The sequence below is a fragment of the Balaenoptera ricei genome, chromosome 9 (genome assembly GCF_028023285.1).
Source record: "Balaenoptera ricei isolate mBalRic1 chromosome 9, mBalRic1.hap2, whole genome shotgun sequence".
NCBI lineage: Eukaryota > Metazoa > Chordata > Mammalia > Artiodactyla > Balaenopteridae > Balaenoptera > Balaenoptera ricei.
Genome location: NC_082647.1, coordinates 108,083,403 through 108,371,760, shown reverse-complemented (window position 1 = coordinate 108,371,760; position 288,358 = coordinate 108,083,403). Strand labels below are relative to the sequence as shown.

Below are 288,358 nucleotides of genomic sequence, written 5' to 3'. Positions count from 1 at the left end.
AAGTCTTTTCTTATATTCCCTTCTCAAGGGAAGGGAGGAATGACAATTAATTCGAAACCTGCTGCAGTGACCTTCCTGGTCCGGAGCTAACCTTGTCTTCAGAAGGGTTAGATCTCCTCCAGAACCATGGCATGAACTGCATCCTCTATTTCATGATAAGGTTCCTTGGACACAAAATCTATACTCCATCCACTGGGACAGATATGAAACAGGTTGAGAAGATGTGTCCAGGGAAAATATCTCATGGCATCTCAGCAATGCCACTCAGCCACTGACACACATATATACCCTGTCCCTTTGGTAACATCATCACTACCTGAGCAATGTGAGGCAGGTCAGAGGACAGAGCAAAATGTAGATACCACGAGGGAGTAAAGGGTATTTAGTGCTTTGATGCCAGGACATCTGTTTTGACTTTTCAAAGTTTTGTTTGTTTATGTTGGTTGTACACCACACAGTGTGGTGTTTAAGTACCCAAGTGGACCCTGGAATTAAGCTACCTAGGTTCAAATTAGAGCCATGGAATTTAATAAGCCTTAGAAGTTCCTAAGACTTTTACTTACTAAGGCAAATTAACAAGCCTCTAAGTCTCAATTCTCTAAGCTGTATAATGCACAAAGAAATCGTAACTAAGGCTGTCATGAGGATTTAATGAAGCAAACCTTCTAAATTGTTTAGCTCAGTATCTGGCCCATACTTAGAGCGCAATAGTTATAATATTAAAAGTATAAATGAAACAGATCAACAAATAATTTTCAACAAATGAAATATTTAGGTACTGCTTTTGAGATGCAAAAGCATGACAGAAAAGATATGAGGGTTTTAATTAACAAGACTGTTCAAAATGTCAACTTTACAGATTATCAAACTGTTTCTTTAAATAATATTTGGATGTCAAGTTTCTGCATGGAGCAAACTAAACATTCTTTTCATAGTTTTTCCCTTTCAGTTCCAAGATGCCAACTTTCAGACAAGCACCTGAATTCCAAGTAAAAATCTAACATAGCCCCGGTATAAGGTACATTCATGATTACTCATCTGTAACCTGGATTTAGTCCATTTGTTTGTTGTGGGGAGAGGGGTTAGCATTCAGTAGTTATGTGGGGACTCCAGAGAAAACTTCAAGTCTGTGAGAAGTTTGTACTTTGTACTGCTTGAGATTATTCTGATTCCAGCAGAACATCCCATTTCTATGTATTGCAACAGCCAGGGTGATTGCACACCTGAACGTACCCTTGGAATGTGCCGAGCCACAAACAGATGCCAACTATTCCAGCTATGTCTCCGTAGCTCAGCACACGTATCTTTTCACAAACAAGAACCGAAATAGCCCCTGGTCCCATTGCTTGAACGTGTTCGGGAACTTCATGCTCTCAGGTCATCATCTCCCATCTCAGGTCATGCAGTAAACATCCATAAATGAGGGTGACTCAGACTGAAAGCTAAAAAATAAATGAATAAGTTACCCAGGAGAAGTCACAGTATCCAGTGCAGAGTTTTTTAGAGATTGTGGACAGAGCAGTAATTGGGTCTATTCCTAACTAGATCAATGATTTCTAAAAACCTAAATATTGTATATCTAACGGATGTGACAACCTCCAGACCTCTATAGACTGGGCAGTCAAGAAACGTGAGGACACGTGGAAGAGGAGAGCTCAGTAGCAGTTCTTGACGCCTGGGGAGGCAGCCACAGTCCAGAGAAGGGAGGGTCACCTGAACCCTCTGAGGAGTTATACTTCATTCCAGACACAAGAAGAATCTAGCAGAACTTACAGAGCTGAAAAAACAAACAAAAAAACAAAAACATAGTTCACCAACGTGACCTGGAGTGTAAACCAAGACCTAGAACGTGGCAGGTTGGTCATATAACCTGACCACACCTGGTGATGGGGAGAGACAAGGCTGACCTAGTCTCCTACAGGCACTGCCAACCCTATTCCCAAGATTTGGCAGAAAACCATTTGCAGCCTTCATTTTGCACTCAAGGGGCAGCTGCCAGACACCCAGGTGTGTGTATTGTAGGCTCAGAAGTGCTGAAAGCACAGGTGGCAGCTTGGGGTCGGGAGAGACAGGGACTGACAATCACAAAGCCTTTTAATAACATCAGTACCAGTGATAAGGAATTAAAGTATATTTAATATTACATATGCCACATTTAATAGCAGTTCATTTAAAAAATGGATGTTTGCTTCATTGTTAAATTAAGTTGATGCTACTATCCCATTATACCATATTATTTCCATTTTTCTGTTGCAGAAGAAAGTAGAAATGAGTTTATATTTTGCTTTTAGGTCAAGCATCTTCATGTGGCATAAACTCTATAATTATTAAGTTCGTTTTTTTTTTTTTTTTTGATAGGTAAGAAGTGGATTTATTTAGAGAAAAACACATTCCACAGACAGAGTGTGAGCCATCTCAGAAGGTGAGAAAGGCTATTTTAAGTTCTGCATCCTATAATTCACTTCCATTTTAATTTTTTGTGGAATATTAAGGTTGATGCCGATATTTTGTATTGACATCTATTGTGCATACATACTACAATAATCATCTTTTTACTTTTAGATAAAGTCTTTAGTTTAAATTCCCAGAAATAGGATTCTGATCAAAAGGTATTTTTAACTTGTCATTATGTAGGTTCATTTGTTTGTTATGTTTCTCATGATAGATGCTGCTAAATTAATGGCAAGAAGCACTGTGTTAATTTACATCACACATATTATGGGTGAATGTACCACCTTCATCTCTAACACTCCAGCTATTTTACCATCCCACTAAGCTTGAAAGACAACTCCGCAGTCTTTAAAATATAATTTCATTCATAAATAACCATGCTGACCACTGTTTGACATTTGCATATTAAAAATATTTCCTACTAGGTAAATTTTCTGTACTTAAACTCAGAGATTTCATTTGATTCTTACTAGTTTGAATAACATTTTCCCATGGAAACTGAAAACAACATAAATATCTTAGAAGTTCTGGAGGTCAGAAATCCAAAATGGGTCTGTATCTGTTGGCAGGGCTGTGCTCCTTCTGGAGGCTCCATGGGAGAATCCATTTCCTTGTGTTTTCCAGCCTGTAGATGCTGCCTTCATTCCTTGGCTGGTGGCCACCTTCCTCCATCTTCAAAGTCAGCAACAACAGGCCAAGTCCTTCTCAAGCTGCCATCATTCCACCCTTCCGACCCCCTTGTCCACTTTTGAGGATTTTGTGATTACACTGGGCCCATCTGGGAAATTCACAATGATCTCGCCATCTCAGCATCTATAAATTAATCAAATCTGCAAAGTTCCTTTTACCATGTAAGGTTAACACACTCATAGGTTCCAAGGATTAGAATGTGGAAAGTATTTGGGGGGGTCATTATTCTGCCTACCATAGTCCCTAAATCTGAGGTACTCCCCAGGGCCTGACCAAAAAGGATGAACATCCTCTCTAGATGAACACATCCTCAATCTAAGTCCACAGGATTTACACAGAGGAAGACCAATCATTGAGCCCACAGTCAGTGATCAGCAAATACATGAGGAAACAAGTCACCATGAGTGAGAGACAGCAGAAACAACAAATAGAAGACTTAATCCCCAAGGAATTAGCATAAAGAGATTACCAGGAAGCATCATAAATAGTAAGAAGACTCAAAGAAAGGAAAAAACAATTGTTGAAATGAAACACCCTGCACCCCCCCACACACACACACACATATGTCAAACTGGAAGATGGAGTAGAAGACATTACCCAGGATGCAGCACAGAGGGGCAAGGATATGGAAAATATTTTTTTAATTGAAGCTACATAAAGAAAAAATTAGAAGGTCTAAATCCTGTCTAATCAGTCACAGAGAGAAAGAAGATAAAGAGGGAGAGAATAGAGAAAGGACAGTATTTGAAAAGATAATTGTGGTACTCCAAGGACAAAGAACAAGATAAACTTGAAGAGCCAACATTGCTGGGACAGGGAGTTACTGTACTCTTATCACTCTGTCACTAGCAACCATTACATTATCCCTGAGCCCTCCCAGGCAGCATGCCCTGTCCCTTTCCCGTTCCATATAAGGAAAGGTATTCTCCCTGTTCTTCTCTCGCTCAACACACTGGAAGTATGCATACCCTACCCAATCAGCAGATGACTCGTAGGTTCTTTTGTTCCCTGGCTATAAAAACAGACCAGTAACCCAAGCTCGGGGTTGACTCTCCCTGACTACCAGGAAGTCGGCCCACTGTTCTGGCAGTGACACTTCCCTTTAATAAATTCTATCTTCTTTATATTCTGCCTTGTATCTGGAAATTCTTTTCCAATCCGCGTTCGGACCACGACAATAATAGCTGAAAAATTTCCAGAAATTCTGAAAAACAAAATCCATAGATTCAGGATACATAAGATACATAAAACTGAAGAAACAAAAATAAAATGTGTAGGACACTTCTTGTGCCCCATCTCACATTTTCTTGGCCACTTTTTACCCAGTCATTACTGCAGCAGCCATCTTTCTTCAGGCATAAGTGACAGCATCTTGCCTCAGGTACAACTCACAGATTTTGCGTTCTGTTCTGGCACTTCTCTGGTACATGTGGGAACCTGACAGAGACCCACTTGTGCATCAGTCCTGAAATTTCAAGGGAGGGTAACACTTCATGGAATAATCCTTGACCAGTGAGGAACAGGAACTGGTGGATAAATGCTCCCAGGTGCATCTCCACACAGCCACTTCAGAGGCACATTCTAAAAACTACCTCAGAAAGTCCCAGAGGGCTTGACTCCCAATTTTCTATAGCAGCAACCGGATCAATAAGGTGCCCTTGCACTGGCTCTCCCTACACCCTTGTTTCATTTTTTTTCTACTCCCACTTTTCTTTTCCTTCTGACCACCTGAATAAACAACCTACTCAAGTCTATATCACAGGATCTGCTTTCTGGGGGGAGGAAGAGATCAAGGTTCATAGAAAAAGTCATCTCCAGGTATATCAAAGTATAACTGCAAAATATCAAAGATAACAGAAAATCTTAAAATTATCCAGAGAGAAAAGTGAAATAATATAAAAAGAAAAGACAATAAAACTGACATCAGATTTCTCAATGATATAAGCACGAAAAACAGTAGAATAATACTTCAAAAGACTGAAAGAAAGCAACTATTAATTTACTCTGTACCCAGCAAAATCATATTTTAAGAGTCAGGGCAAAATAAAGAAATTTATAGATAAATAGAAACTAGAAATTTTACCATCAATATGTCTACATTAAAGGAACTTTTAAAGAATGTTCCTCAGGAAGTAGAAAAATAAACTCAGAAAAATGTTATGAGATGCAAAAAATGGCAGGGAAAAAATTGGTAAACATGTATAAATCTAAAGAAATATAACTCCATGACATAATAGAAATAATGTCTAATTTGAAGGCTAACAAATAAAAAGAACTTAAATTCTGGGAAACAATAAAATAAGGAAGAAGTATCAATCAAAGCTAGAATGTTCCAAGTTTCCTGTAGCATTTGGTTGGGAAGTTAAGCTATTAACTTTGAACTTAGTTAAATATACATGGTAACATTTTAAAATTTAGCACAAAAATAGAAATAGGATTTTAAACTTCCAACACATCAAGGGATAAATGGAATATAAATCAAGTAAAAAGAAACAGCAAGTGTAATAAACGGAGAGCAAAAACATAAAATGAGAGAGACCAGTAATAAATCTGTGATCATAATAAATACAAATGACCTAAACTCTCCCACTAAAATACAGAGAATTTTTTGACTTCCCTGGTGGCACAGTGGTTAAGAATCTGCCTGCCAATGCAGGGGACAAGGGTTTGATCCCTGGTCTGGGAAAATCCCACATGCCACGGAGCAACTAAGCCTGTGCACCACAACTACTCAGCCTGCGCTCTGGAACCCCCAAGCCACAACTACTGAGCCCGCGTGCTACAACTACACACGCCCACATACCCTAGAGCCCACGCACCACAACTGCTGGGCCCACATGCCACAACAGCTGAAGCCTGCATGCTCTAAGACCCGCATGCTCTAGGGCCCACATGCCGCTACTACTGAGTCCACGAGCTGCAACTACTGAAGCCTGTGCTCCTAGAGCCCGTACTCCGCAACAAGAGAAGCCACCGCAGTGAGAAGCCCACGCACCGCAACGAAGAGTAGCCCCCACTCGCCGCAACTCCCGTGCACAGCAATGAAGACCCAACGTGGTCAAAAAAAAAAAAATACAGAAAATTTCTTAACAAATAAAACCAAAACAAGCCCATCTATGTTGCTTGCAAAAACCTTACCTAAATCATAAGAGCACAGAAAACTTGAAACTAAAAGGATTAAAAATTTTACCAAGCATATACTTTCCAAATGTTTATCTCTAAATGCTTACAATAGAAACGAATAAATCCAGAGAAATTTAAAAGGAAAAGAGATTAAGAATAGGAGAAGAAATCACCTAAATAGAAAACAAATATATAATGGAGAGGATATGCAAAGCCAAAAAAGTAGGATCTTAGAAAAGACTCATAAAAGAGGTAAGATTTTGTTGAAATTGACCAAGAAAAAAGGCTCAAATAGAATATTAGAGCAGAAAAAGTAGGTATAACTTCAGATAGATCAAAGACTAAATTAGTTAAAGTACTAAGAACAACCTTATTCTAATACAACTGAAAAAAAAATTAAATGAACAAAGTTCTACAGAAATATGACTAACCCAAATCAAGATGAAACAGAAAATCTTAATATTACTATAACTGTAAAGAAATTAAATTATTTTAAAATATTCCAACAAATAAAACCACAGGTCCAAAATATCCTACTGATGGGTTCTACAAACTTTCAAGGAGCAGATTATTTCAATCTTATAAAAACTTTTTCCAGGAAATAGAGAAAGAGGAAATACTCATAACACATGCTATGAAGCCAATAAAATTTTATAATAATACCAGATATGAACAGTATAAAAATAAAAAATTCAAAATTAATCTTTCTTTATAAACAGAAAAAATAAATTTTAGCTAAAATTATAAATCTTTATTAAAACCATAAATAAAATATTAGCAACTAAAGCCAAGAATATAGAACAAAGATAATAAATATATCATGCTCGAGTTGAAATAGGCAGGAATGCAAAGTGACTTTAACATTTTTTAAAAACTATAAATATCACTCAGCACATTAAATGCTTAAAGAGTAAAAATTATATAACTACCAACAAATGTAGAGCAAATATTTGACAATTCATCCAACAGGTACATGAAAAGATGCTCAACATCACTAATCGTCAGGGAAATGCAAATCAGAACCGCAATGGAGAGCACCTCACATCTGTCAGAATGGTTATTATCAAAAAGACAAGAAATAACGAGTGTTGATGTGAAGAAAAGGGAACCCTCATACACTGCTGATGAGAATGTTAGTTGGTGCAGCTACTAAGGAAAACAGTATGGACGTTCCTCAGGAAAGTAAAAACGGAACTACCATATGATCCAGGATTTCCACTTCTGGGTATTTATCCAAAGAAAACAAAAACACTAATTTGAAAAGATATCTGCACCTCCATGTTCATTGCAGCGTTATTTACAACAGCCAAGATATGCAAGCTAAGTGCCCACGAATAAATGAATGGTTTAAGAAGATGTGGTATATATATGCGATTGACTACTACTCAGCCATGAAAACAGAAGGAAATCCTGCCATTTGCCACAGCATGGATGGATCTGGAGGGCATTATGCTAAGTGAGATAAGACAGAGAGAGAGAAACACTGTAGGACTTCTTATACGTGGAATCTAAAACAAAAAAAACCAAGGCCATAGGTACGGAGAACAAACTGATGGTTACCAGAGGCAGCGGAGAGGGAGTGAGTAGAATGGGTGAAGGGGTCAAAAGGCATAACAAACTACCAGTTATAAAATAAATAAGTAAGGCAGGGGGACATAATGCACAGCATGGTAAGTAACCACAGTTAATAATACTCGACCGCATATTTGAAAGTTCCTAATAGAGTAGCTCTTAAAAGTTCTCATCACAAGAAAAAAAATTTTGTAACTGTGTAAAGTGACAGATGTTAACCAGACTTATTGTGGTGATCATTTTGCAATGTGTGCAAATATTGAATCATTTACATTGTACATGTGAAACTAATGTAATGTTATATGTCAGTTATACCTCAATCTAAAAATATTTGATAATTCATCACTATTCACAATTTTTAAAAACTCTTGGCAAACTCGAAATAGAAAGGAACTTCCTTAAGCTGAAGTGTTAGTTACAAAAAAATTATACAGAAAACACCAGTCTTTGATGGCAATATGTTTGAAAAACCTTTCTAAAATCAGGAGCAAGATAGAGTATCCATTATCACAATCCCACTCAACACTGCACTGTAGATCTTACCTAGGACAATAATGCAAGATATAGAAATGAAGGCATAAAAGTTGGGAAGAGACGAAGCTGTCATTATTTACAGATGATTTTCTACGTATAAAACCCAAAAGAATATATGGAATATTATAAATAATAAGAGCATTTACTAAGTGGCTGGCCAGTAATTGCATTATGTGTGCCATCAACAAGCAAGTAGTATTGCTTAAAAGATACAATGCTTAAAAGTATGATTTATATACATATACATTTATAGGTATATAAAGTTATAGTAATATATATTATATACATATTAAAAATATTAAAATCCATAAGATACATAGGAAAATACTAATACGTACAAGATGTGCAAAATTTATATTGAAAATTTCTCAACACTTGATTTAAAACATTAAAGAGGACAAGTAATGATCATGTTTGTGGATAGGAAAACTCAGTATGGTAAACATTTCCTTTCTTCCCAAATTGAAATACAGATTCAAAGAAATGCCAATTAAAATCCCATAAGGTTTATTCTGAAACTTGACAAGCTGATTTTAAAATTTACACTGGAAAAAAAAAAAGGCAAAGTAAAATTAGCCAACACTCTCCTGAAGGAGGAGAAGAAGAAAGAAGAAGAGAAGGTGGGGAAGGGGTGAACTGCCTCAGCTGATTTCGGGGTTTTCTGTAAGGGTCTGGCAATTAAGATAGTGTGGTACAGGCAGGAATAGAAACATTTACCAGCAGAAAAGACTAGAGATCCTAGAAGCAGATCCACAAATATACAGGAACATTTTATATGAAAGAGTTTGACCTGCAGACAATTTACAAAGAAGACTGTAGAATTAATAGACCTGGGAAAGTCAGCTATCGATTTGGGGGGAAAAAATCAATGTCATCCCAGATTTACTCAAAAAGTTTTTTAGGGCTTCCCTGGTGGTGCAGTGGTTGAGAATCTGCCTGCCAATGCAGGGGACACGGGTTCGAGCCCTGGTCCGGGAAGATCCCACATGCCGCGGAGCAACTAGGCCCATGAGCCACAATTACTGAGCCTGCGCGTCTGGAGCCTGTGCTCCGCAACAAGAGAGGCCGCGACAGTGAGAGGCCCGCGCACCATGATGAAGAGTGGCCCCCGCTTGCCGCAACTAGAGGAAGCCCTTGCACAGAAACGAAGACCCAACACAACCAAAAATAAAAAATAAATAAATAGATTGTAAGAGTCAATAAAAAAAAAAGTTTTTTAATAAATTAAGGATTAATTCATGAAAGGCAAAATTTAAAAACTTTAGGATATACACATCATAAAAAAATTGAAAAGATAAGTCACAGTCTGAGGGAAGACATTTGTGATATATATTGCACAAAGGATTAACAGATTAAATATATAAAGAACTTTATAAATCAGTAGGAAAAAAACCAAAAAAGAAAAAAAGCAGTAGAAAATGGGCAAGTGACATGAACAGGCATTTCACAATAGATGGACTACTAATGGCAAAGAGAAAAAGAGTGAAAGGGAGGGAGGGAGGGAGGGGGGGGGGAGGAAGGTCAGTTCTCAATGGTAAAAACGTGTCCCTCTCTGGTGGGGAAGGTGGACACAGTGGAGGCTGTGTATGTGTGAGGGCTGAGAGAACATGGGAATCTCTGTACTGTCTGCTGAATATTGCTGTGAACCTAACAGTACTCTAAAAACAAAACTCTACTTTTTAAAAATCACCTTAGCAGTTAACCAAAAAAAGTTAACAGGTAATTCGTGAAGTAACTCCTTAAATAGGTTATGCATAAGGTAAAGACTAATCACCTAACAATTCCATTACAATATGGGCCCTAAATTCCAGACGACATCACCAAACCTGGTAAACAGAGAAATAGGATGAAAAAGCACACTAAATCCTTTCTTATGAAGCTTATTATCCCCTTAAATGCTAACCCTTCACAATCCCTCCACCAAGCACCTCCTCTCCAGACAGGCAGCGAGTCCAATTACTCCCACAAGGACCTACTTCTGCCCTCATTGAGATGCCCTGTCCTGACCTACCAGCCCTCCAGATGTCCCCTTTCTTGACTTTTCTCTTTATTCCATTTGATTCCTTGGGCTATCAAGTCACTAGCATTTTTGTTACTACGTTAAAATGTATTTCCATTATACTCACCTGGAAAAAACAACATAGGCTGAACCTGCTTCATGAGAGCCTTTGCTCAGGGAACAGGGCACAGAAGAGTTCCACAGAGATTCACATTGGTTTGGGTATCAGCTGGGCCCTTGACTGTCACTATAGCTACTAGCATGACACTTTCCACTATTTCAAATCTGTCCCTCTCTTACCAAACTTCTAACTCTGCTCTTATCCCCAAGACTTTCAACAAATTCTTTCACTTTTTACTTTAAAGAAAAAATGGAAGATATCAGATATTACTCCTTTATCATCAAAACCAGAAAGGTATAAAAGTAACCTATAGACTCGTGCATCCTTTTCCTTCCTATTGGAGAAATTGTGTATCCTCTTATCAGTTCACCCAGGCTTTGTAGCTACTCCATCAGAAATGATTAGAAGCCTTTGTTGCTTTTGTATATTAAACATTTTCCTCTCAACTGGGCAGGACCAGCTACATACTTTGCTCATCCCAGTGCAAAATGAAAATATGGGATCCCTGGTTCAAAAGCTATTAAGAGTTTCAAATGGCAACAGCAGATATTATCCAACCAGGTGCAGGTCCCTACAAAACGCAGGACCCTTCTGATTGCATGGGTTTTCCATCCACAAAGTCAGCCTTGCAATCAGATCTTTCTCATCACATCTTATACATGCTCAAATAGGATCCACTTAAAAAACAACACTTTGTTGAGGATTTTATTACCAATGGCATTTTTCACAGAATTAGAACAAAAAATTTTACAATTTGTATGGAAACACAAAAGACCCTGAACAGCCAAAGCAATCTTGAGAAAGAAAAACAGAGCTAGAGGAATCAGGCTCCCTGACTTCAGACTATTCTACAAAGCTACAGTAATCAAGACTGTATGGTGGACTTCCCTGGTGGTGCAGTGGTTAAGAATCCGCCTGCCAATGCAGGGGACACGGGTTTGAGCCCTGGTCTGGGAAGATCCCACATGCCGCGGAGCAACTAAGCCTGTGTGCCGCAACTACTGAGCCCGCACTTTAGAGCCCATGAGTCACAACTACTGAGCCTGTGTGCCAAAACTACTGAAGCCCGCTCGCCTAGAGCCCATGCTCCACAACAAGAGAAGCCACTGTAATGAGAAGCCCGTGCACCGCAGTGAAGAGTAGCCCCCACTCCCTGCAACTAGAGAAAGCTCACGTGCAGCAACAAAGACCCAACACAGCCAAAAATAAATAAATTAAATAAATAAATTAAAAAAAAAAAAAAAGGACTGTATGGTCCTGCCATAAAAACAGAAATATAGATCAAGGGAACAGGATAGAAAGCCCAGAGGTAAACCCACGAACCTATGGTCACCAAATCTTTGACAAAGGAGGCAAGAATATACAATGGAGAAAAGACAGCCTCTTCAATAAGTGGTCTGGGAAAACTGGACAGCTACATGTAAAAGAATGAAATTACAACACTCCCTAACACCATACACAAAAATAAACTCAAAATGGATTAAAGACCTAAATGTAAGACCAGATACTATAAAACTCTTAGAGGAAAACATAGGAAGAACACTCTTTGACAAAAATCGCAGCAAGATCCTTTTGGACCCACCTCCTAGAGAAAAGGAAATAAAAACAAAAACAAATGGGTTCTAGTTAAACTTACAGGCTTATGCACAACACAGGAAACCATAAACAAAACAAAAAGACAACCCTCAGAATATTTGCAAATGAACCAACCAACAAGGGATTAATCTCCAAAATATGCAAACAGCTCATGCAGCTCAATATCAAAAAAACCAACAACCCAATCAAAAAATGGGGAGAAGATCTAAATAGACATTTCTCCAAAGAAGACATACAGATGGCCAAAAAGCACATGAAAAGATGCTCAATATCACTAATTGTTAGAGAAATGCAAATCAAAACTATAATGAGGTATCACCTCCCCGTCAGAATGGCCATCATCAAAAAATTTACAAACAATAAATGCTGGAGAGGGTGTGGAGAAAAGGGAACCCTCTTGCACTGTTGGTGGTAATGTAAATTGATACAACCACTATGGAGAACAGTATGGAGATTCCTTAAAAACTAAAAATAGAGCTACCATATGACCCAGAAATCCCACTCCTAGGCATATATCCAGAGAAAACCATAATTCAAAATGATGCATGCACCTTAATGTTCACTGCAGCACTATTTACAATAACCAGGACATGGAAGCAACTTAAAAGTCCATTGACAGAGGAATGGATAAAGAAGATGTGGTACATACATACAATGGAATATTACTCAGCCATAAAAAGGAACGAAATAGTGCCATTTGCAGAGACATGGATGGACCTAGAGACTGTCATACATAGTGAATTAAGTCAGAAAGAGAAAAACAAATATCATAATAATATCTCTTACATGTGGAATCTAGAAAAATGGTACAGATGAACTTACTGGCAAAGCAGAAACAGAGTCACAGATGTAGAGAACAAACTTACGGTTACCAAGGGGGGGTAGGGGGGGTGAGATGAGCTGGGAGATTGGGATTGACATATATACACTATTGATACTATGAATAAAATAGCTAACTGATGAGAACCTACTGTAGAGCACAGGGAACTCTACTCAGTGCTCTGTGGTGACCTAAATGGGAAGGAAATCTAAAAAAGAGTGGATATATCTATACACATAACTGATTCACTTTGCTGTACAGTGGAAACTAAGACAACATTGTAAAGCAACTATACTCCAATAAAAATTTTAAAATATATGTTACAAACAGAAAAAAAAATGAAGACAGCAACAACAGCAAATCAGCCTCTATCATCCTATTCCTGTCCTGCTATGAAAGACTCTCCCCTCCTCTTGAAAACCTATCTAGTTTGTCTAAATTTGTCATCTCCAGTGTCTCACCTCCCACTTATGCCTCCACCCCTCCCAGCTGGCTTCCCCCATGACATCACAGAAAGGGTCCCAGCTGCTCCCTCCTCCTTCATGCTCTTCCCTTGGCTTCCATGAAGTCACAATTCCTGTTGTTCGGCTGCCCCTTCACCAGCTTCCTTTTCTTCCTTCTTAGCAAAATCCTCCTCCTCTCCTAGCCACTCAACAGTAACACCGTTCCATCGACCTGCCCTCTTCTCTTTTTTTTTTTTAATTTTTATTTATTTATTTATTTATTTATTTATTTATGGCTGTGTTGGGTCTTCGTTTCTGTGCGAGGGCTTTCTCTAGTTGCAGCGAGCGGGGGCCACTCTTCATCGCGGTGCGTGGGCCTCTCACTATCGCGGCCTCTCTTGTTGCGGAGCACAGGCTCCAGACGCGCAGGCTCAGTAGTTGTGGCTCACGGGCCTAGTTGCTCCGCGGCATGTGGGATCTTCCCAGACCAGGGCTCGAACCCGTGTGCCCTGCATTGGCAGGCAGATTCTCAACCACTGCGCCACCAGGGAAACCCCCCTCTTATCTCTTCTGCGTGTGATTTCTTCTGCCATAAGCGCTGAGCCTGCGCCTTCAGTTTTGACTTCCTTATGGTGATCTCACGATGTAGAATTTGTGTATTTTTATATAGCTAAAACTGACTTTTTTCCTTTTTTTCAATAATTCGCTGGCCTATTTAGGAAGCCCTCTACACCCAAAACATAGGAACAGCCTCTTATTTATTTTTTACTACTTTCATGGGTTTTTATCCTTTTTTGTTTTTTTAAAACATTATTTCAACAAAATTTATTTTATATATGATATCTAACATTTTGATAAATTATCTGTGGGTTCCAACATCATCTCCCTAGGAATTTGAAATCTCACTTAATCATCATTGTTTTACAATAAACATATATTTTTATCAGAGAAAGTTACAAATTTTAAATAAGAAAATAATGTATATAATCAAATTGGTTTTTCCTTTATAATTTGTTTTTTTTCACTTAGAGTAAGAAAAGGTAGAAACTGATTAATTCTTAATTATAATTTCTGATAGCTTTTCAATCATTTTATTTTCTATTAAACTTTTAAATAAATTGTAAAGTTTTTACATTTTTTTCCCCACTTCAAAATATAAGCTCTATGAAAGCAGGGGTGTTATATCTTTTCTTCAATGCTGTATCCCTACGCCAGTGCTTGGAACAGAATGGCAGGAAGAGTTTAATATGTATTTGTTGAGTTAATAATTAAATAAGTAATTGAACGAATTAACTATTTGCTAACCAGTTTCTCCAAACCTGTATTTTTTAATCTTTTGAAGTGTTTTAAATGGCCTTCTAGAAATCAATTATTAAATTCTAAAGTCATTGGTCTATAATTACAATTATAATCCCTATTGGTTCCACTAATTTAATTGTCTAGAAACATGCCGTATGCCTGCATCCCAATTACTATGCCCATGTATTATGTTTTTATATGTTTTGGCTAAGATATATTTAAACTAATCTTTCAGGACAGTTTTTGATAGTATCATAATTAGATAAATGTGAGAATCAGTTAGCTGTGCTGGACAAAAAATATTTTAGGAGATCCTTTTCCATTTCCTTGTGTTTTCTGATCAGAAATATTATGTTTAGTGTAGGGAAAATAGAAAACAAAGCAAGAGAAAGAAAATACAATTCACCCATAATGTGACAAAAGAGGAATAATAACTTTCTAATATATTACCTTGTAACCAATAAAGTCGAATATATTTACGTTTATATTTTTATAAGTAGGTTTCTCCCTTCACCAGCCATTTCCTGGACATAATATCTTCATCTCTTTTTTCCACCTTTCTTTATCATATTTTAGATCCTTCTTTCAAACAGAATATAGATGGATTTCATTTTCTTAACGCAATCTGATAGTCTTTTATGATTGTCAAGTTCTTTTACACTTAGTTATGACGTATCTGTTGCTGCTCAACAACTTACCCCAAAATATAGTGGCTTATTATCTCACAGTTTCTCTGGGTCACGAATGTGGGAGTGGCTTATCTGAATGCTTCTGGCTAAGGGTCTTTGACAAGGCTCCAATCAAGATATTGGCCAGGGCTTTCGTCATTGCTATGCTCAACTGGGGAAGACCCACAACTGAGACGCTTCAACCAAGACCCCTGGTTTTTGGCAGGACTTGGGTCTTTTCTGGCCCTCGGTGGTGAGACACTGAATATAGAAACAGTCAGTGCAAGACCGTATGTAAAAATAGAGCTCTGACCCCCCACCTGCTGCAGCCCGCACAGGGAACCAACATCTCATCCACAGTCCTCCACAGGAACCAGCCCAGGAATCAGCCTGCTGTCTCTAGTGACAATGCAGAAAGCCAACCAGTATCCCCTGCAACATTCAGCCCCAAATGCCCAGGACCTGATGAACGACTGACAGCATACTTTTGTCCCTACTTCCAACTTAGGACCAACCAGAGGAAGCCAAATATGTCCCTCTGACAAATCGCATAGGATGTCCCCGTCTAGTAGCCGCCTCCAGCCAGGACACGCCTGAAACCTTCCTTTTTTTTCCACCATAAAGCTTTCCCGCTCCTCTGCTTGCCTTTGAGTCTCTGACCAACCAAGTGATGGTGGTCGCCGCCCTTGCTGCACCTGGCTCTGCATAAATAGCCTTTGCCTGTTCTCACGTGAGTGGTCTTCATTTATTCCCACAGTCAATGGTGGAGGCCCCACCAAAATCCAGTCTGCACTGCGTGTCATCATGGATCCTGGCCCTCAGTCAGGTGTGGTACCCACAGAGGCTTCTCGTGCCCTGCTCCTCATGCACAGGCTGTTCAGTATGAAGACGTGGTAAGTCAGCACTGGGGGAGTCTGCTGTCTTTGTGGTTGAGTTCCTCAACTACATATTCTTAATTTGGTACCTGGATTTTTTTTTTTTTTTTTTTTTGGCCGCCCCACATGGCTTGTGGGATTTTAGTTCCCCAACCAGGGATTGAAACCGAACCCTTGGCAGTGAGAGCACAGAGTCCTAACCACTGGACCACCAGTGAATTCCCGGTACCTGGATTTTGTCATTGGTTCCATTTTGCTTAGCATCCTTGGTGGAATCAAGCCATTCTTCTTTTTTCCATCTGTTGTGTTGTTACTATTTTGTGCTGTGCTGTCTTAAGAAGGAGAACCATAATACAGAACACAGGTAGAGGCCCTATAAGTCTCTTGTTAAGTCAGCCTCACAGCCCAGTGGGTTTTCGGAAACCGGCGTCCACTTAGACAAATGTTGCTGTAGATCAGTAGTAATGCTGGATGACTCCTCCTTCCATCCTAATTGTGTGTTCTGTGAGGTTGGCTTTGATTCAGAGATAGCAGTCTCTCTGGATTTCCACCTGCCAAGGGACACAGATTGTCAGGTCTGGGGTGAGGGTGGCCAGCTGTCAGTCAGGTGCGAGCCCTGAGACACAGGTACGTGGGTTTCCCTTCCTACTGACCCTCGCCAGCGCTCCTGGGCTTGTGTAAATGCAAATCCTCTCCTCTACCAGGAAACACTCCTGCTTCTTATGTTTCTGTCATTACAATCCTAATTCTTGTGCTTATCTTTCCAAATGCATAACTTCACCAAGGATGATGTGACCCTTCATTGGCCACTCTGGGGAACATTTGAAATTGGTCATTTGAGAGGTGCCTTAGAAAAGAAAGGAAATAACATTTTGCAAGTCCAGTAAGCATCATTTTTGATTGGTATGTGAGGACTCCAAATAAAATCCTGAGTCAAAAAGTGCTTTACTAAAAGACCCTTTGGCCAATGTTAGTGAACCCGTTCACAAATTAAACAAGAACAAACTAGACTCATTTCCTTCTTTGTCCTCCAGGTGCTCCTATATCCAGCTGTCCTTCTTCCCCCTTATCCTTCTGATTGCTCTCCTTCTGCACCTCCTCTCATGTCTTCCCCTTGTCCAGACCCCCTACATGTCCCCAACAACTCTCTTGAAATACCAAAATGCCAGTTGCCTCTAAGGACCCACACCGCTCATGAGCCAGGTAGGCAGACAACTATAGAAGTTAAACCTTGGACCCAAACTGAATTAAGATCTATAATTAAAGATTTCCCTAAGCCCAAATAAGACCCACAAACATTCATGGAAGATTTTAGAATCCTTTTGGGTACATATAACCCATAGTTACCTGACATATGTCAACTTGTACACGTGTTGGTCTGAACCTCAGATGCTAAATCTTGGAGAGCAAAAACTGATTGGACTGACCCAGAAAGGGACCCACAGGACCCCTCGTTCCACAATAAAGCTGAGGGTCAAAAAAAGGCTATATAAGTAGGCCAAGGTGTCCTAAAACCATACATGAAAATTTTCCAATAAAAAATAAATTGGATCATCGCTCAATCATGAAAAAAGAAAAACATGAAAAAATAAGAGATTTTCAGGATAGACTAGATAACTTCTGAAGGTAGTTAAGGAAGTTAAGGAAGGCACTGATGTAACAACAGTCCTCTCATCTCCTTTTGTCAAATAAGTTAAACCTGAAAGTGGAGACCTAATTTGAAAACAGAAATTAGAATAAGTAATAGCACGTTTAGCTGAACTACAACATCTGGCAGAACATTTTGAAAGGACTTTAGAACAAAAACAAGACAGGACAGAAAGTAAACTTTGGCCCTGCAGACCAAACATGCTCACTCCCCGACAAAACACCTTCAGTCTGCAAGGACACTTGTAGATATTGTAAACAGAAGGGACACTGGAAAAAATATTGCCCCATCTTAGGAAAGAAAAACAGAGACAAAGATCTATTCAGATCAATAAGGGTGTTCTGAGAAAGGGAAAAGTGCCCAATGTCCCAACATACCCGTAAATACTCAAAGGTGAGTTAACTGTAAATGTAGATGGTCAACTTCATCAATTTTTGGTGGATACAGTGCTTTCTGCATTAAACCTTGCCACCTTTGCTCAGCCTCTTCCTTGGAATAAACATACTGCACAGGTGGAAGTTACTTCAAATAACCCACAGATGTTTCCCTATGTCCCAGCCCTTAACCATAACCCTTGGGCCCTTGACTGTACAGCATTCCTTCCTGCTCTGTGATACCACCCCTATGAACTTAAAATACTTTGCAATGCAGCTGTAATTTTAAATGCACAACAGAAGAACTATTTCTTGAGGTCCCAGAGAACCCCTCCATTCACAATGTAGTTGTGTCTGCCATGGATAAACCTTTACCTCCTCCTTTATATTTAATACATACCCCAAATAAAGATCGTTAAACCGTACCTGACTATGGGCTAAAATTTCTACTGATATAGGCAAAATATTGGGCTGGCCAAAAAGTTTGTTTGGGTTTTTAATGTGATGAAAAACCCGAACGAAATTTTTGGCCAACCCAATAATTGTAGCCAAACCTATAAAAGTTCATCTAGATCCTATCAAACCACTACCTAACCTTCTCCAATATCCCTTGAAGCCACAAGCAAAGGGAGGGATCACACCTATAGTTGAAAGTCTTATATTCAAAGGCTTCCCATGTCCTTCACTAGCCCTTGTAACACTCCTGTCCTGCCAGTAAATGAACCAAATGGATGAGGATATTCACTAGTTTAAGACCTCAGGACTATCAGCAAAACTGCTAACCCTCATACTCGGTGGTACCCAACCCAAATACCATCCTGCCATCAATTCCCTCTGAAGCCGCTTGCTTCACTCTAGAGGATCTTTGCTCTGCCTTTTCTGTGCCTCTAGACCAAGAGAATTAATATCTTTCTGCCTTTACCTGAGGAGAACAATAGTGCACCTGGACAATTATGCCCCAGGATTCACTGAAGACCCTCCTACTTTTCCTAAGTCCTCAATCAAGACTTTAAAGATCTAAATTTCCTTTGTGATTCAGTTCTGACACTGAATGTGGATGATCTCCTACTTTGCTCAGAAAACGAGGAAGCCTATAAAAAAGATTCCATTTACTTTCTCTCAGCCTTAGCAGGAAAAGGACATGCAGTTTTAAAAGATAATTACCATTTTTCCAATATACAGTCCATTATTTAAGGTTGACCCATCTACAGAGGGAAAAACACTCTCTCCGGATAGACTAAAAGCTTTCTAAGCTTATCCTAGACCCATGGCAAGATGACATTTGAGAGGATTTCTAGGCTTATCTGGATATGGCAGACACTGGGGGCCAAACTTTTCTGAGGTTGCAGTGAATTCACTAAGTCCTCAGTCCTAAGAGACCCTCTGCTCTGGGAACCAAACATGAACAGGCCTCTGGAACCTGAAAGAAGCTCTTCAACAGTCTCCTTCCCCAGGCATCCTTGCAAAAAGCCCTTTCATCTATTTCTGCATGAGAGATCAGACAGTTCCTTGGGGTTTGAACTCAGCTTCATGGGAACATCAACAACCCATTGTTTGCCCCTAACCCTTGACCCACTGGCAAAGGCTTATCCTCTCGTCTTAGGGCAAGAGCTGGCCCTTCATAACTCGCTGATGCTTCAGCTGAACTAGGTCTGGGCTCCCCGCTTCACCTCATGGAGCTTCATGCAGCACAGACTTTACTACTGACTGAAACACAGCACTTTTCAGTCAACCATTAACCTCTCACGGATGCTGCCTCTCTCTCCTTCATTACTATCCATCGCTGCGTGAATCTTGCCTCTCTCCCTGCCCCTGACAGAACGAGGGGACCTCATGATTGTCTTACTAGCTCACTCATATAGAGACTCTCCTTTAGAATACAGTCCTCCACCTGAGGTTAAATCAGCCCAGATGGCGGAACTTATTGTGCTTCCTAGAGGATGTCAACCAGCCAAAGACCAGAGAGTAATCATGTATGCAGATGGCAGGTATGTTTTGCAGGAAGTACCCGACTTTGGGATGCTTTGGAAACAAAGATGATTTCTCACCTCTGCTGCAAACCCCATCAAAAATGGACAGCAAGGGACTTCACTGGTGGCGCAGTGGTTAAGAATCCACCTGTCAATGCAGGGGGACACGGGTTTGATCCCTGGACCTGGAAGATCCTACATGCCGTGGAGCAACTAAGCCCGTGCGCCACAACTACTGAGCCTGCACGCCACAACTACTGAAACCTGCACGCCTAGAGCCCGTGCTCCGCAACAAGAGAAGCCACCGCGATGAGAAGCCCGTGCACCACAAAGAAGAGTAGCCCCCGCTCACCACAACTAGAGAAAGCCCGTTCACAGCAATGAAGACCCAATGCAGCCATAAATAAATAAATAAATACTAACCTTAAGTCAACATTGTTGGGCAACCTTTAAAAAGATAGTTGAGGTTAGTTTTCGGGTCATATGTCACCCACCTGTCAACAACATAATCCTGGAAAAACTGTAAAGGTGAGACACAGCCCAAAACCAAAGCCTTGAGGCCTTTTGAACATCTTCAGCTGGATTTTACCCAGCTCCCAGCCTCCGTGGAATCTGAATCTATTTCAGTTATTGTGTGTCTGTTTTCAGGATGGCCTGAAGCATTTAGTTGCCAAAAAGTTTCAGTCCTTACAGTTGCTAAAAGGCGGCTTGATTTTTGTGTTTCTTTTATATCAAGTGATTGAGGCACACATTTTATGGGAACCATATAACAGAATTCTGTAAAACATTATCCCTTACTCAGACACTACGCTGTATTTAAGACATGCAACCTGGAAAAGTTGAAAGGACCAAAGACATCCTTAAGTCAAAATTACCAATAATTTCAGAAAGCTTTGAGTACCCTTGCCCAAAGATATTCCCTCTAGCACTTATGGCCATACAGCCCACACTCTGGGGGACACATTGGTTATCCATCTATGAATTAGTGACTAGAAGGTCCATGAGTCTAGGGATTTCACCTCCCACACCAGACTCTGCTCTGCTGCATGCAGACATGGTAAAATATTGCAAGGGACTCATGTCCTATGTCCAGTTCTCTCATCAACAGTTAAGGCCACCTTTCTATGTCCCTTTATGATCTTCAAAAGGAGATTTGTTATTGCAACAGACATCAGAGAAAAATCGCTCTTGAACCTTGCTGGGAGGGACTCTATCAGGCACTGTTATCAATAAATATCGCATTGAAAGTCTGAGGCAAATGTGAAATGTGAATCTTTGGATTCACATTTCACAACTAAAGAAGAAATTCAGAACCCCACACAACTGGAAAACTATTCCAATAGGGGATTTCAAACTAAGGATTGTCAGAGATCCTTCAAAAGCAGCCAATCTTCAGAAGCAAACAGCTGACCCAAGACCTTCAGAACAAATAGATGACAATGGATAGTGGACAGTTTCTGCCTAAGACCCCATATAATTCCTGTTTTGTTGCTTATCTACTCACTGATAATCATTCTCCTTCTCATTTGCTATAGATTCCTGTCACCATTCACCCATAATGACCTTTTTACTCCTTTCTTCCCTCCTTGTAATAAGTGTTAAGTCAGAACATACTCATTCTGAAGCCATCCTTACATGATCCCAAATAGTAATCACTGCCTTCATTCTTACTGAATGCTGTGTATGTCATCCCTCACCAGTCCTCCATGATCAAAACCTCTGGGCAATTCCACATTTGTGAAATGAGACCATAGGCAATCATAGCTGATGGCATTTCCACTTGCACCTGCATGTACAATTGACGCTACATAAATCAGTCTATTACTTTGCTAGTGACCCTCTCTCCCAGAAGAGGAACCAATTATTCAAATCTATTGATCAGACCTTAGATAATTCTAAATATGAATTCAAAAATCTTTGTAGAACAATGGGCCAAATACTACCTGGCAGAGACTAATAGAGATTCAAATATGTAACCCAGATCACATAAGATCTTGGTTCCAACCTCGTGCTGTGAACAGCTCCTTTTTTCTTGAACGTCCATGTGCCTCAACTGGATACTATTTCCTTTGTGTCCAGGATGCCTGGTCCTGTTTGCCTCAAACGAATACTTCTTTCACTTTGGGAATAATATTCTGAGGCTTGTCTTTATATAGAGACTCTAATTCTGTAACTCAAAAAGCTTGGAAATTCAGATTCAGATGTGAGTTCCAAAATGAGGCTACGGTTGATTATTTCAGGTACACTACTTGGGAAAATTACTGACTCATTATTTATGCAAGCAATTAGAGCAGTGCACCCATCATTGGGATCATACAAATAGAAAAGGCTAGAGGAAACCTACCGCTAAATATAATGGCACTGTCTCTGCTCTAAATGGATCCATCTCAACTCATTGGCACAAGTAGTGATGAACAATTGCATTGCTCTAGATTTCTTGTTCCTTAGTCATTGTAGGTCTGTACCATTGCCAATACTTCTTATTGTTCTTGGGACAATGAAACAAGCAAATCTGAACATTGTTTTAAGGAAAAAGCTATTTGGCTGACTAAGGTTGATCCTTGAGGCCCATGAGATTTGTTCTCCTGGCCTGGGTTGGGCAATTGGAGTTCCTGGTTTCGAAGACTCTCACAAGAACTATTAATCATTCTCGTTTTTGCCACAGCAGTTATGAAAATACTCTGCCTTATTTTCTCTGGAGTCTTAAATGCTTCTAGGTAGCAGCTCTCTCATCAGATGATTGCCATGATGATACAACAAAAGGATCAGGAAGATCTTGCAACACAAGTGATTATGAAGACAACCGGACAATCTCCAAGTGGCGAAGATCTGGATCTCTAGTTCTTCCTGAATTGGTGGTCAACCTCTTGCAAGCAAAAGAACGACCAAAGGGGAACTGAGAAACTGAATATAGAAATGACAATGACCTATATATAAAAATAGAGCTCTGACCCACCTGCTGCAGCCCACACAGGGAGCCAACCTCTCATCTACAGTAACCAGCCCAGGAATCAGCCTGCTGTCTCTAGTGACAATCCAGAAAGACAAACAGTAACCCCTGCAACATTCAGCCCAAAATGCCCAGGACCTGATGAACGAGCGACAGCATACTTTTGTCCCTACTTCCAACTTAGGACCAACCAGAGGAAGCCAAATATGTCCCTCTGACAAATCGCATAGGATGCCCCCATCTAGAAGCCTCCTCCAGCCAGGGCACCTTCTATTTCTGAAACCTTCTATTTCTTCCACTATAGAGCTTTCCCCTTCCTCTGCCTGCCTTTGAGTCTCTGACAAAACCTAAGGGAAGATCATTGACTCTCTTGCTGCAGCCAGCTCTGCATAAATAGCGTTTGCCTGTTCTCACGTGGGTGGTCTTCATATATTTTCACGGTGGGAGACATCAGTTCCTTGACACATGGCCCTCTCCACAGGCAGCTCACAATATGGCAGCTGGCTTTCCTCAGAGCAAGTGACCAGAAGAACAAGAGAGGGCAGGCCAAGACAGAAACCACAGTCTTTTTGTAACCTAATCTCCAAAGTGACATCCAACCACTTCTATTCTTAGAAACAAGTCACTTGGTCCAGCCCACATTAAGAGGAGGAGATTACACAAATATGTGAACACCAAGATGCAAGGGTCACTGGGGTCCATTTAGAGGATGCCCACACCTAGTGCAGTCACTGAAGTACTTAATACCATCCCGTAAATCATTTTATATTATTCTTCTTTTTGTTTTTGTCTTTTTTTATGTTTTTAATACCATATCCACATGATTGTTTTGAATTTTCACAGTACATTTCCATTTCATTAATTGTAGTTTTCCTTTCTATGCTCTCAGAGATACACACGATGCTATTTTTTAAAAACAAGGGACCAGCTATTTCCCTCCATGAAATTCTATTTCATCACTATCTCGTCACAGAAGACTGAGGGTTCCTTTAAAATAGATTCACTTCCTCACCCCTTAAGTCTCATCCTATTGTGACCTTTACAACATGGTGGGGGGGTGGGGATGAAATGGGAGATTGAGGTTGACATATAAACACTATTGATACTATGTATAAAATAGATAACTAATGAGAACCAACTGTACAGCACCGGGAACTCTACTCAGTGCTCTGTGGTGACCTAAATGGGAAGGAAATCCAAAAAAGAGGGGTTAAATGTATACATATGGCTGATTCACTTTGCTGTACAGTGTAAAGTAACACAACATTGTAAAGCAACTATACCCCAATAAAAATTAAAATAATGATAATAAGAATAAAACATGGTCATATGCCCCTCTCTCTGCCCCACCCCCAGGCAACTCTAGTGTGTTGCTAGTATAATTTAGTACTTATTCGGGTTTCCTTCAGGGGTTGTCTCTTTGTTTCAAGAGTTGTCATTTATGCCTCTATTTCCTCTTCCTAAGATGCATAATCTTATCTACTTACACATACACAAATACACACACACACATACACATAATAGCCAGGTTTATTTTCCACTGCTCTTTCCCGTTTTTGCAATCTCCCATCTGAAAGTCTCTGTTCTGATGGTTTGTTTTTATATGTTTTCAACTTTTCATTGAGGTATGTGACACATACAGCAGAGCACACAAATCAAAAGTGAACAATCTGATGACTGATCACAAAGTTTACATACTCACATCACCTTCACCCAGGTCAGGAAATAAGATTTTGCCGGCACTCCAGAAGCTCCACCCAGGCCCCTGCCGGTCACTACCCTCTCCATCCACTCAAAAGGAACCACCATGCTGACATCTAACACCAGAGATTTGTTTTACCTGGTTTTGAATGTATATCAAAGGAACAATGCAATATTTATTCCTCTGAGCCTGGTCTCTTTCACTCAACATTATGTTTGTGAGATTGACCCATGTGTCTCTAGTCCTTCATTCATTTAAATTAATAGATAGCATTTCCTCATATGAATTACCAGAATGTATTTATCCATCCTACTCTTGATGAACAATTTGGTTGTTTCTAATTTGGAGCTATTACAAACAATGCTGCTATACTTTGTGTCTGTCTTCTGGTGCACATGGGCATGAATTTCTGTCAGGGCTATATCTAGAAGTTAAATTTCTGGTTCACAGGGAATGCATTTTTCACCTTTAATAGATAGTTCCCATTTCCAATGGTTGTACCACTTCAGTTCCCACCAACATTGTGCAAAATTTCCTTGGTTAATTTGTTTTGTTTTGTTTTAGTTAACATGTGTTAAGTTTAATAAACACTTATTGAATATTTGCACCTAAGACAAAAGGATTTCAGAACATAATTCTACACTTTGCAATTATTTACCATGATTTTACCAGTATCCTCAAAAAACCAGACCACTGCTATTGTACCTTGTGTGCCCAGCCCTGTGTTAAACACAAAGAATAGGGTCAATCAGAAAACCCAAAGAAACTGATGTTATGGTGGTCGGATTATTTTTGCCACCTGGAAGTTCTTTTATTTCTTCTTCCCCATGAAATTTCAATAGTAATTACAATAGTTTAAATCTGGCAGCCCTAGAAGCTTAATGAAGATAGCTATATTCTTAAAACCAAAATTACTGGACTATAATGATCCATTTATTTCAGCAATTTGCACAGTGAAAAGAGATTATTAGTGGTTCACTTATTTGATTTATATATGAGCAATTCAGGAAATGATGAAAACATCAAATGAATTCTTTAATGCGTCACTCAGCCATGGTTGTCAGAGCCAGTCTTGGTTATTCTTTTAGCTGATTGCAGCCACTATCATTTTCTGAGACTTCTGCTTAGTAAAGAAAATAATTTATTTGTTAATTTACTCATTTGTTCAGTCATTGAGGAAATGCTGTCTGCCCATAAGTGGACCTGAACTTCAAACCCACGTTGTTCAAGGGTCAACTGTATTTGACTATGTAGATTAACCCAAAATAAACACATTCAGGAAAATCCACAGCAAGATACAGCCAGTGAAATGACTGTATCTCAATAATAAAGAATTATGAAAGTATTCAGGTAGGAAAAACAAGTTACATTGGGCGAGTTTCTATAATAACTAGAAATGCCAGAAGACAATGAAGCAATGCCCATCAGAATTGAGGCCAAAAATATTCTCAACCATGTAAGACTATAGGAACTACTACACCAATATGATTTTTCTTAAATAAGATTTTTAAACACAAGGCACAACGGCAAAAGTGCTTAACAAAATCCATCCACCTATCTAAATGCAGCATTCATTGGTGTTGAGTTTTCAATCTATTGAAGAATACAACTATAGGAAGAAATAATTGTGGTGAATAGTGATTATAAGAAAAGATATAAATGTTATTGCCATGGACATCCAAAACTAATATATGATAATAACAAATGCTTGCAAGGATGCAAAGAAACTGAATCACTCACATATTGTGAATGGGAATATAAAATGGTACAGCCACTCTGGAATATGGCAGTTTCTTACAAAACTAAGACATGTTGCTTACCATACAACCAAGAAATTCATTCTCACTTGATTTCCCAGAGAAATGAAAACATGTTCACTGAAAAACCTGTACATGAATGTGCATAGAATTTTAATTTGTGATAGTCTAAAACTGGAAATAACCCAAATATTCTTCAGTGGGTGACTGGTTAAATAAATTGGGGTCCATTCATACTATGGGTAGTAGTGATAAAGAGAATAAACTATGATACACACAAGTTGGAAGGATGTCAAGGGGATTATACTGAGTGAAAATAAAAAGGCAACATCAGAAGTGTACACAATGTATGGGTCCATCTATGTAATATTCTTGAAATGACAAAATTACAGATACGGAGAACAGATTCTTGGTGCAGGGGTTTGAGGGATACTTGTGCTGGAATTATTCTGTGTCTTGACTGTTTTGGTGGTCACACAAATTCACACATGTGATAAAATTACATAAAACTAAACACACACACACAAGGGCATGTAAAGCTGGTGAACTCTGAATAAGATTGATGGATTGAATCAATTTTGATTTCCTGGTTAGGATATTGTATATATGTGAGATGTTATCTTTGAGGGAAACTGGATAAAGGGTAGACAGGATCTCTCTGTATTGTTTCTTACATTTCTTTGTAGATGTGAATCTACTATTATCTCGAAATGAAAGTTTTCAAAATTTAAATAATAAGAAAAATAAGAAAAATTTGGAGTATGGGAGAATAAATAACTAAAACCTAATGTTGAAACATTTATTTAACTCAAATAATCACTTTGGTCTTTTAAGGCTTTTTACAACCTTTTTTTAAATGTAAAGAGATTATTTAGAATTATTAGAAGTTAGACAAAAATAAATTTCGGTTCTTTCAATTTCACTTAGTTTCTTTTAAGTTCAAATAAAATTAAATGTAATGTAATTTATTTTGAAATAGAATAGGTAATTTGATTCTATTTTTCTAAAATTATTTCTGTTCATTTTTTCTATCTTTATATCTGCAACTACACATTGAGATGTTTAGAAAAATGTGCATCTAGTGCCAGAAATAGCTGCTTCTCATTAATGAGATTTGAGGTAAGTTTTTTTTAATTTCTTTTTGTATTTTTGTATGATTTTTAAATTGTGGATATGTGCCATTTTTAATCCTAAACAAATAGCAACCAAAAAAATTTTTTCAAGAACAATAAAAGCGCAGTCCCTGAGCTTGAAGAGGTTATCGTCTTGTAGGATGACAAGCAAGTAAACGAAAGATTTAGAAGGAGGGTCAAAGTTTCCATGAGAGACACCAAAGGACGAAACAAAAGCTGCCTTAGCTCCAGAATGAAAGAAGACTGCCCAGGAGTGATGAAGCATTTTATAATATTGTTTTTTAAAACCTTCATTTCTTGGTAATTTTACAAGTTCCGTCTGGAAAAGGCACACCGTGGTAAAAACTGTTTCAAGTCAGACTTTCCACTGTAAAATCCACTTTGGTGAGTTTTGATAGTTTATTGACATGACTGTGTAAAAGGTGAGAAACTGCAAGTGGAAGAGCATGGACTTGGAGGCCAAGGTGTTGTTTATTTATTTTAATGAAGAATAGTCTAATAATTAGAACCTCACTTGAATTTTTACTCTTTCAAAAATTCATTTTCACCATTTAAACCATCATTGTCTTTTTATCTTTGTAAAAGATGCTATTAAAGCCAAACACTGCAATGTGCTAGTAACCTACTTTTTTCATTTATATATGAAGTGAAAAAGAGCATTCAGATGTTTAATTTTCATAATTAGTTGGGAATTTTCCCAATAATTAAGGAGCTGGTATTAATTTGTCACTTGATTTTAATCTCTGAACATACAACTCGTGTATTTTTACTCTGGCCTTGGTGCCGCACCAAGAACTCTTGTAGTAGCAGGGAGACAGTCTGTCCATCTTTCACTGAATCTATGTCTAATATTTGTACAGTTGACTGTGCATATCACCATCTATTTACATGTCTTAATTGTGTAATAACATAATTGGCCATCATAAAGTCATGGAGTAGGGCACTCGTCAGGCCAATCTTGCCCACAAGCCTAGCTACCCTGACATATGGTCACTCAGCTCCTGCCTAAACACCTCCAGCTTCAGGAAACTCACCATCCACCAGGTGCTCAATTTGCACGGTTGCAAAGTTCTTCACAATCTAAATAAAAGATGTTTGTGGTGTTACTCATTACTCTATAGGCAGACCTTGTATATTTTATACTATTGTATGTACTTTAATCTTGCTAATTCAATTGATTTTCCCTTTTCCACTGTTGCCTAGTGGACTATTGGCCAGACACAACCATTGCTTGTAAGCTGCTCACTGGCAACGCCTGTATTAGACTCACAATTCTCAGTCAACACAGTGCACATGTTGTCACTTCATGCCATTTTGTATAACAATGAAAATGTGGTCTGAATCACTTTCACAAGTTAATAACACACGAGCAACATATAATTGCAAAATTGTCTACATACCACATAAAAGAACTGTCATTGTGAAGACCAGATGTGATGATGTTTGTGGGGTACTTAACTCAGAATACATATCATGCGGCCGAGTAGTGTTTATGAAAGCCTCATGTTGTATTTCCCAATGTGTGTATGTAAACGTGTCTGTGTTTTGGAGCGTACATGTTTTCATTTCTTTTATGGATTTATAAAAAATAAATAGAGTGGGGTAGGGACAGAAACAGGGACCTATTTCACCGTATAGTGACTGGTTGATGAAAACCACATTTTAATACAAATATTATTATAGAAACTTAATGTGTTTGTTCATTAAGGAACAATATTTGAATTTCATCCTCACAAGGGGCATCCAGACGTGCTCAAGAACAAGCACAGGTCACCTCAGTGTCAACTTTTCCATGTCCCTGGCAGCCTCTGCTGTTTTTCCTGGGTACTCACTCACTCACTCCCCCACCTCCCTGGGTCTCACAGCTCCTGCCTCCTAGGTCCCTTCTCCTCTGAAAGAATGTAGCCCTGACCAGGGCATTTCCCCAGGACTTCCAAAGCCACAAACCATTTCAATACACTCAACCATTTTTACTCACTTCATTCATTTCTTTCTGCTTGCCCACGCTCCACACTGCCAGGGAATTATTTTATAGAGTTACCTTTTAGAGTTAGAGTCAATCTCTCTCTTATTTCTTGCAGTGACAGAACTCGTAGAATATATACAAGTTCCTTAGAAAGGATATGCACGCCCATCAGGACACAACCCTTGTCTTCCTCTCTAGCTGTATCTCCTGCAACTTCCCCATCCCTAGAAACTTATGGTCTAACAGTACCGAAAACCTGTCAGGCGCTTCCATCCCTCTTTCCTTTGTGCATGTTACCCTTGCCCTATCTCCAACTCTGTTCCAAAGGAAGGGCTGGACGTTCACCTCCTCTATGAAGACTGAGAGGATCTTGGAGGAAGATTTAATCTTTCCTTCCTCTGGACCCTACGGTTTGTCTATGGTACCTAATCAATTGCATTGTTTATTTTGCTTTGTTTTTAATTTAGATCTTTCATACTAGCCTTCTCTTCATATGCTCAGCCAATTTTAAAATTCCTTTGGAAATCCCTACCACCTAGCAGAGTGTCTGACACATAACTGACATTCCATGAACAATTGTTGAATGAATGAATGAACAAATGACATTCATCAAAAGAGCTTGGTCTGGAGGTGCCCATCACCATGGGGCTCTGTGTGGATCGAGCTGAGGTTGCCCTTTAGACCAGCACTGAGATCTCTGGGCATCATGGATGTAACAAATGACTTAAGAGGTAAGAGTGCCTGGAGAGTCACAAAGAGCAGTGTCATGGGAGCCGGTCATCAGCCTCCGTCCTCTCAGTGCTTACTCATTGCAGGTGCAGCTGCTCACGACCTAGTTTCATTTGTGCTTCCATCCTCAGTGGTCTCATTAGCTCCTGGCAGCGGTCATACCCCAGAGCATCTCTTTCTCCAAATGCTCTAATGAGAAGGCCCAGCAGATCTCATCATTTGGAACTTAACAGAAGCATTGGGCAGAGAGCAAGTGCCCACCCCCTCCCCAAAGACATCACCTCAGCCATCCCTCAGGGAAAAGAGAGAAGGTTTTCAATATACTCCCCATCAGAGAGAGAGAAGAAACATTCTCCCACCAGCAAACCAGGGAGCAAGAAAGTCTCACTGGGGCGTTCAGCGTCAGTTGAAAACTTGAAATGAAATCCAGCCTTCATATTTTGGTGGTGGGCAGTAGCAGGAAAAGGGTTAGAGCTAAAATTAGAATAACAAAAACTAACTTTATTTGAAATATAGAGTGAAAGAAGTATTGAATAAGAACCACTGTAAATAACAAAAAATGAGGAATTTCAAACCAAAATGAGAGTTTAATGACCCTTTTACTGCTAAAAAGAACTGAGTCTTTCTTTCCAATTTCTTATCCTACAAAAGAAACAAGTATGTGGAATATCCAATGCCAAAATTCCAGCAAATCATTTTAACTGCTGAGTTTTCTAAGTGTAGAGGATGTCTTTTCCCAAAGGTTATTTCCTAAATTCTGCTAAATGGAAGAGTTTTCTTATTTTCTCTTCCTGTTACCACTGTGGCCAATGAAATTCAAATAACCCACCTAGATTAAAATATTTCTGAAAAGACTACAAAACTGAATCCTGCCTTTGCCTCAGATTTTTCTGTTAAAAGCAAGTTTTTGCATAGAAATTAAATATCTAATGCAAACTTTTAGGGATAGATGTGAAGCAGTTTTCAAGATTCCTTAATTTGGCCCAGACGCCACAGTAATTTTGCTGCTATTAATGTTGGGCATAAAAGATATTCACCTTGTGCTTCAGTACAATATGTTTCAAAATACTAATCACGGGGATAGCTTCAAGATGGTGGAGGAGTAAGACATGGAGATCACCTTCCTCCCCACAAATACATCAGAAATACATCTACATGTGGAACAACTCCTACAGAACACCTACTGAACGCTGGCAGAAGACCTCAGACTTCCCAAAAAGCAAGAAACTCCCCACGTACTTGGGTAGGGCAAAAGAAAAAGAAATAACAGAGACAAAAGAATAGGGACAGGACCTGCACCTCTGGGAGGGAGCTGTGAAGGAGGAAAGGTGTCCACACACTAGGAGCCCCTTCGAGGGCGGAGACTGCGGGGGGCGGAGGGGGGAGCTTCAGAGCCACGGAGGAGAGCGCAGCCACAGGGGTGCGGAGGGCAAAGCGGAGAGACTCCCGCACGGAGGCTCGGCGCCGAGCAGCACTCACCAGCCCGAGAGGCTTGTCTGCTCCCCCGCCGGGGCGGGTGAATTAGTCCTAGGGTCAACCATTGCCACTGGGCCTCTTGATTGCTCTCTGCCTTGCCCTTCCACAGCACTCACTGCCTGTCAATCATTTGTCACCAAAATTAGTGTCCAGAGGGTGAGGGTCCCTGAAGCTCTCCCAGTCTCCCACACCTCTTTCTCAGTTCTTGGGCTAGGTTGGCTTTTCAGAGAGTTGTAACAGAAAGAGTACATAAATACTACATTTCTGTCTTGAATTCACAGATAGTTTCTGCAGACTTGTCCTGTAACTCTTGAGCCCTCTCTGGGGATGAACTCTTCATTTTCTGAGAGGGAGACATACTCTGTAATTCAACTACAAAATCAAGAAATTCATTCCAATAGTGAGAATAAAATCCCAAAATTGGATCTATCCTTTGTTCTGTCTCTCTCATTGGCCCTGACTTGAAGTTATCTGAAGCAGGGCTGGTATTCTTGGAGTAGAAGAGATTCTAAAAATAATAAAACACTATCCTGCATGGGACATATTGTAACAAAGGGGTAAGAAACACAGTCATTCCCATCTCTCTTTAAGGATAGAAAATCATTTTAGGACTTGCTTCCCTTTTTCTCACCTCCCCATCACCAAGTTCTCCTGTAGGAGGGGAAAGTTAATGCCATTTGAAACTGTACACCCTGGAAGAGAGGGTGCTAAGAAAACACTCCTTCTAAGACTTTTCTCCAAAGAAGACATACAGATGGCCAATAAGCATACAAAAATATGCTCGTCATCGCTAATTATTAGAGAAATGCAAATCAAAACTACAATGAGGTACCACCTTACACTAGTCAGAACGGCCATCATTAAAAAGTCTACAGATAACAAGTGCTGGAGGGGGTGTGGAGAAAAGGAAATTCCTACACTATTGGTGGGAATGTAAATTGGTGCAGCCACCTTGGAAAAAGGTATGGATGTTCCTCAAAAAACAAAAAATAGAGTTGCCATGTGATCCAGAAATCCCACCCCTGAGCATATATGCAGACAAAACTATAATTTGAAAAGATAGATGCACCCCTGTGTTCATAGCAGCACTATTTACAATAGCCAAGACATGGAAGCAACCTAAATGTCCATTGGTGGATAAATAGATAAAGATGTAGTATATATATATATATATATATATATATAATGGAATATTACTCACCCTTAAAAGAAAAATGAAATAATGCCTTTTACAGCAACATGGATGGACCTAGAGATTATCATACTAAACGAAGTAAGTCAGACAGAGAGAGACAAATACCATATGACATGACTTATATGTGGAATGTAAAATACAATACAAATGAACATATCTATGAAACAGAAACAGACATAGAGAACAGACTTGTGGCTGCCAAGGGGGAGGGAGTGGGGGAGGGAAGGATTGGGAGTTTGGGATTAGCAGATGCAAACAATTATATATAGGATGGATAAACAACAAGGTCCTTCTGTACAGCACAGGGAACTATATCCAATATCTTGTGATAAACCACAGTGGAAAAGAATATGAAAAAGAATATATATATATATATATATATATATATATATATATATATATATGTATATATATAACTGAATCACTTTTGCTGTACAGCAGAAATTAATAAATCAACTATATTTCAATAATTTTTTTTAAAAACAGCACTCCTTCTATTCTCTCTTCTATGTGCCTTTTCAGACTCAAGTTCAAATATATAACAGGCAACTCTGAGCTTCTAAAACAACCCCTAGGGTCTTCCCTGGTGGCGCAGTGGTTAAGAATCCACCTGCCAATTCAGGGGACACGGGTTCAAGCCCTGGTCCGGGAAGATCCCACATGCCGTGGAGCAACTAAGCCCATGCACCACAACTACTGAGCCTGTGCGCTAGAGCCCGCAATCCCCAACTACTGAGGCCCACGTGCCTAGAGCCTGTGCTCCGCAACAGAAGAAGCCACCGCAATGAGAAGTCCATGCACCGCAACGAAGAAAGCCCGTGCGCAGCAACAAAGACCCAATGCAGCCAAAAATTAAAATAAATAAATAAATAAGTTTATTAAAATAATAATAATAATAAAAACAAAACAACCCCTAATGATCAGCCTTGACCGTGACTTAGGAGGTGAGGCACTTGGGCATTCCTCTCTCATCCTTTTTCCTCTCACTCCAAACACAGTTCTAAACTAAGCTGTCTGTCCAGAGGAATGCAAAGATAGAGGTCCTAATGAGAGGACACCTTATCATGTGGCGGAAGTGACAGCCATTAATGGAGGGACCGAAAACCACAAAATCAGAAAGGCAACTAGTCATTCTATTTAGCCAGGGCCCTCCCAGGTTTACAGTTAATCCTTTGCACGCTAGGGCTGTATGCAGATTCAACTGGTCCCCTAATTTACAAAGATAACGTGTCATAATTGCTTATGTTTGCACAGCATCACCTTTCTTGCCCAGAAGTCACCTACTCTGAACCCTGCTTGTCAGAACTTAGCCAAGACGCCAGAAGCAAAACTGGCCCCCAAGACACTTGATGAGTTGGTGCAAAGTTAAGGCTCTGAAGTTTAGGTACTTTACTCGTAAGAGAGGACTCATCTAAAGCCAATTTCATTTTCATCTTTGTGTGTCTCTAACCAGCATGATTCTAAAATTTCTCAGCCCACAAATAGATTAGAAACAGCATATATTTAAAAGGTGATTGACTTGATCAACTGACAGATGGTGAAGGAGAAAGAAAAATACTACAAGTTAATAAGGCATAGCCGCTTAGATGTGGATTCCATGTAGAGGTTAACGTACCAACACACTTCATTAGTTCCTCAGGGATCTCTGTGTTATAACCCAGGCTCTCAATGAAGGTCAGAATGACAAATGTCCTTCGTTCCTTCATGTCCTTCAGATGGCAGCTTACACATCAAACGCTAAGAAAAACCTTCTTCCAATGACTCCACTTGAAGCAGCCCTTACCCAACATTCTGTTTCTCAGCGCCTTTTATATTTCCTTCCTAGCACCTATCAAAATTTACAATCATGTTATTTATGACTTTACTTTCTTGTTACATTGTCTACCTGCTGCACTAGATTATGAGTTTCATGTGGCAAAGAGCCATGTCCTTTTTGATCATTATTGACTGCCCAAATCCTGGCTCTGTGCTTGTCACATAAAAGGGTCTTGACAAGTAAATGTTGGGTGAAGAAAGCAATGTCACCAGGGAAGCATCTACATTCCCTGATTACAATATATCACTTTAGAAACATTTCTTTAAATTTAGGAATGCTCCTTAGAAAGATGCTTAAAGAGATGTTATTTCCTGAAAGGACAGAAAAGTTGGGGGAATGTAACTTACCATTTCTTGAGCAACCATCATGTACCAGGAATGCTAATCCTCACAATGACACAGTAGAATAGGTATGATTAGTCCTCACTTCACTGATAAGGAAACTGAAGTTAAGCAACTTTCCAATTCTGTGCAATTAGTGGTAAAACCTGGATTCAAGCCTGAGGTCCACATCTCATTACTTTGATGGGTAAAGCTTCAATTATCTTCACTTAAGGAATCGCTTATGTGTCGTCTGGGATGCTAGCTGGACGAGAACCAAGAATTGGGTTCCAAAGGGACAATTAGGAAAGAAGGAAGGTCTTGTAGATTGGGGCTGAGTCAAGTCTGATAGTCAAGACAGGGAGACCAGGTTCAAAGGGCAGACAAGGAATTATAAAAGGACAGAATCAAAAGTCAGGAGTCCTATGAAAACAGGATCTGAGTCATGCTTCAGCCTACTTAAATCTGGCATCCACCCCCCACCCCCAGACTTTCCCAAAACAGCTCTCACTAATGTTACCAATGACTTTGACATCACCAAATCCAATGGGTAATATTTATTCTTTATCATGCCTGGCTTCTCCGTAGCATTTGGCATTCTGACCATTTCCTCCTCTGTGAATCATTGTTTACCTTTGGCTTCCCCACCACACTCTCTCCTGGTCCTTCTCTTACGTATCTGTCTGCTCCACGTCTGTCTCATTTGCCACTTCACCCTCCTCCACCTTGACAATAAATGTGGGGTTTTTTCAAGATCAAGATGAGACTTCCTTCTCTTTTGTCTCTCGGTCTTTACTGTCTTCTCCCTGGGTAAACTCACGAATTGCCATGGCTTTAAATATTATTGATAGGTTGACAACTCTTCAGGCATTTATTTCCCATTCTACACTACATTTCTGAACTTCAGGCTTGATGTCCAAATTTGCCTACTTGGCATTGCCGTTTGGATATTTTAAAAGTAGCTCAAATGTAATATATTCAAATACAGATTCATCAGCTCAGTCCCGATGATTGAACCCATGCATCCACTCAAGCAATGCAGAAACTTGGTATGATTCTTCTTATCTCCCTCCCCCTCAACCTTCACATATAAACCTACTAGTTATCTTTTTTTTTTTTTCCTGGAACCACAGCTAATTGGTCTCTCCACCTCCACTCTTGTTCTCCTCCAATTCATTCTCTATGTTGCCATCAGAGACATCTTTTTAAAATACAAATCTCACTACATCATACCACTAACCAGGGTAAAACTCCATGCTTATACGGGGTCTGTATATCCTTGAATAATCAGACTTCTGCCCGCCTTTCCTGGCCCACGTGAATCTATACCAATTCTCTATTTCTGGGTTTCAGCCACCAAGGACCTTCTTTCAGTTTGTAGAATCCACGATGCTCCCTTTGGCCTCAGAGCTTTGATGTATTCTTTCCTTCTTTCTGGAACATTCTCAGCCCTGCGATCACCCCACATCTGGTCATCCTAAGGTCACAACTCACATGTGACTTCCTCAGGAATCCCTGTACCTTTTGGATCCCACCCCCCCACACACACACGCCAACACACTGGATCAAGTTCCCCTAATACCTAATATTCTTGTTCATCAGTACCTACACATTGTATAATTTGATTAATGTCTCTCTTTCTCAATGAAATGTAGGTTCTGAGGGGGCAGGGGCTGTGGAGATGGCTCATCACTGAAGGCCAGGGGCCAACACAGTGCTTTGCACAAAGATGATTTACAAGTATTGGTAAAATGCAGGAAGGGAGAAAGCACGGAAGTAGTCCTGAGAGGACCTGGAATATCCATAGCTCACATATATCAGGCAGTCCCTAGGCAGCGTCCAGGTATGTCCGGCTTAAAGTAAAGGTGATTTGATGTTATCAGTGGAGAATTCGTGTAATTTATTTATAAGGCAATAAACATTTTACTTCATCTTTAGATTGTTTTGACTTTACAACGTTGAATTATGGCTAACACATTTTTATTGTTGGGACTGTTGCTGTTTTGCTAAATCATATTTCTCCATTAACTTTTAATTCCGAATTTAAGATATATTTCTATTAGAGCAGTTTGCAATAAATTTTTCATTTTTTAATTTTTTTCAGGATGCATTTTATTTATTTCTTTACTTATTCATTTACTTTTAATTGAAATAAAGTTGCTTTACAATATTATATTAGTTTCAGGGTGTACAATATAGTGATTCAATATCTTTACAGATTATACTCCATTTAAAGTTATTATAAAATATTGGCTACATTCCCTGTGCTGTAGCCTTGTAGCTTATTTATTTTATACATAGTAGTTTGTACCTCTTAATCTCCTACCCCAATCTTGCCCCTCCCCCATTCCCTCTCCCCACTGGTAACCACTAGTTTGTTCTCTCTGTATGTGAGTCTGTTTCTTTTTTGTTATATTTATTCATTTGTTTTATTTTTTTAGATTCCACAGATAAGCGAAAACATACAATATTTGTCTTTCTCTGTCTGATTATCTCACTAAGCATAAAAACCTCCAGGTTCATCCATGTTGTTGCAAATGGCAAAATTTCATTCTTTTTCATGGCTGAGTAAGAGTCCATTGTTTACATCCAGCACATCTTTTTTTTGGCCACACCACACAGCTTGTGGGATCTTAGTTCCCCACTCAGGGATCAAACCCACACCCCCTGCAGTGGAAGTGCAGAGTCTTAACCACTGGACCACCAGGGAAGTCCTATACCACATGTCCTTTATCCATTCATCTATTCATGGACACTTAGGTTGTTTCCATATCTTGGTTATTGTAAATAGAGCTGGTATGAACATTGGGGTGCATGTATCATTTCTAATTAGTGTTTTCATTTTCTTCAGATGTACACCCAGGAGTGGAATTGCTAGATCATATGGTAGTTCTATTTATAGTTTTTTCAGGAACCTCCATACTGTTCTCCACAGTGGCTGCACCAATTTACATGCACATCAACTGTGTGCAAGGGTTCCCTTTTCTCCACATTCTCACCAACATTTGTTATTTGTGGTCTTGCTGATAATAGCCATTCTGAAAGATGTGAGGTGATATCTCACTGTGGTTTTGAAAAACCACAATGATTTCTTTTCTAAAAACCAATTCTTGGTTTCATTGATCTTTTCTATTTTGGGTTTTTGGTGTGGTTTTTTTTTTTTTTTTTTGGTCTCTATTTTATTTATTTCCTCTTTTATCTTTATTGCTTCCTTCCTTCTGTTGACTTTAGGCTTCTTTTTTCTTCTTTTTCTATTTCCATTAGATTGTAAATTAGGTTGCTTATTTGAGATTTTTCTTGTTTCTTGAGGTGGCTTGGATCACTATAAACTTCCTTCCTAGAACTGCTTTTGCTGTGTCCCGTAGATTTTGGAAAGTCGTATTTTAACTTTTATTTATCTCAAGGTATTTTCTCATTTCCTCTTTTCTTTCTTCATTGACCCACTGGGTCTTTTTTAGAAGTATGTTTTTTAGTCTTCACATGTGTTTTTCCCATTTTTCTTCCTGTAATTGATTTCTAGTTTCATACTGTTGTGGTCAGAAAAAATGCTTGATATAAGTTCTATCCTCTTAAATTTGTTGACACTTGTATCATGGTCTAACATGTGATCCATCCTGGATAACCTCCTATGTGCACTTGAAAAGAATGTGTATTTTGCTGGTTTTGGATAGAATGTCCTGTAGATATCTAATAAGCCCAACTGGTCTAATGTGTCATTTAAGACTACCATTTCCTTATTGATTTTCAGTCTGGATGATCTGTCCATTGATATAAATGGATGTTAAAGACCCCTACTATTGTGTTATTGTCAATTTCTCCCTTTATGTCTGGTAATATTTGCTTTATATACTTAGGTGCTCCTGTATTAGGGACATATATGTTAGCAAATGTTATAGCCTCTTCTTTTATTGATCTCTTTATCATTATATGATGTCCTTCTTTGTCTTTTGTTATAGACTTTGTTTTAAAGTCTAATTTGTCTGATGTGAGTATGGCTACTTCAGCTTTCTTGTTGTTTCCATTTGCATGAAATACCTTTTTCCATTCTCTCACTTTCAGTCTGCATGTGTCTTTAGCTCTAAGGTGAGTCTCTTGTAAGAAGCATATAGATGGGTCTTGGTTTTTTTATCCATTCAGCCACCCTATGTGTTTTGTTTGGAGCATTTAGTCCAATGACATTGAAGGTGATTATTGATAGGTATGTACTTATTACCATTTTGTTACTTCTTTTCTGTTTGTTTTTGTAGTTCTTCTCTGTTCTTTTTTTTTCTTATTATTTTAACATCTTTATTGGAGTATAACTGCTTTACAATGGTGTGTTACTTTCTGCTTTATAACAAAGTGAATCAGCTATGTGTACACATATATCCCCATATCTCCTCCCTCTTGCGTCTCCCTCCCACCCTCCCTATCCCGCCCCTGTAGGTGGTCACAGATCACCAAGCTGATCTCCCTGTGCTATGCAGCTGCTTCCCACTAGCTATCTATTTTACATTTGGTAGTGTATATATGTCCATGCCATTCTCTCACTTCATCCCAGCTTACCCTTCCCCCTCCCCATGCCCTCAAGTCCATTCTCTAAGTCTGCGTCTTTATTCCTATCCTGCCCCAGGTTCTTCAGATCAACTTTTTTTCTTTTTTCTTTTTTTTTTAGATTCCATAAATATGTGTTAGCATACAGTACTTGTTTTTCTCTTTCTGACTTGCTTCACTCTGTATGACAGTCTCTAGGTTCATCCACCTCACTACAAATAACTCAGTTTCGTTCCTTTTTATGGTTGAGTAATATTCCATTGTATATATGTGCCACACTTTCTTTATCCATTCATCTGTTGATGGACACTTAGGTTGCTTCCATGTCCTGGCTATTGTAAATAGAACATTTACAATGAACAATGAATATTGTGGTACATGACTCTTTTTGAATTATGGTTTTCTCAGGGTATATGCCCAGTAGTGGGATTGCTGGGTCGTATGGTAGTTCTATTTTTAGTTTTTTAAGGAACCTCCATACTGTTCTCCATAGTGGCTGTATCAATTTACATTCCCACCAACAGTGCAAGAGGGGTCCCTTTTCTCCACACCCTCTCCAGCATTTATTGTTTGTAGATTTTTTGATGATGGCCATTCTACCGGTGTGAGATGATATCTCATTGTACTTTTGATTTGCATTTCTCTAATGATTAATGATGTTGAGCATTCTTTCAAGTGTTTGTTGGCAATCTGTATATCTTCTTTGGAGAAATGTCTATTTACGTCTTCTTCCCATTTTTGGATTGGGTTGTTTGTTTTTTTGTTATTGAGCTGCATGAGTTGCTTGTATGTTTTGGAGATTAATCCTTTGTCAGTTGCTTCATTTGCAAATATTTTCTCCCATTCTGAGGGTTGTCTTTTCACCTTGTTTATGGTTTCCTTTGCTGTGCAAAAGTTTTTAAGTTTCATTAGGTCTCATTTGTTTATTTTTGCTTTTATTTCCATTTCTCTAGGAGGTGGGTCAAGAAGGATCTTGCTGTGATTTATGTCATAGAGTGTTCTGCCTATGTTTTCCTCTAAGAGTTTTACAGTGTCTGGCCTTACATTTAGGTCTTTAATCCATTTTGAGTTTGTTTTTGTGTATGGTGTTAGGGAGTGTTCTAATTTCATTCTTTTACATGTAGCTGTCCAGTTTTCCTAGCACCACTTATTGAAGAGGCTGTCTTTTCTCCACTGTACATTCTTGCCTCCCTTATCAAAGATATGGTGACCATATGTGCGTGGGTTTATCTCTGGGCTTTCTATCCTGTTCCATTGATCTATATTTCTGTTTTTGTGCCAGTACCATACTGTCTTGATTACTGTAGCTTTGTAGTATAGTCTGAAGTCAGGGAGCCTGATTCCTCCAGCTCCATTTTTCTTTCTCAAGATTGCTTTGGCTATTCTGGGTCTTTTGTTTTTCCATACAAATTGTGAATTTTTTGTTCTAGTTCTGTGAAAAATGCCAGTGGTAGTTTGATAGGGATTGCATTGAATCTGCAGATTGCTTTGGGTAGTAGAGTCATTTTCACAATGTTGATCCTACAAGCAACTATATGCCAATAAAATGGACAACCTGGAAGAAATGGACAAATTCTTAGAAAAACACACTATTCCGAGACTGAACCAGGAAGAAATAGAAAATATGAACAGACCAATCACAAACACTGAAATTGAACTGTGATTAAAAATCTTCCAACAAACAAAAGCCCAGGACCAGATGACTTCACAGGCGAATTCTATCAAACATTTAGAGAAGAGCTAACACCTATCCTTCTCAAGTTCTTCCAAAATATAGCAGAGGGAGGAACGCTCCCAAACTCATTCTACGAGGCCACCATCACTCTGATACCAAAACCAGGCAAAGATGTCACAAAGAAAGAAAACTACAGGCCAATATCACTGATGAACATAGATGCAAAAATCCTCAACAAAATACTAGCAAACAGAATCCAACAGCACATTAAAAGGATCAAAAAAATAAATAAATAAATAAAAGGATCATACACCATGATCAAGTGGGGTTTATCCCAGGAATGCAAGGATTCTTCAATAGACGCAAATCAATCAATGTGATACACCATATTAACAAATTGAAGGAGAAAAACCATATGATCGTCTCAATAGATGCAGAGAAAGCTTTCGACAAAATTCAACACCAATTTATGATAAAAATCCTCCAGAAAGTAGGCATAGAGGGAACTTTCCTCAACATAATAAAGGCCATATATGACAAACTCACAGCCAACATCGTCCTCAATGGTGAAAAACTGAAACCATTTCCACTAAGATCAGGAACAAGACAAGGTTGCCCACTCTCACCACTATTATTCAACATAGTTTTGGAAGATTTAGCCACAGCAATCAGAGAAGAAAAAGAAATAAAAGGAATCCAAATTGGAAAGGAAGAAGTAAAGCTGTCACTGTTTGCAGATGACGTGATACTATACATAGAGAATCCTAAAGATGCTACCAGAAAACCACTAGAGCTAATCAATGAATTTGGTAAAGTAGCAGGATACAAAATTAATGCACAGTAATCTCTTGCATTCCTATACACTAAGGATGAAAAATCTGAAAGTGAAATTAAGAAAACACTCCCATTTACCATTGCAACAAAAAGAATAAAATGTCTAGGAATAAACCTACCTAAGGAGACAAAAGACCTGTATGCAGAAAATTATAAGACACTGATGAAAGAAATTAAAGATGATACACATAGATGGAGAGATATACCATGTTCTTGGATTGGAAGAATCAACATTGTGAAAATGACTCTACTACCCAAAGCAATCTACAGATTCAATGCAATCCCTATCAATCTTCTCTGTTCTTTTCTTCTTCTTTTAGTTTCTCCCGTACGGTTTGATGATTTTCTTTAGTGGTATGCTTGTGTTCCTTTCTCTCTTTTTTTTGTTTATCTATTGTAGGATTTTGATTTGTAGTTACCATGGGGCTCATAGGTGTTGAGCTAAAACTATAACTACTTGTTTTAAACTGATAGTCATTTAAGTTCAAACACATTCTAAAATATCTACATTTTTTACTCCCTTCCCCCACATTTTGTGTTTTTATGTCATATTTTATGTTTTTGTGTTTATCCCTTAACTGTTTATTGTAGTTATAGTTGATTTTGCATTTTTCTTTTTTAATCTTTATATGAGCTTATTGAAGTGGTTAATCCACAGCCTTTGTTATATATTTGCCTTTTCTAGTGGGATTTTTCCTTTCCTACAGATTCTTACATCTTGTTGTAGCCTTTTCTTTTCAACTTAGAGAGGACCTTTTAACATTTCTTTTAGGGTTAATTTAGCATTGATGAATTTGGTTTTTACTTGTCTGAGAAGTTCTTTATCCGTCTTTCAATTCTGAGTGATAATCTTGCTGGATAGATTATCCAAGTTTGTAGTTTTTTTCCTTTCACCACTTTAAATATGTCATATTAAATATAGCATGCCACTCGCTTCTGGCCTGCAACGTTTCTGCAGAAAAATCAGCTTATAGTTTTATTGGGGTTCCCTTGTATGTGACTCTTTGTTTTTCTCTTGCTGCCTTTAGAATTCTTTCTTTACCTTTTCCCATTTTATTTATGATATGTCTTGGTGCAGGTCTCTTTGGGTTCATCTTGTTTGGGACTCTCTGTGCTTCCTATACATGGATATCTGTTTCCTTCTTCAGGTTCAGGAGGTTTTCAGCCATAATTTCATCAAGTACGTTTTCACCCTCCTTCTCTTTCTCTTCTCCTGCTGGGACCCCTCTAATCCAAATGTTAGTATGCTTGAAGTTGTCCTAGAGGTTCTTTCAACTGTTCTCATTTTTAAATTTATTTTTCTTTTTTGCTGTTCTGATTGGGTCATTTGCATTATTCTATCTTCCAGATCACTGATGCATTCTTTTGTATCACCTAGTCGGTTCTTAATTCCTTCTAGTGTGTCTTTCATCTCAATTATTGTATTCTTCAGCTCTGACTGGTTCTTTTTTATATTTTCTAGTTCCTTGTTAAAATTCTCACTGTGTTCATCTATTCTTTTCCCAAGTTCAGTTAGCATTCTTATTACTAATGCTTTCAACTCTTTATTTGGTAAATCATTTATCTCTGTTTCATTAGTTATTATTTCAGGGTTTTTTCCTTGCTATTTCATTTGAAAAAAAAATTCCTCCATCATCTCATTTTGTTTACCTTTCTCTGACTCTATGAAACTCGGTGAAACAGTTACCTATCTTGGTCTTGAAAGGGTGTCCTTATGTGGGAGCATCCTTATACAGGCTTCATGTGCCCAGTGGCTTTGGTGGGAAAGCTGGATCTGAAGTGAGCACAGGTCACATTTTTCCCCAGGGTGTCACCATGGTGGGAGGTGGCCCTTGAGATGGAAGGATTGGAGCCCGAGCCAGGAGCTGGGGCTTTTGCTATGCTCAGTGCTGTCACTGCCCTATCAGGAGTGGGGTGAGTCCCTAGGTGCTGGAGCAGAAGCCCTGAGGGTCAAGTCCAAGCTGGTTCTGTTCCTTCTAAGTGTGTGCTCTTCCCCAGCAAATGCACCTTTGCCCCAGTTGAAGCTGTGCTAAAACATGTGGGGCTGGAGAGGGTGCCCAGTGCCGGCTAGGATGTGAGCACTGGGACAGTCCCATAATGCCAGTCAGAGCTCAAGCCAGCTCCCCATCCAGCACCTCTGCAAACGCCAACAAGGTGCTTACAACTGGGTCAACACAACTGTGCTCTCTCCACAGCAACAGCAGTTTCACCCTTGTGGGGAGCTGCGCCGGAGCTGGAGGGGCCAGGGCAGGTGCTCAGCACAGGCAGGGGGCACACTGGGACAGTCGTGGGAAACAGGCCAGAGCCCCAGGCAGTTTCAATCTGCTTCCTCCGCCCTGTTTCAGGAGTGAGCAGGTGTGCACACTCTTCACAAGTGGAGTTTTGGTTTCCTACAGCCTTCCTGTAAGCCCCACTGGTTTTCAAACCAGCTAAGGGGGCTCACCTTCCTGGTGTTGGATGCCAGAGATGGGGTGCCCAATATATGGCTCGAACCCCTTGCCCAGGGAGGATCCCCAAGCCTGTATAATCCCCTCTTCTTCTGTGTCCCCTCCTGGGGTGTGGGTTCCAACCTCATCGCTTCTCTTCCCTTCCTTTCGACTCCATGTGGATCTTTCTTACAGCCTTGGTTGTAGCAGAGACTTCCTGCCGGCCTTCAGGTTGCTTCAGTGAGAACTGTCCCACGTGTAGATGGATTTTGGTGTGTGCACGGGGGGAGGGGAGCTCAGCATCCCCCTACTCCACACTCTTGATCTCCTCCAACTTTTAAATTTTTTTAATTTGGGCAAGAGTGGAGTTAAAACGTCTGACAATTGTGCGCTAGATGTAGGGCTGGAAGCAATTTTGTGTAGATCTAAGATGGATAATTTGATCAGCTCCAGACTGTCTTTCCTATTCTTGCCCCTAACTTTTCCTTCCCCCGTAAGAGAAGTTTCTTCCAGACCTGAAGACCACCTGCAGTGGATTCAGATTGGTCCAGTATCCAATGCTCTTTCTGATAATAGCACCTAAACACACTGTCTCAGCATACCAGCTGTACTTGATCTACGTGCTTGGGGTGGGGCAGATCCACCCCAGCTCCACGGGCGGGCAAGTCACCCAAGTCCGGGCAGTCAGAGCACATCCCCTGGCCAAGATGACTGGCACACAGATGGGCACAGTCAGGCCAGTGCGAGTCAGTCTGGTTCATTGGACTGCATGAGAAAGAGAAACTCTTCTTCCTCTTTCCCTGGCTGAGAGAATAGGAAGTAAGTGTGCTTGGCTTTCTGCCCTTTGTCCTCACAAGATGAAAATGTAGCCACACACAGAATAGAAATAGTGGGAGATAGTGAGTTGATGTCAATAGAATAATTTGAGTGCTGGTGCCATCGTGCTTCCAGGGCAGGGGTGAAAACTTCTGGAAAAGGGCTAACTAGTAAATAAGTTAGGCTTTGTGGGCCTGTGGACTGTACTGTGACTACTCAGCTGCCCTCACAGCACAAAAGCAGCCAAGGACAATATGTAAGCTAATAGGCAGAGCTATGTTTCAAGACACTTTTATTTACAGACACTGAAATGAGAATTTCATATAATTTTTTTTTTTTTTTTGGCTGCATTGGGTCTTCATTGCTGGTACAGGCTTTCTCTAGTTGCAGTGAGCGGGGGCTACTCTTTGCTGCAGTGTGCGGGCTTCTCATTGCGGTGGCTTCTCTTGTTGTGGAGCACAGGCTGCAGGCACGCGGGCTTCAGTAGTTGCAGCACGCAGGCTCAGTAGTTGCAGCACATGGGCCCTAGAGTGCATGGGCTTCAGTAGTTGTGACATGTGGGCTCAGTAGTTGTGGCTCACAGGCTCTGGACACACGGGTTTCAGTAGTTGTGGCACGCGGGCTCAGTAGTTGTGGCTCACAGGCTCTATAGCACACACTCAGTAGTTGTGGCGCACAGGCTTAGTTGCTCCACGGCATGTGGGATCTTCCCGGGCCAGGGATTGAACCCATGTCCCCTGCACTAGGAGGCAGATTCTTAACCACTGCGCCACCAGAGAAGTCCCTCATATAATTTTTATGTGCCCCGAAATATTATTCTCTTTTGATTTTTTCCAACCATTTAAAAAGAACAGAAACTGTTCTTAGCTTGCTGGCTTTACAACAGGCCATCGGCCAGAGTTGGTCTAGACTACATTTGCCAACACGCACTCAGTTTTTCAGTAACCCAGCCTGTAAATTCTCTTTTTTGCCTTAAATCATTCCAGGTTTGAGGGGTTTTTGTTTTTTGGGGGTTTTTTTCCCTGACATTTGCAAGTGAAAGAGTCTTGAACGTCTTATCCCTTGTTTGGTACCTGGGCTTTAGTTTCTCTCCTTCTGAGCCTGAACAACTGAGAGGTCTGAAAAAGCTAATAGAAGTGCTGTCTGAGAAAGTCTTTTCACATTTGCTAAGGCAGAAAAAAATGTTTGATAACATCTTAGCAATAGTAAAGCTGGGACTGAATGCATTGCTTTGACATCAATACAAATAATTCATTAATAAAAATAACCAAACAGTTATAAATTTACTAATTTCAAAGTCTGACATTTAATGAAATTAGTTGAGAATGGCATATTAGTGTTTGACTCTTCCAGATTGATCTCCCATGACTAGAAAATATCATATTAGACTTTAATATTTTTTGTCATTGCCTCAGGTCAAATTTATTACCAACCCAGAATACAGTGTTTTTAGCAATACCTCATGCGTTTATTCCTCATTTAAGTTATCTAAGTCAACCCTCCATTTGTCTCTCTTCCTGCTTGTTACCTCTTTATTCGTCATTAAGTTCATTCTTAGTGTTTTAAAAACTGATCTTTTAATTTAAAGGAAAGTAGCAACAAAGAGAGATGAACAAATAATTCTAATAAACTGATCTCTATGCCACTAATTAACCCAATATTACTCTACAAGCTTGAAATACTTGCTTATAATTACCTTTGAGAAGAGGAGGTTGACTTTGTGGCCACAATGCACACCTTAAAGTTGACACTTTACTCAGACGTGCAAACTAATGATCAAAGGTGATTTGAATCATGCGCTGAAACACTGAGGAAGTCTTAACTTTTTAAAAAACATCTAATAATGATATGGTACTCTCTGTTCCTCTACCCTAACAAAATCACTACTTATATGTTTGCATGTTATCTCCTAAGAAGATAACTTTTACTCTTAACGTTGTTGTAATCATCGCATCCAAATTGCCGTGTATGTTTCTATTTTAACTGGCACTGAAATTTTGCATTGCCTTATGTTTCTACACAGTCTCCATAGTGACCATTTTATTGACATTATATTATAGCACAAAATATTGCAGTTCCTTTATATACCAGGCAGAAAGATTGTATTTCCTCGATGCTATAGAAAGTGCATCACTGAATATTCACATGTGTGTATTTCTTGGGGTGTCTGAATCCATTCAGTCTCTGAAGACCACTCAAGAGTTCCTTTCCCATTTCCTTTCTGGATATTAAACATTTCCTTCTTGATTTAGTAACTGTCTTATTCTCTCCCTTCTAGATCATATAGGTTTGTTCATCCACTTTAGGTGTATACCAAAAACAAAAGTAGTAATTCCATATCCCTTAGCTAAACATAGACTTTGCTTTCAACTGAGTGCATTTGTTACAGCCAGAGTAGCGGGTGCACAGGGAAGACGGCCTCCAGTTTGTGGGAGACTGAGAGCTCTGTGACTTTGCAAGTGCATCCTCTTCTCCCTTTCTCTCCCCTGCCCTGCAGTCCAGGCTGTTTAGACGTCCAGCCGGGAGGCCAGCCACTGAAGCAGCAGCAACCTGGCTGATCTGATGTCTGGAACCAGAGTCCCTGAACCTCATAAATACCACAGTTTCTTTCACTGGGTCACTTGTAAACGTTTCTGTGGAACTGTTCAAGCTCCTCTAGCCTCTAAACAGTCAGAAAGGAGTTGTGAACTAGCTCTAAGCATCAGGGGAATGAGACTGAGGCTTCATCCCACACCAGGAAGGACAATCAAGGCCCTCCCCACATCTCTGCATAAAGGCCAGCTTACTACACTGCAGACTGACGCTTCTCCCTGAGAGGTTAGAAGGCAGAGGGAGGGCGTTGGAGTGTCTATTTGTCCATACCTTGGAGGTAGCATTTGGATGACTGCTACAGAATGAATTCCTTTAAGAGTAAACATGGCAGCCCTACCAAACTACATCAGCTTTATGGTGAACATGACTCAGCAGCAGAAGGGAAATAAAAAGCAGGACAACGTGCATTTGCCCTTCAACTCAGCATTCTCCTCCTGGGTATTCACCCGAGTGAGATAAACACATATGTCCATCCAAGGACTTGTACGTGAATATTCATAGCAATTTTATTGATATTGATAATAGCCCCAAATTGGAAACAATTCAATGTCCAACAACTGGTGAATGGATAAACAAAATGTGGTATGTCCATATAATGGAGCACTAACTACCAACTCAGCAATAAAAGGAGCTACTGATAAAACCAACAGCATGGATGAATCTCAAAATCAATAAGCTGAGTGAAAAAGCCAGACACAGAATACAGTTGACCCTTGAACGTTGAGAATGGACTTGAGGACACAGTGGGGGGAAAGGGAGGCTGGGATGAAGTGAGAGAGTATCATTAACATACATACACTAGCAAATGTAAAATGGGTAGCTAGTGAGAAGCAGCTGCATAGCACAGGGAGATCGGCTTGGTGCTCTGTGACCACCTGGAGGGGCGGGATAGGGAGGGTGGGAGGGAAGCTCAAGAAGGAGGGGATATGGAGATATATGTGTGCATATAGCTGATTCACTTTGTCGTATGGCAGAAACTAACTCAACATTGTGAAGCAATTATACTCCAATAAAGATGTATAAAAAAAAAAAAGAACAACACAGGGGTTGAAAATTCACATATAACTTTTGACCCCCCAGAAATGTAATGACTAATAGACTACGGTTGACCAGAGGCCTTACTGGTTAAATTAAACAGTTAATTAATACATATTATGTATGTTATATGTATTATATACTGTAGTTTTAAAATAAATTAAGCCTCTAGCTTAATATAAAATCTTAAAATAAAATCTTATTAAGAAAAAAAATCTTATTAAGAAAACTATAAGGAAGAGAAAATACATTTACAGCAGTGTACTGCATTTATCGATACCATAAGTTTACATTGCCTGTTTACAAGATGAATCATCTATCTTTCACTACCTACATGATATCGGCTTATGCAATGAAAAACACTGTAGATGTTTTACATATCACTAACACTAGACATCAAAAATTAAAAGATAATGTAGAAAAGAAATTCATATGTATTTACAGGTATAATGATTCATGCATTGATAATGAAACAGCAGCAACATGATTGCTTCATGGTCGCCTAGTGTAATCAATGGCAATTGCTTCATGGTAACCTAGTCTATACACTAATGAATAAGTTGTTACAAAACTTTTATGGCATACAGTAGTACAGTCATATTCATAATGCAATATTGGAAATCATGTTACATTTTTTAAAAAAGACCCTTACCTGTGACGATAGGCTGATACATAGTTTCTCCGATTATAAGAGAGAGAGGCGTGCTGTATGGTAATGTAATTCTTTGAAAGCAATGTTATAAAACTGCAAGAAAACCAACACATCATTAATCTTGTATTCATTATCTCTCACCTTCTGCTTAGGTAAGGATAGCCTATCCACTTCATTACAAGTCTTGCACATGATGTTCTACACGATGAATACTCAGGCGATAATGATGATGATGACACAATAAAAGTCTCATATAGTTCTTGCCGTACAGTTCTTAGATTTTCACACAATGACACTCACACACATACATAGTTAATAAAAAGATAAGTTTATTAACTGTATGATACGATGATGATTTACTATTCATTAAGTGGAAGTGGGTCATCATAAAGGTCTTCATCCTTGCCGTCTTCACATCGAATAGGCTGAGGAGGGGGAGGACGAAGAAGAGGGTTGGTCCTGCTGTCTCTCGGGGGTGGCAGAGGCTGAAAAGGTGGAGGAATTGGAAGGGGAGGCTGAGAGGCAGGTGCGCTCGGTGTAGCTTCATGGAAATTCATCTTAATTTCTGTCTGGCTTTTTTGCTTTTCCACTTCTCAAAACATGTTTCTGTATAATACCAATCCTTCTTTCACCATTTGCTTTAGTTTCGGTGCCCGTATCATAGAGGGTCCAGGCTGTAAAGGTGTTGAAATCAGTCCTGAGTAATCAGAGCCCTTCTGCCAGGTTGTCCAACATCAACTTGTTTCCGGGTGCTGCTTCTTCCACGTCTTCTTCCTCACCGTCTGGCCCAGGTTGGGAAGTGCTCTTCTCCATCTAGTTGTCTTCTGTCAATACCTCTCATGTGGTGTCTATTACCTCTTGAATTTCTCTAGGATCTGTATCTTGAAACCCTCCACCTCCCACCCTTTTTGCCATATCCACAATCTCTTTCATGATTTCCTTGATTGGCTCTGCCGTAAATCCTGTGAAGTCATGCACAACATCTGAATGTGGTTTTCTCCAGCAGGAATTTATTGTTTTAGGCTTGATGGCTTTCATGGCTTTTACTATAACAATGATGGCATCTTCAGTAGTGTAATCCTTCCAGACTCTCATGACGTTCTTTCTGTTGGGTTTCTCTTCCATAGCTTGATGATCCTTTCCATAGAGTACCACGTGTAATAAGCCTTAAGGGTCCTTATGACCTCCTGACCTATAGGCTGAATTAGAGACATTGTGTTTGGGGGCAAGTAGACCACCTTAATGTCTTTGGTGTTGAACTCATGGAGTTCTTGGTTGTCAGGGACATTGTCCTATATCAAAAGAACTTTAAAAAACAGTCCCTTACTGGCAAGGTACTTTGTGACTTCAGGGTCAAAGCATCGATGGAACCAATCCAGAAAAAGTGTTCCCACCACCCAGGCCTTCTTGTTGTACAACCAAAAGCCTGGCAGCTGGTATTTACCTTTTCCTTCAAGGCTCAGGGGTCAGCAGATTTACAGATAAGGGCCGTCCTGATCTTACACCCAACCGCATTTGCACAAAACAGTTGAGTTAACCTATCCCTTCCTGCCTTAAACCCTGGTGCTGGCTTCTCTTCCTTACTAAGAAATGTTCTTTGTGGCATCTTTTTTTTCCAGAATAGGGCACTTTCCTCTGCATTACAAACCTGTTCAGGCAGATATCCTTTCTCCTCAGTGATTTTCTTAAAAGCATCTGGTAACTCATCTGCTGCCTCTTGGTGGCAGATGATAGGCTTTTCCTATTATCTTGACATTTTTAAAGCCAAACTTCTTTCTAAAATTATCAAGCCATCCTTTGCTGACATTAAATTCTCCAGCTTTAGATCCTTCACCCTCCTTTTGCTTTAAGTTTTCATATGACTTCACTTTCTCTAGAACATATTAGAGTCTATAGGTATGCTTTTTTAATAGCAATCCTGCACCCACAGAAAAGCTGCATTTTTCAGTGCAAGATAAAAAGGTATTCCACAAAAAGTGCAAGGTTTTTGAGCCTGCTGGAATAGCAGCAGTGAGAGTTTCACACATTTTTTTTCTCCTTCTTCTTTTTCTTTTTTTTCTCACAATGGTCCTTACACTGGATTCATTTGTCTTGAAATGGTAGCAACTGCAGCTGCAGACATCAACCTACAGTACATATCAAGCAATTCAACTCTTTCTCTATGTCCAGCATCACTAGTGGCACTTCATGGGTCCCCATTGTGTTGTTTAAGGTTTACGGCATTGCACTAAACATGATGAAAAACACAAGAGAACCCTGAGAGATCACTTTTTACTGAGATACCCAGTTTACTGGAGAGACAAACTGCTCAGGGGGAGCTAATGGGCGTCACAGGGAGTTTTAAGCAGATACAACACTTGAGCTCACGTGAAAGCAACAGAAGGCGCTCCAAAGTATTACAGTAGTACAGTGTGTACTACAGTTAATTTTATGCAGCTTTGATTTAATGCTGCATCTTTACATTTGTTTACGTTTCTCTTAACTGCGAATGGCGCCTGTGTGTGCATACATTGTGTTAGATTTTAACAAAATTTTTTATAATAGATTTGCTTATATTTCATGGTAGTAAATGATAAAATAGACTAGCATCTACATATATTTTATGCATTCATGGCATATCTTTTTCTTAATTTCTTTGATTTCTCTAGGCTACTTGGTTTGTCTGCAAGTTTTTACAAATTGTTGCAAATCTCAAAAAAATTTTCTGATGTATGTATTGAAAAAAATCTAAATTTCAAACCAGTGTTGTTCAAGGATCAAGTGTACTTCATACGGTATAATTCCTTTTGAAATTCTAGAAAATGCAAACTAGTCTATAGTGCTGTAGGGGTAGATCAGTAGTTGAGTGGGGCAAGGGGCAGAGAGCTGGGGTTTGCCAAGGAGCATGAGAAACCTTTCGGGGTGATAAAAAAAGTCTGCATCTTGACTGTGGTGGTGATTCACAGGGCTTGTATTGTACACTTTGAACAGATGCAGTTTATTATATGTAAACAATAACGCAATCAAGTTGATAACACTTTTTTCCTTTTTAAAAAATCTTATTGGAGTATAGTTGACTTACAATGTTGTGTTAGTTTCAGGTGTACAGCAAAGTGAATCAGTTATGCATACAGATAATACATTTTTTTTCATTGGCAAGAGACTTAAAACAGATACTTCACAAATGGCCAATAAATACATGAAAAAAAGCTCCATTAGACAATAGAGAAAGGCAAATTTAAACCATATAAAACCATAAAAAATGCATTTCATTTCATGTAAATTATATGTTAATTTTTAAAATGCAGATCTTAAAAAGAGAATAAAAATAAATTTTATTTTTGAATCAGAAACAAAACACTCAGAAATTCCACTTGCAAATGCATAAAACCAGTGCTACAGGTTATTCATTGTTTGGAAATATTCTAAATGTCCTTCAATAGGGAACTAGGTAAATGAATTATAGTACAAACATAAAAGGAAATACTCTACTATGGAAAGAAAGAATGAGATGTTAAATACTGATGTGAAATAGTTCCACAATGTATTATTACATATACTTTTTAAGTGAAGAAAGAACACTGTGTATATTGAGAGTACTGGAAGAACCATTCCTGGAAGGAAAACCACCTGATTGGGAGAACAGGGGTGGGACAGAAGATTTTCACTCTACACATTTTTAATCCTATTTATTTTATTTATTTTTTTTATTTTAGGCTGCGCCAGGTCTTTAGTTGCGGCAGGTGGGATCTTTGTTGCAGCATGTGGGATCTTTCATTGCGGCGCGGGCTTCTCTCTAGTTGTGACGTGTGGGTTTTCTCTCTGTAGTTGCGGTGCACAGGCTCCAGAGAGCATGGGCTCTGTAGTTTGTGGCATGCGGGGCTCTCTAGTTGAGGCACACAGGCTCAGTAGTTGTGGCTCGCGGGCTTAGTAGTTGTGGCTCACGGGCTTAGTAGTTGTGGCTTGCAGGCTTAGTTGCCCCATGGCATGTGGGATCTTAGTTCCCCGACCAGAGATTGAGAACCCGCGTCCCCTGCATTGCAGGATGGATTCTTTACCACTGGACCACCAGGGAAGTCCCTAATCCTATTTAATTTTGAACCATGTGAATTTATTTACTCAAAGTTTAAATTAAGTTCACTTAATAAGTGGACACAAACAGCCCACCAATCTTCATACCTAAGTGTATCAAAAGCCATTGCCTTTTGTCAAGGGTCCTTGGAACTCTCACCTCCTTCCAAGCCAAGCCAGTGAGCAGACCTCACCCGCCCCCCTCCTTTCTCCTTCCCCCTCCCGGCTCCTTCTGATGCTTGGATCTGACACTTGTTCTCTCCCAGACCTTCTGGCTTCCATTCCCTCCGGTAGTTGCCCTGAAGGAGTAGCCCGGGCCCTCCCTCTGCCCTCCTTCCACAGATACCTTTCAGATCCCAGCACAGCAAAATCGTCACTTGATGTCTGCCTATGAAATAAAGGGGGGAAAAAAAGACATACGAGTGGGAAAACATTATTTTTCTGAATGTGAAGGGTTAATATTATCAGCAGGTGGATAAAGTACTTTAAAGAGGTCAGTACTTCTTAAATATTCCTATAAATTTAACAAAATTTCAATCAAAACCCCACTCCAATCAGACTCCCGCCCCACCAGTCTAGTGAAACTTCTTCTTGACAAGGACACCAATGACATTCCGGTGCCAGATTCCACTGAGGGATCTGCAGCTTTTGATGCAGCTGATTAAAGCCTCCTCTTTGAAGCCCCACTTGCCTCCAGGACAGTAGATCAGGCCACTCCTCAGTCTCCTTGACTTCTTCCTCCTTATCTCGTGTGTCTCTTCACAATGGAGGCCCCAGGGCTCAGGACTCTAATCACTTCTCCTTGCCGTTTATATTTTCTTCTAATCCCTTTATGACCTTATTCAATCTCGAGACTTTAAGTAGCATCTGGACATGGATGATCACAATTTTTATCTCTTGCCTGGACCTCTCTCCTGAAGCTCACACTCATAAGTCCAACTACTTCTCCAGTATCTAAAAGTATCTCAGACACAGCAAGTCCCATATCAGACTCTCAGATGTTCCTTTCTAAAACTCTCCTCCCATCTCAGTAAAGACTACCATCAACCCCTTGCTGACCAAGACCTTGCGGTCATCCTTGGCTCTTGCCTTTCTCTCACATCCAGATTCATCATTATTTTGTGCCAGCTCTTACTGCCTGCCTCTCCTCCGTGCACTCAGAGGGTCCCTTTTCAGGGAGCACACCCCACCCTACCCCCACCCCCACCCCGGTCACCACCACCATCTCATTTCAGATCCATTGATCTTCCTGCTCCTTCCTTCCTCCCTTCATTGTTCTGCACAGCACTTATCCTAGAATGCCTATGTTGACTGGCAGCCTTCCACCCACTGCAATATGTGCTGAGCCCGGTCCTAACAATTGGGAGATTGAACAGTAAGCAGTGCCCAGTACACAGCCGTCTCTCCAATGATGCATGCACGCAAGTATGGTGACTGAGGAGTTTACTACACAAACTAGACAACTTCACATTTCATTGGGGCCAGCTGAAGGCCATCTTCCACTCACTTTTCTCCTTAACCCCAAACAAGTTGTGGGAACAAGGGCAAAGGTCAAGTCTTCCTACCTCCATGTCCCACATCTGGTGAGGAAGTGACAAATCAATGGCCTGTCTTGGAAGGTGACCAGAAGCACATTCTGGTTACCGCTGGAGAGAAAGAACTTGGTGATTCTATAAACTGCCTTGGAGAAGGCACAGCTTGCTGGAGCTGGTCCTGGGTTAACCCAACAGTCTCTTTGGTTAGCAGAGGCATAATTCCCTGCCTCAGGGTCAAGTAACACTTCCTAGCTGGAATCCTATGCCCAGGAATGCCTGCAGGGGCCACGAGCAGCTGGAACTTGACACTAAGCAGAGGATCTGCTTTTTCCAGAATATTTTATACTCCTGGAGGCCCCCTTAGGTTCAGGAGAAGGTAATCACTGACCAGATTGGTGCATGAAAGCTGATGCCACAGAATTTATCTTACTCTTTATCTAGAACTTGAGGTCATCAGGTGTCCTAAGGCTAGGTAAAAGTATCCCATCAAGTAAAGACACTGTCAGCTGACCTGTGGGAGGGCTTGCAGTGTGGGAACTGCCCCGATTAGATGACAAGGAGCAGGTGAGAGCTTCTGCTCTCACCAGGTTCACTACAGGGGTGTTTGTTTCCTTCAGAAGACATGGATCTCTTCAAGGTAGCTCCAGCCTTGGTCAAATAGCAGTCGGTTTAGAGGGATTGTGCATGGGGGTGACCAGGATACTAAGACAGGAGGGAAGAAGGCAGGGCACAACCTTTAAAAGAATGACAAAGCCATTAAAGATATGACACAAACTGGTTAGAACCAACTAGGTCCAAGATGCTGGAAGATTCGACTTCCAGTGGACCTTGAGCCTCATTATACACTCATTGTAATACATTAGCATCTAAATGACACACCCACAGGTGCCATGACAGTCCCAGGGAAGACCGTGAAGGGCCAAAAAGTGGGCAAAGGCCCAATTCCTGGATATCCCCACCCTTTCTCCAAGATAGCTGTAATAACCCTCCCTCTTGTTAGCTTATGAATTGCCCAGCCCATAAAAACTAATCACCTCCACACCTCCTGCTTTTCGCCTTTTGAGACAGACCATGTTCTGTCCATGGACCGTGCATCCCCCAGGGCCGCCTCTCGCCTTCTGAGCAGGCCCACACTCTGTGGAGCGAGTATCCCTCTAAATAAATCTGTTTTCACGTTACTATGTCTCCCTTTTGAATTCTTCCCTGCGCAAAGCCGAGGACCCTCACTTGGCGCCCGTCCCAGAGACCTGGTACAGGAACATTCTCTTGAGCCCCATTCTTTCCTGCAACACTACCACGTGGCACTTCCGTTGACAGGACTACGTCCAAAGGACCAGGTCTGTCCCATCACACCTCTAGGAGAAGGAGGTGAATTCGCTCCGCCCGGCGGGGCTGGACGCTCAGCGCCGCGCCTTCCTTCCCAGCTGCCGGCAGAGCGAGTCCAGCCAGCCTCCCCAGACCTCGGCGGGTCCGGGCGGGGGTCGGGGGTCTCTGTGGCAGGCGCCGGGCACAAGACATCGCGGGAGACCTAGCTCACTGTTTGAAAAACAAACTTGAGAAATATCCGCAAATCCCAGAAAAGAAGGGATAAGAAAAGCCGCCAATATTGCCCTCCCTCGTCCTGCTGAAATCATGGAAAACCCCATTCTCCCGCCAGCCCCGCTTCCAAGCCCGCATTTAAAAGTTAAATATTTTTTTTAATAGCACACAAAAGTTAGGATAAGGGTGGGGTGGGGGGGGGGGGAGAGGGCAGAATAGTAAAAACACGCAGTTACAAAGAAATCCTTACGCGCGAAATCACAATAAAGGGTCAGACCATCATCTCTGGTCAAATCAAAGAGCGCCGCACGGGCTGCACATCCCAAAGCCGCCCAGACGCGGGGCCGGGAGAAGCCGGAACAACCAACCCCAAGGGCGGCCCGCCCCGCCGCGCGCTCCCGAGCTCCGCGCGGCCTCCTCTCCCCGAGCCAGGCCGCCGCTGGGAGGCCGCGCGGGGCTGCAGTCGGACGGCCGCGAAGGGGGAAGCGGGGCGCGGGGCACCCGGGAAGGGAGGCGAGGGGAGCCGCTGCGCGGCGCGGGCGCCGGCGCACCTGCAGAGCCGGCCGAGCGCACGGCGGGCGCTAGCTCGGAGGGTCATTGCCCGTTGCCCCTGCACCTGCCGCGACAAACAGCAGTTCTTCTGAAGGCAAGGAGCACCACTGGTCCTCCAAGTTCATAATTAGAAATCTCAGGGGAAAAAAAAAAATCATTGTTGCCAACTTGTGCCATGGGGAGGCTGAAGGGGTCTTTTTTTGTTGTTTTTTTTAACTTTGAATGACGAATTCTATGTTTAGATTGTTTATGTGACCATGAAGACCAGCTGAAGGGTAAATCTAATGCGCTGCGCTCCACCGACTGGGCCCAGAGCTGAGCCAATTAACTGTGTTTGTTTATTGCTCTGTCTGCATATGAGGAAGGCTTAGAAAATCTCCAGGGAAATGGAAGAATGTTATACATACAGCCCATAGCTCCGAAAAACACATGCACACAGTATATTCTTTGTCATTTGCTATCTGCTAGGTGCCTTACCTACATGAATTCAAGTCATAATAATCCTATGTGGCAAGCATTAATGACAATTTACGGAGACAAAAACTAAGGATTTTGGTTGGAAAGACTGAATAAATAAAACATGCTCAAAGTCACATTTAGTTAATGGCAATTTTTAGATCACTGTTCATTTGGTTACTTCACGCCCCCCCCAACCCCGTCCAGTATATATATGTGTGTGTGTGTAAGTGTGTGTATAATATATATTATACAAAACACACATGTATAAGATATATGTATGAATACTTATGTATCAAATGTAAAATAAATAATTTAATATAAATTATTCATAAAATATATCATTTAAATATTTAACTAGGGGTTGAAGCCCTTCTTGTATAAATTAAGTAATGCCAGGGTATAACGGAGTAAGAAACAACCTGAACATCCAGGTAGCCGAACAAAGGTGAGTGTCTCTTCCACTCTTCCTGTCCATCGTGTAGATGTGACCAGCTGAAGGGTCTGCTCCCTGCCGTCGACCTTACTCCAGGCCCAGCCTGAGAAGCAAGCCACTCTCTGGACCATTACCAACCAAGGTAGAGGAAAGTGTGTCACGGGGAAGTGTACCCCGCTTTTGAGAGTCTGCCCAGAAGTGACATGAATCCCTCCATTAACATGTTATACAAGTTGAAGGCTGATTTCCAGGGGACCAGAAAGTACCATCCTCCCAGAGGGGTGAGGGCAGGCAGATCCTGCGGGACACACTACTTTTCTCCACTGGGCTACAGTGAACTGGTCTCAAGTGAGACTACTAAAGAGGAAAGGCAGCAATGCACTTGCCAAATGATCTTAGCATGTGACAAAACTAAATGCCACCATCAGAACAACTCACTAACGTCCAGTGACACAACAGTAACTTCCCTAAATGCAGGCATTGAGAATTCTAGTTATGTCTGACATTTATTTTTATAGTGGAATAGTAAAGCATCCTATTTTTTTGGTGGCATTGAGAAATCAGTGAAATTGGTGAAAAAGAAAGAATAGAAAGGTTCCTATTCTTACACACACACACACACACACACACACACACACACACCCCTAGTTAGTCTAGCTAATCTTTTACAGGCTGACTGTAAGTTCTAGGAGGGCAGGAACTGGTAGCTGACCTCTGTCTCCCAGCCACTTTGTACTCAATAAGTGAGTATTTACTAAATGCCACTTATTCCAACTCTGAATTTTAATAAAATTGCTAACAACCCTGAAAACGTCTATGTGTTTTATTTTATTAACAAAGTATTTTTTATTATTCCTTTCTCTCTCCCTGAAACAATTCTTTCAGACAAGGTGCTTACCTGTCACCTAGAAAATGGCAGGGCCATATCTCCAAGGTCCCTCTCACCTCTAAGTTTCAACCTCAGGCTTTCTTGTGGCTCAGTTCTACAAAATTAACACGTGCAAGAATTTCTGATTTTCAATTGCAGAAATAGAAAAGCAATTTACCTTGGATTTCTCTAGCCCTGGTAATCATTTTTACCCTACAATATTCTCCCCCTTGCAGACCCTCTAGATCTACCACCACCTAAAATGCCACTTTGAATCTAACTTCTGGGGACTTTCTCAAAAGTGATCTGCTCCCTTTCATAGTACTTCTCTTACTTAAAGACAACAACCTAAAGGAAGTAGTTTTCCTGGCCATTTTGAACTCTTTGTACACAGTGTCAATTTGTTTGAAAGTTGGGGGTGGGGGGGAAATCTCAACTAAAACATGAGAGAACACTTTAAGACTTTCAAAAAATTTCTCTGCATCTATATTCTTTATGAAGAAAGATAAACTGATACCATTCTCTCTCTTTAGTCTCTTTAGTTGTTTCCTAAGAAAGCACACATTCTGTCATTTGTTACCGTTTACTATAGACAAACCAGTCAGACAAAACTTGCTGACCTCCGAATCCTCCACGTCCTTCCCTGGGCTTTTCCTCCATCACCAGCTCAGGGTCTGCTTGTGCTCATCACACACGTCCCATCACCGAGAGGTAGAGCCTTCTTTCTCGGCTCTACGACAGGGCTGCATTTCTCCCCAGCAGTTTTTAATTGGGTTCAATTAAATTCTATGCCTCAAGAATGTCAACCATAATAATGATAGGGTATAATCATGAGCTGTGATAAACATCTGTCCTTTTACATTAGTCCATATTTGAAATACACTCATTTAAAGTAAGGTCTATCACGGTATTCAATGCATCATGACCTCTGGACCAAAATCTCTCAACAAATAGATATGCACACACAGGAGATGAGCCAGAATGAGTTGGAGAGAGAAAGGAAGGGAGAGGTGAGAGGAAACCACACCTAAAAAGTGGCAGTAGCACTATTTAACCAGGAAGGCTGAGGCTGCAAACGCTCATGCCTATAGTAGCCACGCAGGCCCCATAAACTGGTGGGTCAGGCTCGGTGGTGTCGGTGTGAGCTGGAGACCCAGTGTCCTTTCCGAAGGGGACCGTTATCACCCCGCCAAATGCCAGCTCGCATGAAAGCACACCCAGTTGGCGAGCACTTTCCATTTTTCAAAAGAAACACAAAATTCACATTTTATATACGAAATCTCCTGATTTTTAAACGCTGCTATTAATTCAATTAGAAGAAATATTAAATAAGCCCCACAAAACCACATCTGTATCCTGAACTTGGTCTGCCGGCCACCAGTTGAAACCTCCAGGCTAGTGTTTCTAGTTATAACTATTCCCTGAGACAAGTGGTGACACCCTGGACAAGATATTTAGTGTCAGTTTGAAACCCTTAACATGGGCAAGGCATTGTACAGAGTCCAGAAACCTCCTACAAGATCCCTGCGCAAAGTAATTAACAAACATCGCAACAACGCCAGAAACTAGCATTCAAAACGCGATCCTGCTTTTTGAGCATTACGTAACCCTCAACCCTAGAGATAAGGAAGAATACTAATAACATATAATACTACTAAGAATACTAATGATAAATGAAGGCCTCAGCACTTTGGTGTCAGCATATGATCCCTGAAAAAGAAGCTGCTTTTTTCTATTCTGCCAGAGATAGGTCTCAACTCAGAGTCAAATGCAAATAACTCGACTCAAAGGGAGAGGAAACCGGAAAGCCTGCCACCAGCACCGCCCAGGAACCTCGGCAGGGTTTCTGAGGCCACTGACTCTAACCTCTCAGAAGCAGGTAATGTCTGCTCACAGTGTAAAATTGTAAGTGTGTAAAAGGACAGACATTTGAAAAACAAGTCTCCCTCTAACTCCTGACCCCCAGCTACCTAGCTCTCCTCCCCAGTGACAATTCTTGTGTCTTCTTAAAATATATCTTTAGAAGAGCTGTTGAGTGCGCGTACATTGAAATGGGAACCTGTTTTAGACATGCACGTTCTTAGAGAACTTTAGGATTGGAAACGATCTGGTTCAGCCCTTAATTCACAGCTTCCCCTCGCGCTCTTTCTGCACACAAACCTCTCTATGGATGGAGAAACACTTTCCACTTGGAGGCAGCTCAACCCACTTTTAGATAACTCCAGTAGTTTACAAAAGATATTTTTTTTAATTCTGAAATCTGCCACTCTGGTGTTTCATCCTCTTCAATTCCTGCTTTGACCTCAAAGGCCAGAGAAAACAGGTGGTCAAATGCCTTTTGCCTAAAATGGAACTTAAAATATTTGAAGCCCTCCCACTGTCACCCTGCCAAATAACCCCGGCTTCTCCTCCCCTTCCACAGGGTGTGTGGTTTCAGGAGATTCACTGCCATGTTCCTTCCAGAAAGGATTAAAGTCTTATTTAAAATACTCAGAAACTTCTTCAAAGAGGAGAACTGCTCATTAGAGGAAGGGAAAAAATTTCTGATCTATCGCTGGCAAAGTCATGAACAGCCTGTGTTATGAAAATGGATGGACCACAGAAGATTTAATGTGGGATGTACTACAGTCTCAGTGCATACTTGGTGAGCACGGATGCTTTATGTAGGAAATTTGGGGCCAAGTAGAAATTTTTGGTTGTACCTTCTCTAAAAAGTTTCCAAGATCTTCTGAAATAGAATTTGGGGGCCTGAAGTCTCCATGTGTCTCAGGTCTGGGAAAGTGGCAGTATGAGAGTGATGAAGGACGTGGCCGGGGTTTGAGTTCAAGGCTGGCCTCATGACTAGCAAGGATGCTTTGGGACTTTGGGCAAGTTATTTACTTAACCTTTCCCAGCCACGGCATCATCTTGCTATAAAAGGCAGACAAAAGCGTAACCTAGCTCATGGGTGGTCAGATAAGCTAATTTCTGAGCAGTACTTAATACAGTAGAGTCAAGGCTGCTCCTGCTATTCCTGTGGTGGTGGTAGGGGCAGCTTTTGCTTGGGATATGGCCCGGGATGTGACGTGGGATCACTTCTTGCAGAGGCTGGGTGCCCGAGCATCCTGTCTACAGGGCCCAGTCTGGGCAAAGCTCCGTTCTCTCAAGAGGATGTCATTTCTGTTAGATCAGCCACACAGTTTTTTTCTTAACAAGTAACACATTCATGAATACACTCCACTCCACATACCTGTCAAAGAGCATAAAATCATCCTGAATGTCACCCCTCACATCACAAGCTCAGAGGAGAAGCTGAACCTTCACATACATGTCCCAGGAGGATGCTGAGCTTTCCCGTTCCTCTCCAGTCACTGGGACCAGCCCCGTATTGGTTCGTGTGCCTGAAGTGTCACCCTGCCTCTTCACGTAATTGTTCTCACAAGGCTCTGCTTCTTGAGATGCCATCAGGTCGTATGGAACGATGCACTATGAAGGTAGTTGCTCTCTCCTTTTGGGAGAGTCATGGGAGAAATCCCTGTGCAGTCTTAAATATTTGATGTAGCTTGAATAGCTTGGTGTTTTAATGGACAGTATATTCGTGCTACCACACAAACGTTTCCTTGACAATGGCTTAGGGCCCAGTCTGTGGCCCTTGTTGAGTAAATGCACAGAATTTCTGTGAGCAGATCTCTGCTACGAGACGCACCCTTTGCTACATTCTGTGCCCCCACTGCTGTGTGCCTTGGTGTCCTTCTCTAGCAGGTTGTCCTTTCCTGAGGTTGTTTCTTTACAAACCACTTTAAGTCCTTGTTTGGAGTGTGTGGAGGGGACCGAAGCCACAGACTGCAGAACGTACACAGCCCCCTTCATCCAGGGGCTGGATGAGTTCAGCAGGCTCAGTGGTCGTCCTGATTCATTAAAACAAAGAAACAAACACAGATGACTCTAAATTTAAAGAAGTCCCAGGTTCCATGGACTTGCTGCCTGGGAAGGAAAGATGTAAAGTTCTGCTCCTCCAACCATAGGAAAGGTCCTGCTTTAACTCCGCTTACTGTAGGTTTGTGATTCCTGCTTAAACAGCAGGGAGACCAGAGCTGAACCGCCTGAATGTCACAGTGGACCTGGTGAGGAGAGGGAATCCGGCTGTAGACAGGCAGAAGACATCTGTCCTGTAGGAGTTGGAGCAGTAGGGTAAGGCGGCCTTTGCTGAAGGAATTTAGCTAAAAAGTTCCTGCAGCCTGAGAAAGGCTAATTTCTTCTAGCCGAGTCCTTAGTGGGTTTCCCTGGCTTTTCTCCTGCTTGAGTTACAGCGTGGTTGTCTCTGGGCAGAGGGGCACCTAGCTAGTGTTTGTACTGAGCCTTTATTCTCAGCGCTTGACTTTTTGAAGTGATTTACTGCATGTATTTGCTTTTCAAGTACTCCTGGCACATGAAATGCTGCGGGCTCCTTCGATGCCCATGCACTCGTTCAATACACATTTTTCCAAGGCTAGTCTCTGTGTCAGGAGTTGGGTGCCCTCATGTCAGACGACTTCGAGGGTGCCTGACGGGATCCGAAGGACCCTCGGACTTGAGAGCGCATCTCAGAGGCCAGGCACCCACCGCATCCACGCGGGCGCGGCTAACTACCTTCTTGGAGGCCAGACCGCCGCTGACCCCCCCACTGGGATCCCGGGGTGCTCAGAGGAGTTGGGGGCCAGAATAAATCGGTGGTTTCCCCCTAAGTACCATCATCCGGCCTTGGCCTAAGGCTCGGCCAGTTTGCCCGGAGCTAGAACAAGTTTGCTCCGCAAGTTGGAGGGAGGAAGAAGGGAAACGGGAACCCTGGCACATAAGTGGCTCGCAGTAGGCTGGATGAACGAGACCGCAGGCAAGTCCGCGAGGACCCGTCCCGAGGGACAGCGCGGGGAACGCCCGGCTCCGCAATGAACTCCCGGCTCCGCACGCCCCCTTCCCGGGCGCCGGGCTCCCGGGGCCGCCGCTGTCCGCCTCCCCCTGTCCTGCCGGCCGACGCTCCTCCCGCCGGTTCCTCCTCCGCGAGGCGCGCCGTCCGCCCCTCCTCCCGGTCCCTCCTCCTTCGGCTCGGCCTCCCAGCGCCCCCGCCCCCGCCCCAGAGAGCTAGACATCCTGGCGGCCGGCGCAGCGCGCAGCCTCCGCCCCGGCTCGGTGCGCACGCCCGCGGCCCCGCGCGAGCCCCGTCCGCCCCCCGCCGCCGAGTCCCGCGCCCCGTGCACGGCCGCCGCTGCGTCCCGACCGAGTGCGGAGCCCGGCGCGATGCGACGCTCCGAGGCGGGCCGCGCCGTGCTCCTGGCGCTGCTGGCCGCGCACTTCCAGGCGAGTCCGGCGCTGTTGGAGAAGAAAGGTAAGGCTGCCCGCGCCGCCGTCCTTCCCGTCCTGGGCGGCCGCGCTTCTGCCGGGCCGCCGAGGAACGCGCGCCTCGGTTCCGGGCGGCGGGGCACCTCGGGCGCGAGGCGCGGCGGGCCGAGGAGCCCGGAGCGCGGCTTTCCCGTCCGCTGTCCTGCCCTCCGCCGGGTGGACGCCCCGGCGAGCTCTTGGTGCGGGGCGGGTGCGTCCCGGCACGTGCGTCAGCAGTCAGCCCGGGCCCGGGGGCCGAGGAGAGGCGCGGGGTCCATCCCGCCCCCTCGGACCTCCGGAACGGGAGCGGCCCTCCGCACCCGCGCCCCGCCCCCGGGCCGGCTCTCCGACCCCGCGAGCCCTCCTCCCGGCGCACCCTTGACCCGGAGGCCCGGGAGCTCGTCCCGGACACCAGCCACCTGTGCTGCGCGGCTGGGAGGGCCGCCCCTCCCTTCGGCACGGCCCGTCCGCGGCCCCCCTGCCGCCGCGAGCTGCCGCCGGCCGTCCGCGCCTTCCCAGACGGTGGGCTCTCGTGAGTGGTGGCTTCCCGGGACTGCCGAGACTCGCCCCCACCTGCAGCCTTTGGGCCGCGTGTCCGGGCTGCGCGGTGGAGTGGACAGAGCGGTGGGACCGGCCCCGGCGCGACAGCCGGGTCCTGGTGCGAACGCCCCAGGGGCGGAACCCATCCTGGCCGGGGCCCCGCGGTTTCAAAACAGGACTCACAGCAAGCTTTCCTCCTTAAAATCCAGAGATTTTTCTCTTTGGGATGTGTCTTCTAGCTTTTTGAAGAATTTGACATTAGGCCAACCAAAATATTAAACTTAACTAAAAAAAAAAAAAAAAAAAAAAAAAAATGGATTGATGTCCATGGTTCACGTGTGCCCTGTCCAGACCTAACATGAGCGAGTCTGGCTTCGTGACTACCGACCATAAACCCACTTGACACGAGAAACATGCCTCAGAAGGTTTAATTGCACAATTTCAAGATCGAGCAGCCCGGGTTCCGAGAGTCAGGTCTGTACTTGCTGTTGATGTCATTGGCACAGGGAGTTGGGTTTGGGGCTGAGCAGCGCCTTTGCTGTGGGAGCGCTAAGGCATAAAGCAGTGGTTCCCAAACTTTGCTGCAAATTAGAATCACTTGGACTTTAAAACAAAACAAAACAAAACAAAAAAATGACGTCTGGCTCCCACCCGCAGACTTTCTCATTTCTCTGGTCTGGGGTGAGATCTGGCATCTGTATTTTAAAAAGCTCTTCCGGTACTTTTGTTGGGCAGCTGGGTTTGGGAATCACTGGCAATAGAGGTAAAATCTCTGGAGAGATTACCTGCCAATTTAAAAAGCTCTTTTGGAACATCTGGAGTTTTAACAATCTTGCAAAAGTACGGGAAAGAGGACGTGGGGGTGATTTCAGTAATAAGGGATTAGTCTTTTCACTGAAAGCTTCTCCTCCTCCTAGTCTGACGGGCTCCCCTACTCCATGCTGTGAACCCAGGAGGCTGTGGTCCTGCTCCTGAATCAGTTGACAGTAGGGTTCTTTTAGGCAGGTGGCAAGGGGACCCCATCCTTACTTTAAATTAAACTCTTGGAGTGTCTCCAAATCATCACTTTTCTCACTGCAGAAATGTTCCCAGCTCCTCGCTGTTAACCCCCTTTGAACACTACTGTTAGTGCTTGGAGATTTGTTTCTAAGAAATATATAACTACCACTGAATTTGCCTGTTAGTCCCGTGTTTGTTTAAAACAGAATCCTCCTGAATAGAATAGTGAGAGTAGGTGAGCAAACGTCATTGGGTTAAAGTAACATAAAAAGACCAAAGTGTAAGGGGCAGATTATTAACAAAAAGTGTGAAAGACCCATATCAATCAAATGTGGTCAGTTTTGTTCTAGAAAATTTACTCATTTTAGAGAGATTTGTTTGGTTCTAAGATACGGTGTCTTTTGTTCTTACTGCACTTGGTCCTGTCAGACACCGTTTTAAGTGTCCTCTTAATCCTTACATCAGCCATACGAGGTGGGTCCTCTCATTATATATGGGGAAACTGAGGTACAGAGAAGTGACTTTCCCACAGCTAGCAAGAGGCAGAACCTGGATTCAAAGTCAGGCCTTCTGGCCCCAGAGCTTCCCCTCGCCCCTGCCTGTGCTGTCTTGTGTGAGTTCTGGTTTTGGGGGAGCCCTGTGGGTGTGTGTGATGTAGGAAGCTGGCAAGGGAGGAGGAGGACCGGGGATGGGGAACCCGCCCGGCCCATGGTCTGGACTCCTGCTCCCGGTACTCAGGGGGCACCTTTTGTGGAGGAGCTCCATCACCAAGTGAGCCGTGACCATGGAGATTGCTGGAGGGATGTTGAGCAAGCCCCTTGCTCTTGCAAAACGGAAAGGTGAAGGAGCTACTCCGGAAATGATCCTGGGTGGTATTCCCAGCCAAGCCAGCCTGCCTGGCCCCTCCTCTGAGGACATCCTTGGTTCAGTAGGTCTGGGCTGTATTGAAGAGGACAAACTCGGGGATTCCAAATTGTATCCAGAGCGAACCCTCCTTCCTCTAAGGAGACCAGAGGACTCCCACTCAGTACTGGCCCGGAGTCCAGGAGCCTGTGTCCTTATTCCCGCTCTGTGTAAAGGTGGACATGTCCCTTGGCAGCTCCAGCTTCTTGAGTCCTCATTTCTCAATTCAACGAATATTTATGGAGTGCACAGAATGTGCCAGACATTATGAATTCAAAGGGGCAGGGGTAATCTTAATGGTTTCTGTTGTTGCTTCCAGAGTGGTTCTTTGGGCCACTAATTAAGTATTAGTAGATTGCTTTTCAGATCTGAAAAGGAAACCAGCGTCTGTGTGTCTGTCATCTGTCCACACCCGGGTAGCTCCGTCTAGCAGTAACAGGCTGATAGCTCCCATCGGCTTTGGACTGCCATTTCAGGCTTCATATGTTTAGTTTTATAGTCCATAGATTTTCAAAAACTTATTCTGAAGTTTGAAGAAGCCGATTGCCAGAATCCATTGTGTTATGTAATTAGACTCGGTCCATGTGATGGCACTAACATGTTTTTAAATGTTTTTAGAGGTAGTGTCAGTAAAGAGGAAGAATTCTGCCCTGTTTAAAAAGAAAAAACTCTTTGTTTTTCCTTTGATCAAAGCTCCAGGACCAGCAGCTAGTGTCTGAAACTTTCTTGACAGGAGTGGCAAGCCAGCTCTAACATTAAATTGATGATCATGGTGTCTAAGAGAAGATAGCCCCATGCTGGTGCCCCAAGCCCTGATACGGGGGCAGAATCAGAGAGTTGCGGACACACGGCTTGTTGAAGGACACCTAAGAAATCGGCTTGCACTCGCCCTGTGGCTTGCTGTGAAAGTTGTGCTTGTGTGTGTGTTTGTGTTTTCATTTGGACTTAGTATAGTAGAAACGGGCTTACGGTTTTACTGATAGAGGTATGTTTTGAGAAAAGGTCCAAGTTCTAGAACATGGCTCACCCATGTGTTGTTTCCTTGTAGACACAATTTAAAAATTATATTATGCCCCTCCGATTTCTACTGAACAAATCCCATTTTCGTTTTCTTCTGTCACTTGTGGACATTCGAAATTATGATAAGAAACATTTTTGGTCTCAGTTAATTATTACTGGTTTCTTTCTGAACCATCAACACCCATGGAACAGAACTTACATCTTAGCTTGTTCTCGTAGGTCATTCCCATTTGCATCGGAGCTTCTGCCCATACCTTCTTTTTCATCTCCCTTCTAAAAGCTTGTCTTTCTTGAGAAAATTCCTACAGTTGTCTCTTTGCACAGCATCTAAGGATAGTCTGCCATCCAGCCCATGGGCGTAAGCAGGTGAGCTTGAATTCGGGCAAGGATCCAGGCTTTGAGACTTAATGCCAAATAACCGGTTTGACTGAAATTTTCACATTTTCAGAGTCATCAGGTCCAGCTTCCTTACAACAGGCTTAGATAGAAACACTCGATTCAGTTGTCTAGAAAGTTCCCTGAGCCAGCTGGTGCAGGAGGGGTAGCTGGGGCCGCCGAGCAGTGGTGGCTTGTTTACTTAGCCTCATTAGGAGCTAAGAACTGGATTTGACGTTTTAATCTCTGAAGACGCTGAAGTATAAGATCAAATGTCTGACCCTGCTGACTGAGCATCTGTGAGTTGCATATGCTTAAAATAAACCTTACTCCTACCAAATTTCAGCAGCCTTGCTTAAGAAAGTCGTCTGTGAAAGCTTGAGTGTGGGGTAGAGTTTCCTTCTTTGCCCCACATTATATCCCATTTTGGTGGTTTCTCATGGAAAAACCCAGAGTCCAAGTATCTCTTCTGGCTATATCTGGAACTTGTCATTATCAAGAGTCTCAAATTGCAATTTAGTGGACTAATGGTTAGGTGAGAATGCCTTGTACATAGTTCTTGTTATAGCCACAATTGCACCTGTTACTAGGGGGCCAGCAAACATGGCCTTGATTTAGTTCATTTAATTTAGTTTATTTAATTATTATTACATAAGTTAACCACCATTGTTCTTCCTTCGAATAAAAGGATGAGTATTACTGTGTATTACAGCCTTGGCTTTTATTTGCATTTTTTTCTTTACGTTCAAGCCATGGTGACAGTGTGTGCTGTTCCATCCACATTTTGAACTCTAGGAATGAATCTGACTTGATACTTGCCCTTAAGTGTCTAGAAGTCCAGTATGGGAAGAGAGATCTATAGATAACAAGTGTGAAAATGTCACAGAAGCGATGATAGAATTCCATGCAGGATAAAGAAGTCTTCTGGTATTTAGTCCTTGCTTTGAATTCTACCTGGAGAGGGGGCCAGGTATAGCCCCAAATGGAAGGGATTACTCATTTGAGCCTGCAGAGAGCTATGGGTATTTCCCCAGAGACTATGACGTATGATGTGAAGGGCATTCCGAGAGAAGTGCCAAGAGTAGCAAAGTCCCGAAGAGCACTGGTTATTCAGTGTGATGGGAGGAGAAGGGAGAGTTGACGAGCCTGCAGTTCATGGGGAGCTGTGTGTGAAGGGAGGGGCACCGTGGAGTTCGAAGCTAGGAACTGGCGTGATGTGTTTGGTGTTTCGGAAAGATGACTCCAGCAGGATTGTGGGGGATGGATTATAGGGGCAACAGTAGCACTAGGGAGATGGGTGACTCCTGCGGGTGAAATGATGTCTCAGGACCAGTGAGGTTGCAGAACAAGAGACTCGGGCAGATCTGGAGGTAGAGCTGATTGATAATTGTGTGTAACGAGTAGAAGAAATGGAGAACCCCAGGATGCCACACAGGAAGCCTGGACAAATATAAATCCATTCACGGAGGCTGCAAACGCTCCAGGAGGGATGGAGTCGATTGGTGGGATTTGCAGCGCTCAGACGGAAAAGTCCAGGAGGCAGTAGAGTGTACAGGTCTGGAGCCCAAGAGAGCAGTGTGGCCTTGAATTGTTGTTCTATTAGACGTTTCAATGGCAGGCGTTGTCTGTGGCTGTAGGACAACTCGCCCCAGCCTGTTTTATGCTCACTACACTGCCGCCATCCATACCGAGCCTGGCCAGGTTGTAGATCACCAGCTGCTTTTCGGACTCGGCTGCTGTGGTAAGCAGCCTGATGAGGTGCAGTTATCGGCAACCGATGAATAATGTACCGTGCATCGAAGCACGCTGGGAACTGTATCGCTGTACTGCTGTGCACGTCCTCAGATGGGAATCCGCCGGGTCTTATTTAGGACAGCATCGGATTACTTGGTTTTGTACATTACTGACTGAACCGAAAAGACCAGGAGGTGACTCCTTTTTTTTTAAAAACAGCAGCCTTTCCACTTTGAACATTCCTTAGAATCACCAAGAAGCTTCTGAAAAACAGGATGCCTTGCTGCACCCTAGGCCAGTCCAGTCCAAATTTCTGGAGGATGGAACACCGGCACATACTTTTGAAAACTCCCTGGGGGGTTGTGATGAGTGGAGTAAGTGGTGTGTATAGCTTGTGGCAGAGAAGAAATGTTGTCTTTGTTCTCTGATTCCCGTGTTTTACTCATTACATGGGCTTCCTCAAGAGTGACGGGCTGGTTTATATTTCATTAATAAATGAGTCTCAGAGTTGCATGTTTTTCATGAACTGATACATGAGAAGTCTACTACAGTGGCTCTCAGAGTATGTCCCAAGACAGCAGTAGTAGCACCCTGAACTTAAGAGAAATGCACATTCCTGACTCCCCAGCCCGGACCTCTGAATAAGGCACTGGGGGTTGGGGCCAGGGTTCGAGAACTGCTAACATGCTGCCCGCAGGCCTCGAGCTGGGTTCTGGGTACACACTAGAGGAACGCGGGAATTGTGCTCGGCCTTACTGGATGCACAGTTTGCAGGGCTGAGCGGGGGGAGGGACACGTGTAGCACAACGTCTCGTGATAGATGTGATGGGGGTTTCAGTGGGAACCCAGAAAAGGGGCTGCGTCTATCTCTGGGACAGCGGCAGTGTCTCAGAAAGAGGACATTTAGCTGGACCTCAGAGAATGAGGTTTTGCCTGGTCTCCATGCGAAGGGAAAAGAGAGAGATGATACTGTGACTGGTAGTCCTGCAGCAGCCCCGCCATGGCTGGCCACTTCGTAAAGGCACAGGTGAAGGCTTTAGCATTTCCTGCTTCCTTTTCTAAGTGAGCATAAGGAAACTTACCATGTCAAAAGTAAAATGCCCGGGAGCTGACACATTTTATATTTAAAAAATAAAATGGTCATTTGGTCATCTTCTTAAAAATTAACCAGATACGAAGGATTGAACTAGCATCTGGATTATAGTTCATAGTTTTAACATTCTCCCCAGTAGCAAGATTTGTCCCTAAAACTTGTTGTGAATAAGAAAAATGACTTCGTCCGATCCTTTATTTAACTCCTACTACAGAAAGCAAGGAGAAAATGGCAACAAAAGTCTGCATGATTCTAGACACAATAAATACATGTTGAATCACATTGAACTCAGAAAATCTCTCAAGTTAATCGAGCCACTATCACTTATGAATTAGAAGACATCTATTTCCTGATTCACTGTTGAAAATTGCACAGGTTTACCTGTTTATTTGCAGAGGTCATTTGGAAACAACCAGGTGGATTTGTAACAGGGGATTAATGACTGCAGATGCTCCCTTGTGCACTCATTCCTGCCTTTAAGTGGAAGGAAATATGGAAGTGGTTCTAGACCACTGTTTACTTAGCAGTTGTTTTAAGAGCATTTATGAAGGATTTTATTTTAATCGCAGAAATGTGATACCTGAAGGTTTTACTACTGTAGACATGCAGGCCTGCACATGGTGTATGATGTCATGATGGCCTTAGCAGTTGTAGGCCTTTGCACATGCTATCATTATGACCACTTGCGGAAGTTCCTTTCTTTTACTCTAAGTTTTGGAGAAAACTGATGCATTGCATATAGTCTCTCCAGTTTGACAAACTGAATGTATGTGACAAACTGCATGTTGTAGTTTCTTTGCCCTCACTCATAAATTCATCTCTACTTTAGTGTCTGGAATAAAAACAAATCATTTATTGAATCTGTGCAAGTCCTTAAGGACAGGCAAGTGTTCCCAGAAATCTCTTAAAATTGTAAATGGGATTTCAGAAAGTTTTGCAAAAAAAATTTTTTATATCACAAACCTGGTTTTACTAATTTACCAGCAAATGTGGAATACCTGAAGTCTGTAGGGAGATTTTATTGCCATACCCTTTCTGCATTTACACAGTATCTCTTAGTTCATTTGTATGCATCATAAGCTAGAGTAGATGGCTAAAATTGTGCTGAACAAGATAAACTATTTTAAGTTTCTTCTAGTACTAACTTGTAAGATCCTTTCTTTTTTTCTTAACTAAAGTATACTTTAACATAATATTAGAAAGTTAAAAAATTATCACCTCTTTCAAAAGAAAAGAAAAAAACACCCCACTACTTTTGATTAAGTCCAGATGAATGACAGAAAAGCAAAAGGTGGTAGTCTAGTCGAAGCATTATTGTATCACCTGTTGGTATTTAAGGTATTGATTTTTAAATACAATGCATTTCAGAACTTTTTGTTGGCTTTGATTTGCTACAGAGTTAATAGAGAATCAGAAACCTTTCCTTATAGTTACTTCCTGATTTCTTTCTCTTGCCATTTCCTGATACTTTAATAGACTTCATGCATGGAACATATTTATGAGTGAGAATAATGTATTACCTTAATCTGTCCTCCCTCCCTTGCCTTCTTTGCGTCCTTCCTTTCCTCCTTCCTTTCTCTCTTTCTTTTTGGAAGCTGTTATGAGTAAGCGTTTGCAGAGAAAGAAAATTTCCACAAAAGATTGCAGTGAAAACCTTTGACGAGTGACTGCAATAATATACTATGTAATTTTTTTAAGTTAGAAAGTATCAAAGACATTCAGTATTTATGATTATTTTTTGTACAAATAAGCATATTCTTGTATCATTCCTTAAAAGTGGTGTTGCTAAAGTTTTCCTTAGTATGTAGCTTAATGTATTTTTCCCCCAGTAATCTGTTGTTAGTTACAATAGGAAGAGAAAACAGATTAGAATCTACCTTCCTAGTTTCAACTTCCGAAAAACAACTAAACCAGATGGTTCTGAGCCTCCTGCCAGCTGGAACTGTCTATGAAATTAAAAGCAAATCTAAATGCATGCAAGGTATATATTTAAACATGTCGATAATAAATGTATTGTCCCTATAATTTAGATGCTAAAACATTGATGTCATAATAATAATAACACCTTGCATTTATACAGCACTTCACAGTTTACAAAATGCCCTAATATCTATCTTTCCCAGGCTCCCAACAACCCAATGGGATGGAGATAATTATCCACATTCGAAGGTGCGGGACCCAGGCTCACAGGGGTTCTGCAGTTTGCCCATGGTTACTGGGCTAGTCAACACTTAGGTGCCGAGAGCTTTTCCTGCTTCACAACACGCGCTGTCTCCTGACACGTGTGACAAATCTGACACGGGTGATGCATCTAACACGGGTCACACATCTGACATGGGTGATGCATCTGACACGGGTGACACATCTGGCACGGGTGACACATGACACGGGTGACTCATCTGACATGGGTGACACATCTGACACGGGTGACACATCTGACACCTGTGACACATGTCACACGGGTGACGCATCTGACACCTGTGATGCATCTGACACTGGTGACACGCTGTCACCCATGTCAGCTGTCCCGCACACTCTCCTTACCCCTCCTCTGAGATGTCCCTGGTTCTTCGCTGTTGATGCTTCCTATCATTTTTAGTCCTGTTTGTGAATCAAAAGACTAACAGAATTCCTCAACATTTCTGTTATACATCTATTACTTGTTTTTAATGCCCCTCAGAATTCCTGCTCTGTATTGTTCCTTTCCCACTTTTCCTCTTGTTACGAAGTATTTTTTGAGAGTTGTGTCTTATATATGTGTTGTAATAGCCTGTTTCATAAGATACAGGCATTGAATTTATGAGCCTTGAAGACATTTACTTTAGAAATTAAAAGTATAACTTTATTTTAAAGAGTCATAAGCTTATGTAAATTTGCCAGACCTGTAAATACTTGAAGAAAAAATGAGGGGAGAAAGCACCTTGGTGTAGCAGTTGGGTCAGTTCACAATGCGTGTGGCAAAGTGTGCTAATTTACTTACACAGTTGTGCAAAGAATCATATTCGGTGATTTAAATGAAGCACATACTTCAGTTCATTAGGGTGTGTAAACAGCTATGATGAAAAGAGACACACTTAACAAACAGTGTGCTTTCCAGGGATGCTCACGTCTACGTCACACCCTTTAGACAAAGCCATTCTGGCAAGTATCATCCTTGGAAGTGTGGACTTTAAGGAGAATTTATTACAAAAGTGAAGCTGTCCCACTTTGAGGAACTTTGTCGGTTAAATGGATGGAACAAGGAACATGACAGTGGGTGGGCCCCTCATTGATGGAGAGACACCTTTCCTCAAAGAATCTCCAGATACACTGTTCATTCTCCTCCATTACAAAGGAAGGAGCTGTTTTCAGTTATTGTTTATTCCTAACATAGTGGAAACTTTTAGTACTCCAGCAGAAATTCCCCAAGAGCATGTTTATATTTCATAATTATCAAGTGAAATAGGGAAAAGTTCTGTATGTAAGCTGAACAATTTTTTTTTACTTTTTAATATTTATTTATTTAGGCTGTGCCGGGTCTTAGTTGCAGCACACGGGATCTTCGTTGCAGCGTGTTTAGTTGCGGCACGCATGCGGGATCTAGTTCCCCTACCAGGGATCGGACCCAGGCCCCCTGCATTGGGAGTGCGGATTCTTACTCACTGGACCACCAGGGAAGTCCCTGTAGGCTGACTAACTGATCTGCAGTTGCAGCCTGTGTACTCAGATGTAGGGGCTGTCACTGAGAATGTGATTTTTTGCAGACTGAGATGGCACAAACCCTTACAGTGAACAGGCAGCTAGTATATTGATCTCAGGGACACTTTAGTAACTGAGCCTCTAAGCCTTGCAGAAGTTACTTGGGCGAAAGCTATGCCATTTCACCTTCAATCAGCAAAGTCTGCCCAGCCAAGGCAGAACAGACAATTAAGCAATTTGGTGAAACGGGACGACGTAAAGAGTCAGTCAGATGAGTTGCTCAGATTTTCACTTCACTTTCGGCCTCCAGAGACTTTCTCTTGTTTAAATGCAAATTTAATGATGTCCCTGGCTGGGGGAGGGCATTAAGTGAGAAAGCCCCAGGTTGATGGAGGACTTGGGTGGGTATCCGAGTCCATGTTCCCTCGTGACATAGGGATTGTCCTTAAAGTCTTGGCTAGAAGAGCTAGGTTTTTAGGTTGTTGAGCAACAGCTACTAAATAGTCATAATGTTGCCCAGTTGCAAAAACAAAACATTCAAACTATAGCCAGGGAAATAAGTAGTCAAAAATTCAAGGTCTGAACCATCCTAGGAGCCAATGAGAATGGGGTGTTTGATGCCACGGTGGGGACAGTTCTCAGGAGTGCATTCTTCTGCTGCAGTTTTTCTTTCTTCCTTGGACTTCATTTTGGGGAGAGGTTGGACTTTATTCCCCGTCTAGGCTTGCATCCTCTCATCTAGGTGACAAGGGAGAGGTAGACCGAGGCGGCAACCGCAGTGCAATGCAACGGTGGTGAGCGCAGGGATGCAGAGTGCGTTTCTTGAAGTTTCACAGGCTGGGTGGCTTCTGGACACTATGTACAAGGTTGCTTTTTAATTAAGAGAGAACCACTGGGTACCACGTAATGTAGTAACAGTATGCAGTCCTGATCTCACGACCGTCACATGTCCTGTTCACGAGGTGTTCCGTCGAGCCAGAAAAGGCCCAGGCTGAGTTTAAAAGGAGCTTTAAAAGTAACAGATGATAATTAATTAACACTCAGTGGTTTTGAAATGAGCCATCAAAATGCCAACTCAGCAGCGTCTCTCAGAGATGGGGAGAGGGTGGGACGATGAAGTCCGTCTCTGTCTGAGGAAATGGCTTCGTGCGGTGAGCTGGAAGCTGAGTGTGGTCTCGGGGGAAGAGCGTGTCTACAGATGAGTTTCCCCAGCGTTTGATCGGTGAAGTTTCGTTCTGCGTAGAGCTCCGCGTGCACACACCTCTGCCTGCTGGTGTGGCTTGGCTGGCCCTGACAGGTGGGAATCGTGTGCATCCTGACACACGCGGCTGGGACGTTTGCAGGTCGGCACGTGTGTGCCACCTCCAGAGACGTGCGACCACTGCCCTCTGGCCGCCTGTGACTGTCCTCGCTCTGTTGTTGGTGTCATTTTGCCGCGGATGCTTCTGGTCACTTATCAGTTTGCTGTGCCCACTAGTTGGTATAGAACTGATTCTCCTGAAGAATCTGTATCCGTTTATATGTTGGGCGCTGTAAAGTGGAATGTGTATGTCATTTATTAAAACGTCATTATTAAATGGGGAAAATGTTCTGGGGTTTCTTGACTCAAACAGGGAAAGAGGACACTTCCTCAGCCAAGAATTGACTACATTTGTGGGGTGAAGAGGGCTCACCAAACCAGAGGTCGAAAAAGCCACACATGCCAATCGTTCAGGGCTCTTGGAGTAACTGCCCCCAAAACAAAGGCTTCCATTAGGTGGATGTTTGTGAATTTCAGTGGTTCTGTGTCCAAAATGATCATGTCTATGAGTAATTTTTCCAATCTAAACGTTACTATAATAAGCTAAAGAATGCATTCGACCAGCGATTCTAGGACTAATCATCACCAACATTTGACGGATGACTTTCATTCTAGAAAAGGCAATAATAATGTTCGTATCGCTATCATCTGATGTTAAATTTTTTGTAAACAGGAAAAATAAAATGTGTACATGGGACTAAAATATAAATATACAAAACAAGGAATATATCAGAAAACCTCTAGATCTGCTGTGTGGTTCTTTTCCTGGACAAAAGTTACTTACGGAGGCTCTACATCCTGCCTGCTCACAGGACGGTGTGGGGTCTGGATCAGTCTCCCCTTGGTTGCTGGGCACGTTGGCCAAGTTGAGTAACCCCGTGAGTCCTGTTTTCCTCATCTGTAGAATGGAGACAGTAATGGTGCTTATCTCCTGGGGCTGCCCAGAGGATGAAAGGAGATGGTTTGTTTAGAGGATGGAGTCCGTTCCGGAAGAGCCCACTGTTATCACTGTGTGAAGTGCTGCTGACTTGCACTCTGACCTCTGACCCTCACCACGACCTTTATGATCCCTGTTGTAGATGGGCAACCTGGGGTGGGGCAATGTCACACCACTCACGGAGCTCATCCGCCCAGGCAGCGTGGCCCTGGCCCCTGCCCGGGAGCTGGTGTCCTCAGCAGTTGCAGGTCTCTGCCCCAGATGCCCACCATGGCTCGGGGTCCTCAGGAGGCCATGGGGTCCAGGCAGGGAAGGCTCATTGCACCCACTCAGGGCCTCAGTTTCCCTCGGAAGAGCATTGTTGCTGTTTTGTTCCTGTACAGCCCTGGGCCGGTTTTCAGAATGCTCCTGATTTCATTGTACAACCTGATGATTTATTCCTGTGCTGTTTCCGCGTTAGCACGTTTATCACCGCCACTGTGAAGGCCCATTTCTCGTCCGTTTTGCCTGCTGACCCTCCTTTCATTACTGCAGCGCCCATGGCACTGATGGCCACACACGTTTCCCCAGCCTTTATGTCTTCATGGTCCCCTGGACAGATGCCCTGCCGGGAGCCCTTGGCCCTTTCAGCCACAGTTCAGTTTCTAAAGAAAGACAAAAATGGGTCTGTGTTCCCCCTTTCAATTATCATTTGCTCTGAAATTAAGCTGTTTCAGGTAGTGCTTAGTGCACGTGTGGTGGGTCCCGAGCTTCTGCAAATGTCCTGCCCAGGGGCCGCTGCCTTCATCTGGGGCACCAGCCTCAGAGCTTCCTTCGCTTTCCGGTTCTTCACCAGGTTTGTACTAAGGCCTGCAGGTGCTCTTGTGGAACCAGGAAAATGTACCAGTTCTCTATCTGTCTATCATTTGATTTATCATTGTTTTTGAATTTGCAAGATAACAGATTGGTCATGAATGAACATGCTAGAGACTTGCTATTTCCTAGCAGCAGCATATAAAAGTTATTTTTAAAGTTGTTTTAAATCTGTGAGTAAAAATAAATTGCTTTTGCTGCAAGAAACACCAAAAATGGAAAAGCTTAACAGTCCAAAGACGATAATTTATCTCATAGGCATTGTTAACAGCGTAGCTGCTTTAAACAGTGAGAAGATTTATGAGACGCTTGATTTACAACTGGGTTGAAGGGCATTCTAACCTTCGTGCCAGGTCTCGCCATCCTTGAGCTTTTTGGAGGCACACGGCACAGTCGTGGAGATGTGGCTTGCCTGTGAGCGGGCCATTTGAAAACAGGCAGGACACACAGGGAAGCAGTGAGCGCTCCTGACACGTAAGCCTTTGGGAAACAAACATTTATTTTCTTAGAAAATTAACTTTATGGTTAGCTCTTTTTTTTTTTTTTTTTAAAGCATGGGAGAAAAGAAAATGTGCAGTTAGGAAGGTTAGGATTAAGGAAGTAAACTGCTGTACCTTCCCTAGATAACGTTTGAGAGAATAAGTTCTTCACTTTCAAAACACACTTTAGGGCTTCCCTGGTGGCGCAGTGGTTAGGAATCCGCCTGCCAATGCAGGGGACACGGGTTCGAGCCCTGGTCCGGGAAGATCCCACATGCCGTGGAGTAACTAAGCCCGTGCGCCACAACTACTGAGCCTGCACTCTAGAGCCGCGAGCCACAACTACTGAGCCCGTGAGCCACAACTACTGAAGCCCATGTGCCACAACTGCTGAAGCCCACGCACCTAGAGCCCAAGCTCTGCAACACGAGAAGCCACCACAATGAGAAGCCTGCACACCACAACAAAGAGTAGCCCCCGCTCTCCGCAGCTAGGGAAAACCCACACACAGCAATGAAGACCCAATGCAGCCAAAAAATAAATAAATTAAATAAAGTTTTTTAAAAAACACACTTTAGAGTAGGTATTTGTCTGAACTTAGTATTTGGATCTTATTTTTTTCTCAATAATTTTTTTTTTTTTTTTTTTTTTTTACTTAATAGAGATGTTCAGAAGACTTTTGAAATTGTTGTAGTCCTTAGGCTAAAAATAAAACACTGACCACCTTATGTAAATATGAATGGTGGTTTGCTGCAACAGCAAAGCTTTTTGTTGTTAACTTTTTATTTTTCAAGAATTACAGATTCACGGGAAGTTGCAAAATAGGCACAGGGAAGTCCTCTGCACCCACCCACCCCCAACTGCCCCCAGTGGAACATCTTAGCAAAGTTTTAAATATTTAGTTTGATGTCTTTATTTAATATAAGCTAGGCTAAAGGCTCACTATTTTAATTAGCTAGTAAGGTGATAATATAGAAATCATAGCCTTCACAGTACTATTTAGAAGTTAATTTATTTATTTATTTATTTATTTATTTATTTTTGGCTGTGTTGGGTCTTTGTTTGTGTGCGAGGGCTTTCTCTAGTTGCGGCAAGTGGGGGCCACTCTTCATCGCGGTGCGCGGGCCTCTTACTATCACGGCCTCTCTTGTTGCGGAGCACAGGCTCCAGACGCACAGGCTCAGCAGTTGTGGTTCACGGGCCCAGTTGCTCCGCGGCATGTGGGATCCTCCCAGACCAGGGCTCGAACCCATGTCCCCTGCATTGGCAGGCAGATTCACAACCACTGCACCACCAGGGAAGCCCGAATTTTTTTTTTTTAAGAAAATTTTTGGTCTTTAAATTTGGAAGCCATGGAGGCATGAGGAAGGAAATGGAATGAGGGATGGAGGGAGAACATAGACAGACAGACAGACAGAGAAACAGAGAGAGAGATAGAGAGATAGATTGCTTTCTTGCTTGATTGATTGGACAAGCCAAACATTCTCTTCTAGCTTTTGGGTTAATTTGCCAAGTTTATATTGTGTTCAGATCATAAGTGGTTGGGTTTTTGTGTGTGTACCGTTAGGTCCATCCCATGTTTATTTTCCTCTGTTTGGTCTATTTTGCCTTCTTTAATTATCGGTGCCCTAGATGAGGGTCTTCTGGATCGCTGGTGATGTCATGTTTCTTGATTCAGATGCTGATTCCACAGATGGAATCACTCAGTGAGGGATTCATGGATCTGCATATTTTTGATTTGTACGCTTTCCTACATGTACGTTATACTGTACTAAGTTTAAAATACTGGCCTCACAGTCACTAGGTAGAGAAGATAAAAAACCTATAGGGAAAGCCAAGATTTTATTAGAAAATTCAGGATCTCAAAGACAGTATTGGACTTCCAAGTCAAGGCATTGCATCTGTTCTTTCTTTTGGTATAAATAGCAAAAAGATCTCTTCAGCTCAAAGTGAGACTGCTCTTCCTGTTACTTCACTTCAAGTTAATTACAAATCATTTTAAATGTAGGGTTGGAAAAGGATAGCATCAGAGTGGCATACTCCTTCTTCTTACATATATATAAAATCCACCCCCAGGAGAAACCCTCTTTTAACAGGTACTCACCAACTGCAGAATCCTCACAGAAAGACAGTGTCATTGGAGGGTAACCACGTCTTCCTTCCTTGTCTGTTACCTCCCAGTGTCAGGGTCTCATGGAGCTATATTTAGACCCGCACAGGGAAAGAGGAGAGAAAACCAATCCCATGGTAAAGACAGCTCCCAGTGTACATAACAAACGCATTCCCATACCGCAGATCCTCTTGTGGGAGTCTCTAGAGATTCCAAGATCTCCAAGCATGCCGAGCCCTGGTTCTTACACCTATTCCATTGCACAGCCGTAAACTGTGCTCGCAGTACAGCAGGGGCGCTTTATCTTAATAGATCGGTATAATTTAGCAGAATCATATTCATGTTTCATTTCCAACTTTTCAGTTCAGTTCAACTCAATAGGCATGCATTAAATGTTTACTGCGTATATTGTATACCAAAAAGCTGCTGGGGCCGGGTTCCATAGTCAGAAAATGTAGTCTCTGCCCAAACGAGCCTGCAGTCCAGAAGCCCATTCCTTCCATCAAGTTTCCGAAAGTGAGAATTTGGTCTCATGTCGTTTGTGAGTTCTTCAAAACTGGAGTGGCAGTCGCAGGAAACCTGAATGGGTTCGCTGGGCTGCTGGTGTGTGGCTGTGAATCAGGACGTAGCTTTCAGAGCCCCTCACAGCTTTCTCAGAGCCTTTGACACACTTTTATCTTGTTTGAATAATCATGCAAGAATAGCCTCATTTCGGGGACTTCCTTGGTGGCGCAGTGGTTAAGAATCCGCCTGCCAATGCAGGAGACACGGGTTCGATCCCTAGTCCGGGAAGATCCCACATGCCGCGGAGCAGCTAAGCCCGTGCACCACAATTACTGAGCCTGCACTCTAGAGCCCGCGAGCCACAACTACTGAGCCCACGTGCCACAACTACTGAAGCCCGAGCACCTAGAGCCCGTGCTCCACAACAAGAGAAGCCACTGCAATGGGAAGCACATGCACCGCAACAAAGAGTAGCCCCTGCTCGCCACAACTAGAGAAAGCCCACGCGCAGCAACAAAGACCCAACACAGCCAAGAATTAATTAATTTAAAAAAAAGTAGCCTCATTTCCCTTTTTGATCTCTTTGTGAGGGTGATCCAGTAGATTACAAGCCCCAGCTTCTGTGTTCACAGAACCGAATTGGTTCAGAAAATCTCTGAGCTCTTTTCACGTTTCTAAGTTGACATCTAAAATTGTTTCCCATAAGCTTAGTAGTTGTAAGAGGTAAAATTTCAATCCTTTGGTGAAGCTGCCAGAAAGATGCTGACTTCTGTTTCCTGGTCAAAACACTTGTTAATACTTTCCTTAAAAGACCTATCTCAGTTCTGAATGCCGATTCTAAGATGGATATTTTGACACTTGATGGGAAGTTGGGGCAAGGAGCCGTCAGGGACCGGCTGCCGCCGGGAGGGAGTCGGCCAGGCTGTCTGCAGCATTTCAGTGCTGGGTCCAGCACCGTGCACGCGGCCGTCCTTTCATGTGGCACCTGTAAGGGATTTTACAAACGGGGCCTGAGATGGTCCAGGAGGGTGGTTGTGAACGGAGAACCTGGGTTCAGGTGGGTTGGCTTTAGGAAAGAGCACGCACAGGCGGGGAGACCCTGGGAAGTCCGGGTACCATGGGGGCCACCGCCCCGGTGTCAGACTAAGGACAGAGCAGGCAGCAGTGTGAAAGGGACAGTCAGGAAACTGGAGGAGACACACGTGCCTGCAGCCTTTTCCTAAACTGTGAACCTTCCTCCAGAAGGAGGGAGGGGGCTGTGAACAGCATGACCGTTCTCAGGAAGACGGCTGAGCAAACCCACCACAGCGCAGGTGCGCTGGTCCCTATGACAACGTTGAGGCCACTGTGCGTCCCCGCCTGGGGCTCCTGGGGAGCAAACCTGCCCTCTGTCTTGAGCTCAGTAAGTAGTGGCGGCAATTATGAAGCTGCTCTAAAGTTGCTTTCTCAAACTTGGGGGCCACAGATGTACCCTTTGGGGGAAGTGCCTGTGGACTTTATGAGATTTTTAAATCTCGTTTATTCATTTTGAGGATAATCTACATTCCTTTGAACTTATGTGCAGACTGAACCATTTTGTAGCAATAAATCACAACCCGATGGTGCGCATGTGTGTAGGTAAACCTCACCCTCCAGTGATATCTTAACGGTCACTTGTATATTAAGGAAATTAAGAGGAGAAAACGAAAGCCATTATTTTATACTGACCCACCCATTTACCATGCGTTTCCCTTCTCTTCTGTCGTTCAGGCTTGCACTGACCAGTGGCTATTGCCTGACAACAGTTGCCTCAACTATTTCACTCAGTTTTCTGGTTGTTTATAGCAGGAGGACAGTCTAGTACCAGTTACCCAGAAGTGGCCAGAAGCAGAGGTGTGTGAATGGAATTTTTATAATTTCAGTGTTTCTCCAATTGGGGTCCAGTGGAAATTGTTTTTCTGTAAAAAAAGGACCATACAGTATTAAATGTGAGAAACCTCACTATAAATGAATGAAGCTCAGAGGAACAAACAAGTAGGTGTCTTGTTCAACGTCCTGTACTAGGGACCTGATCGCCAAACACTCGGCTGATGCTGGGTAGCAGATGTAAACCAAGTATCAGAAGTTCTGTTTGTACACACCACGCTTTAAGGGGAACCTAGAAAACAGGTGTGAGGGGCAGTAGAGACGGCAGAAGAGTGTGGAAGCCTGAAGGACAGTTATAACAACCGAGGATATGTAATGGGAAGGAGAAGAACTTGTAGGGGCCACACCTGCCTCCTCAGGTTGACAGGGAGAAGAGAGAGCACGGATGAGAAGGGACAGCAGAGGCCCACGGAGGCACAAGTCATTTCAGCTCTGTCCAGAGAGGAATGTGCTTGGTTGAGGCAGAGCCCCTCTGTCCCGGGGGTGGTCGGAGACCGAGCAGTCATTTGTGGGGTTAGTACTGAGGTGTTCGTTTATAGAGAGAGTCTAGGAATGCTTGAGTGTGTAGATATTTAAGAAATAAATTCTGCGCATCCCATGTCTTTTCCATACTCTGTCGTGCTGTCACAGTGGTTGCAAAGGAAGCACTGCCTGACATGAGCCCCCCAAGGCCTGGGAGCAAGGAACTGTCCCTAAACTACTGAGAATGAAGGAAAGAGATGGGTCCTCTGTGGGTTTGCTCCCAGCTGATACCTTTCTCTTTCTTAGACCAACTGATTAAGCTCTGACACGTGACTGTCCTCTTAACTAATACACTGAGAGTGAAGCAGAAATTCAGGGCTCCCTGAGGGTCACAGGGAGTTTTTAAACAAGTTTTGTATGGGGTAGGTCCAGCCTTGTGTCCACTGGCTCTTGTTACAACAAAGAAAGCTGCTTATCAAAAAGTTGTGTTGTAAGGATGCCTTTCTGCATCAAGCTTGGAATCTGGCCACGTGGAGGTGGGAGGAATGAGTCCCCTAGGGAAGTATAAAAGACGGATTATGCCTCTGTATCTATATAGCCTGTAAGATTTCTTCTGCACAGAACTACTGTATATGTATATACTGCATTTCTTCAGAGAAATATTAATCCTGAGACCCGCAGTCAAGTAGGATCCAGAGATGCTTAAGAAGACGGTGAGCTCGGAAGATCTGCGTGGTTACATCCTCTGTGTGCTGTGACAATGTGCTCCATCAGGGAAAAGCTTTGGTAAATACAAAATGGGTGAATCAGACCTTTGCGATGCCTTTTACTTACGCATTGCTATTTTTATTTCAAGGCTGGTTTGAACTATTACAAAGTAATGTTTAAAAGTGCTTTCCTCACTCTTCTTTGCTCTGCGTTTCCCCATCAGATCACTACATAACTGGAGAGAGATGTTTCTTTGTTTTTGTTTTTCAGTGTCTACTTATAAAACATGTTTTTTTGAACAACTGTGTTTTAGGGACAGCATGCCTTTTCCCAGAAAATACCACGTTAACATTAAATAGGCACTGGATGTTTATCTGATCTTGTTTATGGGAGCATGAGAAATTCGGTAACCTTTGTATATACTTTACGCTATTAACTAGGTAGGAGGTCATTGGAACGTTTAGAATTCCACGGTAAACTTCTAAAATTATCAGGTGATAATTTTATTTGCATTGCATCTATATCAGAAGATGTTTGTTATTCATCCAGGAATGAAATTAGCTATGTGAGAAAGAATATTTGTGGTTCTGTTTGGAAATCTACATTCAGTGACCAGCAACTGCATGTCCTTCAGGAGTTCACAAGGCCATTCTGCACCGTCCACCATGGTGGACGCCTTAGTAAATTAGCCTGGGCCTCTGTGGTGGGAAGTGTCATAACTACACCCATGGTGTCAGACACTGATGATGGAAGAAGTTACATATAAAACCATAGAGTGAGCCTGAGGTACTCTGCACTTCTTTTATGACATTCTAGATTATTTATGTTCTGGTACAAATTTCTCACTAGATTGTCAGCTCCGTGTAACAAGCGGCTTCTGGTTCATTCAGCCCATAACTCCCAGCACCATGCCAGGTACATAGTGAGCAGTAAATAAATACTGGCTGCAACGCATTGAACATATCTAGGGTACGATTGCATTTCAAGTAAACTTCTGAAATCTGAACACATCTTTTTTCACTAAGAAGCACGAATGTATTTTTTAAAAACGGGGGAGGACTTTTTAAACCAGCAAATGATTAGATTATAGTGATCTCAATTCGTAAAATTTCTCACTGGCCTCCTTTATACTTAATTTGGAGTACATAGAAAAACAAGCATGTCTGAAGGAGAGTGCCAAGTGTTTTCTTATTTTACTTTTCAGAGCATTCATCTCTAAAGTAAAGAACATACATTGGTTTAAAAGTATTTTTAAGGAATTAGTAGTTGGACTAAAATTGAGTTATCAAGGAAAAACATATCTTAACTTCATGCATTCATGATTAGACCTCTTCATATAGAAGGGTCTGAGATTTATCTGCCGTATTCACCATCATCCAAAGAACTCAGGGGCATAGATTTTTTTTTAAATTAAAATTAGTAGAAATTGGCAGGCAGTTTAGAGTAATAGCTGATCTTCAAAGCTCCCTTAGCAATTAAAAGAAAACTAATTATTTTTGCATGGAATACGATAAGGTGACTTTAAGTGCATATTAAAAGGTCATAACCATGACAACTCTTAAATATTACATCCAAGAAAAATAAGTTTGACTTTCATTTATTTTGGAAATAGCTATTAACTGTAACCCAAGAAACATTATGAACAGTGAGTTTGCTTCACGCCAGAGTGTTGTGAAAGTCAAGTGGCTAGTGGTTATTTATTACTGACAAGAAGCAGAAGTCATGTCCTGTCTGTCTGTGTGTCTGGATCTGCCCAGAGTTGGTACACCGATGAGAAGACCACAGGTACTAAATGAGGGGCTTCAATGAAATAAAATTGAATTTCAAGGACAGGGAAAGCAAAGTTCATTGAATTCTGTGACTCATATCCCACGTGTCATATGCTTTCTTACACTCAGTGCAGGATTCCTCTCTTTCATTTTATATTTCCATGTAGCGTGGATGTGGGTGAGAGTCTCCTTTACAAAGGCGGTTCATGTAATTTACTCTATGTAAGTGTATGAGGAGATTATAAAATTTTGAACCATCAACCAGATAAATTTTTGAATCTTCAAACCGGAAGACATAAAATAGAGGGAATCAGAAGAACTATGTAAACAAAATAATGATAGCAGGTCAAACTTTGCTGCCACACATGAGTCTGGGGAGGCGCATTGGTCTTGACTTTGCATGTACACGTTTCACAAATAGTTCTTTCTTCCTTCCCATTTACCTCTGGAAATGGAAATTAGCGTCGTCAGTGACTTTACTGGGAAGTAGAAGCTGTCTGTGAACTTCCTTTTGTTGTTTTTAAAACAGACTATCACATTTAAATGTCAAATATGATAAGCTGGCATCCTTTAGGAGTACCTGTTTCAAATCAAATGGTGTCTATCCTTCAAACTGCCATTTAATGACTGACTGCTATACACAAGGTGTTACCTTCAAACTTGGGACTTAAGCTGCAAATCAAGTTAACAGATTTCAGCAATATGCAGATCCAGACCAGTGGTTCTCTACCGGGAACGGTTTTGCTCCCTGCAACCCTCAGTCCCCTTCAGGGAACATTTGGCAATGTCTGAAGCAGTTGTTGGTTGTCACACTGGGGTGTGTTATAGGCATCTAGTGGGCAGAGGCCAGGGCCAGACCCCACCATAAAGAACAGTCCCCAGCCCAAAACGTTAGTGGTGCCGAGGTGAGGAAACCCTGGGCTAGGCCAAGCCAACCGTATTCAGCTCTTACTCATCCCTCTTTTTCATATCACACCAGCATACACTCACGGGCTTTATTCCTCCTGGCTTTGGAGCTGATTCTGCCTTCGCCTGGGTTTTCTGTGCGCCCGCGGTGCAGCAGCCGGCTTGGAGTCTGGCGTTCCTGACGGTTGCACTTGAGCCAGCATCCCACCTCCACCTGCAAAAGCCTGTCCAACCTGAAAGCCTAGCGAGTGAAAGCAGGAGTCATGTGAAGACGCCTTCATTATACCCACCCATAAACTTGCTTAGAAAGGAATCCGTGAGGTCCTGGAGTCAGAAATTGGCTCTATCCCTGTTGTCGAAACAACAGAAATCGAACAGAAAACACGTGCTTTTTCTTTTCCCTTCTTTTGTCCCCCTCCTGGCAGTGCAAGAGCACCATTAGGTGAAGAAATCTCTCCCCACGCCACTCCCCAGAACCAGAAGAAAACCCAGCTTGTTCTAGCCCAGCTTTGTCATGGAGAGGAGGCAGCTGCTCCATTCTGAAATTGCCTTTCTCTGATAGCAGCCTGCCCGAGGATGAAATGCGTTTAAGAGTTTGAATTACACAACGCGCAGTGAATGCGTGCCTCTTTCTGCTTTATGGTACTTGCAAGTGAGGCTGTGTGCGCTGAGGTTTTAGATCACGACACCTAATGGCCTAGCAGAGGGGGAGGAAACCTTCTGCCAGGCAGGGGTCACTGCGTCAGTATTGGGGTGCTGGCCCACCAGCTGCCTGAGACTCCCGAAAGGGCTAAGTCACCGTGCTCTTGGCCGTGCCTAAAGGGAGTTACTAGAGTCTTGGAACAGGGCCACACGCCTGTGGGCTGTTCCCTGGGCATTTGGGCAGGGCAGGTGACCAAGGGTCCTGTTGGAGTTGGAAGCCAACTTGAAAGCACATCTGGCTGTGAGCTCAAGTTCAGTAACACTCCCCCTCCCCACCCCATAATTCATGTGTGTCGTAAAACACAATAATTTCTTGAACTTTAAAGTCATGCCTGTAATAGTGCCTGTCATACAACAGGGGCTCCATAAGTATCTGTTGAGTGAACGAATGAGTTCAGAACTGACGGGCTCTTGGTCCAGCTCTCACTTCACAGAGAAAGGAACTTGAGGTCCACAGAGATTCTACGATTGCCAAGTGAAAAGGTTGCTTTCACGGGCATGGTTTGCAGGGCCCTGTGGGTTACGTGCTAATACAGACCCCCAGGAAAACACCCACTCAGCAGACAGTGCTGCCTTGGGCACCCTCCCACTCCTGCTCCCAGCTTTCTTAAAAAGAGCCTCCAGGATTGCTTAGGCTTCGAGCTCCCCCAAATCTGCATCACCCTAGTTGAGAAAAATCAAAGAAAAAATAGAATGGGGCTGAAGGCCTCGACATAACTATTCGTTCTAAAACAATGAAATAGATATTTTCAAATGTAAGACTTTTTAAAAATGTTTATTATATATGTTAGTTCTTGCTTTCTCTATATGAATGTAATACAGGTGTCGCTCTCTGAATAAATCAATAAGTTTTAGAGAACCAAACTGATAGTTTTGTATAAATTAGACACATTTAATCAAATTTAGTGTGACTACACCCAGCTACATAACTGATTGAACTTAATTTGAATTTCTGTATTATATGTTTTTTCCCAATAATTGACCCCAGTTTTCCCATCTGTAAAAAGGGGTCAGACCTCACGGTAGCTAAGGTACCTGCCGAGTTTAAGGGAAATGGCCCAAAGGGAGGACTCCGGACCATGTCCACAGAGGGTCCTGTGGCCCCAGAGTCAGCACCATCGCTTAGTGACTGTGTGACCTTGAGAGGCACCTCTTTGTGCCTCAGTTTCCTCACCTGCCAAACACCAACACAATGGCAGCTAGGGCTTAGGGCCATGATGAGAATTCAAGGAAGTGATGCATGAAAAGTGCCTGCCATGTGAAAGTGCCTGCCATGTAGATAGTGCTCAACAAAAATTAACTATTTTATTGCTGCTGCCGCCCCTGTGGTTATTAATGTGGTTTCTAGACCTTTGCCATCCAGTAAGGTAACCATGAGCCCCATTCAGTGGCTTTTGGGTGCTTGAAATGTGGCTTGTCCTAACTAAGATGTGCCATGTGTCTAAAGCACGTACTGGATTTTTCAAAATTTTAAAAATAAGATTTTTCACATACTTTTCCTTGTACTAAGTCAGGACAAGAAAAAGTATGTGAAAAATCTTAACACTTTTTAAAATTAAGTACACATTGAAACAAAAATATTTGGGGTATATTGCATGAAATAAAATACATTATTAAAATGTATTTCAGCTGTTTCTTTTTACTTTTTTATTACTGTGGCTACGAGAAAGTTGTAAGTGACGTATGTGGTTCGAATGACAGTACTGGGCGGTGCCGTGGGTACTGTGGGCGGCCAGGGTCCCAGGACGATGCGGCAGGTTTTGTCACAACTTGACCGTAGCTTCTGGTCTCCTCCACCCGAGCCCTCGCAGTGTGGGCCTGAATCTTTAGATTGGTAGGCTTTATCTCTTGGAAGGGTTGGCCCGAATAGATTGAAAAGAATAAGCATCTAAGCCACTGTGAATTTAATTTGCTCTCTGACTGTTCTGCTCTGGCCAAGGGGAGGCCCTCTTTAAGCGTCAGTCTGCCCCCAGTAAATGAAGGGCGATCTTGTCCCTTGCTCCTGAGAGGGTCCACTGAGAAAGCGTCACTGACCTTGCTTACGGCTCTCCTTTCAAGGGCGGCACGTGGCCTGGTGCTTCTTTAGTCTATGGTTCCCGGCTTTGTTCCTTAGACACATGTTAGTGTTAATAGTTCTTGGAAAAAAGCCTTCAGTGGAAGGCCCTGCATGTACCAGGCCACTTCCTGTGCACATTTTATATTAAGGACTCTGAGTAGTCCTGCAGTACGGAGGCCTGTCTGATGTTGTCATGACCCGTGGTCACTCAAGTTTATTTGACCGCAGAATCCTTTTCAAAGAACACCTGTAAGACGTACCGCACCTGTAAGACACACCCCAGACTGAGACAGTTTCAAAAACACTCTCTTAATGAAAAGGGTTCTTTCACCTGAACAATGTTTTCAGGGAAGGCAGGCTGAAACGGTCCCCCTGGAAATGTGAGACTGCTGCTTACTGATTGCCTTTGGCTGGAAGAAATCGCCGGGAACTGTGCTTCTCTAGAAAGAGTGAAGGGGGAAAAAGTAATTGCTCTTTTACTAGTGTGTCAACCTCTGATTAATACCTTTCTTATTTTTGGTTTCTCAAACAATATTGAAAGAACGCCTTGTTTAGATCAATAAAATAAGGAAAAAGTTACAAAAGGTTTGCCTTAAAGTTATATGTATTTATCATTAGTCTATTTCCTGAAAGTAGCTGAGACACGAGAGTTGCAAAAATAGGGCCATTCCCGCGAAATTGTAAAGCGAAAAGAACGCAGCCGTACAGGCAGGAGGCGACCCGGCCGGAGACTGCAGGCTAGTGGGCGTCATGCAGCCGGGCACGAGCACCAGCTCGGAGCCTCTTGGCTGCAGGGATGGCCTTTGCAGCTCCATGGTCCCAACCCCAGGCCTGGTAGATGGTTGCCTAAGTCATAGCAGCAAGGCCAGCTCTGGTCGGGGGATCTCCAACATCTGGTTACTGCAGATGTCAGTTTAGAGGATTATGCGTTATTGGAGTGTTGGTATACAGAAAAACTTCTTTATAAAAAAGCCTGAAAAGAAAAAACCTAATATAGTCAATCCAAATGTTTTTTAAATGAAAAAAATGTATTTGTGTCCTTGATCTGGCTTGCTGCTTTTGAAAGATTAAAACTGGGGTGAAAGAAGTCTGTGTGCAACCATATGTCTGATAAAGGGTTAATTTCCAAAATATATAAGGAATTCATACAACTAACTCAATAGCAGAAAAAACAAGTAATCCACTTTAAAAATGGACCCAAATAGATATTTTTCCAAAGAAGATATACAAATGGCTGACAGGTACATAGAAATGCAAATTGAGACCACAACGAGTATCACCTCATACCTGTCAGAATGGCTATTATCAAAAAGACAGGAAGTAACAAGTGTTGGCAAGAATGTGGAAAAAAGGGAACCCTCATGCACTGCTGGGGGGAATGTGAATTGGTGCAGCCATTATGGAAAACAGTATGGAGGTTCCTCAAAAAACTAAAAATAGAACTATCACATGATCCAGCAAGTCCACTCCTGGATGTATACCCAAAGAAAACTAAATTAGTATCTCAAAGAGATATCTGCACCCTCGTGTTCATAGCAGCATTATTCACGAGAGCTAGGATGTGGAAACAATCTAAATGTCCATCGATGAATGAATGGATGAAGAAAATGTGATACAGTGGAATATTATTCAGCAATTAAAAAAGAAGGAAAGGCTGCCATTTGCAACAACACGGATGAACTTGGAGGACATTATCCTAAGTGAAATAGGCCAGACCCAGAAAGACAAATGCTGCATGATCTCACTTATGTGTGGGATCAAAAAAAAAAAAAAAAACCAAACACTGAGTTCGTAGGACCAGAGAGGAGAATGGTGGTTGCCAGGAGCTGCGGGGAGGGGAAAGTGGGGAGATGCTGGTGAAAGGGTACAGGCTTTCAGTTATAAGATGAATAAGTTCTGAGGATCTAGTGTACAGCATGGTGACTATAGTTAATAATATTCTATTGTCTACTAGAAATGTACTAAGAGAGTGAATCTTAAACTTTCTCACTACACACACAAAAGGTAACTGTGAGGTGAAAGAAGGGTTAAAAAAAAATCATCTGAATACATATTATGCATATTGTCACAGGGCTAGAAAATAATCAGTCAAATAAAAATTCATTAACATATTCATTAACTAGAAAAATAGTCCAATGAGGAGCAGAAACTTCTATTTAATTTTTATCTCATCATTTTCTGTTTCTTAATACGTAACACGTATTAGTACAACTATCTATCTGCATTGTAATTAAATAATCATTTATTACGGGGATGTTCTCAATGCGTATTTTGCTAATACGCAGGGATCAGGATGCTGATGGATTTGGATGCTGATCCGAACTATTTTAAGCCTTCCTGCTCTAGCCTCGTCCACTGGTTTTCCAGCAGTAATGAGGGGTATTTAAAATAATTTTTTGTAATGACACTTGGCTTCTCTGGGCCAGCGTGTGAGTAGTAGGTGACAGCCGTGTGCCTTGTCAAGCTGTGTAAGCTGGCTCCAGGGCCCTGCGTGGAATTTGAGTTACAAGTGCTGATGAAGTTGGTGAAGTTTAGGTAAACACAGCTGGGACTGCCCGATGGCCTTTGCGTGACCTTGGACATCACTGTAATTTACCTTTGGAGATGTGCACGTGCATCTTCCCTGGCACGATAGGACCTTCCATGATGCTTTTAAAGTGGTTTTGTCTGTGTTTTCTTGGTTACCAGACTTTCATGGAGCCAATAGAAGACAGTGGTTAAAGGCATCTCTTTATAGACAGAGTGGGCTCAAACTGGCCGTGGGACTGTGGGCATGATCCTGCGTCAGAGTCCTCTTTTGGGACTGAGGGTAGAGTCTCCACCTCTGTCAGAGCACCGAATGGGACACTGCATGCCGAGTAGGTAGGCACTCAAAGCAATAACTCGGTGCCATCTGGGGCACAGGTGAAATATGGTAGCAGCTGATCCAGAATTCATACAAGGAGAAAAGTAAACTAAATGACCTGGAACGGATTTTCTTCTTTTGAATGTCTCTATAGCATAAAATGCCGGTGATTCTCAGGAAGGAGCTACATACATCAAATACAAGCTGTCTCTTAGTTAAAGGAAATCCAGACTATTAGCACAAATGGTGTGAACAAGCCATTAATACACAGTAAACCATGGCCCAGCAAGGCTCTCCTTTTTCTGTTAGTATTTCCCAGACTTTCCACTCTGATTTTTGGTGCAGACACCAAGTAACCCTGGTTGTCTGCCCTGCTTTCAGAATACTTTGTAAGGATCCACACCAAGAAGGGAATCATTGGTTTTATGAGCTGGGTGTTTGGATTATACTATAACGTGGAAATAAAATCATCAGACCTTTGTTGCCTGAAGTTGGAGCCACTACAGGTAAATCTTTTCCACGAGTATTTTGCTGACGCTGGTTATAGCCTGGCTGTTGATGCAGTGTCTGTGGAACATACAAAGGGTGACCCTGTATTGAAAATCAACCCCAAACAAGTTTTTGTTATCCTTGTCTTTGGAGGCCCCTTATCCTCTGAATGGTGTCACAGTAGGGGGTGTCGTCTTTTTTTTTTTTTAACATCTTTATTAGAGTATAATTGCTTAACAATGGTGTGTTAGTTTCTGCTTTATAAGAAAGTGAATCAGTTATACATATACATATGTTCCCATATCTCTTCCCTCTTGCATCTCCCTCCCTCCCACCCTCCCTATCCCACCCCTCTAGGTGGTCACAAAGCACCGAGCAGATCTCCCTGTGCTACGCGGCTGCTTCCCACTAGCTATCTGTTTTACGGTTGGTAGTGTGTATATGTCCATGCCACTCTCTCACCCTGTCACATCTCACCCCTCCCCCTCCCCATATCCTCAAGTCCATTCTCTAGTAGGTCTGCATCTTTATTCCTGTCTTGCCCCTAGGTTCTTCTGACCATTTTCTTTTTTTTTTTTTTTAGATTCCATATATATGTGTTAGCATACGGTATTTGTTTTTCTCTTTCTGAGTTACTTCACTCTGTATGACAGACTGTAGGTCTGTCCACCTCACTACAAATAACTCAGTTTCGTTCCTTTTTATGGCTGAGTAGTATTCCATTGTATATATGTGCCACATCTTTTTCCATTCATCTGTTGATGGACACTTAGGTTGCTTCCATGTCTTGGCTATTGTAAATAGAGCTATAATGAACATTTTACATGACTCTTTTTGAATTATGGTTTTCTCAGGGTATATGCCCAGTAGTGGCATTGCTGGGTGGTATGGTAGTTCTATTTTTAGTTTTTTAAGGAACCTCCATACTGTTCTCCATAGTGGCTGTATCAATTTACATTCCCACCAACAGTACAAGAGGGTTCCCTTTTCTCCACACCCTCTCCAGCATTTATTGCTTGTAGGTTTTTTGATGATGGCCATTCTGACCAGTGTGAGATGACTTGTGCTCTAATTGATCCAATGCTTAAAATCGTTCTCTGAGATTAAATTTTACAGGAGTCATATCACACCTTTCCAAATGCTTACTATGTCAGTTTTAAACAGCATACCTTTCCGGAAAATTTAATCTATATTTAATATTTTTTTAAAAGCGAAAGTACTCTGTTACGAGTGTTTGTTATGTCTAAGACTTATTCGCCTCACCCCCCCTCCCCATGGTGTTAAAAGTAAGCAAGCGTGGTTATGCTTGTGATATGAGAGATATTCAACAAGTCCCAACTATTATCCACACACACGCTCGCAATTCACCAAGAACAGTAAGTCTGAGAAGCAGTTTGAAATTCTCGTATTAGAAAAAAAGTGCTGTGTCAATATTTTAATTCCCAGTGAATGATCGGTGGAGGTGTGTAGACAGAACCACTCATGCTTTCAGAGCTTTTATAGAACTGGGTGCTGTCTGAGGCACTGGTGTCCATAGGTAGCATGGTCGGAGGACCATGTGACCAGTTAATGGAGCGTTGGAACCTACCCAGATCTTTCAACCTCAGTTGCTTCTGTAACACCAGAAGGAAGAAAGCCAGGCTAGGAGGTTAACAGGAAACAGAAACCAGCTAGCTTAATTCTCACCAAGAAGATGTTGGAATGGGACAGATGCCTGAAGTGGCTGTGCTTTAATAACTGGGAACACAAGTGTCCTACAGTACAATGAAGATAGAACTCGAAACTCAAAATGCTATTTTAAAATAATATTTTCAACCCTTTAAAATAAGTGGAAGTGTTACTTACTTTTAGTACGTATGCTTTAGCCACATGAAGTATTTTGATGCCGTTGATGCAATACAATATTCCATGACTTTTTCTACCCAAGTTAGCTAAGTATGAATTCCATCCGCATTATCTGAGTAAACTTTAATACGATCTTTACTGATTGTAGCAATACGTGGGGATGATCATTGATACGTGTATAGAAAGTTCCATCCCAGCTTCACAACCCCCTGTGGGAGGCCCGAAGAGAGAATAATTTTAATGTATCTTCTATTAGGGAAAACCTGGACCCACCACTCCCTCCCGGCCCGTGGACCCGTGAGCGCTCAGCCCCTTGTCGCTGTTTCACAAGACACACCACAGGCCACCGCTGCACGGGCAGACCTGTCAGCCCTTAGATGGCTCTGGGGAAGGAAATCTGATACTTGAGCCACAGGTCACGTTTGACAGTTGGGGATTAGCTAGCTGTTCTCCTTGCTTCACTCGTCCTCCTGCAGACCTTCCCCTGGCAGCCTGGCCGCGGGCCCCTGGCCATCCCTCGTGGCCTGTCCCGGGGCCGCAGGTGCAAGGCTCTGCACAGCATGGAACCGACAGGATGGGGTCCGGCAGGGCCATCTCAGGAACAGGCCCGCAGGGAGCCGGGGGCTCTTTCACATATGGAATGATAAACTCAAACAAAATCAGGACTGTGTGTCCACAAGCTCAGAGGAGCGCAAACCCCTTGCTTACGTGCATCGTGGTGGCAGATTCTAAGTCAGCCCGAGTGGGTATCTGCCCGTCTTACCTACAGAATTCCCACACGCCCTCACGTCCACAGACTCCCACGCGGCCTCTGAAAATGCTGCTTGAATCGCCCCTTCACCTGCTCCCACCCCGACCCAGCTGTCACTGCGGGCGAGCGATGGACAACCTCCCCAGTCGTGGGCCACGCCTAGGGGGTCCAGGCGTGATCAGGTCCACCCTGCTTCTTCTCTCTCTCTCCAACTATTTCTAATTGTGACAAAACATACATAACACAACATTTACCAGCACAACCATTTTTAAGTGTGCAGTTCAGTGGCATTAACTACATTCACATTGCTGTGCAATCATCGCCACCATCCATCCCCAGAACTCTTTTCATCTTGCAAAACTGAAACTGTGTCCCCAGTAAACAACTCTTCATTCTTCCCTTTCCCCAGCCCCTGGCAACCACCATTCTGCTTTCTGTGTCTATGAATTTGGCTACCCTAGAAGTCTCATATAAGTGTAGTCATACAATATTTAGCTTTTTGTGACTGGCTTATTTCACTTAGCGTATCTTTAAGGTTCATCCATGTCATAGCATATTGCAGAATTCTCCTTTTTAAGGCTAATAATATTTTATTGTACATATTTACATTTTGTTCATCCATTCATTCATCAGTTGACACTTGGATTGCTTCCACCTTTTGGCTGTTGGGAATAATGCTGCTATGAACATTGGTGTCAACTGTTCTCTTCTAAAGCCCAAATCTGATGAAGTCACTCCCCAGCTTAAAGTATTCCCCAGCTCCCTGTGCCCGTGGGGTAAAGGCCAGGGTCTCCTGTAGTTTTCTCCTGCCAGCCCTGCCCTGGGTTGTCTGGTCCATCACTGTGGCTGGGCCTTGCATCTCTATAGTCCTCTGCCTGTGTCCATACTCTGCCCTCCATCTAGAATGTGGTCTCAACATCTCTACCTGCTGAAATCTTGTTTCCTCTTTCAAAAAAAAATCCAAACCCCAAAATCCAAAGAGCTCAAGTGTCCTGGCCTCTGCCTGGGGTTCGGCACATGCCTGCTCCCCTTCCCTCCTCCTGTGTGTGTCTGTGTGTCTGTGTCACCTGTAGGATCTGAGCCTCTAGAGCGTGGGCACTCCGTCTGCTTCAGTTTGGAAATCCTGGTCTTCCCTAAGTGCCTAACTGGCTGGAAATGTCCCTTGAGCAGTGTGACAGCTCCTGACCCTCAGGAGAGCCCTGCTAAGTCATTCCTTTGCAGATTGCTGCTGCTACCCAGGTCACAGCTCTTTGCGTGAGTGTGTCTGGTCCCCAGAGAGTGACCTGTGGGGCAGGCACAGCCCTAGGAAGCCTTTACACAAAGATGAGGCTCAGCCTTCTTTGGCCCAGTTAGGGTCACGACCCTCTGAAGTCTGCGTGTCCAAGGTTAAAGGGAGCTTTTGGAGAGCTGCGCTCAGGCACGTGTCCCCACCTGTTCCCCAGTGTCATGTTAACCCACTGTCCCCCGGCTCTCTCGGCTCCAGCCTCACTGGCCACTGCTTAGTTTCTCAAACTGAAGCTCTTACTCCCCCGGGGCCTCTGCACAAGCTGTTCCCGCTGCCTGGACAGCTCGTTCCGGATCTTCTATTGTAACCTCCTTCTCACCTTGTGGAGTATTTGTTTGCTCTTTAAATGTCTCTCCAGCTGGACCACGAGGGCAGAGCTCTCACCTGCTTCCTTCACCTGTGTACTCACAGAGCCCAGCACCACTGTACGTTGACTGACACAAAATGCACTGAGAGCGAAAAAAACCTGAATCCCAGCTCCGCAGCGCTTGCTTCAGCTGAGTAGGTTTGCTCAAGTCCCGTGTCCTCCCTGGGCCTTAGTTTTCTCTCCTGTAATACGATGAAGTTTCCCCTTGCTGGCGTGTCTCAGGGGACTACACAGACAGGCACTGAGCCAGCGCCTGCCCACTGACGATGAGAAACAGCTCCGAGCCTTGCAAAAAAGACTTAGACACCGTCCTTCCTCGGGCACGGTTTATTCATTATTCATTCATTGTGTTGAGAAATGGGTTCTGGGGGAGCGATGTGGTGTCCACAGCCCTGATCGTGCACCTTGGTCTCTGATGGCCTGGCCTGGACCCACACATTTAAACCCTTTCTATTCTTCGAAAATTAGACTTCTTTCAATAGTTTCAGTAATCAATCAGTCAGTAGTAGTAGTAATAATAATTAATAACGATAATGAGTAATCCTGCCCCACGCAGGCCGTGCTCCGCTGAAAGCAGGCTAAATGCTGCTCTCCCCAGAAACCTCGGGGGTCTGTCCCGCCCAGGTATGCGGCTCTGTGATGGAACAAGGGACGATGCCACCGTGTGGAGAGGTGCCCCTGGCCGCCCAGGCTGGTCGCGTGGGATGCTGGCCGGGCTCTTGCACACGCGAGGGCTGACGACGTCAGTGGCCACGGTGCAGATGCCGGCAGGCCGTGTGGAAAGGGGCGAGTCCACGGCCCCCGGTGGGGACGCATTGGTGCCATGCGACCGAGGCCGGCGGGGGGCCGTCCTGGAGGAGGGGCCGGCCGGGGCGAGCGTGGGCTCTGACCCCCGGAGCCCGCTGCCCCCAAGCCGCTCGGCTCCCGGCGACCCTGAGGACAGCGCCACGTGGGGACCGGGAGAGGAGCCAACGGAAGAAAACGTGGGTTCCCAGCACCAGGCGAGGCCCTCCGCCAACTGTGCAAACAGTGCCCTGCAGGCGTTTGAGGGATACGGTTTTGAGGAGAAGTATGTTACTTTAGCTTTCTTAGGTCAGGGAGAGAATGCAGCCCGGCGCACATTCCTCAGAGCAGACTATTCTAATTATTACCAGTTTAACACGGGTTCTGCTTATCTAGGGAAAATCCCTGTGGTTCCCTGACATGTTTCACTGTCATAACTAAGTGTTGGAGTAAATAAGACTTCACGGCCCGGCGCCTGGAGGAACTCAGCCCTCGGCGCTGGGGGCTGGGAGACCTCCGACCCCGGCAAGTACGGAGGCGTCCCTAGAAATGAGCCCAGCACCGCGCGGCCCGGCTGCGAGGCGGTGCCTGGTGGGCCGGCGCGTGCGCAGCGTGCCAAGCTGCTCTGCGACCCGGGAGTCCCCGAAACGTCCCGGCCTGCGGTCGCCGGAGCCGCCTCCCGCCTGGCCACGCTTTCTCCTCCCGGGGTTTCCCACGTGATCGCAGAGCGCTGCCTGTTTCATTCAAAGCTCGGCTCGCACTGCTCGCCCTTAGAGAGGGCGCTGCCTTCCCCGGCGGCGGCAGGGCGAGAGCCGAGCTGCAGCCCCTGCGGGGGAGGCCGGCGGAAGCCCTGGGAGAACCATGGGCTATACAGTCGTTTGCTAGCTGCCCCGGGGCCAAAAAGCAAGTTACAATTAAAATGCAAAGGATCTCACACCGGTCAGAATGGCCATCATCAAAAAATCTACAAGCAGTAAATGCTGGAGAGGGTGTGGAGAAAAGGGAACCCTCTTGCACTGTTGGTGGGAATGTAAATTGATACCGTCACTATGGAGAACAGTATGGAGGTTCCTTAAAAAACTAAAAACAGAACTACCATACGACCCAGCAATCCCACTACTGGGCATATACCCTGAGAAAACCATAATTCAAAAAGAGTCATGTACCACAATGTTCACTGCAGCTCTATTTACAGTAGTCAGGACATGGAAGCAACCAAAGTGTCCATCAACAGATGAATGGATAAAGAAGATGTGGCACATATATACAATGGAATATTACTCAGCCATAAAAAGAAACGAAATGGAGTTATTTGTAGTGAGGTGGATGGACCTAGAGTCTGTCATACAGAGTGAAGTAAGTCGGAAAGAGAAAAATACCGTATGCTAACACATATATATGGAATCTAAGAAAAAAAAAATGTCATGAAGAACACAAGGGCAAGACGGGAATAAAGACACAGACCTACTAGAGAATGGACTTGAGGATATGGGGAGGGGGAAGGGTAAGCTGTGACAAAGTGAGAGAGTGGCATGGACATATATACACTACCAAACGTAAAGTAGATAGCTAGTGGGAAGCAGCCGCATAGCACAGGGACATCAGCTCGGTGCTTTGTGTCCACCTAGAGGGGTGGGATAGGGAGGGTGGCAGGGAGACACAAGAGGGAGGAGATATGGGGACATATGTGTATGTACAGCTGATTCACTTTGTTATAAAGCAGAAACTAACACACCATTGTAAAGCAATTATACTCCAATAAAGATGTTAAAAAAAAAAAATGCAAAGGTTGGCAAATCCGAGAGGCTCCTGTCCCAGCCCAGCCACCCCTGTGTCCCAGGCGATCTGGGGTGGGCGGGGACCGCATCTCTGTGGACACCTGATGCCTGGCCGTTCCTTCAGGTGATTCACATGGGCTCGCACTCTTTGGTTTTTTATTGATTGATCGATTGAGCTCTTAACTGATCTGCTTTACAATAAGCTGGTTTTGTTGGAAGCAGACAAACCCAGTTCCTAAGGGACATTGATGATTTCTTCAGTCTCTGAGGAAAAGTTTTCATTTCCCTCAATTTGTGGAAAAGGCAGGTGCCCTCCCTCCCCCTCGGTGGACAATCTCCACACCCGTCAACGGGTGCCGAGTGCCGCGGCATGGGGCCTTGCCCACCCTGGAAGAGGAGAGCCTGCCCACCGGGCTGTCTGTTCCCCGTCTGTTTTCTGCCCGCACTCGCATCCGCCCTTTCTGGAAGGTCTGAAGGCCTGGCGCTCCACGCGTCCCTCCCTCAGACCGCCTGGCCCGGATCGGGCGGCTCCTGGGCTGAGCGCCCAGCCTGGAGCAGGAACCTGGCCATCCAGTTTCCCCCACCTCGACCTTCGCTGACCTTGAGCAAGTTTCTCAGGTTTCACCTTTGCTGAAACTTGAGCAAGTCTCACCCCCAGGTCGTCCTTCCGTTGGTGTGTGCGGGACCAGGTGGCGTTGCGTGGAAGACAGCTGACGACGGGAACCATCTGGCAGGAAGGGTGTTTGCCCGGACGGGAGGGGCGCGGGGCTGGCGGGCCGGGCTGCCTTGACCAGGCCCAGAGCCTCGTGCCTGCCTGTGCCCGGGCCTCCTGCGGGGACCCAGCTCCCCAGCACAACCGCTCTGGACGGGTCAGCGAGGCTGTTTCACACACCGATGTCCTTTGTTCCCCAAATGGGGGCCCTTAGTCTCAATCACAGCTTGACAGCGAGCCGGGATGTGTGACGTCTGCTTGGGAAAGTCTGGAGCACCTGGTGGCCAGAACCCTGGGCGCAGTAGGAAGCCAAGCACCTCTGCTCTCACACCTCTGCCGTGGTGGCAGGTCCTCAGGGCAGCGTTGCCTTTCTTTTCATGCCGTCTCCATCCTTGTCCCTCCCGCCCTCCTTGTCCCCAGTGCTCTTCTCCGTGCTCACCGTTAAAGGCCCCTGCCGACCCCGGATGCAGAGCCTTCACCACGGCCGGGCCTCACGTCTGCGCACGCGTGTATAGAGCCCCTTGGAGGTTGCACTGGCAGCCCCACAACCGCTTCAGCTTCTGTTTACACGTGCACCAGAGTCACACACCAGAGCCGTCCTAGACGTCCCCATTTTCCCCACTGCGTCCATCCTGTCCTTGGTCCCCACGCCGACCTCTTGGGTCGGCCCTCACCATCTCCCGTGAGGACAGTGTCCTTGCTGCCTCCTTGCCTCCCTCCCTCGCTCTTTCTTAGAGCTTCTCGTCACGGCTGCCAGAGCCATCTCTAAAACTGGTTTGAAACCTTGGCTGCCCATTGGAATCGCCTGGGGAGCCTTAAAAAAGCCCGGCACTGGCCCCAGTCCCTGGTATTCTGCTGTAATTGGCCTGGAGTGGACCTCATAGGTGTTTTGTGAAAGTTCTCCATATGGTTTAGCTAGAATTGTTCTGAAATGTGCTAAAATGCTAATCGCATCAGGTCACGAGCTCCCTAACTCTGTTAGGTGATCCTTCTATCTGACGTTCAAAATTGAACAAATCTGGACTCAGTGTACACATTTACACTTGTGCATTAACTCATCCAGCCCAGGGACATTATTTAGGAACTGGTTACTATGGTTGCATATGACACATGACTGTTTTCCTCATAAGCGCATGACCTGCGGGTCTGTCCTTGAAGTAACCACATTTAGCTGTGCAACTTCTTCTCTCCCCTGCTTTTCCTCCTCTTCCCCTAGCAATTCCTCCCTCCCGCTCACAGACACACACACAGACACACACACACACACACACACACCAGGATCAGTGTCATCTATGCTGAACCGCATCGTCTGCATTGTGAACTCTTCTGAGTTTGAGTGACTTACTCTTTTGTTCACTGTTTTCTTGTCAAGTAGACTTCCACCTACTCGAGGTCAGTTCTTGAGCTTTGTGTGTTCACAGGGCTTATTAGCACAGAGCTGAACATGCCTGAATGAACCAGGGTGCTTCTGGGAGCCTCAGTGTAAGAAAACATTGGGTTTCTCCAGCTCTGAGCTTGAGTTTGCTCTTAATAATTGCATGATTCTGTGACAGTTTGTTGGTTAAGAAGGGAATACAAAAGGTGAGTTAGACCCTTGGCTCCTGAAAAATATTCACAAAACATGGAAAACTAGATGGGTGAGGGCAGAGGCAGTAAAGGCATCTTGTAAGCGACATTGGTAGCTTAAGAGTTAAGGAAAACTCATGAGTGTTTCCACTATTTAAGTAAAATAGATGGTCATGCTGTATTTATGTGTAGGGTAATACCTGGAAAACTAAGGAGCTTGTCTGATGTGTCAGAGTCAGTAAAGCAGCTACGAGTGCTGCTTACATAACTTCTAAGAATAACATTTTGAACTAAAAGATGTGCTTTCCACTGATTTTCAAACTGGTGACAGGATCTGACTCTTTCTCAGCAGTATACTCTGTGCCCCTCCAAACACACGCGTCTGAGCATGAGGGTGGGACGTGGTGGGACTTCACCTCATCGTCTGCAGTGCCCCCTCCCACGTGACACTGGGACTCTGCGTGGCTGCTTTGCCTTTAACAACTAACTGATAATAATATAGTTAACTTTTAACATGGAAAAATTTAATTTCGGGTTCACCTGTAGGTCAAAAGTCCATGTGTTTCCTTAGTCTGTTTGTTGCCCAATCATCTTATGGAAAATTGTCCGCTTTTGGACATTTTTTTCTTGAAGGCACTATTTGTTGAATGACTGGCAGAATGACAAAGCACCAGTTATGTAAGTGTGAAGAAGATGGGGTGTTTTCGTTGGCTCAGGTTAAGTGTGAGCCAACAGCAGTGTGGTGTGGATTCAGCAGCATGTTGGTGGAAGCGCAGGGTCCTGACCCCACGAGGTGATGGTCCAGTGCCAGGTGCTGGGCAGGCGTGAGTAGACTCTGCTGGCTGATTCAGGGCACATCTTAAAGGGACCATGGCGAGTGGGAGTTTGTGGAGTGGAGTGTAGCCAAGAGGAGAGTTAGAAACCATGCATGAGCAGTTCAGCTTGATGGAAGGACTCGTGGTGATAACAGCCATCCTCAGGTGTTCGTGGTATCGAAATGTATGGTGTTAGGTAGGGTTCTGATTTCATTCTTTTACATGTAGCTGTCCAGTTTTCCCAGCACCGCTTATTGAAGAGGCTGTCTTTTCTACATTGTGTATTTTTGCCTCCTTTGTTATAGATCAGGTGACCATAGGTGCATGGGTTTATCTCTGGGCTTTCTATCCTGTACCACTGATCTGTATTTCTGGTTTTGTGCCAGTACCATACTATCTCAATTACTGTAGATTTGTAGTATAGTCTGAAGTTGGGGAGCCTGATTCCTCCAGCTCCGGTTTTCTTCTCAAGATTGCTTTGACTATTTGAGGTCTTATGTGTTTCCATACAAATTGTAAGATTTTTTTGTTCTAATTCTGTGAAGAATGCCATTGGTAATTTGATAGGGATTGCACTGAATCTGTAGACCGCTTTGGGTAGTATAGTCATTTTCACAATATTGATTCTTCCAATCCAAGAACATGGTATATTTCTCCATCTGTTTATGTCATCTTTGATTTCTTTCATCAGTGTTTTATAGTTTTCTGAGTACAGGTCTTTTGCCTCCTTAGGCAGGTTTATTCCTAGGTATTTTATTCTTTTTGTTGCAATAGTAAATGGGATTGTTTCCTTAATTTCCCTTTCTGATCTTTTGTTGTTAGTGTATAGGAATGTGAGAGATTTCTGTGCATTAATTTTGCATCCTGCAACTTTACCAAATTCACTGATTAGTTCTAGCAGTTTTCTGGTGGCATCTTTAGGATTGTCTATGTATAGTATCATGTCATCTGCAAACAGCGACAGTTTTACTTCTGCTTTTCCAATTTGGATTCCTTTGTTTCTTTTTCTTCTCTGATTGCTGTGGCTAGGACTTCCAAAACTATGTTGAATAAGAGTGGCCCGAGTGGACATCCTTGTCTTGTTCCTGATCTTAGAAGAAATGCTTTCAGTTTTTCACCATTGAGAATGATGTTTGCTGTGGGTTTGTCATATATGGCCTTTATTATGTTGAGGTAGTTTCCCTCTATGCCCACTTTCTGGAGAGTTTTTATCATAAATGGGTGTTGAGTTTTGTCGAAAGCTTTTTCTGCATCTATTGAGATGATTGTATGGTTTTTATTCTTTAATTTGTTAATATGGTGTATCACATTAATTGATTTGCATATATTAAAGAATCCTTGCATTCCTGGGATAAATTCCACTGGATCATGGTGTAAGATCCTTTTAATGTGTTTTTGGATTCTGTTTGCTAGTATTTTGTTGAAGATTTTTGCGTCTATGTTCATCAGTGATTTTGGTCTGTAATTTTCTTTTTTTGTGATATCTTTGTCTGGTTTTGGTATCAGGGTCATGGTGGTCTCGTAGGACGAGTTTGGGAGTGTTCCTCCCTCTGCTATTTTTTGGAAGACTTTGAGAAGGATGGGTGTTAGCTCTTATCTAAATGCTTGATAGAATTCTCCTGTGAAGCCATCTGGTCTTAGACTTTTGTTTGTTGGAAGATTTTTAATTATAGTTTCAATTTCATTACTTGTGATTGGTCTGTTTATATTTTCTAATTCTTCCTGGTTCAGTCTTGGAAAGTTGTACCTTTCCAAGAATTTGTCCATTTCTTCCAGGTTGTCCATTTTATTGGCATATAGTTGCTTGTAGTAGTCTCTTATGAGAGATTCTCTTAGTCTCTTTGTATTTCTGCAGTGTCAGTTGTAATTTCTCCTTTTTCATTTCTAATTTTATTGATTTGAGTCCTCTTCCTTTTTTTCTTGATAAGTCTGGCTAAAGGTTTGTCAATTTTGTTTATCTTCTCAAAGAACCAACTCTTAGTTTTGTTGATCTTTGCTCTTGTTTTCTTTGTTTCTATTTCATTTCTTTCTGCTTTGATCTTTATGATTTCTTTCCTTCTACTAACTTTGGGTTTTCTTTGTTCTTCTTTCTCTAGTCACTTTAGGTGTAAGGTTAGATTGTTTATTTGAGATTTTTCTTATTTCTTGCGGTGAGATTGAATTGCTGTAAACTTCCCTCTTAGAACTGCTTTTGCTGTGTCCCATAGGTTTTGGATCATCATGTTTTCATTGTCATTTGTTTCTATGTATTTTTTAATTTCCTCTTTCATTTCTTCAGTGATCTCTTGGTTATTTAGCTGTGCACTATTTAGCCTCCATGTGTTTGTGGGGTTTTTTCCTGTAATTGATTTCTAATCCCATAACACTGTGGTCAGAAATGATGCTTGATACGATTTCAGTTTTCCTAAATTTTCCGAGTCTTGATCTGTGACCCGAGATGTGGTCTATCCTGGAGAATGTTCCAGGTGCACTTGCGAAGAAAGTGTATTCTGTCGCTTTCCGGTGGAATGTCCTATAAATATCAATTAAATCTATCTGGCCTATTATGTCATTTAAAGCTTGTGTTTCCTTATTTATTTTCTGTCTGGATGATCTGTCCATTGGTGTAAGTGGGGTGTTAAAGTCCCCCACTATTATTGTGTTACTGTCGATTTCCCCTTTTATGGCTGTTAGCATCTGCCTTATGTATTGAGGTGCTCCTATGTTGGGTGCACAAATATTTAAAATTGTTATATGTTCTTCTTGGATTGATCCCTTGATCATTATGTAGTGTCCTTATCTCTTGTAACAGTCTTTATTCTAAAGTGTATTTTATCTGATATGAGTATTTCTACTCCAGCTTTCTTTTGATTTCCATTTGCATGGAATATCTTTTTTCCATCCCCTTACTTTCAGTCTGCATGTGTCCCGAGGTCTGAGGCGAGTCTTATATATGCAGCATATATATATATGCTGTCTCTTGTAGACAGCATATATATGGGTCTTGTTTTTGTATCCATTCAGCCAGTCTGCGTCTTTTGGTTGGAGCATTTAATCCATTTACATTCAAGGTAATTATCGTTATGGATATTCCTATTACCATTTTGTTAATTGTTTTGGGTTACAAATGAAGGATCAAGGTAAAAACCTACCAGACCAAATAAATGAAGAGGAAATAGACAACTTACCTGAAAAAGAATTTAGAGTAATGATAGTAAAGATGATCCAAAATCTCAGAAATAGAGTGGAGGCACAGATTGAGAAAATACAAGAAATGTTTAACAAAGACCTAGAAGAACTAAAGAACAAACAAACAATGATGAACAACACAGTAACTGAAATGAGAAATACACTAGAAGGAATCAATAGCAGAATAACTGAGGCAGAAGAACGAATAAGTGAGCTGGAAGACAGAATGATGGAAATCACTGCCAAGGAGCAGAATAAAGAGAAAAGAATGAAAAGAATTGAGGACAGTCTCAGAGACCTCTGGGGCAACATTAAACACACCAGCATTCAAATTATAGGGGTCCTAGAAGAAGAGAAAGTGAAAGGGTATGAGAAAATATTTGAAGAGATCATAGTGGAAAACTTCTCTAACATGGGAAAGGAAATAGTCACTCAAGTCCAGGAAGTGCAGAGAGTCCCATACAGGAGAAACCCTGGGAGAAACCCACCAAGACACACATTAATCAAACTAACAAAAATTAAATTCAAAGAAAAATATTAAAAGCAGCAAGGGAAAAGCAACGAATCACATACAAGGGAATCTCCATCATGTTATCAGTAGATTTTTCAGCAGAAACTCTGCAGGCCAGAAAGGAGTAGCAGGATATATTTAAAGTGTTGAAAGGGAAAAACCTACAACCAAGATTATTCTACCCAGCAAGGATCTCATTCAGATTCGACAGAGAAATCCAAAGCTTCACAGACAAGCAAAAGCTAAGAGAATTCAGCACACCAAACCAGCTTTACAACAAATGCTAAAGGAACTTCTCTAGGCAGGAAACACAAGAGACGATATATTATTATTAACTGAAGTTCACAGTTTACTAGCGTTCACTCTTGGTGTTGAGCATTCTATGGGTTTGTACAAATGTATAAGGACATGGCTCAACCGTTACAGTGTCAGACAGAATAGTTCCACTGCCCTAAAAATCCTCTGTGCTCCACCTGTTCACCCTTCCCTTTCGAGAACTTGTGGCAGTCACTTGACCTTTTGCTAAATGTATTTATTCCTATGCTTTGTGTTATTCTATGCTTACCACATTCTGATCATGTGAAATTACATGACCTATAGTAGTGCTCCATAAATATTTGTTGAATAAATATTTGCATGAATAATCAGAGTTTCACAAGATTTCTTATCCATTACATCATCATTATGAGAAAACAGTGTTTTCACAGAGATGCGCTGAGGGGACACCGGGCACGTTCTTGACCCGGAGAACGTCTGGGCAGAAGTTGAGCTGGAAGCACGGAGGTCCGCTCTCTGGTCCAGGTGTTACTGGGCCTCCAGGAGCCTGTGCTGGGTGCCCGCTGGTGGCTCAGGGGTGCAGGCTGAGGTGGGTTCCCCGCCTGCCCCGAGCACACAGGGGGTTCTGAGGGGGACGTGCAGGGCCTGCTTCCACCCCACAGAAGAACAGCCTAATTCTAATTTATTTCTGTCATTCTAAGTTTTCTTACCTTTCCCAGTGAGCAATTTTATTACTCTTAATCACAGAATTGCCATTTAAAGTCATATGATTTTATTTCATTAAATTTATGTATTCTAGTTTGTTCAACCATTCTTTTACTGGGCCACTTCGTGTGGTTTCTTGATATTTCTTTTTTTATTAGTGCCTCAGTAGTTTTACACAAAATTATTTTTCTCTTTTGGATTATTTCCTTTGGGTGTAGTTCAGAAAGTGAAATCACTGCAGTCTCATGGTAAATTTTTGAATTTCACAGTGTGATGCTGATTTTTCAAAGTCCCACAGTCTACAAAAAAATGTAATGAGGCACACCTTTTTAAATTTAATTTAATGTTTTTTATATAGCACATTCTTATTAGTTATCTATTTTATACACATCACTGTATACATGTCAATCCCAATCTCCCAATTCATCCCACCACCACCACCCCTGCTGCTTTCCCCACTTGGTGTCCATACGTTTGTTCTCTACATCTGTGTCTCTATTTCTGCCTTGCAAACTGGTTCATCTGCACCATTTTTCTAGATTCTACATATATGCATTAATACACAATATTTGTTTTTCTCTTTCTGACTTACTTCACTCTGTGTGACAGCCTCTAGGTCAATCCATGTCTCTACAGATGACCAATTTTGTTCCTTTTGATGGCTGAGTAATATTCCATTGTGTATATGTACCACATCTTCTTTATCCATTCGTCTGTTGATGGACACTTAGGTAGCTTCCATGTCCTGGCTATTGTAAACAGTGCTGCAATGAACATTGGGGTTCATGTGTCTTTTTGAATTATGGTTTTCTCTGGGTATATGCCCAGTAGTGGGATTGCTGGGTCGTATGGTAGTTCTGTTTTTAGTTTTTTAAGGAACCACATACTGTTCTCCACAGTGGCTGTATCAATTTGCATTCCCACCAACAGTGCAAGAGGGTTCCCTTTTCTCCACACCCTCTCCAGCATTTGTTGCTTGTAGATTTTCTGATGATGAGGCACACACATTTTTTTAAATAGACCTTTCCTTAGTATCTTTTCTGTCCGTTTTTGTAGGGGAGTGCCAGACTGTTTCAAGAACCCAAGACCTAATACCATCCCCCCATGACCAGGGCCACAGTGAGCTTCTCATTACTTTGGCTCCATTTCAGGAAGACATTGTAGAACTTTTCATCTTGTGTTTTGGGAGCCATAGAAGGTTATGATAGACACCATAGTTTAGAAGGTTATTTGGGCTTGTTCCCAATGTAGCAGTGCAGTTCCCTCTGAATAGTAGATGAGCAGGTTTGAGGACTCAGGATGCTGCGTGGCCTGGAGAAGGAACCTGCCCTTGGAGCTGGAGAGACCTGGTCTCGGTCCAGCTCTGCCTGTTACCAACCACGTGACCATGTGAGCCTTCGGAATGATGAGCATGGAGTGGGAGCCCAGCAAATTACTGTTTTTTTTTGATGATGTTAAGCAGACATGGCCAAATCTACTCTACTCTAACTTCTGCCACATGTCAGTCTTTTAAAGTAACCCTAAAGAAGGTGAACAAAACATTGGGAGACACTCCTTGCTCTTTAAACAAGATGGAAACTACAGCCCAGGAACCCACGCACGCCGCTCCTGACTGTGTTTCCACCAGCAACATTTGGGTCTAAAAACAACACAGCCCACTCTGAATCACTTAACATGAATCCAGTGGATTTCGTTCGTGATATTTAGTAGGCCCCGTGGGACTGGACATGTAGGTCTCTTGTTTGGATGGGATTCTGTCTTCCATGTGTTGCTGTTTAGCTTGAAGGTCCCACCCGTGGGAAGGCTGCAGGGCCTTTACCAACTCGCCCACCCACACTAAGGAGAGCAGCGTCCAAATGTGGAGAGTTTGCTTCCCACTGTTCTCAGCTGCTTCCAATTAGCACCGATATACATAACCCGGGTTGTGTCTTTATCAGTACAATTCTCCCATGTCCGTGCAGATTCTGAACCACAGAGCGGGGGAAACAACCGTGGATGTTTTTTATAACAGAGCTCTCCCCTCCCCTCACTGTGGTACTCACACTGCACGGATTTCTTTGCTCTGATGAGACAACGTTTCACATCCCAGATTTGCTGTGAGAGGCACACTTCTCCCTACGTGGGTCTCAAAGGATGTCATATATAAAAATCCCTGTAAATATACACATCTCTCTGTGTGAAAGGTCATTGCCCATATGTGGATTGTTGGAACGAAGACAAATGAGCTTAGCCAAGAGACTGTAAAAGGTAGACCAACTATGATCTAATCTCCTTGACCTACAAAGCATTTTGTACCTTGATTGACACAGTTTGTGCAGCACCTAAAAAGTGAATCTGTTTAAGCCTCACAGACACCACTGTCTCTATGTGGGTACGACTGCTGGAGATGCGGGGCTTGGACCGACTGGTCCTCACAAGCTCAAGCACGTGGTGCGTACTGTCACTCTGGGCGGACCAGGGGCTGGGGATCTAATTGCTGAGGGTTATGGGACTCTAATCTCAGCTTCAAGGGAATTTAGGGCCCCGGAGGAGGAACTAAAAAAACCCCGTGAACCAGGAGAGGGACTGATGCTGGGGAGATGTGAAAAGTAAGAAATCTAGCCTTTAAGAATGAGCGAGCCCGAGGCTAAAAGCCAGAAGTGGAATAATGGGGGAGCGAAGGACTGTTCTAGAACTAGGTCCCAGCTCTAGCAGCTCCCAAGACATGGTGGAAAAGGAAACTTCATTTTTGAATTAAGATTGATCTTCAAAGAAAGGTGGGGGATTTGTGGTTCACTGTGTGAGAAAGAGGCATGAGTTCTGGCTTCCAAAGCATCTGAATTAAAGTGGGAGTAATAGGTGGCCATGAAAGGGCGGAACAGGAGAGAAAAGGACTCCACACCCCAGGTACCCTTTCTTAACCCTTAAGATCATAGAAATGACCCTAGAAATAAGTTACGATAATTGACTGTTGATCATTTCTACCTGTTGCTTCAACGGTCATATTTTCTCTTTCATCACTGCTTATTTGCATGGAAAAGTGTACATGGGTTTCTGAGTATAATTTTCTGGTGTTCCTCTCCACTGTATTTGTGCCATTTGGATCATATTTGATAGGCAGGCAGGCAAACAGTATTATGTAGTATTCGTCACAGTATTATACAGTATTATTATTATTCAGTATTATTTCCCAGTAGCTTTCTTTCCTTCCCAGTTCTTTGGAAATAATCAGGAACTGACTTGTGGCATCATTGAAGAGCTACTTAATGTAAAGCTGTGCTCTGAACTTGACAAATGTACTTTTAATACCAAGTTAACGGAGCCCGTACTGCTCGTATGAGATGAATCTTACCATGCTGTGGTTGCTTGCCCCATGCTAGGCACCGTGCTTTAAGCCTGTGTGCTTAAACTCAGCCTGCAAGAGAAACATCATGGCTCCTTTTCACCGGTGAGGACCAGAGAGGTGGAGTGACCACTCCAAACCCACAGAGCCAAGCCCGAGCCCTGAGCTGTCTGCTGCCAAGGTCGCTCTGCTTCTCCACACCACACTGCATCTCCATTCTCATCACTCAGGGTCAGATGGAAAGAACAGATGGGGTCAAGTTTCAAACATAAGAGAAATTAGGAAATCTATGCCCGGAAGCCAGAACGACCGGCCTCATCAAACTGGTCCAGTCGCCTCCTCTCATCTCCAAACTTTTCTGCCTTTGGCAGATTTTCTCTCCCCCGCTTTTCCTCCTTGATCTTCCCTGGTGAAGTCATTAAGGTCCAGGCTTTGTTTCACTTTGGTTCATAATTTAGATGGACCCACATGGGCCGATGCAGTTGGAAAGGTGTGGAATTCTCTGGACAGCAGTAGAGTTGTGGACGGATCCAGTGTGTGTTTAAGATGAAAAGACCAGGCGTGGGGGAGGAAATAGAATGAACAAAAAATAGATGTTTTTTCATGAATACTAAACCTACACTTAACGGGAAAAGTTCTCTTCCCATGAGATCCCCCCAAAGTATTTTACCATCAGCGCACACAGAGCTTACTCAGAGATGGGGCCATCTTGGGACCATCTGGGCCGCACGTGGCATCGGCCTGGCCAACAGAGGTGCATCGTGAGCCCGGCAGTGGGTGCTCTTTGAAGGGCTGGGTCTGCGCAGCGAGGGGAGCACGGCAGTGGGTGGGATGGTTCATGAGACACGCTCTCCATGAGGGTGACGTAGAGCAAGCAGAGCGGTGCCCCCAGGACTGGAGGGACTTCTCAGCTTGTCCTGGGATGTAAATCCCAACTGCTCTCTTCTTCAACTGAGAAATAAGGCTGAATCAGCCAGCACAGGAGTTCCTGGGCTTCTTTGCTTGGTGCTGCACGTTTTTCTTGTTTTCCTTGCCTTTCACCTCCACATGCAGCCCTCAGGGAGTGAAAACCTAACATGGAAAATAGAGATTTTAGTACATTTTTGTCATCTGAACACCACTGTCCTTCACTGCTAATGGAAAGGCAGTTCCCATCAACCTTCTTGTTTCAGCAGTGCTTCATGATGTGTGATGCACAAGAAACCAGAAAAATTGTACCAGGTGTTTTGGGTTTATTTGCCTGAACATAATAGGAGATTTTTTTTTTCTTTTAAAAGAATGATCTTCCCTGGACTAAAGGAAAACTGCAAAGCACAAGTAAACATCAGTTTTTAATGTATAACAATATATTTCTTCAAACTACAGCTTTAATACTCAGAGTTTAATTTAAAAATGCATGCAGGCTTAACGTACGAACCTATCGATATAGAATGAATGTTTAATAGTAGGTCGTGTGTATTATTCACAGGCCTGTTTGACTGTCAAGTAGAAGTAATTCCAATTCATAATAATTGTGTCAATTATTCTTCTCCACCAGTAAGCCAATTTAATGGAAAATAATTTAATGTAGTGTCTGTCGGTTGTAATTTCAAAAATCCAGAACAGGGTATTTTTCACAGAGCAGCCTGTATTGCTTTGTTAGGAGAACATATTAGAATCCAGACGTCCAGAAAGGGCCCCTCACGTTCTCAGAGTCCATTTTCCCTTTTTTGAGCAACACGGGGGTTAGGGTCACTGACCCCCGCGCGGTGGAAAATGTGAGTATAACTTTACAGTCGGCCCTCGGTATCCGTGCCTTCAACCAACAGCAGATCGTCTGGTGCTGTAGCATTTACCATTGACAGAAACCTGTGTGTAAGTGGACCTGCACAGTTCAAACCTGGGTTGTTCAAAGGTCCACTTTACAGACAAAAACACATAAATAGATGCAAACCAAACAGAGATCTTAGAGTGATCCCACTGATGTTTATGTACTTTTTTTCCCTCATTCGGTCCTTCAAATTCTCACTCAGTGGCTATTTGCTCTTATTTTAGGGACAATTTAAACCTAATTAGAAACCAGAAGCTCTTACATGTCCACAAGGGATTTAAAAAGTTTGACAGCAGCAAGAAAAAATAGTGTAGCAATTACATAGCAAGGTAAAGGCTGCTAACATCATGAGGATAGAATTTCTCATTGATCTTAGACTTCTGAATTTAGAACTTCTCATAACACCTCTAGAACAAAGAAAAAGTCAAGGAATAAAGGACATGAAAAGGAGACATAAGCCTAGTGGGCAGGTCATCTCTGTGACAGCAAACAGCCCACACAGGCCAGAGGCCAAGGAGGTTGGTGTGTCCCAGCATTGTCTACAGAGGGGGTCACCTAACACGCTGCACCACAAACCAAATATGGTGACATCGGAAGGCTTAGAGCCAATGTTTTACAAATATTTATCCAAAAGCATTGAAATAAGCGTTCTCAAGGCTTACAGAGGTCAACCTGAGTTATCTGGAAGGTGATGACATTTTTTTGGAGATTGCTTGATCCTTAATAAATGGGGGACCAGATGAGGATTTTCCCGTCTACTGTCTCAGAAATGTAATTCTGGAATTCCTTAGCTTCCTGGAGATTCTTGCTGCATTCTGGGCTTTTCCTGTATGAATACTTAGATGTTCTCAGTAACTCCCTAGGGAGGAGAGGGGTGCGTGAGGAGTAACCTTTGCTGATGACTCACATGCCGTGTGGAAATTCCCCGTGCAAGTGAGCTGCCCTGGGCGAGTCTGAAGAGTTAATGCACTTTCAAAAGCCTCTACTTTATTCTCCGGGAGAGTAACTTACTCACCAGACGTATCTAGGTGATACTAACACACTTGTAGCCTTTAAAAGATCAGTTTTATTTTAAGATCAAAAGTACAGAGCAAGGGCTGGAAAGTCATTAAAAACGGACAGCCAGTTTCCCATTTTTGAAAGTATTCATTAAAAGGCTCCTGTTGCAAAAGGAACAAGAAATAGCTTGGGATCGCGGCAGCATGAATCGTGTTGTCAACAGGTTAACTCCGGCTGGAGAGAGGTCTGCAAATCAAGCCAGAGGTTAGACGAAGCGTCACCAGAAGGGTGCTGTGGTGTAGGGCACAGGGACTGTTATTTCCCCGCCTCTCTCCACTAACATGTTCTGATATTCATGGCAGGGGTGAAGGCACTGGGGACACAGAGTAAGTGAACTAATTTTCCTACAGAATGAAGTTGAGTCATATAGCCTCTGTCATTCCAAAACTATTCTCTGCTGCCGCATTCCTCTGTAACTCTGGAGAGGGGTTCCGGAAGTCTGTTCCTATCATGGATTATGAAAAAGACGAACTGTTCCAAAAAGCTGGAGATCGTTTCTAGCCTGTGTTTTCCTAGCGGTGGCTACATGACTGAAGTTCAGTGCAGACGGGACATCTGAATAAGGTGCTGAAATGTCCCCATGAGCGTGTGGAGAACCGCCCTGTGGAGGCTGGCTCCTTTCTTGCTTCTCTTTTTTGCAAGTCAACGCATTCCTTCGATTTGGAGAGACTCCTTTACTTTTCGTTAGGTGGTGTTCTTACCTTCAGAAATATAAAATAAAATTGGCTAATCACCGTAATCTAGTTTGACTTTGGAGAATTACAGTCCAAGTTTTAGAAAATCACAGAATTGATAACTGAAGAATCACAATATTGTAACACTGTGGTTAAAATATTGTGGCATTTGATAGAAAACGAGTTATCGCCATGCCTCCATTATTTTCAGACTTTCGCAGCCCCTTTTCAACACAGAGACTGTTCTGGTGGAGGAGCCTGGGCACGGTGGGTGGGTGGGTGGCTGGTGGCCGAGGCAGGGGGTGCCCGGTGGTGCCCAGACGCGGCGAGCGCTGGGGCGCGTCTGTGGGAAGAGAACCCAGATTCTGCAGGAGATTAGATCAGAACGCACGATAGCGGACTATCTTCACGACCACATGGAGGCATTTCACCGTCAAGTTTGCTTTGCTGAATCACAAAAAAAAAAGGGCAGGTCAAAAAAACTTCGATTTTTTAGATTGATATTAGGAAGGTAAGATAAACTGTGCCTGGCAGGTTGTTCCGGCTGCTCCTGGGGTCGGTGGCACGTTCCTCTTCTCTGAAATGGACCCCAGCAAAGACGAATGATGTGCGCGCCGTTCCTAAGCTTGGGAAATGATACAGCAAGAAAAAATACATGATTTCACGCTCACGCAGAAACTTATTTTTAAGTTTCAGACGTTTCACGCAGAAACTTCTGAAACTTAAAAATAATTAACATGTTCACGTAGAGTTGAAATGACAGAACTCGAGATTGAGTTGGCAGTTCCTGGAGCAACATGGTGAGCGCCACGTGGCCGCAGGGTGACAGCACCTGCTTGGGCTCAGCTCCGCCGCCTGCTGACCACGGGATCTTAGACCGGCTCTGTACCCCTCAGGGTCTCTCTCCTGCAGCCCTGCTGCGGGATGCTGTGAGGTGAGGATACTCGGCACCTACTCAGTGCCTGGCGCAGGGGGCGCATCAGGTAAGTACAGTTCTGTGGCATCAGAGTAGATGAGGAGGGTCCGAATTTAAAAAGCTGGAGCTGGAAAATGCTGTTGTATCCAAAATGCTTTCAAGATTAATTAGGGACACGAATGAGGAGAGAAATGGAACCCACAAGAAAGTTATTTCAAAGTATCACATGTATTAGAGGAAGTCATCTGAATGGAAAATGTACACTAAAGCAAATAAATGCCTTAACAAGCAAGCAAAATAATGATAAGAGTCCCTGAAATGTTAGTTACTGGTCCATGACGTTCAAAACTTAATGTGAGGACCCCTCATTGCTCTATAGTCAAAAGAACAGTCATTGTTTTGCCTTGGCTTTTGTTTTGAAATATCAGAACAATAATAATTTTCCACGGACAAAAATCCTCAATCAGCACCATTGTTCTGTCTCATATATTCTTTTCTTTAAAATTTTATATTGAAGTAAAGTTGATTTACACTATTCTGTTAGTTTCAGATATACAGCACAGTGATTCAGTTACTTTTTTTCAGATTATATTCCATTATAGGTTTTTACAAGATAATGGGTATAACTCCTTGCACTATACAGTGTATCCTTGTTGCTTATCTATTTTATGTATAGAAATTTGTATCGGTTAATACCACACTCCTAATTTGTCCATCCCTCCCTCTCCCCTTTTGTAACCATAAGTTTGTTCTCTATATCTGTTAGTCTGTTTCTGTTTTGTATATACATTCATTTGTATTATTTTTTAGATTCCACATGTAAGTGATATAGTATTTGTCTTTCTCTGTCTGACTGATTTCACTAAGTATAATATTCTCTAGGTCCATCCATGTTGCTGCAAATGGCAGTACTTCATGAATATTTATGGCCAAGTAATATTTCATTGTGTGTGTGTGTATTAAATCAATCATCTGTTGATGGGCACTTGGGTAGTTTCCATGTCTTGGCTATTGTATATAGTGCTTCCATGAACATTGGGGTGCATGTGTCTTTTCAAATTAGAGTTTTTGCCTTTTCTGGATATATGCCCAGGAGTGGGATTGCTAGATCATATGGTAGTTCTAGTTTTAGTTTTTTAAGGAACCTCCATACTGTTCTCTATAGTGGATGTACCAATTTACATTCCCACCAGCAATATAAGAGAGTTCCCTTTTCTCCACATCTCTCCAGCATTTATTATTTGTAGACTTTTTGTTGATAGCCATTCTGACTGGTGTGAGGTGATACCTCATTGTGGTTTTGATTTGCATTTCTCTAATAACTAGCGATGTTGAGCATCTTTTCATGTGCCTGTTGGCCATCGATATGTCTTCTTTCAAAAAATATCTATTCAGGTCTTCTGCCCATTTTTATTAGATTTTTTTTTGATATTGAATTGTATGAGCTGTTTGTACAATTTTGGATACTAGCCCTTTGTCAGTCACATCATGTGCAAATATTTTCTCCCATTCTGTAGGTTGTCTTTTTGTTTTGTTGATGGTTTCCTTTTCTGGCAAAGGTTTTTAAGTTTAATTAGGTCCCATTTGTTTATTTTTGCTTTTAATTTTTTGTGCCTTGGGAGACTGATCTCAGAAAATATTGCTACAGTTTATGTTAAAGAGTGTTTGGCCTGTGTTCTCTTCTAGGAGTATTATGGTGTCACCTCTTACATTTAGGTCCTTAAACTATTTTAAGTTTATTTTTGTATGAAGGAATGTTCTAATTCCACTGTTTTACATGTAGCTGTCTAGTTTTCCAAGCACTACTTGTTGGAGAGACTGTCTTTTCTCCATTGTGTATTCTTGCCTCCTTTGTCATAGATTAATTGACCATAGGTGTGTGGGTTTATTTCTGGGCTGTCTATTCTATTCCATTGATCTATGTGTCTGTTTTTATGCTGCTACCATGCTGCTTCGATTACTGTAGCTTTGTAGTATAGTCTGAGGTCTGGGAGGTTTATACCTCCAGCTTTGTTCTTTTTTCTCAAGATTGCTTTGGCAACTTGGGGCCTTTTATGGTTCTATATAAATTTTATGGTTATTTATTCTATTTCTGTGAAAAAATGTCCTGCATATTTTGATAGGGAGAACATTAAATTGTAGATTGCCTTGGGTAGTATGGCCATTTTAATAATATTGATTCTTTCAATCTAAGAACATGGGATATATTTCTGTTTCTTTGAATCATGTTCAGTTTCCTTCATCAGTGTTTTGTAGTTTTTAGTGTATAGGTTTTTCACCTCCTTGGTTAAGTTTATTCCTAGGTATTTTATTTTTTGATGTTATTTTAAACAGGTTTGTTTTTACACTTTCTCTTTCATTGTTAGTGCATAAAAATGCAGCAGATTTCTGTATATTCACCTTGTATCCTGCGTTCTTGCTGGATTCATCTATTAGTTCTAATAGTTTTGGGTGGAACTGTCTCACATAGTCCTCATAGACTTCAGGCTCGATATTGAAATTTTTTTTCTGAAAATAGAGAAGGATACAAAGACAAGATTCAAAACAATCAATGTCAGGCCCCTTCTCTTTTTTATCTTGTTTCCTGCTCCCTCAGCTTTCCTTGGGGATGGTGTTTCTGGTTATTTCTGGTAGCAGCACATCCAGATTAGACAATGGTTTTCTTCACAGATAGTCTGCAGTGAGACACCGAACGAGGTCAAAGCAATGATTGCCCGGCACAGTGATGGTCAAGTAGCTGGACAGTCCCTGGGGACTTGCCCTGGGTGGTTACCGTCCCCTCCTCCTGCCAGCCCTCACCGAAGCCGTGACCACAGTGCACGGTGAGAGTCAATGTGTCAGTGCCTTCGGCCAGGAGGCAGTATTCTGTCAACATCTAGGAGCAAACTTGGAAGAGCTGAGGGAAGAGAGAAGCTCACCTCCACGCTCGTGTTAGAAATGTATGGAGGTGAGCAGATGAGCAGGGCTGAGGCGGAGCCCCAGGGGAAGAGCGTTAGGACATGTGTTCCGAGAGGAGAGGTCTGGCTTTGTTATGGAACTTCCAGGGCCCTTTGGGAACAGTAGCCGCTTCTTTTTGCTACTGTTTCTTTAGAGAAAGGTCGTGAGACTAAAGTCTCTTATGAAGCAGTTTTGAGACATTCAGTTCCAGACTGATTACAGAGATGAGTATGAAGCTTATTTTTACTGTATTTTTCTAATGGAGTTCTCATTTCAAGAAAGGCAAAGAGACCAGTGAGAGCTCTGCAGTTAATATTTCTTCTAAAATCAGATAATTAAGACACATGACACCCCTGACACTGCTGAGCACGTGAAGAGAAAGATTTACACTGGTGGCCCTTGAGTTCCATGTGTTCAGCTGCAAAAGGAAGTCACTTATTATCACCTATTTTAGCCCTTGTCATGGCTCTGCTCTGCTACACATATATGTCCAATAAGTATTTGTTGAACGAATAATAAACAGCCTCGGAAGAAGAGACAGTGGGTGGTGCCAGGTCTAAAAGAACCCCTCGCTCCGCCCATCCTGACTCCCCCGCGGGGTTCCCACAGGCCTGACTGGGCAGACTCGTCAGACCTAGGTCTTGCTCAGTCCTGGGTGCCACAGAGCCCAACAGGTACTCTACCCACCAAGACCACACTCCCTACTCCCTACTCACTTTGTCCTCCTCTCAAGGATCGGAGACCTTCTAGGTCACAATACTGTGATGAGCACCCACCGGCCTGTGACATTGCCGACTAGAGTTTAAATATTAGACCACCGACAGTGGGGTCGGGTAGATGCACTGAACCCAGGAAGATGCCTGAAAAGACTTGCCTAGTGTTTGAGGAGAAAATCCTTACAGGGCATGTGCCCCAAACTGATCTACCTGCTACCTACAGCAATCACAGGGGTTCGATTACACACACAAATACGCATTCTCTCTCTCTCTCTCTCTCCCCACCAACCACCCCCCAACACACACACGCACACAGAATCTTGTTGCTTAAGTTTCAGATAGTCTACTTTCAGAAGAGTTTCCAGAAATACATCATGTACCAAACGGAGATATTACCTGAGCTTCTTTTTAGTTCTAATAGAGAGCAACGCAGGCTGCATTATTTTTCAAATATCACGCTTGAAAAGCACAGACAGGACACAAATGTATTTAGAAAAATAGATTATTAAAATTATTTTAAAAGGAGAATAACGCTACATGCCTTATCCCACCTTTCTCTGAATGTGACATTTCTCCCCTGTCCCAGGCTGCATCTAAGAAAAATGAAAGGGAATACCCTATGTCTTTTTTTTTTTTTTTTACTATTACTGTAATGTATTTTTATTTTTATTTTTATTTATTTATTTATTTTTGGCTATGCTGGGTCTTCGTTTCTGTGCGAGGGCTTTCTCCAGTTGCGGCAAGCGGGGGCTACTCCGCATCGTGGTGCACGGGCCTCTCACTATCGCGGCCTCTCTTGTTGCGGAGCACAGGCTCCAGACGCGCAGGCTCAGTAGTTGTGGCTCACGGGCCTAGTTGCTCCGCGGCATGTGGGATCTTCCCAGACCAGGGCTCGAACCCGTGTCCCCCTGCATTGGCAGGCAGATTCTCAACCACTGCGCCACCAGGGAAGTCCAATGTCTTCTTTTCTGAGTAATGAAGCCCCAGTTTTCCCCACCTTTTCAGTGCATAGCACCTTCTTTTATTTCTGGTCAGACAGGTGTAGGTTTTGACCCCTGAAGTTGTGCTCTCTGAGTCCCCTGATATCACTGACTGACTTATTCTCATCTAGGTGATCGTAAGAATCACCAACTTTCCTGCCTCAGCAAAACCTCCACTGCTTGAAATATAGCAAGCTTATCCATTTTGGAAAGGACCACCATAACTGGAGTGGGAAAAGAAGCAAAGTGTTGAACTTCTTACCTAATTTCCATTTAGAGTTCTGGGATTTAAATACATACGTGCACACATACCCACATGCAAGAAAGTGGCAAAAGCATTTTATTATTTTTTTAAATTAATTAATTTATTTATCTTGGCCGCATGGGCTCTTTGTTGCGGCACGCAGGCTTCTCTAGTCGTGGTGCGCAGGTTTCTGTAGTTGCGGCACGCGGGGTCTAGAGCACATGGGCTCAGTAGTTGTGGCGCGTGGGCTTAGTAGCGGTATGTGGGATCTTAGTTCCCCGACCAGGGATCTAACCCCAGACCCCCCGCATTGGGAGCATGGCATCTTAACCACTGGACCACCAGGGAAGTCCCGGCAACAGCATTTTAAAAAATGATGAGGTGCTGGAATTAGAACAGGACTTTTCAGTCTCCAGTTCAGTGCTCTGCTTTTACAGATGAGAGAGTTGAGGCCTGTGCAGATGGTCACTGGCAAATGATCCTCCAGTCTTCCAGTTTATGTCGTAATTCACAGCGAGTGCTGATTTTAGAAGCAAATAAACAAACGTGCAGGAAGAAATCACACAGACTGTGGCTTGGGTAACCTCCTATCTTGGTAGGATCGTTGATCAGTGTTGCATTCTTCTCATTCCCCCACGCCAGTCCCGCAGAAGGGCAAGGAAGTGGAGAAGAGAAAAAGGAATGAACAAAGCTGATGGGCTTTCGGCCCAGAAGAATCCTATTTAATCCCAGCTTTATAAAGTTTTGCTTTATTCCATGGCAACGTGGGTGTACACATCCCGCTGGATGTTTCAGTCGCTTGGAGCAGGTGAGGTCTGTGCCGAGTTCAAGAAGGAGGCAAAGTGGAGACGGGCCCCAGAGGTAGATGCCGGGCCTGTCATCCTGTCTGTGCGTCGGCCTTTGCTGTGAGATCCAGAAGGATCCCCTGACGCTGACCATCGAAGCAGAGCCAACGCTGTGTAGGCAGTTTCCCGCGTGGCCAGGAAGGAACCGGGAGTCTTGTGTCCTGTTCACAAGCAGGAGGTGAAGAGGCTGTCCCACCCCACTAGTTGTGTGCTGCAGTGGAGAACTTATACACGATGCACTTTCCAAAATTGACTTTGTATGTTTTGGGGTTAAGGCTTTTGGGGGCAAGAGGAAAGGAACAGTTGTTTTGAATATATACTTCCTTTTGCTTCTGTTACTTAGAATTGTGTTTTGCCTATTTTTAAAAATTCAGACTCTTCAAGAAACAGATGACAAGTTCTCTCAGAATGTTTTGTTTGAAAGGAGAATTGAAACCAGAGAGCCTGAGGGTGTCCGTTAAACCAGGGCCCGATGACTCTCTCCTCACAAGCCGCCCATGTGTGTTGGCAGAGTCCTGGCAACTCTGTGGCTTCTTGGGTCTCTTCGTCTCTTTCAGACTGTGACCCTCCTTCCCTACTAACCACTCTTACCCATGTGCCTGTGTGTGCGTGTCTGTGTGTGCGCACGTGTAGCTCACAAGAACTCTAAAGAGATATATTTCTGCTTAAATACTAGTATGTTTGCAGCCTACATTTCAAATCAGTATAGAATCACAGGATTCTCTCCAAATTGTAGTAGAAAGAGAAAGAAAAAACAAAATTTATCTTACACATATACTCATGGCACATTCAGGTCACACACACAGAGATGTTCCAGAATGTAGCTTATCTCTTGAGAGACAATTGACATGGTTTTCTGGGCAAGGCAAGGCAAAATATTCAGTAACTTAGCAACATAAACAGAATAGAGCCAGTATTGCAGCACACTTTTCTCTTGGACTGGGCCAGAAAGTAGCACAGAGAAAACAGTGTAGAGAAAGCTGAAAGACTCCTGCAGCCGGTGCTGGGATTAGCGCTATCCCCACAGTAAGGATTCCGCCAGGTGTGCACCAGTGCCAGCACCTCCTTGACCATGACATTGAGTGCAGCTCTCCCTTGGTACGTGACCTCCAGGAAAGTGAAATGGGTATGCTTTATAAAGTTCCAGTGCCTACTTAACTTGTTACTTTACAGAACATCAGTCCAGGTGTCATAGCTATTACTAGCAAAGTAATTTGGGAGTGACTTCCTCAGGGAACTTTGTACAGAGTTCAGCACATACAGCCCGGCACGTGGTGTATTGACCACTATCATTAGTGGTGCTGGTTTCCCTTTTTAAGGAAGTGACTTTTCTATGCAAAGGCACCAACTACATAAGGACAGCTTCCTATCAGCACACTTGCCCATTAATTGTTTCCACTAATAGGACCAGGAACGGTTGTTCAGCCTTTTTATGACTCATGGATGCACCGTAGTCAAATTGCTTGGATGTGTTTAGATAAATACTGATAAATGCTTTTAACAATGTGCTGTGTTGTCTCCTTAAAGAGGTCCTTGAAAGATGACAGCACAGGTGAAAAGATGTCAGGAGTCACCTGACATCTCCAAGTGAACCTGTTTTCTTTACTTGTGAATTTGCCAGCTTCTAAAATGTCATATACCTAGGACTTTCATTAATTTTTTTAGGCACGTGGCTACAGTTCAGTTTAATTCACCATCTGGAAAGTTCCCCAACAGTCAGACTAAAATTTCTCATGTTAACGTCTCACTACTTGTACGTAAGCACTCAGGCTTTGCTCTGTATGATCACTCCCTGATCACCTTGTCATCATTTTCCTCCCAACCTGTCAGTCTTTTTTCTGTCATTTAACCACTTAATGATCTATGATTTTTCCAAAAACTGAAGGAATTCCCTCAGTTCGGAGAGTCCAGGATCAGTGAAGGGCTGATTCAGTCCTGGGCAGCCTGAGTGGTGCTGGGTGCCGTCGTCGCCGTCAGCCTCCCGGGTCTCCCACTCAGCTTGCTCCCTCGTCTGTGGAAAGCTGTGCGTGTAGTGCCTTCCTACTAGGATTTTTTGTGAGAATAAAATCAAAGACTCACTGGAAAACTTTAGCACAGTGAGCGGGTGAGGCACGTACCACCGACGGAAGGGGTGTGCAGTGTAGATGCCGCAGCGATGTATACACGTGTATCGCCCCAAACTCCCCACTGCGACTTTTGAGTGCAGCTCACACTTTGTATGTGGCCTGTGGGGACGTGAATGTGTATTATTCCATAATGTTCAAGTGTGAACTCAGTTTTGAATTTACCTAACATTATGGGCTCTTAGCTGCTGTTAAGAGCATTATATCCACTTTGTCCCATTTTTCCCACAAGGAAACCAAGGAGCAGAAATTAGAATACTTTCTAGAATCATCTGAACCACATCCCTGTTAATGAGAGAGACAGGCACACCTACATCAGATTTGGTTTTCCCCACCTCTTAAGATGTTATCAGCTTCATTTAAAAAAAAAACGGGGGGGGGGGGGCGGGGGTGTGGCCCTGGCGGTCCAGTGGTTAGGACTCTGCGATGTCACTGCCGAAGGCCCAGGTTCAGTCCCTGGGGACTGAACTAAAGTCCCACCACCCTGGCGTGGGGTGGCCAGAATGATTTTTAAAAGGCAAATATGTTGTCTACTCTCACTTAGTCAAGCAATTATAACATATTTTTCTTTGAAGACTGTGTAACTTACTGGGATGTGTATCTTCCACAAGGAATAACTTTTAGGCAAATTATGGTTAAAATACTGTTTGCATCTTTTCCCCTTTAGAATGGAAATAATCATGTCTTAGATTGAGTTAAACTAGCTCTTTCTGAGCGAGAGTAAGCCACACCCTTCGCCTGGCCTGGAGAGGCAAGCGGGCGGAGCCACTGGATGTGGGCGGGGCTCCTGCGGCGCTGGGCGTGGCCGGCAGTCCCTGGCGCATGCTCTCTCTGGTTCCCTGCGGGTCCTCCAGGGGCACCGGCTCTGCTCCTCCTGAGGGGCCCTGGCTCAGTCTAAGGTGCTCACTATTAACCCCAAGAGAAAACCAAGAGGCTGGCTAACCGCCCTGCCCACTTGCTCTGAGGCATGCTGAAAATGTTTCAGAATATCTGTTTTGACCATGAGTCGCCATCCAGATCCACAAAAAAACTTCTGTAGGACCACGTGTTCACTGTGAGATCCCATTTTGAGTCTCCTCCTGGCTAACCAATTACTTCATGACTTTAATACCTTGCTGCGTTTACATCCTGGTGGTCTCAGTTAGAGCTGAAAGTTGAGGATGTCATCAAACTAGAGCCCTGGTTTACAGCTGATTCCCCTTGACTGGTTTGTGTTTATAAAATAGAAACAAAGTGTAAGTAGTGACATATTTTTTTTTAACATCTTTATTGGAGTATAATTGCTTTACAATGGCGTGTTAGTTTCTGCTTTATAACAAAGTGAATCAGCTATACATGTACATATATCCCCGTATCTCCTCCCTCTTGCGTCTCCCTCCCACCCTCCCTATCCCACCCCTCTCGGTGGTCACAGAGCACTGAGCTGATCTCCCTGTGCTATGGGGCTGCTTCCCGCTAGCTATTTTACATTTGGTAGTGTATATATGTTCATACCACTCTCTTCACTTCATCCCAGCTTACCCTTCCCTCTCCCCGTGTCCTCAAGTCCATTCTCTACGTCTACATCTTTATTCCTGTCCTGCCCCTAGGTTCTTCAGAACCTTTTTTTTTTTAGATTCCATATATATGTGTCAGCATACAGTATTTGTTTTTCTCTTTCTGACTTATTTCACTCTGTATGACAGTCTCTAGGTCCATCCACCTCACTACAAATAACTCAGTTTCATTTATTTTTATGGCTGAGTAGTATTCCATTGTATATATGTGCCACATCTTCTTTATCCCTTCATCTGTCGATGGACACTTAGGTTGCTTCCATGTCCTGGCTATTGTAAATAGAGCTGCAGTGAACATTGTGGTACATGACTCTTTTTGAATTATGGTTTTCTCAGGATATATGCCCAGTAGTGGGATTGCTGGGTCATATGGTAGTTCTATTTTTAGTTTTTTGAGGAACCTCCATACTGTTCTCCATAGTGGCTGTATCAGTTTACATTCCCACCAACAGTGCAAGAGTGTTCCCTTTTCTCCACACCCTCTCCAGCATTTATTGTTTATAGATTTTTTGATGATGGCCCTTCTGACCGGTATGAGGTGATACCTCATTGTAGTTTTGATTTGCATTTCTCTAATGATTAGTAATGTTGAGCATCGACATATTCTTTCACTCAGTGTGAAAGGCCACTCAAAGTCTTTTCAAAATTATTTTTGAGACACATATGGATTTTTAAAAAATTATCTAATTATTTTAAACATCTTCTTGCCTGTTCCCCAAATACATGATGTTCTTACCTAGGATGTATCAGGGAGGTGATAATTTCTCCCTACCCCTTGAGTTCTTTAGGCTGGTCTAATAATTACATTGACACAAGACAGATTAACAGGAGGAAAAAACCAATTTAATTCATATGCATGAAGGTCTCATAGAAATGGGACCGCCGAAGTGACCAGAGCAGACTGTTTTTATATCATTTTTAGACTAAGAAACACTTGTGAAGATTTAACAAACAAAGGGGCTTGTGCTTGGGGCAGCAGCCTAATGAAGAAGTGGCCAGAGTTTGTTTATACGGCTTTCTTAGCCTTGATTTCCCTAAATCCGGTGCTAAGTATGCCCTCTATCCTCTTGGTACAGGAAGGACACGGTCACATGGGAGATTATTTATTTCCCACTTTCTGGGGGAAAGAGGAGTGTCAGAGTGTGGGGTTTTATACCTTTTATTCCACCAGCTGTTTGTTAAGTAACTTTAATTCAAACTAATCAATATGCCTTTGAGGCATGTTTTGGGGTGGCCTGCCCTGGGGCCCGACAGATGTATAATATTACTAAAGAATATCTAATATTTAGGAATGCATATTTTCATGTTATAAACTACTACAACTACAAATTGACCCATTCATTGAAGTCAAAAGAAATTTGTAATCAATGAGTAAGCTTGCTGGCTGTCAAAATCGAGGTTATATTTTCTTAAGGTAGCTAACCTATCACTCTAATTACCAAATAAAGAGCTCTCTTCCGAAGAGTATTTCAACAACACCTTTCCATCCAGAATTTGAACCATGAGATTGTATTTCAGAAGTCTGTTTTAGACAACTTTGGTGAAGATTCTAAGAGTTATGTTAATACCGATATGAAAACCGTTATGAAAACCGATAGAAGAACAACCTCAAGAAGACATTTCACAATACTAGTGAGGTTCCTTTGTCACCCTCTTAAGACTCTTACAGAACATTTGGAAGTCACTGAGTGGGGATCAGGGGTGCCCAGGTGGCGGCATGGTCAGCCCGCTGCTAGAGCAGGGCCAGGTAGCTCCAGGCTGCGGGCTCGTGCTTGGCACGCTGAAGACAAAGGTCAAAGGAACCCGTGCCAACTTCACCAGCCGGGACACCACCTCTGACGACCTGGCCTTCCTCGCCCGTGCTTCCTCGGCACCTACAGCCACATTCCTTTCGCTCAGCCCTTCTCCTGGAGGTCATTCTATCAGCTGAGTTGTAAGCACCGTGGCAGAAGTTCTCGTCTCAGGGCTTTTGGGATAGAAACAGTTTTCAGACCGTGCTCACGGGGGAGTGGACTTAGCAACGACAATAACACAAGCAAAAAAGAAACCCGTGTATCTTGGAACAACGCATTTGGCAATCTGAATTTTTCCCCAGATTCGGTCACGCTCGCGTCGCAGCTGATACATAGCCGTGACCCTCCCAGATCTTGGGAACACATCTTCTTGAACTTGGTTACAAACGGGCTCCCTGAAACGCGGGCTCCTCTGACAGGGACGCCCCAGGGCAGGGCCAGAGGCAGCGGGGAGGCGAGGCGGGAGCTCTGGCCCATCGCAAGTACGCCGCAGCTGCCTTGGCTGGCAAGCGCCGAGCTACACGATGTACTCCGGGATTGGAACCCTTTTTTTTTTTTTTTTTTTTTTCCGTTGGTTTGTAAATAGATTGCACAAAAATCCATGCAAATCAACTCTCCGGATCAGAGTTTGCTGAGCTAAGAAGACCATTGAATCAGAGGGGCTGCTTTCAGTGGTGCGACTGTGACAGAGTAGCTCTGCAGGGCAGGGCTTTAGAAAGACAGACAAGCTCACCGCACGGTAATTTCCAGTAACCTGGAAATGTCAACACTGTTTAGCTCGATTAATTGTCTTTGTTCACTTGTCCAGCCTAGCAGTTACCCATTACTAACTAGAAATGAATGGCGTGCTTGCTGTTAGAACATCTCATTTAAGTAAGGTACTGCTACTGTTTATCATGACATTCTATTAGCGATGTTTCATCAGCTTGAAAGGTATCACAATCCAAACTCTGTGTGAGCTTTATTAGTTTTTCAGGTGGCATATCTAGCTAAAATTCTAATTGAAATATGATTTTCATCATAGTTGAATAAATAACAGAAATGGTAACACATGTTAAATATCCATAAAACATAAGAAAGACCTGTAAGTTCCTTCAATCTGAGGGGCACTAGAAGACAGTTTTGTTATCAAGACTCAGGGATCCCAGTAAAAGCTGGATGCATCGGTTACAGAGAATCCCAATAACCCCTGTGCTTATTCACTTTGATGATTGAAATTTCCAGTATGTTATGTGGCCTGGACTTCGGAACACAATGTCGAGAGACTAATTCTCCTTTTTATTTCTCTCATCTAGTTCACCTGTTTTCACACACACCAGCCAAGAACAACCAAGCAAACACACACACACACACACACACACACGCACGTTCACCTTTTTCATCTATATCAATTTTTCAGAGCTCATCTCAATAAGACCTGTTTACTACTTGATCCCTGCTTCTTCCAACAGTCTCCCCTGCAAGGAAATAGTTTCTTCTCCTTTGTATTTCACTTGAAGAGGATTCATTCACCCTTGAGGAAGAGTTACTTGGGCATGTATTGTCCCTCCCCTACTAGAACATAACACCCTTGGAGCTCTGGGCACCCCTTCATTTGTTTTGGACCTTTGTAATGCCACCCCATCATTGGCATTGCCATGTAGGATGTCAATAAATATATGATGAATAAAACAGAGAATGAGGGAAATTGACTAGCAACCAAAGTCCTGAACCTTCTCTGCTTTGGTGTTTGAAAACCGAGTTCACTACCATCACAGGACATATAAAGGCAGAATGAAAATTGTGCAAAAATCTGTGTTGGTACCAATGTCTGCACGGTTGTTGAACAAACACCCATGTAGTAATAGAGGAGTGGCTAAGTCATTCAGTGTCTTGGTGAGATCAGTTACAGATTATTATTTAGACTCAAAGATTCCAAAGAAGATATTTGGATCAAATCTTCATTCTTTGTAAAGCTAGGTGGAAGTTGGCAGTTTAATATTCTGTGCTAGATGTGGTATATTTAAAAACGTCATCAGTGTGCCTGGCATAGGACCTTGGCCACATAGAAATTCCTTGATAATCGTTGAGTAAAAGTTCAGTGTAAAAGATCACATTAAGGCTGTGAAATTATTTTCCTGGGTGGTTAAAATAGTAAATAACTAAATATTTTGCACAACATAAGCTGTCTAACAATTTCATTGCTTAATTTTCTAATCTCAGTCTTGGTATTTACTTGGAAAGTAAAACTTTGGCTTCCTTCTCTTTCTGTAACAGTGAAAAAAGCATGTATGTGTCATGTGCCCTACTGCACACTTCCCAGTATAATATCTAGATCGATGATGCGTGATTGTGATGTAATTAAATGACAGAAATGTTGACTCCCGAGTGGAACCAACCCAGGGGAAGCCAGGCTGGGCAGCGTGTAGACTAAAAGATCCAGGTCTGCCAGAGTGCCAGAAACAGGCCAGAGCAGGAACCCACGTCCCTGGGCAGGAGTGGAAACCTCCCGTGAGGCCGCAGGGGCTCTCGGGTGCTAGATTTAGTGAAATGCTCTTGCAAAAGAAGGCTTGGAGAGGTGCTATTCTGGGTGCACCGTCAGCTTTTCTTTTCTTTTCTTTTTTTTTAACCTCTTTATTGAAGTATAATTGCTTTACAATGGTGTGTTTGTTTCTGCTTTATAACAAAGTGAATCAGTTATACATATACATATGTTCCCATATCTCTTCCCTCTTGCATCTCCCTCCCTCCCACCCTCCCTATCCCACCCCTCTAGGTGGTCACAAAGCACCGAGCTGATCTCCCTGTGCTATGCGGCTGCTTCCCACTAGCTATCTATTTTACATTTGGTAGTGTATATATGTCCATGCCACTCTCTCACTTTGTCCCAGCTTACCTTCCCCCTCCCCACAGGCAGTGACAGAGAGCTGGACGTTCTCTCCTGGGCTGGGGGCTGCAGAACCGGCTCTGACGCCCTCGGGCTCTGCTTGGTTTGGCTCACGGAGCTTCACAGGATCGCAGTGTTTCACCAGTTAAAGGCGATGGGTGGTGAGCCAGGATGCTGTGGGTGACGGAGGGAGCGGGGCGGGCACCTTAGCTGCCTCTCTTGGGGTAAAGTACACAGCGGGCCTGCCTTTCCTCCCTGGGCGGGAGAACAGCCTAGAATAGGCTTCATATGTTCCTCCTGGCTTTCTAGAAACTCTGGAGTGTTTACCCTTCCCCCGTGGTATGTTCCAGTCCCGGGGTGTCCCCTCGCCTGTGGGCACGGGGGGAGGGGAAGGGGGGGCAGCTTGACAGCTGTGGGACCAGGGGTGGGAGGGCGGATGAGGGCCTGCCCTCCACGCCGGCGCAGCTCCCTAAAGCCCACAACAGTGCCAGAAAGGTCCCTTCTCACAGCCATACTTTAGGTACCCCGCTTCTCCAGAGGTGCCGCACTTTTAGAGAAATACTTTTCTTTTGCTTTATTTTCCTTAACGCTTAGACTCTGCGCTGATCGTACTAAGTCCAACAATACCTAAGTGTGCAAAGAGTCTGTAAGCTTCCTCCTTCCTTCATCTGGTCCCAACCCCCTGAGGAGAACCGTTCTTACGCGCTGTTACATGTCTTCCCACCTGTAGAAAATGTTTATCTCTACCTGTCAGCTTGGAGACCACACTGATGCTGCAGTTGCTGAACCTGTCGGATTAAGGAACTGCCAAGGTGGCTGACGTGGTGAGAGCCTGGAAGCCGTGATGGGTCCACGGTGCGGGGCTCTGCCCGGAAGGACGGAGGCGTGCGCAGCCGCGGGCGGCACTAGGTCTCTGGGTCCCAGAGTATCCCCTCCATCACCTGGGCGTCCTCCGCAGAGACATGGAGTAAGAAAAAGGTTCAGGAGCTCTGCTGTTTCGTGCAGCCCTACATCCTTGTATGGCCTAGAGCGTGGTAACAAGCACAGGGCACCAGACTCTCCTCCACCTCCAGGTACCAAGTACTTATGTTCAGTTTTGGTTTCAAAAGGGAGAAGAGAAAAAAAGATCGGCGCGTAGGGGTTCTTCACTCTTTCCTGCCCTGAGTGACAGGCTGTTGCCAGAAGTGAACATTTGTAGATTTTGAGAGCTCTTCCTACGTTCTCTTTATGAGTCTTCTGTCAGATATGTGGTTTGCTATGTTTACCCCCAGTCCGTAGCTTGTCTTTTCAACCCCTTAGAAGGGTCTTTGCTGAGCAAACCGTTCTCATTATGAAGTGCAGGTGATGCGTTTCTTTTTATGGATCATGCTTTTGGTGTCATGTCTGAGAATTCCGCACCAAAGTCCAAATCCTGAGGGTTTTCTCTTACGTTATCTTATAAAAGTTTCATAGTTTTGCATTTTAGACTTAAATCTTTGATCCATTTTGAATATAAAATGTGAACTTTAGGTCGCCGTTCATTCTTTTGCCCCTGAAGTCTAGTTGCTCCTGCACCATCTGTAGAAAAGGTGCTACCCTATTTCAAGACATATTACACAGCTGTAATAATCAGGAGTTCTTGTTTCTTTTTGTTTTGATAATAAATGCCGGTCACTGCAACGTGGACATGGTGGGGACAAACAGGGGACGTTCCTCCCTGTGACACTGTGACCTCAGGGTGACCCGGAGGTTGGGGTGCTGGTGATTGATGACAAGACCTCCCCACAACCCAGCCACCAGACACTTAGAAAAATGCCCACAAAAGGTGCGCTGCAAAGCATGAAAGCTCAATCCTGGACTTTAAATGCTTTAAAAAAAGTACATGGTTACCCAAATGTAAAGCTGATAGCTAGTGGGAAGCAGCCGCGTCGCACAGGGAGATCAGCTCGGTGCTTTGTGACCACCTAGAGGGGTGGGATAGGGAGGGTGGGAGGGAGACGCCAGAGGGAGGGGATATGGGGATATATGTATATGTATAGCTGATTCACTTTGTTATACAGCAACAACTAACGCACCATTGTAAAGCAATTATACTCCAATAAAGATGTTAAAAAAAATAAATTTTAAAAAAAACTATATGGTTACCACGTTTATGTCAAACAGTTTTTCAGGTGGAATTTTTCCTAACGTAAAACAAAAGCAATTTGAACAGAAAGCGTTTTGAAACGTGCTTTTGGTGGGGCTCCTTGCAGATAGGGAGTGGAAATGATTAACAGGACGGTTATCAACTGTGGACTTCCGGCAGCAGAGGCAATGTTATTTTTTGACGTAGTGTGAGCCTGAGGCAGGCACATACCCCGGACATTCAATTTTGTGGACAGTCTCTTTCCTCGTCCACGGCAAGGAGCAGGAGGAGAATGCATTGCTGGCAGAGGATGTGCAGGTTTTTCTTGGTCATTCCTGCTGCTGGTAGGGAGCAGACGTATTTAGCCTGGCTCTGCTTTCTTCTTTGCTGTGTGTTGCAGAACCCCAACAGAGGCCAGGTCCCCAGGAAGCTGGGGTGTGGGTGAACTTGAGCTGCAGTGCCAGAGCGCACCTGCCCTTGGCCACGGTGCAGAGCGGGGTGGGGGGGGCAGCCTCTAAATTCCCCGTGGGCAAAGCCTCCCCTTGGCGAGCCAGGCCGTCACCAAGTTACCCACCAACCTAGGGTAACAGTGGCTGTTTCTGCACAACTCCTTGGTGTTGCTGGGAAGAGAATGGGCAAAGAGATCATTCTGGAGTAGTGAATTTTCTTTCTTTTTAACCTTCCAGCTCTTTTCCTCTCTTCAGAACATGCTGTCAGTGTTTTCTTGTTTATTCTATAGGAGATTCTGAAGCCAGTCATAGACTCACAAAAAGTTGGCACAGGAAAGGTGTCAAGATAACATTTGGTTCAATGGCTTTCAAACATTACCAAACTGAGAAATTCATTTTAAAAATTACGACATTTACACATGACTATATGTGAAGTTTCATGAAATAATACCATCTTTATAATATCACTCTGAAACTGTCCATTTTCTTTTCTTTCCATTCTATTTCTTTTTCTTCTCTGTTGTGCTGGTCTTAACCCACTAAGATGATTTCACAACACTGCTGGGTTGAGACCCACAGTTTGAAATAGCATCTAGGGCATGACTCTCATGTACAGAACAGGAAACTGAGGCCATTAGTAGATAAGTGATTAACCCAAAGTTGTTTAAAGCTAGTTACAAAGCGGCAGAATCTGGATTAGAACTGTTTTGGCATCAGGAACTTGGGTCGTTCTTGGTACTTCAATGAGTAGAAAGATAGTCTTTGAACCTCACACATGGATAGAAGATACATTACCTTACATTATTCCCCATTTTCCTTTTCTCCTTTCTGCCACCAGTCATTGGATTAGGACCCACCCCAATCAGATATGACCTGATTTTAACTTGATTACATCTTTAAAGGCCTTATTTCCAAATAAGGTCACATCACAGATACCGGAGGTCAGGACGCAGACACCTCTTATTGAACAGTTCAAATCACAGTACGTAGTCATCTACATATTCCACTTGGAGACTTTGCTCTTAGTGGTCGTAACCACTGCAATGTCAGTGTCGCAGACAGCTTGAAGCATATGATCTCTGAAATGCATTGAAAACATTGTGTTCCCTTCCTTAGTCTGCAGTCAGTCAGCCTTGAACTCCAGTGAAGGGCTTCCTTTGCATTTTCTTCATGACTCCCTCCACTGAGCCCTCCCCATAGTCCAGAAGGACTGTAGCAGATACCTTTGCCAATGGTCTAGAGCCCTCACTGAAAGCTTTCTTTGGTGAATACAATATGAGAATGACACACAGTAGGTCACTCTTGCAGGGGAATGACAACTTACCTGCAGTATAACAAAAAGAGTGATATGGTGAGACACTATATAAATCCCAAGTTTTAAATTACAGCTAGGCTGAGTGGAGATCTCTGGTGGGTCTACAGATGATAACAAAGACTGAGGAAAGGGAATCCTTTTTTGCCCTTCGAAAATTGCAACTCATTAATCAAACTTGTGTTTTAAAAATACGTGAAGAGGAGATCAAGATGGTGGAGTAGAGGGATGTTGAGCTCACCTCCTCCCACAAATACATCAGAAATATATCTACATGTGGAACAGTTCTCACAGAATACCTACTGAAAGCTTGCAGAAGATCTCATACAACCAAAGCTGCAAGAAAGATCCCCATGTAACCAGGTAGGATGAAGGGAAAAAGGAGAAGAGGAGGAATCGGGAGGGGACCTGCACCCCTGGGAGGAAGCCATGAAAGAGGAAAGGTTCTCTCACCCTGGGAACCTCCCTCACCAGCCAGGAGGTCAGCCTGGACAGATGGGGAGCTTCAGAGGCTGGAGAGGAGAGTGTGGGAGCTGGCCTGTGGCCCCACAGGGTAGCGAGAGACCAGGACAGACGGTCCTGGCCACATTGCTGCACTTCCCAGCCCGAGATGGGCACATGCTGGTGCGTGCTGCAACTGGCTTCAGTGGACAGACCCAGGGAGAAGACTTGGTTTGGCCACTCGGAGACAGCCCAAAGGGTCTGGAGTGTGGCCACGGAAGGGAAGAGGTACGATTGTCATTATATGTAGATTTCTATATACTCTATATAGAAAACCACACAGAAACTATTAGAACTGATAAATGGTTTCAGGAAGGTAGCAGAATACAAGATTAATACACATAAATCTATTGCTGTTCTTTACACTGACAATGAAATATCAGAAAGAGAAAGTTAAAAAAAAACAAACCTGTTTAAAATTGTGTCAAAAAAATAAAATACCTAGGAATAAACCAAGGAGGTTTCTGAAAGACTTATACATTGAGAACTATAAAACATTGATAAAGGAAATCAAAGATGATTCAAGGAAATGGAAAAATATCCCATGCTCTTGGATTGAATTAATATTGTTAAAATGGCCATACTACCCAAAGCAATCTACAGATTTAATGTGATCCCCATCAAATTACCCATGAGATTTTTCACAGAACTAGAATTAATAATTCTAAAATGTATATGGAACCACAGAAGACCCAGAATTGCAAAAGCAATCCTGAGGAAAATGAACAAAGCAGGAGGCATAACCCTCCCGGACTTCAGACAATACTACAGAGCTACAGTAATCAGAACGGCATGGTATTGGCACAAAAACAGACATATGGATCAATGGAACAGAATAGAGAGCCCAGAAATAAACCCATACACCTACGGTCAATTAATTTTCGACAAAGGAGGCAAGAATATACAATGGAGAAAAGACAGTCTCTTCAGCAAGTGGTGTTGGGAAAGTTCGACAGCTGCATGTAAATCAATGAAGTTAGAACACACCCTCACACCATACACAAAAATAAATTCAAAATGGCTTAAAGACTTAAATATAAGACATGCCACTGTAAAACTCCTAGAAGAGAACATAGGTAAGACATTCTCTTAAATAAATCTTAACAATGTTTTCTTAAGTCAGTCTCCCAAGGCAATAGAAATAAGAGCAAAAATAAACAAATGGGACCTAATCAGACTTATCAGCTTTTGCACAGCAAAGGAAACCATAAACAAAACGAAAAGACAGCCTTCAGAATGGAGAAAATGTTTGCAAACAATGTGACTGACAGGGGCTTAATTTCCAAAATATACAAACAGCTCATACAACTCAATAACAAAAAAACACACAACCCAATCATAAAATGGGCAAAAGACCTAAATAGACACTTCTCCAAAGAAAATATACCGATAGCCAATAGGCACATAAAAAGATAATCAGCATCACTAATTATTAGAGAAATGCAAATCAAAACTACAATGAGGTATCACCTCATACTGGTCAGAATGGCCGTCATCAAAAAGTCTACAAATAATAAATGCTGGAGAGGGCGTGGAAAGAAGGGAACCCTCCTACGCCGCTGGTGGGAATGTAAATTGGTGCAGCCACTATGGAGAACAGTATGGAGGTTCCTCAAAAAACTAAAAGTAGAGTTACCGAATGATCCAGCAATCCCAGTCCTGAGCATATATCCAGAAAAGACGAAAACTAATTTGAAAAGATACAGGCACCCCAATGTTCATTGCAGCACTATTTACAATAGCCAACACATGGAAGCAATCTAAGTGTCCATCAACAGATGAATGGCTAAAGAAGATGATGTGGTGTATATATATACATATATATATATGTATATATACACACACAATGGAATATTAGCCATAAAAAGAGTGAAATAATGCCCTTTGCAGCAACAAATGAGATTATCATACTAAGTGAAGTAGGTCAGACAGAGAAAGACAAATATCATATGATATCACGTGTATGTGGAATCTTAAAAATAGTACAAATGAACTTATTTACAAAACAGAAACATAGACACAGAAAACAAACATGGTTACCAAAGGGGAAGAGAGGGGAGGGATAAATTGGGAGTATGGGATTAACAGATGCACACTACCATATGTAAAATAGATAAACAACAAGGATTTACTGTATAGCACAGAGAACTGTATTCAGTAACTTGTAATAAACTGTAATGGAAAAGAATAAAAAAACAAATATAGATATATACATATATATGTATTACTGAATCACTTTGCTCTACACCTGAAAGTAACACAATATTGTAAATCAAGTATACTTCAATAAAAAATTTAAAAAATAAATAAATATGAACTATAATGCAGACAGCCGTTAGTTAAGTATACTGAGAAGTCTTTGGTGAAATGAAATCCACTGTCTCTGTATATTACTCACGCGAGTCAGTAGGCGACATGCTGGGAATGATTGTCCAGGTTCAGTAAGTACCCAGGTTTTTCTAATACAAGAAATGAGGAGGGATTCGAATATACAGGTTGGCAAGATCAGGACCCTAAAACACGAACCACAGTGAATGGAACAGCATTACGGAATTCATTAACAGCAAGGTCAAGGCAGGGCCAACTGCAAAGACACAGGATGGAGGAAAGCTGGCTTAACAGATGGATGCACCCATTGAAGGTGAGGCTTAGTTTACCATAAGGAAATAACAGCCCCACCTGGGATGTTGTAACAAATTACTGCAAGTGCTGTGGCGTAAAACAATACACATGCATCGTCGCCCTGTTTAGTGCCTGGGTTCTCAGGGGCTCACAATGCTGTGATCCAGCTGGGTTCTCATCTGGCACTCCCAGCCTTCCTCCATGCTCATCCCGGTTGTTGGCAGAATACACTTCCTGGAGGTTGTAGGACTGAGGCCCTTGGGCCCTAGCAGCTGCCTGCCCATTCACAGCAGGACTGTTTGCTTCTTCATGACCACAGTGTCTCTGCCAGGAGGGACATTTGTTAAGAGCTGTCACCTGATCAAGTCAGGCCCACATAGATTCTCTCCCTTTTGATCTGGGACCTTAATGACATCTGCAAGATCCCTTTGCCTCTGACTTAAAACCTAATCACAGGAGTGATATCCAGCATGCATTTGGATCAAGTTGTATTAAGGAATAAGCAAAGGACATGAAACTGGATAAGCTTATGTTGATTGGAAGTGCTCAGCTCCAGGGCTGCACTTGGGAGGGATGTTTGCAAATTGAAATGGGCCAAAGGGTGGGGAAGGCACTCAGAAAAGTCACAAGGACAGATGAAGATGGCCTGGGCCTGCTTGTTTGGGAGAAAACTAAGGGAGGATATAATAGTTATCTTCAAATATTTGAAGGGCTATTACTGGGAAGAGGAATTTGACATACTGGCTTTTGGCCTTTGGAAAGGCACGATGAGACATCCTGAAACATCTATCCCAGCCCAGCACTCGCCTGCCACATTCCTTCCCGGCTCCCCAGTTCAGTTGCTTGTCTGAATTCCAGAGGAGCACAGCCCTGGCCATAGTCTTCAGCAATCACACACATTGTGGACACTCAGGAAATTGGGAAGTAACCGTGGCAAAGGCCCATTTCCATCGGAATGATCTACTGAAGGGCATGCTCCAGTCCCAGGAGGGTGTGTCCTCCCTATCACTTCTCTAGACCCTCAAAGGGTCAACTAGCACCAGAAAATCAGGACACCAGAAGCCTTGAGAAGTTTCCGGTGCCTAAGTGGACAGCTGCCTAGAATAAAAAACATCCATACAGGTATTCCGTATTTAATCATATAAAGAATACATACCACCTTGAAAAACTGCTGCAGGTATGTCTTACCTGAGGCATCAGAGTTGGCATTCAGTTGCCCCTTTCCGCTGTATTCATGCAAATTCTTTTAATATTGCAAAAACTCAGTGTCATTTCCATCTTCTTTAAGTCTTCTGCGTGTGTCTGCTTTTCCACGGGATGGCGTGGCGGAATGGAAAGCCGGTGGGCCCTGGGGTCAGGTGAGCTCTGGTTTCAGGTCCCAGGTCACCATGTGCTCCTGGACCCGTAGGCATCTGCTCTGTCGCACTGAGCCATTTTCTTTCCTATAAAATGGGGATGATTCTGTCTCTAAAGGAGTCCGTGAAAACCTAATAGAGCAACATAGAAAGAATAAAGTATATAGTTGGTGCTTTATAAATACTGCTACTTTCTGAAAATTACTTCTGAAATAACTAGACAAGAATCCTTGAACATGTAGAATTTTCATTTTAACCATACCATAACGTCAATAGTGTGGTGAAATTCTGCTCAATGTGATCTGCTAAGCATCAGACAGGGAGAAGAATTGACACCCAGGGTCCCTGTGTCTCCTGGCACGGTGCTGGGTTCTTTATCCAGCGTGTCCTTGATTCTCACAGGTGCCCCTGGTGACACGGTGGCAGATGTGATGGCCGAGCTCACGTGTTTTGGGCTCCATGTTTTGTCCACTGAACGTGCTGCCCTGAGTCTGACAACGTGCAGGGCTGCGTAGGGACGTGCCCCCTGCCCCTGGGGAAGGTGACCCTCTTCCCCTGCTAACTCCTTGTGCGTCTCACACATAGTTTAAAACCAGTATTGATAGTATTATGGTAGCTGCTGTTTACCAGGTACCAGGCCCTGTGCTGGGTAGTTATTATGAATTATCTAATGTCTATATTGCCTCACAATTTTCCTGCTTCAGTATCTCCACTTCACAGGTGAGGAAACTGAAGCTCAGAGACTGAATAACTTGCTCTCGTTCACACAGCCGGTCAGTACGGAGCCAGGGCTTCCAACTCAACGTTCTTAATGTCTTCAAACCAGTCATTACAGGTTGTAAGATTTACCAAAAAAAAAATGACGGTCTGTGGTAATCCAAAAAAGTGAGATTATTTGGCCCCCGTGGAGGAAGAAAGAGCGCTGGAAAGACGTATCACCAGAGCATGGGAAAAGTGAAACTACGGCTTCTCTGTGAGCCAGTTTTTCCTGGCAGCGTCTTGGAACAAAACCAACTATAGCAGAATTTTCTGTTTTAATATGAGCTGCAGGGTGACTTTTTTTCTTCATGCTTTCACCTCTCTCCCCGTCTCTGCCTAGTTAATTCCAAGGAGGCCCTGCCTGGCCCACTGGAGAGCCGTGCAGCTCGCAGTCCCCGGGGCCAGCCTCCAAGGCACAGGGGCCACTGGCCTCTGCTCCCGCCAGGAGGCCCGGAGGCCCGCACAGCCCAGGCGGGGAGGTGGCAGCCGCTGGCCGGCCGAGCAGGGGATGAGCTGGGGGGTGGATGGCCCACGAGAGAACTGAAGTCTTTCCTTTCTTTTTGTCTCCCCTTCTAAGCCATGAATCGACCCCAGTCTCCCCCCACTCTGTCCCCTCTGGCCCCTCTCCGTCCGTGCCCCGCTGCAGCCTCGCGTTCTGTGTACACAATGCTGTCCTAATATTTCTCTTTTCTCCGGGCAGGAAATGAGAAACTCATTTTTTAGAGCCATTCAGGAAGTTGTCCAGAGTTATAATGGCCCATTATCTAATGGCCGGAGTTTACTTAGGCTTTCACTACTTGCACTGCCCACTTGAAACAAGGAAAAGTATTTCCCCCGCTGCCGCGAGCGTGCTATTGAGACGGACCACGGGCACCCGGACGCCCTGCTGCCCAGCAGCGCGCTCCAGGCTCACCCTCCTCCGTGCTCCTTGGAAGAAGCTTCTCGGTTATCTCTTCTAGTCTGTGCTCTCAGCGTTGGGCTCACAATCCCCTTACTGAACCCGTCATTCCTTAGAGAGTCGATCAGCCCGAGCCGGGGCACTTCTAAAAATGCGTATTCCTAGGCCTGCGGAGGGAGGGGACGGTGGGTCTCCGGAATGCTCATTCTAAGCCTTATTCTCTGCACCCAAAAGAGGCAGAGCGCGCACGCTTTAACGAAAGATGGTTTGCGCCTGAAGCACGTAAAGCATTTCAAATATGTGGCAAAATGCGTCTGATTGGCACCAAAGATTTTTTATTTTTATTAGGAGCATGAATGACAAGAACAGACTTTGAAGGAGGATTAAGCAGCCTTTTCTTACCTGCGCTTTGTGCTGTCGGGACAAGTCGGAAGCTCCCCTTTCGGGTTCATCAGTGCCTGAGCACCCACGCCCCCAGCTGAGACCCAGCCCCGTGGGCCGTGCTCTCACCCAGGATGTGGGAAGGCCTGGCCATGAGTCAAGGCTTACAGGAACCCATGCAGGTGAGCGGGGAACATTCCAGCACCTGGTGTGCAGCTGCCCCTCCCAAAGGCACTCCTCCCTCTGTGCAGCACAGGCCGCGGAAAGGAACCCACAGTAGTAACTCTGGGTGTGTATGTCCGTAGCTGCTCGAGATGGGCCCACGGGGGAGGTGATACATGGAAACAGGGATCTCCTTCCTCAGATCCTGGCATAAAGCAGGGAGTGAAAGTGCACCCTCTCCCACATCCTTGATATCTGCCACACCTGCTCGGTGCCCATTCCTCTCCCGTCTGGATGAACAGCCCCACAAAGCCCGAGGTACCGAGAAGGGAATGAGGTGGCCACCTCCGCGGAGAAGAAAACCTGGTTTCAGACTCTGCACTCACCTTCCCCTGCCCTGCTCTGAAGGTGGGATCCATCAGGGCAGGCCCCCTTGGCACAAAGGACCCCATGAAAGAACCTGAAACCCAGTCTGTAAAACTGCAAAACAGATGCCAGCAATGTTCCTAGGACGTCTTCGTGAGTCAGAACACAGGTGCCTTCAAGAACATTTAACTTCTCGACCAGTGTGCCCTGAGTATGTGCACTCTCCCTGGATGGAGCCCTGGCCACACTTGTGGTTGTTCAGATTACAGGGGTAATTTTAGAGTAATTTAGAAGTCAACTGCCGGGCATCTGCACTTGCAAACTAAATGCCTGGCACATGACTTGGTTAAGGTCATTACAGTACAAATGACAGGGGCGCACCTGGGCGACCTCCACGGTCATCCAGCTCCTGTGACTACCAGGGGCGGTCACCCTCCCTCTCAGCCCTGATGAAAGCCTCCATCCTTCTGCCAATGGGGCGCAACCCTGTTTTCAGCCCCCCCCCCCTTTTTTTTAATGCTGACACTGTTTTCCTTCTGGAATGAAAGGCCTCTGCCCACCTCACTCCCGTCCCTTTGAATGTGAAGACTGCAAGCTCCAGAGGTTTGCCAGCGTGCCTTCCTGCATTCCACCATCCTTCCTCTTCCCTCCCTCCACCATTCTTATCTGTCTCCATTTGTTTGTTTGGCTGTATTTTAATTCCTTGATACGAAAACGCCTTCTCCTTGTAAAAAGTTCAGTGGTCGCAGAAAGTCAGAGAATAGAAGGAGTCTTCCTCTCCACCTCCCAGATCCCACTTCCACTGGCCAGAGTTTGGGAGGTGCCTTCCAGAATTTGTTCTCTGTATTCTACATACAAACATATGCACAAATAAAAATACTTTAGGTTTGGTTTATAGTTTTATACAATGAGTGTATATGATGCAAATTGTTTTGCTACTTGCTCTTTTTTTTTTTTAAACTTCACTTTAACTGAGAGCTTTCCAAATTGCCATCTGTATGATCTGTGTAACTGTTCCTCGTCCTCAGGGTGGCCTGCTGCTGCTGGTGGGCATTTAGATTGCTTTGGATTTGTTAGCCAGAACAGTGAGGGCTGTAGTGAACATGTTTACACAGTTTTTCTCTGCACACAGGAAGGGGTTTTCCAGAAGACAGCTAGAAGGGGAGGACCATTCAGTGGATTTTTCAATAAATTGTTTTCAAAATTTCCATTATACCCAGAAGTTGTAATACACATCCAGAGCCCCAAATCATCAAGATTATTTCACCATCTACCCTTGCATTTCTGAAAAATTTTAAAGCCAGTCACATCACACCAAGAAATAATGTCATTTCACCACACCATGCTTCATTATGCATCCCTAAAACTGCGAATTTTATGTCATCCCGAGGAGAGTGGAACAGTTCAAGGAATGCTCAAGCTGTTGGTCAACAGAGCCCGGACTGTGTTCTAAATGTGGCCCTGAGTAGTGGCCAGCGGGAGTCCGTGAGTAGTACTTGAACTCTATCAGAGCTTGCCTTAGACAAGGTCCCTCGGCCTTCTGCAGAGCTGTACACAGGTGGTAAGCCCCAGTCCTAACTTGGTGTGCACACCCATGACTGAAGTTTGGCAAAACAACACGTACAACACACACCCTTAATGACTAAGCTGCCTCTGTTCTCCCACTGTGCCCATGATTCCTGCTGTGCTGGGAACAGAATGGCCTGAAACACAGTATTGTGGGTGACATATCGTAAACTGTCCCTTGCTTCACTTTGCATTTGGCCTGACAATTCCAGTAGAGGCTGAGTTCTGCAGGTTTATTTGAGGAGGCCAGGAAATGCCCTGGAGGCCGAGATTAGGTGCTCCCTGTCGTGGAGCAGTCACCGTAATCGCTGCAGCAAGGTCTGCATCAAGAGCATCAGCCCAACCTCGCTGCAGCCCTGTGGTGCAGTGTGCCCCGCGGAGGCTCCAGTGTCCTTGCTACCCCGTAGTCGGGGGCACTTGCAAATCCAGGCCAGCCCGAGAGCTCGGCACACTCACATTTCACCTCCCCCCGCGATCGCAGCGCATAAATGATCCCGTTTTTCATCCCCAAGGACTGCTGTTTTTTCTATATTTATTACAGTATAATTGGTTCTGAAGAAAGTGTTCAAATTGTGTATCATGTGGAATACGTTTATGGAATCAAGTTTATATACCTTTTTCACCGGTTCACAAGAAGCTGTCCTAGCAAATGTCACCAGGCGTAGTGACGAGCAGGTCACGTCATCCCTGTGCCAGGCTAATAACAGCTGCCTGCGCTGGCGTCAGCCACCGGGCAGGGCCAGCTGGTGGTGCATCTCCAGCAGTTTGCAGATCATAAATGTGGTTTTCATGAGGTTGCTAAAGATCTGTCAGTGTAGAGAGGGATCAGAGATTAGGAATTTGGAGGGCTTCTGTTGCTAGCATTTCTACAAATGACCAGTTAGAGGGCTGAGTCCAGCCTGCACACATATGTGAAAACCTGTAACGGACAAAGTTCACTTAATCGGTTACTTTTTTTTTCTTAATTTATTTATTTACTTATCTTTTTATTTTTGGCTGTGTTGGGTCTTCATTGCTGCACACGGGCTTTCTCTCGTTGTGGCGAGTTGCGGGATGGTGGCTTCTCTTGTTGCGGAGCACAGGCACTAGGCTCATGGGCTTCAGTAGTTGTGGCGTGCAGGCTCAGTAGTTGTGGCTCACGGGCTCTAGAGCGCAGGCTCAGTAGTTGTGGCTCACGGGCTTAGTTGCTCCGTGGCATGTGGGATCTTCCCGGACCAGGGCTCGAACCCGTGTCCCCTGCATTGGCAGGCAGGTTCTTAACCACTGTGCTGCCAGGGAAGTCCCTTAATTGGTTACTTTTATGTGTCCCATCTTTTTAACTTGCCCAACATTTTCACATGTTTTAATTTTAGTCAAAAGAATCCAAACTAAAATGGGACTTTGAAAAATTATTTACCTTATGTGTGTCTTAATTTCCTCAACTGACATCTTGGAAAAAGAAGATGAGCTAGATGGTCCCAGGGGTCCCCTCCAGCGTGCGTGCCTGTCAACTCCTCACAATGGGCAAGCCTTCAGGGCACTTCTGTTGGTTGTGTCCTGTGAGAACAGATTTACCTTCTACCCTTTTAGTTCTACTTTCCATGTTTGAAATTATAGATGTCATGTGTCCAGGCTTTTTAAATGAAATCGCCTTTGTGTTGGTGGTTGTATTGGTCATTTTTCACTCCACTTAGTTTTGGAATCACTAGCTTGGCCAATTTATAACCAAAAACTGTAGTTTACAGTTAGTAATAAATCCTGCAGATGATTGTAGTACCAAATCCATATTCTCTTTCCACGACTCATTTTCAGGTCTTAGTCCTAGTTAATGATAAACAGAAACAAGAGCATTTCTCACCCTGATTGTGCAGCGCCTCTGCACTACTTTTCCTCGTCCTTTCATGGTATTACACAATTTTCTCTTCTGGAAACAGTAATTTCTACTTATATGTGTGGACAATCAATAATGAAAAAATGATTTTTTTCAAGGAGGAAACTGTATTTATATCTACTCTAATTTTGATGGAAACTTTCTCTAGAGAGTGGGGTTTTGTTTTTAAAGTTTTTTCTTTTAAACATAGGAGAGTTTTTGCATCTGTTATCCAAGGATTAACCTAAGTTTCTCTTAGGCGGTATGGTTTAAGGCTCAACATTTGAGGCCAGTCCACTCCTGGCGGCGGTGTTGGTCTTCCCGGTCACGCTGTGACTGTTCCTGGTGGCCCAGGGAGTGGCCAAGGAAGCATGGGAGGTGCCGACGGACACGGAGCAGTTGTCTTCATAAAACGTCAGCTGTATCGCAGATGATGGCAGAACCAGGACAGGAAGTGCATCCACCAAGAACTTAACAGTACAGCCAGTGTGAGATGCGCATAACATATAAAAAATGAAACTATTGTACAGATGCAATGCATTGCGTAGGCTTGTATGTTTTCCCCATTACAAAGGAAAGTTTGTCTTCAAGAGGGGCTGCTCGACAGGATGACATATGGCGATAACATTTTTCATTGGGAAGTTAACCTTAGAAGCGAGTTTCCATTGACTGGTGAGGAGGAGAATGAATTGTCCTAACCCAGCACCCAGCACTGCATCCTCGGGAGAGAGAGCTCTTGGTCGGTCACGAGAGGCAGCTGCCTTGTGCCAGCACCAATTCTGGGAGGTTTGCCTAGGGCTCTTCCTGAGCATGGCAAAAGGGCCTCGTGGACGTGGCCCTCCTACTGTCCAGATGATCGTACAGGACAGGCTAGCCTGTCACATCAGGAGGTCCAGTCAGAGAGAGGTTTTCAAGCATCTAGTTTGGGGGCAGTCAATAGAGCAGTGCTTGGAGACTCGTTAAGTCGGTGACCAACATCTAGGTCATAGTTTTCTACTAAGAGTCCATAATGAAAATAGGAAGAGGAAGCTACTCCAGGGCATTCTAACAATTTTCTTTCTCACTTCATCTCTCACTAATGCTAGATACTCTAAGACTTTGCATCCATGTAGCTATCTCAGATTGGTTTTGGAAGAGGGTAAAAGAAGGAACGCATAGTGCTTTAGGTTGTTTCTGGCCATCATAATTGCTCAGCACTACATGTTCACGGGCGTTTATTTTGCAGGCTCTAGACAGACCCTGCTCTTTAGCAGATATGTAGTTATCCTTGAAATATTAGAAAGGTCCCAGCAATTTAGCAAAGGCATTTTGGATCATTCAAAACCGTGACTCATAGTAATGCAAATTCATGACTCTGACTTCAGTTGAGCAAAAGACACAGAGTTCTGTGGGGACATCCAGACTTGAGAAGTTGCTCTGAAGGCCTGAGGGACTTGGAGAGGGGGCTCTGGGCCTCCTCCTTCGATGGTTCTTTCACTCCCCTTTCCTCAAATTAAGGCTCAGTGTCCCAATAATTCTGAATTGTCCTTTATCCTTTTCCCGTTGAAATGCCTTGCAAACGTGTACCAAAAGATGGTCATTTCCCTGAGGATACTGCTTGATCCTCTTACTCTTTTGTAACTCGTGGTGCCCAGGCTTGTGGCACAGAGGGCATGGTCTCTCCAGCCCATCGCTGTGCCCTCGAGGGTGCATTCCCTTGGGAAATGCTGGGGGAAGGAATTCGTCACCTTGGAAACTTAGAGCCGCCTCCAGCTAAACAGGAAAGTCAGCGGTGAACACAGGATGATCCTGGGGCTACGTCCACTCTTTATGTAGGTAAGGGATAGATTTCACAGGGAAAGGAGGAAATAGTATTTTAAAACTCAAGTTTGTATTTTCTTTTGCTTATGATTCAGTAAAATCTACAGAGGAGCCTTAGAAGTCACCTTGTGGAACTGAATGTATTGTTTTTCAGTTCCTGGTGGCACCTACGGAGCCATCACCACTTTTGAGAAAACATCTTGTTTAGGGCTCACAGTGGCCCTTCTCACTCGCTCTGCCTTCTGTTCCTCTGCTTGAAATCACTGACGTTCCCCTGTGTCACCCACAGAGCAGATATCCTGGCAGGAAAGCCCTCACCAGCAGGTCTGCCCGGAGCTCCTACCACCCTTTCCTGGATGAAAAGTCAGGGTGCGGCAGGGAGCAGCCCCAGGGCCGGAGGGAGCAGGGAGCTGGGAGAGCCGGGTCCCCTAAAGAGACGGTGATACAGACACAGCGTGGGTTCCCGGGGGCGCAGCCAGGGGCCAGCTTCTGACTGTCTGTTCCTGCCTCTGCGCCCTTCGTGGTGCTCGGTGCCCGCCTGCACTGACCCCACCAGCCACGGGCACGCGCTGTCTCTGGTCTTGTCTGGTATCCACTTTTCCCTCCATCATGCAGAATTCAAAAGGTCAGATCACTTCACCTCCCTAGACTCAATTTCCTGTGCCCTAGAGGAGGAGAAGGCCGGCGGCATCACTGCCCTGTCCTCTCCCGTCTCCCGGCGGGTGCAGCGGCCACCTGGCGGTGACCACCCTGCTCAGCGCACTGGCCCGAGCGCAGGGCAGCTTCCCGATTTGTGCAGTGACCACAGGGTCCCGCAGGCACGTGCGGGCACACACACACGCGCACACACACGCACACGCGCACACACACACGCGCACGCACACACACACACACGCGCGCACACACGCGCACACACACACACAGAGGTAAGGCTCCTAGTTAAGGAGGAGAAAGTGACTCTCATTCTCTCCTTTTTATAGAGGGGGAGATGGAGACTCCGTTTGAGGTGAGAAAGCACAGAAGTGAATCCCGGCCTCCACCTAAGCCTTTCTCCATGAAAGTTTCCCTCACTCACACTATACACATATTCAAATATTTTTTAATGTTTTTTTTAATTAATTAATTTATTTAGTTTTGGCTGTGTTGGGTCCTCGTTTCTGTGCGAGGGCTTTCTCCAGTTGCGGCAAGCGGGGGCCACTCTTCATCGCGGTGCGCGGGCCTCTCACTATCGCGGCCTCTCTTGTCGCGGAGCACAGGCTCCAGACGCGCAGGCTCAGTAATTGTGGCTCACGGGCCTAGTTGCTCCGCGGCATGTGGGATCTTCCCAGACCAGGGCTCGAACCCGGGTCCCCTGCATTAGCAGGCAGATTCTCAACCACTGCGCCACCAGGGAAGCCCTAATGTCTTTTTTTAAACTCTTAGTCCTGTATGGTCTGATAGCAAGAAACGATTATAAGTATGCAGCTTACCTCAAAGGGACTGAGGATAAATGTGATAAGAAACCCAGCAATGTCTGCGGGAAGAAAAAGTCAAAAGAACTGTGACAAGAGCACCAAAGGCTAGATCGACAGCAGGGCATTGTGAAAACAAAATAATTACTTATTGCCTCTATCCTCATAATTAAAATACACATGCACACCCAGGCAACCTTGTTTAAATCCTGGGCCCACGTAACATCCGGCAGCCGGGAGAACACACACCGGCTACTTCAGTGGAGCCCAGTGGAAGGCGGTCCGGGGTCAGGCAGCTGTGCTCCTCCCCTCAACAGCCCTCAGCTCCGTGGTTCTCAACGCTGGCTACTCACTGGAATCATCTGAAGAGCTTTCAGACACCTGTGCTGCCCCAGAATGATTGATTTGCAAATAATATTTTTTTAAAACCTTACCATGACTTACTGAATATCTGACCCAATGATTTGGTCAATAAGTTCTTTCCCTTTAATTTTCTTGTTTGTAAATGCAAACTTCCCACCGGTGTCTTCTAGGTTTGGCAACTTTGGGTTCTATTTCACAGCAGTGCTGGCTCTGTCGATCAGAATTCACCTGTGACTTCTTTCTAGAAAATCATGGGGGACGGAATTTGCCTCCCCAGCGAGTATTGAAGGGTGAACTTGTGCATCCGTAAGTTTCTTCTTATTGACTGCAGCTCTCTGATTCCTGTGCAGCAGTTCCGTTTCTGAACGGTTTACAGTAACATTGGGTTAAGAAAACGTGCCAGCACACCCTGAGGTACCGTCAGTGATGGCTACTGAAGGACCCGTTCACTCGCTCATTTATTCAGCAGGTTTCTCTCAGGGGTCTGCCGAGTGTTTGCCGATGGTTGGGCGCTCAGGCACGAAGCAGGCACAGCCCGTTCGTCTCCCTGGTTGGTTCACTTGCTCCGTGGATTGACTACACCTCTTGGTACCATGACCAGCCTTATTCTTCGCTCCCTTGCTTGTTGTCGACCTGAACCTTACCTTTGGGGCTCACTTTCTTCATACGTGACATTTAAATGCTAACAGATGCTGCTGGCGGGGGCCTTAACCTGCTCTGTACGCATCCCCTGGTCCATGCCCCCCAGCTGCCTGTCGTCTCCCCTTCTCCTGCTCTGACTGCTAATGCAGCCCCTCCCCAATCCATTTCCCTGTGTCTGTGCCGCCCAGGCCCACATTAAATCTTGGACCTATTTACTGACCACTGCCTCTGGCTCTCCTCTGAAGGGCTCCCCAGTCGCTGCACCGTAACTCGTATTTCGGGTACCGAGGTGCAAAGAGGGGTGCGTGGCATCTCAGAGCTCTCAGCTGCTCTCAGTGGGACAATCTTAGGTACCCACTTCCTCATCCTTGAGGTTTATCACTCGGTGCCCTTGAGGATGACATTCAGAACCCCAGAGATCTGCACCTCCAAATCACCTTTCCTACCTACTCCCATGGCATTGGAGCTGTTTCACCTCAGAAATCTTGAAGCCTAATATCAGAAACCGAAATTTAATGCTCGTTTTACAGTGCTTTGCTCTATCACGCTTCCGAGACACTGCATTTTTTTTTTTTTTTTACAAATTTAAGGTTTGTGGCAACCCCACATCAGACAAGTCTTTCGGTGCCATTTTTCCAACAGCATTTGCTAACTCTGTGTCTCTCTGTTACTTCTGGTAATTCTTGCAATATTTCAAATTTTTTCATTATTGTATTTGTAATGGTGATCTGTGATTAGTGATCTTTGATGCTATTACTGCAAAAAGATCTCAGGCTCAGATGATGGTTAGCATTTTTTAGCAGTAAAGTATTTTTAAATTAAGGTATGTACATTGCTCTTTTATTTATTTATTTTTATTTATGGCTGTGTTGGGTCTTCGTTTCTGTGCGAGGGCTTTCTCTAGTTGCGGCAAGTGGGGGCCACTCTTCATCGCGGTGCGCGGGCCTCTCACTATCGCGGCCTCTCCCGTTGCGGAGCACAGGCTCCAGACGCGCAGCCTCAGTAATTGTGGCTCACGGGTCCAGCTGCTCCGCGGCATGTGGGATCTTCCCAGACCAGGGCTCGAACCCGTGTCCCCTGCATTGGCAGGCAGATTCTCAACCACTGCGCCACCAGGGAAGCCCCATTGCTTTTTTAGACATAACGTTATTGAACACTTAAAAGATTATGGTATAGTGTAAACATAACCTTTGTATGCACTGGGAAACCAAAAAAAATCTGTGTGACTCGCTTTATTGCGATTTTCACTTTATTGCAGTGGTCTGGAACCAAACCCAAACTACCTCCAAGGTCTGCCTGTTCTCTGGTTTAAAAAAAAAGAAAAGAAGAGCAGCTAGGGTTGCGCAAACACCTCATGCTATTTTATTTTTTCATAATGAAGCCTTGTCCCGTCTTATAAGAATGTCGCCCCTCTTCTCTACGGGTTAAATTCTCGTGTTCCTTCCGGTCCCCAGTCTCTCGTCATCCTGTTTCCAGATGTTATAGGGCAACCTTCCTTTGCAGGTTTGGTGAAGACTAAAACCTGTATGCAAGTAACTTACCATCACTGGTTTGGAAACAGGCCTGTCTGGAGCGCAGTTCCTCCCCGTGTTCTCGGGGCACTGCCTCTGTGTCTCTGATATACGTCTGTGGGCCATGTTGAAAGTGCCCCGGCCCGCTACCTGCTGAGTGAAGAGACGGGTTTGGACGAGCTGACCAGACACGTCTGCTGTGCTCAGCTGCGCAAGCATTGTCACAATCATTGTCATTCCTCCTGCAGTTTGAAGCCCTGTTTCTTTTCTGCTAATTTAGAGAAAATTTCCTTTGCAAATCCTTGATAAAATGATGACTTTAAACTTGTAGTTGATTTTCCAGTTATGTAGTTGTATCGACCAAAGTTCTTGGTAACAATTCAGAATCTTGTAAAATATACCCATGTGTACGGAGATCTGTTTTTGAGTTAACTCTGGCACGCCAGGGGACGAAAGCCTAAACCGTGTCATGGGGGTATAAGCTGTCTTTGCCATTCATGCTCAGTTTTTCTGCTCATTTATAAAAAATTCTATCAAGCAATGGGAATTAGATGACCGAGATCACCTGTTACTTAAAAAGAATTCTATTTATGGATATTTTACTTGCAGGAACATGTGAAGCATCATGATCTCAGGGATCAGGAAACCAAAATATTTTTCCCACTCGGACATAAATTGATTGATCAGGTGTTCCAGGCCCAGCTGCTCCTTATTCAGCTTCCACTTTCACCTTTGTCGACTAGGAATGTATAGGTTCCCCTGGAAAAAGAGACCTCTCCTTTCCCTCGCACTGGTGACAGGGTCTGTGCCGCGTTCTTGCTCACCCGCTCCGGAGTGGCTGTGAATGGTATCTGTGTCCTTACTGGGGCCAGGCAGAGCACTGGGGTGGCAGTGTTTCTTGATGGCTCCCTTCCTGAAGTTACTGGAGGTTCTGCCTAGATTAGATGTTAATAAAGCTGCCCTGTGCCACGCTTGTGCAATGGAGCTAATGGAATGGAATGAATGTAATGTGAATTCATTACCCCAGCCCCTCACCAACCCTCCAGATGCATATTATCATTCCTCCTTTGCCCGATAAAGAAAGGGAAGCAAGAGAGAGTGTGACTTTCCCAAGGCCGAGCCTGTGCTCTTTCTGGAGCTTGAATAACTGGTTCTAGAATGTTAGCATGCAAAGAAACTCCTGAGGACGTTTGTCAAAACGCAGACTTCTGTGTGCCGCCCAGATCTACAGAGCCAGAATCTCCCTAGGGGGCTTGAGCCACTTTCCTGGAATGCAGAACCGAAGCCTCCACCTTGCTCCTTTCCTGATGGCCTGAGGGCTCTCAGATCCACCGGGGAAGGAAGGCAGCACAGCCACTGTGAGAATGACCTCAGCTGACAAATCTCCCTCTCACACCTCCCACCCAGTATTGTTTTAATAACACAACAAAACAAAATAAAACTGACCAGCCCAAATAGCCATCAAAGAACAAATGGATAAGTAAATCACCTAGAGGGAATTTACTGTAAAGCTAATGAAACTGAAGCTCCTTCCAAGGCCCTGGGTGGTCCTAGCAGTATGCTGGCAGGGTCTTAATGTTTTAGGAAATTTACATAAGGAAAGCATCTTGTGATTTTTCATTCCAAGTATTCACTTGCACTTTGTACCTAATTTTATATGCGTAAGTCTCAGGGCCCACAAACCCTGTGTCCACCTCTGGGGCCACCTGGGGGATACTGCCCAGCAGGAAACAGATTGCAGTAGATCACAGTGTGTCTGGTGAGCGATGGCCAAGATGGGGTCTGTACTTTGCCCACAGCACCCATAGGACAATCCCATTTGTGAAAAAAAAAGGAAGTGATGTATTTGTGTGCACCTAAGCACCTCAGAAAAATTTTTTAGCCCTATACTCTTCTGTACTCTTGATCTTTCCCCAAACTTCAAAAATGGTATTGATTCTATTATTTCTCCTAAATAGAAAAGTATCCATTTTTATAGGAAGCTTGAAAATAATTAAAAATGTGATGAGAAAATATTCTCAAATCATGCCTCACCGTAATAACTACTGTAATGTATTTAAAATTGGCGTTTCTTCCAGAATAGACCCCAGAGCTGCCCTATGCCTTGATGGTGTAGTTGCTGAAACAAAGAATCCCCTTTACTTTAAAAAACGAGGGTGTAGATAGCCTTATTAGAAATGGAAAGCTCGTTGATTTTTTTTTTTCCACACCTAAACAACCTGTGTTTCTTTGAATAACCAATTTGTGACCCGACTGGGACCAGGGGAGGGAGCTCTCCTGTTCACCTACGGCGAGCGCGGCGGCAGACCTGAAAACATGCATGGGCTCCAACAGTGGAGGACCCGTTACATATGTAACTTGACGCTATATGATGAAATACCCTGCCAGTAAAAAGTATTTTGTAGATAAATATTTATTAAAATAAAATACTTGGCAGTCTATTAAATGAAAAAAGGCAAGTGAAAAATTATGTGTAGGAGAGTCCCATTTTTATAAATAAATTCCTTACCTACCCGCTATGCATAGAAAGAATTCTGAAAATACAAATACCGGATGAAGATCATTGGTTTTGTCTTTTTTCCCTGTTTGCTTATCTATAAGCCAGTTATGCTTCAAAGAACATGTTCCTCCAACAATATAAAAATGAAATAATTGAATTATTTTAAACAAGGGCAGGCAAACCTGGCCCTCCAAGCCATCATCCTTCTGTGATTTGAAACTTCAGTTTTCTCACTTGATAAAAAGATTCAACAAGGTATTGAAATAATATGTGAATAAATAAACCATAAAAGGTGTGGAGGTGTTGTCTGTGAGCCGAACTAGTAAGTGATTTGATTGCTCTGAAATCGCAGTCTTCTGATTGCCAGGCAGCAGCGGCTGCCCCAGGAGCTGCCGTCTCCAGGGGGAGCGGGTGAGAGGGCCCGAGAAAGGCCCCCAAAGCACGCGGCCCTCCAGCCTCTTCTCAAGTGCCTGTCTTCTCCCCTTCTCACTCCTCTCTCCCGTGGCCTCAAAGAGGAAATGGAAATCATTCGAGAAATACCCCGGGGTTCTCTCCAACCGGTTCAGCTCATGTGCATATATGTGGCTTCCTCTGTATCCCTCTGTTGATTTATTCTCTGGAAATCAGTGGATCGCAATCCCATATCCGGCGCGCTGTGAAGATTGTGGTGAAACTTCCCCACATCTCATCAATTACACAGACATTTCAGATGAGCTAACAGATGCCCGTTCTAGGGTAGGGCGGTCCCATTTGACTCTTTTTTTGTTTGGGGCCGTGGGATGGGTGATATTTTTTTTTAATGCTACATTCTTTTAAGCATTAAAGACCACCATTTGACTTTCAGAATTGGAAGTCATTGTGATGGTACAAGCCTTGAGCATGAGGGCAACGTTCCTTTCTGTGAAGAGATGAAATAATTGCTTGGAATAGCTGAGCAGGACACTTGGTCCCAGAGGCACGGGAGGAATTCAGGCGCTTGGTAGGAAAAGAGCACTTTGCACTTAGCAGCCTTGAGGGCTCTGATCAGCCACTGCAAGACCTGCTGCTGCCAAAGCCACCTTCTGGAGGGGTGCCCCGCTGTCACCAGCTGTGGCTCTCCCCCGAGGGCACTCTCACCAGGCTGTGCCTGCACCAAGGCATGCCAGGGTGGGAGACGTCCTCTGCTGACAGCTCTGTGTGCCCCCTCCCAGGATCTGATTCATGAGAAAGCACGGATTTCACAATTTCTCCCAGTGTCTTCTGCCAACTTCTGTGAACAGATGTGGAATTTTAAAAAAAATTAAACAAAGGATCTCCATTCTCAATAACTGGGATGTTTCTTTTATATATATAAAAGAAACATAAAATGTGTGTGTATATATATATATATATATATATAAAAATATACATTTTTAAAAATTTATTTATTTTTGGCTGCACTGGGTCTTCGTTGCCACGCGGGCTTTCTCTAGTTGCGGCGAGCGGGGGCTACTCTTCGTTGCGGTGCGAGGGCTTCTCATTGCGGTGGCTTCTCTTGTTGCAGAGCACGGGCTCTAGGCACGCGGGCTTCAGCAGTTGCGACACGTGGGCTCAGTAGTTGTGGTGCCTGGGCTTAGTTGCTCTGCGGCACGTGGGATCTTCCCGGGCCAGGGATCGAACCCGTGTCCCCTGCATCCGCAGGCAGATTCTTAACCACTGTGCCACCAGGGAAGTCCCAACTGGGATGTTTCTGATAGAAGAAAATAGGCTAATGATTTGTTTAAAGTCTCAGAGATGGAACTGATGCATTAAATGCACCAGTGTTTACAGATTCGGGCAGACCTTGTTTTATTGCAGTTTGCTTCATTGCACTTCAGAGATACTGCGTTTTTTACAAATTGAAGATTTGTGGCAACCCTGCATTGTAAGATGATGGGTAACATTTTTACCAATAAGTACTCTTTAATTAGGTACATTTTTAATGTACATTTAATGTACACTTTTTAGACATAATGCTATTGCACACCCACTAGACTACAGTGTAGTGTAAACGTAACTTTTATGTGCACTGGGAAACCAAAACACTCGTGTGACTTACTTTACTGCCATATTCGCTTTACTGCATGGTCTGGAACGGAACCTGCAGTATCTCCGGGGTCTGCCTGTGTTACAAGGTGGGCTGCTTATGATTTTAATCTTTTCTTTTAAAATTTTTCTGAGAGCCGCTGGGTCTAGGAGCTCTCCGTGCAAGCCAGGTTTGTCAAAAAGAAGTGGGCTTTCATTGTGGCCTCAGTGGCCAGCGTGCACGGCCAGCCAGCCTTGAAGCACCTCCAGCCCTTCCCCCGGGGGACATGCTCCTTGAGCACCCTCCCGTGCTCCTCGAGAAAGGAAAGCACTAGAAGATCACAAGCCTTCACCAAGCTGCCGCGGGCCTGTTTGCTAATGTTAACTACGTCAAGTGCTTTGAGAAGGCCCCGCTCCCTGCACCGTGGGCTGCCCGTCGCGAAGGGCTCCAATCACAGCTGTGCCGTGCGCGCCCCATCCCCTCCGAGCCAGGATGTTCCGTGTAAACAGCGGTGTTGATTCCATCTGGCCAGCTCCCCCGGGTTCGGTGGGCGGGCCCCCAAGAGAGCCGAGCCTACAGGACCTCCCCTCCCCCCCAGCTGTCTGCTTTCTAAATTGTCTCAGAGCCACCACAGCTGTGCACCGCGGTGACCCTGCTCACAGCTGCGGTGCGCGAGGCCCAGGAGGGGGATCGCGGCTTCCGCCCTCTTAGAGCGCGGAGTCCTTGGGGTCCTGGACTTGCGGGACACGCGACAGGAAGCAGCAGCCTGAGCGGCTTGGGCCTCAGGTCCGGGAGGGCTGCCCGGGACCTGAAGTCCGTGAACCCTGCCAAGGGCAGGGACCTCACCGCTCCCCGAGACAATCTGTGTGCCACCTTTTTCAGCAGCTCTAATCATTTTTTAAAAAATTTTTGTCATTAGTACATTATCTGTGTCCCCGCCTCACCTTTCTTCTGGCCCTCCGACACCACATGTGACGCCTTCTTTCTTCGTGCCAACCCCCCAGTTTAAAGACAGCTGAGCCTCCTCTTCCCGAGGCTGAGAAGCCCCCTCCCTGCAACCAGCTGATGGCTCCTGCCACACTTTGTCACTTGCCCAAGGGACCCCATGCTTCCCAAGCAGCCCCCCGACCTCTGCTGCCCCCTCCCGGCTGCTGCTTGCTATCCTGGTATGTCGGGGTTTGGGAACCTAAGTAAAGCACTTGTCATTTGCCCCTTTTAAAACTAACGCTGTTATCAACACTCCTTCATTCTAGCTTCTTGACGCCTGGGATCCGATCCTGCCACCTGGCACATACAGTTCCGAATCCCGGTGTTTCATAGTGATTTCTATGGCTTTAGTTACTGGATCCTGGCACAGATGTTGACCAAGGCTGAGTTGTACGCGGTTAACTCCGCTACCCTCATCTGCTTAGAAATCAACACTCTGTCAACAGGCTCTGTTTACCCTACGGGAATCCATGAAATCCTATCAGCCACCACATCTTTGCTAATTAATATTATGGTTTAGTTAACTAGATGGCCTCATTGCACGTCATAATTTTAATATGCCTTATAATGTCTCTACATTCCTAACACTCTCTAATGCGTTCTTGTAAAGATACCCTTGCAAAATTAACTGGACATTCACGAACCTGTAGTGTCACATTAAGAGAGGGAGTGAAAGCTGGCATATTTCACCTGAAGCTCAATCTAAGGAAGAAAGTTTGTACAGACAGAGCTGTGTAGGTAGCGTGCTTTGGGAAGAACAAGGTACCAGTGGATGGTGGTGTCTGAATCTGAGCAAGGAATATTGTCAAGGAAGTTTAGACATCAGACTACGTTCTTCCAAACACAAGAATCTGTAGAATAATGTCCTGCAGGAAACCTATAAATATTCTGGAACCTGTCTCTTGATTGGGAGCTATTCATACAAGTTTTTTTTTTTTATTCATTTATTTATTTATTCATTCATTTATGGCTGTGTTGGGTCTTCGTTTCTGTGCGAGGGCTTTCTCTAGTTGTGGCAAGTGGGGGCCACTCTTCATCACGGTGCACGGGCCTCTCACTGTAGCGGCCTCTCTTGTTGCGGAGCACAGGCTCCAGACGCGCAGGCTCAGTAATTGTGGCTCACGGGCGTAGTCGCTCCGCGGCATGTGGGATCCTCCCAGACCAGGGCTCGAACCCGTGTCCCCCGCACCGGCAGGCAGACTCCCAACCACTGCGCCACCAGGGAAGCCCTCATACAAGTTTTGTCATCTCTGGTTACAAGAATAAAGGATGCTGTATGGGAAGTTCACATCTTTCAATTCACGAAAATTAATTTTTCTTGAATGATATAGTTTCTAAAAATGTATTACTTGGCATTACATTGTTTTATTTTTATTTTTTCATGCCCGAGGGTAGAAGTGCCTGTGCTCATATTAAAAACAGCAGTGTTAATCTCTGCCTGAATCAAAACCCAATTTATAGGATCTGTAGTGCTTATGCCCACCCAGAAGCACCCACGGACGTGCTGAGGATAAAAGAACATCTGTAGCTAATAGGAATAGGAAATGTGTATCAAATGCTTACTGTGTGATAGGCACTGGCATGTGAGCTTCAGGGTCTCATTAACAACCCTTTGTGGCAAAAAGCATTGTAAGCAATTCAGCAGGAGAAAACGGAGGCCTAGAGAGTCTAGGTAAATATACCAAGGCCACGGAGGTGACGACCTGCCAAGCTGGACTGAGGCCCACGCACATGGGTTCCAGCTTTTCTGCATGTCTGCCGTGGATGAGTGACATCTGGGTAGATGGAGTTTTGAAGTCACGTAGGATGCTGAGACAGACTGGGTTTAAATCCCACCCCAGCTGCTACATGCTCTGTGACCTTGGCAAGGTCATTTCCTTGAGTCTCGTTTTTCTCATCTATAAATTAAGAAAAACTAGGGCCAGTTATGGAGGTAGTTATCTTAAGAATTCCAAGGATGTGCATGGTGCTCGGTACCCAGTATATGCTACGTGATCCACGGTGGTTAGCCTCACTTTGTATTCTCGGGGCAAAGATGCTGGGTGTGTTGAATCGCAGCCAAGTGGGCCCGTCTGCCTTCTCCTCCCAGCTCCCGCCCCACGGTGAGGCAGGGCTCAGCCCAGCAACTCTGCGGAAGCACTGACTCCTTCCATTCAAAACCCATGTTAGTGACCCTGTGGAGTTTGTTTTTTTGAGTTGTTGTTTTGTTTTGTTTTGATTTTTGTTTTTTTCTGTTGCTTTCCAGTGAAGTAGGAAGTGGGCAGCCTGGCAGGGAAAGTGATTTAGAATCAATTTATTGTTTATGCTTTGGCTTCATTTGATCTAAGACAGATCAGCTGCTCTCAGAAAGCTACTCAAATGGAAGAAAAGTGGGGGCAGGGGGCAGGGAATTTGGGTTAGTAAACTTTTCCATGATAGAAATAGTATTAATGATTAATAACTTTTTTTTGGTTAATATGGTCAATTTATACTACAATGATGCCCCTTTAAAAATGAATTGTACAATGGATGTTTGACCTTGATTTGAGGATTTGGAGTATAATCGGTATTTTAAGTTATTGTTATGATCTTGCAGTTGTTGCATCCTTCCCCTTATCACTCATTTTTAGCTGTCTCCCCTGATGTCAAACACTTAGGCAGGAATAACACATTCGATTACAATGTGGCTCCATGTACTTCGGGAAACCAAGGACAGGGTGTGCCTTCACTGCTTCAGGTACTAGAGGGGGAACTAGTTCACTTGCTGTTTTACTTTTTTTTTAATCTCATTCTAAGTGATTTTGTCAGTCAGTTTCCTGTTGTTACAAGAGAGGGATTTACTCTATAACTTATTTGTAAAACAGAGTGTTAGACATGCCTTCTATGATGAAAGAGAAATTGGGTCAGAGGGAGGGGGAAATGGGGAGATGTAGGTACAGACTTTCAGTCTTAAGAGGAATTTGTTCAGAGGATCTAACGTGCGGCTTGGTAACTGCAGTTAGTAACACAGTATTGTATACTTGAGATTTGCTGAGAGTAGATCTTAGGTGCTTTCATCACACAGACAAAAAAAGAGTTTAACTATGGGAGGTGATCTTGATCTTGGTAATCATTTCTCAATGCATATGTATATCAAGCATCACATCATACTCTTGAAATGTATGCAGTTAGATTTGCCAGTTATTCCTCGATAAAGTTGGCGGTGGGGGGGGTGGGGGGAAGGGAGAATCTGGGTCTAGTCGTTTCAGTGCCTACATGTAGACATGAATTGTTTCTCTCCTTTTCACCATGAAAACAGCTCCTGCATAAGTGGTACATGTAGTGAATAAGGCACGGTCACAGCATGAGGGGCCCTCGGAGCCCTGGGTGCAGAGCTGGACCACCTGTACCTGTCTCTAAAGGGGCTGACAACATCCAGGTAAATCACAGAGCATAGGTTCACCCACGTTAGAACGCAGAGCCCATGCATAGAAAAGGAATCCTGATTTTACTCTAAAGTTCATTTATATTTAAGGTTATTCCAAATGTATAAACTTTTTTTTTTAATAGTAATCTTTTATTTATTTATTTATTTATTTATTTTTATATTTATTTTTGGCTGTGTTGGGTCTTCGTTTCTGTGCGAGGGCTTTCTCTAGTTGTGGCAAGCGGGGGGCCACTCTTCATCACGGTGCGCGGGCCTCTCACTATCGCGGCCTCTCCCGTTGCAGAGCACAGGCTGCAGACGCTCAGGCTCAGTAGTTGTGGCTCACGGGCTTAGTTGCTCCGCGGCATGTGGGATCTTTCCAGACCAGGACTTGAACCCGTGTCCCCCGCATTGGCAGGCGGATTCTCAACCACTGCGCCACCAGGGAAGCCCCCAAATGTATAAACTTTGAATTTAGCTGTTTTGGTAGAAAGATCTATTTGATAGATAAGACAATTTTAAATAAATGTTCATTTGATGAGTGGGTTTTTAAGAACTAGTTATTTTTATTCTTTCCTCTGAAAGAAGTAGGATGGTGAGAATAAGTAATAAAAGTTTTAAGCATGATATAAGAAGGCTGTCACATGAATTTCTTAGCTCTTTCCTGATAACAACAAAATTCAGGACTTCGTTAAAGGAGGTATTTGAGGTAGTACATAGAGGCCCCAGGAGATCCAGAGACCCAGGTCAGGGCCGAGCTGGACCACTTCAGTAGAAAGCCAGGGCCACGGCCATTCTGAAGAGCAGGTAGAAGCTTTGTGTCCAGATGCGGAGCCCAGAGATGCGGGTAACTCTGGTAGTACGTGGCTGGATAGTGAAGATAAACATAGATGCTTACTCATCCCCTCCCAGCACTGGTCGGGGGCTCACTGTTTGTTCACGCCCACTCTCAGTTCAGGGATGCGCTAGAGCACTTCTGGCCCTGAGTCAGGAGTCACCAGGAGTGTCGTCCTGCCTAGATGTCCCGCCAGTGGGCCATGCCCATCTTTTCCCTTCTTATTTGCAGCTGTATCTCTGTATTTCATGATGCATTTTGCCCTGCTCCTAACTTGAAGTCGATCTCATTTCTTGGGGCACCAAGTGGTCCAGTGGTTGTGTATCAGTACTCAGTCCTGTTTCCTTTAAACATCACTCTGCACGTCCAGGGATGCACTGTGTACTTCACAGCCCACAGGCCTGAGGGAAATTTTACCTTTTATCAAAGACTTAAAGTAAAACCTTTCAAATTAGTCATCTCATGTGAAAGTCTAGACTTGATTAATACAAAGTGACTTTCCAGACTTTAATCCTAAGATGTTTTCCCCAAACTCTGGAATTTTGTTGCATCCTGTCAATACGTATCCTTAATGCAGCAGTGTATCAATTATTCCTCAACACCTGCGTTGTAAAATGCATATTTTACAATCAGTTTTTAAAAAGTGGTGTTTAGAGATCTTGTTAAAAGTCTAGGAGTCAAGACATTACCCTATTAACCATGGAATTGTCTTCAGTTCTAACTCGGATGTTCCTGAATTCATTTTCATAATGAACATGTTAAATATATGTATAATATATTTGCATATAAAACATGCATATGTATTTCCAACCTTGTGTTTTTCTAAGTAAAATTACAATACAGGAAAAGTAAGTCTGCTTTGTCAGAAAAAATATATATTAAGCATAATCTGGCAGCATCTGGTTTATTAAAGCCCAGGCATTCTCATTGTTTACACAAAATAGTTCATGTTGTAACAAATGGCTTTCCTCCCGTATGTCACTTCCTCTTTCTCCCCACTTTTTGTTCCTGATACTTGGTGTATATTTTTTTTCCTATTTCCGTTAGCAAGCTGCATGACAAGCAAATGATCACTAGAAGAATATGATTCCTCAGTGAAGGAAAATGCCCATTAGGTCTTGTTAATTAGTGATATAGACTATTTTCCAGTTTTTTTGTTTGGTTTTGTTTTCAGTAGCACCTACAGAGTTAAGTGATATAAAAAAATCTCTTACTATTTCAGGTGTTCACGTTTAATGAATTTCATGTGAAATATTGGCATTATAACCCAAAAGAAAGGGAATATGTGAGGAGTGAATGCTGCAGCGAGTGAGAAATATCAGAGTTCCTACTTTTTCAGCATCTTGTAATGTCCCAGCCATGTCCTGCCAGACTGAGTGCATCATAAAGCACAGGAGTGAATTCCGCTTGTCCAGAGTACATTTGACTTCCAAATTCCAGAGGCCACAGATTTGGAGATAGAACAGTGTTTGCATATGAAATTGTGGGATGATTTTTGCACAAGTGCCTATACATTTTCTGGAGAGAATTTGCCCACTCACTAGATTCCCCCCCCCCCATTATCTGAAACAAACTACTGAAAAGACAGGCGTACTTGCAAAATAAATGATTTGCAAACTAAGAAAAATATTTAAAATCCATGCAAACGGTAACACTGTGTTACACTATGCATAAAAATGTCAATAAGCAAAGAATAACTGGAAAACAACTCCACTGCTGTGTAAATGAAACATCTTTTTACTGGATCCCACTGGGTTTCTTACAAAGCTCTGTATTTCCTCCTCAGGCGTTATCCTTGAAAGATGAAGTTGAAACAAAAGTTCTATTCTTTTTAAGTTGGCAGAACTTCTGAAAGGTGATTCTTAGCTGTACTATGACTCATTCCAAGTACAAAATTCTCTGACCCTGAGCTAGTCTATTTTTCATGTAGGAGCCTAGAAAAGCCACGAGCGATAGGAAATGACTATATGTCAACTCTTCTGAGAAGTGCGGGCCAGGAGGTGGACAGACCAGGAGTTGTGGTTGCCTGCAAGCTTCGTGCAGACTTACCCTCTGCGTTCCAAAACACACCTTGAGCACCTCTTATGAATTAATGGAAGGATGGCTGGTGTTCAGAGCAAACGAGGAACTGGTGCTGGCCTGCTTCCCTCGCCAAACCTCTCCTGGAGTAACATTTTGCTTTTCTGATATTCCAAGTAACCTTATAATTATGTATACATATATATTTTTAAAACTTCAAAAATTATAGAAATATATGACATAAAGTAAAAATCCCCATAAACCTATCCCCACACAACTGAGAAATAACAAGTTTATAGCTTTCCCCCAAATTTTGCCTTTCATATAGCATATACGTGTGTGTATGGAGACATATATATGTGTGTGTGTATGTATATATGTATATACGTGTGTGTATATATATATAGAGAGAGAGAGAGAGAGAGGTGGGTATACGTAATGAATTTTCAACAAAAATAGAATCATATCCATGCTCTAACCTATAATTTAGAGTTCGTAACTCATGTTTGTAATCGTGTTCTAAAAGTTCCTTTTTTCTTTTTAACTTCGTACTACAACCTGAGCAGATTCCAGGTGGATGCCTTCTTTTAATAGCCGCCCTGTATACCAGGATTAGAATGTGCCCCTATTGTTGGATATTTGGCTTGTTTCTAGAAGAGGTTGCATCCTTGTTCATACATTTTTATGCACTTAGGTAAGTCTCTGTTGGATAATTCCTGGAAGTGAAATCTGGTCAAAGGTTTGTGAGAGTTTTAAGCGTTACATTTTAAGAAGGTGCGAAACTAGGCTAAGACTGAGGAAACGTAGCCTGCCCGGGATTCGTGAATAACAGTTGAAAGAGCTGAGGCTATTTAGTCCTGACAGGAGAGATGGGGAGGGGGCTGCAGATGGGACCGCCATCCTCAAATCTTCAAAGAGCGTTTCTCCAGGGCAGGAACGGACTCCACCTGCAGGGAGGCGGGGCTGGGGGTGGGCGGGGCCGGGGCCAGACTCCAAGCGCGGCTTCTGTAGGCTTAGAAACGATGTACAGAGCACCCTGGCAGCAGGATTACAAGCCTGACCAGTTGCCTGCTCTCGTGGAGCTTACATTTTAGTTCGGAAAACAGAAAATGCAGAAGTAAACTTACAAAAGAAAAAGGAACTTAATGATACTGGTCAATGATGGTTGAAAAAAAAAAATAGGGTACTGTGATAGAGAGTGACTAGAAGGGAAGAAGGATGAAGGACAGCATTTAATAAGATAAACAGTAAAGGCCCAAATGAAGAACAGGCTGCCTTATGAGGCAAGTAAATCCCACAGCCTTGGAAGTTAGAAAGGGAATATATTAATATACACAGAGGATGAAATTATGGGATCTGCAATGTTATTTAAAGTCTCTTTCAACATCAAATATATGGATGTAATCCAAACAAAAGGTATCCTCGAGGACTCACGTTCTTCCCAAGGATCAAATTTTACTGTAGTTAACACTGGGAGACTTACATCCGTGTCGGGAGAATCGTAAGGAATATCTGGAGGAGTGAAAGATCTTCGGGCATCGCACTGTGTTCCCAGATAACAGTAACTTCAGGCTGATTTCTGCCTTGAGGTTGTGGCCTCATGGCCGTCTTCAAAAAAAACCAAGGGTCGGTACAAGGCACAAAGCACAGTGCTTGGTTACAAGGGATCCTATGGCCGGAGACCAAGCAGAAAGCAAGATGAGACAGGTCCTGACGCAGTAATGCAAAGCCTTCCTCTCTTTCCCATATGAGTCATTGTTAGTCAGAAAATTACCTTTGCAGAAGGACTTAAATCCTTTTCAGACCTTAAAGTGATTCTTCCTCTTGGCTTAGGTGTAAACTTTTGTCTCAAAGGATAGATTCTATTAATCTGTTGAGCCTAGGACTGTGGATGTGTGTTTATTTGCATGACAAAGAGGCCTTTGGTATTTCAACAAACAAAAACAGGCATATAAAAACATTCTCTTTTTGAATGAGTACCGAACTTGTTCTCCAGTGAACTTCTGAAGGAAGAGAAAACCTGGGTACTCCTCCAAGGCTGGTTGTGTATTTTCCTTGCAGGAACTCCGGCAAGCTAGCCCTCCGCTGAGAACAAGGTCACCTAGATAACCAAATGTGGAAGTATGCTAGGGGGTGTAAAAAGATAGCAGAAATTGAGAGGTATAACAATGTAAACAGATATCAAGAGGAGTGATATTATCACTGTAAGTGTCTGTGGGGGAAGAGGGTAGGAGAGGAGATTTTCTACGAATCTCATGAGAATTTCCAGAGAGAGACAAGGGGTCTCGATAGAGAGAGATGGCTCTGTGAATCCATCCCCACTAATCCCCATTAGGTGACAGCACAGAAGTGTGTGTCTGTGTTCCTGCAGCCAAGCCCGTCCAGCCTTGCAGGGACAGGCCGGTTGTTGGGGCAGCCCTCCCAGCCCCACCAGGGGAAAGGCAGCAGAGATTGGGCACAAACCAAGGTTTGCATCAGCACCGCCCTCAATCATTTATAGGCCTTTGCCTTAAATCTTAAGTGTCTTAAGATTATTTAGTTATATACAGAGAGAGAGAGAGCTCAATTAACATGTATCCATAACCTAAGATATTCATAAGAGACTGTATGTGCGTGAACAGAATCAGGGACTGAGGCCACTCTCAGTCCTGTAATTACTGCATTTCCATGTTGCTTCCTGTTCACACCCGGAAGTCGAATTTCAAATACTGCTTTTCAGACTGTATTTGGGACCAATTTTAGCTCCGCTTTCCTTTCTCTTGCCTCTTTCTGGCCATCAGCCACCAGACTCTGCACAATGACCAGCTGGCCCCTGGCAGATTTGGGCCCAGGTGTGAAGTAGCTAGAGAACCGTTTCAGAGCCAAGAAGGGAGTGATTTCATTTTCCATTGGCAGTATGCAGAACTGAAGGGGATTCAAGTGCCTTCAGAAAAGCTTCCTCCCAGTGAGTAGAGTTTTGGGGAGTTTCCAGACTTACACTGCTTTTATTCTTGGAAATATCATTGCCCCTTTTCCCCCTTCCATTTATATCCCAGGAACTGATTCAGAAACCATAGCAATTGGATTTGGACTTGCTGAATGCTAGCAGACAGCTGCCCGTACTCTTCCCAAGATTCCTGCCAGCTGGGTTAGGTACCAAATGCGAGCACCCCTGAGCTGGCCAGCCAGGTCCTCCAGCTCCAACCGTCCAACAGCAAAGTGACCAGAGCTGCAAGTGCTGTGCTTCGTTCGTTAGACACTTTGTGGTTTGGGCTCAATCAACCAGGGTATGATTTCAACCCCCGGTAACAGGTTTGGGGCAGCTGCCCAGTGAGTCAGGTTTCTTCCTGCTTCCTTGGCTGTTTTTTCTTACCTCACACCTTTTTCTTATTAGACTTGGATTTCCGTTTCCTGAGCCTGCTGTTTCCACGGATTCAGACAGGCTCCCAGGAGGACCTACCAGCCTTCTTGAATAAAATGCAGCAGTGAATGTCTTAGGTTTAAAATTGCCTAAAATGTGGTCTAAAAAGCACTAAAAATATTGTTACTATCCAGATTGAATAAAATCCTATAGAGATGAGTTCCTTGATTTGAACCGTTAGGTGTGCTGGCCTCACCTCAACAGTAAATGTGTTCAGTTAAATAAGATAAGATCAAATAGAGGAGTGTTACCCTGGGGAGCGGCCTGGCCTCTTACGTCAGTGGCCCACCAGGTAAACACCGTGGAAATGCCACATTTAGGAGGGCTTAGGATGGTGCCACTAAAAGGAAAGGTTTTTTTTTTTTTTAATTCTTTTTATTTATTTATTTTATTTATGGCTGTGTTGGGTGTTTGTTTCTGTGCGAGGGCTTTCTCTAGTTACGGCAAGCGGGGGCCACTCTTCATCGCGGTGCGCGGGCCTCTCACTATCGCGGCCTCTCTTGTTGCGGAGCACAGGCTCCAGACGCGCAGGCTCAGTAGTTGTGGCTCACGGGCCTAGTTGCTCCGCGGCACGTGGGATCCTCCCAGACCAGGGCTCGAACCCGTGTCCCCTGCATCGGCAGGCAGACTCTCAACCACTGCGCCACCAGGGAAGCCCGGAAAGGTTTTTAAAACAGGGAAAAAGTGAAAGGTGTACCCCAATCATAGTTCCCCTGTGCCAGGCATTGTGCTAAGTGCTTTTGTCCACATCGTCTCCCTCCGCCTGAGGGCACCCCAGAGCTGCTGTTAGGGGGTGCAGGGGCTTGGGGGGATGGGGTTGGGGGGGTGGCTTGACAGCTCGCGCTAAGGCCTGGCAGAGCTAGAGCTGGACTCTTCCGTGACCGCTGCCAACCCCAGCCTTACCTGAAAGCCCTCTGCTGAGCAGTGCACAGGATTCGTGGGCAAAAGGGCAGCTGCCCTTTACCTCCTCCTTTTCAGGCTGGAAAAAGCCCACCGCAATAACAGCAAGCCTTTAACCTGTGTGCCACAGTGACCTCCCAAAGATATATGAAAAAACCCACACAAAGTGAGTGTTCCACCCGTCTGCATCTCATGGATATTCACAGTGACATCAACACGATCTTGGGGACATTCTGACGGCCGCCGCTCTGTGTCCTCCCTGGTCCCGTGGTCACAGCGGGCAACAGAATCTTGGGCCAACTATGGGGACACGACAGCCTGGTGACCAGGCAGCTGGTGGGAGGGGGCCATTGCTCAAACCCATAATTCGCAGTCAAAACAAACAGACGATTAGCTGGGGGTTGTCACTTTCAATCAAGGCCTTTAGCATCGTCTGGACGTGGCCTCAGAATGAGCCCCGTGGGGCTCTGTGGCAGGCTCTGCGCAGATGGGGAAGCGTTGAGGAAGGAAGGGCTGCACGGATCCGAATCAGAAAGCCCACCTGGGCCTCGGTCACCTCCCATGAAAGGTGAGAGGGGGTCTTCCTACGAGGCTTGCTACTAGAGTTGAAAAACAAGAAAGAGGGGCTGCAAAATACTGTCTAAAATGTGACATCACGACGATCCTTGTTAGGCTATGAAATTGCTGTCCAGACTTTTGTAACCGGCCCAGGTCGCCTGGGCACTTCGTGGCAGAGCCAGCCCTGGAATCCGTCTCCTGACCTTCAGTCCTGTGTGATTTTCGTCAGACGCACAGCCTGACAGTCACGCAGGAACTGCCGCCCAAGTCCCTGGGTTCCGGTCCCATCTTCTAAAGACAGGTCTCATTTTATCCTGGTGATCCTGGGGCAGTCATCAAAGGAAGATGAAATTATGCCCTGTAGATTCAGGATGTCCATACCATTTTTCCCTCCAAACTAGCACACTTTGGCGAGTGAAATGAGGGGATAGCTGGACCAGACCCTGGAGCCAAAGCGCTAAGAGAAGCGCCTGGGCGGGCAGAACAGGGATTCCCTCGCACACGGAAAGGTTCGCACGAGTCAGGTTTGTCACTCAGCTTCAGTTCCTCTGAAAGTGTGGAAAGTCTTGGACGTGTATAAACGTTATGCTTTTGCCCTGTAGACAAGTAAATCACCTTCTTTCCACATTCCCGATAGTTTTTCAATGGACGTCCTCCAATAAGGAATCAATAAGGGGAAATTCATTGAAAGCTTTAATTAGGTTCACTATTGATCCAAAAACATACCTCAGAAATCCAGCTTTTGTTCAACATTCTAGCCCCGTATATTCACAGAACTTCAATTCTGATACAAGCAATTTATCTGCGACAGAGACCCCAAGGTGAATTGGTAAGAAGCAGGGCTGTGTATGGGCTCTGGAATGTTTTGATAGGAGTTCAAGTCCCGCCCAAAGGCCCGCAGACCTCTAGAAAGCAGGACACATGCCTTACTGTGGTAGCCTGGGGCCACCTGGGGAGCTTTGAAGAAACGCTGCTGGCCCAGGCTCACCCAACTGGCTGTTTCCCAGGTCTGGGCCCTGCCTTGGGGGCGGGGGTTTGAAGGTTCCCGGGGTTGGGGGGGAAATGCCCCCCCAGAGACACTGAGAATGGTGCTTCCCTTTCTCTCAGCACTTAATACCTTGTCTTCCATTTAAAAAGTAAGACATGGCCGTCCTGGAAAATGGCCATGTAGTAAATAAAAACCTTGGCGTCCAGAGACAACCACTGTTAACAGATTAGTATGTATAAGTGTTTTTTACTCATTAACAGTATATCCTGAGATTTTTCTGTAGCATTTAATGTTTTAAAAAGATGTTTCATTGTTAGAGCACTCAATTTTATATCTATGCGCAATCATTTATTTATAATAGTTTCTTAATATTGGACATTCAGCAATTTTTTAAACAAATACTATTTTTAAAAATGTCCATTTCTAATTTTTATCATAAGGAACCATTGGATTTGATGTAGTTGGAGAATTCATTCTCGTCTATGGCACCCTGTCCAATAGACTCGAAGTCTTCATATGTGTGTTTCTGGGGGGTCTTTCCTGGCATTTCAAAAAGAATGAAATACATTGTTACAAGCTATGTAAATATCAGCCTTTGAGAGAAGGAAATTTCATAGAAATAATGAAACATTGCAGCCTTTTATTTATTATTATTTAAGTTTACCTGAAAACCTAAGATGATTTCAAAAAATACCCTAAGTTAAAATATCACCAAGACTCTACTTAGACAAAAGTACAATAAAAGTGCATCAGGCTCTTGACAGGCATGATCTCTTAATGCCACGATAGGCTTGTTGTGAAGCAGGATCTTACCTACCAGGATAACTGCAGAAACACCATGCACGGTGCCCACACAGAGTACATATTCAGTGGTTGCTATTTTTATGAATTCTGTTTAATAAATGTGTATTGTCCTGTATCACATTGAAGAAGTTATATTTATCATTACCTAAGACTTTAACGCTTCTGCCTTTTAAAAATAGATCGTGTAATCAGTCACAGGATTGCAGAGTGACTCACAGATCTGTAAATCTGAAGGGTTTCCTGGAAGCCTTCTCGGAGGTGGAGGCTGTTAGGAATCCCTCAGGCCTGGCACAGGGGCCCCTGGGACCGCGGGACGCGGGTTCCTGAAGGTTTCACTCCCCACCCACAGGTTCCCTTCAGACGCTCAGGCTACTGCTAATCAGACCCGGGAATGTATTTACATCAACTCTGTCCGTTACATGGAGAACTTCCTGCGTGCCCTTCCCTCTTCCATGTAACTCCACTTGCACAACGACATGCCGGTGTTGTTGCTGGGTACTTGGACTGGTTGACCCCTGGACTGCATAACTGGAATGGAGGTTGACCTCAGTAAACTCTATAATCCTCAGGGCAATCATGTATTGTCAAAATTTTATGTTTTAAATGACAGCAGGTGTGTGTAGGAAGATGCACAGGGTCCCAAAACACAGATAAGCGTCTGAAGTTGGAAAGAAGTGTCCGCAAGTCAGGGTTCAGGGTGTTTTATTAGCTTCCTCAATTTGGAAGAGGGGGCAGAGTGTGTGGGTCCACGGTTATTGTTATAACCTTACTTGTTTGACACTTGAAAATACAGCTTAATCGTGCTAGAAAGGAGAGATTGCCCTGGGAAAAGGGAGACTTGACGGCATGGATTTGAGAGAACCATGCGTGTTCTTTGTTTAAACGCCTCTCCGTGCAGGTGGATCCCTGATCTCAAGGGCGGGGAACGTCCAGGCCCTCTCTGCTTCTGACCCAGGGTAGGTGAGAGATTTCTGTGCCCACACTGTGCTCAGAACTGCAGCCCTGGCAGCTCTCCTCTTTTGCAGGTGACTTGGTGAGAGGCCGTGAAGGGTCCTGAGCTCACCGCACTGTCCTGGCCCCCGCGGGCATCTCCTGTTCGTGTGTTCTGCCAGCCCCATGCATGACCCCTTCGGAAAGCCTGATTCCTGACGGGGGATTCTGTTCAACCCAGGCAGCTTTTCTTATAGGGAGCAGCAGTCCTAGAATTTTTTCAAGGAAAATTTCAATTCCCGTATCACGTAGAGTCAGAAAAGTGCCCAGATCAAAGGGGTGCGATTCGATGAATTTCACAAACCAAACCCCCCTTTGTAACCAGCACCCAGATCAGGATAACAAGCCTCTTGTGTCTCCTTCTGGGGCATGGTAACCAGTATCTTAATGCTAATACCATGGATTGGTTTTGCCTATTCTTGAATTTTGTATAAATGGAATCATCCAGCAAGTACTCTGGTGGGTCTGGTTCCTTTCACTCAACATTATGTGTTCAGAATTGTCCATGTTGTTCCATGGAGTTGTATTTCTCTCCTTCGCAGCTGTATAGTCCATTATGAGAGAATTCTACACTGCATTTGTCCATCTACCATTGACGGGCGTTTGAGTTACTCTCTTTTTTGCAGTTATGAGACAGTGAATACTATCGCACGTGTTTCTGGGTGCACTCCTCTGCATTTCTGTTGGGTACCTAGGAGAGGGATTGCTGGGTCGTCGGGTGTGGGTTTGCTCTACTTTAATAGATATTACAAAAAAATTTTCCGAAGTGGTTTTAGCAAACCATACTCCACCTGCAGTGTTTGAAAGTTTCAGGTGCTCTGGATCTGCCCCGATGCTTCTGTTGTCTGATTTTCTTATTTTAACTATTCTGATGACTGTGCTCCTGGAAATCTAATGGTGAAAGTCAGTATTCATTAACTTTCTTAAAATTAATTAATTTTCTTAAATTTATAAATATAGCCTTTATGCCAAGGAGGCAGCATGGGACCTGGAACAGGCTATAAGGCAGAGATGGGCTTGAATATTGCTTCTCCCTTTGTCAACTGAGTAGCTTATCTTTAAACTTCGGTTTCTCCTTTCGTAAAATTGGAATAAAGGACAGGATTAAGTGAAGATTAAATGACATAATGTCAGAAAACAGAAAAGGCCTGAGGCACTACATTCAATAATGGTTAGTTGTTTATACCCCACTCCCTGCAGATTTTTTAAAAATTCACATTTGCTACAGAAAAGCTTGTATTCTTCAGCAAAGCGTGAGGGTTGTGTAAGGCCATGGGCCACAGTCAACTCTGGCCAAGGGCCATGAGCTGACATGTGGTCTCTTTGCTTTGTCCTCTCCCTAGACGATATGAATCTTCACACTTTTCCCAGGGCCATTCCCTAAATCCTAGAGGATGACACTTAAAAGAGAACGTGGGGACTTCCCTGGCCGTCCAGTGGTTAAGACTCCATGCTTCCAAAGCAGGGGACAGGGGTTTGATCCCTGGTCAGGGAACTATGATCCCACATGCCGCACAGAACAGCCAAAAAAAAAAAAGCGTGGAAATCCTCCAGCGCAACAATTCACTCCATTAAACCGTAACTAAGCCTCAGGAGGTAGAATGACTCTCTCGAGACCCTACAGGTGGTTGTGGCCTGGATGCTTCTAGAACTCAGACCCTCTGATTCCAGAACTAGTGCTGGTCCCACACTGTTTGGTGCCTCTAGTCAATACAGCGTAAATCTGTATTTAAGCCGTAATGAAAATGAAAATAACTTCTGACATATGCAGTTAATATAACTTCTATCTTGTCCACAATAAATCTAACACCTCTCATACCAATGACAACTATTCAGCAAATTCGAAAGGAAATGTATTTGCTCTTTTGATTCCAATGGTTTATAAAGTGCGAGAGGGGTGTGGTTAAAGGTTTCCTTGCCCCCATTTTAGATCAGTAAATGTTTATTGAATGAATGTGTGAGTGGAAGAGAGATTCATGGCACCCAAAGAAAGATGTAACATTCTAGAAGGGAGGGGCATTTCCTCCTCTGGGAAAACCCGTCCTCTCTGACTTCCACGATTAAGAAGAAGCATGTTACAGTTAAGCTGCAAGAATCAAACAAGGCAGCTTGTCAAAACGGAAGGCCTTTTGGCCGCGGCTGCTGCGTGGAGGAACATTTGGTCCTAGGAAAGCCAGGGCGACCCTGGAGACCGGGCACTGAGTGAGGGGACACGTGCGTCCGGGTCACGGCCCTGTCCTAAGGGAAGGAGCTCTGTGGAGTCGCCCAGACCCTCCGCAGCAGGTACCGTCCATGGGCCGCCTTCTCAGACTGGTCCGCAGGCGTCTTGTAGGATGCCCTTGACGGACACCAAGGAAATGGGCTGACGCCCCCCGCCCCAGCCTTCACGTCTGTAAATCCACGTTGGAACTGCACGTGCGCTCTCACACCGTTGAGAGCTTCGCAAGTCTCCAGCACACGTTAAGTTTTTATTAATGAATCCTTTATTTGTCTTCATAAAATACTTAGAAGGAAGTTCCCCCTGCAGGTTTTCAGCAGAAATGCTAGAGCAGGGTGGGCCCAGCAGGTCCGCCCACTGCTGGGGAAGCTGCTTCCCACTGGGTCAGCCTTGTATCAGCTGCCACCCTCCCCCGACCAGGTGTCAGTGACGCGGCCGCAGCAAGTCCAGCAGACACAGTGCCTGCGCCGCAGAAAGTTCGCATCCACCGGCACACGGCAAGTCAGGCAGTCACTCACAGCCCTGGGGTCAGCGGTGTGAGCTGGTCCCTCGGGAAGGCGCCAGGGGTGGCGGGACACTGAAGTGGCAGATCAGAAGGCCCAAATCGTCCCCATAAATGTGCTCTCGGTGCCAAACTGGCAGGAAAATTGGTGGTTTCACTTTACAGATTCTTACTGGAAAGTTAGAGTTTAAAAATACACTCCAAAAGTGTTTTTATTTTTATTTTTGACAAATCCTACCTTTGCTCCAAAGGCAAGGAGAAAAGAATAGAGGTCCATGGGGAGTTCAGGTAAGCCTGCAAGCACTTGCCTCTTCCCCACTGCTCATTTTACAATTAAAGTGTTACTACATTTATTACTGCAAGAAAGGTATCATTATTAAGACCTTAATTTCATAATATTGTCTAATCTGATAAGAATATGAATGCTGTGAAATGCAGGCCTTTTGAAAGCCTTCTCTAATGCTAATACTTCTCTAATACTCTGTTCTCTGCATGCACAGTCTCTGTGATGGTCTGCAAGTCCTTTGCCATGAGATGTAACACAGTGAGATTACAGGCTCAGAATTCAACATCAGACTCTCCCTTTCTTTGATAGGATAGGATATGACCTAAGTGTCTGATCCCAACGCAGCCTTTGGAGTGTTTAAAAATGCATGGTGACTATAGATAATAATACTGTCTTGTGTGCTTGAAATTTGCTAAGAGAGTAGATCTGAAGTGTTGTCACCACACACACACACACACACACACACACACACACGGTAACTCTGTGAGGTGATGGATGTATTAACTTAATTATGGCAATCATTTCATAGCATGTGTGTTATTAAGTCATCACATTGTACATCCTAAATAGATATACTTTTTATTTGTTAATTATGCATGAGTAAAGTTGGGGAAAATATATGGAAGTAATGTTGGCTCTAAAGTTGCATATCTCCAACAAATGTTTAATCCTTGAAAACTAGAATTTCAGATTGCAATGGAGTCGGAGATGGTCTTACCCCAGCAAATGTGAGAAGAAACTGTCACTGTGCATGTTCTCCTCCTAGCCAGTGTGTGCATTTCCTCAGAATATAATCCGTGTGTTCTCACCACGCCACTGAAACTCATCTGGGAAAGGTTCGGAGACTGCCTCTGTATTTGAGATCTGGTCCGTGCCTTTCCTCTTACCTGCTCCAAGCTTTTGCAGCTTTGGACAACGTGGTGTCTACTTTTGCCTCATGGCCTGGGGGACTGCCCTGGCCCAGCTCTCTCCCGTCTCCTTCATCTCTCCTTGTTGGTGGTATATTTTAACAAAATCTCAGGTTATTCATAGGCCCTCCAGGGCTTGAGAAGCGGTGTCCTGAGCTCCTGGAGTCTGATTATTGCTGAGGTCAGTGCTCTAATCGGGTGGCTAGATATGACTGGGGACGCTTTTTCTTTCGTGTGAGCCTGGATGGGCCCCAGGCCATCCACCTGGCCGGAGCAGGCTTGCGTTCTGGGTTTTTCCCTCGCGTTGTTGTGTCTCTCCGTCCTCCCGCCGTGTGTGACAGCGCGCTGCAGCGGCTGCACCTCCCAGGTTAGGGGCCCGCAGGGGTGTTGGGCAACTTGATTAATGGCAAAAGGAAGTGCTTGCTTTCTTGGACAAATAACCGCTTCCACTCTTTCATCTGAAAGTTGTTCACATTGATAGAGAAAAGAATGCATGACCTCCATGAGGACATTGATGTGGCTACCACCCATCTGGAAAGGCATCTACTCATTGCCCTGCAAATCAGTAGTGGTGTCAGGAATCCCCACCTGTGTTTAGTGTCGGTCTTTCTTCCCAGACTGTCAGCTCCGTGAGGGCGAAGACCATTCACCCCTCCAGTAACAAGCACAGGGCCTGGCACGCATTTGGGGCCAGTGAACGTTTGATGAATGACGCAAGGGCTCGTTCGTTCTCCTGGGAACTCCTCTGGCAATCTTCAAACACTCATTCGGAACAGAGGCTGCTTGTCAGGAAGCCAATTGTTATTATTTTATTTTCCACTGGTTATGGAGCCTTCAGACTTAAAAGGCATTATTAATATTGCTTGTCAGAAGAAATGTTGATGGAAACGAGTCAAATGGCATTATGGTTAGAAACTTGCCAGGTGTCATTTTTGGGAGATTAGATAACTGTGTTGTCTGGTAGAGTGAATTGCCTGTTTGTTGCAAGTTAGGACTTTGCTGGACTGGTTTACGGGGCTGAGGGGAAAGAGATAAGTGAATCTTCTAGTGAGAAGGTCATCTGTTTTGAAAGTGGGGACGATTCCATGAACCCGATCCAAGTGTTACAACACAGGGAAATGTCTCAGACCGTTCAGGGTAAGGAAGCCCCCAGCTGAACGTCAAAGCAGAAATTCTTCACGCTGTCCTCTTTGGAAAGCCCATGCAATCCAGACCTCTGAGTGCACAGCCGTGAGTAGATTTGGGGATGAAGGTCTGATACCAGAGGAGAGGTGAGCTTCTTCCATCAGGCACCCGAGGACGGGGCTGTCCTGCTGTTCTTGCCGCTGGCGTTCAGAAGCTGTTTCAGCAGAGGAGGTAAAAAGCAGACGGGACTTCTCCTCCCCGCACCGGAGCAGGGCAGGTAGGGCGTGTCCTCTCCATGGCACCGTGCCATCCCTGCCTGTCAGGTAGTGGCTTGGCCATTAGAGGAATGTCTTGGACATCTTGGCATTTTCCATGACAAGAAGAACAGAAGATCCTGCCCTTCTAGAGATTGCACTGGTCCCCGTAGCCAGCCGGCTGGGCCATGCTTTCTGCTGCTCTGTCTTTCGCTCCATTCCCCAACCCGGCCACCACCCCTATTACTTTCTTTCTCTATCTGAATTCCATTCAGAGAATCACCATTAAAAACAGACTAGAAATACACCACTCTGCAGCATAATGGGTGGTTTTTATCTTTTGTTTTAGATTACCAAGCTTTCCTGGATAACGTCATTTAATTGATCTTCATATTAGAAGGCCTTCCCCTTCACCAGACTAAAAAGGTATTTCAGTGATGCAATCGAGTGTGCGCTGTAATTAATTCAGCCGTCTAACAAGTGTATTTGTCGGGGTCTGTTCTGTGCAGGGGGCTCCTTGCTGTCCGATCCCATCGAGTCACGCCGTATTGTGCGCTTAAAACCGGTTTGGAGGGTAGGTCTCACGTTAAGTGTCTTAACACGATACAATTTTTAAAAATTAAATAGATAACGCTGTTAGATTTTTTTAAAGTCAATTCAGACCCTTAGAGTCCATCCCCAAAAGATTTAGAGGGTGGGTCTAAGCCCACTTTCTGAAAGAAACGATATCAATTTACTTAGGTCCTCTGTGAAACAAGCAGTATGGGAATCTCCTCCCTAAGAGCCCTCGGAGACCCCAACACCCGCACCTCTCACTGGCCTCCTGTGCTCCCAGCCCTCAGCCTCCCTTGTGGCACCCGTCCTCCCTGCCCTCTGGCAGCGCGCACGGTGATCTGGTGATCTCGGCCCCTGCCTGCCTGCCTGCCTGCCTGCCTGCCACAAGCCCTCCCCCCACTGCCAGCGCTTTGTGTGCTCCTTCCTCCTAATCAGTGCCCGGCTCACTTCTGGAGCCGCTGTTCCGGGCTGGCATCAGGATGCCGGCTCGCTCAGCGGATGGACCTGTGTCTCCCTGCTTCTTCCCACCTCCTCCGAGTCTTCTCATGTTCTGTTCCTCTGTTCTGTCTCCCCCTTGTTCCTCTGCACAACGAAAAGCTGCTCTTCACAATACACTCAAGCATCAGCTCCTTTAGGAAGCTTTTTTTTTAAAGGTGCCCTCTATCCTCGCTTAGCTGAGAATTAGCAGCCTGAGCAGTTGCCGTAACTTCTTCCCAGCACGTCGCGTCCTGTCTCTGCCACGGGCGGAGTTCCTTCAGGGCAGGGGCCAGTGCACAAGTGCCTTGTGTTCAGTATATGGTGACAGATGAATTGACTGGTTAATTAATTGATAGTTTACAGTAGCACACCTTCGATGCAAAGATCACATTAACATAATCCACATGCTGGGTTGTTTTAGAGTGATGGCCTCTGATCAGGAAAGAAGTCACAAGACTAGGTCACGAATTCCTTTTTAATCTACAGGCTTCCTATAGAAGATATTGAAAATGACCCACCTGGTTCCTCCAATTTTACCAGGCTGTGTCTTAAATTTCTTGTATGGAAAAAATGTGATGTGCGGCTACAGACCCTTCTTGGTGTGACCTAGTAAGTCTCAGGTGAATTTGTGGAATGATGGTGAGGCCGTGGTGAAAGCCAAGGGGTAAAAGGGGTATTTTTTGCACATAAATACCTATGCAAGCAATTAAGAAATTAACATTCAAAATGCACTTACAGTAATCAGCATAATCATTCCTTTGATAAACAAACATGAAGAAAACTTAACTAAAAATACTGCATACTTCTGCTCAAGATTATATGCCCAGAAAGGATATATTCTCTTAAGGTTTTTGATCTTTACTTTCTGTTTAGAATAGAGTCTGTGGGAAAATGCATTTCTTCATACTTAAAGTGTACCTCCATGTAAAGTGTTTTCAGAGGTTACTTATGTAACAGACGACTGCTGGCACCGTCTTGAAGAGCTTCATCCCATCTTTATCATGTGCTTCATTTCATGAGGCTTTGTAAGAGGAGCTTTAGAGCTGCAGTATCTCACTAGTATAAGTGTCAGTGTCAGTTTAAATCTAAGATGCAGTTTCTGAGAAGGAAAGCCTATGGGATAAGACAGAGAGGGATCAAAATATGGGGAGAAATGTAATGAAAGACTAGAGCAACTGAACTTTCCCTGCTCAAACACAGAATTAAAGCTCTGTGTGTGTGTGTGTGTGTGTGTGTGTGTGTGTTTCTAAAGCCTAATTAGAGAGGGTGCATAAAGGAATAGGGACATGAACAGGAAAGCTATAGCTTCAGTTACAGGAAAACTCTGCTCTAGATCAGTCATGGTTTTAAAATGTCCAGACTTGTCGATATTTTCCCCCTGTGCTATTGGCACAAAATGGCCCTGTGACATTCCATACTACTTCAATCAAATCTAAAAGCTTTGTTTCAGCATGTTTTATTGAAATCAGTATGTTTCAAATCTCTACCAGGTTTGTGTATAGGCACACGTAGGCCTTAGATTGACTCAGTTATTCACGATGGAGGCTGAACCCCACATAAAGTGTGGACCCGGGCTCTGGAGACTTGTTTGACATTGTTGGTGTTTACAGAATCTCAAAATCGCGAATTTAAGCTCTACAATTACGATGTTGTTCAGGATACCCTTTGGTTGCGGCCTCCAGTTAGAAAGCTATAGGGGGTCCTGTGTGAATACCATGGATCTGGGGACTTTTTTGAAGTCTGCATTGTCATGATATGCAGGTTTGGACTCGGCGTAACTAACTCAAAGGATGGACCCTTGTGGGCAGTGCACCTGGCTGACAGTCGGGAGCCATCACCACCTGCTTGTCCCTAGGATGCACCGCTGTCATCTGCAGCCCGAGCAGGGAGACTAGGCCCCAGGCGAGGCGGGCAGCCCCTCTCGCCCGGTCTGGACTGAACTCAAGGTCTTTCCCTATTATCTAGGCCTTTCGTTTTTCCTTGCTGCCATGACGAGCTCAAACAGTCCAGATGTTTACTTGGAAAGGCCTCTTCTGTGCTTCTGTAACAAGCTCTCCCCAGTTCTGTGGAGTCAAACTCCTTAACACCTGTCGGGGGTGCCCGTGACCCTGCCACCATGCTAGTGCCGGGCTCGGAAAGCTCAGTGCAGGGGCGTCTCCTAGAGACCTGGTTAAGATGCACGTTCTGATTCTGTGAGTCTGCGACGGGCCCAGGACTCTTCATTTCTAACAGGCTCTCCCAGGCGAGGCCAACGCTGCCAGTCTGCAGACCCCACTCTGCATCTTGAGGCTCTAGACTGTTCTGTAGCTGCCTAACTGGTCTCCCCACACTGCTCTGGAGATCTTCTGGGCCCTTCTCCACGGGACAGTAGGGCCTTTTGTTTAAGTTAGAAGAGGGGGATTATTTAATTTTACAAAGGTGCGACATGGCATAGAGAAACATAATTCTTGTGCCCTGTAGAGACCGCATGCTTGTGTAGCACAGGAACTCTACTTAATGCTCTGTGGTGACCTAAATGGGCAGGAAATCCAAAAAAGAGGGGAGTCTATGTATACATGTTGCTGATTCACTTCGCTGTACAGCAGAAACTAACACAACATTGTAAAGCAGCTATACCCCAATTAAAAAAAAAAAAAAAGATATGGTAGTCTTTTAAAAAAAATAATGGCTTTCCTCTTTACAAGAAAAAATCGCAGCGTTTGAAAATTACAAGCTATTGATATCCCACTTAGAGGTGAAGAGTCCGCTGTCACCAGGGCACCGCCAGAAGCCAGGCTCATTGCCCCCAGCACTGGGTTCCAGCCTAGGGCTTTGGCTCTTCCGACAGCTGACACATTCTAAGGATGACAGTTCCTGCCAGACTTCTGCCTTGCAGCTTGTGCTTCTGAAAAAGTAACGCAATTAAACTTCTTGTTTTGGGAAAAGTGGAAACTCACATGTTGTAAGAACTGGCACCGAGAAGCCCCGTGCAACCTTTTATGTAGTTTCCCCAGTGGGGCATCTTGCAACACCAGGATGTTGGCACAGAGCATCCCCTCCCACAGGACCTCGTACGGACACGCCCTCTTCGGGGCACCATCTAGGTCCTGCTCCAAAAGGCAGCAGGTTTTTCTTTCTTTAACATCTTTATTGGAGTCTAATTGCTTTACATTGTTGTGCTAGTTGCTGCTGTATAACAAAGTGAATCAGCTCTACATTTACATACATCCCCGTATCCCCTCCCTCTTGCGTCTCCCTCCCTCCCACCCTCCCTATCCCACCCCTCTAGGTGGTCACAAAGCACCGAGCTGGTCTCCCACAGCAGGTATTTTTTAAACACAAATCTGAGCATGTTCCTCCTTGTTTGAAACCTGTCGGTGGCTTCTCGTGCCTTTAAAACGGAACGGAAGGTCTTCAGCAGCAAGCCCTTCGGCGGCCCCCCCCCGCCTCCCCTTTCGCTGCTCTCTGGGCTGCATCTCTGCTAGACTCAAGTCCTGCCAGCCAGGGAGCCTTCGCCAGTCGCAGCTCCTGCTGCAAGAAAGCCCCCCGAGCCCTTCCCCGCACTTGGCCCTAACGATTTCGTCCTCACACCGACCCCAAGAGGGTGGCACTTTTACCCCCATTTTACAGAGGAGGGAAAGCGAGGCTGAGCCAGGAGTGATTTGCCTGGGGTGACCCCACCGGTCCCCTCAGAGCTGGCTCAAAGGCAGGCATCGGAGCTGGAATCCTCGCACTCAGACAGGAGCATTCACCACAGGCAACCTCTGCGCTGGTCCCTGCACACGGTGGTCAGGTGTCCAGCGGGCATCTGCCGTACAAACGCTGGAGGGAAGCGGTCCCCGCGCTGCCCTCGCTAAGCAGGGTGTGGTCACAAGGGGCTTTCATCCTAGTGGGCTAGATTCTCAGTAGTTTCCTTATTAGGTTGATTTTCTTTAATAGCTTAAGTATTAGGTAGAGATGAATTAGAAAGTTGAGATTATTTGCAAGTGTGAAGTATAAAGCGTTTTGTAAATGTAATTCTATTTGTAAGTGGATGAGGGTATAATGAATGTAACATTCATTATATGTAAAGTATTGTGGGATTTGGGGTATAAAATTGACTTAGGAATTGTCCTATGAAACAGCCACAAACATCCAGTAACACCCAAACACCCCCTTTTAACCTAAAATCAACACTAAATAAGAAGTGACTAGACTTAAGGGGGGGGGGGAAATGCATGTGTATTTCTAGTGGTAAAAACCATTCCCCAGTGAAAACTAAATTATTATCTAGTTAATAAGAGTTCCCCTGTCCCTTAGCACATTAATACTTGCTCCCAATTGCTATTTAATATTTTTGGTTTTGTATGTCTTTTGCAAATTGAGCTAGCATTTGATGAATGGCTAGGTTCTGCTACCCCAACTTTTGGACTGTTTCCCACATAAAAATTACAATTCCAGATAATCATGCCACAAAGATCTGGGTCTCATTAGGAGGGCGGGACGCTGGGAGGTGGCCCAGTCTGGCCTCCCCCAAACCAAAGAGCTATGGCTTTCTCTCATCGTCCTACAAACGATTCAAATTTTTTAGTAATTCTAAAACCTGATGTGCTTTTTCCATGAAAGGAAGTGTTACGGCATTTTCCAAAGGGGGAGGATCTATATCCTTGCTCCTTTACCCTCTCATTCCCACCCCCTCACCAACACCCACACAACATCTGTAGTTCTTAAACTAAAAGCACAAATTATTGTAAAAGTTAATTGAGCTTACAAAGAAATGTTTGTGTAGGAAACTTTCTCGGCTTCAAGGAGAAAAGTCTGGTTTGCATGGCCATTCCACAGGGTAGAAATTGGTCCACTGGAGGCATTCCTACAGCCCCACTGGGTAACCCCTTCTGCTGCCACCAGCCCCTTTCTGCAGATTTGACAATGTGCCAGAATAAACAGCTTAATGATGAGTCCTCAAAACATAAAGCACACACTTAACAGTTTTTCACTTCTCTGGTTACTGGCCTCAATAACCAGATAGTCAGCTTAAAAAGCAAAAAATAAACAAACCCAAAAAGTACTTTAGGTTACACATTACCAACTTACTGAAATATGTCCATTGCACCTAGGCCCCCCGGCCATTTTAAAAGACCTTGGACACCATCCTCACACAGCACTGGCCTTGCAGGGACCTGCAGGGCCCCAGGTTGCCAGGAATGACTTTATCTCTGTCAGCATGTTCTGTCAGATTGAATGGGACAGCCCAAGAATCCGGGGCTGGCACAAGAACAAATAAAAAGTTTTCCCATCTCCTGGAGTGAATTGTTGAGCCTGAATTTGGTACTTAAGACATATAGCGCGGGTCAGCATCTTTCACTTGCGGTGGTTTTCCAGACCCAGGTAATTGGCTCCAGCCCCATCACTCCACTGCTCTCCCTTAACCACCAGGAGTCTCTTAGACTCAGAGTCACAAGCACATAGGTGGAGGCCATCTTGGTGAAGCCTTGTAACTTCACTTACGGTACCTGCATTTTGAAAGACACTAACAATGATTAAAAGCCGCATACGTGGCTCCTGGAGATTAGTCTCCGATTATCACCAAGGGGAAAAAATCCAAATAGTTTCCCACTAACAGATAAGGAAACCCCACTCCAGGATTCTTTGGCCTAGAATTATTTTCATGGTGGAGCAGTTTCACCTTGGTCATTGAGCTTAAATGAAGGCTATTTTAGAAAGCCGAGCAAGGAAGAGAATTACAAAATGTCTTCTGTGAGCAAGAGAAAAGCAGAAGAGAGAAGTCGAAGGTAGGAATTTTTTCAAGAGAAGACATGAAGTATGTTTTGTGAATCCCCTGTGTGAGTTATTTTTATGTATTCCCTTGGGTAATAATTAATAACGCAGCAAGGATGGCAATGATAAGTTTTCTTGTCTGTTATTCTAACAGACCATGTTTTTGGAAGACGTCACTCTGGTTAAATCCCAAATACATTCAGTCAGAAAGTGGGCTTTCAACAACAGAATTCTGTACCTGCAGTCAGTAGCAAATCCAATTCCATTAGGCCAGGAGGATGTAATAGAAAGTAAAACCTAAGAGAGACCCGAGCAAGGAAAAATACTTCCTCATCCAAGCCTGAGAGGAATTTACGGTCAGCCCTACTATTAATAGATGCAGTGGAGATTCCATTTTCATTGCTCAACTGCCATTTTAGTGATTAAACTTAAAGAAGTGAATCAAGTCTGCTGAAAACTCATATATGATGTTAGTACAGATATTTTGGTAATTTAGCAGTATTTATTCATCCCTTATTGCTTGCTGAATTTCTCAGTGTAATAAGCTAAAGGGAAGCCAAAGGAAACAGCATGTTTGCTGTCGTTCTCAGGTGACATATTATTCTTTAAAGAGACAGGATGTGCTGTGAAACAACAGAACGCTTTCACCACCCAAGTATGAGCAAGTGCACATCCATGAGAGGCAGCCGGGGCTGAGGAACCAGGAGGAGGAGGCTGATGGGGCAGCCTCTCTGGAGGGTGTAGCTGTGAAGGGAGACCACACACGTGGAACTCCCAAGAGCGCTTCGGAGGTGGAGTCGGGGTGGGGAAAGCACTGCGGTGAGAACAGCAGTGAGAGACTGCTGTTGTCTTCAGTATCTGCAGGGCCGGTTGCATCTGTGTTAAGTCAGAGGAAATTATCATGGGTCTAGCTTCAGATCAGTGTAAGGAATAATTCTGGGATAGAGCTGTAAGTCAGGAGTGGGCTGCTACGCAAACTCTTAGCAAGATTAAAACTCTTAGTCACGCGGAAGGCCCATCAGGACTTGATAACCATTTGTCGTGAATATGGGAAGCCAGGATTCCTGGATATGGAGTTGGATGTCCAGTTCTTTTTTTTTTTTTTTTTTAACATCTTTATTGGAGTATAGTTGCTTTACAATGGTGTGTTAGTTTCTGCTGTATAACAAAGTGAATCAGGGCTTCCCTGGTGGTGCGGTGGTTAAGAATCCGCCTGCCAATGCAGGGGACACGGGTTCGAGCCCTGGTCCGGGAAGATCCCACATGTCGCGGAGCAACTAAGCCCGTGCGCCACAACTACTGAGCCTGCGCTCTAGAGCCCGCGAGGCACGACTCCTGAAGCCCGCGTGCCTAGAGCCCGTGCTCCGCAACAAAAGAAGCCACCACAATGAGAAGCCCACGCACCGCAACAAAGGGTAGCCCCGGCTCGCCACAACTAGAGAAAGCCCGTGCACAGCAACAAAGACCCAATGCAGCCAAAAATAAATAAATTTATAAAAAAAAAAAAACCAACAAAGTGAATCAGCTCTACATATACATCTATCCCCATATCCCCTCCCTCTTGCTGATGTCCAGTTCTAAGAGTAGATGACGTAGCTTCGCACAGAACCGTAACCTCACTGCCCCAAACACTTAAATGACAGCTTCCAGCCCCGCACTTCCTTATAAGTTCTTAGTACCGTATATCTTCAATTCCTCTATTTAGCTGAGGATAAAATAGGAAGAGCTTAACCCTAAGAAAACCCTTCTGGAGTTTGGCCTTGGAGCAAAATGACTCACTTTAACCAGGTTTATCTTCTAGAAAGTACAGAATAGAGGGAATTCTAATCACGTGCTTCCCCACCTTCTGTCAGGCCTTCCTCTAAAGCAGAGATCGGCAAAGTACAGCCCAGGGGCCAAATCCAGCTGCTGCCTGTTTTGCGAATAAAGTTTTATTGGCGCACGGTGGGGCCTGGCTGGCATTGCTTGTTGTCTGTGGCTGAGTTTGGGCCACAGCAGGGTTGAGGGTTGGGACAGAGGCCCTGTCATCTGCAAACCCAGAAATATTTACTCTGGCTGTTTTCAGAAAAAGTTTGCCAGCCCCTGCTCTGGACCAGCATACAGGATGCTTCAGACTGTATTTTCTGGACTCAGACCTGCAGGGTGAGAGGCAGCTCTGGTTGGCATCACTCGTTCATGCATTTTTCCAGGCACGTGACCCATCTAATAGCAGATGGTTCCGTAGGAAAACTATTACCTTGAATTGCTAGCTCCTCGTGGAGAGCTTAAACGTTCTAGAAACAGTAGTATCTGAGCAAAATCAAGATTCTTCTGTAGCAGAAAGTTGGCTCAGGCTTCTTCTTAGTTAACTTAGAAGTTTTTAGTGATTTCTGAGTCAGTATTTCCTAGTCACTGAGCCCAGGAATTGGGGTGGGCTTTGGGTCAAACTGCAAACCAAGGAAAGAGAGGCTGCAGGCCTCCACCGCTGGGACCATTTTAAAATGAAACTTAAAAGGAATATTTAAATTAAGTAGGAGTAAGTGAAAAAATTGTTCATTTTAAAACAAGCGTTAATTAAAAACATGTGCATACACACAGCACACAAATCCAACTGCACTTACAAAACCACCACAAAGGGTCAGGCGAGGCTTTCTTCTAAATGAAAAATAACAACGGGAGAGAATGTTCTGAGCAGAAAGCTGGAGCTCTCCTCAGGGAATTCTTCTAAAAGGCACACAGTAGGTGTGGCCTCCTCAGCTTTCAGTGCCGGGCACAGACCCCCTGGTCAGATACAGGCCCAGATGCCCCCGCTTTCAAGCCCTGGGCTCGTCCCCGTGGCCGGTTAGCTGTGGTCAGGAAGGTCACTGCTCCTTCCCTCAGTACAGGAGCCACGGCTGCTCACCAGGCCACAGACAGCCACGTGAGCAGAGGGCAGAGGGGTCAGCCTCTGGGAGTGCTTGGAAGGAAGGAAACAATTCATTCGACTGGACCCGGTCCAGATTTAACTCAGATTCAAGTCGTAGTAATATTTACTGAGCCTACCATGTGTCACTGAATCCTCCCAAGAGCCCCTATTTTATAGGTGAAGAAAAGGAGCCTCAATGTGATGGAGAAGTGACCTCCATAGCGGTGGGGCCAGAGTTCTTATCCAGCCCCTGTGGCTCCAAGGCCACTGGTCTTTGACAAGTCATTGTAAAAGTCGCACGCTATTGTTCTGTAGTCAGAATGGCAGCGGTGGCGGTGGGGGGTCGGGGGGAGGCAGTGGTGTTTAACTTGCCCCTTTTCTGACTTTTCAAATCCTTCATGACCTGAGTACGAAGCACTGGTTCAAATAGTTGTGCTGAGGACCTGACACGTTTCAGTAACTTTAAAAAAAAAAAAAAGCAAGCGGCAGACTCTGCTGGTGGGTGAAATCAAGCCCATCACCTTTTTAGGGAGATGACTTTCCTCCTTTCACGGCTTCTGATTTGTTCCCAGCAGCAAAAAGGATACAATGACTCCCCCGCAGAGAGCGATTCCAGCCTGAAGCAGCACTGTGCAAGCTCAGACTCGAGAAGCGGCCTAGAATTCTCAGCCGTGCTAGCTTTGTCCCCTCCGCACCCCCCCCAACAATCCGCGCTTTCCCAAGCAGCACCCCCCGTAGACCGGCCTCCTTCTGCACCTCTGCTTCCTTCCCCTGCTCCTCGTTCCTGTGGGTTCCCCCGCAGGAGTGTCAGAGGTCCCCTGTGACCTCCTGCGTGTCGTCTCCTCTGGGCTTTCCTGTGGTTCTGCAAAGGCCGCCTTTGGAAGTCTTCACACGGCAAAGGCCGGGCGGATCCCGAACACCACGGGCCAGCTGAGGAACTAGACCTAGCCTTACGGTGGCCCGTGCTGCCCAGGGAGCAAAGGGAGGGGTGCTGGGAGCATCTTGGTTTTCAGAAGAAAACACTGGTGTCATGGCCTCTCCCGGTGTCTTAGTGATTACTCCCTTGTTTGGATTTTTGTTGTTGTCGTTTGCTTTGGGTTTTTGTTTTTTGTTTTTCGTTTTGGTGGCGGGTAGTGGCTATTTGTGTGTTTGGGTTTTTTTCTGACGCTCATGAGTAAACCAACTTAAATGTGTGTATGTTTAGAGAGGTGACCTTGAAACACCATTGTGCACTAGAGAGTGACTTCTTTAAAACATGAGTGATAATAGATGAACACATTTAAAAGGACATTCAAACCATCTTGGGGTGGAAGGTAGGCATGCACAACCACATAGCACCCAAACACAGTGCTTCTGCAGGGAAGTAAATACTTGCCAGAAAGGCCCTTACGCCCCCATTGTGGATTGGAAATCTTTTATTTCCTTGCAAATTACAAATCTTTTCCAGAATTTCCTTCAATAAGAAGAATGCGTGGAGAAGTGATTCTTAGAGATAACTATCAAGAACCCAGGAAGGATCACTTGTATCCCCAGGTGGCCCAGAGGAGGGGAATGCAGGGGGGAAGGAGAGATGGAAGGAACCTTACTTTCTTCGTGTAGCAAATGGTGTGACTGGGTACAGTGAGGTCACCAAGCCCAACAGCCGGCACTTGTAGTCAGCCTGTTCTTTATGGGAACGTGGGGTAGCGTGGCCTCATTTGCTTGACAGTGAGGAGTGCGGGGAGCGTTCCCGGGTAGCTCGCGGTCGGCGACTTCTCCTCTTGCCGGCCTGGGTTCCTTTAGCGTCTCTGCACCGCTTGGCTGTGGGATGTCCTGTGACTATTTCATATGTAAAGTCATCTCCCCAAAGGACGAATACATTTCTTCGGGGCAGTGAGCACTTCGGACTCATTCCTGGCAACGGCTGTAGAACCATTTTATTAAATATGAGATATGTTTTCGTCGAAGAAGTGAATGATCAGAAGAACAGACAGCCCTCGTGGCCCTGGTGCGGACCACAGAGCAGGAGGGAACAAACCCTCACGCGGTGGCCAGCGACCCCCAAGGCGATGATGGCTCCCCAGGCCAGGGCGCCCCTAGGCCGGGCTGGGATGAGTTCCAGAGGGGCAGCTCCCACTGTGGGGCGTGTTACCCAGCCTTTGTCACTAGAGGGAGTCGTGCAGGCCTGAGCAGAATGGAAAGCAGAAGGGATGTGAGTCGGGCGGGGACGTGTCAGCCTTGCCCCGCTGTACCTCCGCGCCATCTTGCTGGGAATGACACCGATTGTGAGCTCGCCACAACCTTCCTGCTGCCTTCAGCTCAGCAGGTCTCTGCCGAAGAGGGTCAGGCCGAGTCAGAGGTGAAAGGTGGGGAGGGACAGCGGGCAGTCCTAAGTCAGACTCTGAACCATCAAGCCACACTTTGACCCTGGTTTCAAGCAGTGGTGTTTGACACCAACCCCGTCTGGGATTTCACATTTCCCACTTCCTTAACCAGCCCTCCTCTGGGCTTTCCTCTGTGCTAACTAACCATCCGTGTCCCCTTTACCACCCCGGCCCGCCCCCCGTCCTGCCCTGTTCTTTCAAGTCTCGTAGCTTTCAGATGGGCAGACCGTCCCATTCCAGTGGGTGCTTCGGCGGTGAGAGAGGGTAACCAGCCCTTCCTCATCCAGGTGACAGGCAGGTGTCCGCGGTCGCCTTCTTGAGGAAGAGCTTTGCAGACTGTCATTGCAACTGTGCAGTGTCAAGTACTAATCTTATCGTGGACTCTGTGCTGCCCCACACCGGTCGGGCTGAAGTCATCACCTGAGAACGCAACAGGGCTCTGAAGAAATAGGTCAGAAGCACCAAAATCGCAGTGCGGGCAAAGCATCCAAGCAGTGGTTTGGCCAGCGGACCTTTGGAAGGGACGTGGCATTACTCACTCCAGAAGTATGCCTGTGTGCAGAGAGAGAGCCCTGAGCATGAGTAAGCAATAGTCCCCAGCTAGGAGATGAGAAAAACAGAACCCGGGTCGGGAGGAGGCGATTACTCACAATATATCTAGAAAGGAACAGCCAGACTCACTAAATTCACTCTTGGTATATTTTCACACAGAGAGATTTTAAACCAAATCCAGCATTCTGTCCTTTCCTCAGTGCACCCTGCTCAGCATTCAACATTCAATCAAGGAACACTCCAGTCCCATAGAGGTCTAGTTCTGTGTTACCTGATATAGAGTCTGATGTATAATCTGATATGTATCGTTCATCTATCCATGAATTTTCATTCAGTACATGTCCGTGTATTTAAAATACAGATGACCAGAGACAGAACGTGTTGCCAAGTACTCGAAAGAGATTTATTGGACTTGAATGAATAAAAGATCAGTATGGCTTTCTGAAATCTTCTCCGGTCCAAATCCATTCCTGATGGTCCAAAATAGGTAAAATTCATATCTGATCTACCAGCCATTCAACTACCTATACAAATGGAGTTGATGGCCAGCCCTGTGATTCAAGATTTTTCATTTCCGTTGTCAGGACCATTCTCTGGACTGGACAGCATCCTATAAAAATGAAAAGTGATGTCTTTAATTTCAGAATTTTAAAGCATCCCAAATTTCAACACAACTCATCAAATTCTGTTGAGTGCATTTAAGAAAGAAATCCTTTCTTAATCCTTGTATGGAAATATGTTAATATAAATGTTTCAGACATTACATGAAATTTCTAAAAATCTTAAAAAAAAAAGAAAAAAAGAAAGAAATCCTGGGCGGGTAAGCGGGGGGATAGTTTGCTGGTATCCTTGAAGACACATAGGCAGAAATAGACTGCAGTGTTTTGGCTACTGTGAATACTGCTATGGTGAAGCCGTAGTGTCAGACATGATTTGTATTTAGAGAGATTTGTGATTTATGAAGCACGTTCATGTCCACGATCTCATTACTTCCCACAACTACCCTGTCAAATGCATCAAGCTGGTCTGATTTTAACCAGTGAGAACACCGAGACCCAGAGAGTTGCGACAACTGGCTGGAGATCATCCCATAACGATACATCACAATCTTCACACTGATAGGGCAGATGTTTGATGCGGTCCCTGGAAACCTTCCACAATCCCTCCCAGAACTGGCCTTCCCGGGATTCATAAACATCAGTTAACTCCCAAGAAAGTGGATACAATATGCACAGGTGTCCTAACGCAGTATATTTTTTAAAAGTCATAAACTGGGCTTGGGCTTATTTTAATGGCTAGGAGGAGAATCATGGGGAAGGAAATCAACCAGTTTTGGTATTCTGTGCCCCGACTCAAAAATAAAATAGGTGTAATTTTAAAGTCTTCTGCTTGTTAACTTAATTAGAGTTACCTGAGTTTGCAAACGTGTTGGACGTGCCGAGGCTTGGCATGTTTAGTCCAGTAGGCATATTATAATGCACATGGCAGATTATCAAGAATTTAAGAGGACTTTTTGAGTACTACATGTGCATATTACAAGTTGCAGTGTAGATTGAAATTCAGTTTGACAACAATCTTTGGATGCCTACAAACTGAGAACTATTTATTAGTTATGAAATCAAATATGATAAAATAAGGAACTACTGATAAAATATAAAGTTTTGGAAAATAAAGAAAAATCTTTTTCAAAATTATAATGAGACTTTTCCCCTTCCACAAAACCTTTGATTAAACAACAGTGAAAATTTAAACACTATTTTGTATTTACTCTTATTATTTTCCCAATTATTTCATTATAACTGAACTGTAGATCTGGTTTCCTACAAACTGTTGTGTGGATTAAATAAGTTTCACAGGCTAGTCTGGTACCGTAATCACAATTTATAACATTTTCCTATAGAATAAACTTACTGTCTGCTCCCTGAAATGGAAAAATGTATTGATAGATCAGGAAGAAAATGGAACTTGGGAACTCTTCAGTTCTGTCCTCATCTGAGGAGAAACCATGTGTGTGCAATGCATGGCGTTTCCCAGGGGCTGCCATATGCAGCTGTTCTGAACAACACTGATGTGCATAAGCTGCAGTTTACTCGCCCTTCTAACACTTTCGATATATAGTACTTCATTCAGTTATTTCTAATTTTTAAACCACTTTCATAAAGCCGTTTAACATGCAAAACTTTGAAAATCATTTCTCCATTTTTGTGAAGTGTATTTTATTAAAAATGTCCTTCTTTTGGCCTTGTTCAACACAGATTTTTGTAAATTATCTCCTCGATAATGTTTTATTATAAAGAAATATATGGTCACTGTAGAAAATTTGAAAAATGGAGAAACTATAAAGAGGAAATAAGAAAAACACCCAGAATCCCACTATTCATAAAAGACTATTGTTAACAGCATTTGGTATATATTCTTCCTGTCATGTTTCTGTGCATTTTTGAATAGTTGAAATGTATATACATACACATTTTGAAATTGCCACCATAATACAGTTGCAGTAAGGCAAAAGAAATGATAAATCCTGATACGACGAAACCTCTGGCAAACTCTGAGTATCTTTTCCTTATTTATTTTTAAATCCATTATGTAAATATCTTATTTGAGATTTCCTTAAACCTTTTCAGGATGAAAGTGGGCAGAATCTTCCTCTGGCTTTTAAAGCTTAATCAAAGATGTTACCTAGCCTAGAAAGATTTTACGATAACCCTCCGGAAAGCTGTGAGCACTGGCGCTCTTCTGAGACATCCTGCGTCCTCCTCCTCCTCCACCACCAGACACACGGAAACAGGAAAGGCAGAGGGACCTAGGTCAAGTCATCCAAGACTTTGGTCACATGGCCACCATTGACCCATTGCTTCCACGTCTAAAATGTAAACGCAACATGTGTATTCACATCCCAGCGGTCAGTCCAGCGAGATATATCTGTACATATTCCACCTCTCCCCATTCTGTGTGTGTATTTGCATAAACAAATAATAATTTTAAGTAGTGATAAATGCTAAGAAGAAAAGAAATCAGGAGAATGTGATAGAATGCAATGGTGGGGACTTAAGCTGTTCTGGTTCCAGACGGGCTTTTCTGAAGGGATATCATGTCCAGTGAGTTGGAATCTCAGTGATAAAAAGGGAGACAAAGATGCAAAGAGCTGGGGAGAAAGGGAAGAGCCTTCCAAGCAGATGGAACAGCCCTGAAGGGAGCAGGAACCTGGCGCCGGGGAGAAACGGCGGCGGGGGTGTGTGTCGGGGGAGGGGGGGAGAACGTATGTGGCTGGGCCAGTGGACGGGGGAGGGAGCCTGAGAGGAGGTGGGGAGGCTGAGGGCAGGGGCCCGTCCCGTGTTCTGATGATACTGGGAAACCTGGATCGTTCAAACCAAGAGCAGTGCAATGTGATTTCTGCTTCAAAATGAGGTGCTCTGTGGAAAACGGGGTAACAATCAAAACAGACAACTTCGGAGAAGGGGATAGATTGGCAAGAACCCAGTGACTTTGGTTGCCGTTGAAGTGTAGAGAAAACAAATTAAAACAATTATGAGTTTACTTAGGCAATTCCACAAGTGTCTAAGTGGATTTGGAGAAACCTGGAGAAACCTGTTTTCATGTTGTGTCTTAATCAGCCATACAGATTTGCCCAGGCTTGTGGGCAAAGAGAAGGGCCCACTCCCACAACGACACAGGAAGGCCACAGGCTCTCCCACTCACATCAGGGGTATCTCAAGACTTAAAGGAGGCAGATTGTTTTATTTTCAGTTAAGATAATTTGGGGGGGGGTTCTTGAGAAAAAGAACAGCCTGACTCTGGATCAGCCCTCACTGTCCAAGTGTAATACGTAGATAACTTCCCATAAGACTCTTTGGAAGCCACGTGAAGCCCAGCACCAGGATGAATCTCAGAAACGCCTGCTGTGCGGGGGACCTGACACCAAAGGACGGTGCTGGGTGATTCCAGGAGCACGAGGTCCCCAGACAGGCAGAACTATTCTAAGTGAAAACAAATCGCGCTGTGTGGTGTCTGGGGCAGGGATTGTCTGGGCGGGGCCGTGAGGGAGCTCCTAGGGTAACCGTGATGTTCCAGGGGTAACAAGTTACACGGATGCATGCATTTGTTGAAACTCATCAATGCTACACTTAAGACTGATTATCTCACAGTTTGTGACGTTACCTCAACAACAGCTGTCTACTCATCTTGAACTGTAATCAGTGGCATGTCAGGGTGAAGGGTACTGATATCTGTACCTTACTTTAAAATGCATCCAAAAAATGAGATGGATAGATACATGATAAAGTAAACGTAGTAAAATGCTACTTTAAGGATGTTCACAGTACAATTCTTTTAGCTCTTCTGTCCATTTATGAATCGTCGTAATAAACTGTGAAGGTGAAAAGCTAAGTGCTTTGCAGGCCGTGCTGCTCTTGGTTCAGTAGGATTTGTCTTCACATTTGCAGGAGGGAGAGCAAATCCCTAGTATGCTGTACGGAGCTTGACACAAACACTTTTAATTGTCTGGTTTTCGACTTCATAGCCCTAAGGTAATACTAAATTTCTCTTTGAATAAATTGCTTAAATATGCCTAAATGCATATTTTAATGAAATTCTTAAAGTACAATGTATTTCTTTTTCTTTCTTCTTATGATTGGATAAATATTCTTCAGACAAAGCATAAAGTAACTGTTTAATGCGCAGTATTTGAGTAAGCCAATTGGCAGATCCAAACATGCCCAGTTCAGACAGCACCTTAGGACGAGGACACGTCCACAGAGGTCCCCAATGCCTGTCCAGAGGCACCTTATGTCAAACACCTGTCACAGTTCCCAGTAGTTAGCTGTAACAAAAGAAAGTTGAAGCTTTTGTGTTCATTCGATCCTCAGAACAATTCTGGGAGGCCAGGATTGTTTTCACCAAGTCTGTACTTGAGGAAAGCGTGGCGTAGAGCTCGGGGAAGTCGTTCAGTGTTGCATAAGGAAGAAGGGCTGACCAAGAAACTTTCTCCTGGCTGAGCTAAGGGCTCTCACTCTTGCAGTTTTGTCTTAAATCTGCCTCACTAGTTAGTGATTTTTATTTTTTAATATTACTGATTCAATAGCCTCACATTTAAAGCCTCTCTTTATAACATGAGATATTTGGTATAAAGATGGAACCAAGATTATACTTTGTTCAGTCAAGAAACCTAGGCCAGGCCATTCCCATCCTCACCCTAGATTTGCTGTCTCCTTTTGGGCATATGACAGGGGAAGCCTCAGAAGAAACAGCCTTGTAAAATTTTCTTTTGGTACTTTAGTAATTAACCCCAGAATAGAACTCAAGATGGACTTGCCTTAAGCTGAATCAAATAGTGTGTCAACTGCTTTTTCTCAAGGATAAACATGTTGGACAGTTGGACAATTTTTTGCCGTTATTAGAAAATAAATCAACATCTTGCCTGACAGTTTAGGTCTATTTCCTCAAAATAGGTTTTCCAAAGTGGACTCATCATGACATGGAATTTAAGCATATTTATTTGTTTACACAGGTTGTCCAGTTGCTTCTCAAAATGTTTTACAAATTAACCTTCATATCAATAATGTGTAATGTTGCTATTATCTTCCAGATACAGGATCTTTTATGAATGTAAAAGTAATTCATACTAATTGTAAACAGTGAAGGGTCATAGTAGGTATTCATCAAATAAATACTCATTCAGCACTTTTTGAAGGAGTGAATGACAACACAAGTACAGTCTTTTTGCAATTATTTTCTTCTATAACAGGCTAAACTGACATGGCATGTTTTCCTTTTCTACTGAGGAAAGTCACTTTTGCGTGACTTAATAATAAAAATTCTTTGGTTCAGCCAAGAGAAATTTACAAGCTAGTACCCCTGATCCTTTAAAATGAAAGTAGCTGGGATTGTTTTCATCCTTCTGTGTACAGAAGAAACGCTTCAGAAATGTGCTCCAACACCCCATTCTAGTCAGTACTGGTCACCTGGCTGGTGTGAAGGGCATGATCAATACTTGGGGCTCCCTAGACCAGAGCTGACCAGTTAGGCTGAAATTTAGAGACCATGGTCTGTCAGCTGGAAGGCAGCTTTTGTTCCAAGGTGTGCCGACGGAAAGGTCACCCTTTATCGTCAAAACCCTGTACCTCCATTGGTTGTGGCATCTTTAAGGACCTTAGAATTGGGAAATCAGTCTGGCCCCGTCCACATGCATTGCAGCCAACTGTGTACAGCGGTTCCAACTTGAGGTTGCCGTCAGAGCGGTCCACACTCCTGGGTGAAAGCAGCCAGAGATGTTGGGTCCGTCCCGTGTTATGGTTGGAAGAGTGATGGAATCACTGTGCCCTGGAGCCAGTGCCGGGGGGGCTCTGTCTTGTGGGCCGTCGCAGTTCCCGTGTGAACGTTCTCTCTACCACCAGATTTGAATGAGACCACAGAAGGGGAGAAGAGGGAAATCCCCACACATTTAAAGAGGAAGTAAGGGTTGCTTCATATTTACTGTTGGTGTAAATGCTTTGCACTGATTGTGTGGTATCTGAACGTGTGCTCGCTGCTGTGGCGCTAAAATGCAAGAGCAGACGGTGATCCTCTTCAGAACACTTCTGTGGGGAGGGGACAAAGGACCTATCAAAGAGAAGTGCAGACTCGGCAAGAGTTCCTGAAGGAAGTCCCTGCATATTGACTCTGGCCTTGGTACTGTCCTCAGCCACCTGGTTGCAGATTGCATCCGTGGAAGAGCCTGGCCTGGTCTGAATCTAACCTCCAAAGCCAGGGGCCATATTTCTTCACTTATGATAATTTGGGTTCAAAGTACAGTCCCTTAACAGCTCCCTGCTTCAAAAGCCCCGAACCTCTTTGTTTTCTTATGCTTGCCTGTACATGTTGTTCAAAGAGCTAGGTTTATAAACATGGCTTTATTATAATCCTCTCCTTTGCTTTTAAAGATAGACTAGCAAATGTATTTTCATACTCAAACTTTGTCCCCTAATTTTAAATGTTTTCTTATATTAAGTTTGATACCTGAAAACATCAGGGAGTTAACGTGCCAAGGCCACATCCCAGCAGGGGATGCGAAACCCTTGCACCTGCGCCTGGGTGGGTGGGCTCCTTGGAGTGTGGGCAAACACAGAGGCATGTTGGTTTCTCAGGAGCTGAGTGTGTTTTTTAAATATGTGTTTTCATGTCGTCATTTTCTAAATGTTATATAGTATTTGATTTTATTCTTTGGTGCATTCGTTTAGAATATTTTTCATCTCCAGCCAGTGGGTTTTAATTTACACTCTTGTCATTGATTTTAGGTTGTACAGTGTTATGGTCAGAAAATATGTTTGTAAATATTCTTTGAGCACGTAATAATGTGACATGCTATTTTTTGCAAAGTAAAAAGTTCATTATATAGTTGTTAACTCATCATTGTAATGCTGAGTTGCATATTATGATATGTATTTTTTGTTCACTAAAGCTCTTATAGACTGTTTTATCTTAAAGATTTTCATAGAGTTCCCATCTATTTCCCCTTGAACTTTTAACGGTTTTACACAATTCCATGCATTATAGAGATGAACTAGTCCTTATAATGAACTGCACCTTATATAAACTTTTAAACATTTTTCGTCACAGTTGTCCTGAGTGGCCTTCGATCAGAATTTCTGTCATAAGTCACTGAAGTGTGCAGTTAGTTGAAGATTGCGAATATCGTTTTATTTTAGTTTTGCTCTTCTACTTGGCATTTCATGTGATACCTTTTTTCCTCTTGCTTCCAGTTTGCCAAGGGACAAGTAACAAGCTCACCCAGTTGGGCACTTTTGAAGACCACTTTGTGAGCCTCCAGAGGATGTTCAATAACTGTGAGGTGGTCCTTGGAAATTTGGAAATTACCTACATGCAAAGTAGTTACAACCTTTCTTTCCTAAAGGTTAGTTCAATGAATTTGATTCTTACCCAAATATAGTAGAAGTAAATATAAGTAGATAAAGGCCTTGGCAGAATTTAACTGGCAGTGTATTTACTTTTGCTGTGGCAATTATAAGTCCTAGGGACCTACACATGCAAGTTTTATGAAAAGTCCACTTTACCAGCTAGTGTCAAGTTACAGCTATAAAAGAACAACAAAGAGAAACAGATTAGTCTGGCATTCCGCTATCATCGTGGACACTAATCTTTTAACCGTCACTTCAGCCATGGTATCCTGACATACTGGCTCTTTAGAAAAAAAAAAAAAGAAAAAAACTCCTGCTTTGTAGCATTTGACTATTTCCTTGGTATAAATACCCCCACCATGGTTGATTTCCAGCTACCAAGAGTTTAACAACTCATTCACAAAATTCCCAGATGTGCCACAGCAGCCTCTAATGAGCCAATGGGAATCAGCCCTGAAGGCTTCTGAGTTTGGTGTAAACTTAGGATTTGATTGGTTTTCTTCTGGGGTTTTTTGTCTTTTTTTTAATAGGAAAACCTGCAAGATAGATAGAAAATAAATTAATAAAACATTTCCCTTTTCATCTCAGTGTGTTGAACAGCAAGCAAAATGAAAGTCACAGCATTCCTAAGTAATACACATGGTCCTTTGTTATTATTATCAAGCTCAAGAGGCAAAAATGCAGGAATCATTGTAAATTCTGTCACCTCCCATGGGATCCAGTGGTAATCACCTACACGCTTCGCATCTGTCAACCACTCCTGTCCAGCTAGGTGTCCTGGGCTCCCTGGACCCATTTCAGATCTTGCATTCGTGAGTTCCTCAAAAGAGAAATAATACGTTTATGTTTTATCTCCTTAGACCATCCAGGAGGTTGCTGGCTATGTACTCATTGCCCTCAACACAGTGGAGAAGATTCCTTTGGAAAAGCTGCAGATCATCAGAGGAAATGTGCTCTATGAAAACACCCATGCCTTAGCGGTCTTATCCAACTACGGTGCAAATAAAACCGGACTGAGGGAGTTGCCCATGAGAAACTTACAGGGTGAGAGGCCAGGGAATGGGGAGGCTGTAAAGGCAGAGAGTGACCTCGGATGGTACTCAGCAGACTTGGTGCTTTTCTGAATTCCATTCAGAGAAGACTTTTATTCATCAGACACAGATGTATTTGCGTGCCAGCCATGGGCAAGATGCAGCAGGTGGAAGTTGCTAAGGAGATAGTAGATGGTGGGGTGGGAAGGGAAGATTTAAGCCAAGTACCAGTTCTCCCTGGTTCATGGAAAAGTATCCAGAGAGTTCGTAAAAAGTGGTAAAGGTTCTGGAAAAAAGAGAGTATGACCAGGTGATCGGAGCTGGAATGCTTAGACAGTCTGCCGGTCTCACTACCTGGACCTCAGGTATAAGGGACATAACGTGAAAAAAATCAACCCTTCTCTGAGACATTTTCCAGATTAATGCTGTTATCCGGAAAGCCATTTTTAAGTTAAGGATAGGGAATAAAGGTATTATAGGAGAAGTCTGAATTCTTGTGAGTAGGGCACTTGTGTGAGTTCTGTGAGAGGAAACTGCAGAAGATGAAGAAGAGACGTCAAGCTGATTTTTAAAAATTGAAGGTAACAGTGATCGTGCCCTCACCACGCGGCAGGTGCAGTGCCAGCTGTGTTAAATTGGTAACTTCATCTAATGCCCACAACCTTCCTTGAAAGCAGGTGGTAGCTCTGCCACTGTACAGATAAAGAAATGGTGGCAAAGTAACCCTCCTGAAGTCCCACATGAGCGAAAAGATGGCCGGGGATGGCCACCCAGTCTGTGCCCCCAGAGCCCTCGCATCTTCCACGCAGCTCTGACGAGCGAGGGGGCCGACCCCAAATGGGGGATGAGAGCAGAGGATGCACGACAGGGTGAGGGTGCTGGGCGGGGAGGGGCCTGGTCCCAGGCCGCGGTGCTGGGATGGCTGAGCGTCCAAGCCCCATGGAGCCCGACGTCTGCTCTCCAGGTTGGCTCCTGGGCTCTGCCTTCAGGAGGCGACCTTAGGGCTTCCCACCCCCTCACCTGCTGGGCGCAGCCCCGGCGCTGGGTCGTGCTGTCCGTGCGCGGTTGTGCTCGGCCCGCCTGGACGCCCATCCTGCCTCACGCTGTCACTGTCTCGTGGCGACAGGCAGAGGCGGGTGGGAGCGGACGGTCGGGTTCCAGCCCCGGCTCCATCGCTCACCAGCCAGGCACCCGGGAGCGTGTTCTCTGTGTCTTCAAACATGGGGATGAACGATGGTGACAGACTTCCGAGGATGGCTGAGAAGACTCAGTGAATTGCTCCAGATAAAGGGCTGGACAGCCGTTTCTTCGCTTGGTATTGGGGTAGTGTCAATCCCGATTATTTAATGTTATTAAATAATCCTCTAATGTGGGTTACTGGGCGAGAATTACACACTGTTATTGATAACTAACGCGGGCCTCTGCTGCCCGCGGCTTCTGTCGGGCCCTCGGCCTCCCCGCTGGCGCTCTCCCGGCCCCTGGTCTGTCGTCCCGAGGGTCCCGCTGCCCTGACGTCTCTCTTCTGCGTCTCCAGCGCTGACCTCTCATCAGTTTATCCCTTGACTCTGGCTCCCTCCTGGTGAACGTTTTCACTTGGGTGTCCTGCTGCCGTCTCTGACTTCGCATCCAAAGCTCCCTTTCCGACCCCCCAGCCTGCCTCTGTGGCCCCCGCCGCCGCCCCGGCGCCCGCCCTCCCTCGGGTTCCTCCACGTGCTCCCGTCAGCCTTCAGGAAACGTCATCCTTTCCATCAGCCTCAGAGAGCTTCCCAGGGAGAACCCTTCCTCTGCCACGTCCTTTTCCCGCTGTGGGATGCTGGGCATTAGCTACGTATGTAGATTTGAGTTACAGTCAGAGGACCGTGCGAGGATTAGCTCAGGCCACGCGTATAACCCAGCTGGCCCCAGCCCCGTTGTGAGTCGTGGTCCTCTGTGGACGTGAGGTCAGTAACTGTGTGACGTGTCTCCCACGCATGTCGCCTCTTAGAAAGGGACCAACAGAAATCACTCGTCTCTGCTGACCCCGCAGCTCTTGCTGCTGTGCTCTGTGTACACAAGTCATTCAGGAAATGTTTACACAAATGTCACGGAGGAAACACTTGTCCTCTGCTCAGGCTTGACTTTTCTTACCACCCCTGACTTTCCATGTCTTCCCAGCTCTTCCTTTGAACAGTTGAACAGTTTTACACCTTGACATTCCCGGTGCCCGTCCCGTCTCTTCCTCACATGTACATATCCTCCTGCTGCACCTCACTCCCACCCCCTTTTCTCCAGTGAAATGCTCCCAAAGCCCCTCACACCATCCTCCCTTCCACCCGCCCTTCCTGTCGCGTCTGCCCTTTCACGTCGTCATCACACGGTCATTCCGGTCCAGCCCAGACCAGCCCCCCCGGGAACCACCGACTCACTGTACACGTGTCGTTTGTGCTAAGTGACTAAGGCGTTATCTCCTTTCCTCCCCATATTTTGAAATTCTGATCATTCATGGTTCAAAGACCCAGTGCAGGGGAACCCTGACTCTTCCACAGAGGAATCCATCAGGTCATTTTCCACGGCCCCCCAGTGAAGTTCCAAGGGGAGTCTCGTTTGCAGGTGGCCGTCTTTTAGCAGGAGGCACAATGTGAAGAGACGCATGCCTACCTCAGGAGAATTGAGGAGGGACGGCACATTTGCTCATGGGGGTTCCTTCCTCACGCAGAGATCCTGCAAGGCGCCGTGCGATTCAGCAACAACCCCGTGCTCTGCAACATGGAGACCGTCCAGTGGCGGGACATCGTCCACGCCGACTTTCTAAGCAATATGTCGATTGAATTTCAGAACCAGCTGAGCAAATGTAAGTGTTCCACAGGGACCCCTGCCCCCAACCTGCAGCTCCTAAGGTGGGCAGAGCTGTGGGGCTGGGGTGGGGATCAGAGAAAGCAGAGCTAACTCTACGTTACATTAATCTAATACAAAAGTAAATATTGATAGTAAACAGATGATATGCTCACCGGAAGACAGAGGGGGGAAAAAAGTCTGTTTTTCATGGTGACAGCTCCCTTGCTGGCAGATCACCCGCCCCCCACCCCCACCCCACCCCACCCCACCCCACTCAGCACAGCTAAGCCCTCATGTGGCGTTAAGAGCCCGTCATGTCAGCCCTGGCGAGGGGGCTTCTCACATCTTGTGTGAGGGGACTGACTAGACTTTTGTGACCTTCTGACTTGCTGCCGAGGCTCAAAGTAGCACCAGGCCCTCTGGAAAGCTTTGGGGCTGAACCCTGCCCTCCTGCTGATGGGCCTGGGCACTCCCACATGGAGCCCCCAGCAAAATTGGGGCGCATATGGGGACGCGTTTGTCCATCTTTAACTAGTGCCCGTTACCTAGTCCCTGCCATTCATCAGTAAAGCAGCCCATGCAAGGGAGAGGCTGGCCGGGGCCAGGCTGCAGGTCAGGGCTGCCCCATGAGCGCTGTTGGCAGTGGGAAACTGAGGACCCTGAGCTCCGCTTAGCCGGCTGCCTTCCTGATCGCCCTGACCTTCCGGTCTTGAAAATAAGAAGCCATCATCGTTTCCTGCTTCTCTGTTTCCCTACAACTAAGCAGTGGATGCAGGGGTGTTTTTTTGTTTTTGTTTCTTGGGGGTTTTTTTGGTCTCAGAATTTGGAGCTGAGGGCTTCCCTGGTGGCGCAGTGGTTGAGAGTCCGCCTGCCAATGCAGGGCACACGGGTTCGAGCCCTGGTCTGGGAAGATCCCACGTGCCGCGGAGCAACTGGGCCCGTGAGCCACAACTACTGAGCCTGCGCATCTGGAGCCTGTGCTCCGCAACAAGAGAGGCCACGATAGTGAGAGGCCCGCGCACCGCGATGAAGAGTGGCCCCCGCTCTCCGCAACTAGAGAAAGCCCTCGCACAGAAACGAAGACCCAACATAGCAATCAATCAATCAATTAATAAATCTTAAAAAAAAAAAAAAAAAAGAATTTGGAGCTGATATGGATCTTAAAAATCAACTGGAGCTGCTTTGTTTTTTGTTTTTTTCTCTGATTTGATTGATTGATTATGATAAAATACCCTTAACATAAAATTTACCATCTTAATCCTTGTTTTTTTTAAATAAGGACCTTTTTTCCTTTTGTGTATTTTTGTGGTGAACTTTTTTTCTTTAATTTTCTTTATTTTATTTATTTATCTTGGTTGTGCTGGTCTTAGTTGTGGCAGGCGGGCTCCTTAGTTGCGACTCACTGGCTCCTTTAGTTGCGGCACGTGTGCTCCTTAGTTGCGGCTCACAGGCTCCTTAGTTGTGGCATGCGAACTCTTAGTTGCGGCATGCATGTGGGATCTAGTTCCCTGACCAGGAGTAGAACCCACGTCCCCTGCATTGGAAGGCGGGTTCTTTACCTCTGTGCCACCAGGGAAGTCCCCATCTTAAGCATTTTTAAGTGTGCAGTTCAGCAGCATTAAGTACCTTCACATCGTTGTGCAGCCATCACCACGGTTTATCTCTTTGCATTCTGCCAAACTGAAACTCTGTCCCCATTGAACACTAACTCCCCACTCCCAGCCCCTGCATCCACCATCCTACTTTCTGTCTCTATGAATTGGACGACTTTAGGTGCCCTGTAGGAGTGGAGTCACATAGTATTTGTCCTTTTGTGACTGGCTTCTTTCACCGAGCACCGTGGCTCTTCTTGAAGAGTCATCCAAGTTATAGCATGTGTCAGAACTTCCTTCCTTAATATGGCTGAATACTATTCCATTTGTTTATTCATTCATCTGTCAATGAACACTTGAGTTGCTTGAGTTGCTTCCACCTTTTGACAGTTGTGAATAGAATGCTGCTGTGAACATGGGTGTTGAGCCCTTTGGTTTTGTAAATATATTATTCCAACAGACACTCAGCATGATACCTACTACGTTTGCAGGAAACCAAAAGCTTTCTTTTACAATGCAAAATTTTATATTATCCAGAGATCGAGGTTAGCCTTTCCTCAGCTCTCTGATGGACAGTGGAGGAGGTTAAATTGTGTATATTTATAGCAAGAAAAACTGACATGGAAAGGCTGTGAACCTAATATGGGTTTGCCATGGACCAGATCAGGCAACCCAAAGCGGCACATCTGCCCTCTCACACCACAGCTGTGGGAAACACCTGGCAAGAAAGTGTTGGGAAAGAAGAATGGTGGACAGGTTTATGCAATAACAAGATTAAAATATTACAAAGCTATGAACTCTAAACCAATATGGTATTGGTTTAAGAGTAGGCATATACAAATAAGAATAAGATAATAAGAATAAGCCTAACTGTATCAAATGTCCATAAAGAAATGACATTGCAAGCAAATACGAAAAGAATTCATTATTCAATAAATTGTTCTGGAATGATTTCACTACTAAGGGAAAAATATCAAAGTGACAGAACTATTAAGGGTTTTTTTTAAAGGATCTAGGGATATTAGGTTAGTCACATTGGAAATTAAGTGATGTAGAAAAATATTTTTGTTCAAGAATGTTCCCTACAGCCTTGTTTATAATAAATTTTGAAAGCAACTTATGTATCTAAAAAGAAGAGATTGGTTAAATAAATTGTGGTCCAGCCATGCCATTAAAAATTCATGTTAGGTAGAAAGATACTTACTTTTTTTTTTAATTTATTTATCTATTTTTGGCTGCTTTGGGTCTTCGTTGCTGCGCACAGGCCTTCTCTAGTTGCGGCGAGCAGGGGCTACTCTTCGTTGCGGTGCGTGGGCTTCTCATTGCGGTGGCTTCTCTTGTTGTGGAGCACGGGCTCTAGGCGCATGGGCTTCCGTAGTTGTGGTGCACGGGCTTCAGTAGTTGTGGCTCTCAGTCTGTAGTGCACAGGCTCAGTAGTTGTGGCGCACGGGCTTAGTTGCTCTGCGGCATGTGGGATCTTCCCGGACCAGGGATCGAACCCATGTCCCCTGCATTGGCAGGTGGATTCTTAACCACTGCGCCACCAGGGGAGTCCCAGAAGGATATTTAAAGGCATGGAAAAATTGTCATAACGTTTTATCAGTTATTTTTTAAGTTATAATACAGTGTGTAGTGTGATATTAATTCTTATATGTAGATATACTTATATGCCTATATTGATTACCTCTGTATGATTCTCATTTCTTCTTCTTGCTTTGTTCTATTATCCATATTTTAAATAATGTCTAATTCTTTTTTTGTCACAAAAGGTTAAGAATAGAATCATAAGCAGACTTTGAATTCCTTGATTGGCAGATGTTTTCCTGTGTTACAGAAAGATGCCATTAAACGTTTTTATTTTAAATATTTTCTTTTATAAACATACTGTATGCTTATAATAGAAATTTGGAAAATATGGGGAGGTATCGGGTAAAAACGAAAGATATCGTGATATCATTGTACAGACACAGCCACTTTGAACATATCTATGTGTTACTTTTGCTCTTTCCTCTTAGTTTCTTTCTGTCTTTCTGTCTTCATCTTCATCTGTCTCTCTTCACAATGTACAACCCACACCATCCATCTGGGGCTCATACTGCCGTCCTTCAGGGTTCTGAGAAGTGCCAGCATTGCACTAATGCCTTTCGCCCCTGGGAGCGATTGTAAACCTTGTCGGTCTTATTGAAGGGGTGCCCTGGTCCAACAATCACTTGGCAAATCGTCAGCTCTTCTGTTTGAAACCGAAATTCTCCCAGACACTGAATTCTTCCTGACTGTGGGAGACTTTGGGACACACGTTAAGTCCCTTGGTTACTGTGTCTTTGCAATGGAAGTGATCGGCATGGCTGATCTCTTTCTAACAAATTTGGTGGTCATCTCTTCTCTATGTCTGTATATAGAACACTCGGTCTTCAGATTTCTTAATGCCGATGAAAACAAAACACAACTGATGAGATTAAAACACTTAGTAGCTGTCATTTATAGTCAGTCATTTATAAAAACTGCACGAATGGATTGATCAATTACAGATAGTTTCAGACAGTAACTTGCAAATTAATAGCTGAAGTTTTAGATAATCAACCAGGTGACACAGAACATGCACGTCCTACCCTTTGTGTGGCATCCAGGCCTCTCTCCCTTTGGCGTGGAGTGTAGGAGTATTTATTTACAGGACCCCAACTCCTGGGATCACAGAGGATTGGACACGGCACGAATGTGGTTGGTGCATACCCATCCCCCCAGATGAGGCATCCTTAACATCATTGTGGGAGATGCTGGAAAATTCTCCGAGCCTAAGCAGATTTGAAATCTGGACCCACGAGTCCATTTAAATCCCAGTTTTCATGGCCTGCGACAAGTCAATAATCGCTCTCCTCCTCAGTTTCCACAACTGAAATGTAAATAAAAGCAGTACCTGGTTCTTTTTTTTTTCTCATGAGAGTCTTTTTTAAATCATCTTACAAACCAACCAGTTGAACAAACAGAGAATAAGAAATTTGAAAGCACTTCCTTGTTTCTAGGATGTGGCTTTGCCTAGGGGCTTGAGAAGGGGCCATCAGTTTCTTGTTCCCTTTCCCTGAAATATGAATTTAACCATTACTTTTATATTTTAGGCCCAAAGTGTGATCCAGTCTGTCTTAATGGAAGCTGCTGGGGTGCGGGGAAGGAGAACTGCCAGAAAAGTGAGTCGGGGAGCAGAGTTTCACTGGCCATCTTCTCCTCTTACACTTGCATTTGTTTTCCCTTTGAAGACTCCGAAAGCATTGTTGATTTTAAGGCCAGATGTTAGCAGTTATGTGAATGACAGTCTTGCAAATCTCCCCGTGTGCAGTTTAGTCCAGCGCGGGCTATTGTTGGCACTCCAGCCTGTCATAAGTCAGTGCAAGTGGGCCACCCGTGTACCAGCCATTCTCTCTGAACAATATGTTTGGCAGGTTTTCCTGGGAATGGGGGCTTGTCTGTGTTACCTGAGTCATGGCACCCCTCCCTCTCCTGAGTACCCACCTCCAGAGAAGCAAGAGTAGCTTCTTCTTCAAGGGGGTTTTTCTGCAGGAATCCTAGTTCGGGAGCATGAACGGCCAAGGAATCTGGGGACATGTCAGCTTGAAAACTTTAAGTCTAATTGTGATGCGACTGTTATGTCCTTTTAAACACTACTTTCTGGCAGGCGTCATGCTCTTTGTACATGCTTTCTGTTACCCGCCCTCCCCCCCAAACTCAATTCTCATCGGTATCTAATTTAGCAGTCTGCAAGTCCAGAGTTGATCTGAGTCAGTTCTCCTAAGTGATGAGAAACAAGTAGGAAAAAAAAAAAAAAAAAAAAGTACAGTAAGAAAGATCAAGACTCAGTTGAATTGAGCAGAACGTGAATGTTTGGGAACTTAAGCCGCAGAATCACCAACTTGATCCATCTTTCATCCGCTGTTTGCAAGTGCTCTGCGAGGTCCCGGGGAAGGCACCCTTCCTCCCTCCCGGGCCCTTCAGCTCACGGGTGGCCTCTGCTTCTTTCCAGTGACCAAAGTCATCTGTGCCCAGCAGTGTTCCGGGCGCTGCCGCGGCAGGTCCCCCAGCGACTGCTGCCACAGCCAGTGTGCCGCCGGCTGCACGGGGCCGCGGGAGAGCGACTGCCTGGTAATAACCCCCCCAGCGGCTTCTCTGGCCCGGGATTCGGAGAGCCGTCCTGTGACTGAAACGTACTGACTGGCGTCTGTAGCCGCGGGGGTGACAAAGCATCTTATAGTGTCCTGCCTTCCTTCACCACTTACTTGGTGACCTTGGGCAACTTACGTGACCTCTCCGTGCCTCTGTTTCCTTGTCTGACAGTGGTGGAGAATAAAGTGCCTACCTGTTAAGTGGTCTAAACGGCACAGTGTGTGTGGCGTCCTTACCCAGGCCCTGGGCATAGAATGAGCCAAAACACGAACTGTGTGTTATGGGCCCCTAATGTCTCTTGGGGCCAGCACCAGCCTCGTCTCACTGTTTATCGTTCCACACGATTCTCATTGCAAACCTAGGGCGTTGATGCCGCAGGGACCCCTAAAATGTGTACGGCGAAGGTAAGGGGCCACACAGATCCCGAGTGGCAGGACAGCTGGGGCTCCGTTTGTGCCTTTCGCCCCTAAAGCCTCTGCTCCTTCCACCTCGGCTCAGAGGCCTCCTGCACATCCCTCCACACCCACCCCCCGCCTCCTCGCCCCCCCCCCCCCGTGGGGTCCCCATGCCCTCGCTGTTGTCCCTGTTGCTGCAGAAAGCTCAAGCGAGACCTAGTGTCCCCGTGGGCCGTGGGTGCCACACATCTGATTATGGGCACCTTGTGAGTCCCGAGACATCAGGACGGACAGACGGGGTCCCGAAGTCAGAGCTGAGCGAGCTCCAGACTGGGAGACTCACCTTGGATGGGATCCAGAAGAGTCTGGTTTTCAGGGACAGGGGGGCTAAAGTTCCAGAGGCTGGACAGGCCTCCACGCTTTGGACTCGGCTGGTCTGGGCCGGTCCTGATGTGCGGCTGGAAGGAGACGGCCCGAGGCCGTTGGTCAGGACCCCTCTGTGCGTGGTCTGGTCCCCTCTGCACGACACCCCCGAGTCCAGGTTCTCTGCGTTTGGCAATAAATTCTAAAATGTGTCCTCAAGTGTTGTTGAGGAGGGAAACCTGACGTAAGTTAAGCTGAAGAATAATTTCACCGTAGAGTTAACTACTCTCGTGTGTGTACTCCTGCCTCGTTTTGAAAGTTAACGGAGACGTGTTTTTCCCTCATCATAATCCGTAAACTCTGACAGCTGGGACAGTGGATTTAAGAAAAACCATGCTTTTAAGAGAAGGGTCTTTCTGACTGTACCGAGAGTACTTTAGTAGACGTGTGTGCTCTGACCAAACACCTGGACGCAGAGAACCGTGGCCGCGGCTCCCCGCACGGAGTCTAACAGCCGCCCCCCCTCCCCTGACAGGTCTGCCGCAGGTTCCGGGACGAAGCCACGTGCAAGGACACATGCCCACCACTCATGCTGTACGACCCCACCACCTACGAGATGAAAGTCAACCCGCTGGGGAAGTACAGCTTCGGCGCCACCTGTGTCAGGAAGTGCCCCCGTGAGTGCCCCTCGTGGAGACCCTTTCGTTGTCAGGCACCCCGTTACCTGTTCTATCTCCTGCTGGCATCCCCGCGTCCCCCACTCACGCGTCCTTGGGTCCCTGTGTTCGCCTCAGCGTCAGGCAGGTGAGGGGACGACTGCTACTCCGGCCTCGAGTCAGTTCTTGTGTCCTGAGCCCCAGCTGTGGTCGCCCAGAATATCCCATCGTCTGACTGGCACAAACCCATGACCACTGGGCCATTTTCCCATTGAGCTCTTTGCAGGTATTTAAAAGGCCCAAGTGAGAGAGTAGTTAGAAGACCTGCCTTCTTTAGTGGTTAAAAGTCTGGTGAAGGTTGTACCCTTAGGAATACTGCAGAGGGGTTTTTGCTTGTCAGTCGGTTTTGTTTAATCATTTGGGCTTGGGTTTTGCTTATTTCTATTTGGGCTTTACAGATGGCTCTGGTATTTAGGGAATTGGCAACATGAATTATTTCGTGGTAGAGGAAGTGTAGAATTGTCTAATTAAATTGTTTTAGAAACCAATCTTGATTTCCAACAGGGAAGATTAAGGAAAAAAAAAAAACGTTTAAGAACAATTATGAGGGGGAGGTTTGCCCTACCAGATCTGTGAACATGAAATTTTATAAATTTGGAACAGAAAAAAGAACACACAACTAGAATAATAAACCACTGTAAGGTAAATGACGAGCTAAGAACAATTCGCCACAGTCGTGACACAGGTAGACTCTCTGAGAGACAGCTTAACAGGCAGAGTTTAAAGTCCACAGGAAACCACTCAGAGCCTCAGAGAACAAAAGTAGACGGTTTTCAGAAGGAAAATGACAAATGCCCAGCAAATAGGTTTGAGGATCCACTTGGGAAAGTCACAAGGAACCCATAGAGTTCCTGAAAAGTATAGACTAATATTTGTGTTAATAGGTTATGAACACAAACACGTGTTCGCACCGGTGAGGGCAGCCGGGACAGTGACCGGCGTCGGGGCTGGTGCCGAGCGTGGGCACCGCCCCCCGCGGTGGCCGGAGGGGACGAGGGCAGCCCCGGCGGAAGCGTGGTCTTTGTGTAGCTTCGCATTTTCTAATAAATAGTCAAGCTTCAACCACAAGTCCTGAAGGGAGACCCTACGGGAACACAGGCTGCAGGGAGTGGGGGGGGAGCACTGTGACCAGCGGGCGGGCGGCGCCCCGGGGCAGCCCGGCTCCTCGCCGCCCGGCGCCTGGCGGGGAGGCCCTGAGAGCCCGTGAACCCCGCACCCCTCTCTGTTCGCAGCCTTTCATTCTTTGTCCTTAAAGTAAACAAAACCAGAGGATCAGCCCGTCATGGAGGGTCGTGAGGCCCAGGAACACCTGGCGCCGCTCTCGTCACCTTCCTTTCACTGTCCCCCAGGTAACTACGTGGTGACGGACCACGGCTCGTGCGTCCGCGCCTGCAGCTCGGACAGCCAGGAGGTGGAGGAGGACGGCGTCCGCAAGTGCAAAAAGTGCGACGGCCCTTGTGGCAAAGGTGGGAAGCCGCCCAGTGCGGGGGAGGGGCTCTCTCTGCTCCCTGCCCCCAGGCCTTCGGCATCGCGCTCAGACGAGACGTGAGGGGGTCTCCAGGCTCGGAGATGCGTCCCTTCCTGTACGCTCTGCCCTGTTCCTGGGTGTCCTCAATGCCAGTTTATCCCTGCTTATCCTGTACTTTATCTTTTATCTTGAAATTTTTCAAACAACAGCCAGAAACGTTGCAAGAATAGTGTGATGAACACCCATGTGCCCTGCACTTAACTTTACCAATTTTCAGTAATCGCCACATTGCTCTCACTCTGTGTTTGTGTCTCTGTGTGTGTGTGTGTGTGTGTATGTGTGTGTGTGTTTTCTGAGCCCTGTGACAATTACAGGTGTTATAACGCTTCACCCTACATTCGCCAGCACGCTTTCCTACACACGGGACATTCCCCTAAGTAACAAAAGACGGCTTCACTCTCATCCGGAGTTTAACATCGATTCAATGCAATTCTAGTTTTCAGTTTAATTTCAACTCCCCCACTGTCCCAATACGTCCTTTTTAGCTGCTTTTCGATCCAGAGTCCAGCTGAGGGCTGTGGGTTCCACGCTCTTCGTTAATTCAGGACCATTTCTCAGCCCCCTTTTCCCCGATGTTGTGCAGAGTTGAGGCCGGGTGTTTTGCAGGACGTCCCTCGTCTGGCCTGGGCACGGTTTTCCTCCGGGCGGGACTCAGGTGGGCAGGAGCATTTCCTCTCATTGCGTCCCACCAGGTGGCACAGCCATTTCATCCCGTTACCATGACGACAAATTTGATGATTTGCTTGAAGTAGCGTCAGTCAGATTTCTTGGTGGTTATAAAGGAGTGATTTCCTATTTCTATCATTTCTTCTACATTTACTAGTTGACATTCTTTTCTAAAATAGCCTTTTTAGTACCCATGTGAGGTCATTGAATCCTTTTTTTTATTCAGTTTATGGTAATCCCTCCTGTCATTATTCACTTTGATGTCCAGACTTTCTCCCATGTGGCCCGTGGGAGCCTCCCCAGTTGGCACCTGGGTCCTTTGGGCACATGGCAGGCCTAGACCACGTCTTCCACTTCCACAGAAGACGCATCTACACTCTTTGTACCTTGCCACTTAAACTTAGCATACCCTGGAGATCTCTCCAGACAACTTCACGTGAATCTTCCTCATCCTACTTTGCAGCTGCTGGGCACTCCCCGAACCCTATCCATAATCCCCTATATCCTATCCCCTCTACCATAATTTATCCAGCCAGTCTCCCTGTATATGGTCATTGAGATTATTTCCACTGTTTTGCTGTTACAAAAAAAAATGCCTCAATGAATAACTGCTTACCTTGAACATGTGCTTCAGATGCCACCTTCCCTAAGAAGCATCTGTGATTTCAGCTGAAACTGATTACCACCTCTGTGCTCTTACATTGCACGTGTGTTCTTTCACGGGGCAAACTCAGCCTCCGTGCTCCACGTCATCGAGTCCCTCCAGCCCCTCTAGGGGGTCTGTGCCGTCACGATCCCCGCTTTACAGACCCACGAGCTCCCAGCGGGTCTCTCTGGCCACCTGGCCTTGTAGCTCCTGTGCGGCAGGGGTGTCGGGGCCCTGAGAGATGAGTATCCTTTGGCTCCAGGAGACCTCCCGGCAGAGGGGACATGGAAGGAAGAAAATAACCTGGGGCAGTGCCTGGCACAGAGGAAGTAGAAGAGTTAAGCCCCTGAAGAGAGAGAGGGTTACTATCAGCATCCTCAAATGGATCCATAAAATCAGAGATTATTTTTGTCTTTGTTCTGTTAGTTTTGGGTTCAACAAACATTTCGATTCTCCTGTAATCATTATGCTCTATTTTCTACCCACCCCCAGTTCATATCCTGGAGTAGTGGCCAACTCAGATCCCTTCGGGTATAGGGCGACGCCAGGAAAACAAAATTTGGAAAATGCATGTGTTGATGGTCCACAACCTCTCCAAATCTGATCGGTCTAGGGGTGAATGTGTAATTTATCTCCAAATTTAGGAATTCAGGTAACCCCACCATCACCATCACACCTGAACAGAGAGAGAATGAATATTCTTTCAAACATGTGGAATTCTCTTCCGAACCCGTAATTAAACGGCAAGTCCCCGTTGGCAGGCATCTGCCTCGGGGCTTGTTTGGCCGAAGCCCCCTCACTCTGTTGTCAGCCAGAGCCTTGGAATACTAAACCAGCCTCGCCCTCACATTCCCAAACCCACAGGAGGCAGATGCAGCGCAGGGCGAGCCTGAAGGTCCAGGGGGGCTGACGGGACAGACCCCACTGCCAGGTGGCAACCCAAGCAGCAGGGACTCCGGACAGAGTAGAGCAGAGGGAGACGGACGGAGTGACGGGAGGGACCTTGTCCCCAGGGAGGCCTGGGTGAGGCCAGGGGAGGACCTCATCCTGAACAATGAGATTTTCCATGATTGTTCTTCAGAGTGAGATACAATCTGAAAGAGAGGTACCAAAGATTGCACTGTGAATTCTAGAAGTAGAGCCACAACAGATAAATGGGCTTTCGAGGGAGCTGGCATTTGAGATGGAAATTCGGGAGTGAACGTAAATTAATAAATGGGCTCAGAGTGTGGAAAAAGGCATCTGAGACTGACGTCACAATAGGACACAGATCAAAGCACATGGCTTAAGTAAACACTGTGGAAGAAAAGCAATTTATCTGATAAGAGTTATTCCAGTATTTCTTATGATGTAACATCAGACGGCCATTAAAAACCATGTTTGTGAATGGTTTTAATGACAGGACAAATGTTCACAGCATAACAAGTGGAAAAAGAAAAAAAAAAAAACAGCTACGTATCTAGTGTGACATAACCATGGGGGATAGCTAGAAGGAAATTTTCTGAAATATCAAAGGTACATAGCAGAATTGCTTGTCATTTTGTTCCTCTTTATTCTGTGTTTTCAAGGTTTTCTCAGATGAATGCATCTTGCTCTTTTCATTTAAAAAAAAAAAATCTATGCATATTGTTTCTTTCAGTTAGGAGACCAAGCCGCAGGCCCAGTTAGGCGAGGGGAGGCGTTGAGGGATAGTAGGGGCACGCGGGTGGGCACACACAGCGTAGGGCACACTGCCACGGAGAGGAAGCTGGAGTCCTCAGGAGCAACTGCACTCTGGCCCAAGTGGGGAAAGTGAGGAGGAGAAAGCAGGTTCCTCGAGGACAGCCGTGGCGTCTCCTGTAACCACTGCAGCCCCAACCCTGCCGTGGTCCCTGGGCCTTAGCAGGCCTAGCAGTGTTTGTTGAGTGAATGAACGACAGCGTGGCGGCAGTAGTTCCCACGGCTGCAGTTTCCTGCCCGCTCCCCTCTGCCTGTGGAACACTAGCTATTCTTGATTCAACAAATGCGAGTGGAATAAACACCTCCCTTATCTTTACAGTTTGTAACGGAATAGGAATTGGTGAGTTTAAAGATACACTTTCCATAAATGCTACAAATATTAAACACTTCAGAAATTGCACCTCGATCAGTGGAGACCTTCATATCCTGCCAGTAGCATTTAGGGGGTAAGTAAAGATTAAGTTACTGATATAATAGAAGAAAAGGAAATCAGCTTTGTTCAGTGGCAGGTTGTTACTGATCGTCCTGTTACTTGTTTCAGTGATTCCTTCACACGTACTCCACCTCTGGACCCAAAGGAACTGGACATTCTAAAAACTGTAAAGGAAATAACAGGTGTGTGCCGCTAACATATCATATGAACATTAACAGGAAATCAGTGTTTTACAAAGAGAACTTTTAGCAGTACTTTCTTCTCCTTTGGCATAAAAACATTTATTCTGAAATTCTACCATTAATGAGTAAGTAGTTCTTTGATGTTTTTCAAAAATGCAGTTTCCCCTGCACTCGAGAGGTGAGCTCTTTAAGCAAAGAGTTAGGTCATTCATGATGTGGTGTGAACATGTCTGATCTCTCACTGCCCAGCCCAGGCCAGCCGTCCGAGGACCAGCCCAGGACGTGGTGGGTAGAGGGAGGGGGGCAGCGGCGAGCGGACAGCCGGCTCCCGGGCCTGGAGACGCACTTCACATCCTGCTCCACCACCGGCAGACCTGGGCCTGGGACCCGTCAGAGCTTCACTTCCTCCATCCCTAAAAAAGAAATAATCAGACTAAATAGCAAGGTTGTTTGGAGAATTGGAACTAAATAAGGATAACATGTCAGGCTCCTTGTGGCGCTACAGCTCGGCACTGGCCGCTGTCATTGAGCACGGCGGCCTGCTTGGGGTCTCGCCCTTGGAGCACAGCCTGCGGGGTGAGAGTCGGGCGGTGGCCCACGGGCAGCGTGCCTGGTGCACACCGACGCGTGCGTGCGTGTGCTCGGGAAGACGACTGGAAGGACGTTCACCTCCCCTGCTCATGGACACGCTCCTGAAAATCCTACAATACTGTCTCATACAAAATAGAAATTTCTAAGTGGTGTGTGTCTGAACCTTCCTTCTGCCTTATAGGGTTTTTGCTGATTCAGGCCTGGCCTGCAAACAGGACTGGCCTCCATGCCTTTGAGAACCTGGAAATCATACGTGGCAGGACGAAGCAACAGTAAGTTGACCCCAGCCAAGGCCTGGTAGACCCTTATTTTTTGTTCTTGAAATAAGACTTAGAGAAGTGCTACAGAGACAGTACAGAGAGTTCCCACACATCCTTCACCCGGCTGCCCCAATGGTGACACGCTACATCAGCGTGGCACAAGAATCAAGTAAAGAAATCAGCAGTAACTGAACTGCAGACTTTCTGGGATCTCGCCAGTTTTTCCATGAACGCCTTGTGTGTTCTGTCAGCCCACACTGCATGCGGCTGTCACATCTCCTTGGTCCCTGCAGTCGGTGACAGTTCCTCTGTCTTCCTTGTCTTTCATGGCCTTGACCCTTTCAAAAAGTATTGGTCAGGCATCTTGTAGGATAGCCAGTGTTTTCTCCTGATTCAGCTGAGGTTTTGCATTTTTGGCAAGGACAGCGCTGAGGTCACACATCCTTTTCAGCAAGTCATTTCAGGGGACCTGAGAGGCTTTTTAACATTGAGTGTTTCTTTCAGGATTTCCACTTTTCCAGCTCCAACAGTGAAATACACACACACACAGACACACACACACACACACACACACACAAGCACCTTTAACATAATAAGGGTAATGATGAGTTTTGTGGTGAGGGGAAGTTTGGGACTCTCTTGTTCAAACCTGCCTTGGAAACCGTCTGGTTCTGAGAACTCTTTCCCATAATTGACCCCTAAGAGGGCTACATAATATTGTGCAATATTAAAGAAAGTCAGACGACAGTACATGTAAAATAAGCATCACTCTCCAAAAACCGTCTTGGCTTTGCATCTCTGATGCAGCTCATATCACTTCCCAGAAAGGCCCCTGTGCTCTGAGTTCTCAGGAGTACTTCTTTTGCCCAAAGTTCATACAGAGATGACAGATTTAGGTCAGTTTTCTTGGGCGACTAGCATGTACCTCTCAGCTTAGTTTTAGGGATTTAAACAAGATAAAGATGACTTTTTTCCTTTTCACATTTGCTGAGAAGCCCAATGATGCACCGTCCCTCCTGGGGCAGTGTGACCCCTGGTTCTCAGCAAAGCCAAACCTGCCCTGCAGGGAAGACCTCAGCTTTGTCCCTGCTGGCTTGCCTCCCCTGGGCACAGTTTGGGGGGATTCCTAACAGCAGGGACGCAGGTCTAATACACAGGAGCCAGGCTGTGGGAGGACAGAGGGAGGAAAGGGTGGGGAGAGAAGAAGAAACAAGGAGAAGAAGGAGTCTCCAAATTATGCTTTGACTTCTGTCATCTCACGCCTTCATTATCTCTCTCTACTGTACTGTCTCAACTGGCCCATTCCACGTCCTGGTGTCCAATGAGCTTCCTAAAAATGCAAATCTCCTTCCTGTGGTTTCCCATCATTTGCAGACAAAAACCTCCACGTGGTGTCTAAGGTGGTCCATGCTCTGGCCTCTTCCTCCTTCCCCAGGCCCCCCTCCCAGCTCACCCCCACCTCCAGCAGTAGTTCATGGTTCTCAGTGCCTGTCACGTGCTCCTCCAGGTGGTTCAGGACTTCATTCCCTTTAGTCGGAATAACTTCCATCTGGTCACTTGATGAACACGTACTGATCACCCCGTAGGATCCTAGCACAGGGTTGGGTAGCAAAGAAAATATCATAGTTCCTGCTCCCAAGGTCCTGACAATCAGGCATCACCACTTCCGGGAGACCCCCTCCCCAGACTTGTTTAGACCCCTACTCTTTGCCTCCGTGGTACCCCTGCTGGGTTAAAATTATCTACTCATATGATTGTGTCATCACTAGACAAAAGGTTTTTTGAGAATAGGAAATACACACTTAACCTAGAATTAGAATAGAATTAGTCACATATTACCTCAAATGTTTGTTCAATAAATGGATGGGTGGATGGATAGATGGACGGATGGGTAGACGGATGGATGGAAAGATGAACCTATGATTTTTTAAGTGTATTTGGATATTTGAGAAGTTAGAACATGTTCTCAATTCCCAGGCAAAATTAAAATGCAGCAAATCAAATAATGACATTAAGACATTTATTCAGCCCCTAGTCTGCCACTGGGATTAGAGATACTAAATGAACAAGGTACTAGCTTTTCCCTGAACTAGCTTTAAAAAGCACTTGCAATTTTCCAAAGTTGCAATACATACCTTCTACAACATGACTTACAACCCGTGGAAGGCAGTTTGTGGTAAATCTAAAGTGGTACAGAAAAGCAAAGTTTTTAGTGATACTGTGTTTTCATAATTTTTCATGACATTGTTTTTCTTCTCTCCAACTTAGTGGTCAGTTTTCTCTTGCGGTTGTTGGCCTGGATATAATGTCCTTGGGATTACGCTCCCTCAAGGAGATAAGTGATGGAGATGTGATCATTTCAGGAAACCGAAAGTTGTGCTACGCAGATACAATAAACTGGAAAAAACTCTTTGGGACCTCAAATCAGAAAACCAAAATTATAAACAACAGGAGTGAAAAAGAGTGCAGTGAGTCATCACTTTGGTCGATTGTGGAGATGGTTCCAGCGGGTCATTTATTTTGATTTAGAATATTGAAGAACCATTCCCAAACATTAAAATTACTTTTTACTTTTGTAAAGAAGCAAATTAAAAGAAATCTGTATATTCTTAACTGTGAAGTTCATCAGAATTGTTTCTAGATCATTCTCATTTCATAGGATGAGCTTGCCTTGAAGTCTAGGCTATCAATTACTGGTAATTTACAGAACTAAATGTAGTATTAATTATATTGCATTTTTTAAATTTAATTTTATTTATTTCTTATACAGCAGGTTCTTATTAGTTATCTATTTTATACATATTAGTGTATACATGTCAATTCATCCCGCCATCCCGACCCGCCCCTCTTCCCCCAATTATATTGCATTTTAGCTGTGTGTTGCTCCCTTCTCATTTCATCCCCAATGACTATAGCTAGACACACACGTGCACGCGCACACACACACACACACCGGAATGGGATGAGTATTTCACACGGGCATTTCCAGTTCTGAGTTTAGAGCCATAGTCAGCTTTTGAAGCGGGGCCTGCACCGTAGCCTGTGCTGAGACCCTGGCCACCGGCAGAAGCAGACCTGAGTTCACATCGTGGCTCGAGCCCTTCCTAGCTTTGAGACCTTCGTCAGTTTACGTAAATCTTTGGGCTTTGGCTTCCTCATCCATGAAATGGAGGTAATAATGATTCCCACACCATAGTGCAGTTGAGAGAATTGGTGAAATTCTGTGTGCCTTGCACACGGCAAGGAACCACACGCTTCCCGTGCTGTTCCGGCAGCTCTGAGTGTTTCATCCAGGTACACTCAGCCCCCAGCAGGGCAAAGGGGACTTGCAGTGGGCCTCCGGAAGCCCTTTTTTGCATCACTGCTTCTTCCAGGGGGCCCAGCATGTGTTTGAGCACCTCACCCACCCTTGGCCACTGTTCCTTGGCTGACCCGTGTGGCTCACCCTGTCTTCGCAGAGGCCACGGGCCACGTCTGTAACCCGCTGTGCTCGTCAGAGGGCTGCTGGGGCCCGAAACCCAAAGACTGCGTGTCTTGCCGAAACTTCAGCCGTGGCAAGGAGTGTGTGGAGAAGTGCAACATTCTAAAGGGGTAAGAGGCTTTGTTTTTTAATCCCTATGGTTTTTTGTTTTGTTTTGTTTTTAAATTTATTTATTTATTTATTTATTTTTGGCTGTGTTGGGTCTTCGTTTCTGTGCGAGGGCTTTCTCTAGTTGCAGCAAGCAGGGGCCACTCTTCATCGCGGTGCGCGGGCCTCTCACTGTCGCGGCCTCTCTTGTTGCGGAGCACAGGCTCCAGACGCGCAGGCTCAGTAATTGTGGCTCACGGGCCTAGTTGCTCCGCGGCATGTGGGATCTTCCCAGACCAGGGCTCGAACCCGTGTCCCCTGCATTGGCAGGCAGACTCTCAACCACTGCGCCACCAGGGAAGCCCCAATCCCTATGTTTTGATTAAAAAAAATAAGACTTTGGTTTTATAGGTTTATAGTTAATCAGTCAGATTATTTTCCTTTTTTTCCTTTTCCTTTGTTTTTGTTTGTTTGTTGACAACTGTTAATCACAAAGGGAAGTGAACAAACTTTTTTCATTACTTAATCCAATCCAATTTATAGAGTCTCTCTTTATCTGGAAATATCTTATATTTTTCCTAGCTGCACAAAGTTCCCAAGACAAACAGAACAGTCTTCCATGGTTCATATGGCCAAGACCATGGCCACTGTAGCACAGCATTCCTACTGTGTCAAAACACAGCTTCTGGTTAATTTTTGTTTATGTTCAAGACACACTGAACAGTGCAAATAACTTCAAATATACCCATGGACAAAGAAATAAACAGTTGTATAACATTTGTTGAATTTATTGCAATCAATAAGAAGTACAGTCTGTTGATTCTATAGGAATTTTGATATTGAGTAAGGTTTTGAATGACCACAAATAATGACTAAAATAAATTAATAGGAAAGTGAAATGGAAGGATAGAGACTGGCAGAGGCAATTTTTTTTTTAAATTTAAAGAACAAGAGAAATTTCATGATAGAGAAGAACGTAGGAGTTACAGATGGCTCTAGGAAATCTTCCTTTCTGTTTCACTATCAGGGCTTGGGCTACAGCTCAGATCAGAAATACTCGGAAGCAGGATGAGAAGACCAAGTTCAATTCTGTAGGAATCTTTAGCTGATAGGCTCATTAGCCTAACATAGTAATTTGCATAATTGATAGTATTGTTTCAACAAGAAATATTGGTGCAGCCCTTACAGCTGCAAACAGACACTAACCTCTCATGTCTTCAGTGCTGACTTCTCTTTGAAGCGACAAGGTGATTAAAATAGCCACGGCGGTGGCACCCGGGTCTGCCCATTAGAGAACCCCAGTGTCCAGCGGCACCTCCTCCACTTGCAAGACTGGCTCCTGCAGTAGGTGTGGTAACCCAGAGAAGAAGCACAGGGAAAAAGTCCCGCAGCATATTTGGTTTAATTGATGCCGTCTGCCTGAGAGGACTCAACGGACCACGTCTTTGGGTGTAAACACTCCTTGTTCACTGCCTAGTTAATTACCAGTCGTCTTAACAGCTGCCACAACTACAGTGTCTTTTCAATCAAACATCAGCTTGTCGCTTAACGTTAATCTAAGTTTGAGGAATGGTTAAAATAGTACAAGCAAAATTTTTCACGCCTGTGTTCCCTACTTGCTGTTTTTAGGAATAACCATTGAGGAAACTTTTAAGAGCCGTCTTTCCTTTTCCCAGGCATTAGTCTAGATACCATTTCTTTGCAGCTTAATTTAAATATCCATGAATCTGCTATTGGAGGGGGTATCTTCTATCTTAAGGACTGATATCTTAAGGACTGTTTTCTTCTTTTTTTTTTCCCCATGTGGCGCCTTGCTTATCTAATATTCAAAAACTGTGCCTGGAGAAAAAATGTAGGGAAGATGTTTTGATTATAACGGAAGCTGATGTTTTTTGTTCCAGGAGAAGATGACCAAAGATTCCGCTGACAAGAATCAGTTTATTACATTATAGTCCTAGATTCCCGGCCATTCGACTTTTACCTAAAACTGTTTTGACTTTCTAAGAGAGGTGATTTGTGTCATCTGAGCTCTCAGACAGGTGACGCCAGACAGCATCCTGCAGCAGGGTCTCCAGGGACGGCACTGACCAGTTTCCCGTCTTCTCCCGTCAGAGAGCCCAGGGAGTTCGTTGAGAACTCCGAGTGCGTGCAGTGCCATCCGGAATGCCTGCCCCAGGCCATGAACGTGACCTGCACGGGACACGTAAGGAGCATGTTTGATGTCACCCCCTACACGTCAGCCGTAGCCCGCGAGGCTGACCCTCACCCCCGTCACCCTGTGCCTGCGGGGACACACATCCAGCACACTCCCCGCCCACACCTGAGGCCGTGCCATCTCACAGCCGTCGGGGGCTGTGACCGAGGGGAAGTCAGCACACACCCTGCCTGGCACGGGCATTCCCCTTCTCTGTCCAACCCCAGATGCACGTGGTGACGCCCATCCTCACACCACAGAGCAGGGCGCCCTGTGGACGGGGCACACCCACGGGCAGCCTTCAGTGTCCCTGACATCTGTCATCATTGCTTTATCGTCTTAATCAGACATCACCAAATTCTTATTTGACATGAGTTTATCGTTATTTGAAGAGTGTTCTTTAATCGCAAAGGAAAGGTTTTCAAAATTCAGTTTCACATCTACACGTTCAGTAATAATCTTTTACAGAGTGTGAGAATGCAGGTCCCTCTCACACCAGAGTGCTCATGTTGTTAATTCTCAGTATTATTTATATGAGGAGCTCTGTTTGGATTTGAATTTCAACAGCCATGTCTAAATCTAGTAACGGAAAACATTTTTCAGAAGTTCTTTAAATCAGACAGAAGACGGGTAAGGCTCAGTTTTGAGGTACAGGCTGCCAAAATGGCTGGTTACAAAGGAAACCACTGGTTTTTAGGTTGGTGTTCGGTTTCATTTTCATCAGTGAAATAAAATAACTGGTGATGTTGACCGACTTAGTCATCTGATTGTTCTGGCTCTGGGAATACTCAGTCTTTGAGACATGAGAGCACTGAGCCAACAGGCAGACCGTCCCCTACCCACGTTATTTCAGCCCTTTGTGAAGTGTGCGGACACAACCCAAGCAGCCGCAACGCATTCATTTCTGTGGGTTTTAACCGACGCATTCACATTTGACCAACAGAATCAAATTTAGCATGCTGCACAGTTAATTATGCAGCCAACACTGCATTTACACGTGCCACCTTCTCAACGCTGGAGAAATGTAGTTGTGGGTTTTCTCATCTGGGCCTTTGGCAAGTACAGCTTCCCACTGAGGCCCCCCTCAACTCCAAACACGATTCACAAGGAAGTGCATCTGACCGATAAGGATATAAATATACATGTAGGCCAATCAAGAATGCTTTGACCAGGAAAGATGCCCACAGTTTATTAAGTAAAATGTAATAAAGCACATAGTACAGTTTCTTTTATGTTTTTTATATATATATATATGTACGTATATAAAATACACGTTTAAAGTCAAGAAGGCTTTATTCTCAGCTGTTAACAGTGGTCACATCAGGCAAGTCACAGAAGAGCTCGTCCACTTTAAGAACTTCCACGTCGTTTGATTTTTTTCATGATAAGCATTTTAAGTAAAAAGTTACTTCATTCTGAAAATGAGAGAGACATAAGTAAATGTTTGATTTATGAAACGGTTTTTCCACCTCGGTGCAGGGACCAGGCAGCTGTGTAAAGTGTGCCCACAACATCGACGGCCCTCACTGCGTCAAGACCTGCCCTGCTGGAGTCACAGGAGAAAACAGCACCCTGATCTGGAAGTATGCAGATGCCAATCACATGTGTCACCTGTGCCACCCCAGCTGCACCTACGGGTGAGTGCAGAAAGCTCTGGGTCTGCAAAGGAAAAGGCAGAAGAACAGGGTGCTTCCCATCTTGCAAATTCGTAGATTGAAAATGTCTCCAGACTTTCCAGTCAGTCCAGTACACAGGTTTGTATTTGAGTCAGTTCCTCCAGGTGTTCTGGTCCCACGGCCACGGCGGCAGCAATGATACGCTCGTGGGCAGATCATGGTGCTGGCGGGAGAGCCTCTCAGCCTCTCCAGGTGTGTCTCGTGCCAGGGCCCTGTTCTGCGGTGCCAGCATGTCCCAACGAGAAGAATAAGGGACAGGAGGAACGAGAGCAGAGGTCCTGCCCCGTCCCCAGAGGTTTCTATATATATATATATATATATATCTCTTTCCAGATGACTGGGATTCCTGTGGGAATCTTTTATTGGTTTACAATTAATAGAAGATAACATTGCCTGGAATGTTGCCTAAAGATGCTTTTTCTTTTAGCTAGTTGATTGCTAAGCTGTTAATAGGGAAATTAAAACTATTTTGACTGTAATTAGCAGAAGCACTCAGAACGTATATGTCTTATTTACTAAAATGGTCAATTTGACAATGAAATGGGACTATACTAGAAATCAGAAGGAGAAGTTGTCGCATACATTGCGCATGCCCTTCTCTCTCTCCTGATCCTCAACTTTATTTGGCACCGTTACTCCTCTCTGGAGCCATCTCTTACTAGCTGTGTGGACTTGGGGAAGTGTCTTAACCTCTCTGTGCTTCACTTTCCTCACCTGTAAATTAGGATAATAAGACTGCATCGCTCACAGGATTTTTGAGATCTTGAGTGAATACGTGTACTGTACTTAAAATAGCGCGTGGACCACACAAGCACTCAATCAGTGATTGCACAGATGGCGGTGCGGAGCTGGTGGCGAGGTGGCAATGACGATGGTGGCGGTTATAATGCTGGTGAAGGAGGTAATGGTGCCTGCGCTGCTGGTAGTGACGGTGGTAATCATGACCGTGACAGTGATGGTTAGTGTTCTGAAGGGGTGCAGAACCTTCCAGCTAGACTTCCAAACATCAGGAGTCTTGAAAATTTTCCGAGTACGTCCTAAGTTTTTCCAAAAAACCTATTTTAACTGCATTTATGTGGAAGAGCCTGGGCCTGGAGACAAGTGATTTGGGAACGACTGGTACCCTGGTCAACTTCCATCGTTTCACCTTCCTTCTTGAGTTTCAGCCATCATGAGGGTAAATGGAAGGGCTCCATCATTCCATGACCCCGGGGTCCAAGAGCTTCAGTCCCAGGCAGCTGATTCCCCAGCTAACATGTAGGAAGCCGGGGCATTTCCTGTGTGGTTTGCATGTGACTGTCTTCTCCCTCTAATCTTAGTCTAAGCCATTGGTGTGTTGCAAGTGACCTGGAATATTTTACCAAGTTTAACACACACACACACACAAACCCCACTAAAGCCAATTAATTAGTTTGAGTAGGGCTAACATTTTTACAATATTTTGTATTCCCAGTCAGGAAATGATAATTTCTTCATACATTCAGATACTCTTTTTTATATTTCAGTAAATTTTTAGTTGTGTTCTTTCATGTTCTGCCTAAACATTTTGTATTTATTTTTGCTACTGTGAAATGGACCTTGTTTTCTAGTATATCTTCTCATTTATTATATCTAATATATAAGATAGCTTTTGATTTTTTTTTGGCCGAGGTGTATATTCATCTCGTATTGGTGGTCTCTACTGAACTTCCTTTGAAATTAGGGTTTTAGTTCATGGTCTTGGATTTTCCAGGAAAACAATTATATCATCTCCAGTAATGGTATCTGTATCTCTTTTCCAAAAGTTTCAAATCATATTACAAGGGCCAGAATTTCTAGAATAATATCAGACACAACGGTAGTGGAGATCAGAATTTTATATCTGATGGTGGTGGGCATGGCTGTAATAAATCACCATTAAGAACCATATTTGCTATTAGTGTGAGATTCTTATTATCTTGTTAAAGAAACAGTTATCTATTCCTACTTTTAAACTCTTTTTTTAAATCCAGAATGAATTCTGAACTTTACCAAATACCTCCTTGGTAGGAATTTCAAGATTTTTCATATTTTTCCCTTTGGGTATACCAGCACACTGGTTATATTGACCACTCTGCAAACTCTACAAAACATAGTATAAACTGTAATTTGCTAGTTTTTCACTTAGTCTATTTTTTTCATATTCCCCAAAATAAGCAATTTCGGAGCAGATTCTCTAAAATAGAATTGTATTACCTATATCAAATAAATATATTTTTCCTGTTTTTTCTATCTTTGGGAAATAAATGTGTTTCTATATGTGTGTGTGTCTGTGAGCATATAGCATCGGTAGAAAAATATATAGTTTTCCGTAATCTTGTTATTACTATCTCTATCTTCTCCCAAAGGAATTACGTACTAAAAATGGATTTAATTTTTTAAATATGGAGAAATATTGATGGGGTGAGGGGAAATAAAAAACATTTCTTTTACTGTGTATCTGCGATGTGCACAGCATCATGAAACACATAGTCTCAACGATGACTAAGAGCGAACGCGCTGCTTTCCCCATTTGTATTGTTAAGGAAACACTTAGAAAGGCTCTGGGGTCACCACGACTCATCAGCCAGCAGTGACAGAGCCCAGGTTACAGGCGCATGCTTGCTTCCAGAAGCCGTGCCATTCCCACAGGGCAGGTCTGCTTACCCCAGGGAATGGGTCAGCAAACTTGAAGCAAATCCACTTTTATTTATTTATTTATTTATTTATTTTGGCTGTGTTGGGTCTTCGCTGCTGCGCACAGGCTTTCTCTAGTTGCGGTGAGCGGGGGCTACTCTTCGTTGCGGTGCACAGGCTTCCAATTGCTGTGGCTTCTCTTGTTGCAGAGCACAGGCTCTAGGCATGCAGGCTTCAGTAGTTGTGGCTCACGGGCTCTAGAGAGCAGGCTTAGTAGTTGTGGTGCACGGGCTTAGTTGCTCCGCGGCATGTGGGATCTTCCCGGACCAGGGCTCGAACCCGTGTCCCCTGCATTGGCAGGCGGATTCTAAACCACTGCGCCACCAGGGAAGTCCGCAAATCCACTTTTAAATGGAACCACATTTTATAGTAAGTCGTCAGGGGAAGGTTTCTTTGAAATTTTATGCCAATTAATTAAACAAAATAACACGAAATTTTGCCTATTTTAATTACATGTAACAAAAAAATGATAAATCGAGTGAGAGACAAGGAATAATTTTTCTGACAAAATTAAATGATAGCATGATATGGCCTCTTTTGCTTGATATCTGACAATCATTTCTGCAGAATTATGCAGGGCACCATCAGCTTTCCTAAGGACCTCTTAATCCTTTGATACTCAGATGGTTCCCTCTTAGGGCACCTATCCAGTCACTACCCATGTCCATCATCTCTGCAAATGTAAACTGGCCGAGCTCTCCCTGTGAGCGTCTCCCTTGTCCACAGCTTCTTGCTAGAAACCCCATATGTTTCCCAGCAGCACTTTCAGAGGCTGCAAGAAACCCTGCTGCTTGTCCAAAGTTTGCAATTCCAGTTTGCACCACTATGCATAGAGTTCCCATTCTATTACGGTCTGGAAACCAAACAGGCATTATGGGGAAATATAAAAACACTAGTGAGGAGGGATATTTTGAGGAGGGGTTAATTTTACCAATTTTTATCCATTAGCGAATGTTGTCTCTGACGATTATCCTAGGAGATAAAAGATTGTGAAAAAAGGAGAACTCCTCGTGTGTTCCACTGCCTGAAGAAGCCTGTCTTGGGTGTAGGGATGAAGGCCCGAGGCTTGCAGGGCCGAGACTGCGTTGTCTGACACCACGGAAAAGAGCTCTCAGACCCTCAAAACCAAGAGGAGTAGAGTATAGAGATCAGAGCCCTTGGAATGAGACAGAAAATGATTAGAACCAGTTGACAGTGCGCATCCAACAAGCACCGGGCCTCTTCACATACCTGAACCAGGCTTCTTCATCTTTCCCCAGGCCGTGAACATCAGTCTTCCCCATTTAATTGGAATATTTTATTTTCCTGTTGACGTTTTTATTGACAAACGTTGCTGTCCTTCAAAGCCAACTTAGTCTGCCTTTTCAGCCATCATCCTTAATCAAAATAACAGATGGTGGTGCCCCACAGAACGGGAACCCAGCTGCTGAGGGGTCACGTTAGGACAAATGATGTCCCTGCTCGACGTACAACATCGCAGTTGTGTGGAAGCAGATGGAGCCAGCCCCTGGCTTTCTGCGTCTGAAATCATCGTCCCCGTTTCCCTGCCCCCTGAGATGCATGTCGTCACTTGTCGGCCCCCCCTCGCCCCGCTCCTTAATCAGTGTGCCCCAGGAAATGGTTCTGGTCTCAGCTCCCTGTACCTCCTGCCCACGTTGATGTTCTAGAGCCAGCTGTGGGCCAGCTGAACCTCTGGCAAATGGAAGCCGTGAAAACATGTCAATAATGCAGACCAGAAATGTCTACTTTGTTCAATGCTAGAACAATCCCTATCACAAAGCAGACACTCAAAAATACTTGCTGAGTGAATGAACAAATGAGTAAATGCAGAATAAACAAATGCTTAAGCACTGTTGAGACACACTGCGATTGTAATGATTTGAAAGTAATTTAACACACATTGCCTTATGATTTAATAAAAACTCTCCAAGAAAAAGTGCTAAAGGAGTAAAATGATCGAAATGTGTATCTCTCTTTCAATTCCTACAGCTGTGCTGGGCCAGGTCTTCAAGGCTGTGCAGTGAATGGGTAAGTGTGACACTTTGTATGGGATGACCTGATGAGAAATGACCAAGAGCGCTGTGGGCGAGGGTAATGCTTTCCCTCTTTTCCGACTGCCCTCTGCCTTGGCCGGTTCTCACTTCACCCTGGGCCAGCCTGGGCATCCCTAGCACAGCTCACCCTGCCCACGCTGCTGGCTGTGCTCTGGGGCCGGGGGGCGGGGGGTGGGGGGGAGGGCAGGACCAGAGTGCTGGGCCTCCTCCACGCGGAGCCGGCCTCTCTGCCCAGCGCTTCACATGTAGTCCTGCCCCCTAGGTCACCAGGGTTCCTGGATCCTTCTCCTCCTCCAGCTTCTCTTCTCTTTCCTCGCTGACCCAGCTGGCCCTACCACAAACCTGCGTTTGAATGACCTTTCTGTCCAATGACAGAGCTCCAGCTTGGGAGAATTTCTCCCCTTACTTCCTTTTCTAAACACAGGACTTCCTTCAGCATTTCAGTTGTGATCACTTTGCCGTCACTGCCTGAAATGCTGCACAGAGAAAAGCAGAATTGGGACCTCCTGTTCAGACTCATCAGGAAAGAGTGACATTATCCATTAATAATGTCTATCGAAGAATCAGAATTATACACAAGACACTGACCAGATATCCCCAAACACCAGCCAAACATCCAGGAACCTCTGCCATCAGTAATGTTTACAAAATTCCTCCCCTCAACAACCTTCCTCAATGCCAGTCAGCTCAGTCTCTTGCTGAAGAATTAGCCAAGATAACTGATCCCTCCTACTATCAAGTGAGACATTAAAGACAAATGGGGCAGTTTCTCAAAGATAAAGATTTCCTTTTACGCCCCTCTTCACTTGAGCCACGAGGACACTAGCAAGCTCCATCCTCTCTTTGTGCGTCAATCAGCATCTTAGTAATGAGGTTTTCCGTCACATCCCCACCCTGAAACCAATCAACGACCATTCTTTGTTATATTTACCCTTTTAATTTTTTTCTTCTCTTTTCACTCCCCCTACTTCCCATGGAACACATACTCTGTACAAATTATTCCTGACATCTTTCAATGTCCCCTTCAAAATGGTGAAAACCCATTAATTCAAACTGCATTAATTGGGAAGATGGTATAACTCAGGAGATGACTTTTGCACTTGCTAAGAAGAAAGTGTCATATATACTATTTACGTGAAGTACCTTTGACCCACTTATGAGAAATCCATAAGAACTATGGCACATTTTTTTAGGTGCAACGGTGCTACTGATTAATCTTTGATATTCGTTAACATTTCTACCTGAAAATATGAAGTTTGCCAGAAGCTTAGATGGCACAGGTGCTGGAGAATAAAAGCTTTATGAAGATTCTAAATTCAGAATCTACTAATTCAGACGGTTCTTTCCCCGTGAGCTTTAGAACCCGAGTCTTGGGTGTTTGCTGGTCCCGAGCCCTATGGGGTGGGGTGGGGGTGGGGGGCTGCAGGATGACATCACTCATCCATGACAGCTCTGCTGTCCGTGTGGAAATCCTGTCACTTGCTCACCCCCTCCACACTCATGCATACAGCTCTTGAAAGCTCCGGACCCCTCGGGAAGTCTCCACAGGTTTGAAAGGGTCCCTCCTTCCAGCCTGGCCAGCAGACATCGCAAGTGTCACGTGCGGAGGGCGTGCCTCAAACGCGTGGAGACACTCGGGGAGCCACACAAATTCACATGAAAAGCATGACTGAACTCTGAGTTACTTTTTAAATGATGTGTTTTCTTAATCAGCAGATGAAAGTATGATCGCTATAGGGATAAGTCCAAGTGATACCTCAGTGTAAAACATGCGACAAAGCAGGCTCCTATACTGAAGGAAGTTGGAAACCCTGCCCTGGGGCTCGAAGTCCGCCCTCCTTTCTCCTTTACGAGCTGCGCCGTATTCCACTTTCTGAGCTAGCCCTAAATGACGTCATGCTATCAGAACATACGGGAACTATGTGAAACGCCACCGTAACAAACCTCACTCTCTTGCGTGTCCACCTCGTTCCAGGCCCAGGATTCCGTCCATCGCCACCGGGATCGTGGGCGCCCTGCTGCTGGCGCTGGTGCTGGCCCTGGGCGTCGGCCTCTTTCTGCGCAGGCGCCGCATCGTCCGCAAGCGCACGCTGCGCCGGCTGCTGCAGGAGCGCGAGGTGAGCGCCCAGCGCGAGGGGGCGGGCAGGCGCGGCAGCCCGAAGGTTGCGTCTTAAAGATGTATTACTGCGCTCTGTTTATCGCGAGGAAAGAGTCGGAAGAATCTCTGAATGTCCGGTTCTAAGCAACTACATGCGCATGTTAGTACTTGTATCCAGGGGAATGCAGCTGTGTCTAGGGTAAGCCCCACGGCCGGTTACCACGCCGGGGCGCCCGCTGCCCACGTGGGGTGGGCGCTCGGGCCGGCCAAGGGGAAGGCTGGTGCGCAGAACTGTGAACTCACGAGGTGTTACTTTGGAAAATGCCATTGTCCACACCAGCGGCTGCTCCCTTTGGAGCCACGTTTGTGACCGTGTTGTCCGTGATTCCTCAGACGGCATCCGTGTCTGACAACGTGTCAGACGCCAGAGGCCCTGGGAAGAGGGACCCACCGCAGCTGCAGCATCACGGCTGTGAGGGGCGCGACCGGTTAGCAGAGTGACCACCACAGAACACTGTCCTTCCCCAAGTGTTCTCGGCCCGGACACAGAAATAGAAATTGCACTTATTGCAAAGGAGCTGTTCTGTTCAAGGATGCCTTTTTTTAGGGGGGGTGGGGTGGTCAGTCCCTGTTCCTTCCGAGTGTCTCACCAAGTTCCTTAGAACAGGCGTCCCTGTCTCCGGAGTGAGAGCCGCGAGTTCTGTCCCCTGGTGTCTGGACCTGCCACCCCTCTCCCCGGCCCGGCGGGCATCGTCTCTTCCTCTTGTCTCTCACAGCTTGTCGAGCCTCTGACGCCCAGCGGAGAAGCTCCCAACCAAGCTCTCCTGAGGATCTTAAAGGAGACGGAATTAAAAAAGGTCAAGGTGCTGGGCTCCGGAGCATTCGGCACGGTGTACAAGGTGAGCCCCGCCCCGCGAGTACCAGGCGCCTTCCGCTGTGGTCTTTATCGTGGTCACGTGCTCTTTGTGTCACTGAGGGTTTAGGAAATTCCAATGTTTTTCTCAAGTTGTCTAGAGGAAATCTTTTATGATCACAGTGACAAGTAAGTGGTCCGGTGAGATCTGTACACAGGCACAGACATTTTCAGGAGGACGGTGTGAGCTTTCCGAGGGGTGGGTGGCACAAGTCAGTCTGAAAGAGGGTTGCCTGTCACGGCCCAGCAGCATCTGAATAAAGCCCAGCTCAGAACAGCTTCCTGTTCATTTATTTTTCCTACATCCCTATTGCATAGTCTGATTTCAGTTAGGCCTAGACCCAGAATCTCAGAATTCTGGACAAAATGACTCACGCTGACTGTGTAACCGGTACGAGCTTAGGGGTTTTGTCTAACTACTCTGATTCCTGGAACGTGATAGCTAAAGAGCTGCTGAGCTATCGTGACTCCCAGCACCGGTGGCCTTGGGTGCAGGGCTGCGCTCGAGCCCCTCGCCCTTTGGGGTGGGGTCACTAACGATGCCCAGCCGGCCTAGGAGCCGCATCTTACGTGTATGATGATGGCCAGCCAATGTCTTCCCCTCTCTTTGTCACAGGGACTCTGGATCCCAGAAGGCGAGAAGGTTAAAATTCCTGTGGCTATCAAGGAATTAAGAGAAGCCACATCTCCAAAAGCCAACAAGGAAATTCTTGATGTGAGTTTCTGCTTTATTCTCTAGCTATCTGCACGCCTGGAAGCCAGAAGCCACCTTTTTTCGTGATTGGCAGCACATTGCTCTGTTTTAGACTCTGTCATCACCGCATTCTAAATGGTCACTTTTCCTGTCTTTTTTTCCTTCTGGCTATAGTCGGTATAATTCTCTCTCGTAGAGAAGACTCACTCTTCCATTCTCTTATTGGCCCCCAAAAGTATGGAAGCCTGTGGTCCCCGGGCATCAACCAGGGGCCGTCCCCGTGCTAGTGGCTTTACCCCTGCCGTCTCAGTGACCGCCCCTGGCGGGCCTGTGCTGTTCTAGGTGTTGTGCCCCCCAAGCCTTCGGTGAAGAAACGGAGGCATGAAGCAGCCCTGATGCTCAGGGTCGCGTGGCTGGGGGAGGTTTCCAGCACGTGGTTACTTCTGACTCTGAAATGCATGTTCATTTTCTTCCACCAACTAGCTCATCTTTGAAATGGCTTTGTAAAGGTGCCTAGGATTAACAATATGATGCTCTATGAAGTCTATAATCTGTTGCTCACCTTCTGTACTTTTTCTCAAAGTAATTTAAATGTTATTTCCAGCATCCGCTGATTGCTACTTTATGGAGTCTTTGAAATACTCCACAAGATTATTATTACATGTTTTTACTTGCGATTGTCTTGAACTTTTTCCACCTTCCCTGGACCCTCACTAGCCAATGAGGGAGCTGCACAGTCTTAGAAAGGGGCTGGATGCAGGAGGGGCCAGCCTGGAGCTGGGCAGAACCCTCTGCAGGTAGAAGCCCAGGAAGCTCCGGTGGACGCACCCTCGGGGTCCCGGGCTAACAGCGCTGGCCTCCGCTTGCTGGGGTGGATGTGGGTTTCTCTTGCTGTTGTCCCGAAGCAGAGCCAGTGAAAGAGGAGCTGGAGGGGCTCAGTGGTGAATTAGGGAAACAGTCAATGAAAAAGGAAAACGACTGCCTTTACTGAGTCAAAAATCTAGAGAACTTAGTTCGTGTTACAGCCACGAAGGACAAAGGTCAGATATAACATTTCCCCACTCTTGTATCTAACCCACAGAATATACAGTAAGCAAAGCAAACATGGGCCTTTTTAAAAAAGCGTTCAAACAGTGAGCGTCCCAGGAGCGCACTCTCTCCAACCCCATTTTCTCCAGGCAGCCTCCTCTCCTTTCATCGCAGCAGGAAAGTCCCAGCCCAGTATTTTCTGCATGAAGGATGATGTATTAACACAGTGCAACAGAAAGTCTCACACACTGATGATAGCTCACCAAGCAAAGTTATCTTTCATTTTAACAGTTTACAGATTAATGTACAGTCTGTTAACGTAGGGTCGACTCCTATTTCCATAACCACAAGAAGTACAGCAAACAAGTGATTTGTGAAGTCTCTTCACTTTCAACCTCTAGGTCCTTCTCCTACACTGTTAAAAAGAAAATCTTTTTGCAGAATTTGCTTCCTTAATTCATTCGTTACTCATTTAAGACATTCTAATAACTTTCACAAAATGGTGTTGAGATGTGAATTTTAACAATATTCACTATGCAGAGGAAGGGCGATTTTGAAGACAGTAGCTATACTTTGGGAAGGAAGTAGCTTCACTGAGAAGGGCCCTCCAGGACCCCTAAAACTGGAGGAAATCTGCTTTCGTGGGCCAGAGTTGGGGTGGAAGATAGAGAAAGGAAAGACAGACAAGGTAAAAGAAAAAGAAATTTAAAGTCCCATTTCGCCTCTCGTGCTGTCTCTGTCCTGCTCTCCTTCTCTCCCTGCGTCCCGCCCCTGGTTTCTTTCTTCTGCTCTAACACCCGTCCTGTGGCTGTAACCAGAGGGATGGCAGCCCGAGGCCTTCCGCCTGCCTTTCCCGAAGCTCCGTCTGCCCCGCGCGGACAGGGAGCCTGTTCTTGCAGCATGGGCGCCGAGGGGAGCCCCTGAGGGAAGGGAAAGCCAGTGATTTGAGGGCCAGTTTCATCAGTGAGTTAAAGGGCGAGTTAATTCTGTAACAGGCAGCCCAGGGGGCTGAGCGTGGGCTTTGAAACACTCACACGCACTTGTAGATGGCTCCAGCAACCCGTGCTCTTATTCCCCTGCCCAGGCCAGCACTGAGGTACAGCACACACACACACCCTCTAGCCCTGGCGCACGCTGCGGTCAGTGGTGGCTTAGTTACTGGGACACTTTCAGAAATATTCTTGAAGTGAAGCGTCTGCCTCTCCTGAAGGAGTTTAAAGTCTAGTGGAATCCTTTTTTCCCCAGTCTTTGTGAACGTAAACTAGTTCACAGATGAGGGAGACGGCAAGAAGGAAGGCCCCCCAAATTTCAACGGTTGGACAAAATAATAGACTTTCAAGGTCACCGAGCCTCAGAGGCCCTCCTGCCACGTGACTCTGACCTCAGCCATGGGAGCCTCCGAGCGTGGGCTCTGCCTGCCAGTCTGCACGCCCGGCGGGGCTGGCCGATCAGAGATGGCTGGGCAATACCAAGCGCTCTTGCCATAGGTCACGGTGCACCTTTGAGATTCCAAGAAAAACAAAGCTAAGAACAAAGCTCACGTTAGCTCCTGCACACACTGAACAGGACACACGACCAGACGGCGTCCCCATTGTGCCTGGGCTTCGGGGTGCAGAAATCTGTGGCTGTACCAGATTTTCATAGGAGCGGGGACCTGGCAGGGCTCCAGGCTCTGTGTGGCCGGACACCCACGCCCATGCTCTGCTCCCTGAGCCCCAGGTCAACTCCTCACGGCCCACAGCAGATGGGCCACTCAGACTGCTCTGATCTGCAGATTTTTCTCCCCTCTAAAATGAATACAACATGTTTCCAAGTCTCAACCAGATCTTAAGAAAATAAGAACAGCCAGAGGATTTCTTTGGTGTTATGGTTGTACAGTTTCCCAGACTGGGGGAGAGACGTGATTTGTCCTTTTCTGGCGATTGCATGGCCTTCTGATGTTTCCATAGACTTTGCAGTTTAAATTTAGGGCAGGCAACGGAACGAGAATGCAAAACAGATTTATATACGTGCTCTTTCTGTGTCATAAGGTCTAGAACTTTCTGGTAGCCCATCTGCCGGAGCACTCAACAAGGCCTCACGGCGCGTGGGGTAAGCGGGAGAGGACCAGGAGGGCCCGGGTCGGGGGAGATCCGGGTGTGGGCCCTGCCCTGACATAAGAAATGTGGTCTCTGGTTGTCATTCACTGGGCCTCAGTTTCCTCTTCAGACAAATAATGGCTTGAGAAGAAACCACTTGCAGGCCTTTTCCAGTTCTAACTTTTTATCAGTAGCCCTTCTCAGAGGTGAAGAGCTGTCACAAGGTCCATAGTATTAAACACCTGCTCTGCTGTTGTGATGCTGCGTTTACAACACAGATGAGGAGAAAGGCCGACTGCCCGTGAGAGCAGGACGTCTCCACTTAGGGCAGCGTCCAGACGGACGGTGCTTCTGCAGCGGATGTCAGAGCTGTGGGTTTCTTTCCGTAGTGGACGTGGCATGGTCTCTGTGTCGTATGATTTCAGTGTCTTTCAGCCGTGGTGTTCCTGAGGCAGCTCTGTGCCTAGAGATGTGTTGGGCACCACGGGAATGACGCAGCAGGAGCAGGTGTTGGGGAGGTGAGGTGATAAACAAGCCCCAGCTCCGTGCATCTCTCATGGCACACCTGCCCGGGCAAGGCCCAAGGATTGGCATCTCTGGCAAGTTTGCAGGCCGTACTCAGCCTGCTCGCCCGAGGGAAAAACTGCAAGATGCCAGGAGAGTTCAACTTAGATTGGGGTTCAGGGAGGCCCTCTGAGGAGGGGTCAGCCAGGGAAAGGAGAGGTGGAAGGGCATTCCAGACAAAGGCCCTCCCAGGTACAGGCGAGCAGAGGTGGGGAACAGAGGGCAGGAGGACCGGGGGTCTGTGGGAGGAGAGGCTTTGCAAGGCCTGGTGGGCTTCCCAGGAACAGTGAGGCCGGCGGAGGGGTTCAGGCCAGAAACTGGTGCCGTCACGTTTGTGTTTAGGGATATGTGTACGTGCCCCTCCACCTGTCTGTCACCACTGTCACCTCTGGCTCCTGCGGTGCATCCCCCAGCATCCCCCTCGCGTGCCTTCACCTGGCTCAGGCTGTGTTCCCTTCTGCACAGAGGGCCCACACCCCGAGCACAGCAGCGGTCAGATGGGGAAAGGCGCCTCGGAACTTTCTGTTGGAGACCAGGTGATCTGAATAAAATGTCCCCCCACCCCGCTTTGCATTCCAAAGGGAAAGAGATGGAGTTTATTGGTGGGAATTGAGGATTCCCTGATTCTTAGTCAGACAAAAGCCAGGCCCAGTTGTGTGCATGGTTGTAAATGAAATCAGCTTCCTCCGCCCAAGGATAGCAGAAGGGTTCAAATAAAGCCCATGGCTGTGGGTCTGTGTCAGGCTCCCACCCCATTAGCAGGGGCGGGGCTGGGGGGAGTGGGTTCTGCAGAGCAGCATGGATTTCCCTTCCCAAGGCTGAGGCGGGGCGACACAGACCCCCTCTTCAGAAGTGAATCCTGGGCCGCCAGCGGAGTCTGCGAGCGCTGTAGGTGTGACGTCCTCCATCCGGTTCAGAGCCGAAAGGGCTTCTCTGCTGTGCGTGGCAGTGGTGCCCGTGGCCCCGGCAGTGCCGGGGGGGGGGGGGCGCCCCCTCTCTGCCCCCAGCGCTCTGTGGAGAGGTGAGGTCCCCCTCCCTCTCCCAGCCCCCCAGAGCTCTCAGCATCTCCCACCACGGTGCCCACGGCTGGGGTTCCGGAGTCAGCGGGCAAGTCTTCACCAGGGTGTGGGCCCCAAGCACGGGTTCCCACCGGCCCTGACACCATTTGAAGCACCGGCATCTTTGGCTTTGAGGTGGAGGTCTTCGTAAGGACTCAGCAACGCCCAAACTTGTAGACATCAGGTCTCATTGTCACCCAGCGCTTTGCCGATGGCGAGCGCTGCCTGGGCCTCTTTGTGACGCAGAATCCGCACGTGCGCTCAGAGGACGCCGTCTCCCATCAAGCACCTGGCCACGCCACAGCCTCGCGTGCAAGAGAGCCTGCGGGAACGTCCACTGCACTAGACGTTTCACGGGCCCCCTTGTCCTCCACACGCGCGCATTTCCAAACTCAAAATCACGTTCGACTTCTGTACCCGGAAAGGGACAAAAAAGCCTGCCCGTTCCGTTAGCCACGGCGGGGAGCCTTTCTGATGTGCCCTCTCCTCCTCTGCCCCCAGGAAGCCTACGTGATGGCCAGTGTGGACAACCCTCACGTGTGCCGCCTCCTGGGCATCTGCCTGACGTCCACGGTGCAGCTCGTCACGCAGCTCATGCCCTTCGGCTGCCTGCTGGATTATGTCCGTGAACACAAGGACAACATCGGCTCCCAGCACCTGCTCAACTGGTGCGTGCAGATCGCAAAGGTAAGTCAGACGAGGGCGCTCGGAGCAGGTGCCCGCTCTGTGAGGAGGGCCGGCAGGGCCACGAGGCTGGACTGGCGGCTGCCGTCGCTTGCCGCTCCGCCCTCGCCCCCCGGGATGATGCGGTCCCTGGGGAGAGTCCCGGAGACCGGCGGCAAAGGGGAAATAAAGACAACCAGGAAGTCAGTAATTACGTTCTCCGTCCTAGGACAGCGCAAAGTGCGCCAAGAGAGCGTGTGTGTGTGTGTATGTGCACACGCGTGTACATGGCATGCACGCGTCTTTCGTTTGGATTAAATTGAATCAATTGTCTTTTGCATCAGATCGGTGCCTGTCCCACTGCACACTGAAAATCTAATTATTCAGCTACATTTGCACAATTTTCTCTGTACGGGGGGCTCTCAGTATGCCTGATGTTGGTGTTCTCATTTCCCTGGCATTCTTTTTGTTGAATACTGTGGTAATTTGTAGCAGAGGAGGAGGTGTGGCTTTCACCCAGGCAGGACTTGATCACAAGGCCAGCAAACCAGGCCAGGGCTGTCAGGTGACAGAGTGGCCGGGCGGACAGACAGGTGCTGGCTCTGACGTGCGGTGGCAGGAGGTGAATAGATGTTTCTGCTGCTTCATGGGGCTCCGTATGCGTCCCCCTGTCGACAGGCTAGATCTGGAGCGAGGGAGGGGCCGAGGGGGCGGACAGTGGCCAGGTGGAGCTGAGGCCAGGAGCAGAGCGATGAGCCGGGTATCTAGCTGCTCAGATGGCCTCACAAGGACTGTTGTTCCATTTCAGATCTCTCTCTCTTTTTTTTTTTTTTTTTTTTTTTAAACAGATGACTTCTGCAGTGGATTTTTTTTTAATTTATTTATTTATTTTTATTTATTTATGGCTGTGTTGGGTCTTCGTCTCTGTGCGAGGGCTTTCTCTAGTTGCGGCAAGCGGGGGCCACTCTTCATCGCGGTGTGCGGGCCTCTCACTATCGCGGCCTCTCTTGCTGTGGAGCACAGGCTCCAGACGCGCAGGCTCAGTAGTTGTGGCTCACGGGCCCAGTTGCTCCGCGGCACGTGGGATCTTCCCAGACCAGGGCTCGACCCGTGTGCCCTGCATTGGCAGGCAGATTCTCAACCACTGCGCCACCAGGGAAGCCCCAGATCTCTCTCTCTCGATGCCAGTAGTGCATCAGTTATCTGCAACCCAACTTGCTAAATTCTGTTCCTCCTGACAGTGGGTATACCTTTCACTCAGTGGAACGAATGGAATCTGTGGGCAGGCCCCGCCCTCAGCCCCACGGCGGGTGTTGGGAGCGTGCAGGAACCAGGGAGGACAGGGCGCCCCTTGTGCCCCGGGCCCCATCCAGGTCCTGGTTGCTTGCCTCACCCAGGGTGGCACCACCGTCGGTCCTGCAGATTTACTCCTGAGGATGCTCCGGACTTGCTCGCTCAACCCCCAGCAGGCGTAGAAGGTGACTTCAGACAGACGAAAACGTGTTCTGGGCTCCGCTCAGCCAGCAGCCGCCCGAGACACTCACTCCACGACGGGCTCCTCTGGGGTCAGCGGTGCAGGGTGAGGCTGGCAGCGGGAGGCAGCCTCTGCCCTCTTCTTCCAGTGCCCGCCCGCCGGGGTCGCTGTCTCAGCCCCAGCCCCGGAGGCTCCGGCGGCTCCGGCACCCGGCAGTGTGGGCACGCCTCTCGGACCCCCGCCCATCGCGTGGTGCTCTCGGCGCTCTCACGACCGTAACCCCGGTCACAGGGCAGAGGAGTCACGTGGCCGCTGCTAGGCAGTGGTCCTGGTAGAGCCTGCGTGCCTCACGTGCTGTGGTCTCATGAGAAGGCTGGTTATTTCTGTGTCTCACCGTGTTAGTTTCCTAGGGCTGCCACCAAAAGGTACAACAAACTTAGTGGCTTACCACAACAGAAGCTTACTCTCTCACAGTTCTGGAGGTCAGAAGTTCAAAATCAAGGTGTCAGAAGGGCCGCACCCCTCCCAAGGCTCTAGGGGAGAATCCTTCCTCCCTCCCCAGCTCTGGGGGCTCCAGGGGTCCCTCCCACCTCTGCCCTGGTCTTCACGTGGCCTCCTGCCCTAGGCCTGAGTCCAGACCCCCCTCTCTCTTAGCAGACACCAGTCATTCCTAAATCCAGGGTGACTTCATCTCAAGATCTTTAACCGATTAGATCTGCAAAACCCTGTGTCTAAAGAAGGTCACGTTCTGGGGTGCTGGGTAGGCATGAGATCTGGGAGGATGCTTTTCAGCCCAGAACAGAGGCTGGTGTCGGGGCGGAGGTCCTTAGCCCCAGGTAGGTCTCGCTGAATATGGCATTTTTCCTGGAGGTTTACTCGTGTCCTGACTCCTGTCCCCAGAAATTCTTCCTTAGTCTCTTCCCTGATTAGCTAAGGCAGGAGAATCACCAAAGCTATCCCCCTCCACCCCAGGCAGCCTCTATCACCTTGCTTAACTCGCTTTATTTTTTAAAAACACATCTTGCTACCTGCGAAGACCTGGTTTATTTACTTGTTTAACTTGAACCTGGGAGGTGAGCTCTGTCAGAGCCAGGCCCTGGCCGCTGCCCCCGTCAGGCAGGGCCTCCAGAACTCTGCACACCTGCCTGGGTGATGAGGCCAGCTCACCAGAGGGTGCCCGGATATTTAGCATTCTGATTATCTTGTGTCAGTTGGCCGCTCCGCAAAAGTGACTTCTTATGTGATGCGACACATAGCCTTGGCAAGTTCTGCCCGGTACGGAACCGGGCTTGTGACTCTGGGGGATTCACATCTCAATTCTGGCTTTTCTTAGGCGAGTTGTCTCTCTGTGGCCGCGGAAGGGCCTCTGCCGTCTGTCCTCCCGGCAGCGAGAACGGTGCTTGGTAGCCTCTGTGGGGTGCCCACTCGGGCCCCAGCAGGCACCCCATGCTCACCTCTCTGGTTTTTTCCCCATATTTCGACTACTTTAAGTTAGATTAGTGACAAAAATCTAAGCTGAAACATTGTCTTGTTCTAGTTCTATATCGACTTTCTCTCCCTAGAGCAGCGTCTCCTATTTCCGGTCCCTCTCTCGTTCGTGAGCTTTTCCCCTTCTCTCCTTGGCAACCCTACATTCAGAACTGCCTGCTCACAAGTGTCTGCATAGATGGAAGTTTATTTGACCTCAAAAATCAGTCTTCTGCCAGCACGAGGAAGAAACAAACACCTGACCACGGCAGTGCCCACTACAGGGCGAGTTCAGCTCTGCCCAGGCCCTGGTCAGCCATGAGTTTCCAAAGTCCCTGAGTTGAGTTTCCAGGGCCTGCAAGTTTTCCAAGATAGTGCTCTATATAATATTACTCAGAATTTCACCTTGTTATTTCAATCCACTGCTCTGCCTGTTGAACTTTGTTTAGGTTCGCTCTCATCCAAAGTCGGTTCACGTTGCAGCTGTTCGATTTATCTGCGATGGAGCTGCTTTCTATTTCACAAGAGAAACCTAAGCCACTGTACTTGAATAGCTGTGGCGATGCAGTGTCTGTCCTTGCAGGGAAAGGAAAATAATGGTTTCTTCAGCTGTAAAGAGAGAAATTTGCTCTTGGGTTAGTGACTGTTTACCTAAGTATTGAACAGTTTTCTCCGTAAAAGTTAGAAGTGAAACTACCCAGAAACACTTAGTGGCTGACCAGAAACTAAACCTGCTGGCGTTTTCAAGGTGGGATTTATTGACTTACAAATGTCCTCCCTGATTCACAAAGGCACAGGCTCTCTTGGGAAGTTTTCCAGTATTCACGGAGACCTGGGTACCATTACGTAGGTTTATTGTCCTGGCTAAACTGCTAGGAGGACAGATAAAATTATATCACGAGCAAAAGAAAAAAAGAAAAAAAAACAGAGGCGGCCTAGTGGGGAATCTTGCTGGGGTTGGGAAAGCAGAGGTGCGCTTCCACACAGGGTGAGAGTGGATTCTAGACTCAAGTTTCAGGAGGCCGTGGAGACGTCATCTGCTCCCTCAGCACCGCTTCCTGAGCTCCTGGCTCGGGAAGGTACAGGGGGCTCTCACTCACGGGGAGTAACTCAGGTGCTTCGGAAAGCGTGTGCATTCTTCCTGGCTGCATAAACCAGCTAGTAAATCCCAAAATAATTAGACGGGATAATAACGTAGTAAAATGTTAGAATCCAAAAGATGCTGTCTGTCATCAATTCAGTTTAGAGAACACCGCTGCCGTGCCAGGCTCTTTCCTCTTAGAGCACCGCAGAGCACATTACTGCCGAGTCCTGCATAAATCAGCTCTCTAGGCTGTGATTGATTTAACATTTTCACAAACCTTTGGGACCACAGAGCTTTCTTTCACCTAACCTGGATTAAGATCTCACAGAAGTGAGTTTTTAGAGAGGCGATAAACGTTTCAGATACTTGACCAGGCCCTGGTGAGATCTGAAGGTAGCTGGGGGCTGGGGTGGAGGGGTGGGTGGGTGGATGCTGTCAGACGGAGACCAACCACAACTTCAGAAGCACCGAACTACGCCTAGTTCATTCTATAAGATGCAACTTAATAAGGATGAACTTCAGAAAACATTCCATTCGAAGGATCCATTTTTTAAGTAGACGGGATACTTAGTTTGGTCTGAGTTCATCTGAAAAAGCCCCAGCGTTTTCACTGCTCACACATTTATAGGCGCTTTCAGGGCACGAGAGCAGCGAAGAGAAGACCCATCCAGGTGAGGAGAGGAAGGTGGTCCTGCCGATGACGTAGCAGAACGTGCTGGCCCCTCGTGTCTGGGTCTAGGTGCCGTGTCATGACACCCACATCGACAAATTGTGGCCTGGTCGTGAGGGATGAGCAGGGGTGGGGGAGAATGAAAATCATGCTGGAAGAGGGGCCGGAAGAGGAGACGTTGTCCGTCAGCCTCGCGCAGCCTGCGGGGGCAGCGGGGAGACACTAACTGCCCTGTGCACGGCCTCCCGTCTGGGCCCAGGTGGCTCTGGCCCTCGCGCCCAGGTCTGCTCCCCCCTCCCCCACCTGGCTTTCCTGTGCTCCAGATCAGGACTCCTGAAGGTGAGGTTTCAGGCGACACCTCCCCCCGCTGACTAACTGTGCAGCCTGAGGGTGGTGATTCAACCTCCAGCCTCCAGCCTCCAGCGTCCAGCCTCCATCCACACGATGGGAGAGGAAGGCGCTTCCTAAGAGCTGATTCAGCTGCAGAGCAGGTACCTGCGTAAAACCCTGGGCAACAAGACCGCAGACGGGGACAGAGCCCCACAGCAGATCCGGTTACCAGATATTTCAGTTATTTGAATTATTTTTTTATTTATTGTCACATCGTTCCACAAGATTACAGTTGAACTTGATCAACCTAAATGATCACTTCACAGTATGTCACTATAAAGCCAAAAGTTGCTGTACTGTTAAAGCATGTTCATCAACTTCTGGTCATTTCACTTGGTGGTTTCTTGAGCGTGTATCTGTCAGTGTCAGGTATCATGTGAAATACGTATATAAAGAAGACAAAATTTCTTATCTCCCCAAACTTGCACACAGGTGAGGAAAACAGATCCCTACAGAGGTAACAATGCAGCAGGAAATGAGTGGGTCAGAGCAGGAGAGCTGAGGGACCAGACTCCCAGAGGCTGCTGTACAAGTCACACGGGGACAGCAAAGTGGGCTCAGTCGGCCAGCCGAGCACCAGGTGCGGGGACGGCAGTGGTGAGGCGGCCACCCTACACCCTCGGGAGCCCGGACGTGGCTGTGGTGCTGTGGACACGAGTGAGAGCCCGTCCCCGTCCTGGGGACCATCTGAGGGAGCAATGAGAGGTGACCAAGAGACACTGAGGGCTGCCGAGGGATGAGGGGCAGGCCGGAGGAGAGGGGAGACCCCGCAGGAACCTGCAAGCGCGGCTTCATCACGAAAGCGAAGGGCGCCACGTGGGAATTTATTCATGATCAGACTTTGTTGGGAAGTGTAGCAGGACGTGGCAGCAGCCTAATTCAAGGTCATGGCAAAAGGGGTAGAGAAGAGAGGATGGATTTGGCATTTAGGAGGAAATGATAATCACAGCGCCGAGGGAGGACTCTCCCTGGGCACCGTCCTAAGTGCTCCATGTGGATTAACTCATTTAATCCTCTGAGTAGCCCGTTGTACATATGGGGGAGAGTGAGGCAAGGGGTGTTGAAGTAACTTGCCCAGGTCTCAAGCTAGGAAGTAGCAAAATCAAGATTCCACCCCAGGGCTCCTTGCTCCCAAGTCTGTGCTTTTCCCCAGCACGTGATGTCACGGGTCAGAGTGGAGCCCACAGGCTGGTGAGCCTAGCAGGCCTCCTGTCCCTACACAGCAGGAGGTTGGTGCCTGGGACAGGAAATTCTGACACTTTCCTGCCTCTTCTGAGGGCAGGGGTGCAGTGGTGTGGACGCCGTGCCTTGCTTTACTCTGCCAGAGCCCTCCGCCTACCCCTCCGCTTCCTATTCTGCCACCTCCGAGGTCACCAAGTCAGTGGCGGTCCCCTGTACCCACCACTTCCCCACATGGTGGTTAAGAAATACACTAGAAATGCAGCTCGTTCCTGCCTCTCGCTCTGGGCTCCTCCTAAGAGTCGCAGGATACTGCAGTGCCTGGGAATACGGTCCCTACATGTCACACCCAACCCAGGCCTCTCTTCTCCCTGGGGTGTTGTGCGAGGAAAGTCTTTAAAACCCTCGTGAAAGCATCCTGTGTCTCCTGTGCATTCAGGTCCCAGGGCGGCTCTTCAGATCCCCTTTTAACCTCAGTATTGCAGCATCCATCCTAGCCGTCCTGTGTTAACTAGCAAAATAAATATGTTCCATTAAATTAAAGTGAGGCTCTCAGAGAGAAGAATCAGGGAACTGCGTTTCCAAGAGGCCCCACGAGGCTGACGCTGATATCGCTTCCTGCGGGTCTCTGTTTGGATTCTGAGAGTTCACGAGCGATGTCAGGGCTCTTATCTTTGGTGCTGGTTAAACTATAACTCTGCTGGGCCTAGAACTATAACCGAGATGGCCTTTCAAACTGCCATATTATGTGGGACAGAGACCAAGGAATAGAGTTTTATCTAAGTTCAAATGAGTCTAATCTTGTCCCGAAATTATCTCTGATTTAAATCCCTCTAGCTGTGTGCTCCAGACACGTACTGCTCTTTCCTGCCCTTTCCCAAGCCTTCTCTGAAGGCTGGTGTTACGAGAAAACGTTGCAGTTTATTGCACAGTTGCTCTGCTCCTTTAAAAATCTGAGGTGGGGGGAGGGGCGGGGGTGGAGCTACTTCCATTGTTAGATTCCCATCCACCTGCCCCTGGGCACGCTCAGCGGCACCTGGCCAAGATGCTGGGATGTGGCGTCCAAAGCAGTCTCTGGGTCAGCAGACAAGTCTCACTTGGAGGCCCCAGCAGGAAATTAAGGGCACCGTCCCAGTGGTGGCCTCAGAGCCCTTGGTCTGTGAAGCAGCACCAGCCCAGGCTCTGGGCCCCTGGGTCAGCTGTCAAGGCTGTTGTGTGGGTACCAGACCTCCCAGCACCGGGAGAGGCATCTTCGCAGGCGTGTTTGAAATGCCGGGCTCGGAACTGTCGGCTGCTATTATCATTCATTCATCCCTTCCTTCCTTCATCTTCAACAAGCTTTTGTAAAAAATGTATCCAGTGCACCAGATCCTAACTCTGTTAGGCATATAAAGAGGCAGAAAGAAAGTTCACCACGATAGTTAAATGTAGCTGGAAATGCCCTCTGAAGTCCTCCTTGTGGGCTTAGTGAACCACAGGGGAGACGGATGCTGCTGAAAGGAGCCCCGTGAAGGGGGGGAGGTGCCAGGGAGTAGGAAGTCCTCCTCTGCCAGGAAGCCCTGCTTCTCTCTCCCTCTCCACGCTCCATCCCTAAGGAATGATTCCTAACCTGGAAGTGCTATTCCAGGGAAGCACCTGCCCACTTCCTCTTGAATAGACATGAGCCCATTAACCTTATTTCCCGGCACCTGAGACATCTTAGAAAGGAACCATTTAAATCAAACAGCATCTTAAACATTCAGGAGCTTTCTAGATAAGACAGTGGACACATGGGAATCATTTTTTTTTTCCCCAAGAGAAGAAAAACATTGAAGGCCTCAAAAATAGCCCTCAAAGACCAATTCCTGGTAGTGTCTTTGTAAGATCCTATTTTCCTGTGATGGCTAGTTTAACTCTAGAAAGAAAATTTGTAAACTTTGCTCTGATGTGACAAGTTAATTAGTAATTTTTACCTAATATCTATGCAAAAGGAAGCAATGAATTTGCCAGAAAATTTGGGATCTATCCTTACCTGCAGGTATTCCCTGCATTTGCACTAAAATGAAGAGAGCTACATGCGAAAAGCTCGAGGGTAATGCAGAGTTGGTTTTGCCCATTCATTTCCATTTTGTGCCCTTCGGTAAGCATGTCTGTGGTGCCTGCCCTTCACTGGAGAGTTCATGAGTGTCAGCTGTAAAGGAGGCTGGAAATGTGGTCCACCTCCCTGGCTGGGGAGAGGAGAGGTGCCTTTGTGAGCAAGGAGGAGAACACGTGGTTCCAGCCACACAGGCCGTGTGCAGAACTTGACCCTCCGGCTTCTCCTGCCTGCCCGTGTGGCCCTGCACAGGGGCAGCAGCTGCCAAGCTCATGTCTACGGGTTAGAGCTTGCGAGGGTCCAAGGGGAGCTTGGCTCAGCTGGGCAGGCTTCAAGCCAGGAGTAGGGGCAGGAAGTGAGCCCGCCTGTCAGGGGAGAAAGGGCAGGTGACAAAGACACCAAGGAGGCTGTGGACAAGGGCTAGAGGTGAGGGGTCACACAGTTAGTCCTTCGTAGCCGCAGTTCTGCATCTGCAGAATCAGCCAACCGTGGATCAAAAACATGTGGGAAGAAAATTCCAGAAAGCTCCAAAAAACAAAAGTTGAATTGGCTGGGCACAAGCAACTGTTTACATAGCATTTACATTACGTTTACAAGTATGTACATCGTATGAGGTGTTACAAGTAATCGAGTGGTGATTTAAAGTATGCAAGAGGATGTGTGTAGGTTACAAACAAATACTTGCTCCATTTTCTATAAGGGACTTGAATATCTATGGATTTTGGTTAGGCGGGTGGCAGGGAGAGGGGTTCCCGGAACCAGTCTCATGGGTACTAAGGGGTGACTGTACATCCGAGAATTCACTACGTGTCGGGCACTGTGTTGGGTACTTCTCAAGTATTCTTTCTTTCTCTTCCAGCCTTGATTCTGATTACAGCAGTTATGGAGGCAGCCAGGGAGGGGGTAGGGAGTGGCACCTTGTATCAATAAAAGCAAATTCAATATCCACGTGATTTCAATTTAAAAAAGAGAAAATAAAACAGGACCAAAACCTTCACTGGTAGTGAATCATGTAAGATGGTCCAGGAAAGCGTGATGAGAGCCCTGGATCCTGGGGAGGTGGCGCCCCAGACGCGCTGGCGCAGGAAGGCGAGGCCAGGCAGGTGGGGTCAGCCGTCCGGAGCAGCGTGCAGCGTCTAACCAGGTCGCGGCCCGACGGCGGGGCTCCTGCTCTGTCACTGGCCTCTTCTATTTGTTCAACTGAGTTTGAAACTTGAGTAACCGGATGGCGATAAGTTAGTAAGTCAGCAGCTAGTTATGTCTTCATCTCTTCACCTTTTCATCCGTGGAGCAGATAGACTCTGGTCACTGATGTTACCAGGTGCAAGTCACTGTGTCCGTGGAGGGCAGTCAGTCCGCAGACAGGCTCCGGCTCAGAGGCTGTTGCGTACGTGACACCGCACCCTGCGCCGGGGCGCCCGCCCTCTGCCTGATCCCCGCTGAGCACCCACCCCTCACCGCGTGGCCCCGTGTTGCAGGGCATGAACTACCTGGAAGACCGGCGCTTGGTGCACCGAGACCTGGCGGCCAGGAATGTGCTGGTGAAGACGCCGCAGCACGTCAAGATCACGGATTTCGGGCTGGCCAAACTGCTGGGCGCCGAGGAGAAGGAGTACCACGCAGAAGGGGGCAAAGTAAGGAGCCGGCTTGTAGAAGGGCGAGCACTCCCCCGCCAGCAGGCTGACCAATGGGAGGGCCGTCCTCAGGACCTTCTGGGTGAGGTCACAGCTGCCACCAGCACCTGGGTCTAGCCAGGCCCTTCTGGCCCTGCAGCCGGAGCTGCCCGGGGAGCAGGATTTGCTGGGAAAGTGCGTAAAGGTGTTTCTGACACATCCAGAAGCCAAAGGCAGTAAACGTGAGTTCAGCTCCACCTCTAGGTGACGGTTAGCCAAGGGTAGGTTTCAACCTCCCACTCCTGGGTAAAGCCCCTTCAGAAGAACAGCTGGGAGAGCAGCCCGGAAAGGGCCCCGTGTTGTTCCAGCAGCTCCCGAGGGGCGCCGGCCGCGGCGGCATTGGCTTCTTCCTCTCGGACGGGCCTGGGGCTTCTCCAGGGGGCTCTCCCAGCGGCGAGGGGTGCGGGTCTCCTGATAGGCCCTCCGGAACGCTCTAGATCAGCGGATCCTCTCTTCGCCCTCACTGTGGCCCGCGTGGCTCCAAGCAGCTAGCCCTGCAGACAGCCGCGGACGCAGGGCACAACCAGGGCCCCCAGCTGCCAGCACGTGCACGCAGCTCGGCAGAACAGCCCACAGACCCAAGGCCCTCAGCTCTGGGCCTGACAGAGGCCCTGTTCGCTACCAGACTAAAACCTCTCCCCCGGCTGGGAAGGAACACTGGGCCCGGGTTGGGCTGGGGGTGGCCCAGCTTCCTCACCTTTGTTGCTTGTAATGCATTCCAGTGTGATTTACTTTTTTTCAACCGAGGGAAGCTAATTGTTGTCTTATTACTTTTCTCTCTCATCATCCCAAGGTGCCTATCAAGTGGATGGCCTTGGAATCAATTTTACACCGAATTTACACCCACCAGAGTGATGTCTGGAGCTACGGTGAGTCGAAATCCTGAGGCTGATGAATCAGGGCTGAGGCTTCACTGGCTCGTGTTGTCGATGTACATGATACGCTCTGCCGTCCAGGGCAGTGACTAACAACCCCGTAATCATCGCCGTCTGTCTGTTGCACTAGGAAATGTGAAAAAGGAAGTTGAGTGGAACTACCGTACCGGGTGTCACTGAAGAGAACAGGGAGCGTGTCAGGAGAGCGGGTAGCGGGAGGGAAAGAACTGGAGCCTAGGAGATGCCTGTCCCCCAGAATCAAGCCAAACGTGACCTCTTGCCCTGAATTTGAAGTGCACCAAAGGGAGATGACAGATCAGGTTTCGTGGGGAAGAGTTTCCCGGTAGAGAAATGTGGTTTTATGATGGACTGACTCGGGGGTTATGGTTTCATATAGTGAGTGGTCATCTTTGTGTATCAGAGAGAATGGCTTCATGAAACGCACTGTGAGGGTGTGTGTGTGGGGAAATATGAGGAAAGGGAGGTAGTTACTGTTTCCAGCTCTCGTGAAGGCCGCCTCGTCAGGGTCTGACTCTTCTTCCTTCCAATGAGGACAGCTCAGACACACCTTCCACGCTCTCGCCTCGTCCTCTGTACAGAGCGTTTCCTGGGTCCGCAAGGGCCTTGCCTTTCAGGAAGGCACTTCCACTGGCTGCCGTGCTGGGGTGCTTCCGCCTATGTTACTGCAGGCAGTCTCGCTGTCACCCAGAATCAGCCCAAAGGTTGCAGAACACCTGATCTGCATTGACCTATGCATTATCAGCCTATCCCAGCTATCAACGCAACGGAGGTGAAGGGAAGGAGTCACCCACCTCCATAGAAACGCGTATTTGGGGAGAGCAATAGTAAAAAGAATCTCCGAGAGGAATTTAGTCACTATCACAAAAACAAAATCATTCAGGATATTGTCCATTTAGCATTTCTTTCAGAGCATTATTAACTTCCTAATATTCCAAATGCATTTTTAAAAATTTCATGGGTCTTTGTCTTTTCTGCTATAACGTAAGCTTTACAGAGACGGAGATCTCTGTGAATGAATAAGTGAATTTTCATTTATACCTGTGAGCTAGCTGCTCACGATGAATGAACTAGGTAAGGAAATAAAGCTATTCTGATGCCTTATTTTCCGTCACGTTCAAGAAATGTCTACTCCCCCAGAGGGATGGGAAGAAACGCCGCTTTCCCATTTGTGGTCCTGCCCAGAGCTGTCATTGTCATTGTCACAGCCCAAGCCACCCCCCCCACCCCCAGGGACACCAAGCAGGGGCTCCTCCTGGGTCTTCTCTGGGCTTGTTTTGCACCCACTCATCTATTCTCCAAACAGCAGGAAAATATATCTTTAAACCACATTAGACGTTCGCTTCTCTGCTTAACATCCTTCTTTGGTTTTCCAAATATGTTCCAAATAAAACCTGAATCCCTAACCGTGATCAATAGGATCAAGAGTGGTCTGGCCCCCTGCCTTTCCCAGCCGCCCGGCTGCATTCTCCCCTTGCCCTGTGTGTCCACTCGCAGCCCGTGCTTGGGCCACGTTTGTCCAGTAAATGAAAACTCTCCGGCTCAGTGACTTAATCCCTGTGAATGATTACAACCGGCATCAGAAAGCCAGCATCACCACGGGGGCTGTGTCTTTCGTCTCAGTGGAAATCGTGTTGTCAGTGATTCTTATCTGCTGTCCTGGCAGTACACCGGACCTGTTACAACATGAACCTGAGTTTTTAGTCTAAAAACATATCCTGTTACTCCACTCTCTAGGCTCCAGTCAAGGCAAAATATTTTAGTCAGTTAGGGACCTACGTGTTCCACTTAGGAGTTGAAAAGAGAGAGAACTCATAGCACCTTCCAGCCCCACTTATACCCCACAACCAGGTACACACACCGCCCTCTTTCACCGTTTGTTCCGAAACCTGAAAAGCTGCCTTCCCGCAGGGATTCATTGTGTGTGTTTAAACGCAATGTCTAAACCTAGTTAGAGCAGGACCAATCGACTTTAAAGATCTGGACATGAGATTTTCTTTCTTTCATCAAGTCAATATTGATTCCGTGGTGGGCAGGACAGAAGAATCTATTTTCTTGTCCCTGGACCACTGCTTTTCTTCATTCTTCAGCCTTGCATTTTGCCTGTTAATTCGGGTCATTTGGTTTGGGAATGACCTCTGGAAAATCTATGCAGATGTGTGGTGATACACATTTAGAAGCCAATCTCAAGAAAAGGGGTGGTTAGACTAGCTGGAGACCAGGAAGGCCCCGGGTTCCTGTGTCTGGTCCCTCCCTGTGTGGTCTGGGGGCATACTCCCCACGGCATTTGTGTGTTTCTGGAGCAGAGAACTCCATCAAGGGAGGCACGGAGATGGAAGGACCATCAGAACTTTGGAACAGTCTTAAAAAACACCAATTCTAAAATTACTCCTGCTTGGATTTTTTTTAATCATGATGATTGATTGATGTTGAAATTAAAAGTATGGGGTTTTTATATTTATCAAAGGGAACACAGGGGGCTTTTCTTCCAATTTTTTTACTCTTTAAAAACACAGGCTTATAACCTTGCCGGTAAGTCATCTGCGACCGATGATGTCTGGGTGTGTAACTCCAGCTCCACAGACCATAATCCGTATGTTTCAGAGTGGTGGTATTCTCTTTGCTGTTATTACTAAAGTTTACTATTTATTGGCCACTTACTGTCTGCCTGGGATTGTCTGAACATTGCAGTTGTGTTATCTTGTTTGATCCCCACAACTGTCCTATGAGGCAGATGCTGTCATCACCCCCCCTTTACAGGGAGCTGAACTGAGACTTCCAGCATCAAGCAAATTGCCCAAGGCCACAGAAACATGGGTTTTTAAACCTTAGATACAGTATGTCAACAACGATGACTAAAGACAAGGTGCTGTGATTATTATTGACTCATACAGCAACGCTTCTTCCTCTTAGGAGTCACCGTTTGGGAGTTGATGACCTTTGGGTCCAAGCCTTACGACGGGATCCCCGCGAGTGAGATCTCAACCGTCCTGGAGAAGGGAGAACGCCTGCCTCAGCCGCCCATCTGCACCATCGACGTCTACATGATCATGGTCAAGTGTGAGTGGCTGGCTGCACCTGGCCCTGGGCTGCCCTGAGCCAAGCGCCCCAGGCCTTCGACGCCCTGAAGACATGCTGTCACAGTCCGTAGGCAGGCACATCTGTAAACACCCCCTCAGACACTTCTGAAAGCACTTACCTGACGCACTGAACACTGTGAGCTGACGTTTGCCCATGTTCACAAGCAAACGAGTAAAATCAAAGTCCTCCATAAGCCATTACACCAAAATACTCTTTTCTCTGAGTTGCTCAATGAAAAAAAAGCTCCCCCACTTTTTGAAGCCTGTTACCAGAGAAACTGTTTTTAAATGCCTAACAATGAGTAACCACAAGAGGTTAATAGAATCGGCATTTCTGCTTTGACGTCAACCTTTTCAGATAGTGGATTTATGTGAGGACTTCTGCAGTGTAGCAAGTAAACATTTTAATCCAAGTAAGAGTGTGTAGCTTGACTGTGACACTACCGCGCCATCAGAATCACAAATTCAGTAGGCTCTGGGGGTAACGTTACATGTATGATGAGCATTTATACAGAAGGTAGCACAGGGAATGTGACAGAGTTAATGTAAATATTAAGCCTTTCTGAACTTTAGACCACAGAGTTAATCAGTTTTAACGTCCTTGCTTTAGGTTGCGGAAGCTGGGATCCAGAGAGGTTACATGATTTGTCTAAGGTCACATAGCAGTCTGGCCCAAAATAGCCTGACATCCTGCTGATAGAAAATAAATAAGAACCCTCAGGAATCATGAGGATTTCCAGTCAATAGCTGTTCCTCCAGCATGTTTAATCTAGACTTGGATCATTGTGTACTCAAATGCACTGGCATGGTTGACAGAAGTATCCCCCCCCAGGAAAGGCACTGAAGCACCCCTGTCACGTGCACATGTGACTGCTTGAGTGTGTAATACAGTGAAAGCACCAGGGTGTGGAGTTCCCAAACGCCGAGGTTCTTAAGAAAGTCCCTAATTTTCCCTACACCGAATCTGGTTTCCAGCTTACTAGACTGCCGAGTGAATATGGATGAGGGTACATGTCAAGGGAGGACTTTACTGAGAGACTGGACCCAGGGCACCCTGCAGTCAGAGCAGTTCACAGAAAGCAGTGCATATCGTACAGCTGCTGGGTCACTTAAGGCGATGACACCAGAATGCTAGCCCTTGGAAGGGGAGGTGCAGAAAATTAGAGCATGTTATTGCCATTCTGGCTCAAATATGTGATGGCATCAGGGTCTTTAAACAGTAATCAGTGCTGGTTTGCCAAGACTGAACAACCTGTCACGAAGATTAGGTTTCGTCCTCATTTATTTGTCTAAAAGAATCTCACCGTGAGTGCTTTCTTTCAGCGATGCCATCTTTATCACTTCTTTCAGGGTTCTAATTGCACTGACTTTCCTCCTTCCTTCCCCAGGCTGGATGATTGATGCAGATAGTCGCCCAAAGTTCCGTGAGTTGATCATTGAATTCTCCAAAATGGCCCGAGACCCCCAGCGCTACCTTGTCATCCAGGTACCAGCTCCCAGTCTGCACACCCACTGGGAAAATCCCTCTAATAAGCATCAAACGTCACTATGCTCTGTCCGGTGCCGACACAGCCTCCCCGTCTCACAGGTCACACCATTAACCCTCAGTGCGTTAGAAGAAGCACAGCCCAAGCTGTGGACTAATTGGAGCGCACCATGGGGCCCCCAGCTCCATCTGCCATCCCTGTGAGCCCCTCACGCTCGGCCCCCGTCATTTCATGGTCCCCTTAGCCAAAGCCTTATGTCGCTCTCATGGAGAACCGGGGCTTTGGTGTCGGGCAAACCTGGCTTCAGATCCCTGACCCTGTACTTACAATGTGAGGTTAACAAAACTAAGCTCGCAGAGCTGCTTTAAAGATTCAGTGAAATAATATATGCAAAATACTTTGCAAAGCACCTAAAGGTTCTGCTCAGCAATCGCAGGGTGTGTGTGTTGGAGGGGAGGGACCCCACACCACCAGGCAAGCAATTCTCCATCACCAGCTGGTGTCCTTCAGTTCAGCTCAATCTGACACTGTCCACCTGGAGACAGCGTCAGATCCCACAGTCCTCCAGGACCGCTTCCCCTCCCCCCCCCAGTTCAGATGCCTGTCCCAAGTCCAGGTTGTTACCTGGGCATCTGACCATCTGGCAGAAGGTTCCCACAACCCCCTCCTTGGGTTCCATTAATTTGCTAGAGTGGCTCTCAGAGCTCAGAAAATCTTTTTACTTACTGGATCACTGGTTTACTATAGAAGGATATAACTCAGGAACAGCCAGACGGAAGAGATGCACAGGGCAAGGCATGGGGGAAGGGCGCAGTTTCCGTGCTGTCTGGGTGCACCACTCTCCCCGGATCTCCAGGGGTTCACCACCCCGAAGCTCTGAACCCTGTCCTTTCGGGGTTTTATGGAGGCTTCATTACATAGGCATGATTAAATCATTGGTCATTGGCAATGGATTCGACCCCTAGTCCCCCTGCCCTCCCTGGAGGTTAGGGGTGAGACTGAAAGTTCCAACCGTGTAATCACATGGTTGGCTCCACTGGCCACCAGCCCCCATCTTTAGGTGCTTCCAGAAGTCTCCTCACTAACATAAGAGACACATAGGGAATTCCAAGGGTTTAGGAGCTCTGTGCCAGGAGCAGGGAAGAAGACCAAATGTGTATCTCTCATTGTACACAGCACAGCACTCAGTAAATGCTGCGGCTTTGGCCCTTCCTTTTTCCTCCTGAGCCGTTTGCATTTCCTTTGAGGACTTTGAGACATCAGGGAATTTTCAGCGTCTTAATTCCAGGTCGGGGGAAATGGAAGGAGGAACTGTACTTCCCAGAACCGGGCAGGGGGAGGGGGGACGAGTGTATTAGAACCCAACTGGCAAACACACAAGCACCTGCTGACAGCAGACCCGCCTCGATAGCCAGGGGGGTGGAACGGCAGCTCGCCGGACCTTTCTGATGGTCTCACAATCTCTGCGCCAGGGGGACGAGAGGATGCATTTGCCAAGCCCTACGGACTCCAACTTCTACCGCACCCTGATGGACGAAGAGGACATGGAGGATGTCGTGGACGCCGATGAGTACCTCATCCCCCAGCAGGGCTTCTTCCACAGCCCCACCACTTCCCGGACGCCCCTCCTCAGTTCCCTGGTACCAAAGTCACTCTTGCTCAGGCTCTGCCTCCTGGTTTGAACAGATTGAGTTTTAGCAAAAAAATGATACCCATCTTGTGGAACTCAGGTAGAGACAAAGAAGTAAACGTTAAGCAGATGGTAAAGCCAAAATCAGAATGAATCAATTCAGTGTATTATTTATCTTACTGCATTGCAACAACTGGAACAGAGTTAAATCAGAACTAAACCTAGTTTTTCTAAAGCTAATGAGTCAAGACGAAATCAGGCCCCTTTAACTGTGCCCACTCCCGGAGGCCCCCCGTCCTGCTCTCAGTGGGGGTGGGTGAGCGTCCACGTGCACCATAAACAGCTGCGATTCTTTTTCAGAGCGCCACCAGCAGCACTCCCACTGTGGCTTGCGTTGATAGAAACGGGGTAGGTATCAGCTCCTATAAACCAGAATTCAATCACAGCTCTGTACCATGGCTCTATTAGACATAAAAAATGCCCACCCTAACCCAGAAAGCTGTGATTCTCCTTCCTGTATTGTTTCATCCCTACCCTACGGCCAGCAATTAGCTATCGCTTATCAAAATGCTATTGAAAATACAGTTGATAGACCAGCAGCAGCATGCAGTTCATGGACCTGGCAGTCTGTTAGAAATGCAAACTGCCGGGCCAGCACCCCACACCTCCCGACTCAGGATCTGCAGGGAGGGGCCTGGCCGTCTGTACTTGAGCCCACCTTCCAGGTGACGCTGTGGCTTGACGTGTGAAGCCTTGATTAGACCCACACTCACCAATGTAGCAGCCACTAGCCACATGCGGCTGCTTAAATTTACATTTTCGTTAATTAAGTTAAAATTTAAAATTCACTTCCTCGCACCTGTGCCTAGTAGCCGCCACGCGGAAGAGCACAGATCACAGAACATGTCTGTCATCGCGGAAAGCCCCGCTGGACGGCCCCGGCCAGGGCCGTGCCGCCTGCCCTGTGGTCTGTGGGCCACCCGTGGGTGGAGCGGGTCCTCTCCCAGACCTGCTGAATCAGAATCTGCAGGTTAACGAGCTGTCAGGGGGTCCCGATCCCCGCCGAAGCGAGCGGCGCTGGCTGCAGTAACCTTGCCTAATCTCCTCCCAGCAGAGCTATCCCCTCAAGGAAGACAGCTTCTTGCAGCGGTACAGCTCAGACCCCACTGGCACCTTGACCGAGGACAGCATCGATGACGCCTTCCTTCCAGCGGCCGGTGAGTGCCTCACCCTGGAGGCGGTCATGCTCCTCGGCCTCCGTCCCCGGTGCCCCGGCCAGCTGCTGCTTTCCAGCTGGTCCAGAGGTGGGGCCCGTGGCACGCGTGCAGACACGATGGATGGAGGAAGAGGCCGATCAACAGAAACCGCTAGGCAGGCGCACGGGTCTCTGAGGGGCTCAAGGCGTGTCCAGGTTGTCTTTAGAATGAATCTGCACATTTTCTAGAATTGGAAGCAAACAGCAGAGATATACATGTGTGAGTGTGTGAGCATGTGTGGGTGGGTGTGTGACACATTTGATCTCTGTTCTCTCTCCTGGCTCCGTTCTTGGCCTGTGAAACATGTATTTGCCTAATCTAAGCTTTATCCCCAGACAGACCCAACCATCACACACACACACACACACACACAACCTCAAGGGAGGCTGTCCTCTGAGAACTTTAAATTAGCAAAAGATAAACATGCCCATCGCTTTGAGAAGGACAGAAAAGAACACAATTTATTTTAGCCAGAGAGTCGTCTCCCCAGGCTTCCCCGCTTCTGTCATCCGTTGCCTCATTGAAGAATATTCACGGGTTCGGAATGAGCCGTGGAATCCTGCTTATTAGGACGATGCTTTGCTGATTACGTCTGATTTCTTTTCAATTTCAGAATACGTAAACCAGTCGATTCCCAAAAGGCCCGCGGGCTCTGTCCAGAACCCCGTCTATCACAATCAGCCTCTAAACCCGGCTCCAGGCAGAGACCCTCACTACCAGAATTCCCACAGCAATGCAGTGGGCAACCCTGAGTATCTCAACACCGCCCAGCCCGCCTTCGCCAGCGGTGTGCTCGACGGCCCTGCCCTCTGGGCGCAGAAAGGCGGTCACCAGATTAACCTGGACAACCCTGACTACCAGCAGGCCTTCCTTCCCAAGGACGCCAAGTCAAACGGCATCTTTAAGGGTCCCGCCGCTGAAAATGCGGAATACCTGAGGGCAGCGCCGGCAGGCAGTGACCTTACCGGGGCCTGACCACGGAGGATGGCCTCAGCCCTAAAAATTCCAGCCCCTTCAGCCCCCAGGACCAAGCCACGGCAGCTACTCCATCCTGTCAGCCATACTCACATTCACTCTTGGACCCGTGGACTGGTTTGGCCACATCTGCCGTGATCAGCCCATCTTTCAGCCAACAAGTGCCCCCGACTCGGATGCACTTTGGGGAATTGCAGGGACATTCCTTTGTCTTCAAACTGTGAGGCTTCCACAAAAGGCATCCAGAAAGAATGTTGTCCGTTTGGGCAGAAGTTCACCTTTCAATGAGGTATATTTGAAAAACACTAAATATGTTTAAGGAGTTTTATTGCTTGGGGACCTCTGCGGTTTTAATTGTCATTGATTTTGCTCTTAATGGACTTTTCCAATGAGGGAAAATCTTGCTCGTAGCACCTGTGGAACTGAGTTGACCCAGGCCCACCTGTGACCAAGAAGCAAGGGTCAGTCTTCCAGCTAACACTTGATTCCCTTGGCTCTGCTTGGAGACTCTTCCATTGCAAGACAGTTGAATAACGAACCAGTCCTCTGGATCCTAAGCAGGCCCGATTGGTACTATATCAAATCACGGCAGGTGCAAGAGGATAAGCCACTTTGAACTCTTCCTGGGCAAGGAAGAAACAGAGGGGGTAGAATTCTTCCTCAGACTTACTTTTATGTAAATGTCTCCATGGTACTTAACTCTCCATTGGTTGACCAGTGTTTTCTAATTACAGGTATTAGATTTGTTTCTTTTCCATTCCATTGTTTTGAAATTCAGTATGCTTTCCCTGTCAGCAGGAGGAGACGGTAACCAAGATCAGCTCATATTTGATTCGTCAGCATTCAGACCAGTTGCCTTTAATTGAGATGGAATGACAGTGCAAAAAAGGAACAATTCCCCAAATTTGAGTCCCAGAGGAAATACATCAAGTCCTTTGGGGGTCGGGGGACAGGCATGTATCGGGAGACTGCAAAAACGAAGCTGCGGTTAAAACTCGGAGCTCCCCCCGACAAAAAAAAAAATTTGTTTAAGCTACTCATGGAAGATAGTTTTCTTTTTATTTCACTTCAAGGGTTTTTTACTCCAAGGGTACTTTGCTCCTCACCGGTAAGCTGCCCCCGAAGCTCCTCCTCGCCCTTGGTGAGCTGAAGGGTCCAGGCTCTGGGGCAGCTCTGCAGACATGTCTCGCCCTCACCACTGCTGGCACGTTTTAGACTAGAGACAGCATTTTGTGTCGTGTGGAATTCAGGTGGTAAATATGAAATTTGACTTTGATGATACTGCCTTCATACCATCTATAGGCATGTGAGAAGAAGAAAACAATTTCCCCTTAAAATAACTCCCTGTAATTGGAGGACCTGCTGCTTAGGACACCAGCATTTTCTCAGCTGTGTCCCCGCACCCTGACTGTTAACACACTTCTTTGTAGACAGTGTTATAAACACTTAGCATCCACCTCAGCTAGGAAGAAATGCTTCAGACAATATTTTCAGCCGCCCGTCCCACATCCCACATCCACGATTTTCCTTTAGCTTTTATTTATTGACTCAGATGGATCAGGGCCCCAGTTTTGTTACCAAAGTATTTTATTTTGTCTCAGTGGAAATATAAACTATATTCAGTTCCATCACATCGTGTTCTAAATACCCTTGAACACCTTACCAGCCTGGCATAGGTACTGAAGATAAATAAAACATAATCCGTGATTCCACGAAATTCACAATTTAGCGAAGAAAATTGACTCACAAATACCAGCCTTAAAACGATATGACAGATGGCAGACATGACATGTCAGCCCAGCACCGTGACAGCACAAAGCAGGGCGTAAGGGGGGACCGGGTCCTGGAGGAGCCGTGGTGGAGCTGGGTTAAAAGACCCCCCAGGGTGTCAGCCACTGGAAAATGGAAAGTGCATTCCCAGCAGAGGGAGTGTCGCCCACGAAAGCATCTGCCACAGGAACCACTCATGCAGCCAGTCTACAGGCCCACTGCCCCTTCCGGCCTGGGAGTTACGTTCCCCAAGGGCCCTTCGGGTCCGTCCCCACGGGGGATTTGAAAATGATTCGAGGAAAGATTAAACAACATCTCTTAAGAGTCTGAAATTTTATGTCCTTGTCAGTAAACCACTTTATTTATTCACCTCAGAACATAAATACTTTAGCCCACTATTTATCCAGCACTGAGAAACAAAACGATTCACATTCTGCTGTCACTTATTTGTCAGGAAACAGATGGTGAGGGAGGACCACGACATGCTGGTCCAATTGTAGCAGTAAAATCCTAGTATTTTTGTAATTTGAAATACCTTAACATAATAAAACAGCGAGAACTATTCAAGTTTTTTCTTCTTTGTATTTCAGTTTTCCTGCGTAAAATGTAGTTGCTAAATTCTCTTAAAGATTGTGTTTGCCAAAATGGTCTCACTGTGTCTGTCCAGGGAGGTGCAGGGGGGCCTGGAGATGCTTCAGAGCCCAAGAGAGCCTGAGTCCAGCCCGGGGGTCCCTGGGCAGTCAGGAGGGGGCTCCCAGGGCTCCAGGATTCCCACGTCTTGGCTCTGACTGGCTGGACCTCAAAGCTTAACGCTCACCCCTTTGGTTCCTCCTAGTTGACATCAGGCCCCGAGGTCCCACAGAGAGCCTGTCTTCTGTTTCCTCCCCAGCCATCCCTGGAACCCTTCCCCATGGCCCAGCCCCAGACCAGGCCTTTGGAAACAGGTCAGGGGGAAGTAAGAGTTAGAGGCTAACATTTACAGCTGACCCTTGAACAACATAAGGGTGCGGGTCCCCTTAGACGTGGAGTTTTTCACTAGTGAACGTGACAGTTCTACACGAGTCCCCGTTGGCTGAATCCTCAGATAAAGAACCGGAGGCTCCAGAGCGCCGACTTACTAAAGTTACTGGCGGGTCCACTGCTCAGAGGGTCAGCGCCCCAACCTGAGTCATTCCAGGGTCAGCTGTCCAGTGGGCCTTACACACATCTTCTCACATAATCTTTAAGGAGTCCCCATTGTCACACTCTACGAAAAATTGTTCTGTCACCTCAGGAAGACAGAGATGAATCTTCCAAACTCTAGGTTTGCTCTGGTCCAAGTTGTCACTGATTTTACAACTAGGTGCACAGTGGTGGAGACAGCAGGTTGCATTCCAGTTGACGATAAGGCTTAGGTATTTGTTGAAAGTTCTTAATTTTGAGCTTTAGCCCTCCCCCGCCCGAACTGCAGACATACATGAACCGTGAACTGCAGAAGCACAACGATAGTGGTTCTCAGGCTGGCTGCCCTTGGGAGTCTCCTGGGTCCCAACCGAAAAGGGTCTGAATTTGTCTCAGGTGCAGCCTGGGCCCAGGGATTTTCAGAGCTCCCCCAGGTGACTCTGACGAGCACCAGAGTTTGGGGAGCAGCCGTGTAAAGGAAAGGCTCTTCAGGGGAGACTCAGCCTTGGGCTGACGGCCTCCCGCTCACGGCGCACTCAGCGTGTAGGATGCGGCTGTTGGGTTTCAGTGACTCGCGGTTCTCACCCTTGCTGCCCGCCAGGACCGCCTGTGAGCTCAAAGGGACCAACTGAATGGGAATTCTACGGGCTCCCCATGTGGTTCTAATGGGCAACCAGAGTTGAAACCCTCATCTCTAAGGTCACCTTCCCTTGTACAAGCCTAGGCGTCTACACCGTGCCCGCAACTCAGGGCAGAATCAGAGAAACTGTGTGTGTGGAAGAGATTCCTGAGGCAGGGCCAAAACGACCCCGCGGTCCTTGGTGTGCCTGCAGACCCAGCCACTGGTGGCCATTCCAGAAGCCTCTAATTCCTTGTCACCAGCAGCTAACTCATCCTGAAAGTGGCAGATACCCAAATCTGAGCCTTGAGAAAGCCCTGGACAGTTTCATTTTCTAAGACGTATTAGAAAAATCCATCTCCCGCTGCAGGGAATGAGCTGCTCACCCAGAGTGACAGCTGTTGAAATTGCCCTTAACATCTATTCTGCATTTCTTTCTTTCCTGGTGACGAGCGCATTATTACAATGTAATGATCTTTGTTTTTTCTTTGCTGGGGCTGTAGAACCTTAGTGAATAGAAACCCCTACCTCTTTCACCAATCACACCGGCTGTATCAGGAGCACAGATTTTTTACTATTGAAGACACATTCCAACAAGATTTTTAAATGTAAGCCTATTTTTGTAACTTTTTTGAGCACTGAACTTTGTAAGGTATATTTATAGGAAAACTCACTTTTCTACTAAAAGAAATAGCTTACTTTAGAAAGACTGCAAGAGAATCAAAATTTGAAACTGAAATTTTTTTTAAAGGGATTTGAATGAAACAAGAGAAAATTCTCTTCTTTCTCATAAAAAGGCACAACATCATTGCAGAGCTAGGTTAGGTCGTCTTGATGAAGAGGAGACTCGTTTTTATATCTATAAAGTGAGAAAAAGGTGGAAAGCACATTTAGTTTCTTGGTCTGAAGGAGGTTCATTTGACTCTGGCACAATTCAGTGGGAAAGAATCACTGTTACAACTAATAACACAAATTCAACTGCATGCCGTACTCCACCCATCTGCCAACAGGACCCTGTAAATGTGAGAAAAACAATAGCGGAGCACTTTGTTGGTTTATCTATCCCAATCTGACTTTGATGCAAAGTATTTTATTTTTGTATTTACAATTGATATGCGATTACAATATAGACTAGAAATACCAGCAGAGCCCTAATAATGTTTAGCATGTTAGATGAATGCCACCAACGGTCTTCCAAACTAAGCCGTTCCCGCACCCTAGGGATGGGGCTGTCAACGCCGGCTGCACAGTGAAATCGTGGGGGGAGCTTTTGAAAATCTTGAGGCCCAGCCGTGCCTCAGGCCAGCGAAACCCAGGATTTATACTTTGTAAAGCTCCTAAAATCATTCTGACGTTCAGCCAAGGCTGAGAACCACCAGCCTAGGGATTAGCCACAGGTGTGTGGACTTGCAGGCAGATTCTGCAGTTGTAGACACCTGAGGATTGAGAGAAGTCCAAGCACAAAGACCCCAGCATCGGACTTCCCTGGTGGTGCAGTGGTTAAGAATCCACCTGCCAATGCAGGGGGCACGGGTTTGAGCCCTGGTCCGGGAAGATCCCACATGCTGTGGAGCAACTAAGCCCGTGCGCCACAACTACTGAGTCTGCGCTCTAGACCCCGCGAGCTACAACTGCTGAGCCCACAAGCCTAGAGCCCCTGCTCGGCAACAAGAGAAGCCACCGCAATGAGAAACCTGCGCACTGCAACGAAGAGTAGCCCCCACTCGCCGCAACTAGAGAAAGCCTGTGCGCAGCAACGAAGACCCAACGCAGCCAAAAATAAATAAATTAATTTTTTTTAAAACCCAGCATCACTCGCTGAGCGTCAGGAACCTGGATGGACGGGGAGGGTCCAGGGCACGTGCCCAAGCACTAGAGGGGAGAGGGCCAAACCAATCGATGAAGAGGAAATACAGAACAGACCCCCGTTTTCCATGTCTTCCATTAAAAGTGGACTGATCGTGAGCACCCTTGCTGCTTGTGCAACCAGCTGGCTGCCCTGCCTGGAGCCGCCGTGCATCCTTTATCGCCCAGCGAGAAAGGAAGCAGTTAGCTGCAGAGGAAGCCGGCAAGGAGATTGCATGAGTAGTTGGATGGCGTTTGTAAAAACCAGAGCCAACGAGAGGATGCTTGCTTTAAGAAACACGTCTTATTTTTTCTTTTTATATATATTATATCTGGGATAAAAACTGAAGCAGTTAGTACTATTTTCTCTTCCACAAGCACAGTATGCCTTCCGAGATTACACATTCCTATCTGAACTGCCAGCAGAAGTACTAAAAATCCCCACCCTATCACCTGGTAGATAAAACTACACATTTTTCGCTGCGTTTACTTGTTTGTTTTTTTAAAAAAAAAGAAACCCTTTTGACTTAATTTGGCTAGAGTAATCTTGCTGTATAATATAAACTCTTGGAAACAAAGACATGCTATGGATCTGATGACTGATATTAGAGGTGATGATGTAACTGATTAGCCTCGGACACCAATAACTTCGTTTTGAAACAAGCAATACTTTTTATAGCCTCTATATATGGTACGTTTTAACATTGTAAAGTTTTGCTATGATGAAAGCAATATTTGTACAAATGGAAAGCAAGGTTTTCTTTTATATGGTTTACACTGTTGATCAAACATGTTGATTGTATATGGAGTATTAAAAAATTAGATGTATACTATTCATTGTTCGTTACTCATACTTACCTTATAAAAAATAATATCGCATTCTTGTTAATGCAGTGTTGATATTAGTTATTAATCATATCTGACCTACTGTGGATGTTCTTTCCTGGCAACTTTTTAACGCTCATTAATAAACTTTATTTTTAGAGCAGTTTTAGTTTCAACAACTGCAAAACTGAGGAGAAATTGCGGAGAGTTACCGTATGCCCTCTGGTCCCCTGGCTCCCCGCTCCGCCGTCCACACCGTAGGGCCTGATACGCTTCAGCGAGTGGGGCCGTCTCAATGCCGTGCTGTGCAGGGCACACCTCCCAAGATCTCCCCTTCCCAGATGTCCTCCAAGAGACAGGCCTCCTTGCGGAAGAGTCCGTAGCAAGGTTGTGTTTCCTCAGGACACCAGAAGTTTGTGGTTGTGACTCTGCTCCGTAATAAACACTGAAAGTCAGAGACGTTCACGAACCACAACCTTGTGCTAGGGCGTCGGGCCCAGCTGCTCCCACTCTCTCCCCGTCACCCCCCGTACCACGGGGAAGACCTGCCCGCCCGCCCTGAGCCGTTTCCTCACTCGCCCGTGCAGGAAACCAGCAGCGCTGAGGGAAGAGGCTGTGTTGAGATTAAATCCTTGAACGGCTCAGGGAATCGGAGGAGGTTTGTCATCTGAACTGGCCGTAAGGGGCAGCGGGCGGTGGGAGGGAGCACCCAGGCAGGAGGCGGCAGTCACCTGGAGCCGTCCCACCCTCCCGAGGCCACCGCCCAGGCCCCCCCTGTGTCACAAGCTCCCTAATGCTGGCCGCGTAGACGCCCATCACTCCCAGGGGAGGCGCAGCTTTGTTTGGTGTGGTGCATCCCAAAGATCACTTATCACCTACGTGCAACACAGGCTGAGGGGGAGCTGTCGTTCAGGTGGCAGCAGGACTTCAGGTTCCGGAAGCAGGTCCAGGGACCTCTCCGGGTCGCTGTGGGACCCCCAGGCCTCCCTGGCCTCCAGAGCCCCCAGCCCCTGGTGTGCTCGGTGCCCTGGGAGGGGTGAGCCTCTTAGAGCTCCCCGCCTTCCATCAGGGCTGAACCCTCACGGACAGAAGGGTGAGGCAGACAGGGACAGTGCTGGGGCCCCGGCTGCCTGGAGCCTGAAATGTCGCCCCCAAGGGAAGGTCGTGGCTTCCATCCCCCCCTCAGGGCAAACGCAGCAGCACCCCGCTCTCCCCCCACCCCGCCCCGGAACCCTAGCTGAAGCTCAGTGCACGTGGGGTTTCAGCTTGAAGGGATTCTGCCTTTGGAATCACAAAGGCCAAGTCATCACAGCTCTCTGGGGAGAGAAAAGCTTTCCCAAGAATAGGAGGGTCTGAAAAAGATGGGTAGACGGTTCTTCCCTGGGTTTTCCGCTTGTTCAGGGCGTGGGCAAGTCCTCCTGAGGCCAGTTCTCCAGGTTGTGTCGTATCCTGGCTCGTCCTCCAGGCCATCCCGTTCCTTCCTTCACACCCGGGAAAGGACGTTTAAAAACTTGGGTAGAAAAGCCGTTAAGATCACATCTAACTTTTGCCCTGGCCTCAAAAACACAGTAAACAAAATATAATAAAGAGCCCGTGGGCATGCATTCGTAGTTTGTACATGTGTGCCTTGAAGGAGCCTCGCCCTCCGGCCCACCAGGCAGGCATGGTGCCCTGGGAGACTCAACAGTGCGAGGACGGCCGGGTCCACGCTGAGGCCCCGCCACTGGTTCTGCCTGCAGCCTCTTCCTCCTGCCCTGGACACCGAGCTAGAAAACCTGGACACTAGGTTCTAACGAAAACAAAACTACATCCTTTACATCTTTTACTCCATTCCTGAAAGTTAGCCCTGATGAGCCCAAGCACAAAGCTGTCCCGTCAAGGCACATCACACGTGCAGGTCGCAGGGCAGGACAGATGGGAGCCACTCTGTCTCACCTGTGGCTCAGCCCCACGCACAGCAGGCGGCCCCCCACCTCTCCAGGTGGTCTGCACTGTGAAGGTGCTGTCGGCCGGGCCGCTTGGGCAAGGAATCCCTAGGGGCCCAGCACCTGAGCATGAAGAGAGAGGGCAGGCTGTAGGGGGGCTCTGCCTACCTCCTACCCCGCCCCCAGGAAAGGATGTATCCAGGGGTCCGAGGGTGGGGAGGCGGAGGGAGCTAGAGAACACTACAACCCAGGGTCCCCAACACCTGGAGCTGAAGCTGGTGTGGCCCCAGCAAAGGGGAACTGACAACGCAGCAGGGAGTGGAAAGCCCAAGGTTTCCAAGAGCCTTAAATGCCCATCAAATTTTCCAAAGTGCAAAATCCCTTCTTTCCTTGAACCAATGATGCCCTTAAAAAATCCAGCCCTGGGCTTCCCTGGTGGCGCAGTGGTTGAGAATCTGCCTGCCAATGCAGGGGACACGGGTTCGAGCCCTGGTCTGGGAGGATCCCACATGCCGCGGAGCGACTAGGCCCGTGAGCCACAACTACTGAGCCTGCGCTCTAGAGCCCGTGAGCCACAATTACTGAGCCTGCGCGTCTGGAGCCTGTGCTCCGCAACAAGAGAGGCCGCGACAGTGAGAGGCCCACGCACCGCGATGAAGAGTGGCCCCCGCTTGCCACAACTGGAGAAAGCCCTCGCACAGAAACCAAGACCCAACACAGTCATAAATAAATTAATTAATTAAAAAAAAAAAAAATCCAGCCCTGCTCCCTCTGGGTGGAAGTAGAAGTTGGAGGGGTACCCACCCTCTTTTCTACTCCGGAGCAGCTCAGGACCTCTCCTTACCAGTTATTTTATCTCTAAAGAAGAGCTTGCCTTTTCTGCCTTTTCTACTTCTCCTCTGTCTTTCCTTATTGTATAATTTAACCATTCCGGAACTCAAGCAGAAATGGGGGAGACATTTTAACCTATGACAGGTTTCTTCTGCTCTCACATCCACTCGGCCGACCAGTTTCCACGAGAGCAAGTCTAAGTGGAATGGATCCCACACAGCACACAGGCTTTAGCCATCGGGGACAAAGAGGTGCTGGGAGGACCAAATAACAGAGGAGATGGAAATGGCAGAGCCCGTCGCTGAGAAAGTTCACTACGCCCAAATAATTTCTGGGTGTTCCAGCAAACCTGCAAACAATAGTTAACTTTGATATCATTTAAAGTATTTCAGAACATAAAAAAAGATGGGAAGTTTCCCAATTCATTCTACAGAAGTTAGAATAGTACTAAAAAAAAATCAAAGAAATATTACAGAAAGAAAATTATGGCTTCATTTATGAATGTAGATATAGAAATCCTTAATGAAATATAGGAAATGGAATCATTTCTTCCAGTAATTCAAGGACAGTTCATTATAAGATATTTTGTTTATATTTATGAAGAAATAATAGGGAAAATGTGAATATTAAGAGATACATGGCATTTGCTAACATTCCATCACACTGCTGTTAAAATCTCTTAGTAACCTAGGAATAGATGAAAACACTTTTAAATGGGTAAAAATATCTGCCAAAAATTTAATAAGAAACATTGAACTTAATGGTGAGATACCAACACCTTAAATAAGAACAAGACAAGAGTGACTTTTATCATGTCTACTATTCAACACTCTTCTGAAATCCACTGTTTTGGAGACAAGGAAAAGCACATTATTCATATACAATATATTTGCATCCTTAGAATATTCAGCAAACCCTGTCCCATGCCCAGTAGTCAAATCCAGCCAGCAGCCTGTTTTTGTAAATAAAGTTTTATTGGAACATGGTCTCATCTATTCCTTTATTGCCTACGGCTGCTTCCACACTGCAGTGGCAGATTTGAGTAGCTGCAACAGGGCTCCTATGACCTGCAAAGCCAAAAATATTTCCTATCTGTCCCTTCACAGAAGAAGTTTGCTGACCCCAAACAACTGGCTGAAAACATTATTAACAAACATTAACAAAATGAGAAAACTCAGTAGGGTGGCCATCTGTGTCATTAATCCTACATACCATCAATCATTAATTAGACAATGTAATGGAAAAGAATCCCATTTAAAATAGCACTAAAACTACAGAACAGCTGGATATAAACTTAAATGTGCAAAAACAGTATGAAAACAAAAACTACAGAACTTTGCTGAGGCATAAAAGAAGACTTAAAAGATATATTGTATTCATGGTTATGAGGACTTAATCTTGTAAAAATACCAATTCTCTCCTAATTATTATATAAAGTCAACTGAAAATTTCAATCATTATTTTGGGAAGTAGACGTTTTAGAACGTGGAATCCAAAAAAGAAAACGCACGACAGTAGCCAGGAACATTTGGAAAACAATTGAGTAGTGATATCAATGATATAAAAATACACTACATAAAACTAAAATAATTAAAGCTGCATAGGACCAATGTAGCTACAGGAAATAATTAATGGAAAAAAATTAGAATTTTTGGAAACAGACGTGTACATGGAAGTATAGCATGTGATAGTGATGACATTTCCAGATAGTGGAGGAATAAAAGGCTCCCCAATGAATGATTCTGGAGAAAACTTTTATACATTTAATTATAAATAAATTAATTAGAAAATTCATTAGAGCTCTATTTCAAATTCCAGATGGACTAAAGATCTAAAGATAACAAATCAAAACAATCAAAGTATTGGGTAAAATGTATGTGGATATTCTAGAATCTCAGGAAAGGTGATGCTGACGCATAACAACATAACTCCAAAGCCGTGAAGAAAACGACTGGCAACACGGCCACCTAAATATTTTTTAGGTGTTTTTTTTTTTTTAACATCTTTATTGGAGTATAGTTGCTTTACAATGTTCTGCTAGTTTCTGCTGTATAACAAAGTGAATCAGCTATATGTATACATATATCCCCATAGCCCCTCCCGCTTGCATCTCCCTCCCACCCCCCCATCCCACCCCTCTAGGTGGTCACAAAGCACTGAGCTGATCTCCCTGTGCTATGTGGCCGCTTCCCACTAGCTATCTATTTTACATTTGGTAGTGTGAATATGTACATGCCACTCTCTCACTTCATCTCAGTTTACCCTTCCCCCTCCCCATGTCCTCAAGTCAATTCTCTACATCTGTGTCTTTATTCCCGTCCTGCCCTAGGTTCTTCAGAACCATTTTTTATTTTTTATTTAGATTCCATATATACGTGTTAGCATATGGTATTTGTTTTTCTCTTTCTGACTTACTTCACTCTGTATGACAGACTCTAACTCCATCCACCTCACTACAAATAACTCAATTTCATTTCTTTTCACGGCTGAGTAATATTCCATTGTATATATGTGCCACATCTTCTTTATCCATTCATCTGTCGATGGACACTTAGGTTGCTTCCATGTCCTGACTATTGTAAATAGTGCTGCAATGAACATTGTGGTACAGGACTCTTTTTGAATTATGGTTTTCTCAGGGTATATGCTGAGTAGTGGGATTGATGGGTCATATGGTAGTTGTATTTTTAGTTTTTTAAGGAACATCCATACTGTTCTCCATAGTGGCTATATCAATTTACATTCCCACCAACAGTGCAAAAGTGTTCCCTTTTCTCCACACCCTCTCCAGCATTTATTGTTTGTAGATTTTTTTTTTAATTATTTATTTATTTATTTATTTATGGCTGTGTTGGGTCTTCGTTTCTGTGCGAGGGCTTTCTCCAGTTGCGGCAAGTGGGGGCCACTCCTCATCGCGGTGCGCGGGCCTCTCACTATCGTGGCCTCTCTTGTTACGGAGCACAAGCTCCAGATGCGCAGGCTCAGCAATTGTGGCTCACGGGCCTAGTTGCTCCGTGGCATGTGGGATCCTCCCAGACCACGGCTCGAACCCGTGTTCCCTGCATTGGCAGGCAGATTCTCAACCACTGCGCCACCAGGGAAGCCCTTGTTTGTAGATTTTTTGATGATGGCCATTCTGACTGGTGTGAGGTGATATCTCATTGTAGTTTTGATTTGCATTTCTCTAATGATTAGTGTTGTTGAGCAGCCTTTCATGTGTTTGTTGGCAATCTGTGTATCTTTTTTGGAGAAATGTCTATTTACGTCTCCTGCCCATTTTTGGATTGGGTTCTTTGATTTTTGATATTGAACTGCATGAGCTGCTTGTATATTTTGGAGATTAATTCTTTGTCAGTTGCTTCATTTGCAAATATTTTCTCCCATTCTGAGGGTTGTCTTTTCATCTTGTTTATGGTTTCATTTGCTGTGCAAAAGCTTTTAAGTTTCATTAGGTTTCATCTGCTTGTTTTGGTTTTTATTTCCATTTCTGTAGGCGGTGGGTCCAAAAGGATCTTGCTGTGATTTATGTCATAGAGTGTTCTGCCTATGTTATCCTCTAAGAGTTTTATAGTGTCTGGCCTTACATTTAGGTCTTTAATCCATTTTGAGTTTATTTTTGCATATGGTGTTAGTGTTCTAATTTCATTCTTTTACATATAGCTGTCCAGTTTTCCCAGCACCACTTATTGAAGAGGCCTTCTTTTCTCCATTGTATATTCTTGCCTCCTTTATCAAAGATAAGGTGACCATATGTGTGTGGGTTTATCTCTGGGCTTTCTATCCTGTTCCATTGATCTACATTTCTGTTTTTGTGCCAGTACCATATTGTCTTGATTACTGTAGCTTTGTAGTATAGTCTGAAGTCAGGGAGCCTGATTCCTCCAACTCCTTTTTTCTTTCTCAAGATTGCTTTGGCTATCCGGGGTCTTCTGTGTTTCCATAGAACTCGTGAAATTTTTTGTTCTAGTTCTGTGAAAAATGCCATTGGTGGTTTGATAGGGATTGCATTGAATCTGTAGATTGCTTTGGGTAGTAGAGTCATTTTCACACTGTTGATTCTTCCAATCCAAGAACATGGTGTCTCTCTCCATCTGTTTGTATCATCTTTAATTTCTTTCATCCATGTCTTACAGTTTTCTGCATACAGGTCTTTTGTCTCCTTAGGTAGGTTTATTCCTAGGTATTCTATTCTTTTTGTTGCAATCGTAGATGGGAGTGTTTCCTTAATTTCTCTTTCAGATTTTTCTTCATTAGTGTATAGGAATGCAAGAGATTTCTGTGCATTAATTTTGTATCCTGCAACTTTACCAAATTCATTGATTAGCTCTAGTAGTTTTCTGATAGCATCTTTAGGATTCTCTATGTATAGTATCATGTCATCTGCAAACAGTGACAGTTTTATTTCTTCTTTTCTGATTTGGATTCCTTTTATTTCTTTTTTGTCTCTGATTGCTGTGGCTAAAACTTCCAAAACTATGTTGAATAGTAGTGGTGAGAGTGGGCAACCTTGTCTTGTTCCTGATCTTAGTGGAGATGGTTTCAGTTTTTCACCATTGAGAATGATGTTGGCTGTGGGTTTGTCATATATGGCCTTTATTATGTTAAGGTAAGTTCCCTCTATGCCTACTTTCTGTAGAGTTTTTATCATAAATGGGTGTTGAATTTTGTCAAAAGCTTTTAGTGCATCTATTGAGATGATCATATGGTTTTTATCCTTCAATTTGTTAATATGGTGTATTACATTGATTTGCGGATATTGAAGAATCGTTGCATTCCTGGGATAAACCCCACTTGATCATGGTGTATGATCCTTTTAATGTGCTGCTGGCTTCTGTTTGCCAGTATTTTGTTGAGGATTTTTGCATCTATGTTCATCAGTGATATCGGCCTGTAGTTTTTTTTGTGACATCTTTGTCTGGTTTTGGTATCAGGGTGATGGTGGACTCACAGAATGACTTTGGGAGTGTTCCTCCCTCTGCTATATTTTGGAAGATTTTGAGAAGGATAGGTGTTAGCTCTTCTCTAAATGTTTGATAGAATTCGCCTGTGAAGCCATCTGGTCCTGGGCTTTTGTTTGTTGGAAGATTTTTAATCACAGTGTCAATTTCAGTGCTTTTGATTGGTCTCTTTATATTTTCTATTCCTTCCTGGTTCAGTCTCAGAAGGTTGTGCTTTTCTAAGAATTTGTCCATTTCTTCCAGGTTGTCCACTTTATTGGCATATAGTGGCTTGTAGTAATCTCTCATGATCCTTTGTATTTCTGCAGTGTCAGTGGTTACTTCTCCTTTTTCATTTCTAATTCTATGGATTTGAGTCTTCTCCCTTTTTATCTTGATGAGTCTGGCTAATGGTTTATCAATTTTTTTATCTTCTCAAAGAACCAGCTTTTAGTTTTATTGATATTTGCTATTGTTTCCTTCATTTCTTTTTCATTTCTTTCTGATCTGATCTTTATGATTTCTTTCCTTCTGCTAACTTGGGGGGTTATTTGTTCTTCTTTCTCTAATTGCTTTAGGTGTAAGGTTAGGTTGGGTTTTTTTTTTTGAGATTTTTCTTGTTTCTTGAGGTAGGATTGTATTGCTATAAACTTCCCTCTTAGAACTGCTTTTGCTGCATCCCATAGGTTTTGGGCCATCATGTTTTCATTGTCATTTGTTTCTAGGTATTTTTTGATTTGCTCTTTGATTTCTTCAGTGATCTCTTGATTGTTTAGTAGCGTATTGTTTAACCTCCATGTGTTTGTATTTTTTACATTTTTTTTCCTATAATTGATATCTAGTCTCATAGCGTTGTGGTTGGAAAAGATACTTGATACAATTTCAATTTTTGTAAAATTAGGAAGGCTTGATTTGTGACCCAAGATATGATCTATCCTGGAGACTGTTCCATGAGCACTTGAGAAGAAAGTGTATTCTGTTGGTTTTGGATGGAATGTCCTATAAATATCAATTAAGTCCATCTTGTTCAATGTATCATTTAAAGCTTGTGTTTCCTTATTTAATTTCATTTTGGATGATCTGTCCATTGGTGAAAGTGGGGTGTTAACGTCCCCTACTATTATTGTGATACTGTCAATTTCCCTATTTATGGCTGTTAGCATTTGCCTTATGTATCGTGGTGCTCCTATGTTGGGTGAATAAATATTTACAATTGTTATATTTTCTTCTTGGATTGATTCCTTGATCATTATGTAGTGTCCTTCTTTTTCTTTAGTAATAGTCTTTATTTTAAAGTCTATTTTGTCTGATATGAGAATTGCCACTCCAGCTTTCTTTTGATTTCCATTTGCATGGAATATCTTTTTCCATCCCCTCACTTTCAGTGTGTATGTGTCCCTAGGTCTAAAGTGGGTCTCTTGTAGACAGCATATACAGGGGTCTTGTTTTTGTATCCATTCAGCCAGACTATGTCTTTTGGTTGGAGCATTTAATCCATTCACGTTTAAAGTAATTATCGATATGTATGTTCCTATTACCATTTTCTTAATTGTTTTGGGTTTGGTTTTGTAGGTCTTTTCCTTCTCTTGTGTTTCCTGCCTAGAGAAGTTCTTTTAGCGTTTAGCTGGTGTGGTGGTGCTGAATTCTCTTAGCTTTTGCTTGTCTGTAAAGGTTTTAATTTCTCCGTCGAATCTGAATGAGATCCTGCTGGGTACAGTAATCTTGGTTGTAGGTTTCTCCCTTTCATCACTTTAAATATGTCCTGCCACTCCCTTCTGGCTTGCAGAGTTTCTGCGGAAAGAGCAGCTGTTAACCTTATGGGGATTCCCTTGTATATTATTTGTTGCTTTGCCCTTGCTGCTTTTAATATTTTTTCTTTGTATTTATTTTTTGATAGTTTGATTAATATGTGTCTTGGCATGTTTCTCCTTGGATTTATCCTGTATGGGACTCTCTGTGCTTCCTGGACTTGATTGACTATTTCCTTTCCCATATTAGGGAAGTCTTCAACTATAATCCCTTCAAATATTTTCTCAGTCCCTTTTTTCTTTCTCTTCTTCTTCTGGGACCTCTATAATCCAAATGTTGGTGCGTTTAATGTTGTCCCAGAGGTCTCTGAGACTGTCCTTAATTCTTTTCATTCTTTTTTTGTTTATTCTGCTCTGTGGCAGTTATTTCCACTATTTCATCTTCCAGGTCACTTATCCATTCTTCTGCCTCAGTTATTCTGCTATTGATTCCTTCTAGAGAATTTTTTTTTTCATTTATTGTGTTGTTCATCATTGTTTGTTTACACTTTAGTTCTTCTAGGTCCTTGTTAAACGTTTCTTATATTTTCCCCATTCTATTTCCAAGATTTTGGATCATCTTTACTATCATTACTCTGAATTATTTTTCAGGTAGACTGCCTATCTCCTCTTCATTTGTTTGGTCTGGTAGGTTTTTACGTTGCTTCTTCATCTGCTGCATGCTTCTCTGTCTTCTCATTTTGCTTAACTTACTGTGTTTGGGGTCTCTTTTTGCAGGCTGCAGTTTCGTAGTTCCCGTTGTTTTTGGTGTCTACCTCCAGTGGGTAAGGTTGGTTCAGTGGGTTGTGTAGGCTTCCTGGTGGAGGGGACTGGTGCCTGTGTTCTGTTGGATGAGGCTGGATCTTGTCTTTCTGGTGGGCCGGACTGTGTCCGGTGGTGTGTTTTGGGGTGTCTGTGAACTTAGTATGATTTTTCGGCAGCCTCTCTGCTAATGGGTGGAGTTGTGTTCCTGTCTTGCTAGTTGTTTGGCATAGGGTGTCCAGCACTGTAGCTTGCTGGTCATTGAGTGGAGCTGGGTCTTAGCATTGAGACGGAGATCTCTGGGAGAGCTCTCGCTGATTGATATTACGTGGGGTCAGGAGGTCTCTGGTGGTCCAATATCCTGAACTCGGCTCTCCCACCTCAGAGGCTCAGGCCTGATAACCAGCCAGAGCACCAAGACCCTGTCAGCCACACGGCTTGGAGGGCTTGTACACAAACAGCATTACAACAGCAACTTTAAAGACCTCTCTGCTTAGATAGCCTTTGTTATCTTCATCACATGCTTTAAATACTTCTTGTGTTCTGACGGGCTGGCTTCCCACATCCACAGCCAGGTCCTGGCCTTGTAAAACCCCACAGACTTCGTGCTGCTGCAGCCAAAGAGGATGGACTGCGTGGACCTGGGCCGACTCTGGGGAATCCTCAACCCTGCAGGTCCCAGAGGATGCAGAAAACATCTGTTGGGGATGTTGGCAGGGCACCCTTCTGGGGAGGTGCATGCTGGGGGCAGGAATCCCCTTTTTTTTAGTTTTTAAAGAAAGAAATAGCAGTAAAAAAATCAAAATTCATATAAGGAGAAAAAACTGAGATATATCAGGGATTAATATCTTAAAATATGAAGAATTCCAATGGACTCAAAAAAAATAGTTAAACACCCTACTAAAACTTTGACAGCGTATAAATGGACAATTCATGGAGAAATTACAAATGACTCATAACACTTATGAAAATATATACTCAACCTCACTAACAGTCAAGAAAATGCCAATTAAAATGAAACAATAAACCCTTTTCACCACACATTTTGGTAGGAATATAAAGTGTCATAAACTTTTTGTAAGACAATAAAAAGTTTAAATGTGTATATCCTCTGATACGGCAATTTCACTTGTAGAAATAAACTCTATTAAAATACTGTTATTGACTGAACATCTCTCCCCCCCCCAAAATTCATGTTGAAGCTCTCGTTCTGGAATTTGGAGATGGGGCCTTTGGGAGGTAGTTAGGGTTAAGTGAGATCAGGAGGCTGAGACCCCATAGCGGGATTAGTGTCCTTACAAGAGGAGCGAGACCAGAGCTCACACGCTCTTTGCCACATGATGACACGGCGAGAAGGCAGCCGTCTGCAAACCAGGAAGAGTTCCCACCAGAACCTGACCACGCTGGCCCCTTATCTCACACTCCCAGCCTCCAGAACTGTGTGAAATCCATGTCTGTTGTTTAAGCCCCCAGTCTGCGGTGTTTTGTTTTGGCTGTCTGAGCTAAGACAAATATTCAAACAACTATACAAAGATAGAGGAATGAAAATGTTCACTAAAACATTATCTGTAATAGAGAAAAAAATTTTTTAAATGCTTTATATCCATCAAAAGGGAAATTATTAAATAAATCATGGAGCATCCATAGTATGGAATTCTGTGCAGTTGTAACAAAGAAAAGGATAAATCTTCATGATATATAGTTCTAAATGAAATAAAGCAAATTGCTGAATAACATTTTTGTTATTTTTAAAAGCTTATGTTAGTGTACATACCTACCTTTGAGTGTGTGTGTATGTGGGTGTGTGTGCACACAATCTGGAAACCGTCTGGAAATATTAGTGTCAGCCCATTAATGGTGGAGACGGGTGGTGAGTAGGGAGCAGTATGTGAAATAATAAAGTGGCAAGGAGGGAATTTCACTTTTTATTTTCTATATTTCTGTGTTATTTGGCTTTTATAATGAATATATATTACTTTGGCAGTTGTGTTGGGACAAAATTTAATGTATGTCAGTTCCCTTCCCTCCACTCACAACAAAACATTTAGCAATTTCTTGTTTTGTTTTCTCTTCTCCCTGCTCTCTCTCCCCAGAACAAAATCCTTGTGGCACTGTCTCCTGGGAACAGGTCAGTGGAAGGAGAAAACAGTGCTGGGGCGCTGCGGGCAGCGGGAGGATGTGGCCAGCAGGGAGTTGGGCTTAGCACGCAGGTTCCTGGATCACTGAGGATGGGGTGACAGAGCCCCTCCACAGTGAGGGCGTCTTAGTCAGCTTGGGCTGCCATAAAAACACACCACAGACCGAGTGGCTTAAACAGCAGACATTTATTTCTCACAGATCTTGGGGCTGACAAATCCAAGATCAAAGCAAAGGTAGAGAGGCCTCTTCTTGGCCTTGCAGAGAGCAGTCTCCTCACTGTGTCCTCATGAGGCAGACAGAGGGAGAGAGTGAGTTCTCTGGTGCCTCTTCTTATAAGGACACTAATCCCGTCACAAGGGCCCCACCCTCACTACCTGACCTAACCCTACCTCCCAGAGGCCCCTTCTCCAAACACCATTGTAACTGGAGGTCAGGCTTTCAATGTATGGATTGGGGGGGACACAAACATTCAGTCTATAACAGAGAACCTTCTTCACTTTAGGATGCAAGAGGCTCGGGGAGGATAGAAGACTTTAGTGAGAGCACATGTACTCTACAGTTTAAGTGAGATCCAAGTATGCTCTGGAATTTCTGTTTGGATCTTGTTTCTTTAAATGAGATACTGATCTAAGTATCCAAGCCTTTGCCATTATAGGTCAAAGTTTCAATACATAACTTTTTAATGCTTAAGAAACAGAACCATATTTTTAAGTTTACTGGCTACAGGAACTGGCAACAGAAAGATTTGGAATGTGTTTTAAAAAGTGAGTTGGAGCAGGGGGATGTTAGGAAGAGTTTCCTTAAATATATTCACTTCAAGCAGCACGTCCCAAAGCCAGTCTCAACCCAGTTCCACAGAAGAATTTAGCCTTAATGCAGGAATCCACTATATGTAACAAAAAACTTCTCCCTGCCCTTCTAGAATTGTGCAGTTATGCACCATCCTTGGGAGAATCAAGACAATAATCGCTTAGATTTCTTCCTATAGAGCTAAATTCTCTCTAGGTACCCAAGTTGAAAAAGGCCTGCTGACATCCAAGAGTAAAAGAGGATTCCAAGCTTCACCCATTACACTAACCAGAAGGAACACACTAGTAAAGTGCTAATTAATACTTGGACTAATGAGAGAATTAACTAAAGAAGCAATAATCATTGGTAATATATACTGATTTTTAACACAGATCAGATGCTGTGCTAAGTGCATATCCACACTAAGAGAGAAAAATGATTTTCCCATTTTACAGATGAAGAAACACTTAAAATGTTGCATTATACTACTGTTTTGGACATAGGAAAAATCACATCAGCCTTGTTTGGGACCAGAGCCCACCGAGCTGGGGTGTTTCCTGGGGGTCAGCTGCACACTGCCTGGGCTCCAGACACAAAGTCAAAGCAAGCAACCCTGGGATACGGTCATTCTGGGCCCCCTGAGAGTGACAGGCCCACAGAGTATACACCAGCAATGAAGGACACTGGCTCATTGCAGCTAACATTTATGGCTCTACTCTGTGCCAAGGAAGGTGTTGAGAGCTGTGAAGACACTAAGGCTGGTGTCCCACAGCAAGTAAAGTTGAAGGCACGCGCGTGCACGCGCACACGTGTGGGACCATACCATCAGAAAAAGGTATGGTTACACTATGGAATACTATGCAATATTTAGATAGAATTGGCTGAATTTCTATGTCATAATGGAGAGAGGTTTCCAAACCATATTCTGAGGGAAAAGAGCAAGCTACCGAATTATAAAAAGAGGAACTACCCCTCCTCACCAAAAAAAAAAAAAAAAAATCCATTGCCATCGGCATGCCATACCATCAGAAAGCTGGCCAGAAGCCACACAGGGGGACGCCTCGCCCTCAGCTGCCAGAGGACATTCTGACAACCTGAATGGTTACAGCCAAGGTGAAACCACACAGCCTGACAAAGGGCAAGCAAATAAACAAAACAACCAACATGGGAGCTAAGATGATATTCTTTAGTCTAAAAAGTACAGACTGGAACGCAGGAGATACAGAAGCAGAGCATCCTTTGAAAAAAATAAAAGGATCGTCCCAAAGGAAAGGGAAGTGCATTTTAAATAAATCCTGTATTAGCCGGGTCGAAACTATTTGTTCAGATCTTACCACTAGGAAGTTGTCATTCATTCATTCATTCATTTGTTCAACAAACATTACTGAGCACCTACCATGGGCCAGGAACTGTCCTGGACCCTGGAAATGTGATGGGAGCAAAGCTAACAAGGCCCTGCTCTCCCCCAGAGCGTACAGCTTGTTTCTCATGTCCCCCCTTTTCCTGTGATGACACAGATGATTCTAAAATACCTAAATCTGAAGGCCCCCAGGAATTCCCAGGACAGCCACAGTGGATTCTTCAGGTGGCTCCCTTGTCTCGGGGGGTATTTACTTATTCTAAGGACCCTAAAACCTCCTCACTGAGTTTCCCTTTTACCAGCCCCTACAGGGCTGTGACTACTGTGTCACTGCACTCCTGTCCCTGAATAAATGCTGCAATTCTGGTAGACAGCCTTTAATACTATACCCAGGTAATATGAATTCATCCCTCTTTTAAAAGAGTAAAATATCGGGCTTCCCTGGTGGCGCAGTGGTTGAGAATCTGCCTGCCAATGCAGGGGACACGGGTTCAAGCCCTGGTTTGGGAAGATCCCACATGCCGCGGAGCAACTAGGCCCGTGAGCCACAACTACTGAGCCTGCGCGTCTGGAGCCTGTGCTCCGCAACAAGAGAGGCCACGACAGTGAGAGGCCCGCGCACCGCGATGAAGAGTGGTCCCCACTCACCTCAACTAGAGAAAGCCCTTGCACAAAAACGAAGACTCAACGCAACCAAAAATAATTTCTTTAAAAAAAGAGTAAAATATTGCCGATGGCAATGGATTTTTTTTTCTTTTTTTCTTTTTGGTGAGGAGGGGTAGTTCCTCTATTTATAATTCAGTAGCTTGCTCTCTTCCCTCAGCAATATGTTTTGGAAAACTCTCTCCATGATGACATAGAAATTCAGCCAATTCTATCTAAATGTTGCATAGTACTCCATAGTGTAACCATACCGTTTTTTTTTTTAAAGCCACTGTCCCTTTGTTGATAGCCCTTTGGCAGCTTGTTTCCAGTCTTCCACTTTTTTTTTTTTTTTTTTTTTGGCTGAGTTGGGTCTTTGTTGCTGCATGCGGGCTTTCCCTAGTTGTGGCAAGCGGGGGCTACTCTTCGTTGCGGTGCGCGGGCTTCTCAATGCAGTGGCTTCTCTTGTTGCGGAGCACGGGCTCTAGGTGCATGGGCTTCAGTAGTTGTGGCACGTGGGCTCAGTAGTTGTGGCTCGCGGGCTCTAGAGCACAGGCTCAGTAGTTGTGGCGCACGGGCTTAGTTGCTCCACAGCATGTGGGATCTTCCCGGACCAGGGCTCGAACCTGTGTACTCTGCATTGGCAGGCGGACTCCCAAGCACTGCACCACCAGGGAAGCCCCTCAGTCTTTCACTATTACAAACAATTTTGCAATGGACATTATTTTATATGCCCTCCTGTGCACCTCTGCAAGGCTCTCTCAGGGGTACGGCAACAGGGAATTGCTTTGTCAGATCATGGGATATTTTAATTTAAATACATACTGCCAAATTGCCAGAAGAATATGAGGGGCCTATTTCTTAACATCCTTGCCAATTCTTAATATTATCAAACTTTATCATTTGTGTCAATTCAGTGAACATTAAATAGCTGGTTTGTTTTTGTTTTTTACTTTTCTTTTTTTGGCTGCGTTGGGTCATTGTTGTGCGTGGGCTTTCTCTAGTTGCGGCGAGCGGGGGCTACTCTTCATTGTGGTGCGCGGTCTTCCCATTGCAGTGGTTTCTCTTGTTGCGGAGCATGGGCTCTAGGTGCACGGGCTTCAGTAGTTGTGGCACGTGGGTTCAATAGTTGTGGCTCACGGGCTCTAGAGCACAGGCTCAGTAGTTGTGGCACACAGGCCCAGTTGCTCCGCGGCATGTGGGATCTTCCCAGACCAGGGATCAAACCCGTGTCCCTTGCATTGGTAGGCAGATTCTTAACCACTGTGCCACCAGGGAAGTCCTGTTTTTGTTTTTGCTTTCTTTGTTTGTGGTTTTGCATTTTCCTAGTGAAGACGGGCATTTTTAAATTTTTATATCTGCATATAAAATGCTTACTATAAGTAAAACATATAATAAAGGTAAACAAACATTAAAATATATATACATATATTTATTTTTCTTATTTTATTAAACATTCAAATTTTGTTTGTGACCTTTTTCTATTGGGTTGTCTGTCTTCTTTTTATTGACATTTAGGAGTTCATTACATACCCTGGATTTTCATTTTCAATTTTCTTATCACATACATTTTATATGGTAACTATTACCATTGGTAAACATAATTTTAACTTTGTTTATACAAATTTATTTTTTCTTTATGGTTTTTGCTTTGTGCATCTTATTTTAGGTCTTCCTTTTCCCTGAGGACATAAAAATGTTTTCCCATATTTTTGTCTGTCTCCAGGGTATTTTTACCCTCAGCTTTATGAGTTTCAACAGCATAGCTCCCTCTCTGGTGCTGGACCACACATCCTCCCCATGAGGCAGTTTCCTTAGCTGCACGCTCCTCAGCTGGCACTTCTGGGGCTAAGGCACACCCATCAGGTCCGCTGCCCTCATCACCAGCTGCTTACATCCGCCCTGCAACCTCCCAGTGTACCCAAAGTCCCAGCACTTGGTGAGATAAGTGAGGGAAACATTCTGAGTGGCCCTGCCACTTTTGGTTTCCTGGTCCTGATTTCATGGCCCCAGTGATGAAACACCTCCCACGCCACCCACAGAGCCTGGAAACCCAAGGAGCAGCCTTGGGACTTAAATGGTAGGAGGTCCATGGGATTCTTAACAAGCCTTAAAAATGCTTCTCTGGTTTTCCTGGCAGACTAACACATACCCATATAAATCAGCAGGAGGCGGTGGCAGTGAGGGCTCTGAAAAATCTTGGCAGGTTCTGCCATAGCCAGGGCCATCTTTCCGAGAAGAACTCATGGATGCTGTTGGCTGCCAGGGTGGTACTGAGCCGCCTCCAGACTAGAGAATCAACCCACACGACCGTGTCTTCTCCTCCGGGGGCCAAAGGAAAAGTGCCCCACACCCCGAGTGCCTGCCAAGCCCATCAGGGTCCCCCTTCCCCGGAGCCGCGCAGGCTTCAGACCACCACACGTTTTCAGCAGGAGACACCTTCCCCTATGTCGAAGACCTTCCCCTTTGTCAGAAAACAACCTAAATTCCAAGACTTCCAGGCCTCAAACAAAAAGGAGCACCAGACTCTCCCTTCCAACAACAACGATCCTCACGGTGTTGGCTTTCATTATCATCCTAGTTTGCAGGATGGCTGCTATACCTCCAGATGGCAAGTCAGAATTCCAGGAAAGAAGGTGGGGAAAGGGTAAATAGGTAAACAGGAATGTCAAATAAGTGCCTTTGGATCAGAAAGTCTAGATGTTTGATTGTATATCATCTGTCAGAACACTGACCGAGGGCAGCAAGAGTACCAAGACCTTTCTAGGGCAATCTTGTTTCATCCATTTGGGCTGGAGTAGTCGCTCACCCTCCCAGGATCAAGGAATGTCTGCCACCTAAACAACTGGGTTACTATAGCAGAAAATAAGAGAGAGGAGATGCTGTCAGATAGATAATAGCCAGTGCACGCAACAAGGAGAAATCTGTGGGGAAACAGGACAATGGGAAAGGTACAAATTCAACAGGGCGGTGACCAGGAGTCTCATCACAACTCCATCAGGCCAGGTGGCAATGGAGGCTTGATGTAGGGAGTGCCCAATGGCTGGGATGTGTTCCCAGAATGTTGGGGATGCCAGGGATGTTGGAATCCTACAGTTACCCAGCATGTTCTACCCAGTGTGGAGCAGAACCCTGGAAAGCTAATGGTGATATGAAGAGCAGAGTCCAACCCATAGAGCAGGGATGGGAAAACTGGAACAGGGTGTGTGGGCCCAGCTAAGTGGGTCAAAGAAGTGCAGGGCTAGGCAGCAGCCTCAGGAGGAAGTTAGAAGGCAGCCAAGAAACCAAGGCACAGCTGATTGCATGGCCCAGGCGGACGCAGCCAGCATCAGAGAGGAAAGCTGGGACTTCGGAGACATGCAGTGACCCAGAACTGCGTCCAGGTGTAGTCCAGGAATTCTGAGAGCAAGGCTCAGAGCAGGACAGCTAAGTCTAGCCTCCACCCTGGGGGTGGGGGTGAGTCTCTCTAGACCACCCCGCCCTTGGTGGACGTGACCAGGTCCTGTCAAAGCTGACCCCAGTTGAGGCAACATGGCTGGAAGGGGAGACTGCAGCCTGGGGAAGAGGGGCTAACACGGTCCTCACGGCTCCTACTCACCTCTGCTTGTTCATCAGCCTCCTCTGCATCCATCCCTGTGATGGGGCAGACAGCCCCACCCCCTCCACCTCCCTGCCCAGGTGCTTCTCTATGACTGTGGTTCTAGAGGAAAGGTCAAGAAGAAGGACCCTCCCTTCTTTGGCTCCCTTCCCGTTCTCTTGACTTGGGTTTGAATTCTACTCAGTTGTGCCAGACTTGGGTACCCTCTGGGTTATTCCTGCCTCTTTCCATACAGGAGTGCTCCATCCACTAGAGTCCGCAAATTGTCTGTGCTTCAGGCCCCAGCCGGCTGGGCCCACTTCCCACCTGGAATTCTGACTTGCTGCCTGGAGGTGCAACAGCCATCTTGTCAAGCACCTTAATGCATTTACTCACTAAAAACAAACTTAAAAACAAACTTCCTCTTGTGACTTTGTCATCTCTTGCATACTGCAGCTCAGCTTTCACTCTCTACCTCTTAGTCTCCCCAACTTAACTCCATCTTACAGAACACAGCATGAGTAGTAATGATGACCATTTACTACAGAACAAGAAACAAGGAGGCACTGTGCCCATGGCCTCATGTATTTTGGAGTTTTCATTCCTAAACAATATAGAATAAAGAGCATCCTCTTGCTAGTAAATTGTCTGAAATTGTTGGAATAAGACATCTTGCTTAGTCAAGACTGCTACCAAGTCAGAGGTTCTGTCCAGAAGTTGGCTTAATATCTTACCCCTCCCCGGCTTTTCCCCAACTTACAAATAAGAACATCATCAGTTTCTTGCATCTTTCCCATCACATCCTCCTGCAGCCTTCTCAGATGTAAGCACCATCCGGAATTGTGTTTTTAGTCATCTTCTTGCTTTTTAAAGAAGTAATTTTATCACAAATGAATGAATTTCTAAACAGTATATTATCTCATTTTGCTTGATTTTTACTGCTCTAATTTGGGTGGTCTCCTGGGGCTGCTTTTTCCATTCTACATTATGTTGGTAAGATTGCTCGTGTTTGTTAATTCATTTTCAGTGCTGTAGTTCCTTTTACATTCAGGCAAGAGTTGATGAGAAGTACAGCCCTGTTCCTCCTGCATTCAGCCTGAGTGGCTTTCTGTCCTCCACGACGGACTTGGTGATGGCTCATCTCATCACACTGCACAGCGTCAGGGTATTTCCCGGCCAGGTAGGTGAGGGCTGCTGCGTGTATAAGGTTTGCTAGGAGAGACAGGAGCAATTTTTGTAAGTCAAAAATGATGTCATTGCTCCTCTGGTTTTAAATAGCTCTGCAGAAAATGGAAATGGTCATGTTGTTTCTGAAGAGTGCATTTAGTGGGTTCGAAAATGACATCATCACAGCCTATCACATCACGGGTCTCATGATGAGACACATTTCTCTTGATCTTGAATGCATGGGACTTCAGCCTCAAATCGCCTTCCATTTGGTTTTAATAAACAAACTTCAGCAAGAAACGTGAGTGCCTGTGGCACTGCAGGTGTGGAGCGTCACCTGCAACAGGAGCTACAAGCCCTGGTCTGGTGCGGAGCCTGCGAGCCATTCCTTGTGTGCCTTTGGGCGGGTTTTCCTCTCTGAACACAGTCTGCCCGTCTCTGAAAGGAGGAAGCTGGACCACACGGTCCTTTCTGGCTCCACAATTCTAGCATCCTTTAACTTAGGAAAAATCCAAGAAAGCAGAAACATTACTGGCAAACTCCAGGGTGAGAGAAGTGTTTACGCTGTACTGCCTGTTCCTCCTGCACATTCCCCGACGTGTTCTCAGCAGCCAGAGATGTCCCATCCCTTTACTAACGTGCTTCACCAAGCCCGAGTCTGGGTTGGAGGTAGACCAAGACTAGCTGCAGGTGATAGGAGCTTCAGACTGCCTTTCTTCCCAACAAAACAACAAAATCCCCTGTCTGAGTCCAACCCATCCATATGCATTTTCCAGTAACAAAGGAGCTTTAAGGCAGCTTCAAAAGTAGGAGCTCACGCTGACTCTACAGATGCTAAAATTAGAATGCAAAAGAAATCTCTGCACCTATTTCATCAGTGAGCGTGGTTTTATCTCCAGGATGGACAAGGAACACACCTTCCCCTCCTTATCCGAGGGGCTCATCTGGGCTCTGCTACACACTGCTGGGTATGACCTTGCGTGAACCCACATCCACCCTACAATGAGGGGCTGGGTTAGACGGTCCTTAAGGTCTACCACCTCTAAAGTCCCAAGATCAGACAGTCTGTCTACAATAAAACAAACGAGTGTGGATACCTATTTTTGGAGAGGGTTCAAAGTACAGAAGAAGAAATCTGGATCCAGATGTTACCTTCCTCTGCATCTTGGAGCTTCACTGCGCTTCTGTCCTGTCCTGGATGCCGGCCTCGTGTCTTATACATCCTGCCAAAGTCAGCACCTCAGTGACATTGTTCCCATTTCACAGATGAGGAAACTGCATCTGAAATACAGTAGGTCACTTTCTTAAGGATTCAATTACTTGACACACAGCTACTGGACGTCAGTGCCGGGATTCGAGCAGAGGCCTACTCCACAGTGTGTGCTGTCCAAACACAGCAGAATCCTGCCGGGAGACAAAGCACAGAGCTGCTCCGCTCTTCACGGGGTCCGCAAACCGTCTCAGCACAGCCCCTGCTCTGGACGCCAGCGTCTCTCCTGTCCTCCCACTTTAAAAGTACAAGGGAAGGACTTCCCTGGTGGCACAGTGGTTAAGAATCCACCTGCCAGCTCTATTTACAATAGCCAGGACATGGAAGCAGCCGAAGTGTCCATCGACAGATGAATGGATAAAGAAGATGTGGCACATATATACAATGGAATATTACCCAGCCATAAAAAGAAACGAAACTGAGTTATTTGTAGTGAGGTGAATGGACCTAGAGTCTCTCATACAGAGTGAAGTAAGTCAGAAAGAGAAAAACAAATACCGTATGCTAACACATATATATGGAATCTAAAAAAAAAAAAAAAGAAAAGGTCATGAAGAACCTAGGGGCAGGACGGGAATAAAGACGCAGACCTACTAGAGAATGGACTTGAGGACCCTGGGAGGGGGAAGGGTAAGCTGGGACAAAGTGAGAGAGTGGCATGGACATATATACACTACCAAATGTAAAACCGATAGCTAGTGGGAAGCAGCTGCATAGCACAGGGAGATCAGCTCTGTGCTTTGTGACCACCTAGAGGGGTGGGATAGGGAGGTTGGGAGGGAGGGAGATGCAAGAGGGAGGAGATATGGGGATATATGTATATGTATAGCTGATTCACTTTGTTATAAAGCAGAAACTAACACACCATTGTAAAGCAATTATACTCCAATAAAGATGTTAAAAAAAAAAGAAAAAGAAAAAGAATCCGCCTGCCAATGCACGGGGACATAGGTTCGAGCCCTGGTCGGGGAAGATCCCACATGCTGTGGAGCAACTAAGTCCGAGTACCACAACTACTGAGCCTGCACTCTAGAGCCTGCAAGCCACAGCTACTGAAGCCTGCACGCCTAGAGCCCGTGCTCTGCAACAAAGAGAAGCCACCGCAACGAGAAGACCGCACACCACAAGGAAGAGTAGCCCCCGCTCACCACAACTAGAGAAAGTCTGCATGCAGCAACAAAGACCCAACGCAGCCAAAAATAAAATAAATAAATTTTTTTTAAAAAGTACAAGGGAAGAAGGAGCTGAGGACTTCACACAGAGGTTGGGAAAGCACTGTTTTGCTTACCTTGTTTTATATTCTCTGGAAAAAGGAAGGAAGCCTGCTTGGGTTATAACCCGAGGAGCCACTTTCTTGGCAGTGAGCCTCAAAGTAGCCATTAACATGACTTACAAGCTTATGTGAAATAAACGCCAGGCAGACTGGGTGCTTCTACAAAAATGCAATGATTCTATGGAAATGCGCTCTATCATTTTTAAAGGACTCATCTCCAAGAAAATCAGGCTTTTTAATCTACAAGCACAATTATTTTCTCATCGATTCAAAGTAGATATTTTATAGAATGCCTGTTCCCAAACATGAGGAAGCCATATGCTGTAAGGGGACCCCAGTGTTACGTACAGGATTATGTAAAATGAGATTCTCTTCCTATAAGTTCGGAAGATGTACAAGTTGAAAGAACATACAGCTATCTGAATGTCAATTTCGGGAAACAAATGTCTTCCAGGATGACTCACATGCTGGTGAAAAGGGACAACCAAGTTATGACAGCAGAACAGTGAGTCAAAACTGAGAAGCATAAGAGGCGACGGCTGCCTGCCCCGCTTTCCCTTCCCCTCCCTTGTTCCCCTGTCGTCTGGCCATCACAGACACACAGGAGCGGCCAGAGCCGCAGACGCGGGCCTGGGAGGCGGGCCAGGGCTCAGCCCGGGCTTCCAGCGGGTGCCGGACCGAAGCCCAGGGCTCCAGCTGGGATTCTGGAACAAGGCTGAGTGTCATTAGCTGATTTCCTGAAGGCAAAAGCGTCTCGACGAGGTGACAGGAGAGCCAGGTGGCTCTGTCCGTGGAGAAGAGCGGGCGAGAGAGGCCCGCTGGCGGCCGCTCAGCCTCCCTGGACCCCGGCCAAGGCCCCCAGCCGCCAGCCTGAGGCCCGCGGCCCGCGAGAGGCCGCGGGGACTGGTGCCGAAGGGCGGGTCTGTGGGGGAAGAGGAGCTTCCTCAGAAGAGACAACTTCTTGCCCTTTTTTCCCACCCACCCGGGCTCCCTAGTTCAGGCTTTCCCCACGGCCCCTCCCCCCGCCACGCTCCGCCCTCCTCTCCTTCCAGAAGCACGTGCATCGGGGCGGCCGCGAGGAGAGATCGCCGGGCACACGTGGGGGCTGGAGCCCTGACGCAGCCCCACGGGGGACGTGCGCTCGCAGCCGCTCGTTACGCATTTCAGCGCGCGCTCCTCGCTTCCAACAGACACGGACGGCCGCGGCACGAGCTGTGGCCATTCGCTGCGGACGGCCACTGCTGCCCTGGCCGCCCGGCCGCTCCCCCTTCGGAAGCGATTGCTCCGCTCTCCGCTCCCCGGATGGCCCAGTGGCGTCCTCACGGCTGTCCTGGAGCACGAGGGACAGACAGTGCCGGCCGAGGGCCGCCCGGGTCAGAACGGCCCGGCGTTGCCACCTGTGCTCGGCGGCCTGGCTCATCGGCCCGCTGCCAGCCAGCTCCACAGGCCTTGGCCCCGTGCCAGTGCCCGTCCAGCTTTATCCGTGCTGCGGGGGGCTCCTCTTTGTGATGGAAAACCGTCATAAGCCGGGAGCCACCAGCACACACCCGGCAGGTGTAGTGCATGTGAAGGGCCCAGAGCAGGACCTTGTCTGTACTCGCAGGTGCTGGGACCTGTTACTTTCCTAGTTTGTCATTACTTCTTCACCCTTGTCCATGTTCAGATGTCAATGAAAACTAAATAATAAAGAAAAACAAACAAAAAAGAACAAAATGCATTAACCAAAAGCTCCCCTCTTTAGGTGTATCTGCCATGCCTCTTTCGCAACTTACACTCTGTGAAGACAGTGACTGGTTCATTTGGTTTGGCAAACATAGCCATTAGTATATTATAAACACCCCGTCTAATGTCAATACGAAGGAGAATTTAGAAACGTCACCTCTGCAAAAGAAACTCTTCTAGGTAAGCATCCAGATCTCGTGTTGAGTCAATAATCTGTGCAAACAAACTTTTTAGTAGTACCTGGGCTGAAATTCCAAAATAATATAAATATTGATGTATCTCCTGAAATGAAAAGACTCCATTACAAACTAATTCCCTTCCAGGCAAAGGCCACGTGAAGCTGAAGGCTGAAAAAATGCCGTAAGTGACAGAGAAAAAGACATCACTTTCAAGCTGAAATGCGAGGAGAACTTGTCATGGCCCAGAGTCCACATGGTCTTGCAGTTTCAGGGCTAGTGGTGACAGGCACAGGACACTAAGACCATGTGTAATGGGAGTGTGGGGCAGGAAGAAGGAGAGGAGAACCAGTTTCAAGAGGTTTCCAAAGCTATAACAATTTGAACAACAAAATAAGTGATGATCGTAACAGATTATAACTCATTGAATCAATAGGAGTTCATGAGTCCATAGCCATGTAAGACACATAAATAAGGAGAAGTGAAAGCTCTTCGTTAAAGTAGAGCGCCAACTCAAAATACAAAATAAAGATGGAAACCTCAGTGTTGACACTCACACTGAGAGTGCAAACGCAGTGCGCCTAAAGCCTGCTGGAGTCTTCACACGCATCAACGCACCGGCTGCAAACTGCCAGCAGCCATGCGCTCTCCCCGCCAGGCACGCACAGTCATGAATAAAGAAACGTTAACACCAGCGACAAGTGATGTCGGTTTCTCTTAAGAATGTTCTAGATAAATTGGTTAAAAAAAACAAAACTATTAATTTCATTAAATCTTGGCCCATTAATATATGTCCTTTTACTATGGTGTGAGATGAAATGAGAAGGCGCGTGTGCCGTGTGCTGAAGGGTGACGGTCAGGGCACCGAGGAGCCAGGTGCTGGATGGGTTTTGTGGGCGGAGCTTGTCAGCTTTCTCATGGACACCAGTTTTACTTGAAACAACAACTGAGAGACAAATATGTTATTCACACATGGGTATTAGGCAGACATTTTCTCAAAAATGGACAAACCAAGCCCGATGCTTCAAGGAAATAACTGAGAGTAAAGGTTGCCAATGAGAAAATTCAAGCTTTTTAACAAAAACTAGAATTTGGAAAACTTGAATCTGCCACCATGAGCTTGACCGTTTCCCATGACCTAGTAACTTCTGTAACGAGATCAGTGGTGATAGTAACAGATGTGATTTTTCAGTACTGTATAATGAAATGTATCAACATTTGATAAATTTCACAACTCAAGGATCCAGTATTTTCCAAATGGCTAATGTCACAAAATGTGACAAAATAATACACAGATAAAACATCTATCCAAACTGCAAGATAGAACAATGGATTTTAATGTAACAGAGTATGAAAATTTAATTGACATGTTTCAAATTCCACATTGCAACTAACCTTTAAGAAACTACTATTGTTGAGTTTTGGTGTAGTATCAAAAAGAAGACCCATAATTATCCAAAGTGGATATTTAAATACTCCTTTTTGTGGATTTTCTGCAAACATTTCCACCATAAGACCATATTCCAACAGATCAGAGAGGTGTGTAAAAATATGAAACAGAGCCACTTTTCTCACTAAACTTTCTTCTGAAAATATTATTTTTCATAAAATTGTTCATTTATGTTAACATGTATTTGGTTTATTATTATTTTTAAATGAATTAGTAAATACTTTTAAAGTTTCCTACCTCTAATTTCTTCTTCAATAAATATTGATAGATCTAAACCATATTAGCAAAAGCTTTTTGGAGCCCTTAGTACTTTTTAAGAATGAAAAGGAGTCCTGAAATTAAAAAGCTTAAGAATTGCTACCTTGGGAAAAAGTATGCTTGGGGAAAAGGTGTTTTCTTTCTTGCCGATTCCTCAAAAACATTAAACTGCTAATGAATTTGAACTCTGCAAGGCGCCGGGAGAGAGAGATGGGCTATTTAGCACTGTTCAAACTTATCTGACCCCACGGACACCACTGCACTGTGTGGGCATCTCTCCACAGACAAGAGCCCTGGAGATGGGAACCCAGGCTCTGCCATGAATTTGCCATGTGGCCTCAGTCAAACCCAAACACTTTCTAAATCCAAACCTAACACCCTGTAACAGTGGCACATCAACATTCCCACTTGCATGTGGCTTTGGACTCCAAATGCATATGTGGAAGCCCTAGCCCTGAATGTGGTAGCATTTGGGGACCGGGGCCTCTGGGAGATGACTGGGTTTAGATGAGGTCATAAGGGTGGGGCCCTCATGGTGGGATTAGTGCCCTTGTAAGAAGAGACAGCAGAGAGCTTGCTTCCTCTCCCCTACACGTGAGCACACAGCCAGAAGGCAGCCATCTGCCAGCCAGGTAGAAGGCCTCACAGGGAACCGAATCTGCTGGCACCTTGATCTTGGATTTCCAGCCTCCAGAACTGTGAGAAACAAACGTCTACTGTTGCAGCCCCCCAAGTGTGGTGTTTTGCGATAGCAGCCTGAGCTGACAAAGACACACACACCTACGACAAGGCGGCACAGCTAAGGAAGCCTGGCAGTGCCGTGCAGTTACGTACGTGAGCCCCGTGGTCCCCACTCAAGTAAGGCTTCTAACCTGAGCTCTTTTCCAAATGTTTTAAATGTATTTTCAATCAGAATAACATGTACACGTTTTCTAAACATCAACTAAGGAGAGACACTGATAAAGAAAGCCACTTGTCCCTGCCTGCACCCCTACCCTCAGCCCTGCTCTCCAGAGCAACCTGATTCAATCATTTCTGATTTGGTTCTGTGGTTGCCTCTGAAGTTCCCAGTAACAAGCTCACAGAGCTATTTCTGGATTTATCAGCTCTACATATTATCCACTGTTATGCTGAATGATGGTTTAGTTTGCTTACACCCTCAATATCTTTCCCCATAACACATTCACCTACTACATACACACATATGTACATGAAATATAGGTGTATGTTCTATTTATCTATTTGTGGCCTTTATAATTTTTAAGTTGCATCTTTACATCTCTACTTATTTCTCCATTAATTATAGACAGGTGGTATTTCTTTTTTAAAACATCATCGCCAATGCTCATTTATTAATCAAAGTCAAATGGGAAATACATCTGCTCTGATTTATAAATTAGGATTCCTAGTTGTCAGAGATGGTGTTTTTTTAAGTCTACTGCAAAGTGTACATTATCATAGTGGTGTGAGCTTTTGATGACCCATGTGCATAGACTGGCCATCTACGGCTGGGATCTTTCATGGAATCCTTTGGGCATCTTCACGATATCCATGGCCTGCGTTTTGGAGAAACGTATGCGTGTACGCCCGGAGCCCCCTTCTTCCAAATCTGTGAAGACGTGCTCTTTCTAGGACTGAGAATTGCTGTCTCCCAGGAACTCTCTTCAGAGCGCTCCTGAGTTGGACCCACTGTTTCCTAGACCCCTCAGCTCCCTTTTTTTATTTGCTCCTTGTTTTTGCTAGAGTACAGCCTTGCAGTAGTTTCCCAGGACAGACACAGAGGAGTTAAAGTGGATTTACTGCGCTGTTAATGAGCCTCTTCCAAGGGCCTGGAAAGGAAGGGCCTTTGCCTTAAGAGTCACATGATTGTGTGTTTTTATAAATTCTTCAAAAATCAGACCCTTCAACAGCAACCGTTTAAGGCAACGTCTCTCTCCCGCCTGCCCTTGGTCACATTCCCCACATTGCTGGGTGGCGGTGAAGCGGCCCCAGTGCGTGTTTGTAATCTGGCTGAGGGGAAGCTGAGTGGGGAACACACTGAGCTTCGGCACCTCCATCCCCACGCAGAGCTGGGTTCTTGCCAAGCCAGAGAAGAACGGCTCCCACGAGCCACCCCACTCACCGTGTCACCTCTCTCCCCAACAGGCCGCGCTCCTGCAGGCCCTGAGGTCATATCCCAATATGAACACGGAGTTTCCTATACTATCAATAAGAAATAACAAATTTTGACCAACCATAGTAGAGAAAGGACTGAATGCTTCTCTTCTCTCCACAAAAATACTATAAAACTGTTGTCATATGAAGAAGCACCCAAAAAGTATAGGGAAAATACAGGATCAAAGTATAATAGAAATCAGTCAGTGAATCAAATTTTTTCTGGATTTTACAATATTTAAGGCTAATCTTTGTATTTAGTTGTGACTTCTCGTATGACTCTAAATAACTATTCACTTTGTATCTAATTATATAGTAGTAATTTTTAATGTTTTTCTGAAAGAGAGGCCCCCCAGATTGTACAGGCTTCACGCCCCACCAAACCTGAACCCATCACTGCATTGCAGGTACCTTTCCTGAACCCTTGCAATTCTGGAAATAACTTGTATTTGATAGATAATGCGGCTAAGTAAAAAATTCTAGTTTGAATTTTTGTTTCTCAGATACCCAAAGGCACTGAATCAGTATTGAGAGTACCATTTTGATTCGTTTCCCTGCTTTGGTGGAGTGGGGTGGGAAGCAGGCAGGAGGGAGAGTCAGCTGGGCCACACGAAACACAGCCACACCTGCTGCTAAAATACAGAAATTCTTTTGCACCAGTTGGTACATGGTCAGCATCCTATGACCCCCAGCCCCGGCCCTAGCCCCAGAATGTCCCAGCATCCTGCAGACTCTCCTCTTGGACCTTTAGACCTTTCCACCATCCAAACAGCTAAAGGGCTAATACCCAGTAGAGCAAGACCCCACTTGAGAGCTACTTCCAGCGGCATCCATTCTGATGGGCCAGTGCCCAGGCCATACCAAGTGTTAAATATTTTGAATCCGGCCACCGGGTGGTGGGATTTCGTTCTTATTGTTGGTATTTATTTTACTCTGGAAGCCATTAATATCTTCTTTTGTCGTGTGAGTTCCTAAATTTCACAGTAACGTGGGCTGTATGAGGCTCTTTCCTTTCACTGTGCTGGGTTCTCTACCCTGGAGGTGTCCAGTCAATCTGGAAATCGCCCTGACCCCTCTCCTGCAGGAAGGCTTGCTCTGATTGTGATACAGGGGCAGCCTGCGATGGGACTTTAGATTCTTTCCTTAGGGAACTGCCCTGAGGCTGACCGTCCAGTTCACTTCCAGAAATCACCGCGCACAATCAGGCAGGAAGCTGCGTCCTCCCACGGGGGCCCCAGCCCTGCCTCACCTTCACCAGCCAGCACGCGCTGCCCCAGCTCACGCCCACCCTCTTCTCCCTCAGCATCTCTTGCGCTGTGGTCTCCTCACGTCACCGACAGGATGTGGGTCCTGTCACTCCTAAAGCACCTTTGTATTTTGCTCTTTCTTCTGACACACACAAGCTCATCCATCACTTTTTTCTTCCGAAATTATACACAACTGCCCTCTGCATGCAGAATATTGCCTGTAGGAAGTAGCCCCTGTCTGGTGTCTAGATCTGTGTGACACCATCCCTCCCACCAGCGCCGCCCACACCATCTCCTACTCCAATCCCTGCTCACTCACGGCCTCCAGAAGCTGTGCTCTGCCTGGGATGACCTTTACCCCGCTCCACCCTGTAGGATTTAACTCACACTCCACCTTCTCTCTCA

The 288,358-nt window shown here is 45.2% G+C and overlaps 1 protein-coding gene and 1 long non-coding RNA gene across 5 annotated transcripts; one reads left to right on the top strand and one right to left on the bottom strand.

Annotated features, from left to right (window-relative positions):
• Positions 1–53,376: 53,376 nt before the first annotated feature.
• Positions 53,377–54,847, bottom strand: LOC132371620 (uncharacterized). Its single transcript, XR_009504896.1, has 3 exons — positions 54,528–54,847; positions 54,187–54,224; positions 53,377–53,802 (listed from the first exon to the last, which is right to left on the bottom strand). It is a non-coding gene; the product is annotated as an uncharacterized LOC132371620 (long non-coding RNA).
• Positions 54,848–64,405: 9,558 nt separating this feature from the next.
• On the top strand, positions 64,406–254,604 carry EGFR (epidermal growth factor receptor). Of its 4 annotated transcripts, none has more exons than XM_059934325.1 (28): positions 64,406–64,567; positions 194,409–194,560; positions 195,425–195,608; positions 198,291–198,425; positions 203,115–203,183; positions 204,014–204,132; positions 205,447–205,588; positions 206,977–207,093; positions 210,506–210,632; positions 210,728–210,801; positions 211,574–211,664; positions 213,921–214,120; positions 215,111–215,243; positions 217,333–217,423; positions 218,894–219,051; positions 223,774–223,812; positions 225,814–225,955; positions 226,713–226,835; positions 227,466–227,564; positions 232,774–232,959; positions 242,752–242,907; positions 243,740–243,815; positions 246,753–246,899; positions 248,308–248,405; positions 249,879–250,046; positions 250,397–250,444; positions 251,151–251,253; positions 251,906–254,604. In XM_059934325.1, exons 1-28 carry the CDS (start codon positions 64,480–64,482, stop codon positions 252,265–252,267), a joined length of 3,627 nt encoding a protein of 1,208 aa, XP_059790308.1. In that variant the 5' UTR covers positions 64,406–64,479; the 3' UTR covers positions 252,268–254,604. The 4 variants fall into 4 exon arrangements, with proteins under 4 accessions (XP_059790308.1, XP_059790307.1, XP_059790310.1 ...); XM_059934324.1 differs by having other exon boundaries at positions 251,148–251,253; XM_059934327.1 differs by lacking the exon at positions 64,406–64,567 and adding an exon at positions 65,409–65,574 and having other exon boundaries at positions 251,148–251,253.
• The last annotated feature ends 33,754 nt before the right edge of the window (positions 254,605–288,358 follow it).

What these genes read in the sequence shown, in the direction of transcription:
- EGFR (XM_059934324.1), top strand. Translation starts at nt 64,480, where the DNA reads ATGCGACGCTCCGAGGCGGGCCGCGCCGTGCTCCTGGCGCTGCTGGCC. An exon ending in GCCCATGAGAAACTTACAGG is followed by an intron (nt 195,609 to 198,290) that starts GTGAGAGGCCAG and finishes TTCCTCACGCAG; the next exon opens with AGATCCTGCAAGGCGCCGTG. An exon ending in AACTGTAAAGGAAATAACAG is followed by an intron (nt 210,802 to 211,573) that starts GTGTGTGCCGCT and finishes TCTGCCTTATAG; the next exon opens with GGTTTTTGCTGATTCAGGCC.